Here is a 288,358-nt window from a genome sequence, read left to right on the forward strand (position 1 = left end):
TTTTTAAGGTATCACCTAGAGTTGCCAGCTCTGGATTGGGAGAGATTTGGAGATTTTTAGGGTGGAGCCTGAGGAGGGTAGAGTCCAATTGCCAAAGTGGCCATTTTCATCAGGTGAACTGATGTCTATTGGCTGAAGATCAGTTGTAATAGTGGGAAATCTCCAGTTACTACCTGGAGGTTGGCACCCCTAGTATCACCAGACTTTTTCTCTCTCAGTTAGCCTAAACTATGCCACAAAGCTGTTGTGAGGATAAAATTGAGGCACACAGAGCAATATATACCACCTTGACCTCCTTGGGAGGAAAGGGATAAAAGTGTACAGAATAAATAAATGGTAACACTGGGCCCATTGGGAGCCAGGGTGGATTTTTCCACAATGTGTATGTTAAGTGCCGTCAAGTCGCTTCCAACTCATGGCGACCCTATGAATCAATGTCCTCCAAAATGTTCTGTCTTTGACAGCCTTGCTCAGATCTTGCAAACTGAGGGCTGTGGCTTTTCCACAATACTTGTACCCATTACAGGCTATTTGTTAGCTGCAACACACACTTTAAACATTGAAGTAATGTTTGGATGATGCAGACCAGTCAGAAATATAATCTGGTTTAACCTGTATTTTCATGCCTCGTGTCTTCATTCTGGGGTATGGGAAGAAATACTAACTCTGATATTTCACCATCACTGGAGTCTGCATTCCTTATCTTCCAAGCTGTGTGGGGTGGGGGGTCTTTAGTTTGATAATGAAAGAAAAAAAGACCTGCATTCTTCAGGTTTAAACCAATAAAACATTTTGGAATGTACAGAAAAAACGTTGTGAGATCAATACATTTGTAGGCATCTTCTTCCTCACAGGAAATATGTCATCGATAGTATACACCGGGACAGAATTCATGGAGATCGTCATATCCCTGCTAAGTGAAGAGAAAAAAATCTGCCATAGTCTTCTTCCAAGCAAGTGGGAAGGAATATAATGAGAATCTACTGGCAGACCTGATTCACTTTGGCAGTCCAGAATGAAGGCTGAGAACCTTCATAGGCAGATTTCATTGCCTACACAATGCTTCGACTGAAGTCAGTGGGGATTCTGTGCAACTGTCGCACCAACCCCCACAGAACAGATTGCCGGACCAGGATGCAGCTCATTGTGCGCTGCTATCATTTCCTTTTGAAAGGTCTACATTTCCTCTCCCGCCCCCACATGTCTGCCTATCACTCTGGGCGCAATTAAGGAGAAACAAGCTCCTCTTCTGCTGTATACATAATGATAAAATATTCAAAAATGCAAATACCACAGATTTATTTTACAAAAAAAAAAATTGTTATAATTCTACAACACCCACACTGTGTCTAGGCATGGAAGGAATGTATGGTATGCATTTACTTTATATTTTTATCTTTGATCCAATAATATTTTCAGGATAAGAACTGGATTCCAACTGAAGCGATGCATGTGACCCTACACGGGGAAAAAGAGGTTGTTGTAGTAAATGTATAATTTTAGTGCATTGATATGTTTTTCTTGTATATCGCTGCGGGGATCCATGCCTTGGGAAAAGGTTTGCCTGCACAGCATCCCATGCATTCCTGAATTCCCAGATTACACAGTTGGGTTGGAAGTAAGGTGGCCAATTGCATCTTTGGTAATTCCTGGAGAACTGGGAAAGACAGAATTTAGGGAGGAGAGGGAGCTCGGTGAGGATATTATGCCATAGGCTTTCCTCCAAAACTGCCATTTCCTCCAGGGGAACTAATCCCTGTAGTCTGGAGATCAGCTGTAATTCCAAGAGAATCCCAGGTCCCACCTGGAGGTCGGTAGCTTAATCTAGAAGTGATATGTATCTTCCAGGCATGTTGCCATCCTTGCTTGACAAGCTCCCTGGGATGCAAAAAAGTTGGGACAATTCTCCCTGTTCCTGTCGATGCTTCAAAGGATGGCAGGGGGGGAAATGGGGGCAAAAGGGGGGAATGCGCTGGCATCAATTTGGCATAGGACATCTCTTCTGGCAAAAAACTTAAGTGATGTTATGATATCAGGACAACATTGACGTAAAAAAAAAATCCCATCAACCCCAACAATCCAGGAAGTTCTGAGCATGAGCCAACAGCAGCTACTCACCAACTGCTAATGTTTGAAATATCGATCATTTTAACACACACAAATTATAAATGCATGGGTTACTCATGATAGATAATAACTTGGTGCTGTTACCACGAGCACCTTCTTTCAGTTATATTAGGCTCATAAGCTGGCCCCTTATTTAGACACTACTGACCAAGCCACACTGATCCACGCTACTGTAACCTCCACATGGGTCCAATGTAATGTGGTCTACATGGGGTGCATTTGAAGGAATCTTGAACACTTCAATTAGAAAAGAATGCGGCAGCAAGACTCCTGCTATGCGGTCAGCTGCTTGGAACCTATAACACTGTTGGTTGTCTATCTGCTTCTGGGCCCACTTCAAAGTGCTGGTGATTAACTTTAAAGCCCTTCACAGCCTTTAGACCTGCATATGTCTTGAAGAACATCTCCTGGTATATTCCCATATGCCAGGTGTTCTCCTCTGACAGCCTTCTACTTGTGGTACTCTCACTTTGGATGGTTCCTTTGGCAATGATTTGGTCATGGACATTATCTGGGTTAGGTCAATTCCTCTGGAATGACTTACTAGAGCAGGTGTGGAGGGCACCTTCACTTGCCACATACAGAAAGGCATGCAAGAGGGTATTTGGTGAAGGGTAAACTGTTCTGGCTGTGTCTAACACAGTGTAATGGCTTTAACTGTGTTTAACTGTGTATTGACTTTAACTGGTTAGAAGTTTGTGTTTTGCAGCTTTTTTTCAGCCACCTTGTGTTTGTGGACCTAATTAGGGTTCCCAGTGGCCCGGTAATGATGGGAAATCACCCACCAATTCATGTGGCTGCCAGCTGATCCTCTGCTGGTCAGTGGTAGGGTTGCTAACCTCCAGGAACTAGCTGTAAATCTCCTGCTATTACAACTGATCTCCAGCCGATAGAGATCAGTTCACCTGGAGAAAATGGCTGCTTTGGCAATTGGACTCTATGGCATTAAAGTCCCTCCCCTCCCCAAACCCTGCCCTCCTCAGGCTGCACCCCAAAAATATCCAGGTATTTTCCAATCCGGAGCTGGCAACCCTAGTTGGTGGCTGGAAGCAGGTCAGCAAAAGGGGGGAAGCGATCTGCATGCCCCGCACAGTGACGTTGCTTCTGGGTTGACGCAGAAGCACCTGAACCGTGCTAAGGGGAATCATGCTCTAGCACTCTCCTCCCAAAAATCTAAGGAAAATTGACATGATGCCATCTCTTCCACCTCAACCCAAAGTGACATCATTCACTACACTGGGCATGCAGATCGCTGCTCCCAACCTCAGCTCTGTGAAGCTCCTGCCGGTTGTCAGGAGGGACCTGGCAACCCTAGAAATAATGCAGGGTATATAAATAAATGAAATGGACATTACGAGTAAAATAAGTTCAGTTTTCAAGCATATTGTTTGTGCAGATTGCCACAGATATACTGCCTAAGTTGCTGTTTCTGAGAATGAATCCTAGGACTGGACGAGGGTTGCCAACTGCCAGGTAGTAGCAGGAGATCTCCTGCTAATTCAACTGATCTCCAGCCGATAGATATCAGATCACCTGGAGAAAAATGGCCGCTTTGGCAATTGAACTCTATGGCATTTAAGTCCTTCCCCTCCCCAAACCCCGCCCTCCTCAGGCTCCGCCCCCAAAATCTCCTGCCAGTGGCGAAGAGGGACCTGGCAACCCTAGACTGGACCCATTTTTTAAAGAAATCACAGCTCTGAATGTTTGACCTTTTTGGACTGCCTTATTCTTACTGAGACAGATATCTTTTTTAAATCTTAACCAAATTAGATACTCTAGTTACTTTCTCTGGATTTAATCACAGTAGTTAGTGACTTTCCTCAACTGAGTCTTTCAGATTTGATGACCAAAATGGGAAAAAAGAAAGAACTTTTTAAAAGTACAGGTGTTGCTGGATGGGCCATAATTTACTCACTTTTTCTCTTACCTCAAATGGAATGATTCCCTCCAGAAAATATATATGGCTGCTTTGTGAATTTACCAGCTTCTTCCACTCCTCCCTGTATGATGATTATCTTTTCCCGGGATCTGCTCTGTACATAGATTAATGCAAACAAATGAGTAAATGACATTCACACTTGCCCTCTTTGATGCATAGCTGTTTATAAATGATGATGTATCAGCTATTTAAAAAATGCTTGATCATTACCTTGTATTTTGTAATGGGGTAACAAAGGAGACATAGCAGTCGTAAACCTTCTATACATGCCGACTTAGAAAGAAATCCTTATTCTCCCCAAAGCCCTCTTTACCTCTTTTTTTTTGGGGTGGTGGTGGTGGTGGTTGCAATCTAACCTCACATAAAGCAGAAGCTATCTTGGTATTGGGATCAGGAAAAAAGCGACTTGCTTTCACTAGGGTTGCCAACCTCCAGGTACTAGCTAGAAATCTCCTGCTATTACAACCAATCTCCAGATGAGATCAGTTCCGCTGGAGAAAATGGCCACTTTGGCCCGCCCCAAACCCCACCCTCCTCAGGCTCCACCCCAAAAATCTCCCACTGGTGGTGAAGAGGGACCTGGCAACCCTAGCTTTCACCCTTGTATGATTAGCTAATTCCAAGCTTATTGAGCTGGAGTATAGTTTTGTGCCCACCCACTAGGCTCCTATTGGGCTATGGCTGGGCCATGTGGCCAATGGGAGCAGCTATTTTAGCTGACTCCACCTCCCTGTTGCAAGCTTTTGCCATAAATTGGCCCACGTAACTTCCCCACAGAGTAATGTGTGATTATCTGGCCTCTGGTAGGGAATGAGCAGGAATTTTGGGGGCTTCCTCCCAGTTGGCATGGAAAGAAACCTTTTCTACCTGCTTGGCATTGTTAAGAGATGGTGGTGGATATTTATGATTAGGTCTGTCCTTTGGACTGGATAGGCCATAACTGTGAATGTCAGAAACAGTGTGGGTTACTAAAGTTAGGACTAATTGGAGAGAACCAGAGGCATCTTGCCACTGTGATGCATGTCCTGGTAACATTTAGAATAGATGGGGCTGCCCTAGAAGATTTCCCGGAAGCTGCAGTTGGTACAGAATGCTGTAGCCAGACTGTTAACTGGAGTGAGTCATAGAGACTATATTGCTTCAGTCCTGTTCCATCTACACTGGCTTCCAATTTTCTTCCAGGCTCAATTCAAGGTCTTGGTATTGATATTTAAAGCCTTGTATAGCCTTGGACTAACATGCCTTAAGAACCACCTTCTCCTATATGAACCTACCCATACACTCAGGTCATCTTTGGAGGTCCTGCTTCAGTTGCCCCTGCCATAGGTGGAGCCTGAGGAGGGCGGGCTTTGGGGAGGGGAGGGACTTCAATACCATAGAGTCCAATTGCCAAAGCGGCCATTTCCTCCAGGGAACTGATCTCTATCAGCTGGAGAGCTATTGTAATAGTTGGAGATCTCCAGCTACTACCTAGAGGTTGGCAACCTTACCCTGCCACCTGTAACTAGATGGGTGGCAACCCGAGAAAGAGCCTTCTCAGTTGTGGGAACAAAACTTTTGAATGTCCTCCCTATGGAGATTTATCGGTCTCCCTCTATAAGTGTCTTTCACCAGCAGGCGGCTTTTTTGTTTCACCTGGCATCCCCCTAATCGCAGTTGCTGGCCCTCCCTCTAGTGTTTATGTGTTTTAATTAAATTGTTTTGTAATTTTAACTGTGTTTTGATTTTTTTTATGTTTGCTGCCTTGTGGACCCTGATCAGGTGCAAAAGCAGCATTTAAACAAACATATAAAATCTACAGATAAAGGGCCATTGCCAAACCAGACCAAACCAGACTTGAGTAACCATGCAGGTTGGGGAGGGGGACACCCAATATCAGCCAAGCCTTTAGTTGCTTCAGCAGCAAATGTAGGAGAGAAGATGTGAATGTACATCTTTTGAGACTATTTTGTATGCATGCTAAGGCTCATGAAGCCAGCCATAATGCTGTGTAAGCTTGAAGCCAGGGTGGTGTTGTCCATTACACTGGTAGACATGAGAGGCTGGTTACCAGCAGCAACCCAAATAAAAGTTTAGGGAGTGTTTGGTTGGCGTAGACTAGTCACAAATAAAATTCTGCTTTAGCCTAACAACTTGATGTTGTGTCTTCATTTAGGGTGTAAGTACAAACAGAATGAGGTGGCATCATCACCTTTAGTTATGCAGAAGTCATCATCATCATTTGTAGTAAGCCTTTCTCACTGGGACCCAAGGCAGATTACAAGTAAGGTAACAATGATTACCTTAATTGGCAAATCAATAGTGTGATTGGTCAATATTCATTTTCATCTTGGATAAATTTTGAGCCATCATCATCATCAAATTTATTCATGTTGTGGTCATAGACCGTAACAATCCAACTACACCCTAAAAAAAAATCCCACAGCATGTATTGATCCAATATCACAATAACATCTTCTACTACACATTAAAATAAAACAATAAAGACTCCCACCCCCATTAAAATCATTTACCAGGATATTGTGGACCATATCAAGCTATTATATTACCTGTATCAGGCGCATTAAAACTTTTCCTTAGTTTAAATGCAATAATGAAAAAAGAGGCCACTCTCTGTGTAATAGATACATTTACATCAGCCAAGAAGAATCTTACTTGCGCTTCTTCTGAGACCAGCACCTGTGGTATGCACTGGATCAATAAATTTTGAGCCATTCGCTGGGAGACATGGAATACTAGGAGTATGTGGTTCATTTATACAAATACTACAGTTCAATGTTGGCCTCGTGAACAGCTTCATACTTAAATGACCACCCTGAAATGCTTATCCTTAATGATCTAATCTGAAAGCATGGGGTTGAATCCAAGGGGCAGCATTCTGTACCTACAGGGACTAAGAAATCTCTCTCCCCAATCAATCTTTAAGAAATTGTGCTGTTAATTACTGTGTATTGATTGGGCTAGGGATGCTTCTCAAATTCTCCTAATCACGATATCTCTTGGAATCGGGAATTGCATGTAACTTTCTTTTGTTTCTTAAGCAGAACGGATGCATTAGGAATTCTCCATCCTTCCATTTCTTTTTAATTTCTAAATTTCATGCAGAACTTCTGGGCCGATGTTGTTTGCCACCCTTGTGGATTCCTTTGTATCTTTCTCCTTGTCCTCTGCATTACGATATACTAATGAGCTGCATGGGCACATCTGTAAAATACCACAAAAATCGTCTCAACACACACACACACACACACACACACACATGTTATATATATATATATATATATATATATATATATATATATATATATATATATATACACACACACACACACACACACACACACACACACATATTATATATATATATATATATATATATATATATATATATATATATATATATATAATATTATATTATATAATATTATATAACATATATACATACACACACACTCTCTCTCTCTCTCCTTCTAACGAAACTGGAATTATGAAGTGGAAGCCTATGCAGAGATAACTTCTGAAGCACTAAAGGGCATAAAGGTGGCAGGGCATGCTGACTGAAGCCTGGATTACACAAAAAGCTATTTTATTTTTGTCCAAGATGGATTGATATATCCGTTGACTTCATTTTCCTGCACCTCTTTTATTAGAAAGCTCAGAACTACTTTACATTAGGATCCCAGTGATTTCCCATCACATACTCATAAGGAAGCCCATGCTGAAAGATCAGTTGTTCTATACCAGTCACTGAATGACTGACTCTTTCATATCGATGGCACTTGCTCCAAGACCCAGGCCATATTCCATTGGCCTTTTATTCTCTCCAGTTTCTCTGTCTTCTGCCTCTGACACCTCTCTCCGTTTCATCTTCCCTGAGTCTATCCCCCACACTATATTTAAGGCTTACAATGTGTAACAACGTGTGATTCGGATACACCAAGGCACAAAGAAGGAAAGGAGGAGGAGGAGTTGGTTTTTATATGCCGACTTTCTCTACCTTTTTTTAAGGAGAATCAAATTGGCTTACAATCTCCTCTTCCTCTCCCCACAACAGACACCTTGTGAGGTAGGTGAGGCTGAGAGAGCTCTAAGAGAACTGTGACTAGCCCGAGGTCACCCAGCTGGCTTCATGTGTAGGAGAGGGGAAACCAACCCAGTTTTCCAGATTAGAGTCCACCACTCTTAATTATAACACCACACTGGCTCTCTGAATTTGTTGCATTGTCTTTAACTTAACCCCATCAGTTGGAGCCTTTGATATAACTCCTGAACTGCAAAGTTATTTTGGTATGTATTGGAGGACTTAAATACAATGTCTCTATCCTTAGCTCTCTGTGATGTACAAAGGCAGCATACTCTGCTCTGGGCTAGATGAGGTCCATTGTTTCCATGCTCCCTCTGTGTTGAAGGAGACTTCTATTTCTGGATGAAAAGTCATCCAGACAAGATGTGTCTCATTCAAAGCTTGTACAATATAATTGAAGCTTGTGGCTGTTATCAAAGGGCTTTGGGAAAAATTCAGCACAACGATCCACACATTGTCCATTGGGATGGTCAGAACCCTTGCCACTCCCAGATTGGTCTGTGGTACATCACCAATCATATTGGCTCATCAATCATACTGGCTAAAAAAAAAAATCCCTTTGTAAAAGCTAATTAGAGAAACAGGGCAGTTTCTCACCAGCCTTCCTTTCAACCTGAAATGTGTAACTTGTGAACAGTGTTAATACAGGATACAAAACCCATTTTCAAATCAAACAAACGTTCTCTTGCCAAGGTGGGTTTTACGAGTGAACTGCAGTCATGAAAATGGCAAAAAGATGATTTAAACATCTCTTGTAAAAATGGCCATAAGGTCCAATTTTGTAATCTGATAATGACAATTTGTTTCCATCCCCCTTGTAGCTGTCCACAGTGATAAAAACATAACATACAGAATGTTACTTGGCAATGGCTTTGAATTTTAATTTACATTTGAGTTCAATGAAAAATGCTACAGTGTTACATTGTTACGGGAATATATATATATATATATATATATATATATATATATATATATATATATATATATATATATATCCCCTTCTATATTAAAACCTCTTCCAGGTAGCAAACATCTATAAGTACTAAACGTAATAGAAATGTTAACCCTTTTTCTATGTACATACCCCTGATTTAAGACATTGTTCCAGCAATAAAATAATGTTACCCTGTTGGATAAAACACTATTGCTGTATTGTTGCTTAGAGAGCAATTTGTTGTATTAAGACAGATTTGCAGACTTTTCGTCTATTCATGATTGACTCGATGCTGAATATGTGAACTGACTCAATTCAAATTGTTTGCGGTGATGCCAGGTATAGGGCAGTCCTCTGTGCTATCAGCCAAGCTTGGAAAGAAGGCGGCTGAGGGGAGACATGATAGAGGTCTATAAAATTATGCATGGTTTGGAGAGAGTGGACAGGGAGACGTTTTTCTCCCTCTCCCATAATACTAGAACGTGGGGTCATCTGCTGAAGCTGGAGGGTGAGAGATTCAAAATAGATAAAAGGAAGTATTTTTTCACACAACGCATAGTTAAATTGTGGAACTCCCTGCCCCAAATTGTGGTGATGGCTGCCAACTTGGAAGGCTTTAAGAGGGGAGTAGACATGTTCATGGAGGAAAGGGGTATTCATGGCTACTAGTTAAAATGGATACTAGTCATGCTGCATACCTATTCTCTCCAGGATCAGAGGAGCATGCCTATTATCTTAGGTGCTGTGGAACACAGGCAGGATAATGCTGCTGCAGTCATTTTGGGGGGGACTTCCTAGAGGTACCTGGTTGGCCACTGTGTGAACAGACTGCTGGACTTGATGGGCCTTGGTCTGATCTAGCAGTGCTTTCCTTATGTTCTTATGTGTAGTGGCCAGACCGTCAGATAAGGACTAGGGAGGCCTGGCTTTGAAGCCCCACTCTGCCACGGAAAATCACTGGGTGACCTTGGATCAGTCACTCTTTCAGCCTAATGTTCCTCACGGGGTTGTTGTGAGGATAAAATGGAGATGGGGAGAATGATGTAAGCTGCCTTGGGACCCCATTGAAGAGGAAAGCAATATATGTGTGTGTGTGTGTGTGTAAAGTGCCATCAAGTCGCAGCCAACTTATGGCAACCCTGTAGGGTTTTCAAGGCAAAAAGTTAACAGAGCTGGTTTGCCATTCCCTTCCTCTTTACAACAACCCTGGAATTCCTTGATGTTTTCCCATCCAATTACTAACCAGGGCTGACTTTGCTTAAGTATATATATGCAAGTTATAACTTTGTGTGTGAGGCGCATTTATTTATTTCCTGTATCATTTCAGTCAACACTTGCCTCCCAAGGTGACTTACACTAGAGGAGTATCATAACAGTTAACATTAAATCAAATTGGCTTATAATCTCCTTCCCTTCCTCTACCAGTTGAGGCTACGTTGATCTTCTTTGCTGCTATGTAGGGATAATTCCAAATTTCTCATCTCTGCTGCTTCAACCTGAAAATCCCCATTTTGATCTTTTGCTTCTGCTTCGTGCAAATCAAACCTGTGATTTTTTTTTCATACCATTTTTTGTTTCCTTGCTCCGGATTTCTTCCATTAATCACATTTTCCAACATTATTTATGTATTAATAGAGCAGCAGCGTACATACACCATGCATATCAATGTTGTATGCTGTGCATATAAATGGTATATAAAAATTCTAACAATATGCATACATAATGCAAGCTAGTCTACAATACCAACAGATATGAAAACGTTGGTGAGAAGCTAAATGAATGTGAAAAGAAACAAAACAGGGTACCAGTGGGGTGTAGTGGACAGCCTGTTGGACCTTGACCTGAAAGACCCAGGTTTGAATCCCTACTCAGCCATGGAAGCTTACTGGATCACTTGGGCCAGTCATGCATTCTCAGCCTAACCTCCTTCACAGGGTTGTTGTGAAAGTAAAATGGTGTAGAGGAGAATGATGCAAACTGCTTTGGATCCTCATTGTAGAGAACGTCAGGGTATAAATGAAGTAATTATAAAGAAATAAACAGACAAACGGCGGCTCTCCAGGGTATCAGGCTGAGGTCTTTCACATCACCTACTTGCCTAGTCCCTTTAATTGGAGATGCCAGGGATTGAACCTGGGACCTTCTGCATGCCAAACAGGCATTCTACCACTGAGCCACAGTCTCTCCCATCTACTTGTTCTCATCAGTTACCTTCGCTTTTACACATGGGTATGTTTTCCCTACCTGGCATTTCTCATTTCCCTATTTGTTCCTCCTAAGCAGCTGAAATCCAAAAATCTATTATCCAGCCTCATCCGCACAATATGGAAAAAGCCCAATGATCACCCCCAGCTTAGCCCTGTATAGTTTCCCAAATGGGCAACAGTATTCAAAGTTTTCCTGTAGCAGCTGTTTCCACACTGAAAACATTCTTCTGAATGTCGTTGGGCTAGGTCGTGATCTGGAGGTGCTGGAGTCCTCAGGTAAAGGTTACAAGTCTCCCTCTTCTTGCCCATTCATATGGGGCACAGCTGTAAATGCTGTTCTTATTGACATTTGTAGATAAAAGAACTGAAAGGGAACTATATAAAAGAACCATAAAAGCTTTGTACTTTGCTGTAGAAGCTGACGACTCCCACACAAATGCAGCAGATCACGGACGGCTCATTTCTCTTAATTTCCATCAGTAATGGCCACAGATGTCTAAGGCTGACAGCGAAAAGATGAATCCTGAATTCCTTTAGATGGTCTGCCACTGACTTACCTCTCTGGAGCTCCCCATGCGGCATAAAAAAGAGAGTAATGAAAGAAACAACTGGAATGATCATTGTATTCTGTCTTTTATAACCTTTTCACTGTCTCCTTCCAGCTGTGATACTTGTAGCCTGGCTGAAATCGGCTAACTTTGTGGCTGATACGGAATTTAAATCGACTGATTTCAAAGCAAGAAGGCAAAGACAAGCAAGATATTGTGGAAGATGCTGCTACTAATTAGCAATGCTACTAATTAGCTCTAATGTGGAGTCTTTTATAGTGTAGTCCTAAGTAGAGTTGCCCCCTTCTTAGTCTCTTGAAGCCTCTAGGTTTAGGAGGGTGTAACATAGGATGAAAACGCATAGTCGCTTTAGCCTCCTTTATTCCCTGTTTCAGCCAGGATTCAGCCAGGATCGAACGCATGCATTTTCGCCAAACGTGTGTTCAATCCTGGCTGAATCCTGGCTGAAACAGGGAATAAAGGAGGCTAAAGCGACCATGGGTTTCGTCCTCAGTTTAGGCTTAGGGATGCTTGTGTTCATCAGTCACAAACAGGGAACTGATTCTTGACCGATTGGCTCAATAGTTTGTCAATCTGTTCTTCAAGGTTGGACAGGTTGATTTACCATATTTCTTCCTAACCATATAGTACACTGCAATTGGCTTTTCACACATGTATGTTCCTGTGAAACTGTGCCTCTCAGCGGGCAATTGTTTAAATTGACAATTAGATCACTCACAAATCATATAAACCACTCACAAATAAATGCTATGTTTCAATAAAATCCTTCCATTTGGTGTTCATCTAAATAGTCCTTCGTGACGCTAATGGTCATGGATCAGTTTGAATCCTCAGTGGTGTTGGGCTTCCACAGTTTTGCAAAAACCCAATGCATACCAGTTTGACAGGCTGCTTGGCACAAACCAAACTGATTGGGTGATCGACTGACATCTGATTGACACCTTGGAAAATGTTAAGTTTGACTGCTGAGTATGTTTGTGGTGAAATGCATAAATTTATAGCATTCCTACTTAGGATTGCACTCTTACAGTGCACTCCCTATGCAGATTTACCCCAGTTGGAGCCTTTTGGTGTAGTGGATAAGAGCGGTGGTTTGGAGCGGTGGACTCTGATCTGGAGGGCTGGGTTTGATTCTCCATTCCTCCACATGAGCGGTGGATTCATTTCCACATGAACTGGAAATGAACTGGATTCATTTCCCCACTCCTCCACATAAAGCCAGTTGGGTGACCTTGGGCAAGTCACAGCTCTGTTAGAGCTCTCTCAGCACCACCTACCTCACAGGGTGTCTGTTGTGGGGAGGGGGAGGAAAGGTGAGGAAAGCCAGTTTGAGTCTCCCTTAAGTGGTAGAGAAAATCGGCTTGTAAAAAACCAACTCTTCTCTTCTTCTTTTGAAATCAATGGGCTTACATTGCTGTATCTTTGCATAGGATTTCATTGTTGATCATCTTTAAGGCTCATTTCATGCATGCTGATTGATTTTGCTGCCTGGCCATTCCATAAAAGGAGGCTGTCACAAAAAAACCCACAGCTCTCCCCTTTATAAACAGAGAAACAAAGAATAAGGTGGCATTAATAAGTCCTCAGCTTTTCAAATTGGTCCTCAACTTTTACCTTCTCTATTAATTCACTGATACAATCCCTTAGTTCCTGTCCCCAGTGAAGCTAAGCTTATGCACATTACTGGAAATCATGCAAATTCTTGTCTTGTTTAGCCAGACTTCCATCTCTGTTCCCATTTTTGATATCTACCTGTGAGGATTCTTGAATTTCTCAGTCCTGCTGCTTCAACCTGAAAAATTCCACTTCTGATTTCAGTTCACTTTTGTGTGAGTCAAATATTATTCTTCATTTTCTCTTCACATACTGAATTTCCCACATAAAATGTGCACGTTTCCCAATATGATTTGCTCACCAATAAATCAGAATTATATATTATACTTATAATGTGTGTAAATGCAGAATGAATTACATATAAGAATGTAAAAAAAAATGTGTATGTTATGGGAATAAATCTATAACACCAAGAGTGAAAAGCAGAGCCCAGAAACCACTGGCAAAATATAGAAAAATTAAACATGCAACAGAAATAGGGAACATTTGCTCATCTCTATTGATTATTCTGTGTCAAATTCTGGATTGTAAGCTCCTCTGGGCAGGGATTTATCTTGTACCATGCACACTGTTGATGCTACACAAGCAACCAACCACACAAATCATGGGGGCAAGGAAGAAATGTGTGGGAGTAAGACTTCCTTTGGTATACTAAACCCAAGTTATTCATAAGGATATAAGACTAGGGGTGTGCATTAAAAATGTATTTTTTTATTTGGGTATATTGGAGCCAATATCGGTATTCCCAATATCCCCAAATTCTAGTACCGGTATGTTATTTGGATTCAGATTTTGTTTGGGAATCTAGCTTTTTAAGGCTCTATAGCTTATGGAAAAGTTATCCAGGGGTCTGGGTGGGCTGTTTTTTTAAAGACAAAAGCACCAAATTTGCAGAACAGTTGCTGGTGCCTGTTCACATAATATCCCCCAAGTTTCAAGAAATTTGGGTCAGGAGGTTCAATTCTAGGGTCCCCAAAGAAGGTGCTCCCATCCGTACAACATTGTTTCCAAATAGGGGAAAAAAAGCTTCTTTTTCTCCAGGCAAAAGCAAAGAGGTATCCCTGCAGCAGCCACTGGTCAATGCCTCCCATGCCAAGAACCAATACAAGCCCAACAGAACCAAAGCAGAACTCAGGAATCCCAGCAGAACCACAAGCCAATGTGACAAGCCTGACAGAACCAATTTCAAACCAGAAAATCCCAGCAGAACAAAATCGAGCCGGGGTGGGGGTGGGGGTAGTGGCACTTTGGAAAGCCAACAGAACCAATGTGTAACAGGAAGCCCAGCAGGTGAACTCCATCTCCAAGGTCATCTTGGCAGTTGCTGCAGGGGGGATGCTGCCTAGCAGTAGAGGTGGAGGATGAGCAGCAGGAGAGCTCATGCCAGTGTGGCCCATCTTGGCCAGCATGTGTTCAATATGCCAGGAGAGTTCATCTCTCCACTGAATGAGCTGGTTGGCCCCTCAGAGATCCTGCCCTTGATGCACGGGTCACACATGGTCGCCAACATATAGACTTTCTGCTGGGTGAGAGGCTCAAGATGGGACTCGATGCCCTCTTGCAGCCTTTGCACCAGTGCACACACTTCTGGAAGCAAGTCTGCATGCCCTGTAGCTATGTCCAGAAAGGTGGCCATCTTCTCACGAGTTGTTTGGATCATGGGAATGACCAGAGCCAAAGTTGCAGTATCAGATGAGAGCAACTGTGTGTAGTCCTTAAAGGGCTTAAGGACCTTCACAGTCTGAGAGATAGTCAGCCACTTGTCTGGGTTCAGTTGGCTCTCCTCCTGCAAAACCTCAATCTCAGAGTTCAAGATGGTCAGGGGTCTCCTCTGCTCCACCAAATGCTCAAACATGGCATAGGTGGTAGCTGGCCCAGAGGCCCTCACTCTGCCTAACACTGGTTTCCCTATCCCCAACAAAAACATTGTCGGGTTGCCACCAGTGTTCCATTAGCGAGACACATGCCTGATGCACCCGAGGGCAGGTCCAGATGTCAGATGTCAAGTGCATAGTTCTCCTAAGAGCACTGGACAAGTGTGCCTTCACATATTCCCTGGCAGCCCTATACAATGACGGACGCATGTTCCTGCTCAGCATGTCACACTCCTTCTATGCTTGAAGAAGGCTGTTTGATGTAAGCATAAACACTTTGCAGTAACATTATAGAATAGGTAACAACCCCTGATTCACTAGGTGCAAGCCCCAGAACCTCTGTCATTAGGAAAAGCCTAACAACAACAACAACAAAAACAGGCTATGGAATTCTGGGTGAGATAAACTCAGAATGGGCCCCAAATCTTCCTATTGTTTCTCCAGCAAGGAATAAAGGAGGCAGAGAGGTACAAACTCCGTTTGACTGATCCATGGGGGAAATCAGGCAAAGAAAGACGCAGGCACAAATTAATACCTAATAGTCACTGCTCTAATCTCTCTAAAACTGCCACCAGAATGCTGTCACCCTGCTAGATTTTAAATTAAACCTCTTTAAGTGGCTCACTCTTTTTGTCTAGTGAAACATTATTAGTTTCTGTCACCCAGTGACTCGAGTTCTGTCTTCATGTAAAGCCAGTGGGGAGGGCATGACCTTTTCAGTTCTGCCCTGGCTGACTTCCTACTTATGCTGCAGTAAATTCTCAGCATCTCAATCAAGCCCAAGGTAGTTGCTTCTCCCAGCAAAATAGCTGAACACAGCTCAGAAAAGGATTAAAAAAACATGGAAAATTTATGCCGTTTGAAGGGTAGGAGAGGCAGAGAGCAGTCTAGCATGTTTAGAAAACCTGTGGTTAGAGTGATGAATAGAAGAAGAAGAAGAAGAAGAAGAAGAAGAGTTTGTTTTTATATGCCGACTTTCTCTACCACTTAAGGAAGAATCAAACCAGCTTACAATCACTTTCCTCTACCCACAACAGACACCCTGTGAGGTAGGTGAGCTGAGAGCTGGCTTCAAGTGGAGGAGTGGGGAATCAAATCCAGTTCTCCAGATCAAAGTTCACCCCTCCAAACCACCGCTCTTAACCACTACACCAAAGAGATATAAGAGCACATGATGGGATCCAGCCAACTTTTCCCACTCAATCTCACCTTATATTCCTTGTTATTACAGCCCCCATGCCACATGTTTTTTGTCCTTGAAGGTCAAAAGGATTGTGCTGAAGATGGTGGGATCTGTGATGGCATACCTCAACTGAGCAAGTGGGTTGAGCTCTTAGGTGACACCTACTATGTGTGTGTGTTTAGATGGAAATGGTCCTATTAAAAGAAAAAAAATGTTTCTTTTTTTAAAGGAATCTGTTACACATTAAACATCCTGTTCTTTCTAACATTCTTAGGTCAAATCGAACAGTTGTTGGGTTGAGTGGTCTACCTTGCTCTAAATTGTGTATGGACCTGAAGTGTTGAACTTAAATTGCTTCTTCTCTGCCTCAAAACTAGTCCATCAAGCTGGCAGACCAGGCAGAAGAATATCTGAGGAGGTCATTGCACTGGAGTAGATAGCATAGTGATTTATATAGTTGACATTGTTGGGTATTTCAGCTTTATTTCCGGGTTTCCCCACAAAATCCAGGTCCATTACATTATACATGGAAGTTTTTTTTTTTTTTGAGGAGCTCTGAGGGGGGCATTTTTTAAAGTAGAATCACCAAATTTTCATGGTAGCTGCAAGGGACTCTCTTCGCATGAACCCCAAAGTTTGGTAAAGCTTAGAACAGGGGGGGGAATTGGACTCCCTGCCCCAAACGTTACCACATTTGGGGGTTCATGTAAGGAGAGTCACTTACAGCTGTGAATTTGGTGATTTTACTCCAAAAAATGCTCCCCCAAGAGCTCATAAAAAAAATTCCCATAGGGAAAAGCCTGGGGAAAACCGAAGCCGAAAAAAGCTGAATGCCTATTTGACTTTTTTGACGATCGGCTATCTGGTTTAGGCTTGATTCCCAGTTTTCATTTTCAGCTGAAATTAAACCTGAAAGAAGCTGAAAGGGGGCTTTGTCGGGTTTACTTTCGGTTCAGTGAACCCGATATGCACACCCCTACTTCAGACCTATTAAGGTTATCTGAAGAAATTCTGTAGATTAAAAAAAAGCAAAGTGATAATGTAGCATCAGATCATCATGGGCTCTGTCTCGATGAAGGGGAGAAAGGAAGAGAAGGTCCTAAAAGATTTTGAGCCAGGGTTCCTGAAGGACAGTCTCCTCCCATACTATCCAGCCTGCCAGTTAAGATCTGCCTCTCAAGCCTTGCTGTCTGTGCCCCTGCAGCTGCTGTGTGGCTGCAGGGAAAGCTAGTTGGGTCAGGGAATGTCACCAAAAGATGTAACCATCTAATTTGTCCTTACGGATAAGGAAAAGTAATCAAACCAGATATTGCAAATTGTTCAGCCTAATGTCCTGGGGAGGTAACTCTCTTGGTGTTGGGTGTCATCATCTGAACTAGCATGATGACTGGCATAAGGGAAGGTTGCTGGTGTCTAGCATCTCTCAACACAACAAAATTAGATTACAAATAGCTCATTCATTCCTGATAATTTTTCTACTTAATTAAAATTCCTTCCACCTTTCTAAGAAGTACCCCCTTAATCTCCAAATACTGCCCCTAGGCCCAAAACTGGCTCAATAATACAAATCATTTTTCTTTCTCTCATTGGCTTTCTATGCTACTAAAAAAAGGATCAAATTCAGTGATCAGGAGTCTGCAATGAATTAGGTTTTGGATTGTGCATCGGACCAGCGTACATTTTTCATTTGTAAACTGTTGAAATTACTATTACATGGTGTACAGGCTTTGTAATGGCTAATGGCTAAAACAAATACACTGAAACTGAACTGAGCAATAAATTAGGAATAATTGGGCAATTGTATGTATTTACTGGATATAAATATGTGAGGTTATCTGGCTGTAAAATCCACTGGGAAAGAGGAATTCCAGACCATACCTGGGGTGAAAGAGGCAAAAAATCTGTCTTGCCTCTTGGGTTGCCAACCTCCAGATGGGGGATTAAAGGAGGGTTCTCAGGTGCTCATTAATGGCAGGTAATCTCCTGGGGATTCCTGCTGCTGCCCGCCAGCACTCAGATGTTCAGCTGGTGGAAGCAGGCCAGCAGAAAGGGGGGAAAGATCTCCATCAGGCCCAAAGGGGGGGGAGTAATCTGTGTCCCCATGTAATGACATCACTTCCAGCATGATGTGGAAGCACCAGCATCACATGGGGGGACACTTTATCACTGTCCTCAAAACTCTATGGAAATCATAAAGGTTTTTGGGCAAGTGGTAGAGTATTCCCCCCAGTGCAATGCCGGCACTTCCATATTGCACCGGAAATGACCTAGCAACCCTTGCCTAAATATTCAGGAATTTCCCAAACTGGATATGGCAACCCTAAATTGCATTCTGATCTCCTCAGCTGGTTTAAACAGAGGCCTATAAGGTGAAATACAGCTCATGTGTCAAGTGATTTGCAAATTCATTACTGTCCCCTATGGAGCATTGGTGGCTTTTACCTATAGTGCCCTTGCACTTAATGTGGAACGATGGCAACACAGAGAGCAGGGCTGGGCCTAGGTGTATGTGCAGTCAACACAGGTGTGTGTGTATGTGTGTGAAGTGCCATCAAGTCACAGCCAACTTATGGCAACTCCATAGGGTTTTTAAGGCAAGAGACTAAGGGTGAAAACGCACGGTCGCTTTAGCCTCCATTATTCCCTGTTTCAGCCAGGATTCAGCCAGGATCGAACACATGCATTTTCGCCAAACTGCGTTCAATCTTGGCTGAATCCTGGCTGAAACAGGGAATAAAGGAGACTAAAGCGACCATGCGTTTTCGCCCTAACAGAGATGGTTTGCCATTGCCTTCCTCTGTCTCCCATCCAAATACTAACCAGGGCTGCCCCTGCATCGCTTCTGAGATATGATGAGTTCAGACTAGCCTGGGCCATCCAGGTCAAGGTGCAGCCAACATAAAGGAGGTTGGAAAATGGAAGACTACATAAGCATGCTCTGCCTCCAATTTCCAGGCATTGCTGCAGCTGTTGCCCCATGTACTCACTATAATTGCTAATGTGAGCTTAGCTGGTTGCCTTTTGGGACCATGCAGGTTTTGTCTTTTTGTACTTCCTTCAGATTGGCATTAGAAGGGGGCCTTATTTCATGTGCTCCATCACCCTCCTCCCAAAAAAAAAATGACCACAGGAAGTTGCAATGGCCATTAGCATATATTGCTTCTCATATTGTTTGTTTGTTTGCAGAATATGTATGCCACCTTTCTGTCCAATTCAGGCCACCAAGGCAGCTAATAATTAAAACATTGTTTTAAAAAAAGTCATAAAACAACTAATTCAAGAACTAAATATGTATATTAAAAGCACAGAAAACAGTAATATCCCTTCAACCCAGGTATAAAATACTGATTGGGCATTAGCATTCTGTAACAGCTGCATGCAACATCCAAACTATCATCATAGACAACTCTGTAGAGTGCATTTGGGGTGGGGGGTAACATGAATGTTGTGAAGGCATGTATTTATAATGATATTTTAATTCCTTTTGTGGATCTAGGACCCCCCCCCTGCTGTATTAATGGCTCTGTTCAGGATTCTAAAATAAAATAGGTAAATAATTGGAAGTGATTCTGTTGGTGATTCTCCCGTCGGGAGAAACTTGGGATAGTTTCCTTTGCAGATCCACCATGCTTGGCAAGATATGACATATGGGCATTAGCCTTTTATAAACTCCATGAAATCTGATTGCTGCTCCGCAGAAAGGGCAAGTCTTTCTATCTGGGTCAGTAGTGAATCCTTGCTGGTGTCAAGAGGAGCACACACACACAAAAAGCCCTTGTATAATTTGCAATTGATAAACCGAAGACTCACCGGCAGGGTTACAAAACATCACCGGAATGAATGGCTTGGCAGTCAGGTAATTGTAGGATTGCAGCTTTCATTCCCAAGCCACTAATTCTAGTGGTGCTCCTCTGGAGCAAGAGGTTCAAGGTTTACCACAGCAGCATATTTGGCCAATTGGTATGCCAGCACTTCAAATATGCCAAGTCTCTCTACACAAGCATGGCTCTCGTATATCATCGCGTTCTCAAGCTGAAACCACTGCACAGTGGATTAAGAAAACCACAGGACTTTTAAAAAAAGAACAGCTAGATCCACATCCTTAAAACCAACAAGATATTCAGGGTTATAAGCTTTCGAGAGTCAAAGCAGGAGCTATTCTACTACAGACCAACACAGCTACCTTCTGAAACTAAGAAAAGAGAAGGCATCTAGCAGATCAAAAGAGGTGGCTTTGGAGGGTGGCTTTGTAATGGACGGTAATAATTTCAAAAAGACCTGTTTTGCTGCCTTTCATCGGCAACAATTTTAATTAGAACCGGGCACAAGCAACTGGCCCCGTCATAACAAGGTATGAAGCGAAGGTGAAGAGCTCATTGTTCTGGTGAACAAGAGCCATTTTGAAAACAGTTTTGCTCAGGTATGCTTGATTTCTCTTTGTGTTTTGTTGCCAGTGAACTGCTGCCTTTCAAAAAAAAAAAATTCCCAAATTGTATCTCTCCCCCCTTCCCTCTACAAGTATTGGTAATCATTGTGCTTTTTATTGCCTTGTTCGCCTATAGACATTGCAATACTCTGTCTTTCCTTCTCCTTTTTTTTTTTTTTTAAAGTGCTAAGTGATATTGTGACAAATCTTGACTTGCTTTGAGGACTTGGGAGGCAAAATAATGATGCACGGTCACAATTTGCTGGAAAGGAAAATACTCTATGCATTGCTGAAAGCTTCCGTTAGAATAAACAACAGTGCAACAAATAGCCTAGTGAGAAAGACAATCACATTGCAGAACCCACTGAGAAGGTCCTGGGTTGGATCCAACTAGCTTTTCCGTAGTTGAAAAAAAGAGGAGGGGATCCCTTTTAACAACCAGAAAAGCTGCGGATCATGGGACTTCCGTGGACAAAAGCCCTGTAGGATGGGGGCTGTAATAAGGAAATGAATTGTGCAAGATTGGATAAAAATGCTGTTTGGATCCAACCCCGATTTGCTGGAGCTCAGTCCCAAATGTGAGTCTGTCTCCCCTAGTACAGTCCTACCTGCCTGTTGAACGTTTGTGTGTAAAGTGCTGTCAAGTCACAGCCAACTTATGGTGACCCAGTAGGGGTTTCAGGGCAAGAGACTAACAGAGGCCATTGCCTGCCTCTGTGTTGTGACCCTGAATTTTCTTCAAGGTCTCCCATTCAAGTACTAACCAAGGTCAACTCTGCTTAGCTTCTGAGCTCTGAGGGGATCAAGCTAGCCTAGGCCATCCAGGTCAAGGCTGTTATACTGTGGTCATAGAAATCTGTGAACCCCTCAGTTCAGTAAAGGTAAATTGCATGTGTAAAGGGAAACAGCCATGATTTGGTTTCTGGGCTGCACAGGAAGGGAAGAGGAGATTTTACCCTTTAACTTTTGCATGATTTTGTTGATCAAACTGGGCTTCCTGGGTTACTATTAGAAGTCTTAAAGGGGGGGGGAAGGGTTTTTAAAGACCATCTCTGTTTTCCTCTACTCTGACTGGCAGTGACAGTCCAGGTCTCAGGTCAAAGTCTTGCACATCATTCACAATTCTTTTCACTGGTTATGCTGGAGGCTGAACCGGGGAAGGGGGGCTTTTGCATACCAAGCAAACTGTTCACCACTGATCTATTGCCCCACTCCAAGCATACCATCCCAGGATTGCATGAAAGTACACCATCCCAAGTCTTTAAGGTCCCACAAGACTCTATGTTATTTTGGTTGCAGCAGAGTAACATACGGTTGCCAACCTCCAAGTACTAGCTGGAGATTTCCTGCTACTACAACTGATTTCCGGCCAATAGAGATCAGTTCACCTGGAGAAAATGGCTGCTTTGGCCATTGGACTCTGTGACATTGAAGTCCCTCTCTTCCCCAAACCCTGCCCTCCTCAGGCTCCACCCCAAAAACCTCCCACTGGTGGCAAAGAGGGACCTAGCAACCCTAGAGTAACATCACTAACCAACTACAATACTATGAAGCCCCTGAGAAGCATATTGTTTCTGGTAAAACTCAAATGTTTACAAATGTTGACAAAATCTTGATGAAAATTTGGAATTCCACCAGGAAACTGGTTGGAGGTTTTTAAAGGTAAAGGACCCCTGTGCAAGCACCGGGTTATTCTTGACCCATGGGGTGATGTCACATCCCGACATTTTCTAGGCAGACTTTATTTACAGGGTGGTTTGCCAGTGCCTTCCCCAGTCATTTTCCCTTTACCCCCAGCAAGCTGGGTACCCATTTTACCGACCTCAGGAGGATGGAAGGCTGAGTCAACCTTGAGCCGGCTACCTGAAACCAACTTTCGTTGGGACCAAACTCAGGTCATGACCAAAGCTTTGGACTGCAGTGCTGCAGCTTACCACTCTGCACCATGGGGAGGTTTTTAGGGGACCTGATTTGGACCAACAGGTCACCACTTAGCCATCCCTGATTCAGAGGAATGAAATGCAACCAATTCCTAGCAGTCAACAATTGCTCTGACTAGACAGGGACTTGGAACAGTTATGGTGCTGCCAGGCTTCTAGTGAACAGTAGAATGATATAATATCCAAGTGCTTGCAACTAAAGGGGGGGGGGCTCTTTTAAAGATGTGTGAGTTCTTTGTCAGTTGGCGCTTTCCAAGTTTCAGGGCATGAGATTATTTCATTAAACCCCAATAATAAGCCTGGGGACAAAGACAGTGCTCTACCATTTGAATAGCAATGTGTTGAGTTATGTAAGGCATTAGAGAATGTAGCAGACTCTGGACTCCAACTGTGTGTTCCTAAAGGCTAATGCAGCCAATAAGAATAAATCTCTGCTCATGAATTCTAGCAAGAGTCTAGACTATGACGACATCAGTTGCTGATGCTGACAATTTCACACCAGCTACAGAAACCAGAGCCTCCAGGCCTACAAGCTTAAATCCATTCTGGGCATCATCAAATTGATTTTTTTTCACTATGTCGTAATAAAGGGAATATGCCGGGAGTATAACAGCACCATATCTGCTTTCTAAAAAGCAGCATTGTTTTGTGTGTGTGTGTGTGTGTGTGTGTTTGTGGGAGGAAGGTGGTTGGAACAAGCCTGTGACACTTTCTCTGGTCAAGGCAGCATTGCCCTTCCTCTGCTGTGACCTCCATGCGATGGAAGACCTGAACATCCTCAGATTGGAGAAGGGAGGGGGCTGCACCACCTTGTTCCTCTCCCTTTCTGTATCCTGTCCTCTTACCCACTGCCTGAGCAGCAGATCCTCCTTAAATAAGGCACCCTTATAATCCCTCCCCATCTTGCTCCTTCCCTCTAGCCTTTTACCCAAATAGAAGTGTCCTGAAGTCCTCTTTCACCTGCAGCCGCCTTCTGGGTTGCTCCCCTCCCCCTGCTGAGCTTGATGATTTAACTGACTCCACTTGTCTGCTAAATGTTATCACTGATCCCAGAGTCTGCTGTCCCACTCTGCCTATTCTGGCAGCATCCTACTGTGGTTGCAGCAGCTGCCAGTTGTGTATGGCTGGTCTCAACCGAGGTAGTCTTGGGGGCACCCTGTTGTCTCCCTAAGTCAAGAACATGACTTTGACTACTTGTGATTATATAGCAATGTGGTAATAATACTTAGCAACTAAAGCAAACCATTTTACAGATATTATCTTGCAGTCCTTACAATAACGTACAAGACAGACTAACAGTTTCACCATCATATTGCTGATGGTTCTGATTCTAAGAGAGAATAGGGAATCCTTTTCAGATGTCACAATCACATGTACCAGAAGTAACAATGCATATTGGGAGGATCACAGGTACTGCACTCTTCCATTGTGCATGGTTGACAGGCTCCTAATACATGTGAATGTATTGTTGGAAAAGGACATTGGAGGAATGTCTGCATTTGAATATGCAATAGATCACATATTTATGCATATCAGTTAAGAGCTCACCACTTGATGACTTCGGCCATTTATGCAGGGCTGTTTCCCTGTGGTCACTCCCTCCTGGCCTACTACTTCAAGGTTTCCTTTTGATTATGCATGCCTTTCCTGACCATCAGAGGTCACCTCACATATGTGTGTTTCCATGTTTTTTTCCTGCGTTTTCTGGATTCTGCCTAAAACAGCATCCCCAAAACATGGTCAAAACGCATGGAAACAAACACATGGAAATGCACGGGGAGAGTGAGGTGACCTCTGACAGTTGGGAAAGGCATGCATAATCAAAAGGAAGCCCCAAAGCAGTTGGCAGGGTGACCTTAAGGGAAACAGCCCTACATAAATGGCCTTAGAGTGAAATGGGTAAATTGACACCATTGAAAAGTATTGTGTTTTACATGAAATTTACGGCTCACACCTGGAAGATGTTATAACATGATGCACATACCCAGCTTGTGCATTTAGCCACTACAACACATGATACACATCAACTCACAGGATCTAGTTGTGGCACAGTATCCAGATGTCTTTTCTCAGTTTTTAGTCCTGCAAGGATAATACATTTTTTACACAGTCAAGTAATAATATCTTGTTGCTAGGATTTTCAAGCTGGAGCAATGACTAGAAGTACTACTTCAGTTTCCATCCTGGCGAGGAGTTATGAATCTTGACCAGAGAATTTGCTGAATATGCTTTCATGATGCAGTCAGGCGAGTCGCTGGCCTGTAGGAGTATTGTGTAAGTTCACAAGAGATCAGCTGATCAACAGGAGCCTCACAGAACTCAGCTGACTGATCTGCAGAGGCTTTGGGCCTGACCAGAAACAGGGCTAAATTAAAACTTTATGGATGAGAAATTCCTGCATGAAAAGATTGAGGCAATGGAGGAATATGAACTTTCACTGCTACACAGTGATTGAGTTCCATTCTGAGACCCATTGCTATGTAGCTAGTGAGAAGCATGTGAGCAAGTAAGGAGAGTTGTAGATCAATTGTTACAACCTTCATTTGAAGATTCTCTTTCCTATTCCAAAATTGCTATATGTTCAGAGAATAATGGCATGTTTGGGGAAAGATGGAAGATGAGGATGGTGAAAATGACATATTTTCTGTCCATCAGTGGCATTTTATGCAGAGGAAGTTATGCTAGGTAGAACGTTGAACGTTCCAATGTGTTTGGAAGAGTAAAAGCTAGTGTAGTGTAGTGGTTAAGAGTGGTGGTTTGGAGCAGTGGACTCTGATCTGGAGAACCAGGTTTGATTCCCCACTCCCCCACGTGAGCTGCGGAGGCTAATCTGGTGAACTGGATTTGTTTCCCCACTCCTACACATGAAGCCAGCTGAGTGACCTTAGGCAAGTTGCAGCTCTGTTAGAGCTCTCTCAGTCCCACCTACCTCACAGGGTGTCTGTTGTGGGGAGGGGAAGTAAAGGTGATTGTAAGCTGGTTTGAGTCTCCCTTGTGGTAGAGAAAGTTGGCATATAAAAACCAACTCTTCTTCCTCTTCTTAAAAAAAAAAACTTCTCTAGGTGCTGTTGTGACAAAATGAAGGTATCTATAGTGTGGGAATTATTTATTGTGCAGATTTGCAGGGAGAAAGGGGCAGAGTTTGTAGCAAATGGATGCTGAAGTCTGCAAAACAGCAGGCGATAAAACACTTGGAGTTACAACCTGGGAGCCTAGACCAGCTTCCAAGAGTCAGAAATCTATTAAAGAGGAAATAACGTGATTTACGATTATTAGGAGTTGGGGGCTTTTTCAATGTTACATTTTTTTTAAAGGTCAAAAAACTCATAATATTATAATAAACCATTTGCCCCTGAACAAAGGGTATAATTTGTACAACAATAACAGTATAGTCTTCCCTGTGTTTGTTGTCTTCAGTCACTTGATTTATCACTCTAGGGAGATTCTTACAAAGAAGAGCAGGTGAATGTTGAAACTGGTCACTGGAGAAAGGGGATTCTCAGATGGATTTGGATTAGAGTTGCCAGCTCCAGGTTGGGAACTACCTGGAGATTTTGGGGTGAAGCCTGAAGAGGGTGGGGTTTGGTGAGAGGAGGGACTTCAATGCCATAGAGTCCAATAGCCAAAGTGGCCATTTTATCCAGGTGAACTGATCTCTATCAGCTGGAGATCAGTTGTAATAGTGGGAGTTCTCCAGCTATTACCTGGAGGTTGACATCCCTAACTTGGATCTTGACCCAGTGGAAGGGTGCTTGGCTGCTGCCTCCTCTCCCTCTGATGGCTGCAGTGAGGATACTCAGTAGCTGGAAGACAGGCAGTTCTCAGCTGGCCTTGGATCCAGACACGCTGGAGGTTGGAGGTGTGCCTGGCTGCTCCCTCTCTTCTCTTTGGGCATCAGGAAGGCATCAGGCCATGGGTTGTCAAGCTGGCATACAGCTGCTTTCTCATAGCTGGTACAAACTGATAGGAAATTCTCAGTTCATGCATAGAAATAGCATCCTTCTGGGACTCCTTTTGAACTAAGTCTTCAGTTGTTGACTGGAGATTTAGATAAATCCTTGTGGGGTAATCTGAGATGGGGACGGAGCTCAAGGAAGAGAGACATAACTGTTGGACCTAATGAAAAATCTGTAAAAACCCCAAACATAGTAAGTTGTGAATGTAAGATGAATAAACAGGATATTTTGTTTCTGCTTTATTTTCCTTTAAAAAATTGAAATCCAAAGCTTGTTTTGGTACATTTGCATCTGGGTTTCCTGCTGCTGCTGCACAAATACTGAAGCTCAGTTCTTCAAGACTGCCAAACCAACCTGGTTGCCCTGTGGATAGAAGGGCTTATCTTCAAAATTCAGAGAGAAATATCCCTCAATCCAGCAAAGCTTTTGTAAGTGAACTCTACCTCCTGCAATTACATCTGAACTTTAGAATCTAGAGACCACTCTTGGCATGCTCTTGACCTTAACAATTCCTTCAGCTTTCTTTGGAAGCACAGAAACAGAACATAGAGAGAGGCTGGGGAGAAAAAGCTTTTTTTCTTCTTAGCTTTAATATTTTGCATTATGGCTCATTTATAATCCTCAGAAAATGTCCCCCCAGGGGTAAAAAAAAACATGTTTCCTGTCTTCTGAGATGTACTGCCATAAAAATACTCAGGTCTAATGATGTTTTTACCTCCTCCTGGATTTTGCAGTTTTGAATTGGTAGTGGTGGCAAGTGCCGTCAAGTTGCCGCCGACTTTATGGTGACCTCTTAGAGTTTTAATTATCTATTTTATGTATTTTATTTTACTTTACTTATATCCCACCCTTCTCAGCAAAACCGGGCTCAGGGTGGCTTATACAATGCATATTATACAATAAAACACAGTAAAATCAATAAAACATTATTAAAATTTGCCCCCAAAATCAATAAATAGAAAACCCATATCAAGTATTAGATGGCATGCATAATTTGCGACATATTTGCCACAGTAAGTCCTGCTATGTGTCAACCCCCATTAGGTAATAATTTCAGCGGGGTTCAAGCAGGGTAGGGAGGTCAGCAATTGATGGAAAAAGAACCATAGCTGGCCTCAACCATAGACCTGTAAAGGAAAAGGCAAATTAAAGGTAAAGGTAGTCCCCTGTGCAAGCACCAGGTCATTACTGATCCATGGGGTGATGTCACATCCTGTTGTTTACTAGGCAGACTATGTTTACGGGGTGGTTTGCCATTGCCTTCCCCAGTCATCTACACTTTACCCCCAGCAAGCTGGGTGCTCATTTTACTGACCTCAGAAGGATGAAACCTTGTGCCAGTTAGCTGAAACTGATTTCCATTAGGATCAAACTCTGGTCATGAGCAGAGCTTGGACTGCAGAACTGCAGCTTACCACTTTGCGCCATGAGGCTCTTAGAGTTTTAATTACCTGATCTTATTTTCAAGCTGCAATTTATGTATGGATCCTCTGTTGTTTCATTTGTTTGTTCATTCTGATGGTTTTCAATTGTATATTGTTGTTGTTGTTTTTAATCATAATTTGTCTGGTTTTAGAGAAGGGAATTAAAAATTCTCAAAGTAAAAACATTCCCAAACTTTATACACGGCATTGGGCATGCAGATAGCCATGGCTTGAATTTCATGGATTCATGTGTATTTTCTCCTACTGTATATTACTGATATGCATGTATGTGTCACTGAAATGAGTAACTTTGATGTGATTATACATCCAATTGTATCCAGATTGTTTTGGGGTTGGTGTTTTACCCAGGTGCACAGCATTCCTGCACATCATTAAAAGAAGCTTGATGCAATATTACATCCAATTGCATCAAAATCCCTCCTTTCTTTTTGGCTGAGTGTAAAAATCTCTGCCTTGCCCTGGATAGCCCCAGGCTAGCCTGATCTCATCAAATCTTAGAAGCTAAGCAGGGTCAGCCCCGGCTAGTATTTGGATGGGAAACCTCCAAGGAATACCAGGGTCATGACACGGAGGCAGGCTTTGGCAAACCACCTCTGAATGTCTCTTGCCTTGGACCCTAGGATAGTTAGGTGGATAGGGAGCTGGTTGGGGAATCACACTCAAAGAGTAGTTGTCAGTGGCATTTCATCTGAATGGAGGGAGGTGTCCAGAGGGGTGCCACAGGGTTAGGTTCTGAGAATGATAATACTTTTCAATATTTTTATAAACAACCTGAATGAGGGTGTGGAGGGTATGGAGGGACTACTCGTTAAATTTGCAGATGACACCAAATTGGGAGGGGCAGCAAACACACCAGAAGACAGGGATATAATTCAACAAGATATGAACACACTGGAAAAGTAGGCAGATGTGAACAAGATGCAATTCAACAAGCATAAGTGCCGAGTTTCACATCTAGGTAACAAAAATGAGGGACATGCATACTGGATGGAAGATACACTTCTGGGAAGCAGTCTGTGTGAGCAAGATCTTGGGGTATGGGTAGACTGTAAGTTAAATATGAGCAGCCAGTGCGATGCAGTGACAAAAAAAGAAAAAAAGAAAAAAAAGCTAATGTGATCTTGGGGTGCATCAACAGAGGAATAGCATCAAATCGCAAGATGTCATAGTCCCACTGTACACTGCATTGTTCAGGCCGCACCTGGAGTATTGTGTGCAGTTCTGGAGGCCTCACTTCAAAAAGGATGTGGACAGAATCGAGCGGGTGCAGAGGAGAGCGACGACGATGATCAGGGACCTGGGGGCCAAGCCCTATGAGGAAAGACTGAGGGAACTGGGAATGTTTAGTCTGGAGAAGAGGAGGTTGAGGGGAGACATGATTTCTCTCTAAGTATTTGAAGGGCTGTCGCTTGGAGGAGGGCAAGGAGCTGTTCCTGTTGGCAGCAGAGGATAGGACTCACAATAATGGGTTTAAATTGCAAGCAGAGAGGTACAGGTTGGATATTAGGGAAGAAAATATATAAGAGTTGTTCAACAGTGGAATCAGCTACCTAGGGAGGTGGTGAGCTCCCCCTCACTGGCAGTCTTTAAGCACAGGCTGGACAAACACTAGTGAGGGATGCTCTAGGCTGATCCTGAATTGAAAAGGGGGTTGGACTAGATGGCCTGTATGGCCCCTTCCAACTCTTATGATTCTATGAAAACCCTATGGGGTCACCATAAGTCAGCTGTGACTTGATGGGGGGAAATACCTAGGCTTCCTTAGAGCTTTTTTCAGTGCTTCCTGATGCAGGGACTGTACCAATAGCGCTTCTCTGACACAAAGGGCACTTTCAACGCACTTTCAGTACACAGATTTTGCCATTTCACACGGTAAAATCCAGCTTCAAAGTACATTGAAAGTGGATCGAAAGTTGGTGATCAACTAGGCAATAAATGCATTTGCTCCGCCAAGAGCTTAATTGTTCCCATCTGGGCTTTGTCCCATTGTGCCCTGAAAGATGAAGGAACGCTTTGGGAAACGATCTGACTTTTTGCTTCTCCCCAACCCCCCGCCCTCAGATGTTAAAACGTCCTATCCAAAATAAACCTTGTTCGGTACCTGTGCAAGGCTGCAAACTGCAAGCCGTAATTGTACTAAGGCTCTCTGGGTGGGTTGTTTCTCTTTGCCGCACGAGAAGCGAGCGTGTCAGGGTCGCTTATGATGCATTCTCTGTACCCCCCCTCCCACTCCCCGCAAGAATGTAACTAAGGATGGTGATTTCTGTTACTAGGTAACTGAGACCTGGATGAGCCTATAAAAAGACCTAATCGACAACAAAAAAATAAGCTGCTGCTAAATGGTGTTAGCGTCTTTTCTTTCTAAATGTCTCTGTATGCAGGACTATTTTTATTAGATGGAGAAAATATTGATTTCATTATCCCACATCCACAATACGGGAACAGTTGCAGAATAGGAGCACAAGGGGTAAGGGGAGTAATTTTCTGAACTCCACCTCCATCTGTTTCATTTATATCCTGCATTTCTTCCAGCATGGAACTCAAACAGCTTCCACAAGGAAGTCTCCCATCTGGGGACTGGCCTAGGGTTGCCAACCTCCAGGAAGTAGCAGGAGATCTCCTGCTATCACAGCTGATCTCCAGCCAATAGAGATCAGTTCACCTGGAGAAAATGGCCGCCTTTGGCAACTGGACTCTATAGCATTGAAGTCCCTCCCCTCCCCAAACCCCATCCTCCTCAGGCTCCACCCAAAAAAACTCCCACTGGTTGTGAAGGGAGACCTGGCAACCCTAGACTGACCAGCACTTCACTTGCTTAGGGGTAACAAAGGTTTTGTCTCATGTTTCTCTCCCCCCACCAGCCTTATCTATTACATGCATTTCTTCAAAATTGATAGGGTTGCCAACCTCCAGATACTAGCTGGAGATCTCCTGCTATTACAATTGATCTTCAGCTGATAGAAATCAGTTCACTTGGAGAAAATGGCCGCTTTGGCAATTGGACTCTATGGCATTGAAGCCCCTCCCCTCACCAAGCCCCTCCTCAGGCAACCCTACAAATGGAAGACTACAATGTACGATACAAGCTGAAGTATTTTATTATTTTTATTTCATTTATACCTCCCATTTGTCCCAAATGGGGACTCAAAATGGCTTACAACATTTCCCCCTTTCTCCATTTTATTCTCAGAATAATGCGGTGAAGTAGGTTAGGCTAAGAGTGTGTCCAAGGTCACCCAGCAAGTTTCCCTGTCAGAGTGGGAATTCACACCTGGGTCTCCCAGATCCTAGTCTGACTCTTTAAACACTACACCACACTGGTAATTATGTAAGGTGATAAATAATAATTAAAGAGAGCCTGAAATACCTGTGCATTTTTTTTTTTGTACTTTTGGTTGATTGTCATTGTCCAGATTGCATGTAGACAACACTTGGTTTTGTTTTTTGAAAGCTGAAAGCTCTAAAACAGGAATGATTTTGAATATTTCATTCTTGCTGTTTTAATGCCCCCCCCCAAAAAAATTCCTCTTTTGATATTGCTTTTCTCTTGTGTGAATTGGCACATTGTTTCTTGCCAGAAAACAACTGAAGTCTAAATGAAGGTATAAGGGAACAGTGGGATTATAACTGGAATCTGCTATCCCTGCATTTTTGTGACATGAATGATACATTCCTAAGGGTGTGTGTGTGTGTGTGTGTGTGTGTGTGTGAAAGCACTTAGGAGGTAGTGTGACCCCTGCGCTGGGATAAATGCTACTCGTGCCAGCATAAAGGGCATTTACGCCAGTGCCAAGCCACTTACGCTGGCACTGGGGAGTGGTGCGGCAGTGCCACACATGGGCACTGGTGAAGCTGCAGTTGCAGCGTACCTCCGGCACAGCAGCTCCGGCACAGGAGCACCAAAGGCGGCATTCCCAGGGGCGAAGCTGGCATTAGTCAGCTCCCTGATCCCTTTCGCCCCAGGAATGTCCCCTTTTGATCATGTGAACGCACGGCAGCAAAAATGGTGGCAATTCCACAGGGGCAGGGGAAGCATTCTTCTTCAGCTCGCTGCCCGTCTGAGGTTTATGTCTCAGATTTTAGCCCATATTAGAGGTTTGCAGATGACATGAGAGGGCATTCCTCCGGAGGGACCCACTGTGTCTGATACCATTGCCTGGGGTTACCTTTGGTGTCCACCAACAGGGATAAAATAGAGACCGTTGAATGTAGATTTCCAATTACACAATATCTGGATGAAAACCCAATTCCATTCATGCAGTGAAACTGTGTTGGCCTTTAATTAATATGATTAGTCCTAACAAATTTTCTGAATGCCAAACCCAGTCAAAAATTTGAGTTAGCATTTACCTTGGAATTAATTGTTACTTTAATGAGTAACACAAAGGCAAAATGTAATTTCTGCTAATACGAGGAACTGTGAATTAAATAGTTCTGATGCAATTATCAGTTGCTTCAAGAGTTCATAAAAGAAACAAATGCAATGAATTGATTCCCACCCCCCTCTCCCCAATGTGGGAAGTGGTATTCATCTCTAATCTAATAAATTGCTGACTGTAACTGAAGTCGCCCAACTGCAGTTCCTTTCACAAGTAAATTTTGAGGGTTACCTGGGGCAAATTGTTCATGACAACAAGTACATTATATGTGTAGGATTGCCAAACTCCAGGTGGTGGCTGGAGATCTCACACTATTCCAACTGATCTCCAGGCACAGGCGACAGATAAGTTTACCTGGAAAAAATGGCTGTTTTGGCAATTGGACTCTATGACATTGAATTCTCTCCCCTTTCCAAACCCTGCCTTCCTCAGGCTCCACCCCCGAAATCTCCAGGTATTTCCCAACCCGGAGCTGGCAACCCTATATATGTGGGGAATTTGGAACTATGTGTTCATTTGGAATAATATTCAAAGGAACAGAAACCAGTGAAAGGCATTGGCAGAACATGAAGTGGGTCACGGGGAGTATCTCAACAACGTCCACTGAGCCCTGCTGAAGGGCAGGACTAGCCCATCCATTTGGTGCACCAAGGTGACAGCCTAGGTCACCAGAGGAGGAGAGGCAGCAATGAGTCCTGTCCCTCTCACTTGCCCCCACCCCCAGCCCACCATTGGCATTGGGGTCTGTTGATGAGACAAGTAGACAATGGGCAGCTGGCGGTAAGGTAGCCAGCCATTGGCTGGCATCCAGCAGGAGACTGAGAGGTGGGGACATGGGGGGAGGGGCGCAGTCGCAGCACCACCCTGACATCCGTTCCAGGATGAACCCAGAATTGATGTCACACCATTCAAGAATTCAGCAGAAACACTATGATCTGACAGCAACAGTGATTTTAAAACTATTTTTTACTCCCACTGGCCTGCCGAGCAGCCCTGTTGGCAGAGAACCTGTTTTTTTCTTCCCATACTCATGGGGGAGAGGGCAGGCCTGTAGGGTTGCCAGGTCCCTCTTTGCCACAAGTGGAAGATTTTGGGGTGGAGCTTGAGGAGGGCGAGGTTTGGGAAGGGGAGGGACTTCAATGCCATAGAGTCCAATTGCCAAAGCAGCCATTTTCTCCAGGTGAAATGATCTCTATTGACTGGAGATCAGTTGTAACAGCAGGAGATCTCCAGCTATTACCTGGAGGTTGGTAACCCTACAGGCCTGGCCTTCTTCTTACTTTCCTCACTGCCTCATCTCACTTTGCGGGAAGTCAGTGATGATGGCAGGAGGCACCTCCCTTTGCCGCCCATAAGCCTTGCCTTAGCACTGCTGAACGTAGGGTGAGGAGGGTGGAAACCACCTTGCCACCTCAGCACCTTGCTGTTTCACAGGAAGAAGGAGGGCAGGTGTCATCTTCTTGCCTCCTCATGGCAGGGTGAAGGGGTAAGAAAAATGGAGCTTGGGTGCCATAGCCTAGGCCACCCCGAAGCCCTATGCCAGTAGGTGGTGGCTGGAGATCTCCCGCTATTACAACTGATCTCCAGGCGACAGAGATCAGTTCCCCGGGAGAAAATGTCAGCTATGGAAGGTGGATTCTAAGGGATGGTACCATATTTAAGTCCCTCCCCTCCCCAAAAACCACCCTCCTCAGGTTCCACTGCCAAAATCTCCAGGTATTTCCCAATTTGGAGCTGGCAATCCTATATGCCTGCCCTACTGAAGGGTGACACAGTTCCCTTACTGGCAGTATTGAGATGTATCACCAGTTTCTGGGGCCATGGCTATAGCACTGTGCAGGGGCATAGCTACTGAGTGCTTAGTAGAACCCAGTGCTAACAACTTACATCATTGTCCAGGTTCCACTCACCGCTCAGTAGATACTCACCCACACAGTGCTGCAGCAGTGGCCCTGCCACCTCTCTCACCACTTCACAGTGCCCACTGTTAAGAGCACTGCCTCCTCCTTCCATGCTGCTCAGTGGTGGGGGTAGGGATATGCCACCCCATGAGTAGGGTTTTCAGGTCCCTCTTCAACACTGGCGGGAGGTTTTTGAGGTGCAGCCTGAGGAGGGAGGGGTTTGGGGAGGGACTTCAATGCCATAAAGTCCAATGGCCAATGTGGCCGTTTTCTCCAGGTGAACTGATCACTATCGGTTGGAAATCGGTTGTAATAGCAGAGATCTCCAGCTAGTACCTGGAGGTTGGCAACCCTACCCATGAGCCAATCCAGAATGGGGTGGCAAGGGACCCCAACAGCTGCCTTCTTTTGTTTACCATGGCTATGTCTTTAAAAAAGCAATAAAAGATTCCAGTTTTATCTGAGGATATTGCCCACACTCTGTGCCTGCAGGCTAACAGAGCTGATCCAATATTCTATTCTCTTTTTTAATTTTTCTGAAGGTTTTTGGGATCCTGAACTTCCAGTTGGGGAATTTCCAAATGCATCAGAGAGGAGGCAGCAGCCAGGTGCCCCTCTAACAAGTCTGAACCCAGTTCTGAGGACTGAGGTCTTCCTCCCTTCCAACTATCATTGGTCAGGTCAACAGAAGTTGGGGAGAGAATAGCCAGACATCCCTCCACCATACATGGGTTCAGTTCCAGTTGAAGGTTTCTCCTCCCTCTAGTTTTCACCTACTGTAGATGGGGAGGGGCTGTGGCTCAATGGCAGAGCATCTGCTTGGCATGCAGAAGGTCCCAGGTTCAATCCACGGCATCTCCAGTTAAAGGACTAGGCAAGTAGGTGATGTGAAAGACCTCTGCCTGAGACCCTGGAGAGCTGCTGCTGGTCTGAGCAGACAGTACTGACTTTGATGGACCAAGGGTCTGATTCAGTATAAGGCAGCTTCATGTGTGTTCATGTGTTCACCATGGGGAGAGGAGGTCACCTTCTATCCTACTTGAACCCAGCCCCACCTGAGCATCCCCTTCTGAAGGAACATTTTGGTATCAAAAGCCAGCTGTTGTTTCCACATTAGGGTCCCTGTGAACTACTTTGGGAGACATTTTGACTGGAAAAAGGTAAGTAGTATCCTCCATGGTTGACAACAACAATAATGATGATACATATCAGAGTTTGTACATGCACAACAGTTTATTGCAGTCATCTGTTTACATAGTTAATTTCTGCATAGCTTAACCATGCAAAGAAAAAAAATATCCACATTGAAAATTGTGCATAAAAAAATATCCTAGTGCAGTCATAGGATTCCTTTTTGCAATTTGGTTTAAATATGCACCCGCACAGCAGTCTGAACAAAGTCCAGAATTAGACTGGCTGGTTCACTAATGCATCAGTGCCTCTCAGCATAACAGAGATCTGATAATTCAGAACCCAGATCCCAGGAGAAACGTGAATGGGGAAAAGTTCATCAACATCCCTGGCTGTGTGAAAGTATATGTGTTGTAATATTTGTTCGACATTGCACTGTATGCAGCCGCCTGTTTTGTGCTTCATATAACTCCGGAAGCTGCCCTTTGATGAAATCCATTGATGGGCTGCAGATTCAGGGTGGATAAAACGAAGTGTTATTCAGTCAGCAGTAGGGTTGCCAACCTCCAGGTACTAAAAATTATAGCACTGTGGCTAAATGAAACTGACAAGTCTTATTTTATATAAACAACATGGTTACATTTTGACAAAAGAGAAGAACATATACATACAACTAGAGAATCCTCCAACAGAAGTCATTTGCTTTCCCATAGATTGGGATTTTTGCGCTGTTAATCTTTGTGATGTTATTACACAGGACTCATATTGCACTTGATTGTGTTTCATAGATTAGATTTGTCTCAGAACACATAGGAGTCCTTCTGTTGGTGGATTCTCTTGATGTATTTATATGTTCTCTTTTGTCAAAATGTAACAAGTCTTATGTTATATAAACAACATTGTCAGTTTCATTTAGCCACAGTGCTATAATTTTTGCTACCTTCTTTATTTAGCATGAGGTTTCTCTTTAATTACTAACCTCCAAGTACTAGCTGGAGATCTCCTGCTATTACAAGTAATTTCCAGCTGATAGAGATCAGTTCACCTGTAGAAAATGGCTGATTTGGCAATTGGACTCTATGGCGTTGAAGTCCCTCCTCTCCCAAAACCCCGACCTCCTCAGGCTCTGCCCCAAAAACCTCCCGCCGGTGGTGAAGAGGACCTGGCAATCCTAGTCAGCAGGTAGATAACTTGTGGTCATAACTGCCATGGGATACAGTGATGTCCACTGGGGCTGATGGCTTTAAAAGTGGATTAGACCAGTTTATGGATATTAGCGACAATAACTCAATGGAACCTCTCTTGGCACAGGCAATATACGTCTGAAAAATCTGACACTGGGGTGCAGCAACAGTGAGAGGCCTGGGGTTCTGTGGGCAACTGGTGGGCCATGGTGTGAAACAAGATGCTTGACTAGACAGGCCATTGGTCTGATCCAACAGAGCGGCTCTTATGTTCTTGTCACAACCCTCCATTGACACACAGTGAAAAGCAGTATCTAGATTCAGACAGTCTGTTCTCCCTCACCCCCCTTTGAAAACGATGGTTAGTTACACCAGCTCATACTCCCTCTATTTAGCCACTGTTTTGGTAGTAGGCACACAGTTGTTCAGCACATACAGATGCCGAGATTAAAGGCTTGTTAAAAGCAGCCCTTGACATGACAAAACATAAAGGCTTTGAAAGCGCCATTGTGTTAACTTATAGTCCCAATGATGCACATTTCATGCTAAATTGCCAAGAAGGTAATGACATACTATGAGGCATCATAATGATCCTATTGAAACATCATCACATCCGTCAAAGCTTTTGTGCTTTGATGAAGCCCTTTATTCCCCCCGGTCTGTTATTGTGCATGATCCTATTCTTTAAGGAAGGAGAAATAGTTCGCTCGAACAATGGTGGATTCAAAATCACTGGAACAGCTTTGAATTCAACTTGAAGAAGTTTGGTGCTCTTAACTCCAAGTCATGCTCAGCTGTAATTAGTTAGCACTGCAGCAAACCCAAAAAAGGAAAAGGAAACATATTTTTGCTGTTGTCACTATCCTTTACTCTTGCAAAGGTATATCAAAATTAGGTATATCAAAGATATATCAAAATTAATAAATATCATAAGTAGCCAACTGAGAGAGCAATCCTAAGGATGTCTACTCAGAATCCTACTCAAGTTTATTAACGAGTGCTTACTCCCAAGAAAGTGTCTTTAGGATTACACTGTGAATGTCTTACAATACTGAGCATTTGGCCTAATGAAAATTAAGAAGAAGAAGAACAGTTTTTAGGAGTTGGTTTTTATATGCTGACTTTCTCTACCTTTTCTTAAGGAGAATCAAACCAACTTACAATCTCCTTCCCTTCTTCTCCCCACAACAAGCACCTTGTGAGGTAGGTGGGGTGAGACAGCTCTAAGATAAGAAGAGGAGAAGGAGGACTTGGTTTTTATATGCCAACTTCCTCTACCCCTTAAGGGTGAATCAAACCGGCTTACAATCACCTTCCCTTCCCTTCCCCACAACAGACACCCTGTGAGGTATATAGGGCTGAGAGAACTCTAAGAGAGCTGTGACTTGCCCAAGGTCACCCAGCTGGCTTCATGTGTAGGAGTGGGGGAACCAACCCGGTTCACCAGATTAGAGTCTGCTGCTCATGTGGAGGAGTGGGGAATCAAACCCGGTTCACCAAATTAGAGTCCACTGCTCCTAACCATTACACCACTCTAGCTCTTTAAGAAGCTTGCACACAGCTTTGGGGCACCGGCGGTGTGGGCCCCTGCACCGGCAGAGGCCTTTGTCGGCCTTCTAAGGCCTTTGGGTAGGGCCTCTGGTGCATTTCAGGAATGCGCTGTAAATGTGCTATGGAACTGAGAATTTCCCTCTCCCCTCGACCAGGATTGGCCTGTATTCTCTTTCAAAGGCCATATGGAGTAAAGATACAGCAAAAATAATTCAATGTTTTTTTTGGGGGGGCGGGGGTTATGAGTAGATTTGCATGATTCATTTATTGATTGATTTATTCATATTCATGCATCCTATCTGTTAGCATCCTGGGAGTCATCCAAAAACAAACAAACCCCTGTCGAAAGCAATTGCTGCATGGGCGTGTAAATACCAATTCCTCAAGCAGTCAACCAGAAATCTATTCTATTTTTAGGAGTGACTTGATGCTGGGGGAAGGATCTTGATTCCCCCCCCCCCAATTAATACCAAACCAAAACAGGAGGACTTTAGAAAAGCAGGAATACTTTCATATATATATAATATATATATATATCAATATCATGATATATATATGATTTTGCCCTTTTAATTTTATTGCTTTGAAAATGAAGAGTCTGGCACTCTAAATTACAAATCAGAGAGGATAAAATTGCTTAATAGCTATGCTAGATTGCCTTCATCAAAAACGTTCATCTGATCACAACAATTTCCATTGATTGCCAATTATGATATAAATTCCCAGAGGCCTAAGAAAGATGGCTGGGGGAATCAGCGTCCTCCTACCCTTGCTGAAACCTGGTGTGGGTCAAGACATTTCCCTTCTTCCTTATGAGAATTTTATCTTAATGTGCAAAATAATAAGCAGACAGCTGTCTCTTCCTCAATGTGCATTTAGATATAGAGAGCTGTGTTCAAGTTTTGGAAGGCACTGCTGGGTGACCTTGGGCTCCTTACGGTAGAGAAAGCGGGGCATAAAAACCAACTCTTCTTATTTTTATTATTTGAATGGCAGCTACTTCCCAAGCCCCACCCTCCTCAGGCTCTACCCCCAAAATCTCCAGATATTTGCCAACCTGGATCTGGCAACCCTAGTCACTACAATAGGAGCATCAGCCAGGGGCAGGCTAAATCACAGGCCATCGCTGCGGTCACCAGAAGGTCCAAATGTCAAATCAATGAAGAGCTGGAACTGACCCTGTGACAAATGGTAAGCTAGGACCCCAGATCACAGAGAAATCTAAAGGTCCAAAAGCAGAAGAACAGAAATTGAGGTAATACCAAATCATATGCTAGGAACTAAGGCTACAGGAAACTATAAGGGTCAGAGCTAAGGAAGGAGGAAGTAATTGGCAGAGCACCAGGACTGACAGTAAATCGGTTGACAAGAAAAGAATCCTTAGTCTTCAATTGATCTCTTATAGTTAGGGTTGTCAAGCTCCAGGTAAATGGCAGCACGAAGGCTCCACAAAGAACACAGTGCAAAAATTACACAAGCACTGAATTATTTACAAGCAATATTTACTGAGCACTAAATTCATGCCCTATTGAAACCAAAAGAAGAACCAAAGTATTACATTCATAACAATGGAGTATCAAATGGTAACAAAACTAACCATTAAGTACCAGCGCAACTCAAGTCCTTGGGCAAAAGCCTCAAAAAGTTGCAGCAGCGCCTGTTGGCTTTTCTTGCGTCTCACAAAACACTCTCGCAGCCTAAAGAGAAGTAATTCTTTATTGCTTCGGTTGGTGCTTTGGCGGCCAAAATGGACATCGTAATTAGGAAGAAAAATCTCCGTTTAGTATCCAACGAGGTTGAAGATCTCCACTGACTGTTACTTAGCAGGCATTCTAACTGCTTAAGCTGGTTCAGGTCTCTGCACGGTCCTGCTGGGTGCAAAATGGAGAACATTTTGCTTTGTCTTTTGCTTCGGGACACCAATTCTTCAGCACCTCAATGTAACACATAGACTCTGCAATGCTTTGTACCCAGCAGGACCGGGCGGAGACGTGAACCAGCTTTATGAATCCTTTATGGATTTGTCCCGTTTTTTGTAATGTCTTTAGGGCGCTTTATTTAGCAGTTCTACTTTATTTAGCAGTCCATTCTTAAGAGTAATAAGGTAACTACATTCAGCTGTAAGAAACTATAGGACTTAAAATAGCAAAAACACTTTTCACTTTAGACGCCTCAGCTAGCCGTCCGTGATTACAAGGAAGGTACACTCCTTTGCTTCATAAATGGTATGTTTTTATTAACTAAGAGAGTTATTTGCATATGCATAAAAAACTGTAAGATATGTATTTTAATGTAGCATAAATTAAATAATTTTGTATAGTAAGTTTATATGATATTTCACAATGTTGTATGAATGTCTTAGCAATGTATTATACTCTACAGAACTCTCAAGCACACGGAAGAACTGGAAGCTTGACAAAATCGTTATGAAATGGGAATTTACCGGAAGCCCATTGCATCTTTATTGCTCCGTTGCTTTTGAACTGTTAAATGCTTCGCGTTTCATGCATATTGTGATATTTGACCTGTTGGTCACGCACATGTTTCTTGTCAACTGTGGTTGTTCACTTGTTGTTTGACTTGTATAATATATTTTCTATTAGCATATTCCAGTGTTGGTATTCACGTGCCATATGCTGGGCTTTTGTTCTCATGCTGTGTTATTGGAATTCAACCCCACTGTTTAAGCACCTGTAGCCTTTCTTGATTACTTACCCTGTGGAGGTTGGCAACCCTATAATATGGGTGGAACCTCCCTGAGGGTTAAGCATATCAAGTGGAACTGGAGAACACTGCAGCTTCAGTGCTATGTCTTGTGGCATGGCAGAGCAGTAGCCAGTTCAAATCTCAGAAGCATCTAATGACATGTTCATTGATAAAACACTGCAAGGAAGTTATCCTGATGAGCTCCTTCATTTGCATAAAGATGATCATGGTAAACACCACACCAAGATAATATCAATAGAATTGTACTGAGACCACCATAATATTGATACATCATACATTAATATCACACTTCCACTTCTGTAGTATTTTTGCAAGAGGCATCATCAAAGTAGAGAGAATAAATGCATGATTGCTAAAACACTGCAAAAAAGCAATAATGATTTGATCACACTACAATTGCATTAGGATTTTTAATGTGAATTTTAGTGATGCACAGAAAGCATACGCATGGTTTGGCAAAACACTATACTGAAGTAATCTTCATACAATCTCAATGCAATCACATCAAGATATATTTTTATAGGAATTTGCCAGTGCACACATGTATATCTCTAAGACAATAAGAGGAACAAGCTGAAAGGGCTGAAATAGGAAGCAAACTGTACAAACACAGTACTCTCCACAATCAGCAAATAACAATGAAATAATATGTGCATTATTAATGCACCAGTTTACCTACAGGAACAAAACTGCAATTTACTGCTCCGAGATCCAGTTAGGCATTGGGCTAAAGAGAAGCATTGCTATATCTGGCTTATGCAAAACATCCGGCTTACCTCCATCTTGTCAATCACTGACAAACGAAACCTGTCCAATTTACACATGCTAATAGCACTGGTTGCTTGCATTTCTACCCCAGGATTAAGAAAATTGCCAGTGAATTTTGGATTTATTCAAGTAAATCAAATGGGATTTTGTTTGCAGTTGTCTATATCCCTGACCAGAGTTCTAGTGAAGGTTTAGCCTATGTCTGTTAAACTTAAATAGGAAGCTACACTTCCAGGGAGTAAACCCTGTGTCCAAATTGCTAATTTATATTCACAACAAAGGCTTCTGGTCCTTTTTATTTCTTTTTCTTTTTTAATCTGTATTAAAGAAACTTTAGCATGATGTGATGACCAATAAGGGAAAGAAATGTACTAAAATTAGCTAATGCCCTTGGTGCAGGCCTCCGCAGTTGCTGTTCTCCCGAAAAGGGAAATCAAATACAATGCAAGAGAAGCATGCCCCTTGGAGATAAAATAAATCCGATAGACTAGCCAGGCACGAGCAGCCCTTGAAAAGGCAGGCCTCACGTCCAGCTGCCTTCAATGAGATCATAACCTTAGAAAAATCAGTGGGGGAGGGAAACCATTTTGTTAGCCCTTTAGTTCAAAATTGGGATACCAAGTGACAGTAAATAATAGATTGACAGTGCTAAGTAATGAATAAAAGAAGAGGGAAAGAAAAATTAAGAGCTGCAGGCATCGGAGAAAGGATCTGTTTGGAAATGGGCTGGAGAGTCAATGAGGTGGAAAGTTAGAAGGATGAAGTTCCAGATGGCAAAACCTGCCGAGACGGTGCTTGCCTCAAACATTCCGGCACCTGAAGCAGAAAGTCAAGATGACGCACAAGCACGCAGACATGTACCCAAAGATGCACAGATTTGCTCTCATCAGGAGGTCACTTGGTTTTAACAAGAAATTGGAAGTTGGAGGCATGAATGTGGTGCTCCCGCCCCCCCAGTCCCATCTCAATCTTCCAAGGGAACGCAATGTGTTTCCCAGCAGGGGTTTCATTTCAGAATTCAATAGAAGAAGAAGACGAGATCGGTAAGGTGGAGGTATTCAATAAGGCTTAAAGACCTGCTTCTGGAAATAGCCAATTGCAATTCTATCGTAACACCATTTGTTGTGCTTCCTTTTTCTACCCAAAGGGACCCAAAAAGTGCCTCATAGAAATTACCAAAATACAAGACAACCAATATAAACAATACAATTGAAATACAACAAACAAAACCTCCACAAACATATCATGGACAGGTCCTAATTCACTGGGTTAGCTAATACACGCCCAAAACTGTGAACCATATGCTAAGAGCTAAAGGCCAGGAGTCCTTTGGCTCTTACCTTTCATCTTACAGCTCTGGCCATGCCTGAGCTTTACTACCTGCAAGCAGGGGAGAAAATGGACTTGACCCAGAATTAGGGTTGCCAGCTCCGGGTTGGGAAATACCTAGAGATTTTGGGGGTGGAGTCTGAGGAAGGTGGGGATTGGAGCGGGGAGGCACTTCAATGTCATCAAGTCCAATTACCAAAGTTGCCATTTTCTCTAAGGGAACTGATTTCTATCTCCTGGAGATCAGTTGTAATAGTGAGAGATCTCCAGCCACCACCTAGAGGTTGATAACCCTACCCAGAATAGGGCTCTTAATTCTCTTAATTTCTCTTTTCTCAGTTTTCCCCTGTAATCCAGATATCCTTTTCTTCACCTCTTTTTTTTTATTTTAGGAATTTGGAGTTGGTTTCCAATCAATTCCATTTTGATCAAAGATAAATGTGAAGAGATGAGAGGCAGCAAAGGATGGTCTGCAAAATGTCAGAATTTATTTCAGAGGAAAGAGAAATGAAGGCAATATCCCTTTTGAAAGAAAAAGAGAGAACCAGAGGAATCAGTGGCTATTTCTAAAAAAAGTGAATTTTGGAAAAGGCAATTCTCCTTCTTATAATTATAATATCCCAGATGGTATTTGGTTTAGGGTTGTGCATATCGATATACCTGAATCAAAAATAAACCCTTTGACTGGTTTTGTTAGGGACCCATAGTTGGGGCCCTTTTGAGGTAGGGTTCGTATAATCGGAGCCAACTTGTTCTGACCAAACTATCCATCTAGTCTGGATGCAGAAGGGTCATTTAAAATATGGGGCTCACCCAGTCCCGTCCGGAGGGATATACCTACCAACTAAAAAATGCCAACTTCTACAGCTGTTTACCAGGCTTCTGAAGAAGACTCCTCACCAACACAGATGAGCATTTTCCTTCACAAGAGCTGTCTTGGTCATGACTTTGGCTGGCTCCGATTTCACCTCCCTACCTGCTCTCAAACTGAAGGTCGCCCGGAGTAGAGACTTCGTTTCCTCGCACCACAACCATCTCTTGAAATCAGATTTTTTTATTAACAAAGGACTGTTCACAAGATGTCATTCGCCACCAAAAGAAATGTTTTCCGTGCCTTATTTTTCTTGCATTTAAGCCTTTTCCTTCGTTTTGGAAACTAATTTGCATGAACATCAATATCAATATCAAAACCTTTAATGGCATAAAAGAAGCAGATTAGGGTAATACGGTACTTATCGAGTTCAGTATAATACAGTAGTAATATTCATTGTAAACACCAAAGTAACACATACAATTGGCAAAGCTATTACTTGTCAATGCAAAGATCCATAGTTAAATTTTTTGCCAAATATTCGGCAACTGCTTCAGTCGAGCTGGGGCACTTATCAGCTAATAAGAGTTGGGTAGTCCTCTTCGCTGGGCCAGGAACATTCATAATAATTGGGTCTATGAAACGATTTCTTAGACTAGAAAAAAAGGGGCAGAGCAGTAAAATATGAGTTATGGAATCAGGTTCGAGAAGACAGAATTTGCATAGTCTGTCTCTAAACGGGATGTTATGGAATCTCCCAAAGAGGACTGCCGAGGCGAAGACATTCAGTCTGGTGACCATAAAAGCCTGCTGATGGAGGGGACTGGTGATGTTTTGAATGTAAGGAGCGCATGGACATCATGCTATATGCCCCAGATATGAAGGGAGCCTCAGCCTGCCAATCAGCTTTTTCTGCCAGGCCTCAGCAACACTGAACTTCTGACCATGAAAACCGATGGACAGCTAGGCTTGCAAATGCCTGGAAGATGGGGGCAACCTTTTTGCTGGCCCATAAAATTGGACCCCCTGCCCCAACATTCACCAAACTTTGATGACCATCGAAGGAGAGTCCCTTGCAAATTTGGTGACTCTACCTCCAAAAATGCTCCGACAGGAGCTTTGAAAATAATTTTTTCATAGACTATAATGGGCCCATTTCCCCCCCCCCCTGTAAACCCAGAAATAAAGCCGAAATACCCATATTTACTGGTATGGGTATTTGGCTTATTTTGGGCTTACTGAAAAAATTGGGCCCAATAAATCCAAACTCGAAATTTACCAACAACAACAACAAAAAAATATTTGCAAGACCCTAATTCGGTCACAAGCGAGATCTTCCTCCCCTGCCAATGATAGCAATGTTATCTATCAGTCAGTGTTATCAATTAGCAAATCAGCGACATTAAAAAAACCCGAAAGAGATGTATGGTCACAACACACCTAACTGAAATCTACATTCTCCATTAAAAAATACAGTGTTCTTTTGCAAAACATAATATGCCTTCCATGTCACCTACATATTATCATCATCAGCTGGCTTAATAGTGCATCATGTTTCTTATTGAAAAGCAAAGATGGAGGAAAAATGGTGAACTGAATTGTGATTGGGCATTGCCTGTGTGATGGGCTTAATTGTGCTTCACATTTCCCATCCTGATGGGGTTTTTTCTTCAATGAAATCATATGCATGAACATGGCCATTCGTGATAATAAATTTAAGCAAGATAAATACTTATAAGAATCAATGAATAGTACAATGAAGAAAAACTCCCAACATAAACATGTGTGGAACAGTAATATAAACTACTGTTAATAAAGCAAAGGAGCGCCGTGGCACAGAGTGGTAAGCTGTAGTACTGCAGTCCAAGTTCTGCTCACGACCTGAATTCAATCCTGACGGAAGTTGGTTTCAGGTAGCTGGCTCAAGGTTGACTCAGCCATCCATCCTGCTGGGGGTAAAGGGAAGATGACTGGGGAAGGCACTGGCAAACGACCCCGTAAACAAAGTCTGCCTAGTAAACATCGGGATGTGATGTCACCACATGGGTCAGGAATGACCCGTTGCTTGCACAGGGGACCTTTACCTTTAATAAAGCATAGCACAAAGAACTGACAACGTGATTATCCCCTACATACAAACAACTGATTCCCTATATATAATTAGTGAGAATCAAAAACTAATTATTTCACAGCATTTTCTGCTTTCTAGCTCCCTCCCATAAAATATATGTATCTTTCAGCATTATTTGTGAGTCAATAAGTCAGTCTTATAGATCATATGTATATTATGTTACACTCTAGGTATGAGTGTAATACCTGAAACATATAAATATGGATCTCATAGAAAGATGTTTAGAAGAGAATAAGAAGAGTTGTTTTTTATACCCCACTTTAATCTACCTTAAGGAGTCTCAAAGTGGCTTACAATTGTCTTTCTTTCCTCTCCCTACAACAGGTACCTTGTGAGGTAGGTGAGGCTCAGAAAGTTCTGTGACTAGCCCAAGGTCACCCAGCAGGCTTGATGTGGAGGAGCGGGGAATCGAACCCAGTTCTCCAGATTAGAGTCTGCCACTCTTAACCACTATGCCACGCTGTCTCCCACTCCTGATATCATCCAGTGCTCTCTGGAGTTCAGGAAACCCCTAATAACATCACTGAGCACAACATAGGGGTGTACAGTGGAATCAATCAAAATCATTCCCTGTCCTCCACTGGCAGAAAAAAGTAGCCAACTCATTGTGTATTTTCTTATTTGTCATTTCTTCTTTAATTTTAACAAATATTTGTAATACATTCCAGATTCTGTTCTTTCTTTGTGCACCACATTTTATTGATTATGGGGAGTGGTTTTTTTTTGTGTTTTATTTTTTATTGGTAGACTTGGAACATTCCCACCCACCCACCCCGGCTATTTACCTTCTTTCAGTGGGTCTGATAATAATTTCCTTAAACCTGCTCTCTGTTTGGGATACTTGAGCCACAACAGTGAATAATATGTGTATGTGTGTGTGTGGGGGGGGGGGTCATGGATATTCATGGTAATCCCTCCATTGCAGGAATTGTCTGAACTTTGCATGCACTGCAGTGATTCTGCCCTGTGCATTGACATGATTGTGGTGGCATCTCCCCCTTCTCTTCTTATGATTGACCTGTTTGCCTTTTTTCAATTACAGCTTTTGGTAGAACTATAAATCCATTTGACTCGACTATAAATTCATCACCGAAGTTCACTGTAATATTGTTGACCTTTCTAGGCCTTCAACTTTATGCTCCTTTTCCATTCACAGTAATGGGCTTGTTGGTATAATCAAGCCATGCATGAGCTAATACGAGCCTTATTCTCTTCTGTTGTCTGTGTAGCAACTTACTTAACAATTTTCCCCTTAAATATTGTAATTAAAAAAAGATGTGACACTTGTCAACGATGGCATAGCTCATTCAGTAGAGTGCAAGCCAGTGTGCACATCTGTATATTTGCATAAGAAAAAAAGAACTAAAAATACTTTCCCCAAAGATAAAAGGTCTCTTGGTGTACGTAACCCGGTGCCAGCTCCAATTATATGTTTCGGCTGAGACTATTATGATCTTGATTGGAGCAACATGGATGTGATGAGCTAATTGCAGAGTAAGCAGCACCCTGCTCTGATCTCATGGACAGTAGAGTAAATTGGGAGCAAACATTGATGAATTTCAGTGGCAGAGATACAATTCTTGGAAGGTGCAAGAGAATGTTGCAGTATTTAGTTGGGGGGAAAAACTTGCATTTAGCTTGTACATTAGTATATAGGAAGTGTGGGCAATTCAGAACTGGAGTCCGGCAATGAAATAGTCATCAGATGGTTTATACTTGGGATGTATGAATTTTGCATATATATATATATATATATATATATATATATATATATATATATATATATATATATATATATATATATATATAATATTAATTATATAATATATTATTTATAAAATTATATATGTAATTTTCATCCTATTTATTTTCCTTATTCGTTTCCACATACCATTCTTTCCTTTTATCAAATGTCACCCTTTTATACATCATACCCCATGTTTAAACAACAACAAAAAATCATTACTTTTAGTGTCCATTTCAAATCAGCTGCTGGTTGCTCTGATCAGAATCCAGTTCCCAAATATGGCATCAATAAAGACAAAGCAATCTTTGGAATTTGTTGCCGCAAAGTTACATGTCACTTTTAAATATGGATTCTAAAATTAGTTAACTGGTGTCTAAGAGGCAAGGTGGGCCATGAGAGAGGGAAGGTTAGATGAGGCGTGGGCTGCTTTACCTCTCCCTCCTGGGAACCCATGTGATAAGAGGAGGAAATGATGAAGGAAGGACAGTGATGATGGCAGTGGTGAACAAGCTCTGCAACGACCATGATAGCAGTGCTTTGTCCTCTTAGCAAGAGCATCCTCCTCCTTCACTGCCACTGGCTTCCTGCCCTCATTGCCCCACAGTTTCCAGTCTTGCACTCACAAAAGATGGAAGATTTGCGGGAGGGGTGCCTAGGGATAGTGGAGCTTTGGGGAATGTGATGACACTTATGGGCGATGGTCAAAGTATTTCCCAAAATCTCTATGGCCTTTACCGTAGACATAGGGGAAATTCCTAGAGTGACATTTCTGGATGGAGCGTCGATGGACAGGACATCACTTCCAGGTTACTCTCTAGGAATACCTCCAATCTCTATGGTCTTTACCATCAACATTGGGGGAAACTGCTAGAGCATTACCATCAGTGCCACCCACCCCCATTTTTTCTTCCTTTCCATCAAGGGTGGGGGACTGAGTGCAGGAGTGGGAGATTGCCCACTGCCATCGTGCAAATGGTAAGTCTATCTCCCCATCATGCTATAACACAGCCTTAAGGAGAATCCAGCCCTCATGCCACCCATCCTTTTCACCCCTGCTGATCCTACTTCTTCCCTTCCTAGTCTCCTTTCATCTTGTTTAGTCAAATGAGAACTGATGTGGTGGAGGGGACTGTGTTGTATAGCAGAGGCAGGAATGAGCCCAGGAAGGCAGTTATGGTTCACACTCTCTCCTGCTAATTGACAGTGCTCAGCTCCAATGGAAGTACTGGGTCTAGTTGACTTCGCATTAATGGCAAGAATAACTCACTTGTTAAAAATGAACTCAATGGATGAATTCATGATAAAATGGCAACCCTTATATGATCATTACTCAAGTGCCATGAACACTTACTAAAAATACGGAGTGTAGAGAAGTACGTTAGAAACTACTCAACGAATGCTTATAATAATGTTTATGTGCTTAAGATGATTGATGATGTTATTTTGATTTGATATTTGTTTAGACTATGTAATGTTTGGAAGAAGAAATAGGCTCGGTCCCTTTCCCTTCATTCCCCTTTATTACCTTTTATATCCCTTTATAAAAACAATAAAATATCCCCCCCAAAGGAAGTACCAGGTCTAGGTCAAAGCAGACATGTACACCACTTCCATTCACCTATGGAGAATATAATCTAGTTAGACTCTCAGATCCTGCCTGCTCTTGAGTAAGCAGAATTGACCAAGAGGTTCAGTCTCAGTTCCAAAACCAGAAACTGACACCTTAGCAGACGATACTATTATCAGCCATCTGGGACGCTGCAGCCTTCTCTTCCTTTGTGTTGAAGCTGCTTGAGGTTACTGCTGCAATGTGCATCTTCCCCACTCTGCAATGGTAGCATCAGAAGCTCCAGGCCCATTCTACTCATGTTCTCAGACCTGAAAACTGGGAAGAGAGTAGTGGAAAACCATTGCAACTCTGGAGGAAGATGCACTGCAGTCATTCTCACAGCACAAAGTGAAGGGTCCTTATGTTGTGCATGGTCGCAACTCCCCTTGTGGAGCAGTTTCTGGAGCAAAGGCGTTAGAATCACAGTTCTCTGTCAATCAAGCTAATGATGAGGCGCCTATTCATGCCACACAAAGGATACGGAAGAAGTCATTAAGCTGGTCTGCAAACCTTGACATTTCCCTCACCCACCAACTCCCATTCAGGTCAAAGAGAAATCTGCATATAAAGAGATCCTAGCGCTCAAAGGCGAATGCGTGTAGTATAATCATGGTATTATCTCAAACTTTCTATCAAATCCAGCCACCAAATGAATAATGCCAAAGGTGCTCTTTGTCTAAACGATTGGAATCAATAATGGGTCCTGGCAATAGAAATTGTCAGAGGCAGAATTAAGAATCTATCTAGTTCATCAGCTCTGGATTTTAATTATCTGCTACAATTATTTGGTTCCTTTGTGTGGGTTTCATTCTTTGAAAATGAATTTTTGTTGTTGCTGTCGATTTGTGTTTAGGAATAGAAATCCACCTTAGTTCTTAAATTACTAAGTGATATATCGTGTGCATACTTCCCATTGCTGGAGAAGGGTTTTTCAGACTTCTAATGAAACCTTGCTCTTTCATGAATTAAAATTGAATACACTCCTCATGCTTAGGTCCCTGCAGTAAACATTACCAATTCCCAGAGTCAAACCTGTTCATATTTCTGCCCCACTCGTGTATAAAAGCAAAAGTTGTTGGGGCTCTAATTGTTTTCCATGAGGATTCAAGTGAAAGAAACTAATTACCTAACTGACGTTGATTCCTATTCCTCTTTTCTTCCTAGACTCACTCCAAGGGAAAAAAAACTAGGCTAGAACCCATCTCTTTGACATGTTCATTTTCTATGTGAAGGGATTTATATATAGACTCAGCCTTCCATCCTTCCGAGGTTGGTAAAATGTGACGTCACCCCATGGGTCAGGAATGACCCAGTGCTTGAAAGGAGACCTTTACCTTTATATACATGAAGAGCAGTCAATCTCTCACACACAAACACATCTGTAGTCTGAAGTTCATCTTCCTCTTGGAGGACAGGACCCCTGTGGTGTACTGATTCTCTGGCAGTGCAATCCTAACAAAATGTTCCTGGGTCTAAGCCTCATGGATAGGGTTACTAACCTCCAGGTGTCGGCTGGAGATATCCTGCTATTACAACTGTTCTCAAGTTAGAGATCAGTTCATCTGGAGAAAATGGCCACTTTGGCAATTGGACTCTATGGCACTTAATTTCCTCCCCTCCCCAAACCCTGCCCTCCTCAGGCTCCACCCCAAAAACTTCCCACCAGTGGCAAAGAGGGACCTGGCAACCCTACTCCTGGAATAGACCAAAGTAGGATCCAATTAGACCTGCTTATGATTGCTCTGTAAGTCTCAAATATGAAAAATTAAATGCAGATTTTAAGTGCCTTCAAGATAGGGTGGCCAACTCTGGGTTGGGAACTTCCTGGAAATGTTTGGTGTGTCGCCTGATCAGGGAGGGACCTCTACAGGGTATAATGTCATACAGTCCACCCTCCAAAGCAGCCATTTTCTCCAGGGGAACTGATCTCTGTGGTCTGAAGATCAGTTGTAATTCCGGGAGTCCGTCAGACCCCACCTGGAGGTTGGCAACCCTACGTCAAGACTGTGGCACTCCCAGCTGGCCTGAAACTGTTGGAGACACCATGGAAACATAAAAGGAGACACCATGTCACCAATAACACTGCACGGGGAGGGGGGAATCAGCATCTGAAGCCTCACCTCTGAATGTGCCTTGATGTACTTACGTTAGCCTCTTGTGCAGCGTCCAATATGAATGCATATTTCTTATACCCGTGTATCTCTACAATATTTGTTTGAAAACACAAGGGCTCTCAAAGTGGTGTGTGAGTGTGTGTGTATGTGTGAAAACCAAAACATCCTATACCTGTTCATGTAACTTCCTATTAAATCTGAATTTTGTCAATCCCATCCCTGAGCCCTGCTTTTTGGTGCAACCAGTTGACGGACCATTATTTGCACAAGACTGCAGCAAAGTTTGGGTTAAGTAGTTCTGTTAAGGGGGGGAAAAAACCAAGGATGGATAGAAATGAGCAAGGGTATCAGAGTGATCGGATTAGAGATGGGGTCGCATATCACAAATCTCATTTGAATTTCCTTAGCAGCAGTGTCAGAAAATTGTTGACGCATGAGATTAGAGACAGTGAAAGGATTAAAGAGCGATTGCATAGTTCCATATTAAATTAGATAAATGTTACCAGTGCAAAGAAGGCCTACAACAGACCAAAAAATTGCTGCATTCCTCTCTTAAATGCATTGCATTACCTGGTACAGTGAATCATAAAATGTACTCAAGGACTCTCAGTAGTTCATCCTCAAATTGGCCCTTGGGATCTTGATGAGAATAAGGAATGCTAAAGTTGGAGTTTTCTCAAGGCAAAGCCAGAAAATTCATACTGAAGAGGCTAGCCTCTGTTGTCAATTTTAAACTGCAACCCACAGCAGAAGTTTCAATGAATGAGTTAATGGGAAAGGCAGAGTTGAGAGATGTTCCGAATACTCCCAGTAGTCTCTAACACTGAATTACTCTATCAGGTTTGATCTGTCCACTCAGTGGCATGGACTGACTGTGCTTTATTTATTTATTTATTTATTTATTTTGGTGGTGGTGGAAATTGACATCAAATCCAGCTGATTTATGGCAACCCTGTAGGATTTTCTAGGCAAGGGACGCCCAGAGGTGGTTTGCCATTGCCTGCCTGTGCATAGCAACCCTGGACTTCCTTTGTGGCAACAGAAGACAACTTAGAGAGGAGGAGGGACAGGAATTCTCAGAGGCCAATAGGAACCCAGGTAAGGAAGAAGAGTGTTCTTTCACCAATCATACAAGGCGCTCTTTCGCTGGAATTATTTTCAGACTTTTCTGTGCTTGGCCAAAGAGTATAAAAGCGGATCTGTTTCCCAGACCAGGCCATTTGAGAGAGTTTAGCTTGGCTTTAGCTCCTGCTGCCTGATTCTTCCTCTGCAAAACTGGTGCCTTATCTTGACCTGCTGCTCGGGTTGGATTCCTTCCTGCCAGCTGCCTGGAGGAGAAGACATCGAAGGGTTTGAGATATCATCATTTTCCTTTTAAACAAGTTGTTGTATTTGGGGTTTATTTTCTAAATTTTGCTAGAAGCCAGCAGGCCTTGGCCTGTTGGTTCGTGGTGGTGGTGGGTTGCTAGTTTGAGGGGATAATTTGATTATTTTGAGTGATGACTGGATTATTTTGGGTGGGAGGCCCTGCTTCTGTTTCTCCACTGCTTGCTGTTTCAAAGTTGCATCATTTGAATTTTGACGTTTTCTCTGCTTCAAATCTTGCTGGCTTTCACCTGAAAGGAGGGGGTGATTTGATTGTTTGGGGGGGCACTGCTTTGTTGTAGTCATCATCATTCTATTGTTGAATTTAGAGAGAGAGATTTTTTGGCACTTTGGTGTCTTATTCTGTGAACTTTGCAATGTTTTCCTAGGGGAATGGGGTAAACCCTTTTGGGATCCCATAAAATTGGACCCCTGACCCAATCTTCACCAAACTTTGGGGTTCATGCAAAGAGAGTTCCTCCGAGCTACCCTGAAAATTTGGGAACTCTGCCTCTAAAAATACCCCCGTAGGAACTTTGAAATGTTTTTCCATAAACTATAATGAGCCCGATTTTTTTCAGTAAACCCAGAAATAAGCTGGATACCAATATTTACCAGTATGGGTGTTTGGCTTATTTTGGGTTTACTGAAAAAAATTGGGCCCAATAAACCTGAACCTGAAATTTACTCATTTCCCCCCCCCCACAACCCTAGTCCTGAATGTAAGATGGTCCGCTGAAAAAGGTTATACACAAAATGTTATTTCATTATTGTATATAACTTTAGTCCTGAGCTGGATAGCCCAGTCTAGCCTGATGTTGTCAGATCTCAGAAGCTAGGCAGGTTCAACCCTGGCAAGTATTTGGATGGGAGACCTCCAAGGTATGCCAGGGTCATGGCGCAGAGGCAGGCAATGGCAAACCACCTCTGGACATCTCTTGCCTGGAAAAACCCACCAGGACTCACCATAAGTCAGATGTTATTTGATGGCAAAAAACAAAACAAAACATACCTGTAACTTATATCAGAATTTAAGAATCCCCCTCCCCGTTTCTTGACAGCACATACTGGGGGGAGGGGAAGCCCTAGTCTTCCTTTTAAGTAAACAGGGACAGATATTTTGTGGTGGAACACATAGGGAAAAAAAATTCTGAAGAGCCAAGCAAAAGGCCAGGGGAATAGACATCTACAAACAAAATGATAAACAAGGAAACCATAACAAAACAGAGTAAGAGAATCTGTTCATCCCTGCAAGGGACCTCACAAATGTCCTGGCAGAATATAAGAGAATAGAATATCAATTCACATTTATGGATCTATATAACAAGATTTCCTCTCCCCTCCCCCTCCAGCTAGGAACCGAGACATGAAATTATCCAATTTACTGAAAGGCAATTAGAATGTACAAAAATATGTATTAGAAGATACTTTCCCAGAGCAATGCTTTGGTCCAGGATTACAGTCTTGAAAAAGACAATTAATTAACAATAATTTAAAATTATGACAAACTAAATTAAGATAATTACTTGTGTGGTATAATTATTTCATTACAAGGAAACTTGCATACAAGAATTCTGTTGAGAAATTGGTTTTGATATTTTTCTTGTGATATTTTCTCCTTTACCCAACAATTTGGACTTCAAAGATATTCTGATTATTGCCAGCTAAAGATGAAAAGATGAGATGGTTTTTCTTTCATAAAAAAGTGAGAGTATCAAAGCTTATATGAGGCACACAAGGCTAATTTTATGGAGCAACAAAGAATCTATTGAAATTATAACAAGCAGAATACTACAAGAAAGGGGAAAAAAAACCTTACTAGGCGTGCAAAGTTTTATGGAAATAAACAAGGAGAACGGAATAACAAAATTTCAGCAGATTCTCTGGTTTGTGATCAATTCATCTCTCGCTGGAGTACTTAGCCCCACTGTACATTTATTTTTTGATCCACACTTGGATCAAAAGTTCAGAATTAGATATATGATAGAGTGGTTAAAAAGTGCTAATCTTTGATACAGAATTGGATGTTCTAATACCCCTTTTCAACTAGGTCTTTTGTTTTCTATGATACAAAAGTTCCAAATGAAATTTACAATCTTTAATTAGTTTCCCTTCTTTGTGTGATTCCATTGGAAGAGTTCAAAAAGCCCTCACATTGATGCAGGATTGTTCCAGGCTTCAGGGCAGATGCTAGACTAGGGCACATTGTTAGGATGTTTTCACAAGTCATCAGGAAATTAATTGGGAGGCCAGCGGTCACAGTACATTGCCCCGAGGATGTGGCCTTTGTTAAAAAAAATGAGGAGCATTTACTCTATCACTTCCAGAAAATAAATCATATTCAAGAACATCACTGTGACATGGCCCTTCCTCTTATCATTTTCCCCTTGAATATGAATCAGATTTGCAGAAGATTATTGCCAGTGCTGATTTCTAATATTAACAGCTCATTCCTGAAAGGAATGCCTGCGCCGGGCTTAGGAGGCAAACTAGCGGTGTTGCCTCCTAAGGAGGTTTCAGCACTGGCACAAAATCACAGGGTTGCATGGGAGAGACGCCAGCAAAAAGCTGGCGTATCTCCCATGCAACCCTATGATATGCCAGCAAAAAGCTGGCATGTCTTGACAAAAAACAAAAAGGGGCGTTCCTGAGCCGAAACGGCTCAGGAGGCCGACTAATGTCAGCCCTGCCCCCTGGCCAGCACCAGAATGCCCCAGGAATGCCTCCTGGCTTGCCACTGTGGCCTGTGCCGGCAGCCAGAGGTTAGTGGGAGGCTGTGGCGGTGGCCAGGCACAGCGCTGCCACAGTGTGGGCCCCTGCGCCAGCGGAGGCTTTTGTCGGCCTCCTAAGGCCTTTGGGTTGGGCCGCCGGTGCATGTCAGGAATGCGCTGTAAGTGACTGTTTGAAATCACCTCACCATAGACATTTAAGTGGAACAAGGTGCATGAGAAGAATCTCATAATACAGAGAGAGTGTAGGCCATCACAAATAGATGTTAAAACAAAAAGAACAAAGAAAGATGTCCGGCAGGTGATGTCAAAATAGATGCCTGTGCAGTATGTCATATAAAGAAAATGTTGTTTACCCCCACAACCATTTCAGCTGTGGTATAATAGTTTGGGGGGTTGAATCAGGAATCACTTGGTGGGCATGAGAAATGTCCTAAAACTGGAAAGCCATTGGGGGAATTGATTGACAGAGAAAGAGCCAATGACACAACAGAAATGTGGTGATGTGGTACTCAGATATATACATTCCTGATGGGAAATCTGCCTAGAGACTGTTTCCAGAGTGTTTAAAAAGTTAGTGTCCTTTTGGTCCTGTGACAGTATTGATGTGTGGGGTCCCTCCACTCTGTCATCATGAAAAAGGAGACTGATAGGCCCAAAAGTAGATCGCAAATTTTGCAAGGACATTTTCAGATTGTCGAGTGTTAAAGATATTGTCATCTGCTCTTCGAGAAGATCAGCTCTTAAGGGATTAATTGATTTTGATCTTGTAGAAACATCTACAGAAGGTTCAGCAGGTTTTTTGGGTGTGAGTTACAACAGAAGAATTGGCTTTGATGGTTGATGGTGGTTGTCTGCTCATACAGAAACAGCTTCTTTCCATTATAATCATAGTCATGAGATGACAAGAGTCACTGAAAAAGACCGTCATGATAGGAAAAGTTGGGGGCAGCAGGAAAAGAGGAAGACCCAAAAAGAGATGGATTGACTCAATAAAGGAAGCCACAGCCTTCAATTTGCAAGATCTGAGCAAGGCTGTCAAAGATAGGACATTTTGGAGGACTTTCATTCATAGGGTCGCCATGAGTCGGAAGCGACTTGACGGCACCTAACACACACACACACACATCAATTTTCATGCTGGCTCCTCTAAAAAAAAAACCCTCTTTGGAAAGATTTCTAAAAATGCAAAGAATTTATGCAATTTAAACATCATTGAGGGGATTGTCGGACTACCAAAGGCCAGAAGGACTCTAGTTCTCCATTTCATGGATGGAAGTTTTTCAACACGAGAGCCCATATCTGTCAAAAGAAGTTGCCTCAGTGAATGACAGATATCTGTTTTATTATTCCAGTGTCCTGAGTTCATCTGATTCTAATTAATGTACAGAGTAATTTGATTGCTCAGCAACCTACATGATAGTCTTTCTGAAGACTCAAAGACTTATATAAGTCATTGTGGAGATGTAGTAGAATTTCAGCTGTGGGGAAAACTGAGCAACTATTTTAGGAGATCTAAAGTTGGCTCTACCTTGCTGGCAATCTTCAAGAGGAGGCTGGACAACTACCCAACCAATCTATTAGGAATGGTATATGAGCCAGGGGACACTGTTGCCTGTATGTACCTTTGAAATGGAGCACAAGGTTGAGACTGAATCCTTGTGCAGCACAGCCAATAACCAGAGGTAAATTGAGTAAGTATTTAACTCACTTCTTATTCTGGTAGCTATTCGATTGGATCCTATGACACCCTTCTACTAAGTCTTCCTTCAACAGAGAAAGATCTCCTCCAATGGCGAAAGGTTTTCTCTGAAAGCAAAAAAAAAAAAAGTATTATGAATTTTACTTTAAAAAGTTGAGGAGAACATGGTATGTTCTGAGGGGAAAATTCATAATAGAGGTTATATCTTGTGTACAAATTCAATGAGTTTTACTGCCCTTAGAAATGCCGGGAGGGGAAATTAAACTCAGAAATTATATTTTGTTGTACCCAAACAAAAAAAGAATATGTTTTCTTTCTGGGGTATTAGAAGAAAGGTATTGAGAACTGTAACACTGGTTTATGTTCATGAATTAAAAGGTGGTGAATGGAACTTTTGGCAACAAATAAAAAAGTGGTATCCAAAGAGCAAGCAACATAGTTAGAAACAGATATGGCAGATTTATTAAATTAGCTAGTAGGCATCATGGAATTCAACAGGCAGGGCAACCAAACCAGCTGCAAAGGAAAGCACCTTCCACAGTTGAATCCAAGAGAGGATTTAGTGTGTATGATGTATCATGTCCATCAGTAGGGCTGCCAGCCTCCAGGTGGGGCCTGTAATTCTGGAATTACAACTGATCTCCAGGGTACAAAGATCATTTCCCCTGGATAAAATGGCAGCTTCAGAGGGTAGACTCCATGGCATCACATCGATAATGAGCTCCCTCCAAACTTACGGCATTAGTAAATCAAAAGGAGAATACAGAATTTGTGGGAGAATGGGAGGCATGGACAATATATTGTCAAAATGAATTTAAATTGGGAAGTATTGAAGGTTATGTTTTGTTCTAACTAATTTGATTAAGATAGAAATATTATTAAGATTAATGATTTAGATTTTATGAATTGTAATCTAATTTATATATGAAGTATTGTATTGAATTAGAAATTAAATGCAAAGGTGATAATAAAGTTATCAAAAAGATAGAGGAGGAGAGAGGGGAAGTCAACGTAAATATATGAATTAATTACTTATATAGAATAGAGAAATATTGTTTATATCATATAATTATATTAATGAATGATGGAAACTACTGTAATATAAAAAACAATAAAAAATGTTATATAAAGAAGATAATGAGCTCCCTCCCCTCCCCCAAGTCCACCCTTCCTGGGCTGCACCCCAAATCTTTAGGAATTTTCCAGCCTGGAGTTGGCAACCCTTTGAGGAGCAAATAGGGGTTCCTGTTGCATTTTATTTGACACAGCTTTTAAAAATCTGACCTTCTCAGTGGGTTTTCCCAAATTTTAAAGAGATCTAAATGAATGGCAGCAAGATAAAAGTTAATAAGTGTGTGATCATCATGATAGATTGCAAGTAGATTGCTTATGTATGTTTGTGTGGATTAGACATCCACATGAAAGTGTGCAATATATATACATATACACATCTGGTTATACATGTTGTATTTGTGTGTGTGTGTTTATGGGGGCAGAGATTCCAAAATACTTATGGTCCAAGTTTGATAAAAATGAAGGGAATGCAAATCACCTTTGCTGGAATGGTTAATAGCTAATGCTAATATGGGCAGGTAAGTGACACGTTACCTCTCCTATTAGCATATTTCACTCAATAGATTTCTACTTTCTTGATCAGGCTGTGCTTCTTTTCTCTTTTTATTTCCCCCCTTCTAATCAAAGCTTTAAAAAAATTGTAGTGCTTCATTTTGGGGAAATAGTCCACACTGGTGTTATATGCTTAACTGTTGATATTCCAAATTATAGTCTCATGTCATATGAGAAATGAACAATCATCTATTGCAATAACAAGAAAATCTTTTAACAAATATGAAAGCATGTTCAAGTTCGGAGTGTAACCCCTTGGTACTCTTGATGTTAGCAAAAGAAAGAAAAAAAACCCCTATCCTATAAGTTGCTTCATATTTCAAAATAGAAAACATGTCCTACTGTAATATTGGCTGGAGGGCTGGGAGAAACATAGCAATAAAAACAGTGGGTGGTTTTATTTGGAGATCCAGTTGTCACAGCATGAAGCTAAATCTTACTCTCAACAAAATCTAACTATCTTTTACATCTCAGTGGATGTTCTAAATGCAATATAGTAAAAAAAAGAAGATTATGCCTTTTAAAAAAATTAAGCAATCCTGCAAACAATGTTTGGGAAGAACTCTGGTTCTTATAATATCAAATATAATTGAGGCACTCTTCCCAGATAGAAGCAACATGTACAGGTGGGCCAGATATGGAACATGCCCCTCCCAGCAATGCCCCCAAAGCCTTCCCTTTAAGGCACCCCCAGTCCTGCATAAAGAGTTCCTGCTGGCTTACATACAGGTAAAGCTAGTTCTAGCATGTCTAAGAATTCAGCAAGTGGGACCAGTACATTACTGGGTGGTGTATCAGGTGGGGCTTTAGCAGTAAACAAGTGGAGGACCCACAAGGGCTCAGAAAGTGAAATGTCATCTCTCTGCTGGACCTCCTCCCTATGGTATCGATTTTGTCTCCTTCCTTCACCTTTATAGCCCCACAAGTTCTCCTCTTTCCATACTTCCTTCCTTCCTTCCTTCCTTCCCTCCCTCCAGCCCCCATCTCCTCCCCTGCTTCTCAATATCATATATTTTGTCCTTGCTGTCTTTCTCTTCCTAGCACCTTAACTATGTGGTTGGCATCAAGGAACCTTCTAGTGTTAGTTATGGGAATAATCTCCCCTAGAAAGAGCTCACTGAAATGAAAAACAGGAAACCCAACATGATCCCTTGCTTTACTCGGAAAAGAAATGCAAGTACCTAACAGTATCAGAGGAGCTATAGGGAAAAACCCTGTGTGTATTATTGCTCTCCACGTTACTATTGCAATTTGGTTGAAAGACTTGTGCAAATGTTTGTGATTATCTCTTCAGTAAGTGCATCCTTAACCTCCTCTTCAGTTAACACTCAATACAATGGTCGGGCTGTGTAATGATGAGGCTGACTCTTCCATCCCAGCAATAGAAAGGAGAGGGATGCAGATAGTACGCTTGTCTATTGTCACTTGCTGAACATGTTGGCCAACAAGACCTTCAAAATGTGTACAAGTTGTATTGACAAATCTCAGTTATACTGATGAACAAAGAACAGCTGATGCATTTTCGAGTGAATGCCATTCAAGCATGACCCACAAAAGCTTTCTTGACGTTTCTTTTGTAAACAGCATATTGCAAAGACATTATTGACGGCGCTCAAAGAATTCCTCTAATGAGTCACCAACTAGCAGATCTTCATGTACATGTGACTCATCCAGCTGCATAACCCTTACTTCAAATGTGTAATCGCTCTGTGATGTTGTGTTTCATATATCCATAATAAGCCTAAGCAAGGTCAAAAGAAAAGAACATACAAAATAGTGGTGTGGGCAATGTGTTATCTAGCTGTCTCTTCACCGGAGGTCTTCACTGTTGAAACTTGAAAACAACAAGGCCCAGCTACATTGGCATTGATTCAATCCCCCATTGTTACTGCATTAGTCACCCATGACAATATAGCTGAGGATTGACTTAACTGTGGGGTAAAATAACCAGTTTAATTATAGCTTTATCTTGCTATGATAATACTAAGAGTTAATGTCTACAGGGTAAAATCTCTGTAGAACAAGGTTCTCACAACTATGTTCATTACATTGACTGTAGCAGCCTGTGATTTTGCATGTGGGAACAGGATCATCACAGACATAACTGCATAGATTAGGGCTGTCGATTCGGTTCGGCCCGAACCGAAAAACAGCCGAATTTCTCCTGATTCGGCGGTTTTTAGTTCGGGACGAACCGAACTAAAAAATGGCAGGAACACGGGGGAGCCGAATTCAGCGAGTTCGGGAGTTCATGAATAAATTCGGCAAATTTGGGGCACAGCAGCATAACCGTCAGTAAGCAGCATTCTCCCCTGGCCAATTGGTGGCCAAGCTGGGTGGTCTTCTGGCCAATCAGTCAGGATTGAGTACTGGAGGAATCAGCTGCTGCGTAGCCCGGCCAGGGAAAGAGAGAGAAATCCTCATGTGTGTGGGGGGGGTGCACATTTGCTCCTTTCCGTGACTGCAGGGGGCGCTTTTTTGGGGGTAGAGACCCCAAACATTCAGCAGAGCTTCAGACAAGCCTTCTTAAGAGACCCCCCAAGTTTTGTAAACATTGGGTCAGGGGGTTCCGAGATATGGGCTCCACCCCTTTTCCCTCCCCCCTTTTCCATTTCCATGGCTGCAGAGGGCGCTTTTTGGGGGGTGCAGCTCCCAAACCTTCAGAATAACTTCAGACAAGCCTTCTTAAGAGACCCCCCAAGTTTTGTAAAGATGGGTTCAGTGGGGGCAGAAATATGGGCTCCCCCCTTTTCTCTTTCCGTGGCTGCAGGGGGCGCATTTTTGGGGTGCAACCCCCAAACATTCAGCATAGCTTCATACAAGCCTTCTTAAGAGACCCTCCAAGTTTTGTAAACATTGGGTCAGGGGGTCCCGAGATATGGGCTTTCCCCTTTTCCCTATTGGGATGAATGGATCACCTGATCCTGTATGCATCTCCAGAGCGGCAAATCCAAGGCAAAATCTCCCATGCTTAAATAGAATCATATTGTATTACCCAGTCCTCCCAGCCCCTCCTGATGGAACAGAAGACAGCCACAGTAAGACCCCTTTGGGGGCTTTAATCTATATTTTTTCTCCTGTGTGTGTGTGGGGGGGGGGAAAGTAGAGTCTGTGTGTGGGGGGGGAGGGAGCAGTTTCTGTGGGTGGGGGGGAAGCCAAAGGGGGCTTTTGCCCATTCTGCCTGGGGTGCGTGTGCCCCCTAGAGTCTCTATTTTGATGCTTGCTCAAAACTGGTTTTCAAATGGTACTTAAAGAATGCATTTTCCTGGTCCCGACTCGAGTCCAATGCAAAAGGGGAAGTTCTACCCCCTCCTGCTCATTATGCATAGCTAGCTGCCTCTGTCCCTTTCCATGGTTTGCAAACCCCCAGGTGTCAAGTGTTGCTTTGCATGGTTGCAAACGTGTTGATTTGCGTGGTTGTGTTGCTTTGCAGTTGTGATGCTTTGCAGTTGTGTTGCTTTGCAAAGTTCTTCACACCTGCCCCGCCCTTGCTCCCCGCAGCTCAGCTGTTTGTCGGGGCTGGGAGCTTTGTGCGTGGGCGGCAAGCTCTGCTCAGAGATGCACATTAAGGGTGGGGGGACACCTTTCGGGGCCCATATCTCAGCCCCCCCAACCCAATCTTTACAAAACTTGGGGGGGTCTGGCAAGAAGGGTCCTTTGAAGCTCCACTGAAAGTTTGGGACCTCTACCCCCAAAAATGCCCCCCCGGAGCCACGGAAAGGCGCGGTTGTGTTTTTAATGGCTTTATTCGGCTGAATTTTTTCCCCGAACTTTGAATTCGCGCCGAATTGCACGGACCCGAAGCAGGGGAGTTCGGACTTGGACATATCCCGAATCCAGATGGGCTGAATTCGTCCGAATCCGAACTATACCAAAAAAAATTTCAACAGCCCTAGCATAGATACAATATATTTATTCAGAGTATTGCCGTGTTGGTCTCCAGCAAGACAGCTAGATTCGAGTCCAGTAGCACCTTAGAGATCAACAAGTGTTTCCGGATATAAGCTTTCAAGGGTCAAAGCTTTGATAAAAGGGTGTCAGTTGTAGGGGAGGGGAAGAGAAGGTGATTGTAAGCCAGTTTGATTCTTCCTTAAGTGGTGGAGAAAGTTGCCATATAAAAACCAACTCTTCATCTTCTTCGTCTAGTATGTTCGAATCCCCACTCATGCCATGGAAGCTTGCTGGGTGACCTTGGCCCAATCACACACTCTCAGCTCTGACCCTGGTTACTATTTGGATGGGAGACCTCCAAAGAATACCAGGGCGATGCAAAGGCAGGCCATGGCAAACCACCTCCGAACGTCTCTTGCCTTTAAAACCCTATGAGGTCACCATGAGTCACCTGGCACCTTAACCACCACACTATGCTGGCTCTCACCTCCAGTCATGCCCAGGCTTAAATACTTATAATGGAGGAGGAACAGAATCTTAGCCCAGATCTTATGCAGATGGCAAAGATGTTTCCAGCCTTACTCCCCTGCTAGAAAAGAGAAACTGGTGTGAAAATAATGAGTCATAGAATTGATTCTCACAAGAGAAAAAGAAAATCAAAATAAGGATATTCAAATCAAGCCAGTTTTCAAAATTTGGTTTTCTCTCACATTGTGATTTACCAGATGCTGTTTAGATGATACCTCCTGAAGGCAATTTTTTTGTTTGTCACTGAAATTGCTGCTCTTAGTTTATTTTAGCTGGTACTATTTTATTCCATGTCTGATTGTTTTGGAAGCCTTGGAACACTGGGAAAACAAGTAAGGTAGCATGGTATAGCCTGCTCTCATCAGATCCCGGAAGCTAAGCAGGGTCGGTACTTGGAAAGGAGACCATCCAGGAAGACTCTGCAGAGGAAGGCTAATAGCAAACCACCACTGCTTCTCACTTGCCTTGAAGGCCCCTTGCGGGGGTTGCCATGAATCAGCTGTGACTTGACGGCACTTTACTCACACACAGGAAGATTTCATTTTAGAAAAAAACTAAACCCCATGGGCAAGCAGGAAAAACAACAACAAGTTAAACAGGGTGTTCTTCTGCATAGTGAAAGAGACACCAGCTTCATATTGATAATAAAGGTAAAGGTAAAGGTCCCCTGTGCAAGCACCAGGTCATTCCTGACCCATGGGGTGACATCACATCCCGAAATTTTCTAGGCAGACTTTGTTTGCGGGTTGGTTTGCCAGTGTCTTCCCCAGTCATCTTCCCTTTACCCCCAGCAAGCTGGGTACTCATTTTACCGACCTCGGAAGGATGGAAGGCTGAGTCAACCTTGAGCCGGCGACCTGAAACCAACTTCCGTTGGGATTGAACTCAGGTTGTGAGCAGAGCTTGGACTGCAGCTTACCACTCTGCGCCATGGGGCTCTTCACATTGATAATACAATTGCATTATTTTCTGATATGGACTACGAAGTGCATATTGAACTGCAGTTTTCCAGCAGCTTTGTTGTCACTGACACTCAAAACTGATAAGCTGAGGTTACTCATGCACTGAAGTCAAAGGAGTCATCTCGTTAATTGTACCGTTCCCCCCAAAGCTGAAGCTGCATTTTTCTCCCGGCAGCTGATGCTAGCAAAAATGGATACACGGGTCAGATAATGTTATTAAAGATGCTGTATGCTGTTCTTAATTCTGAGGCAACACACGAGATTTTCTCAATTGCCACACAAGCATCCAAGAACGTGAAAAGTGCCTTGTAGCCTTAGATGACTGGCTCTGACAAAATTCACAAATAACCAGATTGTAATATGAAGTGTCACTATTCCTAATACCTCTTTCGATATAAATAGAGGAGCCTTGCCCTGCAACCCTTGCTCTGTTTGTAATTGATAACAGAACAATTTCAAACGGATGCACGGCTGTTGCAGCGATGCGCTCTGCATTGATCAGACCAGGCACGTGAGGCTGAACTCCAAACTACACAATATGTTTTTGGACACGAGTCAGGCTGGTGTTCCCTAACGTGACTTGCATCCCCCACAGCCAGGCAGCAGCTCTGGGGAACTTATTTCCCAAGTGTTGCAGTGCCCAATTCAGATCAGGACTGCAGTGTGGGGGTGAAAAGGAATTTCAGCCTGAAATGGATTGGGGGACTGGGGGGCGGTGGGCTTTACATGTAGGTTGTGTATTGTGCAATTCGACCTGAAATTTCTTTTGGACCACCCTCAGGTTACTTTAACCTCTTCCTTGATCTCTTTAAGAAAATGTCTTTCCTTCCTAATAGCTGCAGTTAACTTGAGGTTTTCTTAAAGTACATTGTCACTTAAAGAGCTACAGCTAGTTCTCTCAGTGTAGTGTAGTGGTTAAGAGCGGTGCTTTGGAGTGGTGAACTCTGATCTGGAGAACTGGGTTTGATTCCCCACTCCTCCACATGAGCGGTGGACGCTAATCTGGTGAACTGGATTTGTTTTCCCACTCCTCCACATGAAGCTAGTTGGGTGACCTTGGGCTAGTCACACTCTCTCGGCCCCACCTACCTCACAGGGTGTCTGTTGTGGGGAGGGGAAGGGAAGGTGATTGTAAGGCAGTTTGATTCTTCTTTAAGTGGTAGAGAAAGTCAGCATATAAAAACCAACTCTTCTTTTTCTAATCACTATCAAGGAAGTGTTGCTTAGGCACCACAAATCCCAAGCAGCATTTCAGAAAGTATGCACCAAAATGAGCCAATGTCTCTACAATCTCTTGTGAATGGTGCTTGTAATTAGCATTCAAAATATGCTTGAGGGTACTTTGTTCACCACTAGATCTGACCAATGGCCCATCAAGTCCAGCATTATGTTTCTGTAATGGGTGAACGCTTCAGTGCTCAATTCAAAACCACAGAGATTTTTCCAAGTATGCCTATTAACACTTAAAAATGTTCGACAGACATTTGGAAACATTTGACAAAATGCTCACTAGAATCTAGGAGGATATTTATGTAATTTTTTTTATCTCCCCCTTCTTCCAGCTCTAAGTGGTGTTCTCCCCACCCTCCATTTTATTCTCATAGCATCCCTGTGAGATAGGTTAGTCTGAAAGTTATGAACTATCCCAGGTTTATCCAGTGAGATTCATGGCTGAATGGAAATTTGAACCCAGGTCTCCACAGACCTAGACCACCATTCTGACCACTAAACCCAACTGGATGTATGCATGCACATAGCTGCCTGCTCCCTTCCTTCTGGTTTTCTCTCTTCCTACATCAAATTTTATTCCCATTACAGGAAGGTCAAGCAACCTGCCATGGCAAATGACCCTTTGAATAGGGGATATGCCTGACCAAGGCCTATCTTACCTGTAAACTGATACTGGCCAGCAAGAATTCCAACTGGGCTGGATGGGAATTATAGTTTTCATAATATTTGTAGCACCCTGAACAGCCTGGACTAGGCCAAGCTTGTTAAAGTTTGGAGGCTAAACAGGGTTGGCAATCATCAGTGTTTGGATTGGAGACCACCAAGGAAGATCAAAGTTGCTATGTAGAGGAAGGCAATGGCAAACCACCTCTGCTTATCTTTTGCCTTGAAACCCGCATGAGGGGTATCCATACATCAGTTGCGACTTGATGGCTCTCAATTATTATTAGGGGGAGGGGTGTGGCTCAGTGGAAGAGCCTCTGCTTTGCAGGCAGAAGGTCCCAGGTTCCATCCCCATCATCTCCAGTTAAAAGGACCAGACAGTAGAGTATGTAAAAGACCTCTGCCTGCCACTCTGGAGAGCTTGGATGGATTGATAGTCTGATTCAGTATAAGGCGGCATCATGTGTGTTCAATACCCCAACTAGAAGGCAGAGAAAAGTACAGTTTCCATAAACCCTAACAATCCCGCCCATTCAGATAAAGCAACAATAGCAGTTGTCTTTGTGACAGTAAATCCTGTCAACTGGGTGGATGCACATACGTTCAAAATGCTGCTCATTTTCTGTGGCAAACAGTTCTAATTTTCTTCCTCCCCCTGAGACCAGTCATTACCGCTTGACATTTGGCAGCAGATTGTATAAGTAAACCGTGAACAAACACTGGTCAGCCAGTGGTGATAAATGAATGACTGCAGCTATTGAACTTGTTATGTTCAGGAACACCAATTTCACTGGGAGGATTGCAGCACCCCTAACAGGCACAAGCTCTCTCTCTGTGATCAGGGATGCCACCTTTTCAAATGGGGAGGAAGCCTATGCATGTACACCTCCTACATGAATAGACTCAAGACTTGGGCCAACATGCTTATGCCTACTTTCCTCTATGCACATAATATTGTGGGCGGAGGACTTACCTAAGAGCCAAGGAAGAGGTGAAGCTGGAAAATCTGGATCTATACTCTAAATGTAAACAGAAGTCATGAGGGGGAGTTGGATAAAGGCCCTGCCATGAGGGTGTGGGTGTGAGTTAAGAGCAGTCATTTCCAGATTATGGCAACCCTATGAATTCATGACCTCCAAAGTGTCCTATCATGAACAGCCATGCTCAGGTCTTGCAAACTGATGGCCATGGAGTCCTTGATTGAGTCAATCCATCTCATGGTGGGTCCTCCTCTTTTCCTGCTGCCTTTAACTGCCACGAGGATAGGGGAGGTATAATCTGTGCCACCATGAGCCCTATCTGAAATGCTCCCCAGAGTTCCCGTTTACCCCACTGTGGTAAACTAACAGCCTACATGCAGAGAAGCAATGACACACACACACCCCGCAGAGGACAAATAGGAGCTTGGGATCAGAAAAATAATATGGGAGGAAAAGGTTAAACTTTCTGTCCTATGCAATGTAACCATGAGCTGAATTTCCTCCCCTCCTCATGGCAGCTAGTTATTATTTTTTTAAAAGAATGCTTGGGACATCCATTTGGGGATCCTCCAGCATTTTGCCTAGTTGACCTTTAGGCTCTTGCCATTTAAACAATGGCAAAACTACAGCCGCTCTTTCCCTTCAGCTTCCAAACACCCAGAATCAGACTACCCCTCTTTGAAAACTAACCTGCAAACATCTTTATATCTCATTATGCCAGTGCAGCTATGCAGATCTTGCAGCCATTCATTACAATATACATATATGCATTTCTGCTAGTTGCTAAAGCTTCTACTCCATTACAGCTTTGCTGCAAAAAAAATTTTACTTCCTCCTGGCACTGGGCTGATTTTTTTTTTAAATGTGTCTTTTTTATGGGCAGTGCCCAAGGAATAACGTACCTTGGTGTTTTGACAAAGTTACAATCCAGAGATCATTTCTTAGAATTACAGAATGAAATCAGCTTGATTAATATCTCCCTATTCCTTTCCCATTTCCTCTGTCCTTTCCCACTTTATTTCACCCTTGCAAAAAATACCTCAAAGCCAAAAACATGAATGATAATACATATTATTTAGACGATCTGCTTAAAAGCTACTGCACTGATTTGGTAGTATGGAGGTGTGAGTCACTCTGGCTCATTACCATGGTCTGGGGCACACGGTTCCAAGCTCAATGGGATCATCTCTTATGGCTCATGACAATCTGCTACCCATGTGGAAACAGAGGTTTCTACACAGTGATGGTTCTAGGATTTGGAACCATAACCACAGCAGCTTCAGTGGACTCCATAACCTGGAAGTATATTGGATGTGCTAGCCTAGAATACTTCTTTACTGACTTTGTCCTTGGATACCCTTTGTAATGGTAGTGCATTGGAAGTGTGTCCTAGCCATGCTATCAAACTAGCCATACATTCATATGAGAATGTGATACACTAAGTGTATAGGTTAAACTACGTTTTTATTTTTGGCTGATCTACATTAGGAATGACCATCAGCTTGTCTCAAGCCCTGCCACTGGTTGTTTGCAGAGAGCTGAACCCTTGATGCCAGTGATGTTCATCACACCTTTCCCCTCCCTCAAAGATCTAACGTTGGCCACCTCCTGTGCTTCCCCCTTTCCCACAGACCTGCCACCACTCAGCAGATGTCTCCCCACATCTCCCTCAGAGACCCTCCTCCATCACTTTGCAGCTGCCCTCTTCCCCACAGAACTCATGGCAAAAGGCATGCTCCAGAGAGGTGGAGGTCTCATTAGCCCCCCTCCCAAATCCTCAGCTGGTTGGGTGGGCTGCATGAGGATTAATAACCCTACTAAGATTATTAAACCCAATAGGAACCTTGTGCTCCATTCAAAAAGGACCCAAAATGGGCAGTGAAGAAATAACTTGTTACAATATTCCACCTGAAAACAAAAGGCAAGGTTAGCATATAAAGATGCCTTACACTGGGTCAGACGATTGGTCAAGCTAGCTCAGTACTGTCTACCTAAATAACATCTGCATCCCACAGACAAAGATTTTGCTCAGTACTTGCTACTTGAAAACCTTTCGAGGGGGAATGTTATGGATTGTAGCTAGATCAGTGAAAGATCAGGGGAGGACTGACATTTTCAGCATTCCACTGACACCATGATGTCACTTCCAGAATGCCCTGGAAGTGACATCATTGTGCTGGGGAGACATTGTAAGAATTCACCCCAAACTCTTATTTAACAATAGAGTTTTGGGTGAAAGCTGAAGTGTTGCCCGAAGCAATTATGTCACTTCCTGGTTGTGCCAGAAGTGATGTCATGGCGCTGCTATGATGCCTATCAACCCCACTTTCTCCTGGCATATTTCCCCACTGCACAGCTGAACAAACCAGGCGATCTGATCTCCCTAAGCTGGGTCTTTTTACATGAGAGCCATGTGTTCTGTCACTGATCCACAGCATTTCCGAAGGTGAATCCTTTCCAAATCAACAGCCCATCCCTGAACTACCAGGTTAACCCCCAGAAGACAAGAGCAATAATGGCCATAGGGTGTGTGCTTAAAATCCAGCCAGCTGCAGCTAAACAGGTTAAGAAATCCTCACACAGTTCCATTAGGTAGGATGCTATTTTTGAAATGCATCTGTGATGACGTCAGTTGTTCAAGAGGTGATTATGCCTTTGGATGAATAAACAGCAATGCAAATTTCCTAAGAAGGAAATGAGTTGTATCAGTTTAACATATCTTTGTCCCTTTTGCCTTGTTAGGCCAAGCTACGCCCCACTACTTCTGGCTTGGAAGGATGTTCTACTTTGGAGATTTTGCAAATGGGGAAGGACAGAGGGCGAAAACGTATGGTCACTTTATCCTCCTTTAATCCCTGTTTTAGCCAGGATCGAACACACATTAGGCGAAACACATGCGTTCGATCCAGGCTGAATCCTGGCTGAAACGGATTAAAGGAAATAAAGCGACCATGCATTTTTGCCCAAAGTTTCCACTTTGATGTGGATCTGATCTGTGATGTTTCCTCACCTTCACACTACCCTTCAGGTATCCAAGAAGTCCTAAGGCCTGTCAGTTCCCCAGACTGTCTTCTTCTGTTCTGCAACCAACCCATGTGTGAGAAAAGAGTCCACTGTTATCAGTTGCTTTATATACATCTGTAGTAAAGAGCAAGAGTCTAGTAGCCCCTTAAAGACTAACAACATTTCTGGATGGGTATGAACTTTTGTGAGCCACAGCTCACGTCTTCAGATTCTTCAGAAAGCTCATACCCTGCCAGAATTTTCTTAGTCTTTAAGGTGCTACTGGACTCTTGCTCTTTTTTACTGCTATTGACAGATTAACATGGCTACCCATGTGTGTGTTTTTATCTGTTGATGGCTAACGTTTACTGTTTTGGGAAGATTTACAGCTTTAGCTGCTAATGATTTTGTTATGAACAGGAGTCTTTTGTCATACATGTGTAAGAGAAGCATACATGTGTAAGAGAAGCCCCGTGACGCAGAGTGGTAAACTGCAGTACTGCAGTCCAAGCTCTGCTCATGACCTGAGTTCAATCCCAACAGAAGTTGGTTTCAGGTGAGACTTCCTGTAGAGCGTTTGGTCCGAGCGCCATTGTTTCCTGGGGGCTCCCAGGAGACACCAAGAGTCGTTTAGATTTGGAGTGCAAAAAGCACTCCAACTCGGTCCTAAATAGTGGATCGGGAAGCAGGAAATTCCCCTGCAGCCTTCAAGAGCGGTTTGGACTCCCATATTCTCTGAGAGAGCTTTTATTAAGCCTCTCTTAGACTTGGAAGTTGTCCCCGCCGGCACATAGGGGCCACCATTACCACGGACGACTCTTTGGATTATAGGCTTTGACCTCCTCTATACATTAACATCAAATAATCTATGAAAAGAACAAGAAGCCTCACCTTTGGAAGTCAGAGTGAGTAAAAAGACACTTTTTGCCTTTATCTTGATTGAGAAGACCTGAATGACGATACAAACACCTACGAAAACCGGCGACTCCCTGCCCAGCGTAACGAGACTTTTAAAATAAACAAATGCCATTAAATGAACTGACTAAGACCTTATCAACTTGATCAGTGAGTAGACGCAATAAAAGGGACTTTTGAATGACTTTACAACTACCAATTAAATGCTTTGAGGGGAGGGAGGGAGACGAAAACCTTCCCCCCCCTTCCGGCTTTCTTTGATTCTTTGTCCAGCCACGTCGCCTCTTAAGACCGGAAGATAATAAGAAGGGCTTTGTTACCATCGAAAAGACAGGGCAGATTGGAAGACTTGAAGTGAATCTCCCCGGTGTAACCATCAAATCGTTCCTACACTTAACCACCGAGAGGAGACGACGCAGGGTCTATGATACTGCAGTTTCCTGTCTACTTTCTTTTCTTTATCTGTGCTGCTTTGAAGCGTAATTGAGGATATCTTGAAAATTACAAAGCCTGCTTCTATATAAGAATACAAGCAGATATGTCAAACAAGAGGATGGAAGAGATGTTACTCAAACAAATGGACATGTTTGCAGTGCAACAAGATTTAGTCTTTGAAAAACAACAAGCGCTCTCACATCAAGTATTTCAACTAGCTGAGGTGATGAATATCCTATTTAAATCAATTAATGGAAAACTGGACACAATTATTGAGGAGATCCACGATATGAAGACCCAAGATATGACAACAATTATGTCAATGGAAAAAAAATGACAATGAATTAGAATAATTTATTTTTAAAGAGGTAGCTGCAAGTGACCAGCTGGCAATGAGAGAGAGCAACATGAGAGAACTCAATACCTATACAATCTACTTGTCTGAGTTACTGCTGACAGGAGGAACATTATTATCCCAAGAAAACACTTCCTGGCAGCCAGCGATGGAGGGAGACATGACGAAGGATTTTACCAAGAAGCTGCTGGAAATTTTAACAAGAAGCCAATGGATACAATCACTGGGATCTTTTTTTACATTTTCAGAGGCCAGAATTGAAAAACGGGAGGTGGGGATTGGGAAATAAAGAAGGACTGGTAGATCCCCTCCCAAAACAAGATAATGGCTAAAATGATGCTTATTTTTGGGGTTTAAGGGAGCCACGGTGGATTTACTTTGATGAATTTCTAATGGGAAAATTTGTTTATGTATTGATCTAATCCCTTTATTATAGAATAATAGAATGTTATATAGAGACAATGATGATAATATTATAACTAGGTAGGACTTGAAATTGCTTATAGAAGTAGTATAGATGGCTTAAAGCAAGTCTGTATGAGAGAAAATAAGGATTAGAAATTAATTTGAAATGCAAAAGTGTTAACCAGTAGAATTAGTGACTGAAGAAGATGCGGGGAAGTCACATATAGTAGATAGCATTGAATATTATAGATAACATATTCTCAGTAATAGCAGTGAATTTTTTTGTTACAAGCAGTTACAACTGAATATATTGTTGAGATATGTTTATTTTTGTTGAATTGTAGAAAATAATAATAATAAAAAAAAAAGGAAGTTGGTTTCAGGTAGCCAGCTCAAGGTTGACCCAGCCTTCCATCCTTCTGAGGTCGGTCAAATGAGTACCCAGCTTGCTGGGAGTAAAGGGAAGATGACTGGGGAAGGCACTGGCAAACCATCCCATAAACAAAGTCTGCCTAGAAAATGTCGGGATGTGACATCACCCCATGGGTCAGGTGCTTGCACAGGGGACCTTTACCTTTACATGTGTAAGCATCCCAACTCATGCAAATGGCAGAACCTGGCTCCAAGTGGATCTTGCATTCCAAACATGGCTATGAATATACTTTCAGAAAGGAAAGAGATGAGGTAGACACTTAACCAGTTGGCAACTTTGTCCTAACAAGAATGCACAGTTGCAAAGAAGAGAAAGAGGCTGTTTCCAAGTCACGATCAGCTTTGAGCAGTCAAATGTGGGGATCATTCCAGATGTGGCAGTTCTAAGCAGTTCAATGATAAAACAGTAGCGGTTTACTTATGGCAGTGCAAACATACAGTAAGAATGTTCAATTGCAAACAATGTAAATGACAGAAAAGTGTGTCCAACCCAAGAATAGTCCAGGAAAAAACACTCAAATGGAAATGGTGTGGTGAAAGAAGAGACCCCCCCCCACATTCCTATTTTACTAGCTCTGCTTATGTTGCCCCCTGCCTGATCTTTTCTCTTCTTTTTGCACACCATACATCTTGCAACAATTTTAGAAATCATGGATTTTTTTTAACAGTCTGAGTAAGTAACCCTGAAAACTTTTAACTAAGGGCCTTTGGGATACATTTTTAAAAAACTAACCCCACACTTTTGTAGCTTCAATGAATGCTTCAATGAATGCTTGCAGTGGCTTCAATGAATGCTTGCAGCTCGTGTGAGAATGCCACAAGGTATATAGTGCCTTGTTCATTGTCAGTGTACCAGACCACTAACTCCCCACCCCCCACAAAGATGTAAGATGTCACTAGATGGCTTACACAACATTTTATTAACTGGGTACTTTGCATCATCAGACTCTTCACTGCGTTTAAGGGCAGGTTGCAACTAAGACAATACAGTGGCATCCCCCATTTGAGCAACAGCACACTGATTCCAGAATTGCCCATAAGAACGTAAGAAAACCCTGCTGGATCAGACCAAGGCCCATCAAGTCCATCAGTCTGCTCACACAGTGGCCAACCAGGTGCCTCTAGGAGGCCCACAAACAAGATGACTGCAGCAGCACCATCCTGCCTGTGTTCCACAGCACCCAAGATAATAGGCATACTCCTCTGATCCTGGAGAGAATAGGTATGCATCATGACTAGTATCCATTTTAACTAGTAGCCATGAATACCCCTTTCCTCCATGAACATGTCCAGTCCCCTCTTAAAGCCTTCCAAGTTGGCAGCCATCACCACATTACCAACATTACCACTGGTCTTGTTTCTCCTAACCTGCACATTTACCATGTTGAGAGGCGCCAGGCATACAACTCCTTCAACTAAGGGTACAGTTCATGCATTTCAGCACCAAGGATATCTCCTCCCTAAGTCAACCTGCTGCCCATGCAAACGATGGGCTGTTTTAGGAATTGTCGTTCATTGTTAGATGGTTCAGAGTGCTCACCAATTAGCCCTACCTGTATTCTCAGCTGCCCACACTATTCCTGACATCTCTACTTATGGAAGCATTTACAGTGGTGTTGAAAAATGTCCTGACCTTTTCAATGATTTTTTCAGCAATTTCTTTTTAAAAGGTGATCTTTTATTTTACGCTGACCTCTCGTACAGTTTCTCAGTTCTTGATTGTCTATATCATGCAGTAGGATCATGCAAATGTTGCACGATTAATAGGCTCACCCATGTGGCTGATTAATAGGCTCACCCATGTGGCTATTTCAGGAAACACTATTCCTTGTGTCTATTTAGCTTCACACTACATAGCAAATATGATTTGTTATGGCAGGTCATGACATCAGCCTATTGCCTGGAATCTCCCACGAGTAGCGGGGAAAGTTTACTGAGTGGAATGGGAGAATAGTGCAGAACAGCTAGGACAAACAATGTAAACAAGCAAGATCAAAACAAATGAAACATTTGCCCCATCTAAAGGTGTTTTAGGAAATATTTCTGGCTCCACTGCTGCAAGTCACTCTTTTGTACCACCAAATGGAAATTAGAGAGTATTGGGTACAGTCCTAATCAAAACTCTTTTCTTCCTTTCACCTTTTAAAGCAAATGTTTCTCCTAGGAAGAACTTCCAGTGTTTCACCTTAATGATAAGCTAATGGCAAATCTAATTGTTAGGGGTAAAGGGAAGGCAAAAAAAGAAAAAAGGAAAAAAAGATACAAAGCATAGTGGTTGCAAGCAAGTATTTTCACCAGCACCATTACTGGGTGCAATTCAGCTACTTTTCAAGCTGTTCCATAAATGCTAATTGGTTGTTTGTGCTGAATTAGATCTCTAATTTCCTGTTAAGGATGAGTGTACTTAGTGGAGCCCTGAAGATTATTTCAAATGCCTCAAGTAATAACGATAGTGGATCTCTTGTAATGCTGGAAGGAGACTGATTAGGAAACAAGAGTGGTTGGGCATTGACTTCCACTATACACACCATGTTTATTACTGAACTTTCAAGACAGACAAATGGATGGGTAAAAAGTCAATCTGATCAGCAGAAGAAGAAGAAGAAGAGGAAGAGGAGGAAGAAGAATAGGAAGAAGAACAGGAAGAGGAGGAAGAAGAACAGGAAGAGTTGGTTTTTATATGCCGACTTTCTCTACCACTTAAGGGAGACTCAAACCAGCTTACAATCACCTTCCCTTCCCCTCCCCACAACAGACACCCTGTGAGGTAGGTGGGGCTGAGAGACTGTGACTACCCCAAGGTCACACAGCTGGCTTTGTGTGTAGGAGTGGGGAAACAAATCCAGGTCACCAGATCAGCCTCCACCACTCATGTGGAGGAGTAGGGAATCAAACCCAGTTCTCCAGATCAGACTCCACCGCTCCAAGCCACTGCTCTTTATCACTACACCACACTGGGTTATTCAACAAAATCACAAAGAGAAACAACAAAGAGAAACAGGCTTCATCAACATGGTGTAGCAAAAGGCAAAATTCCTAGGATAACGGACTTTAGATTAATCATCTGACATTCATAAACTGGTGGGATTCAGTTTTATTGCTTGGGGCAAATAAATGTTGGGTTGGACAGTTCATTTGCTTATTTTTTGAGACCCTTGCTTCTGCTGTGTTTGCAGAATAGGGAAAGAAAAGGAAATGTTAAAGACAAGTTTCTAACAATAAATGACCCTTTTTGGTTGCATGACAACCCCAGCCTAAAGAGAGGGGTGGGTGCAAGCCCCCTGCCCCTCCCATTCCCTTTCCTTCCCCTTGTCCCCCCCCTTTCCCTTTTCTTCTTCCCCCTCCTTGATTGTTCTCCTCATTATTAGTATGAGGGACATGGTCTGGAATTTTAATTTGGTAAGGATTTTAAACGTCAAACCTATATAGTGTATTTGTTATAGTGTATTTATTTTAACTGTTCGCTGCCTTGAGCCTGAGTTCAGTCAGGAAAGGATGGGGTAAAAATCAAATAAAGCAATAAATGAGCCTGAGATGGAGAAGAAGGGGTCACCCACAGTGAGGGATAAAACCATAGAGAGCTAGCATTGTGTAGTGGTTAAGAACAGTGGACTCTAATCTGGAGAACTGGGTTATATTCCCCACTCCTCCACATGAGCTGCGGACTCTAATCTGGTGACGCAGGTTTGATTCCCCGTTCCTCCACATGAAGCCTGCTGGGTGACCTTGGGCTAGTCACAGTTCTCTCAGAAATTTCTCAGTCCCACCTACCTCACAAGGTGTCTGCTGTGGGGAGTGGAAGGGAAGAAGATTGCAAGCCGCTTTGAGACTCCTTAAAGTTAGAGAAAAGTGGGGTATAAAAGCCAACTCTTCTTCTTCATCCGGTTCAGACTTGCCATGGCAAGAAACAAGATATGCCCCTCTGGCCCAGCCCCACTGCGGAAAGGGACAGGTGGGATGTGCTCTCCCAGTACAGCCTTGAAGTGCCCTCCCAGCCTGGCCTCATCACAGTGAGTGATAGTACGTGTCCACCTGGCTAAAGCCAAACTCACTGCTGCAAGGGATGTTCCCACCCGGCCTGAACACAACAAGGGACACACCTATCCAATCTCATTGTGCCTGGCCAGAGGCCTGGCCTGGTCTTACTTCACCTGGCAAAGGATGTGCCTACCCTGCCTCACCCTACCCAGTTTGGCTGTGCAGCTCCTAGCTAGGCAGTCTCTCCATCCCTCTCTCCTGGGGGCAGGGCTTTTTTTCCTGATGGATGGGCCCACCCTGCAGGCTCTTATTATGAGATATACGCAATGCATGCCTGTATTTGCATCAAATGGTTAGTAATGACTCTCTTTAAAGACAGCTGACTAACCAGCTAAATATGTGATATCAGCTGACAATAGCCTGGCCACTCCCCCCCCCCCCTTTCTCTCCTTGCATCTGCATCTCTAATACACAGAAATTAAATAGGGGAAATTTTCCCATATCATTAGCTACAAGCCAGGAAAAAGCTTCCTTGGTTACGCTTCTGCACATCAGGCTTTTGCAAAAGCCATAGGAACAGAACTAGGAGGGGGAAAAGATGGCATCCCTTGATGATAGCTCTAGAAACAAACGACACTGCTAATTTTAAAATATGGATGAGAAATGTTCTGGTGCGCTGCACTATATTGTACAAACACTTGTGTTTACAATGCTAGAAGGGTTTGTGTATGTCAGTGCATGTGTGTGTGGTCTTGGGAGGAATAAAAAAACAGCTTTTGGGGAAAAGTTCTAATTAAAGCCAACCTGCAAGCTTTCAAACCAACATAGCTATGCTTCAGTGATCATCTGAAACTCTCTGAAGAAGGTGCTGCTACTGCAGACAAGAAGGAATCTTCTGCGCATTGTCTTCTGACAAAGAGATTTCAAGGGTGCCAAATGACAAGTTCCACATCAGTGGGTTTGGGGGATTAGCCGCCCAAAAGGCAGGAAGAAAAAAAAAGTTGCCAAAACTGAGAATAAGAAAAAGTGCTTGGAATCAAAAAGAAATATGTATTAGACAACATAAAGAGCTGCACAGTTCTGGTGAGGTCATCAAAGGCTGGATGGAAAGGAACTATTCCTCCTTTTGAACTTTTGCACCATGTTGGAACTGGGGGGGAAAGCCACCCTACAAATGAATATGATATGGGGTGGGATAGTCATGCTAACAGTGAACTTTCAATCATCTCAGTAATGGAGGGTAGCCAGGTCCTCCCAGCCACAGGTGGAGAATGAGGTGTTAGCCGACAGAGGGGTAGAGGTGCCTGATGCACGATGGGAAACTCCTGAAGATCTGGGAATGGAGTTTGGGGAGGATGAGGACCTCAGTGGGGCTCAATGTCATTTTCTCCAGGTGAACTGATCTATGTAGTCTGGAGGTGAGCTGAAATTTCGGGGGCTCCCCAGGTCCCACCTGGAGGCTGGTATCCCTACAATGTTCTTTCAACATTGTATGTGATTTTAGTCAGTGGAATAACTGGGGCAGATAAAAGTCTGCTAAGCCCTACACCATGCTCATTCTCTGGTAAGAGTTAGAAAGGTTGATGGAGTTAAAATACAGTTAATGTTTGAAAGAGAAGCCATCTGCCTCCTGGTGGTGTTTGGGACAAAGAAGGAATTGCCTTCCTTGTTAAAATGGCTGCTAGAGCAGCTGAAGGCTGCTTGGAGCAGCTGAAGACTAGTTTTACTTATGGATCTGGATAACCTGGATTGCTGGGCCTTCGTGTCTTTGCTTCATATAGGGTTGCCAACCTCCAGGTACTAGCTGGAGATCTCCTGCTATTACAATTGATCTCCAGCTGAAAAAGATCACTTCACCTGGAGAAAATGGCCACTTTGGCAATTGGACTCTATGGCATTGAAGTCCCTCCCCTCCCCAAACCCTGCCCTCCTCAGGCTCCACTAGGATTGCTAACCTCCAGGTACTAGCTGGAGAGCTCCTGCTATTAGAACTGATCTCCAGCAGATAGAGTTGTCATCTTTCACAAGTGGCTGGGATTAGTTCTTTGGGGAACCTGGACAATCTTCCTTAATTCTGTTTTTATAACCCGCATTACTAAAGTCCAAATCGCAAAGCTACACCTTCCGGTTTGTCAAGTGGAGGCTGTAATATGTAAAAAGTAATTCAATGTTTTATTATTGTTCCAGGATACTCAAATCTGGAGCAGCTGAAGACTAGTTTTACTTATGGATCTGGATAACCTGGATTGCTGGGCCTTCTTGTCTTTGCTTCATATAGGGTTGCCAACCTCCAGGTACTAGCTGGAGATCTCCTGCTATTACAATTGATCTCCAGCCGAAAAAGATCACTTCACCTGGAGGAAATGGCTGCTTTGGCAATTGGACTCTATGGAATTGGAGTCCCTCCTCTCCTCAAACCCTGCCACCCTCAGTCTCTGCCCCAAAAACCTCCCACCAGTGGCAAAGAGGGACCTGACAACCCTAGGCTCCGCTCCAGAAACCTCCCATCGGTGGTGGCAACCTAAGCTTCATACCATGTTCTTTGAGTAAAGTTATATTCTGTTTCGTTAAGAACACCCTCAGCATATTCCTGAGTGACAGCATTTTAGGCTCTTATCACAAGGAATCAGATCCAAAATTGGCCATTCCACTAAAATTACTATGTGTGGCATTGGAAGTTAGTTGGGTACTATGTGGGGCCTTAAGGAGAAGTGATCTGGATTCAGAATCCTCCAGCAGTAAAACAATAAGTAATTGGTTCAGATTTCAGGTAACAATGGAAGGAGCAGTCACTACTGTTGAGATTGTAAGAGCTCTCAGAAATTCTGTCATCTCCATGGTACGCTGACATTCTGTGTGAATGTCTAAATAGAAAATCATGCAAGGGGCACAGCTGTTAGCTGGAAATTGGCAATGATTAGAGGTGCCAGAGCACAGACACAGAGTTGCATACTGACATTGATGCATAGCCTCCAGGTCCACTGATAGCATCTCTATGAACAAGGAAGTGAGAGCCTTGGGCAATTGATGTACAGAGGCAGTGTATCTCTGAATACCAGTTATTGGCAAACAAATAGTGCTGGAGGGAATCACATGCTCTGTTCCTGAACTTCCTAGATGCAACTGCAACCAGGAAGTTGGACCAAATAGAGTTTTGATCTCAGTCAACAGACCATATTGAGATGCTGGAGATGCAGGCTCTGGTTACTCACATTAACAGTCTGAACCTTCAGTAAGGTTGCCAGGTCCAGCCTGGCAACCAGTGGGAGACTGGAGGGAGGGGTACGTTAGTGACAGTGTGATGTCACTTCCAGGTTTTGCCCAGAAGTGATGTCATTCCTTTCTAGGAATTGCTGGAACACTTTCAGGGAAAACCCTAGAGAGGGTTGATGTCACTCGTGGGTTTTTCCTGAAAGTGTTCCAGCAATTCCTAGAGAGGAATGACATCACTTCTGGAGAAAACCTGGAAGTGACATCTCACTGTCACTGACATACCCCTCCCTCCAGTCTCCCACTGAAAAATCTGTGGTGATTCCTAGAGAGGTGTGACATCATTGCTGGGTTTTCCCTGGAAGTGACATCACACCATAGGGCTGATGGCCATTTGTTTATTTTATTGTTTCTCCCACTACCAATCAGAGCAGTGATTGGAAATGGGAGCTAGGGACAGGGAATTCCCTATTCCCACTGTGGGACTGGAAACCCTAACCTTCAGGTACACATTCAGGCAGAATTAGTTTAACACCTGGTCCTGGATGGCTTGCATGGTGCTCTCCCTCAGACTGTACCTTTGGCCATGCTGGGGCCTATGGAAATCCCTGAACCACATTGCTTGACCTGCATCTGAGATACTCTTTCTGCCTTGGGATTGCTGTTTGATGCATCAGGGGACTGGAACATGACAGTGTGTGGGTGGCTTCAGGCAGCTGTTCCCCCCCTCACCATTGCACAGTTTCTTTTGATGTCTCTGCACTGTTGGATGCACAAGTCGAATTGTCTGGAGAATCCTTCACACTGACAGCTAATTGCTCTTAGATAGTACTGTGCTGTCATTAGAATAATTATTGTGTGTTCTCAAAACACAACCAGGTCATCAACATATACCCCTCTTGGCTCTGAGGCAGATGGGAGCAACAAAACAACCCTATCAACGGCCATATATTATTAACAAGAGGTCTTTAAAAGTAGCATTTTGTAACCCAAAAGCACAATAGAGAATGGGAACAAAGGAACAAACATCAAGCCGATAACAAAAGCAAGAACACCTGTCTGATAAAGAACAACAGCTGGATCTATCCAGCTGCTATCCTTGTTAAAAAAAAATGTTTTATTGGTGTGTAGAGGGCAACGTTGACTGAGGATTCATCAATAAAAATACTTCTTGGACATTTTGCTTCTTTATAGTCTAGTTTTCCCAATGCTTTTAAGTAAGTTTTCCCTTCATTTGGAAATGTTGATGTGAAGGTGTTCGGGGGAAAGGCACCAGTGTGTGAGCAGACGTGTACTTTGCATGTATCACTTTGAACACTCACAAATCACCAGATTTTTCAAGTCAGTGTGGTGTAGAGATTTGAGTGACCAACTATTAAACCTGGTTTCAAGTGTCGACTCAGCCGTAGGGTTTACTAACCGCATAGCAGGACCTGGAATCCTCCCCAGAATTACAACTGATTTCCAGATTACAGAGATCAATTCCCCCTGGAGGAAATTGCAGGTTCAAAGGGAGAACAAGATGGCATCACATCCCTGCTGAGCTCCCACTATTCCCCAAACTCTGACCTCCTCAGGCACTGTCCCCAAATCTCCAGGAATTTCCCAAGTTGGAGTTGGCAGCCCTACTCAGCCATGAAGCTCCCTGAGCCATTGACACTCATGCTCCCAAACTAATCTACTTCATAAGGTGGTTGAAAGGGTAAAATGGAGGAAAGGAAAGCCCTGTATGCCACATTTGATTCCTTGAAGGCAACATGGGGTAAAAGGTGATAGAGAGAAAAGGGACAATAAAAAAAAATCACATCAGAGGCTTGCCAGATTCTAATCAGAAGACCAATATTAAAGATTAAGATACGTTTCTGTGCCATTTAAAGCACATCACCATCTATGATCCACCAATGAGTGGGGAGAAGCATCCTAATTGAGTGAGGATGACACAGCTGCATTTTGATTGTGGGGTCCAAGAATAGAGGATTTGTCTCACAGATTTTGGTATGAGAAATGCGGTGCGTATGTTGAAAACATGCAGCTACCATTTACAAGCATCAATTATGCTTTCAGCAAGTGGGCAATATGGTGCAAATCACTTCCTATAACAGTGAAGATCCACATATTCCCTTCCCAAGGGGGGCATTAAGCTGACATGTGGTAGTCATTAAACATACAAAAGCCTTTTTCTCCCCCATTACAATGAATGAAATAATTCCCTGTAAAATACATTAGTGGCTGTGGAAGTCTGTATTGTCCTCTGCATCCGCCTGACCAGTATCAGAGCATGCATAAAACCAAGGGCTGTAGCAATAAAATGCTGAGTAAATTAAAATGTGCATTGATTACATTATGAATTGGCACCAACAGATATGCGAGGAGTCCTTTATGAATGCCAGTGTGCTGTCATCTCTCCTTATTTAAGACCCCCCCCCAAAAAAAAACCCCACAAAGGATGCAGTCATCATCGCCAGGACCCAGTCCTTTCTACGGGGAGTCGGGGACAATAAGGCCAGTCAAGCAAGTAGGACTGAACAAAATTCAAGGCAAAGAAGGACAATACACAGAAGACAGAAGGTTGGCCACCAAGTGAAACTTCAACGTGGCAGGCTTGTTGCCCACCCCTTTCCAAAAACTGCAGCCAGGAACCCTGCCTAGGACTTCCAAACACAAACTGTTGACCAGCCTGCCAGCACACTCTTGTGTCCTTTTATAGGGGCTAATGGAGGTCTGTCCTGACCTGGATGGCCCAGGCTAGCCTGATATTGTCAGGTCTCAGAAGCTAAGCAGGGTCAGCCCTGGTTAGTATTTGGATGGGAGACCACCAAGGAAGTCCAGGGTTGCTGTGCAGAGGAAGGCACTGGCAAACCACCTCTGTTAGTCTCTTGTCATGAAACCCCCCCCCAAAGGGGTCGCCATAAGTCACCTGCGACTTGACGGCACTTTACACACACACAATGGAGGTCTGGGTCAGAATACAGTGTCAGGTGAGTTTACATTCCAGGGCAAGGCTGAGGAACAATTTCTGACAAGATCCTGTTGGTTCCTAGTTCTGTTTTCCCCATCATGCATTGTGTTTATCATTTCAGATGGAGAGAAACCTAGACGTGTGACAGTTAGCGTCACAGATTGTGTCCCATCACAAAATGCCTTTCTAATTAGCATGTTAATTCCCCCCCAATATGACTGAAGCGACATCAGCAAGTGGTATTACCATATGCTGCCAAGGCAGGAAATAATTTACAAATTGTTTAAATGTCTTTTGGGAGTGGAGGAGAGAACTGATTTGAGGCGGTGTGTTGTCTTGAGAAAATTACGCTCTGCTGCTGTCATGGCTTTCAAAAAAAATCTATTATGGGGTTGTCAGCTTCTCCATTTCCATTTGAAGAGTTGTCTGATTTATCACAGAGCACAAGATCTCTGAAATTAAGCTAGCTTGCTCATCAGTACCAAGCAAAGAAAGTTCTAGAGGGTTTGTTTTGCTTTAAGGATAGGTTAATTTGTTGGCAGTAAAGGGGGGGGGGCTTGATTGAATCCATCCACTATCACTGTACAATAAAGCTATGCATTTCTTGATATCATGTTTCATTTGATGGAAACAGAAGCTGGCCATTTATAGACCTTGTTCCAGGCTCTTTTCTAAGTTCCCACTGACCTTGTACCAGTTATGATTGATAATGCCTTCCTTAGTAAGAAGCATTTCGGGGGGTTCAGTCCAATATATTAGAATTCAGAGAGTTTATACCTAGCTTCAGACAGCAGCAAGTAGGGATGGATGCCAGAGCCATCAGCCGGAAACAGAACAAATCTTTGTATTCTCTTGCATCTAAACTAGGCTTGTTAATGCTTCTGTTGAAAGAAATCAATGGCACAGTTCAGTGCAGTTCTTCAGGATTCGGCATTTGGACTGGCTTGCTTACATGACTCACCTGATGATCTGACTCCAGTCATCCATGCGCTGATTATATCCTGATGTAACAAGGGGTGGGCCTGAGAAGGTCCTCACATCATCATTTGCACAAAGGCAGGAAGAAGATGGGCCAGGGCCAGTAATGGCCTCCTAATCTTTGTGTTTAGAGGGCAGAGAGAGGTGCCTAAAGGGGTAAGTCTGATGGATTGCTGCCTCTGTTGTCACTTGTACCATTTCTGTGCTGCATATCCACTTGTCCTGCTTCATTCCTCATACCCTCTGTTTTGACTGCTTGGACACACACCTTGACCTCAGCAGGATTTCCAGTTCACCAGGGTTTATGTTTCTTTTTGTCAGTAGCACTCAGCCCCTAGGATCTCCTGATACCAGGCTTGTACTGTAGTGTGTGTTGTGTATAGGGCAGCCCTTGCCAAGTGCTTGGAAACATCACCTGGTTCAGAAGATGACAACCCATTTGTTGATTGGGGCACTGGCAGTGATTGTTTTGTCCCAATATGAAAAGATTATCAGTGGCTCGGGTATCAGATTAATTCTGGGTACATTTCAAGGTATGTGTCTTGATTTACAAATCCCTAAATTGTCTGGGACCAACACATCTAGAAGACCACTTTCTCCATGTGTTTCTGTGCCCAGTAATTAAAATCTTCTCCTGAAGCTCTTCTCCAGGGGCCTCCACATTTACAGATGAAGTGCCTAGCAACTGGATGGAAAGCCTTTCCCGTGATGGTACCCTAGATTTGAAATTCTCTTGCAAGGAAGATTGTCCTGATTTGATCATTTTATTGTAGGTTACTTTTATTTTATTTAGTAACTGAAACATTTTAGAATTTATATAAGAAGCTTCCTTGAATTTATGCATGTATTTATCTATACATCACTTTCCCTTAAAAAAAAAAAAAACTCAAAGTGGTTTATGTAACACAGGTCATTTATGCATGGTCGCTTTACCCTTCTCTATTCCCTGTTTCAGCCAGGATCAATTTTTTCAGGATGTACGTTACCTCATTCCTTGGAAGCTCAATGCTGTTTCAACACAAAATGAACCTGGCTTTTCCCATTCCTCTTCTGGCCCGAACTAAACCGTTCCTCCTGGTTCATTCCAGAGTCACAGAGCATGCATACTCTGTTCTCGGGTTGAGCGTCGCCCCACCCTTTTCCAAACTCCTCATCAAGGCAGCATGCAGATATCCAAACAGGGGAAGCACAGAAGATTGGCTTCTTCACAGCCAATCATGAAGCACTGTGTAAAGAGGCAGGGATTCAAGTGCTTCCTGCTACCTCGGAGCTCTTTCTGAGCAAAAGAAAGGCCTTTTTAAAACGAAGCTTGGATTTCTTCCCCCCCCCCCCTTCTTTCAGATTGCTTTTTGTTGTTGTTGTTCTTAAAATGCTTTTTTATGCAGAAGTTGGGTCTGGGGGGAAGGAAATCTTCTCTCAGGGCGAGTACTGTGAAGTCAGCCAATTACAGAGCATCATTTAAAGGGGTGGGATTTGATTTGAACTTGGGAGATGGCTTTTCTGTATTCATGCCTCCATTAGCATACAGTTTCGTCCCTGATCATTCCAGCCAATGCATACAGTTTCCCCCAACCCGGGTTACTTTGATCCTGGCAGAAATGGAAAACAAAGGAGGTTAAAGCGACCATGCATAAATAACCACAGATTCTTCTATCCAATAAATAAATTAAATACCTTAAAATCAACATCCAGAAATAATAAAGGGCACAAATAAAGCCACGTTAATGCAAAGGCCTTCATAACTAGCTCTGCCTCATGTCTCTGCATTTTTGAGAAGGAACGTATGGCCCTCACTTCACTAGATACCTCATTTCCTTAAAGACAGTGCTACCACATAAAATGCTGTTGAGTAAAGTGCAACTGTCCTTACTTCTTTTAAAGAGGGAATAAAAAATGGACCCAGTTGAACCCAGAAAAGATCCATCAGACTCATCCAGGGAGAGGACTTCAAGGTTCTCCAAAGTGGAAGCTCAAGGTATAACTTTGATTTAACAAATAACTTAATCCAGGTAGAGAGATGTTCCCTTAGCATGTACATCCTTGGCCAAGAAGAAGAGTTGGTTTTTATACGCCGACTTTCTCTACCACTTAAGGGAGACTCAAACCGGCTGACAATCACCTTCCCTTCCTCTCCCCACAACAGACACCCTGTGAAGTAGGTGGGGCTGAGAGAGCTCTTAATAGAACTGTAACTTGCCCAAGCAAGAGCCCCGTGGCGCAGAGTGGTAAGCTGTAGTACTGCAGTCCAAGCTCTGCTCAAGACCTGAGTTCGATCCCAACGGAAGTTGGTTTCAGGTAGCTGGCTCAAGGTTGACTCAGCCTTCCATCCTTCCAAGGTCAGTAAAATGAGTACCCAACTTGCTGGGGTAAAGGGAAGATTACTGGGGAAGGCACTGGCAAACCACCCCATAAACAAAGTCTGCCTAGTAAACATCGAGATGTGACGTCACCCCATGGGTCAGGAATGACCCGGTGCTTGCACAGGGGACCTTTACCTTTTACCTAACTTGCCCAAGGTTACCCAGCTGGCTTCATGTGTAGGAGTGGGGAAACAAATCCAGTTCACCAGATTAGCCTCCGCCGCTCATGTGGAGGAGTGGGGAATCAAACCCAGTTCTCCAGATCAGAGTCCACCACTCCAAGCCACCGCTCTTAACCACTGCACCACTAAAGAAAGTCCCTCATCAGAATGGAGTCCCCATGGAGCCATCAAGTCAAGTGATTTGTGTTCATATGATGTTTGTATTGGATATGGGCTGTGTGATGAGAGACATTAAGGGAATGTTTGTCTAGGGGCTCCTGGTGATTCTTGGCAGCCTTGTGCAATTCTCATAATTCACTATTGTCTGATTAGATAAAGAGTCCCATTAATGATCTCTTGTCTGAGGACCCCCAAAGTCCTAAATCTGGTCCAACTGGAGATCTGGAGGAAAGGTTAAACTAGGAGACAGCTCTGGCCAGTCTATGCCAATGGCACATCATCGAGTCCAGACCAACTGTCACAATTTAGTTGCTACTAAGTAGATATATGCAGCAGAGATGAATAAAATATATTTGTCGCTTTGAAAAGCCTACCCTCAGATGAACCCTCAAAGAGAGATGTGTCTTGTAGAAGCGACAGATACATCAAAAAGCATTCATCATGTATGCATAAATCAACTGTGTTTGCTAAATAATAGGGCTAAGGTTATGCAGTGATTTGATTAGCTTAGCATCAATGGGTCTCCATCGTAGGTCAGTTCCCTTGAATAGCCTTGGGTAGCTAATTGCTGTTAATATGCATTCATTACTTTCACCATGACAACTCATTTGGTGACGGTACAATGCATTGTACAAACCAGCTTTCACAATACCAGGCATTTTTCAACTGGAAGTGCGTAGCACTGGATGCATTTTTAACACCCAGTTTTAATTATTTCTCCCCGAATTATCACTTATTGATCTTTCCCATTGTGCTAATTGCTAAACCACAGTGGGAACTGCAGGCCCTCGTGAAGACAAGTATGGACGTAAAATGAACAGTTTATCATTTCATGGACAAATCTAAGCTTCTTTCCTTTTTTCCCCCTTTTCCCTTTCCTTTTATCCCTTAGAAGCTCCTTGATCAATTGATCTGGAGCAGCATATATCTAGTGTTGGAGGGATATAAGGATTGAAACAAATCTTGCCACTGACAATGTAGCCTTGGGGTCCTCTAAGCTTCTTTAGAAAGCAGAGGACATCCTATATCAGAGGTGGGCTGGCTATTTGACCTACAGAGACATTTTCCAGTGGGCCGCTGACTAAGGTTGCCAGGTCTCTCTTAGTCAACGGCGGGAGGTTTTTGGGGTGGAGCCTGAGTAGGGCAGGGTTTGGAGAGGGGAGAGACTTCAATGCCATAGAATCCAATGGCCAAAGTGGCCATTTTCTCCAGGTGAACTGATCTCTATCGGCTGGAGATCAGTTGTAATAGCAGGAGATCTTCTGCTATTACCTGGAGGTTGGCAACCCTACCACTGACCTAGAGGGCCTCTGGTGGCCAGGTATGCACAGCCAAGACCCATCAACTCTGCCAGCACTTCAGGGGCCACTTGGCTCACATCACTGTCAACAGTCATCAGTTTGAGTTCATTCATTCTCTCCTGTACTGCTGTCAGTTTGAAAGAGGAAGCAATTGATGAGCTAATGCCTGTTGCTGGAACTGCTGGGCTGAGTGGCTGGCCCCTGCTGCCCTGGCTTCTACTGCCACAAGGACCAGTCAGCTTGTCTTGTTCCAAGGCCATTTTTATTTCTCAGTCCACTCAAGTCCATTTATTCCACTCCAAGATAGCGATCTAGAGGAGGCTCGAAGCCATTTTAGAATCCTGTTATGCATGCAGAAGATGTGAGGTTCAGTCACTCCAGACAAAGGATAATAAGAATCAGAGCTGAGAAAGACCCCTTCTTGACATCTTGGAGAGCTGTTGTCAACTGGAATACACCTGACGATATTAAGCTACATGGATCTAGATGCGTATGGTCATGTGTTTATATTTCTGATTCTAGGGCAGGGATGCGGATGTAGACATCAGATTCCTGTGAAGTTTTCTTCTTAAACAAGATGTCATATCCTATTTTGACAAAACTTTAAAGGTTGGTTCACACAGTCACCATCTGGGGTTCCTGTTGGTGAAGTGAGATAAACATAAGAACAGGCATTTTGGATCAGATCAAAGGTGCATCAAGTCCAGCTTCCTGTTTCCAACAGTAGCAAATCAAGGCCTCTTGTAAGAACAGAAACAAAGTATAACTGGTGTTCAGAGGGACACTGTCACCAAATATGGAGGTTTCATTTAGCTTTTGTAGCTGTTCAGACCCATCCTCCATAAATTTATCTAGTTTCTTATACAAGCTAGCTCATCCAGTGGCCATCACTAGATCTTGTGGGAGTGGATTCCATAAATTGAGTGTGTGCACTGCATGAAGTCCCTTTTTTCACTCTCTACCACATAATGCTCAGCACCTGGAGTGATTTTTTAAATGTCTTTGCTAGCAGGATGTTCCCTTTTTGAGCCTTAACCTTTTGCATTCACCATATACCCCTCTCCTCACCCACATGAGTAGAAGGATTGGCTGTGATGAGCAAGTTAACCATAGATAAACAACAGAAGGAGATAAGCAGCCAATAGACTTATTTCTGTCATTGTTTGATCTGAAGTCCAAAGGGCTTTCTTTGTTAATAGGGATATAGACTTCAAAGTTCTGAACAGTAGAACTGGGAGACTTTTTACCACGGCAGACCTGGCACTCATTCACACACAAGTCCCCAATTACTGCGGCAGTTATCAAGTAATAAATGTGCATGTGTGATCAGATTTAAACTGGGCAGGTACACAGAAAGCAAAGCAGTGTGGTCTTTGTATGCACCTATTGGCCTTAAAGGGGGATTAGACAAATTCATGCAGGAAGAATATGTCAGTCAATAATTATTCATGGATACTAAATAGAACCTCCATGTTCAGAAGCGAAGGTAGCTGTTGCTGGGGAGCTCATGCATGAACATCTCTGGGGACTACTGGCTGACCATGGTATGAAATAACACTGGCTGTCCAGCAGAACTCTTCTCATGTTCTTATGCTCCCCTCATCAGCCTGCTGTGCTGTGCAGGTCATATGGATCAGGACACTGAATATTAATTTCATCAGAGTTACTCCATCACTCACTGGTTTGGCTCATGTACTGCTCACAATCAGGAACTAATTGTTTACTAAGTTAGCTTGTTATATCAGATGTGCCTATTTCTGTTCATAGACTGCTTTCTTGCAGCTGACCCTACCATGCTCCTAATTGTTAAAAGGCATATAATTGTGTGGGAGATCCATTTGAGATTTTTAAGTTGTGACTTACTATTTGGGTGTCTCTCTGTGCCTTCGTTATCTGCCCATGCACCTAGTTAATATTACAATCACTTTTGCACAGGCACAAAAAATCAGATATCGCGTCCAATGTCAGTCATTATAAGGATGTATCTGACTACAAAGGCTGAAAGAGGGGATGAAATGGAAGAGATTCCATGGTTGAAAAGTAGGTCAATTTAATAACCCAGACATTACTACAGGGGATATGTGCCTCTTCTTCAGTAATTGAACAGATTGATAAAATTAAATACATAGACTGTACAGGAGCAAAAGCAGAGCGGGGGGAGTAATAATTTTGCTAATTTACTCTCCAAATCAGATAACAATAAAACCCATGCAAGATGCAGAATTTGAAATCTCTCTTGACATCGCCTGTCTGGTTTCATTATATCAAAATAGAACCTCCCCAGGCATTAGCTTCATTAATGATGTATCATTATTTATTTATATACCACCTTGTGACACAAAATTTTCTCCAAGTGCTTTAACTAAAATTTTTAAACTACACACACACTTCATGAAAAGAGTTGCCTGTCTGATGCCTTTCCTTCCTCTGATGACTTTATGAATAGAACAGGAAGCTGTTGGGAGAGAGGCTATTAGCTGGAGCTAGAATCCCTTCTTGTATTCCTAGACTGTCAGCATGATGTAGTGGTTCAGAGCGGTGGACTCTGATCTGGAGAACCAGGTTCGATTCCCCTCTCCTCCAAATGAAGCCTGTTAGGTGTCCTTGGGCCAGTCACAGTTCTCTCAGAACTCTTTCAGCCCACGTGGAGGCAAGCAATGGCAAACCACCTCAGAACGTTATCTTGCCACAATAACCCTATAGCAGGGGTGGGGAACATTTTTTCTGCCAAGGGCCATTTAAATATTTATAACAACATCTGCGGGCCATACAAAATTATCAACTTAAAAATTAGCCAACCAAGCCCCAAGCAGGCAGCTGCCCCAGATGACCCCCCCATCGCAGGCAAGCAGGCAGGCATCCAACCGGTGGTGCACTTGCCCACCTGGTGGCACAGGATGGTCTGTTGCACCAGCCGGGTGTAGCCATCCAGCCACACACCGGAGTTGCTCCTGCTCCGCATGGTCGGGGCCGGAATCTACAGCTGGCTCCTGCAGGGGTGAAATGAGGACACGCTGGCTAAGAACTCCCCTCCCACGTGCATTCTGGCCCTGCCTTCTTTAACCCCGCCATTGTTGCCACTTCCGCCCACAGCCCTCTTGTAATACAGAGGGAATACATTTCTCCACAGCCCAGGTGGGAAAGTTTCTTGGGCGGTCCTAGCAGCTCCATTGCTAATAACTCTTATGGAAGGGGGGGAAGGTGCTTTTCTCAGCAAAACAAACTCACATCCGCCTTGAATAAAGGCTATTCCTGTCCACAGGAGGGTGTGGATTGCCAGTCTTAGATCCTTCTGAGCTAGAGATCTGCCAGGACCCACGAAAGGCCAGACAAAATGACTTCATGGGCCTTAAACGGCCCACGGGCCTGAAGTTCCCCACCCCTGCCCTACAGGGTCGCCATAAGTCAACTATGACTTGATGGCACTTTCCTCCACCACATTCTTCCATACTTGCCTCTCCTTACATATACCCGCTCACCAACTAAGGTTGGAAAGTGAGTTTTTGCTAGTGAAATAGGTTGCTGGAGGAGCCCCACTTTCCCCTGCCCGTCTGTCATTCCAGCAAGCTTATGAAGCTGTTCTTTTTCAAAAAAGCATTTGACTGAGAGTTTTGAGAGCAAGCAGTGGCTTGTTTGCTGGGATTTTGCTGGTTTCTGGTTTGTGAATCTTGGATTTACTGTTGATCTTTGTTTTTTTATTGTCATTCTTAGCTGCTGTTTATTGTTAGCAGCTTTGAACAGCTCTGAAAAAGCAGGATCTACAATTTAAAGTAATTATGTAAACAAAATGATGGAAGGGTGCCTGGCTGCTGCCTCCCCACCTCTTGATGGTCTCACTGATGGCAACTGGAAGCTGGAGGAGGGAATCTGTCAGTTGGATTCCAACATCCCACTGGGTCAGGAGGAGTTTAAAGAACCAGCTGTCATTGATAGAGGTGGCGTTGAAGAGATGAGAAAAGAAAGGTGGAGACATCAATGAGGTATGTTAAACAACATACCTCAGCAAATGCTGGGAGATTTTGAGGGTGGTGCCTGGGCAGGATGGAGTTTGGGCAGGATGGAGTTTGAGGAGGATGCAAGCTCACTTCTGGGTGATGCTCAAGAAATTTCCCCTAGTCTCTGTGGTAACAACCACAGTGGTAAATTGAGGCCACTTTCCCGCCATTTTTTCCCTCTCAGGCTCCTCAATTTCTCAAGGATGGGGGACTGGATCTGAGGGTGGAGGGAAAACGGCCCCACCATGGGAGGGAAAAGGGCAAGCCTTCTATGAACATGGCAGGATAATGTGGTGCAAGCAGGATATGTGTGGATCACATGACTAGGTGTACAAATGAGTGAATATTTATGAGAATGGTCTTATGAACAAAAAAGACATGGGGTCTCAATTTTCTGCAATTAGTGATAGTGTTGAAAACCAGATTAGGCACTCTCATGCAACCTCTCCATTTGAAAAAGCTCACCCCACTTTGTCCAGACATCTTGAATCTCACCTTTGATGCAAAATGGTTTTTGCCTTTGCAGCAAGGAGCATGTAGGCCTAGTAGGGCTTCACTGCCACTAATTACCTTGTCTCCTTCTCAAAGGTGAGGCTTTTGACTTGGTAACTGACTGAGAGGAACGATATATTTTCCCTCAGGTTTTCCATCCAAAGTTTCCATCCACTTATTTCTCCATGTTTTCCATAGTTTACCTTTTTTTTAAAGCCTACCTTTTTGTTTAAACATTTATAGGAAAACAAATCAGTTTGGTGGTATGCTTGTGGACAATAGGTCATACATCAATAGTAGTAATATATTTCTGTAGCACATTTGGGCCTTATTTAAATGTGACCCTGAGCATATGTAAGTGGGAGGGAAATTACCTGTATTGTATTCCATGCATCTTATTGAGCTCAAGCTTTCACCTGTTGAGTATGCAGCATTAGTATACAACATAGCAGTCACTAGGATCACAGATCCCTGAAATGCCAACAAGATAACCAAATTGAAACATGATGTCAGCTGCATAAACCACTGTTTTTCTTACCTGCTTGGGATCCCATTTAATCAGGTATTGTGATGATTGCCTTGGAATAAATAAATGGGAAGCTCTGGATGTAGGGTTGCCAACCACCAGGTAATAGCAGAAGATCTCCTGCTATTACAACTGATCTCCAGCCAATAGAGATCAGTTCGGCTGGAGAAATGGCCACTTTGGCAATTAGAGTCTATGGCATTGAAGTCCCTCCCCAAACCCCGCCCTTTTTAGGCTTCACCCCAAAAATATCCCATTGGTGGCAAAGAGGGACCTGGCAATCCTATCTGGAAGTCATTACCACCTCACTGTGCAGCCATCAAACGATATGTAAGCCAGTTCTCCATTTAGCAGGGTTGCAGGAAGTGCAGCGGTCTTTCTCCCTAGGGTTTCCAACCTCCAGGTAATAGCTGGAGATCTCCTGCTAGTACAACTGATCTCCAGCTGATAGAGATCCAATCACATAGAGAAAATGGCCGCTTTGGCAATTGGACTCTATGGCATTGATGTCCCTCCCCTCCCCAAATCTAGTCTTCCTCAGGCTCTGCCCAAAAACCTCCCACTGGTAGTGAAGAGGAACCTGGCAACCTTATTTCTCCCTTAGATATGGGAGGGCTAAACTGGGAGAATGGTTGCACCCTCTTGAAAATATCACCCTGAAACATGAAAACAGGCAACACACAAAATTTGCCAAGCAGTTGGGTATTCCTGGAATGGAAGTGAGAAGCAAATTGCATGCCAGTGACCTTAACCTTGGTTCAGTGCATTGAAGAATGACAATTATAAGCATACTAAAATAACAGCTCGCTGCTTTCTGTTAATTGAACGTGTTTTGGCTCAACAATCAACAGAATGATTTTTTGCAGTGGTTATGCAAGAGAAATCATGGAAGTCTGTTATAGTCAGGAAAAAATGTCAAAATTAATGTAAAAAGGTATTCAATTTTCATAGCAATTTTTGATCTTAATGGAAGGATGCTTCTGAAATTAATTTCTCCCTCTTCAAATCATTCCACAGAGTTTGGAATTCCAAATTACTTATTTTTTTTTCTACGGGGAAGGAATGCATTAAAAATTCTCCAATATGTTTGTACAGAATATTGTGCATGGACAGCTTGCCATAGCTCTTGTCTGCTCATTTGTGTCATTCCTCCAGTGCTCCACAACTGAGGGCACAGCTGTATTGACAAAACATGGAAACCCCACAAATCTTGACATAGCTGTATTTAGTAGATTCATTTTCATACTGAAAGGAATCTCAAAGCGGCTTACAATCACCTTCCCCTCCCCCCAACAGGCACCTTGTGAGGTAGGTGGGATGGAGAGAGTTCTGAGAGAACTGTGACTAGCCCAAGGTCACCCTGCAGGCTTCTTGTAGAAGAGTGGTAAATCAAATCTGGTTCTCCAGATTAGAGTCTGCCACTCTTAACCACTCCACCACACTGGCTCTCACCATGCTATAGAAATCGTCAGTAATATCCCTGAATCAAAGGTTCAGGTTGCAAAATGGGAGTGGCAAAATTAAATCAGGAACTGGGGGGGTTGAAACCTCAGAGATGAAAACTTTGAAATCATCCCTAATATAGGGAAATCTGCTCATCCCAATGTTAAAACAACCTCTTGATATCAACTGCAAAATAGAACACTTCATTCCTAGTGTTATTTTTCTTTGAATCGCTGATCTGAGCTTTGTTTGGACTAGTAGGTTAAAAATATTCTTCTCACATTTAATGTTCTGTGAACCTGCAAGGTTTAGGTCAAAATGTGAGACGGGCAAAAAAATGTTGTCAGCTGAGTAGTGTTGATGATTGAACCTAAGAACTCCCTATAGTGACATTGAATTTTTTTTAAAAAGAGCATGGCTGTAGAACCTGTAGTCTTTTACCAAGAAAGAATCATAGAAGTTTGAGCAGTTGTCTCCTGGTAACAGGAATGATTTCAAATTTTAGCTGCTTTGACTCCAAAATCCTCATTTTGGATTCCTTTCTCCATTGTGCATATCAAAAGTGGGATTCTTAGTTTTCATGCCATTTTTCATTTTGTCGCACCACATTTTTTTTCCAGTGAAATAAATGCACCAATTCACTGGCATATGTACATTATATGTATACATGAGGTGCACTGTATACATATAAGTACCAGACAAGTTGCATATATAAACAAACTACAGAGCCAACTGTGAAAGGTGGAAATCCCAAAACTTGACAAAAATGTACATGAATATCAAAAGAAATAAAACTGGGATCATTCAAACATTGCTGTCAATTTAGGCAAAGAAATGAGTGTCTACCAAGAAGAAAAATTCCATGGTGGTGTTCTAAAGTTTTCTCCTACTAATTACTGCTAAAATGCAACAGGAACATATGGAAAGATTTCCCCCATTAATTTAATTAGTATTTCTCTGATGTAACTGAGAAGAGACATTCACCTAGGCTGTTGGCATCCAAAGGGCACTCTTCATCAAAGAGACTCTTTGATGGAATACATCTTCACAACCCTATCATTGAATTCCCTCTGTGATTTCACCCATCTCTCTCCACTACCTTCAACACACAGACCCATCATTCTGCGGTGCGTATCTCATATAACAAGAGTCAGGTGGGAAGTCTGACTGTTCCTTTTCAAGATGCTGCATGTTACCCAATGACAAACTGAATAGAAAACACCTTAGCGACACACTTGATTCTTGGTCTTTAATATTAATGGTGCAATATAAAAAAGGAGGAAGATTTCGTTACCACCACTAGCATACTGAGGACATTTTAGGGGTGAACAATGCCACACCACATTGACTGCCCAGCTGTTAACCTGAGATGCTGTGGGCCGGGCACAAGTGCGGGAAACAATTGGCTCAGCTTGCCAAAGTGGTTTCCGTGCCAAACCCATGAAGTTTTAATTATGAGCAGTTTGAAATATTTATGCTCTCACATTTCCTTATTCCTGTACAGAAATGAGATAAAAGTTCTTTTGAAATCCGATGGCATAAAACATTCGATACCGACACCACGCAGTGGCGAAGTAGCGAGTTAATTAGCTAGAGTGAATATTTATTTGGTCGTGTCATCTAGTGATGTTCCCTTGGCTTAGGCACGCCTTCAGCAAAGAAGAAACAAAGTGTCGTTTTTTTAAAAATGACCTATATTGATGAGCAATAGAAAACAGCAGCTCCTTTCTGATATGGTAGATCTTGTGCCAAAAATGTAAGCGGAAGCCTGCTTAAAAATTCCATTTTCTATGATTGTATTGAGTGTTGTGGATTTGGAAGACACCTTCAGAAATCAAGTGGCAGGTGAATAGCTCGTGATGGTGCTCCTGGATCTGAAGAATGTGCATATCTTAATGTGTAATTCCTTGAGATTCTCTCTTCAGGTATAGAAGCATGATGTGGTACTCCTTGGTTCATATCCTTTTGCATTGTCCTTACATGTACCAACTTAGGCTAAAATGGATTATACCATGCTTTAACAAACAGTCCGTGTTTTCTCACACAACTTTGGAGTAAAAGGTTCAGTTCCTCTTAGAGGATTCTGACCCTCAGCGCACTTATTTTGTCGCTCGTTTTTTGGAGGCTACAGAGAAGCATTGAAGGGAGGTGTTTTTAGAGATGGGTCTTATTTAAGTCTTATGGTTTTATTGTTCAAGACCTCGGTCTAAGAACAGGGGGAAGAAGAGAAAGAGAGGTGGAACTCCCTGAGATTTTTTGCTAAACTTCCTTGAACTTTTGAGGCTTCCTATGCAACTGTTTTGCCTAAGCAAATTTACTTCTAACATGCAGACATCTTAAGAAACTCTGTATCCACCCTATACTAATTATGAATGCTTTTGCATGAGAAATAATAATCAGATTTGATTCACATTTTACCATAGGTGACATTTTGGTGGCCAGTCTAGAGATTCCATGGTTTCTAGAATCTATCCAGCTGTTTGGTTAGTACATCTTTATTCTGCCCTTCTCCCGAGATGCTCAGGTTCTCCCTTCCTGCTTTATCCTCACAATAACCCTGTCAGGCTGACAGAATGTGCGTTACCAAAAACTAAAAATGCCATCCTAAGCAGAGTTATGCTGTCCTACGCCCATTGATTTCAGTGGACTTTGAAGGATGTAACTCTGCTTAGGATTGCACTGCAGGCATCTACCTAAAATGAAAGCCACATAATTCTGTTATTAAGACTAGCCAAAATAACCCAAACCCATCAATGTGCAAGTTTTTGAATTCTCCAGAACTCATAAAACCACAAGTATAAACACTTACAAAAATAATCAACAACGTTGATGATATATGAAATATAAAATATAAATGACTATATGTTTTTTTGGGCTCTTGGGCCTTCCTCAGCGGTCAAATTATATAAAACATAATTATTAAAAACACACCCAGAAATGCCCATTACAAGGTATTATATCAGAATGTTATAAACCTTATCTCCTGTGTGGCTAGATGTAAATTAATAACACCAATCATAGGTCTTTCAGCATGGAAATTTGCTCAAATAAGTGTAATATATTTTGTCACTTGTCGATGTTACAACACATCCAGAAACAATTTTTTTTGCACCAGACACTTACAGCCCATTCCTGCACTCAGGAGGAGTGCAAGTGCCCGCGCCAGTGTCTGGGCTGCTTGTGCTGGTGCCCAGGCCACTTGCACCGGCACCAAGGCCACATGCGCCATCTTGAGAGGCAAAGACGCCGGCATTGGGCTGCTCACTCCGGCCTCCCTGCGCTGCTATGACAGTGCAGCCCAGGGACACCAGCTTGGCCTCCCACCAGCATCCCACTGGCACAAAGCCCTGCGCCGGCATCCTGGGGGGTGTTCCCGGGGTGTGCTGGGGCAGAGCCAACCACAACAGCATTGCTGCACCAGCTTTTTGCTGGCACAGCCTCACTGTTTTCAATAGGACAAAATGCCCCATTTTCACACATTAAACATTTTAAAAGGCTTTTTAAAACCTTTTGGTGGCCGGGCAACAGCTTTGGAGGCTGAAGGCTCAGGAAGGGATTGTGAGTGGGGTGTGGAAGTACTATTATCAATACAACTATTCAATGGGACATCACCAGGCATTGTTGGACATCACGTGAGACATCATGAGGCCCTATCCAATGAGTCTCAAGGTTGAGGATGATGGGGCCTAGAAACCTTAGCCCCACCACCACCAGTGCAATCATGCTCTCTCACCAAAAAATTTCTGGCCACAGGCCTGCAACCTCTAGAAGATGAGCCTTTAACACAAACTTGATCTGCAAGCTTATCATACCATATAGAAGCCCATCTGTTCTCTGTCCAGTGAGCTTCTGCTAAAGGAATGGGGGCAGGGCAGCCTTTTTTGCTGATCAACTGGCAACCCTACTAATATGTGCTGAAATACTGAAACCAGAAGGACTTGCCACCTGCAGGCTGAGCAGTACAGTTCAGAGTCCACCAGCAACAGCTCCCAATGTGAATCTCCTGATCAGATAGCTCCGTTTTCAGCCTGGAGGAAATAAGAGTTTGCAATTGTGCTGGTACAAACAACCACGCTCATAAATTGGTTGTGGTGTGTAAATCTCCACTGTCCCTGGAAGAAACCAATTTATTAAAAAAAAAAGCAATTAGGTTTATTTTACAGCATCCACCGACTTAGAATTTCCTGAATTTATACAAGCGGCAGCAGTGGCAATTCCAAATGCCACTTCCCTTTCTTCTCAAAGATGTGCATTGCATATTCGAGGAGATCAATACCTACTAGACTTTGTCACAGAAGGAAAAAGCACATTTTAATCCAAACACATATAATATTGCACCTACCAGCACAGAGGTGAATCAAGGCAACCAGCAGAGGCTCAGAACCCCAGAGAGAAAAGGGATATCTGTTTGCCATTTCTTATAACGCTGTTTTGCCAGTTGCTTTTATACATTGATGTGAGTGTAGGAAACAAATCACATGAAGGTATGGTTGATCCACCCCACCACCTTTAATCACACCCATATAATGCCACCTTCTCGCAGATGAAAGGCAATATTATATTACAAAGATACATTTGTGGAAGGACGGTGGCTCAGTGGTGGAGCATCTGCTTTGAGCACAGGAAGTCACAACTTCAATACATGGCACCTCCAGTTAAAAGGATCAGATAACAGATGAGGTGAAAGACTCTCTACCTGAGACCCTGGAGAGCCAGTCAGAGTGGATAAGACTGACCTTGATAGACGGGCAGCCCATTCCTGACCTCCAAGGATGAAAATCCTTTGGAGGCCAGGAAGGGGCTGTGCTGGTGTGCAGGCCCCCTGCACCAGCATCAGCATTATTTAAGCCATCCTGGATGGGCTGGATGCCGGTGGGGAGGCCCAGATGCCATCCTCCCAGTGCTGCCATGGCAGCACTGCCCAGGGATGCCAGCTGGGCCTTCCGTTGGTGTCCCACCAGTGGAAAAGCCTGTGCCAGCATACCGGGGGGCATTCCTGGGGCATGCTAGTGGTGAGAATGGCATTGCTGTGCCTGCTTTTTTGCAGGGGCAGCCTCGCTGTTCTCAATGGGGCAAAATGCCCCATTTAACATTTAAAGTCTTTCAGCAGATGGGGAATGGGTTAGGCACAGTTCCACGCCGTCCCCGGCTGCCGAAAGATGAGGAATGGGGTGATATGGTCTGATTAAAAGGTATATATTACTGATGGGGCTCAGGAAGGTCTAGCTGAAGTCCAATACTGTGATGAGCCAAATTTATGTCATTAAAAAATAAAATAGATTTTTTCCCCTTTCATGACTCATTTAACGCTATGTATGGGATGGTATCAGGGATGGGAAGGGGAACATTATGCAAGAATTATCCTTGGTCCCTGAACATGGAGCTGGGTATAAGGAATGTATCTTCTGATATTTCCCCAGTGATCTTCCTGCTCTATGTTTTAATTACTCCTTTATGTGTATATTAGTTTTGTTTTGAATTGTTTTATGGCTGCTTCACTGCGCATGGACTCAAAAAGTGAGGAGGAAAAGCTAGAGTTGGGTATGAGCTGAATGTCTTAAGACTTCATGGCTGTCTCACCTTTTCCTCTCCTTTCCTCTGCTCCCAGATGTTAGGCCTATCCAGCTGTTTTCAAGTTCAGAAATACTCAGCCATAAAAAAGAGCCGAGACCCCACTTGTCTCATTTCTGTGTAGGGATGGCCAAAATGAAGCCTGAGGATTTTTATATCCCAGTTAAAATCAACTCGACATTTAAGAAACATTTTAATTTTTTTTTTTTTCAGGCTTCTACTTTGACATTTGCGTAACTTGCTTAATGCTTTAGCGCGCCAGTCACACTGAGTTATATCAACTCCAATGTGTTCATTTCCATCCCCAGCAGCAATTGCCATTCACCAAATGTGTGTGCACATACCCACAGGCACTGCATAAACAATTTTATTCAAAAGCTATAAGCACAATCCTGAAGGGGGGGATAGATCCGCTGCAGCCAGGAGTGGTGGAACTGCGCCACCTCCTCAGAGGCTTCCCGGCCACCGTGGATGGAAAAAAAAACATTTTTAAAAAATTTAAAAGTGGGGAAATGCCCCAATGAAAACAGCTAGGCTGAGCCACCAAAAAGGTGGTGCAGCCCCACCGCTACTCAAGGGGGTGTTTCCGGGGCAAAAGGACTTTGGAAGCTGCCTAAAGGCATCTCCACCCCCAGGACTGCCGTGAGAATGCCCCCCATGCTGGTGTGAGCTATCCCTTCCAGAAAAGCCCTGCCTGGGAGAGATCAAAAGTTTACCAGCGCTCTAAAACAAACTCAAAAATATAAACTGGCTGACATATCTCCAATTAAGATCCAACTTAAAAATAAAACTGTTTAAAATCTGGGTCGTTCCGAGAATTAACAGAATTTGAGACAATTGTAACCAAGAGTGACGACTATTTGCTTGGAAAAATCTACATTACAAACTACTTCTGAAGTATGACTCAGAAGAAGAACAAGTTAAGATAAACATGATCAAATGGATGCAAAACTTTGGTGAGTTGGTCATGATGGAAACATGGGAAAAACTTTGTACTTGCGAACTAAAATACACCGTAAGCCAAGAAGTGAAAGAAAATTGGTACAAGATATTTTACAGGTGGTACATGATGGCCAACATGATTTCTCAGATGGCCACCTTGAAGGGAAAGAAAGGGTCGTGCTGGAAATGTCAAGAGACAGATGGATTCCATACTTGGATAAACACTGCCCTTTTTTCAGTTGATAGCATTGTCTGTACATTTTTGCTTAGTACATACAAGATGTAGTTTAGCATAGGACTGGGAAAAGTTGTGAGGCTTGAATCTAACAAGATTAAGTTTCAGCATATTTTTTGACATCTTGAGATGCCCAAGGTGTTTTGTCTGTTTCCTTCTTTCTTTCTTTTTATGAGGTATAACAGAGGGGATCTGTGATAACATTATTAGCTAAGCCTATCCTGAATTGCTTACACATACCAGTCAGCAAAATTGCCATTAAGATCAGCAGACATTTGGGGGAGAAAATGCAAAGGTTTTCTTATAGGTCACAGTTAGAAAGTATTTAATACACAACAAAATCCTTTATCTGAAAATCTGAAATGATCCAAAATCTGAAACTTTTTGAGCGCTGACATGACACTGACATTACACCACCTGACCTCATGTGATGGGTTGCAGTCAAAATGCAGGCACACGACAGACAGTTTATTCAGTGTCCCTCAAGGGAGAAAAGCCTCCTTTCAGCTGTGATATATATTTTTCACGCTTATTCTCTGCTCTGTGGTGGGTGGCTGAGATATGACACTTTGCCTTCTGATAGTACAATGAACATAAACATGCTTTCATGCACAAAATTATTAAAGATATTATATAAAATTACCTTCAAGCTATGTGTATAAGGTATATATATATATTTTTTAAAAAAATAATTTTGAATTTAGACTTGGGTCCCATCCTCAAGATATCTCATTATGTATATGCAAATATTCCAATATCTGGAAAAAAATCCAAAATCCGAAACACTTCTGGTCTCAAGTGTTATGGATAAGAGATACTCAACCTGTAATAGATTGGGGAAATTAAAAACTGCATAGACATTGATAGGCTAGGGGTAAAGATGGGCAGATCCATTCTTCCCTATCTCTCTGAAAACCTTGCCCTTTTTTTAATTAACAAGAACATTTTTTTAATTTATTGTAATATATAAATGCCCACAAAATGGTAGAAAGCCTGTTCTTTCCCATCAAGGTGCAGGGGTTCCCCTCTCCCCTGTCAAATTAAGAATGAGACTCTGTGGGGACAGCTCCTTTTGGGCCAAGCAGGAGTCTGGGCAGGGGGCTTCCTTCAAGAGAAATTACTTTCTCCTGGATCACATTGTCTTGCAGACTTCTGGCTTAGGGTTGCCAACCTCCAGGTGGCACTTGAAGATTTCCCGCTATTATGATTGATATACAGACAACCAAGATCAGTTCCCCTGGAGAAAATGGCTGTTTTGGAGGGTGGACTCTATGGCATTATACTCTTCAGAGGCTCCTTTCCTCCCCAAACTCTGCCTTCCCCAGGCCCCACCCCAAAAATATCCAGGTATTTCCCAAGCCAGAGCTGGCAACCATATTGTGGCTTAATAAACAGACCTGGTTTCTGAGGGATGGGCAAGGCTTAGGGTTAGAGTAGGAGACTTCCCGCCCTGGGGCCTGCCTCTCCTGCAAAATTGGGGGGGGACCAGTGCCACACCAATGACATGATGTCACTTCCATCTAGAACCTGGAAGTGATGTCAGCACACTGGGGTGACACTCTAAGATTTACCCAAAAGAGAGTATCTCCCAAAGCTGACCATTAGGACTCTGCCCTCCTCAAGGGTTGCCATTGCTGGGCTACCAACCCTAATTACCAACTACCAGCTGGGGTGTGGAGTTCTCCCGGAATTGCAACTGATGTCCAGACTACAGTGATCAGTTCATCTAAAGGAAATGGCAGCTTTGGATGGTGAACCCTATGGCATTTCAACCTGCTGTGTTCCCAAACCCTGTCCAAACCCCAGGCTCCACCCCCAAATCTTCAGGAATTTTCAGTGCCAGAGGGGGCAACCCTACTTAGGTCCTAACTAGGGCTGGCATAGCATAGGTAAGGATATTTAGCAAGCACCTTTAGATGTGTTATAAAGAGAGTTTCTCCAAGCCATTCGCTGGCTATACTGTTGGGGTGGGAAATGGGGGATGGTACTCCCATAATGTTCAGTAGTTTCAGCTGAGTGCTAACTGCTGCAGGCATAGGGGGAAGAGGGGATTAAGCAGAACTTCTGTTTCCCTTCCTATTTGAGGCATTAAAGTCTAGGCATGGGCAGAAATCTGTGTTCTTAAGTGAGCCTGCCCAGTCGGAGCCTAGACCAGTCCTGGAGTTGTACTGAGATCATTATTACTGTTACTGTTGTTGTTGTTGTTTGCTGGCTATCCAATTATATTGGAAAGGGGAGCTGGCTTGGATCCCCGGTGGGGAGAAAAGTGAGGTAAAACATTTATATGAATGAATGAGCTTAGCACTGCTTTGTGCGTAGGCTTGGATAAACAAGGCCAGTAATGGCGCTGGCTGCATTTAGAACCAATGTGGTGTAAAGGTTAGAGTGCAGGACTACAAAGAAGCTTGCTGGATAACCTTGGGTCAAGCACTCTCTTCTCTTTCTCTTGTAGGGTTGCCAACCTCCCGGTACTAGCTGGAGATCTCCTGCTATTACAACTGATCTCCAGCCGATAGAGATCAGTTCACCTGGAGAAAATGGCTGCTTTGGCAACTGGACTCTATGGCATTGAAGTCCCTCCCCTCCCCAAACCCCACCTCCCTCAGGCTCCAACCCAAAAACCTCCCACCTATGGCGAAGAGGGACCTGGCAACTCTACTCTCTGTCTAACCTAATTCCTAGGATTGCTGAAAGGATAAAATGGAGGCCGTGGGAAATGAACTCCTTTGGCTAAAAGTAGGATAAAAATGTACTAAATAAATAAATGAGAGTGAGGTTACCCAAGTGACAGTAGCTGGCCGAGGCTGTTTGTCAGGAGGTAACCTTCCCTGAAAGGAAAAGGAAATGTTTATTATTTAGAAGATCGGTCATTAATAAAATCTAGTTTAATTTGTATCTGGTCCCTTCATGGGCAGGGACAGGGCCAGTGAGTATTGTGTAGGTTTCACCTCTGCATGTCCACCTTGATTCTCAAATTAGATCTGTAAGCCTTTGCCCCCCTTTTAATGCATGGTGTGTCGGTTGCTAAGCATGCTAACTGTTCTGATATCAGGATGGTGGCTGGGATAATGACTACTGATGTAGCAAAGCTACTAATGGCTCCCTAAACACGAGGCAAGCAGTGATATTCCTTATCAAACTCCTGTGTGGTGGTGGGATGTTCTCCCTCTTACCCAATGGGGAGAGGCCAGGGCTCTGTGATAGAGGATCTGCTGTGCCTGGAGAAAGTCCCAAGTTCTGTGCCTGGCATCTCCAGATAAAATGTCCCCAGGTAGTGTGTGATGTGAACAACCATTATCTGATACTCTAGAGAGCTGCTACCAGTCAGAGTAATCAATATTGACCTTTATAGACCAAATTTCTGACTCTATATAAGGCAGCTTTATGTGTTCGAGGGTTCACTTGAGTGAAATATTATATTATGGATTTTCCAAACACAATAATTTTGTTCCACCTCTCTCAGTATTTGGGCAATATCTCTTTTAGTGTCTGCATAATTGTTTGAGAGAAGATGGTAGCGAATTGGCCAGCCACACTTGCAGATAGATCATGATTTTAAAAGATACATATACAGATATGGTTCTTGATTTATTTGAGTAGACAATACAAAACTACTGACTGATAGACTTCTGCAGATTTTGCTTTACTTAATCTGAGTTTTTGTAGCAAGAAACTAAAAGAATTCCTTCGCCAACACACATCTGACTTCAAATTCTATTTTGTCATGAACTGGAAATTGCTTTTTGTGGCCGGTAGTGATTGTTTGTTCATATCTTCAAAGCAACATCAGCTCAAGAAATAAAAATTAAGAACAAGGATGGAGGGCTACAATGCTGGAAGGTGTGGAATCTAATAATATCATAGAGTCACCTGGCAGATTCACACATTGTTGGCTCCACTTAATCAGGAGCACAACAGACGGGGACAGGATCCTCCTCCAGTCTGAGAGATGAAGAATATACAAACATACACTTTTGCCCACAAGGCTCTCATGCTAGTTGTGTTTGAAATGTTATTCCGTCATAGCGTTCAAGGCTTGGTTGAAAAGATATTCACTCACAGATTTCAAGGCAAAGAGAGTTCAAGAGCACAGTAGCTCTTTGATCAGGACAAAATTTGCTAATGAAATCAATTGGTTAATTAATTAGCAGGGCCCTAGCCAGGGTAGGTCCCATGGGTGGACTAAGAACATAAGAAAGGCCCTGCTGGATCAGACCAAGGCCCATCAAGTCCATCAGTCTGCTCACACAGTGGCCAACCAGGTGCCTCTAGGAGGCCCACAAACAAGATGACTGCAGCAGCACCATTCTGCCTGTGTTCCACAGCACCCAAGATAATAGGCATACTCCTCTGATCCTGGAGAGAATAGGTATGCATCATGACTAGTATCCATTCTAACTAACAGCCATGAATACCCCTCTCCTCTATGAATATGTCCACTCCCCTCTTAAAGCCCGCCAAGCTGGCAGCCATCACCACATCCTGGGGCAGGGAGTTCCACAATTTAACTATGTGTTGTGTGAAAAAAATACTTCCTTTTATCTGTTTTGAAGTTACCCTTCCTTTCCTGAAAAGTAGTATTTTGTTTAAAAGAAAGGTGGCACAGCATATTTAATTTAAACAAGAGATTGTTAAAAGGAAATTGGACCCCTTCAATGTAACAGTGCTTCAGACATTCATCTGTCCCACCATCTCTGCCCATCCATGATTCCTTCACTCCCCTGTTCAGAGTGGATTTTTCAATATCTTTCTTACCATGCTTAAGACATCCTACTGGGAGCAACACATGGGAATCAAGATGGGAGAGGTGTAACTTAAGAGATTCTTTTTAAAAGGAAGATGCTCATTGTGTGTGTAAAGTGCCGTCAAGTCGCAGCCAACTTATGGCGACCCCTTTTGGGGTTGTCATGGCAAGAGACTACAGAGGTGGTTTGCCAGTGCCTTCTTCTACACAGCAACCCTGGTATTCCTTGGTGGTCTCCCATCCAAATACTAACCAGGGCTGACCCTGCTTAGCTTCTGAGATCTGACGAGATCAGGCTAGCCTGGGCCATCCAGGTCAGGGCAAGATGCTCATTAGAACAAGGCAAAAGCTTCCAAACTCAAAACCAACAAATTTGAATGCATAAACTAAATCCAGCCTGGTTGGGGGCAGACCAAAACAAGGTAGAAGTTGATAAAATGGGGATCCCAAAATGTCCCTAAAGCTATAGGGGGAATGTAGCCAACCAGGAGTAGAACTGGCTCAGATCAGATTTGATGGCAACAAAGATGAATGGTTTCTTCGAAGCTCTCCCAGCTGAAGGCAAAAGACAAATCCCACTTCTCCTTCTAGCACACAGTAAGCCCAGGACCAATCAGATAGCCCCAATGCAGCGAAAGTTACAATGTATCCAGCAATTATAACAGTACTTAAAATTGCAACAGCAGCAGTAAAGAAGATAGTCGAACAACAATTAAAATAGAAATAAAACAGAAGTTAAAAAGTAATGAGGCAACAGCAATTAAGGTGGTGATTAAAATAACAATTTGCTCCAGCTGGGACATAAATGCCACAAAAATGGAATAAAATAGTGTTAAATGCATAAAAACAATGCAAAAGAAAACAAAAAGAGGAAGACAAGAAACAACCTAAAATCTCACTCCCCTGTTTCATGTCTTCTTGCCAACCCCCATCCACTACCTTCTTCTCCATCCCATCACCCTCTACACCTTTCCAATGCTGTCACCCACCCCCTCCCACCATTACCTTAACCTTCCCCACCCTTTTGCATCTGCTGCCACCACCCTCTCATCCCCCGGCTCTCCATCATCACCACTGCTGCTAGCTCCTCCTTCTCCCCTAAACCCCATCAACAGTGTCGTTGCCTTTTACACTCCCCATTCTCTTGCTGCTGCTATCTCCACCCACCGACCCACCCCCCCTTCAGGTACTCCTTAATTTTTTTGCAAGATCATGATAATATTTTTTTAATAGTTTATTTATTTTTCAATTTATACTATGCCCTCTCTCCCCGGCCGAGGCCTGGCTCAGGGTGGCTAACAGTATCAAAACAACATACAATATAATAAAGCTATAAAATACCATTAACCTTAAAATTATTTTTAAAAATCAGTTCCAGTCATTAATCAGTTAAATAATTAAACAACAGCCTTCATCAAAAGAGCATAGGACCACGGTTGGCCTGGAAGAGCGGTCAGGGCCCCCCAATTTAAGTTGGTACAACACAGAAGGGGTGGGGTAAGGAGGCCAGCTCTGATGATAAACCGTTGCTGCCCACAACTATGGGCCTGGCGGAATATCACAGGCCCTGCAGAATTCTTTAAGTTGCCATTAGGGATGCTGGGAATTTCAAGTCAAGTGCCGTTGACAATCAAACTTGCTTTCCTTGAGTGTGACAATCTTCCATGGGCCAATCACAGTTCGGCACCAAACTACTAAAGAGCCAGCATTGTTTCGTGGTTAAGAGAAGTGGACTCTAATCTGGGGAACCGGGTTTGATTCTCCACTCCTCCACATGAGCGGTGGACTCTAATCTGATGAACTGGGTTGGTTTCCCCACTCCTCCACATGAAGCCAGCTGGGTGACCTTGGGCTAGTCACAGTTCTCTCCAAACTCTCCCAGCCCCACCTACCTCACAAGGTGTCTGTTATGGGGAGAGGAAGGGAAGGTGATTGTAAACCAGTTTGATTCTCCTTAAAAGTTAGAGAAAGTCAGCATATTAAAAACCAACTCTTCTTCTTCTTCTTCTTCTTCTAAAAGTCCTATTGAATGGGTTTGCAGCAGTTTTTTTTTTCAGAATTGTGCATGTGTGAAAAGAACTATTAATCCAAATAGATTACTAGTAATTAAAGTTATTAAAGACTACTTACAGTGTATTCCTGAGGTGAGGGGGAGTTTTCTGGAGACGGCGTGACCCCGGCACCAGTGTAAGTGGCCTCTTATCACAGAATAAGAGACACTTACACTGGCAGTGGGGGGCAGTTCCGTCGGCGGCTTGGCACGAGAGAGCTGCCCGCCACTCCTCCGATGCCGCAGTCTCTCCAGAACCTAAATCCCGGATGAGATATGTGGCACCAGCATGGGGGGACATTCCCGGGGTGTTCCTGGGGGTGGAGCTGATGGTAGTCAGCTGCCAAAGCCCCTCTAGCCCAGGAACGTCCCCTCCAGCAACAGCATTGCTGCGCCAGGTTTTACCTGGCACAGCACCATTGTTTTCTATGAAGAAATAAACCCCATTTTCTTTTTTAAACTTAAAAAAAAAGGCTTTTTTAACCTTGCAGCAGCCAGGGAATCTCTTTGAAGGCACCGCAGCGGCATTCTGTCCCCAGCTGCCGCAAGGCTCAGGAATGAGCTGTTAGACAGAAATGATAGGATTTTTTTAAAGCACAATATTTATTTATCATTGATTATATGATTTCTGACTGATTTAACTTTTTATTTAAATAACTTCCTGCCAAATGGAGCAGTGGCCCCTGTGGGAATGTGTGTGTGTGAAAAAAAACAATTGTGCTATATTGCATTGTGAGGAAGGAATATAGTGAAGTAACCAGCTGAACATCCACAAGTAGGTTGACAAATTATTAATCAAAAACCAGCACAGAGGAAGGCAATGGCAACCCACCTATCCTCATTTCCTGCCTAGAATGTCCTGGGGAAGGGGCCATCACGAGTCAGTTGCTACTTGATGGCACATTCCTTGTTTTCTTCATGACTAGTCAAGAGGACATGAACTGGCACGTGATGAAATTCCTAGTTGCAATGTGTGCAAAAGCTGTTCTTTATTTTGAGGGTTTATTAACACCCATTCATAACTTGGGATTTTATCTGCAAACCTAAAAACTCCTTCAGGTTTGTAGAAATTCCTCCCTTTTTTGAACTTGGCCTCATTGTGCCAATTTTTTGATCAGTGCTATGATGCCACATTCAGAATTAGATATATGGTGGGAAATTTGCTAAATGGGTAGGATAAACATTTCCTTCCTTATCATGCACAAAAATGAAAAGAAATGGGGGAAAATGCATAGTCAAACATCCCTGTAGGCAAAGTTATATTATGGTGGCTAACATATCAGACTGAACATGAGAAACAGAGCTCCAGGTGGCTTCAGTGCAATGCATTTGCTTCATGATCAACAGCCATTTTGATAATAGCATTCTGTGTTTTAATTTTAGGAAGGACATAACCCAACTAGCCCGGTGTTCATCTTGATTTAATTGCTGAGGTTCTGTAGCATGTTCCAATGCTCTTAAGAATAGATCAACCCCCATCTGCTTTTGCTCGTTTGAGCTTCTAAGCTTTATTTCTGAGACAATATATAAGCAATAACGATTGGTCTTTATCACATCTTTCCACTACAAGTATCACATTCCCTTGAAATTTCATCCCCCATAGGCATTTATAAGGTCTTGTCAGCAGGTTTGGATGCCTCTGCTCTTCAGTTTTACCCTAGCCCTTGAAGCCAAATAGTAACATGCCATAGCTAGGGATAATTTCTATCTAATGTTTGGAAATCAGAGCAAAGCAAAAAGTTGTAATGAATCTCCAAAGACACTTTCGTTCTCCAAGAATAAACTAGAAACAGTTATTGCATGAGACAGGTCAACGTTTCTGTAGCCTGGAAAATTTCATTTGAATTGCAGCTAACAAAATCTCATGCCCACAATGAAGCATGACTAGCAATGAGATTGCACACAGCAGAAATAATATAGAAATATGCGGAATTTGAGTTGACTACATTTCTGAAGAAATGTATTGTGATCAGTTTGGACTGAATGGATGAAAATAATTGCAAACCGAGTCTGTTTGTGGAAATCATCCATTATTCATATGGGGAGAGGGAGATTTCATGGGTGAAATTCACAAATAGGGTGAAGGCAAAAAAAAGTTGATTACTGACTTTATGAATTACCTAGAGAAGTAATTGCCCTCATATCACCGTAATATTGAGAAGAAACCCCACAAAACCCCTAGAACAGGGGTGTCAAACATAAGGCCCACAGGCTGGATCTGCCCCCTTGAGAGCTTCTTATCCAGTCCGCAAGCCAGCTGAGGCAGCCGCCCCACACACCCAACTCTCGATCTGGGCTGGCGAGGCATAGCCCGGCCCGACCAAGTGACATTTATGTCATATCCAGCCCGCGTAACAATTGAGTTTGACACCCTTGCCCGAGATCACACAATCAAAATTATTGTGGGACCTCCCCACCCACACACTCATACATCTGGACATACAACCACAAGCACCAAAAGGCCTCAATATGTCTGGAATTCATTCAGCTTTATCTTCCTAATTATAGGCTAATGAACGGTCCAATTCATCTGACTGATAAACCTCTGTCTTCCTAGGGCTTTCTATACCTTTAGGTGCCAAGGATAAACCCGAACTTTCTGATCCTGTCCTTCCACCATTTCCTTCTTCTCTCCAGGGCTGCCAGGTCTCCTGCTATGGTGGGAGTCCTTCCAGCAGCCCTGGTTGTTGCCACCACTTGCTATAGCAACAGGGGATAAATGGGAGGAGGGTTGAATATGCATTGCTTTGATGCTGCAACATCACATCTAGCACATGCCTGTAAGAGCAATGCTCTAGGACTCCCCAAAAACTCTATGGTAACTCTATGGGGGATCTTAGAGCATCACATTGACATAATTTCTGGGTTCATGATGATAGTGACATTGAAGTGTCAGAATGATGGCCCATTTGCATGTCCCTGCCCCCCTAAGCCTGCCACCAGCTGCCACTGCCAGGCTAGCGACCCTGCTTTTATCCCCTCCCCTTTTTTCCCTTATTGAAATCAACAATATCATTTCATTTCCCTATTAACCACCCCCACCTTAAATCCAAGGTTTTTCTGTCTTTTCATGGTAGAGACGTGTTCCTCTGAACTACTAGTGCTTGATGGGGCAAAAACAAGGGGCAGTCTGGCCCTCCGGGCTCTGCTTTTAGTCATTCTAAGGGCATATAGTTGTACACTATGAGATCAAGAATGTTAGTCTTGATTCGTTATTGGTCTGATCTAGCATGGCTGCTCTTATGTTTTTATGCCATATTCAAAAACATAGCATTCAATGAGGTGTTAGGGTTGTATTTTGGCTTCTGTTTGATTTAAATTAATTTGTAATACTACTGATGATGATGATGTAATCGAGATGGCCTCTCTTGGTTTTTTCATCCAACTTTAGAGTCAGAGGAAATTTCAATCTTGTTGTATGCTGATGACATAGTGTAGTTATCAATAAACCAAGCAGGGACCTAATTTTGGCACGTTCTGGAAGAGGGAGTAGTTTAGAAATAATTACTCTAAAACAAAGACAGTGTTGTTGTTGTTTTTTTTAAAGAGGTCTGAAAAAAGCAAATGGACTATATAGATGGATATCTTATAAAACAGTGCAACACTTTTCAATATCTGGGGATACATTTTAGTGAACAACTTTGACTTGGAGGCGATCAGAGTTATGGTTTCCTGAACTGTTTGGTAGATCTTGAGATTTTTCTATTAAAAAGGGGGCCAGCTAGTAGAGTCTGCCCTTAAAATGTATGTGGGAACAGCATTTGCTCAAATGTGTTATGGATCTGAAATTTGTGGACAGGGAAATATTGCCCTATTAGAATCCCTGCAAAATATCTTCTTAGAAGGGTTTCTATCAGCATCTCCTGGAACTTCAGCAGCTATTTTGAGATCAGAGACAAGTCTTTCCTCTATGGAATCTAGAATAAATAAAAGGATGATTCAATACTAGTGCAGATGAAATTATATGGTGGATTCTAGGTTACCAAAGAAATGACAAGATAAAATGAGGCAATATTCAATATCCCACAACAGGTAATTACTTCTGGGTTTCAACAAATAAACAGATCTATAAATATCATGTAAGCTTAGATAGGGAAGAAATAAATAATAACTGGTCTTCTAATCGATATGCAGATATTTAAAAAGATAATTATATTTCTGGTTATTTAAAGAAGATCTTTTTTCCCAAATTTAAGGAAAGCATTCACAGAACTGAAATTCCAACAGATGCCTTCAACATATTTAGAGGGCAAGTATCAGCATACCCTTATTAAAGATAGACTGTGTATATTGTAAAATGGTTGTGTTGAACATATATTTTATTGCTTAGTACATTGTACACAGCATGATTTGCCAAGAGCAACATATTTGTCTCTTATCTTTTTCAATGCATTGGTTGGTCATCACAGGATATAATTATTATTGATCTGCTGTCTGATAAAGATCTTATCAGGCTGCAGAGGTTTGGAAAATTCAGTTTTCTTTTTAATGTAAGTAATGCTTTTGACTAAAATGGCTATACGCTCATGATTCCTGTATTTTATTAATGAGTTTAACTTGTCTGTATGTGAAATCCTTGACATTTACCAATGATTTTAATTTTTGCAGTGGCCTTTGGTGGCTAGCCCCAGGCTAGCCTGATCCCATCAGATCTCAGAACCTAAGCAGGGCTGGCCTTGGTTAGTATTTGGATGGGCAACCTCCAAGGAATATCAAAGTTGTGACATGGAGGCAGGCAATGACAAACCACCTCTGAATGTCTCTTGCATCCAAAACCGTACAGGGTCGCCATTAGTCAGCTGTGACTTGGCACCATAAAAAAAGTGAAACCCTTGACATTAACCAATGATTTTAACCTGCTTTGCCATGGCCCTTGGTTATAAGCAATAAAGTTGGATTGTATATTCAAAAATATTAAACCATCACAAATGTTCCTTGTGTTTTTTGTCTCATAATTAACTCTGAAATAAAGGGGGAGGGGTTGTTGATCAATGAACGTTGTAGGAGCACATCCCACATAGTTGAAATGATCCTTGCATCTAGCTTGTGGGAAAGTTTTAATTTGTATTTAGATATCCATCACATCCTCCCTGCTCCTTTTTCATTTCCAATCAAAGGATGCATTGATTTCACCTGGTCATGCAGAGACACCTCCTATAACTAATGATGGTAAAAACAGCTCTCTTATAAAAACAAATAACCAAGCGGCACTACACAATGAGATGAAGGCTTAGAAATGGATGGCCATCCGTTCTTGAAGGGCACACTTCTTCACGCATTTTTCATGGAAATAGCCACGGGAGTCAATATCTCTTCTGGAATGAGTAATGGCTACAGGTATGATGGACTCTGATCTCTGGACCATGTTCTAAAGGCTTCTCCTCTCAGTCAGTTTAAACATGGCAAATTACATGACTGTTCGTTTATGATCTATATAGAAGCAAAGCTAAATAACAATACTTGGCATATATAGAGCCCTTTTACAACATTCAGATCTCTTTACATACATCAGGGCGGGCTAGGGCTGCCAACCTCCAGGTACTAGCTGGGGATCTGCTATTGGAGAACTGATCTCTGGCCAATATAGGGTGGCCAACTGCCAGGTACTAGCTGGAGATCTCCTGCTTTTCAAACTGATCTCCAGCTGATAGAGATCAGTTCACTTGGAGAAAATGGTTGCTTTGGCAATTGGATTCTATGGCATTGAAGTCCCTCCCCTCTCCAAACCCTACCCTCCTCAGCCTCCACCCCAAAAATCTCCAGGTATTTCCCAACCCTGAGCTGGCAACCCTAGTGCCGGCCTGCAAGGTAGATCCACACTATTTTATCCATATATAAATACATTTTAAAGATGTGGGTTTGAGTCTGGGTGAGTAGCTTGCCTACTGACTTTGTGGCTGAGATGAAAATTGGACTGATTGAATTTCAGATCTCACCTGAACACTGCTGCGCTGAAATATAGGAAGGATCCTTCCAAAAGGTGGCCTATAATCACACGAAGCTGCCTAACACCATCTCACTCAGTCTCATCTACTGTCACTGGCAGCAACTCCTCCGCGTGTCATATAGAGAAGTTTCTTTCCCAGGATTCTTTAACTGAAGATATGGTAGATTAAACCTCGGACCCTCCTGCATCTGAAACCAGTGCTTTATCACTGAGCCACAGCCCCTCCCAAATTGGAAACAGTTTAATATAAAGTCAAGGCAGTGATCCATTAACTTGTTTATCCTGTCTGGCAGCAGAGTTTCAGGCACTGAAGGTCTCTCCCAGCCCCTGCTATCTGAGAGCCTTTGATTGGAGGTGCTGGTGACCCCTTAACATTCCGAAGTACTGTATATGCTCAATGTTATGGGATATTGGGTTGGTGCAAATGGGACCCTTGCTCCATCTAGGCCAGTACTGTCAACTGTGATGGGAGCAGATCTTCACATTCTCAGGCATGGAGGAGTCTTTCCCACCTACTAACCAAAGACCATTTAACTGGTGATACTGGCTATTGAAACTGGGACTTTCTACATACAAAACAGGGCCTCTGTCACAGAACCACAACCCCTCACAAAGATCACTCTTGCATAGGAAGAGAGGAATGAACATTTGTGCTCTACAGTACTTGTATACAATTAAATGTCATTTGTAGAAATGCTTCTTAAATGTCTCTAATCGATGCAAGACTATATATTGGAGAATTTTTTCCATGTCATAAAACACAGTATTGTTATCACCAAGGACCTTAAAGATATGTGTCAATTATTTTATGAGACAGATGATCTACTACTCCTAGTGGAACATTAGGAAACATATTTATAGCCTCAGAAGTAACACTCTTTAGGGTAATTCATAGTATGTCACTCCAAGTCAAAGAAAGCATCATTTTATTTATTGTGCAACTACAGTATAAACCCACATAGTCCTACATGAAAATGTCCCCAGTCACATTAGAAGTTTTTTCCCCTCTCTTGCTTGCATATTCCAGATATATTTATGCACTGTAATCTGAGTCCATTGAATGGTTTCAGCAGCTGGAATTGGCTGATGTTTGTACTTAATTTTCCACGGGGCATTTAATTTAATTTGTGCTGTACAGGTGGGTGGAAGGGAGAGAAAAAGAGTTGTTGACATTGATTGAACTACATCCTACTAGAGAGTCTATAAATCAACACATGCCCTATTTATTTCAGTTGCACCTACTGCATTCCCCACAACTATCTTGCAGAAGAGTTAGTAACTTATACATGGTATAAGCAGCTTCCCCTCTCAGTGCATATTCACACATACATATGTATCATTTGATTGCTCTACATGTGATTGACAAGGAAACATATAGAATGACTCCTCTGAAAAGCAGCCGAATTTCCCTTGATTCAGCAATTTTTAGTTCGGATGGAACTGAACTCAAAAAAGGTGGGAAAACGGGGAGCCGAATTCAGCGAATTCGGGGTGTTCAGTGAATAAATTCAGCAAATTCGCGGTTCGCCACAGCAGCATAACCGTCAGTTAGTAAGCAGCATTCTCCTGCAGCCAATCGGTGGCCAAGCTGTGTCTTCTTCTGGCCAGTCAGTTTGAGCGATTGAGTGCATGAGCCCAGCTGCTGCGCGGCCAGAGAAAAGAAAGAGAGAGTATCTGTTTGTGTGTGAGAGAGAAATCCCCGTGGGGGGTGCTTGTGCACATTCGCTCCTTTCCGTGGCTGCAGGGGGTGCATTTTGGGGGGTAGAGACCCCAAACTTTCAGCGGAGCTTCAAAGGACCCTTCTCACAAGACCCCCCAAGTTTTGTAAACATTGGGTAAGGGGGTCCCGAGATATGGGGCCCGAAAGGGGTCCTCCCCTTAATGTGCATTTTTATTCCATTTAAAGCACACATTCGCTCCTTTTCGTGGCTGCAGGGGGTGCATTTTTGGGGGTAGAGACCCCAAACATTCAGCGGAGCTTCAAAAGACCCTTCTTGTGAGACCCTCAAAGTTTTGTAAACATTGGGTCAGGGGGTCCCGAGATATGGGGTCCCCCCTTTTTCCTATTGGGATGAATGTGATCAGCCAATCCTGTGTGCATCTCGAGAGCGGCAAATCCAAGGCAAAACCTCCCGTGCTTAAATGGAATCGTATTGGATTATCCAGTCCTCCCAGTCCCTCCTGATGGAACAGAAGACATCCACAGTAAGACCCCTTTTGGGGCTTTAATCTATAATTTTTCTCCTGTGTGTGTGTGTTTGGGGGAAAGCAGAGTCTGTGTGTGTGTGGGGAGGGAGTAGTTTCTGTGGGTGGGGGGGAAGCCAAAGGGGGCTTTTGCCCGTTCTGTCTGGGGGGGTGCCCCCTCGAGTCTCTCTCTCCCTGGTTTGAGGGGGGGGCTTCAGTTGTATGTCCTCAGGCTTTCCCTCATTCATAAGATCAGTTATTTCTATTTTGATGTTTGCTCAAAAATTGTTTTCAAATTGTGACTTAAAGAATGCATTTGCCTGGTCCCGAGTCCGATGCAAAAGGGGAAATTCCACCCCCTCCTGCTCCTGATGCTTAGCTAGCATGCCTCTGTCCCTTTCCATGGTTTGCAAACTCCCAGGCGTCAGGTGTTGCTTTGCATGGTTGCAAACGTGTTGCTTTGCAAGGTTGTGTTGCTTTGCATGGTTTGCAAACTTCTTCTGTCCCTTTGCATGGTTTGCAAACTCCCAGGCGTCAGGTGTTGCCTTGCATGGTTGCAAACATGATGATTTGCATGGTTGTGTTGCTTTTCATGGTTTGCTAACTTCTTCACACCTGGGCCACCCTTGCTCCCCGGCAGCTCAGCTGTTTGTCGGGGCTGGGAGCTTTGAGTGGGCGGCAAACTCTGCTAATTGCAAATGCACATTAAGGAGGGGGGACCCCTTTTGGGGCCCATATCTCAGCCCCCGCTGATCCAATCTTTACAAAACGTGGGGGTTATTGCAAGAAGGGTCCTTTGAAGCTGCGCTGAAAGTTTGGGACCTCTACCCCCCAAAATGCCCCCCCCCCGGAGCCACAGAAAGGTGTAGTTGTGATTTTAATGGCTTTATTCGGCCAAATTTTTCCCCGAACTCCAGACCTCATTCCGCATTGCACGGACATGAAGCGGGGGAGTTTGGACTTCGGCATTTCCCAAATAAAAATGGGCCAAATTTTGCCGAATCCGAATTTTACTGAATTTTTTTTTTTCAACAGCCCTAAAGTAGACCTTGGTAAAAATGACTGTTATAAAGCAGAGGCACCTGAGAAGAAACTGTGTCTGAAGTTTTGCTAAATTTTTCTTTAAGGGTCTTCAGAATGCTCCACATGTAATGGCAAAACCACGTGGTAGTTCATGGTGGTTGGTTCTTTTTTTTCCCCATACCACATTAGAACCCATGGTGGTGGGTTCTAATGTGGTATGTGTAAGTAGACTGCAGGGTGAAGTCACTACTTCACAGAAACAGAACTGGGGTTTCAGTCTTTGGATCATTTCCTCCATGCTAGAATGTTAGGCATGCCTACCCCCCTGACTCCAAGCCCTCAAAGTACCTACCTGGCTCAAAAGTTGCTGATGGCACCCAGAAGTGATGTCAGGTAGAGATGTCCCTGGGCTGCAAGCTGACCTGGAAGTGGAAAACAGTGGAGAGGAGAAGGCCCAGCCCAACACAACACAGTGGGGCAGTGTTCAAAAAAGGTCTTGCAGAGCAGAGGAGAGATGAATGGTGAACTAAGGGAGGTGTGTGGTTTCTATCCTATCAAGCAGAAAACAAGGGGGATTCAACCAGCTCTCAATCAGATGAGAAACATGCAGTGGCAGCATTTTCCTGTGATCAAATGCTAAGGAAACCCCAACTACCATATATACTCTGGCATCTAAGAAGGCAGAGAGTAGAGACCAATAGGAAAACCAAGGTACTGCAAAAGGGGAAATGCCTGGACACATTTTGACTAATAAGAAGATACGTACACGTTGTACTCATCCTTGGTCTTCTTGCATCGCCTGTATAACCAGGGATCCTCTATTGCATTTTCCTGTTTCCCCACCTTGGAAGTCATTGCAGAGGTAAACATTTACATCTAATGTCATTTGCAGATTTCTACTTATGAGGTCTTTACGAAATGGAACATCACCCATAGACGGCTTTTATTTTGACTTTTTCAGATAAACATGTCCATAAACACCCCAGATTCTGTGGATTGATTCAGCAGTGAGCCAGAGACAATAGAGGCCAGAATGGGATTGAATGGTGAATGTGACTTATGGAATTTCAGAAAGTCATACCAATAAATGGTGGAGGTCACTTGAAACATAATCAGAAGCCAATAAGAAAATGATGAAAATGGGCTGTGTACTGAAGGTGAATTACTGAAGAGATTATGGGATGGTATTTCTGATTGCACTTCAACAAATGCATGTCTGTATTTTCATCCTTCTTTAGGCTTCTGAGATAATAGCTTTAAAGAGACCTTTGCTATCATTTTGTTCAGTGAGGAGAAAAGAAATCCATCAAAAGCATAAATCCATGGTGATGAAGAAAGGACATGAAGATCTGAACAAATCACATCCCAAGCAGATTAAAAGCAAGCACACCCCTGCCCCCCCAATCCAGAATGTCTAATGAATACGGCAAAGAACATCGACATGAGCATCAATTTGGAGTAGCAAATAAGAAATAAACCTTTGCAAAACCCCAGGGAAATCTTTCAATTTGGAGTTGATTCAAAGATTCCTTTAAGAACTGTGTAATCCAATGTACGTGTACTCAGACGTAAAGTCCATTGAGTTCAGTGGGACTTAAAACCAAGTAAGGGTGTATAGGACTACAGTCTTACGGTATAGTCCTAAACACAGTTATACCCTTTCAAGCCCATTGGAAAAGAAGGGTGAACTCTGTTTAGGATTGCACTCTGAGAGTTGGAGCCAATCATCTTTTCTGCTGCTTAAAAAGACAGGAGGGGTCTACTTTGAGCATAAAAAAGGCTATGGGGATCATGGGACCTGTGTGGAGAAACGTCATGTGAGACAATGGATGTAGGAATGAGGAGAATTGATTGAAACTCAGTGAAAAAGCTGGCTGGATCCAACCGTTTGTGTTTGATGTCTGTCTTTGTTTACAAACTTTGAGTTGTTCCAAAAAAGGTTAGCCTGATCTCACCAGATCCCAGAAGCTAAGCTAAGGCCAGTATTTGGACTGCCAAGGAATACCAGGATCGCTATGCACAGGCAATGACAAACCATCTCTGAATGCCTCTTGCCTTGAAAACCCTATGGGGATCACCATAAATTGGCTTCAACTTGAGAAAGAAAGAAAGAAAGAAAGAAAGAAAGAAAGAGAGAGAGAGAGAGAGAGAGAGAGAGAGAGAGAGAGAGAGAGAGAGAGAGAGAGAGAGAGAGAGAGAGAGAGAGAGAGAGAGAGAGAGAGAGAGAGAGAGAGAGAGAGAGAGAGAGAGAGAGAGAGAGAGAGAGAGAGAGAGAGAGAGAGAGAGAGAGAGAAGTTCATATCACGTGTTACCCCAGATGTAGCTGAGCTAATTCTGATTATTCAGTGAAATGGAAAAGGTGTTTTCTACATGCTGAAATATATTATTTATTTGCATTAAAAGTAATTTCTTTTTATTTCTTTGCTTCCAATCTTTCCTGGAGTGATTACTGTAATGTGCAGGACACAGGATTGCCCTTAAAAGTAATCTGGTAGCTTCTACTGGTACTGAAAGCAGGGGCCCAATTTATTTCTGGTGTGGGGCCAAATGATCATACAAAGTTGTTCTGCTTCAGTTATGCTGGTTGCCAGCTCGCTTTTGGGTTCAGCTGAAAACATTAATGTAAATTAACCTTTAAACCCCTTTATGACCTGGGAGTCACATACCTGAAGGACCTTCTCACCCTATGAGACCATTTTTGAGATCTGGTCTACAAGCCCCATTCATGGGTGTACTGGGTGAAAACAGTGGTTGCTATGGTTTTGGAGTTTTACATAGTAGCCCCTGCTACTGGGGTTCACCTTCCTGAGAGAGGAAGAAAACCTCTTTTGTTTTGACTTCTTGCAAGGGGTGTAGCACATTTGTCTTCCACCTAGACCATGGCTATAATAATGCTGTAGGTGTTCTTTTTCAACCTTTTGACTTTTATGAAGGCATAATATATAGTATATATTGTCTGTCTGATGTGTAACTGATTTATGGGACCCCTGTGCAATACTCCAAGCTTGGAAAAAAGCAGTAGTATATTAAAATAAATGATTAAACTAGGTCTGAATTCACAGTCTGAAAACTAGTTTCAGGGCTAAAATTTGGTGAGTCAAGCCACAGAAGCTGGGAAAGGATGGATCTGAATGTCTCAGATCGGCTGTATTGACCCCCAAATACCTATTTCAATTTCACTTCTCTCTTCTTCAAATCAAACCCAAGATTCCTTATTCATACTGCATCCTGTCTCCTCTAAATGAAGTTCTCCCATAAAATGTACATATTTTCCAGCATTCTTTCCATGGTAATAAAGCAGCCTTATATATTATACTTTAGTATATGTCTAAAAGGCATAATTATAAACACCATATAAATGGAGCATTAAAACCATACTGCATGTATGCGGGATATACATGGATCTAGAGACCAAAAGAACACAAAAGCAGCTTTAATAGATCAGCCCAATGACCCAGCATCCTGTTTCACACAGTTGACAACCAGATGCCTTCAGAAAGCCTAGGGTTGCCAACTCTGAATTTGGAAATTCCTGGATGTATGGGGGTTGAGCCTGGAAAGGGTGGGGTTTAGAGAGGGGACCTCAGCAGGGTCATAAAGTCCAGCCTCCAAAGCAGCCATTTTTCCCCCGGAGAACTGCTGTCTGCAGTCTGGAGATCAGTTGTAATTCCAGGAGGTCTCCAGGCTTCACTTGGAGGTTGGCAACCCTAGGTAGATAGATGCAGAACACAGAAGCCCAAGCCTTCCCTGTTGTTGCCTCTCCCCAGCATCAGTATACAGAGGGTTTCCACTCCTAAACATGGCTGTTACATGGGCAGATCATTCCTGAGTGGGGGAGTAGATCTGGGGTGGCCGGGAGCAGCGCAGCCATGCAGCCTCCTCAGAGGCTTCCTGGCTGCCGTGGAGGGAGGGGAAGCTTTTTTAAAAAGAAGGAAAAGGGGAAATACCCCATTGCAAACAGCGAGGCTGTGCTACCGCACATTCCCAGATGAAAGGGGTTAGGAAGCTAATGTCAGCTCCACCCCTTGGAACTAGGGTTGCCAACCTCCAGGTACTCCTGCTGATAGAGATCAGTTCCCCTGAAGAAAATGGCTGCTTTGCCAATTGGACTCTGTGGCATTGAAGTCCCTCCCCTCCTCAGGCTCTGCCCCAAAAACCTCCCGCTGGTGGCAAAGAGGGACCTGGCAACCTTACTTGGAATGGCCCATTATTCCAGGTTAAACGGGCGCGGGGTCATGCTGGCTCCTATGGAGCTTCACCCGCCCCCCAGGAATGTGCTCTTAGTTATCATGTCTAGCAGCCACTGATGGATCTCTATGAATTCATCTAATCCCCCTTTACAGCCAGCTCAACTAGTGGCATCTCTACATTCTGTGGCAGTGAAGTCTGCAAATTACATTCTCCTTTACAATCTGGAAATCACTGGGTTTTGAGACTATGGTTCGATCTAAAAATTCACATTTCTGTTACAGTTTCCTCACATTCTGGATGAAAGTGTAGTAGTTGGCCTTTCCGCCAACCACATTAGTGGACTTTGGTAATGACATTGCTCATACTAGTGACACGTGTTTGCATGAGTTGCATATGAACAGCATAAAAATGATAGAAATGTAAATCGGTGTAACATTTCATTAAAATGCATAAAAATGGCATAAAAACTAAAATTAAAAAAAATAGTAAGATAGTAGTCAAAATGAAAAGAAGAATTCCCACCATTAAGGCTGGGGATTAGTTTGCCATGACCCTGGCCTTTTATGCATGGCTGTTTCTCTCATGGTTACCCCCTGGGACTACTTCGGGGCTTTGTTTTGATTATGTATTTTATGACCTTCAGAGGTCACCTCATACTCCTCATGTGTTTCAGTGCATTTCCCCCAACGTTTTGAACAAGCACATGAACAAACACATGAAGCTGCCTTCTACTGAATCAGACCCTTGGTCCATCAAAGTCAGTATTGTCTACTCAGACCGGAAGCGGCTTTCCAGGGTCTCAGGGAGAGGTCTTTCACATCACCTACTTGCTTAGTCCCTTTAACTGGAGACACCTGGGATTGAACCTGGGACCTTCTGCATGCCAAGCAGAGGCTCTACCATTGAGCCACAGCCGCTCCCCAGTGCTGACTAAACAGAAGCCACTGGCCACTTTTGGAGTCAGGGTGGATCTGCCCAACAAAGGCAGCCATGGTCGGGCTGCCTAGTACAGGCCACCCTTTTCAATATGTTCACTTATTTAATATTCTTACATAGATCAGCTGTTTAAATAAACTAGCTAAACCCATGCTGCTGTCTTCATTTGCGGGGCGCCTGGGGCAATGATCTTCCCAGCCATGCAGAAAATTTAAATAAAATGAATATGTGTGTACGGATATGTCTGTATATATTTGTACATCCTTGATCTACAAAATCAATATCAAAAAAGTAGAGAACCCAAAAAGTTGGAGAAATTAAATGAAACATGAATGGAACTAGGGACATCCACTTATCGCTACGTATGGGGAAAATGTATAAATAAGAAGCACCGCTAAAATAATCTGACAAGTCCCATAAATGCCCCAAGAGAACTGTCAAGGACAGTGCATAGCCTTGCATATTTCTTTTCAGCATTCCTTTTCTAGGACCCTCAAGCTGTCCACTTTCCCAACTCTTGTAGAATTAAAATGATAGCTGAGCTAGTTTTGTGTGGTTTGCATCATCCATAATAGGGATTCCTTTTCTTCAGTATGCAATAAGATCTTTAGACATGTGACTGCTCTGGGTATTCTTCTTCGAGAGTCACTGGACTTCAGGGCATTTCAAAAGCTACCTGTCTACAATCGGTTAGACCAGACTGTATTTTTAACATTTTCTTCCTGCCATGTTGCCTTACAGAATTTTCTTGCACTGGTAATATTATCTGAATTTAAGGGAGGATTTTTTAAAAAAAGAAAATATATTTTTGTGCTTTCTAATTGCTTTCCAGACTACTTGAATAAAGTGAAACCTACAATTTAAAGCAAGAACTCACAGGATCTAAAAGTAAGCCTGTCAGAATGCAGCCACCCCAACATAATAATTAGAAATGGTATACCTAATTTACACACTTACAGATGAGATGATTTCTTCCTGTCGAACTGTTCTTGTAAACTGGCTTTGGAATCTGGAAGAATTCCATGGCTGGAGATTATATTTTTACTCCTTCACCTTTATAACTTTGTGCAATAAATCTGGTGGGATGGAACCCTGGAATACAATGCAGCAAAGTTAGAACTGTGAGCTAGTGTGATGTACTCAGCCCATTAGAGTATCACTGCAGTATTAGGCTTGGACATGGAAGAACTGGTTTCAAATCCCCATTTGTCTGTGAAGCTTGGGGCTGACAATGAGCCAGTTCCGATTTCGCAGCCCAATCTACCTCCCAAGGACGTTATGAGGATAAAATTAGAACAAAATCAATGTTGCAAACTCATTGACGGTGACATTTTTTACCAAACTACTGAGCAGTTTGTGTGGGGGGGAACTATTTCTTGATTGCTTCCCCAAATCCTAGGTACTAATTATAATTCAGCCCAGGAGAAAGGGAAGAGAATTGGTACCTTTTCTCAATGGTAGAGCAGATTCCACCTACCTCACAGGGTGTCTGTTGTGGGGAGGGGAAGGAAAGGTGATTGTAAGCCAGTTTGATTCATCCTTAAGCGGGAGAGAAAGTCGGCATATAAAAACCAACTCTTCTTCTTCTTCTTCTTCTATCAGGGCCTGAGATCCAATAGCTCAAAAATGGCACACTTCTCAAGATCTTCTCTTTGAGCCATTAGCTCAAAAGTGGCATACTTCCCAAGACCCTGCAAAATAGGGTTGCCAGATCCCTCTTTGCCACTGGCAGGAGGTTCTTGGGGCAGAGCATGAGGAGGGGAGGGTTTGGGGAGGGGAGGGACTTCAATGTCATAGAGTCCAATTGCCAAAGCAGCCGTTTTCTTCAGGTGAACTGATCTCTATCGGCTGGAGATCAGTTGTAATAGAAGATCTCCAGCTATTACCTGGAGGTTGGCAACCGTACTTGAAAATTAGCCCAATCTTTGTCTGAGTTCTCATTCTATCTACACAATATGTGAAAACAGAACTAAATGGATGATTTGGGTTCAACTGTAGATAAACAGAGGTACTTGGAGGTTTGGGACTGTGGTCTGGTTAAAGAAAAAAATCCTCCTTAGCCTACTGAATCTACCAGGGTTGCTTTAGGCTCTGGGGGCGTTTAATGGACTTTCCATCTGAGCCATTGGCGCTCAGGCAGAATCCTTGGTCATGGTTGGTCTATAATTTTGTGCATAAGTATCTGTCCATGATGAAAGCAAGGATAAGAAATATCTCTGCTGAATGGGTGTGCTGAGCTCACATCCCACAATTCCTAAAGTATCATTTAGCTGCCTCTCCAAGTGCCATTTCTTGCGTTAAACACCTTATCTCTCGGTTGACTGTAAATGAAATAAATCACATTTGGCTCTGATAAATCCAGTGCTGTGGGAAGGTAATGATCTGAAAATGGGAAACATCAAGATCTAGATAGATAGGTAGGTAAGTAGACAGAAGAACACACAGATAGACAGATGACAGGCAGAAAATAAACTGAAAATTGGTCGTTGCCATTCTATGAGGTGGCAGCCCCTGGCTGAGCTGAAATGATTTTATGGACAGTCCATAAACATTTGGAACTGTCGAATGGAAGAGTCTGGCCTGGAATATTGAAAATCGGTGCAGCTGATGTAAGAAGAATGGATGGCCAATATGGCTGCTTTGTTGTTCTAAGGAAATGATTTGTTTCTATTTACATCAAGACACCAATGTTTTTGGAATAAGGGTCTGCATGAAGATTTATGGGATGGAGGAGTTCATAATTAATCACTCATTTGATATATATTTTTTGCAGAAATATGGCTTATCTTCAAATAAGTTAATAGAGAGAACATTAACAAAATGATTCCACAAGATTCCAGAAACTAGCTGAACTGCAATGTCACAGAATGTTCACAAACGCTGTAACTGCTGGGATGGAATGTTTTGTCCTGACCTAATGAACATCAGGAAAGGAGCTGAGCACACTCACACACAGAGATTGGTTTGGATTACTCCTTCCCTCCAATGGCATCGAAATGATTTCTTTTCATTCACCTCATGACACCCCCAATTTTGAAAGAAGTTTTTGTATTAGGATCGATAGTATTTTTGCAGAGAAGAGAGGGAGTTCATAATCAATCCTCATTTGAATTTGCTTGCAAATGATGTAATTATCAACTCCAGAAAGAAAGAGGGGACTTCTTTACATAGCTTTTCTCTTTTTTTCCTTTGCATTATAAAACACTACTCTGCTTACCTTGAGGAAAGAGGATCCTATTCATAAATAGGGTGTGCATTAATATTTTTTTTCCAGATCTGGGTATATTGGAGTCAACAATATTGACATTCCTAATTTTTTTCTGGATCCCAATACCAGCATGGTCTTCAGACCCGGATTTTATTTGGGAATCCAATATTATTCGGCTCCATTATAGCCTATGGGAACATATCCAATGAGGCTGGGTGTGTGTTTGTGTGTTTTTTAAGCAAGTGGCATCAAATTTCTTCCACAACTGTTGGTGTCTGTCCACAGAACAACCCCCAAGTTTGAAGAATAGTGGGTGAAGGGGTCTAATTCTGTGGGCCCCAATCAAGGTGCCCCCACCCACCCACCATTGTTTTCAGTGGTGGGGGGAAGCCTTTTTTCCCCCTCCAGAGCAAATGCAAAGAGGCATGCCTGCAACAACCATAGGTCCTTGCCAAGAAGCAGCAATCCCAACAGAACCAAAGCAGAACCCAGGAATCCCACCACAACCACAGGCCAATGTGGTAAGCCCCACAGAACTAATGTCAAAGCAGAGAATGCCTACAGAACCAATTGAAGCAAGGGGAGGCACTTTTGCAAGTCCAACTGAATCAGTGGCAACCCACAGAATCCCAGAAGAATTTGGGGGGGCAGAACCAAGGGCAATCCTGCAGAACAATCTTAAGTAAAGGGGGCCAATTTTGCAAGTGTAGCCAATACCAATGTCAACCCAGAGAATCCCAGCAGGACAAACTTAGGCAAGAAGGGACACTTTTGCAAGTACGACAAAACCAATAGCAATCCAGAGAAGCCTGTGGCAACTGCCTCCTCCCCCTCCCTCCTGTTACCTGGTGTGGTGAGGGAGGAAGTAAATAATGATTGGGCCAGAGGTGACATGTCACAATCTCCGGGAGTGTAGAAGTCAGATGACCAGCCTGAAGGCTTAAAGGCTGGTGGGCGAGGGACAGCAGGGGAGGTAGAAGCCAGGAGTCCACCTATCTTCCCCCCCTTTAGAAAGAATATCAGCTGGTGTGTGTGTGTGTGTGTGTGTGTGTGTGTGTGTGCTAATTTCAGCAATCAAACTGAGTGCAAAGAAAAGGTTAATTACCTCTCCTCTCTGCCACCACTCTGATCAAATGTGGAATCTCTCTCCTTTCCTGCATTAAAATGCCAGGTCTCCTATGCTGTGTCTAACTTGACACTCCCTGCAAAGTATCTCATTGTTTAACTCACAAGGAAGTGAACTAGCAAGAGTAGACTGATTTTCCCTCTATCTTTTTGTGTTGTTCTTCCTTTGTCATCACTGAAATTTATGACCGTTTGTACATGTGCCATTTCTGCTGCTCCCGGCTTTGTCCTTCTGCTTGAACACCTTTTCATTTGCGTTATCGATTTCCATAGCTGCATTAGCTTGCACTTTCCCGGCTCAATTTCATTTCATTATCCGCTGCTCCTTCTCTTTGCTCTTGCTTGCTTCCTCTGTGCTCGGAAGTGGCTTGGCTTTCAAAGCAGGAAACAGAGGGGCAATTTTCTCTTTTATTTCAAGGTAAAGAGAAGTTTTGGAGCTTGAATGCTTCTCCAAAACATGTTCAGAAACATAGGATTTTAGACTGCAGGCGAACCTTGCAAATAGCCCTGATGCAGCACCGAGAGTGAAAAAAGCCTATGTGGGGCGTGATGTTGGACTAAGACTGGGGAGGCCCTTGTTCAAGTCCCCACTTGGTCATGAAGTTCACCAGGGGATCTTGGGGTGGTGGCTCTCCCTCAGCTAACCTCTCTCTGTCTGTGTTAAGTGCTGTCAAGTCGCTTCCGACTCATGGCGACCCTCTGAATCAATGTCTTCCAAAACGTCCTATCTTTAACAGCCTTGCTCAGATCTTGCAAATTGTGAACCGTGGCTTCCTTTAGAGTCAATCCATCTCTTCCTCTTTTCCTGCTTCCCTCAACTTTTCCTAGCATGATTGTCTTTTCCAGTGACTCTTGTCTTCTCATAATGTGACCAAATGTAACCTCTCTAGCAAGGTAATTATGAGGATAAAATGGAATGGAGAGCTATATGTGCTGCTCTGAGATCCTTGGACAGATAGGGATGTAAGAGACAGTTGACCATCTGATATGAAACCAATGGAAAGCAACCTAGTAGAAGGAAAGCTGGGCTTTAGCGGAGAGGAAGTATACATGTTGTCATTCACAACTTGTTAACTAAGCTTGACAGAGTACAATAGTCAACAGAATTCAGGGCTGCCATCAGAATCCATCACATGAAGCTGCCTTATACTGAATCAGACCCTTGGTCCATCAAAGTCAGTATTGTCTACTCAGACCGGCAGCGGCTCTCCAGGATCTCAGGCTGAGGTCTTTCATGTCACCTACTTGCCTAGTCCCTTTAACTGAGGATGCTGGGGATTGAACCTGGGACCTTCTGCATGCCAAGCAGATGCTCTACCACAGAGCCACAGTCCCTCCCCATCAAATGTACAAACTGCACTCTAGAATCCAGTTCCATCAGCTAGTATGATGGAGCTCTTTGACTCCAGGAATCAACCCTGGAATGGATAAAGCTCGTATCCTGTACTGTCCTGGAAGGAAACTACAAAGAAAATCTTGAAGTGGCAGGATAAAGTGGTCCAGCAGGCATAACTGCATTTCTCTGTAAGGTGTGTGTGTGCATGTAAATCTAGAAGCATCTAAATGCTGCATTTTATGATGGAAGTGTTAGTTCTGTTTTGTTTTCTTCTTTTGATGTAGACTTGGGAATATGAGCCAATCCCTGCTTCTGACCTGGAAAGAGTTTACTTCTACCTTTTTGAAATCTGGGACTGTCAGTGGTAGATATGTAAATGTCAGACTTATTTCAGAGTCATTAGCAATAACACAGCATTTCCCTTTCTCCTTTTCTCAGAGAAGAAGGTGACCGAAATTTGCCAGCTGAACACAGAGTAATTGCGCTTTGCGGCTTTAATCCGAAGTGCTGAGGTTTCATGGCTGGTCACATTAAGTAAAACCACCTAAGAAATAAAATGAAGTCAATGCAAATTGACATGCATAAAAACTAAAAATGGAATTATAATATACTGAAAACCAGTGGACCAAGGGAAGGATACAAAAAATGCACACATACAAAAATCCAGCTAGGGCTATTATGTGCTCCCCTGTGTATACCAAAAAAGGAGGTGTGCAATAGATACCTCTCCCCAATTTTTGTAATTATTCCACTCCTCTTTGAACTCATGAAGCTACCTTCTCCTAAGTCAGGCCATTGGTCTACTCTGCCTAGCAGTGACTCTCCAGGGTCTCAGACAGAGGTCTTTCACATAACCCACTACCTGATCCTTTAACTGGAGATGTCAGGGATTGAACCTGGGAACTTCTGAATGCTAAGCTTGTGCTCTGCCACTGAGCCACGGCCCATTCCTTTTCCTCTTTTTATGAAATTTTTTAAAAATGCAGGAATCAATCATAAGTAGCATGTGTACGGTATCTGTATGAGCTGCCCAATTGGAAATGTGTCTATTCTGCACTAAAAATATTTAAAATCCAGAGTTCAGACAAAAATGTTTTTTGTAACCTGAACGTAGTAAGCAAATTGCAGTTTCAGGCTCCATTTGTAAAGCAGGCCAGGGTCACCACTACTGATACCATCTATGTTAGACTGTTGATTTTGTCTAACGTGAAATTGCAGCAAAATCTGGAAGTTCCTCTTCATGCAAACCATCTGCGGGATTTTGAGACAAACGTTCAGGATAATGAGCTAAATTTATTTGTTTGTATGTTTGTTTGTTTACACCTCACTTTTCTCACCAATGGGAACCGAGCAGTTTATAACAACATTCTCCCCTCCTCCCTTTTATCCTCATAACAATCACCCTGCGATGTGGGTTAAGCTGACAGAGAGCAGACAAACATCACCCGGCAACCTTCCACGGCAGAGGGGGGAGATTCAAACCCAGGCCTCCAGATTCTAGTCCGACACTTTACGCTGAAATTTCTCCATGAATTCTGATGCATCCTAACGTTATATAGCTCTTAGGATCCCAGGCCAGATTTTTAGAAAGGATTCCTACAACTGAAATAGAGACATTTCTCAACCCTGCTGTTTCATCACAAAAATCTATCTTTCCATTTTTGTGGGAACTGAACCCATGAGGTTTTTGCACCATCGTCTGTTTCCTCAAGTCTTAACCATACTGTTACATCAACTGCATACAGATGTCTTAGAGGTGGAGTTGAAATGGTGGGGAGGGGGTATCACACTGGGAAATGCCCACAATGTAAACAGATGGGATGAAAAGGCTCATGGCAACAACATCTGCAAACCAACAGCACATTCATGCTTCCTCATTCCAAAGGGTTCAGAATAGCTTTGAGTGTCCCTTTGCTTGCTTCATGAGTGAGTCTCCAAGTTAAGCCTACTTTTCTCAGACATGGGCCAACTGCCGCTGAAATCCCCACAGCTACCCACATTACTAAAACATCCAGAAGTTTCACAGATTAAGCACACTGTTATAAAGCTTCAGTTCTTCCCAGTGACGTCCTCAGCTGTACTCTTGCCAACCCCTCTCCAGTTGCACTTTGAGAGTTTCATTATCGACTGCTCTATTCAGTATATATACACACCTAATAATGGAAATGATCCCTATTTGGAACAGAAGTGGCAAGGATGCTGCCACCTAGTGGCTGAAAGTTATATAATGAATTACAAACGACAGGTAACAGAAAAGAGCAAGAGTCCAGTAGCACTTTAAGGACCAACAAAATTTCTGGCAGGGTATAAGCTTTCACGAGTCACAGCTCACTTCTTCAGATAGGTAAGGTTGGATTCCCTTTCTTAAAATTTGCTCCGCTGTCTGTGACGGCCTGATTTCAATAGGACCACTGTCACTTTAAACCTTTGTAGGAGAAAAGCCAAACTTTACATACAAGTTCACAAATGGTACTAGACCACTAACAGACTTATTACTCTACCCTTTCCACGCACACAGATACTTATATTAGTCACTTCCAACACACCGTTGACAGCCTGGGAGGTAATACTTTATGAGCTCTTGGCTTGCTGATTGCTCAAGATTATTTCTATTCACCACCGGTGAGAAATCAACAAATTGTTTACAAGCATAAGAAACTGAAGAGGGTTAGGACTTAATTTTCTTTCTTCCCAGAGTCCTAAGCGATATCTCCAAACTAAAATATTGACCTAGGGTGGGAACGATATTTTTCTCTAAGATTCGATTGCCTCAGCAACTGTAATCTTTATTCTCTTTTTACTGTGTGTTTTATTGCTGAACAGTGACTCACAATCATTTGTCATGTTTTATCCAACCTGAATCCTGACATTTAATCCAGCAGGAGTTAATTGCAATATTTTGGAGGCCATTGAGATTGATGGCAAATGATACCCAGGGACCAAGACTCCACTCCAAATATCTGAGAGCACATCAAGGAACAGATCTCGTTCACTGGACCATGGACAACAGACCAGCTTGATGTTTTTAAAAAAAGACAATTTGCAAAAAGCCTGAGAAACTTCTCAGGGAAGAGAAAAGGTGTTGGTGACCTTAGAGCTCCATCCTAGAGGCATAACAAATATGCTAATCATTTCTGTACATTGTCATCATGAGGCGGTTATTTCCATCACACCGTTTTGTCATTGATTTAGTTCTCAGTTTGTTTGTTTTACAGGGTGGCATCTTATGTCATTTCCGTTACAGGTTGTTCATATGTCAAAATGACACAAAAGTACATTCAAGCTGCATAAATGTAACGGGGAAACATAAATGTGAGGAAACATAAAATGGTGCCAAATGAAAGATGTGTGAGGTCGATTGGCAGACAGGAGAAACATAATGGACATTGGGACTTTTGACTCAAAGTGGTGGGGCTCCTAAATTCATCAGCATCTCAGCTTCAGCCCTTCTGACCCACCGCTTGGACCCCAATCTCCTTCACTCCCTCCCCTCTTTCCCCTCCCCTCTTCTGGTTACCTCTTCCCTAATCCCAACTTGGTAAAATGTTTATTCTTTTAATTAAAAAATATTCAGTTAAAAGAAAATTAGATAAAATGTTACAAGTTCATCTTCAGTTCTATAACCAAATTACAAAGATGCTATTAGGCTCATTTCACCATCCAGGTCAGAATGTCATTTGTTTATCAAACTTATCTAACTTTTTACCATGCTACATACAGGTTAGTTTACTCAATGGTACACCATTCTCTTAGTTTCTCCCACTGCTCCTCTTTAGCTAAGTTGTTTCTTTTTCTCACAAGGGTTTGCATTTTCATCGACCATTTCAGTTCCCTGCTTGTCGCTGTTGGTTTTGTAGATTTGTTTGTGCTGTGCACAGCTTTAGTTGCTGTTGTGTAGTTTTTATACACACTACATATGGCATACAATGGACATTATGTACTACATGCAATGTATAACACTGGTTTAACAATGCACAAAAATTGGAGGGGATCAGTAAGAGGAAACAGAGAATGCTACATGAATAAAAAAATCAGTAGTTCAATTTGCACGAGTATTGAAACCAAAATGGGTGTTTGGCATCAAAACTGGTGAGGATGAGAAATTCCTATCCAGAGCCTGCTTTATCAGTTACATTAAATATTACCCTCCATTGCAAATGTACCTATAAATATGTAATGAGGGAATGAACAGAAGACCAACTCTGTGGCCACAGATTCTCCACTTCTCCATGCTTCCTTTTACAATCTTGGGCCAACATATCAATAATTGCCAGATCTATTTTTTGCAAAATCTGGAGACTGCAATAATGGATATCATTCCCCTTTACCGTCTGCTCCTAGTCATTCCAAGTAAATTAAACCTAATTGCCATCCCCCCCTGCTTTTGCTCATGGCTGTTTAGCAGCTCATGACTAATTAAGAGTGGTTGCAAGCTTTGAAATAAGAAGCTGAGGAATCTAAGTGGGAATCACCATATTCTCACACATTGACTTTGACCTGTGAAGTAATTTGCTCATGAGAAAAATGACACTCCTTTTGCCCTGTGCTGAATTACAAATTTCTGAAGATTAGCATACATTAAAAGGCCATTATGGAATGCATTAGTGATGCATTTGAGCATTTCAGGCAGCGCCAGGGATCTGGTAAACCTTGCAACGACCCAGTGAGGTAGGCCAATAGACACCCTGTGAGGTAGGTGGGGCTGAGAGAGCTCTAAAAGAGCCATGACTAGCCCAAGGTCACCCAGATGGCTTCATGTGTAGGAGTAGGGAAACCAACCCGGTCTACCAGATTAGCATCCACCGCTCATGTGGAAGAGTGGGGAATCAAACTTGGTTCTCCAGATCAGAGTCCACCACTCCTAACCAGTACACCACTCTGACTGTAATCAGGGAAATGATGACTTGCCCAAGTCTACCTAGAAAGTGTGTAGCTGAGATCAGATATTAAAAGAATATGAGACCTAAAGACTAGATAAACTACAGGGACTGAAAAGCAGAGGGAGCTTGGAGCTTAGGGAAATGTAAAGCCAACGCTAAAATCCCTGGCAAAGAAACACAAAGAGAGGGGAAAAGATGAAGAGTCCATCTTTCACTTGAGTATCCCTTCAGTATCAAATTACCCAAACCACAGCAACATAACTGACCTAAGAGATTTATAGCAGGAAATGACATAGGATTGGCTAAGATCACCCAGGAGCAGGTGGGACTGAAGCAATTAATCCCTTCCAGACCATATTAATTGTTGTCTGCTCTGTCCCTTCCCCCAGCCCCTTTGCTTCTTTCTTCTTTGTCTTATTTTTAATGTCCACAGTGATAAGTGGGAACACTGGACAGATAACTGGAGATATCTATTCTTTTGGAGTTGCCCTTTCTATTTTCAGTGGGAAACTTGCCTTAGGAGTAGAAAAATGAATGTTGAGTCTCGCTCAACCTGATATCTAGTTTTAGCCATTAACTAAAATCACCTTGCTGGAGCTTGCATTGGTAAAGCACTGTGTGCCTCTGAGCATGTGCAGAATGTAGAGTTGCATAGCCTGGGAGTCTGGGAGGCAAGGACGTGGGGGGCACCATTGGCCAATGGGCACTGGACAATCACTGTAAACTCTATGGTAAAACTGTAGAATTTCTAGTGATTCCTAGGCAGGGCTCCCAGTGATGTCAAGCTGTCACCAACAGCATTTTTTTAAACTTCTCCTGCTAGCCGCTGGTGTGCTGGCAGGCAATGCCCAGCGCCAGCAGTCATGTGGCAACCCTAGAGCAGACTGATATCACTTCCAGGTTTTCCTCATAAATGACATTGCTCATTTGCCTGACAGCAATATTTCCCCCCTATCGCTGGCCACCAGAGAGGGGGTGGAAACAGGAGCTGGGGGATCCCCTGCCCATGGCAGGAACCCTGGCAGAATGCCTTTTGCGCATCACCGAATAACCACCATCAAGATCCTGTTCCTGCCTTCCTGAAATCTGGAATTACAGCTAAAGGACTGAAAAGGCATAATACTCAACATATGACATTCCCCCCCCCCCCGGCAGTTGGCAACCCTAGCTTAAACTCCTGAACCTTTCATAATAAAAAAGGAGTACTTTTCTTCAGACAGCAAAAGATTGAGGAGTATGGTTGGCACTGACTGTCAGGGGGAAAAAAACTGTATCCCTCTATCAGAGGCTTAAAGGGATGTTATTTACCAGGTGATGTTATTTTACCCCATGAAAAGCTTCAACTGCTAGTTTCCACACATTAAGCCTCTATTAAAGGGAGAGGACATTTTTCTTCAGGCCTGTAGGCAACCATAATCATGATCCTCATCTTGAACTGCCTGCAGTGGTTTTCCTTTTGAGAAGCTGCTGTAGTGGTATTAGATATTTAGGGCTTCTAGCTCAAGGCTCACGCTGTTTTACTCACGTGGCCTTTGCTTTGATCAAGTCGATCCTGGGCAGTGCCAAAACTGGCTGTTAATTGGATGTACCCAGTGCCAAAATGGCTGCAGCTGAGTGGACTCTCCCTAGTCAATATATTGGTCTTATTTGGCTAGGAAACTCTTGGGGGGATTTTTCACGGAGCTTTGCAGCGGTTTCACAGCTGGTTTGCATCACTGCAAATTTTTGGTTATTCATGGCTGCTCCGATTTTTTTCGGATTGAGCAATAAAAGCTTCGTTATAACTGGGGCAAGTCAAACCACTTTTGTGCCGTTCTTTCCTGTTGCTGCGCAGTTTTTGGCTCAGAGCTCCATGAAAAAAACTGCCTTTGTTCCTTGGTTTGGAACAATTGTCCCTGCCCATGCCAGCTAATTTATCCTCCCCCAAGAACGGCGATTGGCTGGGGGAGTTTTGCACTTGGACAAGAATACCGCCCCTTTTGCTGCCTGCCTGCCTGCCTAGAGTCCTGGCACTTCTCTCCCTCCGTCCCGGAGGATGGCGGGCGGGCAGGCGGCACACCTTCCCCGCCCCTCACCCGGGATGGGCCTTGGAGCTGGGCCCACACCTCCAAGCCCAGGGGGGACGTCAGACGGATGGCTCCAGGGGGAGACCGGCAGGGCCACGCCATGTGCGCCTTGCACGCTGGGGGTGGTGGTGGTGGCAGCTCGGTCTAGGGCAGCTGGACCCGTGGGGGGGATGTTCAAGGGAAGGGGCTGTTGGCCCCTCTACCCCAGTGGGGAGGGGGGATTTTTGAGAATTTGGATGGGAAAAATGTGCATCCTGAGAGCGGAAAACCCAAGGCAAAACTCCCTCCCATCACTCTTCTGAAGAGGGGCGGTCAGTATGCTCTGGGTCTCCCATCTCTCTCTTGATGCACTGGGGCCGGATCAGGGCCGGCGCGCAAGCCAGGGGCCTTCTTTCCTCTTCCCCCCCTGCCATGCACACTGGCTGGATAGGGGCCGGCGCGCAAGCCAGGAGCCCTCCTCTCTCTCACGATGCACTGTGGCGGGATCAGGGCCGGCACGCAAGCCAAGGGCTTCTTTCCTCTCCCCCCCCCCCGCCAGGCACACTGGCGGGATCGGGGCCGGCGCTCAAGCCAGGAGCCCTCCTCTCTCTCACGATGCACTGGGGACAGATCAGGGCCGGCGTGTAAGCCAGGGGCCTTCTTTCCTCTCCCCCCCCCGCCATGCACACTGGCTGGATCGGGGCCGGCGCACAAGCCAGGGGCCTTCTGGGGGGAACATACTCTGGGAAATTGCTCTAATGCAAGAGGTTTACAGTGGCCATTTATGCACGGGAGGTTTTTCCTTGGATTTGCCGCTCTCTAGATGCACCCTTTTCCCATCCAAATTCTCAGAACTCAAAAATCTGATTTCCCCATTTTGGCGTTACACTAACTTCTGCAAGGGGACCATAGAACAGTGGTACAGCACATGCTTTTTTTGGAGAAGACACTAAGTTCATTCACCAGTGTTCTCAGGGCTTGTTCAGCAGCTCAGGTAGCATTACCACTACCAGTCAGAGTAGACAATTTTGGATTAGAGCAGTGGTGGCAAACTCATTAGTCAACAGAGCCAAATATCAACAGTACAACGATTGAGATTTCTTTTGAGAGCCACCTAAACAAATTGTGCTAGGCCAGGTTGTCTCGGGTTACTGCCGGCTACTGGTCTTGAGAGCAGGCTGTTATCTCAGGAATGCAGGAATCCGGGGGAGTCCCGCCAGGAGCTGGAAACCAAAATAAAGTCGGGGTGCAGAGGTGAAGTGAAAAGTCTGGTCCAAGGGTCAGAAGTCCGTTTATCAAAGTCTAGGAGCGTCAGTAACAAAAGTCAGAGATCCTTTTGCAACGATTGCTTTCGCAACGTCTGTCTGTTCCAAGCCTGGGTTTAAGCTGTTTCTCTTTGCCTTAGTTCTCATCCTCAGACAACTCACAGTCTTGGAGCCGTCTCCTTAGTGCCTGTAGACGCACACTTCTCCTTTTACTTTGCAACTCCATTCTTCCTTTTTGCCTGTGCTGTTGTTGAGTGGCTTCAGGTGAGCTGGGTGGGTCCTGCTTCTGTGGAGTTACAGCTGCATCTGGTTGTGCCGAAGGAGGTGATTGTGTTTACTTCCAAATCCTCAGCAGGGCTGGTGTTTACTCCTACCTGTTGTCCTTCACCCTGCCCTGCACTCTCAGCTGCCTGAGGTGCAATGCCCGTTATTTCTCCCTGCTCAGGCTCTTCCTCTGATGATGCTTCGCCTGTTGAAGCCTGGGCCATGACACAAATAAAGGGAGAAGAAAGAGGGGGCAGGAAATCAGCTTGCTTTCCCCATCATTTCCACCACCCTGCAGTTATTTATGGAGCTATCAGCTCGCTTTTATTAAGTCCCATCAACATAAATAACACCGGTGGTGGGGAGGGGATCAGGAGGCACTGCACTGGCCCTGCGCGACCACCTGCCGCCGACGCCGCGCCCCTCCTCCTCCTCCTCTTCCGCCGGGCATCGTCTGGGGGTCGTGGGGGGCCTTTCCTGGGCCGGCCGCCTGCCCGCCCACCCGGGGACTCTCCGTGCAGTCCGCGCTGATGCGCCTCCGCAATGCGCCGCCGCCGCCTCCTCCTCTCCACCGGGGGGGGGGTCTAGGGCTGCCCCGGGGACAGGGTCCAGATGGCCAGCAACCCTCCTCCGCCTCCTCCGCCTCGTGGCGGGCAGGCCGGCTGCGGACGGCACCTCTCCTCCCCGCAGGGCAACCGCTCTGGGCCGCAGGCAAGTGCTTCAGCCGCCGCCAGGGGAAGAGGCCGCCATCGCCCACCCCACCCCTGGCCGCCGCCTCCCCCGCACCCGTGTGCTGCTGCCGCCACTTCCTGCTCCTGCTCGGTGGGGCTGCGGGGCCAGCAAGGCGCCTCTCCATTCACGCTGGGGCGGGCCGCCTCCTGCCAGGGCGCGTGCCGCCGAGCCCCCCCAGCCCCTGGCTTGGGCCTAGGTGCAGCCCTCGATCCCCAGCCTTTCCTGCAGGCGGACCCACTCCCCAGCCCGGGGAGAAGCGCCGGCAGGAACCGCGGCCGCCCGGGCCCCGGGGGAGATGAAGCAGCAGGTATGGTGCTTGGGGCAGAGCCGCACGCAAGGGGCCGAAGAGCCGCATGCGGCTCGCGAGCCGCAGTTTACCGACCACTGGATTAGAGGGACCAGTGGTCTGATGGACTGTAAGACCACTTTGGATATTCTTGGAAGAGAAGAACCAGGATGGGAAGGAGGCATTTAAAGGAATTTCTTCACTTCACATTTACTTGCAAACATTCTGCTGTCCTGCTAAATCAATTATTTCCACTGTTCTAAATTAAGCTACTGGAATGTGTTTTTAAATGTGTTTGGGTAATCAATTCATCAATTTGATATAGTATTATTTACTTTCCTATCACCACATCTTAAGAGTTTTTTAAGTAGAGTGCAAAATCACTCCCCACCCCACAACACTTTTCCATGTTGAAATCCCAAGCATTTGAATCCAACTGTCTGAAATTGTGCCAGATTTTTAAATGGCTATTTTCTCAGACTGGGGTATGAAGGGAAATGAACTTGCTTTTCTGTTTAACAGTGAGAATGTACAAATTCCTTATGCTCCTATTTCACTATCTGTTTATCTTGTTGATGCCATCTCTTCCTGCCCACTTACAATTCGGGGTTCTATCTGATTTATTCTATATACCATTTAAAATTCATGTATGTTTTTTAATGGTAGCATTTGGGATGCATATAGCTATTCATATGGAAGTCTTACGAAAGCTGGTCTTGTGGGGCTGCATGTAAGACCAAGACTGGAGCAGTCTGGGATCAAATCCCCACTTGGTCATGAATTCATTTAATGATTTTGGGCGGTCACTCTCTTTCAACTGAACGTACATCATAAGGTTGTTGTGAGAATGAAATTAATGGCCCTGAGCCCTTTGAAGGAAGGGAGGGGTGAATGTGATAAAGCCATGTAAGCACTTTTTGATGGAAAGCATCTGCAGTCATAAGAACATAAGAAAAGCCATGCTGCTCACCCAGTGGCAGGTGCTTCTAGGAAGCCCACAAACAAGATGACTGCAGCAGCACCATCCTGCCTGTGTTCCAAAGCACCTAATATAATAAGTATGCTCCTCTGATACTAGAGAGAATAGGTATGCATCATCATGACTAGTATTCATTTTGACTAGTAGCCATGGATAGCCCTATCCTTCATGAACATGTCCACTCCCCTCTTAAAGCCTTCCAAGTTGGCAGCCATCACCATCACCATATCCTGGGGCAGAGAGTTCCACAATTTAACTATGCATTGTGTGTGAAGAAATACTTCCTTTTTTCCATTTTTGATTATCTCACCCTCCAGCTTCCAGAGATGACCCCGTGTTCTGGTATTATGAGAGAGGGAGAAAAGCTTCTCTCAGTCCATTCTCTCCATACCATGCATAATTTTTTTATAACCATTGAACGCAAAGGGAGAAAAGCAAATTTCATTGTGTTCATCAGGGCTGGACTGGCTATTTAACTTATGGGGAAATTTCCCAGTGGACCACTGCCTTAAAGGATTACTGGTGGCCAGGAGCAAGCAGAGCCAAGCTTCAGGGACTGCTTGGCCCAGACTCCTCATCAGCAATGGCAGTTAGCATCAGGTCATCGGTTGTGCTTCCAGTTTGGGGTACAATAAAAGGGGTAATTGAATGCCAATTGTTGGCCCCACTAAGCTGAGTGGCCCTGTAGCGTAGCACCACAGGGGCCATTGAGCTTGGTTTGCTCCAGGTAGGGTTGACAAACTCCAGGTACTAGCTGGAGATCTCCTGCGATTACAAGTGATCTCCAGCTAATAGAGCTCAGTTCCCCTGGAGAAAATGGCCCATTTGGCAATTGGATTCTATGGCATTGAAGTCCCTCCCCTCCCCAAACCCTGCCCTCCTCAGGGTCCGCCCCCAAAATCCCCCCTGGTGACGAAGAGGGACCTGGCAACCCTAGCACTAGGGCCGTTTTCACATCCTGGTCTGTGCCTGGTGCTCATTCTTCTTTGATGCAATGCCGGGATTAAAAAGAAGAAGTGCATTCCATATAAATCACAAAGGAGACATTTGAAAGCATCCCTGTTGGACACTTCCTGTGCTCTGGCATTTGGACTACAGCATCCATTCTCCAGTTGCTATTAGGATCCACCCCATTAAAAAACACAACGATGTCAATCGAGTGACATTGACTCAAATCCACATGTTAGGTTTGTTTCCCCCCTATGGTCAGCAGACAGGGAAGGAAATACAGAAAGTGGGGGGAGCACACCAGCCAGGTTTTCAGAACAAACCTGAGAAAAAGGGAGTGTGAAATCTCATGTCATCTACAAACAACAATTAGAAGGCATCACTGTCAGGCAGAGGTAGGCTCCCAAGGCAAAGCAGACGTGGGAAGGTAAATCTGCTGTCTGCTTTGACCTACTAAAGCAGTGCAAAAATATTGGAGAGGAATCCTCTTCCCCCCCCCCCCATCTTCCTCTCACTAAAACGGCTTGGGCTCTTTCTTATATCACAAAAGAGCCTTGCTGATAGGAATGCAAAGGAATCAGAACTGCTGTTGACCAAAAGAAACTGTATCTGATTGCGAACATGAGTTTTGGTGAATGGATCAAAACACATTCAATCTGCATAACTTTTGTTTTCTTCCGTATGCAATCATTCCAAAGACAAACAAACGGGCTTTCTTGTTTTATAGATGGTGCACACCCGTGGTTGCTTGACCACCTGCCAGTTCAGCTCGCAGTCTCTTTGCCAGGTGCAATTAGCACAGTCAAGCTTTCGACAAACCGTTCACCAGCATTCAAAGTCTTTGAACATGTCTGATTGTACTAAAAAGCTAATTGTGCATACATGATCTCATACCGCTTCTTATGGGTTTTTCCCCAGCTGCCACTATCTCATCTATTGCCTTCTCATATGCAATTTGCCACATTCTTACAGTAAAACAAAAAAAAAGTGACTTACAGATATGTCTCTTTGCCTTACATTAATTGATGGATGAATCTATGCATGTGAGTTTTCAAGCACTTCCTCATGAAAGATGCACAGAGTTGCCAGGTCCCTCTTCACCACTGCCCGGAGGTTTTTGGGGCAGAGCTTGAGGAGGGCAGGGTTTGGAAGGGACTTCAATGCCATGGAGTCCAATTGCCACAAGGGAGAAAACACATATACAGGCAGTTGTTGATTTTGCCTATTTGCAGGTTGGTACCTGCAGAAAGCCCTGTTGGCATGTGCGAAGTTGTCATGGTGCAGCATAGGTAGAGTTGCTAGGTCCCTCTTTGCCACTGGTGGGAGTTTTGGGGGGCAGAGCCCGAGAAGGGCGGGGTTTGGGGATGGGAAGTACTTCAATGTCATAGAGTCCAATTGCCAAAGCAGCCATTTTCTCCAGGTGAACTGATCTCTATCGGCTGAAGATCAGTTGTAATAGCAGGAGATTAGCAGGGCCCACCAGCACTGGGAAGCAGCTCTGGTTCCAATTCAGAAGTTGATTGTGTTCCTGTAAAGTGACTGAAACGACATGCTAACATAATCAGTTTCTTTAATACGCAATGTGGGGGAGGAACTCCAAAGAACTGAGATGAGCATCCCCCACACTGCTTGCCTACTTATAGCTGTTTCTTGACAACTCCTCGTTTCTTATGAGCTTTTTTTCTTGCTAGATTGAATGCTAACCCTTCTATAGCTATGCAAGGTAGACACACGAACCTCCCATATTTAGAAAGGACCTGCCGATGTTCTTCTGGTTCTACTGATTCTCTAGCACATGTGCTCCTGGAGTGTCATTTTTATGAGGATCTAAGATCAAATTACATTGTTCCTCTTCTAAGAGACACTGGACCTGTACCTCCGCATCGGAGTTAATACACTATTTAATAAGTGACAGTGATCCTAAGGTTACATTGCCAGTGGCAAAATTTATCTCAGTCCTAATATCCCTTAAACAATAGATTTAGAATTATGCTGCTCAAGATTTATGAATCAAGGAGCTTCTAAGGGGGAAAGAAAAGGATTGTGTTCCTGTTGATACTCCCAGCAATCCTGGTCACAACAGGCATCATTCCACCCACCCAGCCATTTGTCACATAGAGGAAGGGGTGCCTCTTTGTAAGATGACACTGGCCATCAGCACTTTTTCACAAGCACTTGACATTTAAACTGTGTTGCCTCTTTAATTGAGGGGCACGTTTTTTAGAAAATCAAAATGATTTTTAATTGGGCAATTTAATTGATTCCCTAGTAAGAATAGACTGTTGTATTCTTCAACAATTGAGCACTTTATGTACATGGACTGGCTTATTTGAGGATGGTGCACTTGTCCGTTTAAAGTGTATCACATGGATAATATTGTTGACATCCTTACTGGCCCTGTCAGTAGGCTAGCATTATTACCGCATATTGAAGATAGGAAGCATCATGGCTTGTCTAGGGTCACTTAATGGGGTCAGGGTAGAGGCAAGATTTGAATCAAGGATGTTTGCTAGGCTCACATTTTATTCCTCCTCTCCCACTTGAAGGATGCCAGGAATCTAGGATTGCCAACTCTGAATTATGAAATTCCTGGAGATTTGTGGGTAGCACCTGGAAAGGGTGGGATTTGGGAAGGGGAGGGACCTCAGAGGGGTGTAATGACATTGAGTCTACCCTCCAAAGTAGCCATTTTCTCCAAGGGAATTGATCTCTACCATCTGGGAATCTGTTGTAATTCTCAGAGATCTCAAGGCCCCACCTGGAGGTTGGAAACTCTTCAAGAATCTGTAATGCATTGTCTTGTGTTCATCCCTTGCATGCATGCTTCTACCTTTTATCTTATTTTCTTCCCATCATGCTAAAGTTGATGTTGTAAACTCCTTGGAAAGAATGGTTTGCATTACTTAAAAAAAACAAACACCTTTATGTTGCCCTGTAAAGATTCATATGTGGTTAAACTTCCAAATTGCCTAGATCCAGCAGAGTATTTCCTATACCCAGCCCCAATTTCTAACCCTCAAGAAGTGGAAGAACAGGAGAAAAAATGGCCTCCATAGCAAAAGCTCTAGGAATTTCCCCTAGTCTCTGTGGTTTTTACTATAATGATATCACATCTTCCCCAAACTCCACCCTCCCCAAAAAGGTCTTGCCTCCCCCACACAATTATCTCAGCATTTGTCCAGGCAGTGTTAGGAATCCTTTGTATGACACTGTACAGCTGGTCTCCACAGTAAGGAGTCCAAGACTGGGAAAGACTGGAATAATACCAGAGAGCTGTGCCATATATGGACAGACAGCTATTCCTGGGTCTGCTATCTTCCAGGATTGTAGCTGTGGCTCAGTCTCGGAAACCTAGTGAACATTTATGCCAGTGCGAAATTCAACATTCTGTGCTCCAGTTTTGATTCTGCCTTTCATTTTCACGTGGTCCGGATGGCATCCCTGGTTGGAATCTGTAGTTTTATTTTCAAGGCTGCCTCTTCATATCACTGGCCTGTTCTTCATGGTACCATTTCCCCTATTCCGGTGTTCAATGACATTTCAATATAGACAATTTCATTCTTCCCCTCATCTCTCATTTTCAAAATGAAATGCCCTTTACAAGTTGGACTTAAAAAAAAGGAAACCTAATTTGGTGAAAAAGAAGAAAACTTGTTGTTGGCATTCTACTCTCCTCCCCTTTGATAATAATCAAAGGATCTACCCAAAGATATTCTATATTATTTATATACTTACTTCTTTGAATTATTTTATATCAGCTTGTAGCCCCATTAGGCCCTCAAGATAGTACACATGGATAAAAAACACACACAATCACTCAAAATAGTCACCATCATTAAAAACCATAAAACCAGCTGCAGTAACACTAGAAGAAGGAATAATAAAAGCAGCAACACATTTACCCAATATTTTCTAAAAGCTGAAAGCAGCTTCTAATGTAAAGGTGGAGAGGAATATCCAGTTTAGCAGCAGATACCAAAAATCAGTATAAGAAAAAACATATCATAAATATTTGTGTACTTTTTTTTTTAAGTTATCTGTTCTCTTAAGGAAAATGGTAGGGGGTGGTATTCAACATTCAGGCCAAAATTTGTATTTTCTTGGAAAAGAATTATAAATTATGAGCATAGGTATTTTTTCCCAGTCCTGTTTGCTGCTACTGTTTTGTCTGTCTGTGCTTTTTATTTATTTCCACCACTTTCCCCACTTCCATTTATTTAGGGGCATGATTCTAGCCAATTGGGGATCGTGTTACATAATCAGATGATGCCACAAAACTCCATAGCCAATCAGATCTGGTCATGTGACAAGGGTAATTAAGTCAAACCAAGTCAGTCCTTCCTGAAAAGAGGGAGAGGGAGAAATTTCAACACCACTGAAGCTGTTCATTAAAAATGCCCCTTCTCCCCCTCCCACAAACTCACACCACCAGTGCTTTCCGCTCAGCTCCAAGGAATGCATTATCAAAGATCCTTCTGGGAGCAAACACTTTTAAAAAAAAAAGCTGGCATAAAACAATTTGCCGCAGTCAAGAGCCTGGAGAGGGCTTAATTGAAATTAATAGCGAATGTGAAAGTTGACAAAATTGGGGCAGCTAAAACATATATATATATATATATCTCTACCCAAACTCACAAGTGAGAGAAGAGAAGATTAAACTAGAGCAATGAACAAAACAGCCTTGGCAGTTATCTTAATTTTTCTGTGAACATTCTCCCAGCAACATTAATTCCACTCAAAGGAAGCAACAAGTCTCAGGCGCACAGTATCTTTCTCGGGCAGATTATCATAGCAAACATGTCCGCCAGTAATTTCTGTACAACGCAGAAGAAATAAAAAAAGAACATGAGACTTGGGGTGTTTTCACAAACCCTAGTGCGGCTCAGGTCAAGCCAAGTCTGTGCCCCACCCTCAATTAATGTGGGGTGTTGGGGTTTTTTTTTTCTTCCAGTGAGGCCATGACTCGGAGGTAGAACATGAAGAGGTTCCCATGTTCAATCCCTCAAACCTCCAGTTTAGAGGGTCAGGTAGCAGGTGATGTGGAAGACCTAAGGCCCTGGACAGCTGCTACCCAGCCAAGTAGAAGATACCAACACTACTCAGCTTAAAGCAGCTTCCCTACCTCTTTTCTGAATAGAGCCTGATGCTCTGATGAAAAAGTCTGAGCCAGTTGCCATATGTGGCCCAACTGAGTGACACAGGTGATGTGGGTGTTGCCAGTGGCTACTGAGGCCAAACAGGATTTGGGTGTGGGTCCTGGAGGTTGGTTTGGAAGGGGGCTTTTTGCACCTGCTCTGTATTACATGGCAGGGTTGAACGATAGTAGAATTGGGCCCGATCCTTAAGTACATGTTAGGCATAACTAAGGATTGCAGGAATAGTGAAGCCTGCAGTGACACTGGTATGGACGTTGGTAGGGAGCATTCTGAGGTCTCTAAGGATGAAGGGAGGCTTACCCAATTCAGACACTGGTCATGTGGTCTGAGAGGAGACTCCCTTGGTGCTGAGTAGTATCAACTGAACCCCGCAACTGTATGGCAACTGGGTCTGCAGCGATACTGGATGAGTTTGGAGGTGCCCAAACTCTAGCTACCATTCAGAGGTTGTCCACACATTGTAGAGTGTTCTAATGCATTTGTTCCATTTAGGAAACAAGGCCAAACAGGGTTGCCAACCACCAGGAAATCTGCTATTACATTTGATCTCCAGCCGATAAAGATAAAGAGCTCTTGAGGTTATGATTACTGCGGGAAGAAAAAAGACCAGGGAATTCCCCCCCCCCCAAATAGTAGTTTCCCTTTGTCAAATGTTATCCAACTTCAAAGGCAACAACTGGTTGTGAATAATGGATGCAATGGAAGAAGCAGCCAGCCTAGCCTTCCAAGGTGCCAGTGAGCAATGTGTTCTTGGCTGAAGCTTGCCTTCTTGATGCAGGAGATAGGTTACTTGTAGCTGGGAGAGGTCTCCTGGATAAACTGGAGGAAGCTAGCTGGAAGTAATCGGGAACCGTGTGGAGACATATATTTGATGGCATTTCTTCTGCTTTATTTGGCACACCACTCGGTTGCCACGGCTCTGCCTTCAGTGTATTTACCGCCTTGCACTGCTTCCTTTGAAAGGTTGCCTGTGAAGAGACATATTCTGTCCAGGCTTTTCATGGAAGGATTCTCTCCCTCCCTCCCTCCTTCAATACTCTGATGGGCTATTGACTCAGTATACAAAGGGAAGGCCCAGAGGTGGGCTTATGCTCTCCTTGCCATCTTAAAAAGGACATGTCCGGTCAGCCAAAGAATTGTTACAAAACTTCCTTCTACAAAGAGTTGTGTTTGGTTACCGCAGATGTAGCTTGCAAAGAGTAGCAAATCATTACTGCTCTGCCTGGTGGAAAGAAGATGTTGCTGACTTGTTAAATCTAAATTGTATTGTGGACACTCCAGGACATGAAGGAGGCAGTCTATATGCTTTGCCTAGTGACCAAAAAATCCTTTTTTTGTGTGTAGCTTAAATTACACTGCTCTCTCTACATGAGCTTCAGCTAAATCACTGCTTCTTTTTCGACAGAGAGAGGCTGTGTTTGAGGTTTTACACCAAGCCCTATGGGACACTGTTGGCTAGGGTGGGACTACTTATTTCTTCCTTTTTTGTTGCAGGGAAGACACAACAACCATAAGCTGTTGGCTTTACATGGGGATGTGAGGATTGCCCTCTAAGAAATTCTCATCAAAACCCATTTGGCTTCCTTTGAGCTTTCTCAGACGTGTGACTCACTAGGGAGGGCCACCTGTTCCTCCTTGACGTTCGCTTTAAACAAAATCCAGCATCCACTTTAAGTCACGACTGGCCATGCTGTTATGCTCCGTAAGAATGAAAACCCCAACCAGAGGCTTGTAACTGTGTTTGGGAAGTCTTCAGTTCTTTTTAGCCAATCACTTATAAGGAACATAGTCAATGTTAACTGGCAGATAAACCAGAATGGCCACGATGGCTTCTAAATTAGGGACATTAGCAAGCTAATATTCAATGCATACTTCTAAATATTTTGCCAACAGGACTGTTGTGCCATATACTGATGACCAACAGACACTATTTTCAAATAGTTTGGATCCCAGTTAGAATTTCCACAGGTGTGGGGGGCATTTTTTGCTGATTCCTTCCAAGCTGTTCCTGGGGGTCTCTATTGGCCAGGTGTAGCATTTTGGGGTGTATTTTGGGTTGCTGTAAGAGGAAGAATAAGCAAAAATCGCACACACCCTTTGCCCCTCCATAACTTCTAAGTGGGATTCAAGCCGATGGCCCAGGCTAGCCTGATAGCGTCAGATCTCAGAAGCAGGGTCCATCCTGGTTAGTACTTGGATGGGAGACCTCCAAGGAATACCAAAGTCGTGACGCAGAGGCAGGTAATGGCAAACCACTTCTGAAGTCTGTTGCCTTGTAAACCTTACTGGGTTGCCATAAGTCGGCTGTGACTGGACGGTACTTTAAATGCACAATTTATGTTGACTTTGTTGGGAAATCAAACTTCAGCTGGAATTTACAATTCAACTTCTGCTTCCAATATCAAGGTCTGCTCAGCCCCTATTTACTATATGGTGGCAGCCAGTTTTGGGGGTGTGGGAATCTTGGTAACATCCCAATAAAACCCTGAATCACACAGTGGCAGATCCATCTCTCTAAGTGCCTCCTGGCAAGTCTTGTGGCCATAGATGGCCATGCACTTTCAGACCAGTTCCTAGCATATCCCTGTTAAAGTGTTTACTGTACTATCTTGAATTGAAAAGGTGTAGGGCAGGTTGAGGGTGGGACAAAAACTGTACTATAGGCACGGAAGAACCTTTATCAAAGGAAATAACGCATTATAGCTGATTTAAAAATGCCAAACGATAACCACAGCTGAAGAGTCACTTCACAGCTGACATTTCCCTACACTGAAATTGTTGGCAATTGTTCTCGAAATACAACGAAGAATCTTGCAGCACTTTAAAGACTAGTAAATTTGATGGAATAACCTTTTGGAAGCCAGAGCCTATGTGGTCAAGATGCGTGAAGCGCACTGCATGACGGGTAATTCTTCATGCATCTGACAAAGTAGACCCTGGTCCATGAAAGCTCTTGCCATAATAAAGTTGTCAGCCTTTGAAGTACCACAAGGCTTCGGGGAGTTATTTTTGTGACAGTTGTTTTGCTGATACCCCCCACTGGCATTTGCCCTGTGAATGCTTCCCCCCACCCCACCCCACCCCACCCCACCCCACCCCATGCCGTTCTTCCCTCATGAGAGTATATAGGACAGACAAAAGAAAGTGCCTTCATACCACAGCCATTGTGATGTAGTCATTGGACTAGGACCTGAGAGACTCAGGTTCAAATCTTTACTCTGCCATGAAGTTCATTGTATGACCTTGGACTACTTACTCTCTCTCAGCCTAACCTACTTCAAAGGGCTGTTGCAGAGATAAAATGGGAAGGGGAGAACCATTGGTGCGAGTTCCCCAAATTCCCTGGAGGAAAAGTGGCACAAAAAATGTACTAGGTAAATGACGGGGAGTGCATAAATACACAAAGATAGGATGTTTACCAATAGCAAAAAAGCAAAATGGAACCTCCATGTTCAGAGGCAATATACCTTTGAGCACTAGAGGCTGGGACAGCTAAGAGGTGAAGGCTGTCACCTTAATGATCTAGGGCTCGTGTGCTTCCCAGAGGAATCTGGCTGGCTGTTGTTGAAAACTTTGGACTAGATTGATCCCATTGGTCAGGCTCAATGGGACAATTTTGGCTTTTTTTTTCTTTCTTTGTAGTCAACTGGCAAGCACTATCTGATCTATGGTTTTATGCAAATAATTTACAGAAACTGAGTGCTCAGATGCAAACCAACATCCCTCAGTTATTTCATATCAGAGGCACTCACTCTGTCGGAGAATCTGGAGTTCCTTGCAATGCTGAAACTAAGATTGCTCTGCTCCTTTAAAATCCCTCACTCCCCCCCTCCATTAAGAGCATATTTGCATGCTCTTTCTTCCTCTCCCCTTCTTAATCTGACATCTCTAAATAAGAGCTCTGCTTGGACTACTTGACTATTCTGCCTTGGGACAAAATCTGTCCCATTCCTGGGGGCAGCAGGAGGGGGGGGGGATTCATTGCCACTTTAATTTATATTATGGCATATAAAGCAAACTAAAAAAATAATAATCGACAGGCCGTAATTAGCTACCCATGGCTTGCTTGCAAGAACATTAAAGAAGTTGGTTCTTGTAGGTTATCCGGGCTGTGTAACCGTGGTCTTGGAATTTTCTTTCCTGACGTTTCGCCAGCAACTGTGGCAGGCATCTTCAGAGTAGTAACACTGAAGGACAGTGTCTCTCAGTGTCAAGGGTGTAGGAAGAGTAATATATAGCCTTCGACAATATTAAAGAAGTTGATTTTTAAAAATCCATTCCCTCCCAACCCTACTGCAGCTGTTGCTGTGGCAGAAGGAAAGAGTGTTGTGGGGAGGAGTATAAGAAAATCCACCTTGCCAAGCTAATCTCTTTCTTGTCTTAAAGGAAGGGGGGGGGGGAAGGAGATAGAAAGTGATTCTTTAGGAGGAGGGAAACGCGGCTGCTTCTGCTGCGGCTCCCAATGAATAGCTGGCTTGGTAGTTGCTACCCCCAGGGTTATTGCAAAGGGGAGTTAAATTCTTGAGGATGGGGGGGAGGATTCACGTTCCCTCCCCCCCTCCCCAGCTGTCCTCCCCCTCCCCCTTTCCCGTGGCGGCGAGACGCGATGCAGAGAGCGAAGGAGGCTCCCCGCTCGGCAAGATGCCCCCTCTGGGGACGACGTGGGCCAGTCACCTAGGTCAGGAGCGCTCTTCCCAGCGCCCCCCCTGCAATACCTGAGCCTCGCTTCTCGGGGGGTGGGGGGTGGGGGGGTCTCTCGCCGGAACCTCCCGCGATCCAGCTCAGGATGACGCGACAGGCTCTCCAGCTCCTCGCCAAGGCGTCTCGTTTCAAGGAAGCGGGGGGTATTTGAGGGTCTTCCCTCCCCCCCCCACTTCTCTCCTTTATCCGGTACGTCTTTGGGCTGACTGCATCAGGGACACCTCCGATCGGACGAAGGTACGATGACCTCAGTATCCCAGCTTGGGTGGGGGGTGCAGCAGACCTAGGAAGACGACTCGGTTTCTGCATAGGGTTTATTCCCCCCCCCCAGCATGTCTTTGGTTGTGTGTTTAATATATGCAAGGGAGATTTTTTTTTGGGGGGGGGGGTTGGCGTGAGAAACTGGGAGAGCTCAGGATCTTGCCGGAGAGGGAATCCTCCGTGCATGTCTGCAAAAGCTGCTTTCGGAGCCGAGAGGGGCCGGCGAGCTGGAGCCGGAGGAGCGGCGAGCTGGCGCGCAGAGGGTGCGTTTGTGCCGTCGGTCTCCTCGCCTGGGGCTCGTCCCTTGCCCCCCCCCTCCCCCAGTTCCCGGTGCACGTGTGAACGGTCCGCTCCCCCCCTTTCCCCCCGCGCGTCTCGGTCCCGTGTCCCCGCATCCGCACGGGCGCGCCGGTTCTCCTGGAGACCCCCCCCGTCTGCGCGGATCCGGCGTGGCGAAGACGGGGCTGCCGGGCTCGCTCGCCTTGCGCCTGCCCGGGCGGGTGCTGGGGGGGGGGGCGCGGAAGGCACGAGCCCCCACCGCGTAGAAAGACCACCCCCAGCAACTGCAGAGCAGGAGGGGCCAGCCCGGAGAAGCCCCCGTTGGGGGGCTGGAGCCTGCTGGGCGAGGTAAGGCTGGGGGAGGGAGGGTTGGAGTCCAAAAAGCCGGGGAGGGAGGTTGCCTTTCGTGTGCCAAGGCCAGCTAGCCGTTGCCCCTTCCCCTCTCCCCCCCCCCGCGATTTCCTACGGCTTCGAGGGGGGGGCTCCTGGGCGCCTCCCGCCTCTCCTCCCCGCCCCTCCCCAACCGGGCCGCGGGGACCTGCGGGGGCGAGAGGGAGGGAGGGAGAGACCCCCGGCGGGAGCTGCCCGCGCGCCGGAGTCGGAGGAGCGGGGAGCGGCGAGGCTGCGGCAAAGCATTGCGGTGGAGGGCCCCGGGAAAGGGGGGGGGAGGAGGAGGGCAGAGGGAGCCCGCCCGTGGAGCGGGGGGGGGAGGACCGAGGGGCCCCCCTGCGGGGACCTCCCGGGATCCCTCCTTCCGTCGCCTCTTTAGCCTCCGCCCTACAGCCAGCCGCTGGCCCCGGAGCCTCCCGGGGCCCAGGCCCTCGCCCCCCCTCTCCCCCTCTCCCCCTCTCCCCCTCTCCCCCTCTCCCCCTCTCCCCCTCTCCCCCTCTCCTCGCAAGTCCTAAGAAGAACCCTGCCGGATCCCTCTAGCCCAGCCTCCCGTCTCGTCCAGCCTTCCTCCCTCGGCCCCCTCGCCGGCCGCGCCTCTTCCTGCTGCCCGCTCGGTCCATCCTGCCTCTCCTGCTTCTGCTGCCCACCTTGACCCTCCTTCAGCATCTTCGGCCGCCCTCCTCCTCCTCCTCCTCCTCCTCCGCCGTCTGGCGCCGGCTTACCTGCCCACCTGCGCTGGCTGCTCCCTCTCCCCTCCCCTCCCGGGTTCAACAGCCTCTCTGCTGCTCCCTGCTCTCCGTCCTGGAGTTCCTGATTCCTTCCATCAAACTGTCCCCTTGACATCTTCCTTGGCTCTTCTCAGCACACCCCCCCCCCCAAATCCCTTCTGCGGCCCTTTCCCAACCTCCTTCAAACTCTCCTTGGCCTCCCCCTGCTGCATGTCCCCCCCCAACCCCAACCCCCCCCCATTTTCATTCTTCCTGGGTCTTGTTCCTCATCTCTATTGTTCTCAGCTTCTGGGTCTTTTCCCCACCCCTTGGGCAACTCTCTTGCTTTCACTCACCCGCATCCACTGAACTGGAGAGGGGAGATATTTTTAAATAACCCCCAAAGGGCGGTGGCGTGTGCCGGGAGAGCAATTAATGGACTCATCCATCCAGCATCCGCCAGCCTTACGGGGTGGAAGGACATGCGAAGCCTGAGTTCGGAGCTGGATTCAGCCCTAGGTGTGTAGGAAAGATTTGCACTATCCATTTCCTGTGGTGAGGCAGGGGCGCTGGGAAAATTGTATAAGCTTCTGCATGGGGGGGGGGGGAAGTTGGTGGACAGTTTGGGTGATGTCACCCTCGTGAATTAAGATCTTGTTTTGCACTGCCAATTAAGGTGTCCTTTTGGGACGGGGGGGGGGATGTATTGGCGCCCTGTCCACAATTGTTATATTTCATGGTATTCGTGCAGAACTAACCGTGCTGGTTTATAGGGGGACTAATTGTCTCCTCATGTTGCAGCATTTTGTTTTGTCTTGCTCTTTTGGCATCAATAAAAACAAAAGTGACAGGCATGTGTCAGTGGCTGGCATAGAACTCAGAATCAATAGAGTGGAGTATGCGTTTGCAGTGAGTATTGTGTAAGGGTGGGCGGCCTGTCTTTTCTCTCTGGATCGGTGCCTCACTCTCTTTTGCTTGCATCTTTGCATTTTTCACTAGACCTCCCCCCACTCCAATGTGTGATGCACCGCCTCCAAAGACGTGATCTAAATCCTTCAGAACGTGTGTAAATGGACAGTATTTGGAATGCTAAACATACATGAAACTGTAAATGCTACTTTGGTGATTTTAATGTTGTTTTGGAGCCCGTGTCTCAGCCGAGGCAGAGAAATGCACTGGATCCGTATATAATATGTGTGTGCGCATACATGGCAGAGAATGGACAGAGAGTTTAGCATTTCGAATGCAAAGTACATCTGTGCCCTATTTGAATTGCTGCAATATATTTTGTGGTCTTGTCATGCTGTAGCTCTCCTTGCCCGGCAACAAGAGCTCTGTGTATAGTTTTCACCTACATTTTTTTTTTTTAAAGAAAGAAAATCCGAGTGATGGCAACTGAAATATATTCTTTTTGTTCTTCTTTTTGTAGATTTTTCTGTCTTTGTTCAGGAGCAATAGCTTTGGCTGCAGATCGTAAGAAGATGCTTCTGTGGTTCTTTCTGGTTTTGTCCAGCCCAGCTTCCTGTACGGATCCAGAGACTGACTCATCTGTGGAAATTTGCAATGTTTGCTCCTGCGTGTCGGTGGAGAATGTACTTTATGTCAACTGTGAAAAGGTTGCGGTCTACAGACCAAACCAGCTGAAACCGCCCTGGTCTAATTTCTATCACCTCAATTTCCAGAACAACCTCCTGATCATCCTCTACCCAAATACATTTCTGAACTTTACTCATGCCGTCTCTCTACAGCTGGGTAACAATAAATTGCAGAACATTGAAGGAGGAGCTTTCCTGGGTCTCAGTGCATTAAAACAGTTGCACTTGAACAACAATGAACTAAAGATCCTCCGAGCTGACACTTTCCTTGGCATTGAGAACTTGGAGTATCTCCAAGCTGACTACAATTTAATCAAATATATTGAACGGGGATCCTTCAACAAGCTTCACAAGTTGAAAGTCCTCATCCTTAATGACAATCTTGTTTCTTTCCTTCCTGACAACATTTTCCGTTTTGCTTCTCTCACCCACCTGGATATACGTGGGAATCGAATACAGAAGTTGCCGTATATTGGGGTTCTGGAGCACATTGGGCGCATCGTTGAGCTGCAGCTGGAAGACAACCCTTGGAATTGCACTTGCGATCTCTTGCCGCTGAAGGCGTGGCTGGAGAATATGCCCTATAACATCTACATTGGAGAAGCCATCTGCGAAACGCCCAGTGACTTGTATGGGAGGCTTTTGAAAGAAACCAACAAGCAAGAGTTGTGTTCCATGGGGACGGGGAGCGATTTCGATGTGCGCATTCTGCCTCCGTCACAGCTGGAACCTGGTTACAGCACACCGAACGGCCACACTACACAAACGTCAATGCACAGATTGGTCACCAAGCCTCCAAAAACTACAAACCCTTCCAAGATCTCGGGAATTGTAGCAGGCAAATCACTGTCTAACCGGACTCTCAGTCAAATAGTGTATTTCCAAACCAGAGCGCCTCTGACTCCTTGTCCACATCCTTGTGTTTGTAAAACGCATCCTTCAGATTTGGGATTAAGTGTCAGTTGTCAAGAGCGAAATATCCAGTCGCTGGCTGAACTTGTCCCCAAGCCATTGAATGCCAAGAAACTGCATGTGAATGGCAATTATATTAAGGATGTGGACATTTCCGACTTTGTTGAATTTGATGGGCTGGATTTACTCCATCTAGGCAGTAATCGGATTGTTACCATCAAGGGGGACGTTTTCCGCAACCTTACAAATTTGCGGAGGTTGTATCTCAATGGCAATCAGATTGAACGGCTGAGTCCAGAAATGTTTGCCGGCCTACATAATCTTCAGTACCTGTATTTGGAATACAATGTCATCAGGGAAATTTTAGGCGGCACTTTTGACTTGATGCCCAATTTGCAGCTCCTGTACTTGAACAACAATCTCCTTCGAAGTCTGCCGGCGTACATTTTTGCTGGGGCACCGCTTGCGCGGCTCAACTTGAGGAACAATCACTTCATGTACCTTCCTGTAAGCGGCGTCCTCGACCAGCTGAAATCCTTGACACAGATCGATTTGGAAGGGAATCCGTGGGACTGCACGTGTGACTTGGTCGCTTTGAAACTCTGGTTGGAAAAACTGAATGAAGGCATTGTGGTGAAGGAGTTAAAGTGCGAGACCCCCGTGCAGTTTGCAAACATTGAACTGAAGTCGCTCAAAAATGAGATCTTATGTCCCAAACTGCTAAACAAGCCATCTGTGGTTTTCACTAGCCCTGCACCCGCGGTCACATTTACTACCCCGTTGGGCCCCATTCGGAGTCCTCCAGGTGGTCCAGTCCCATTGTCAATCCTCATCTTAAGCATTTTGGTCGTGCTCATTTTAACAGTCTTTGTGGCTTTCTGTCTCCTCGTCTTTGTTCTTCGCCGTAACAAAAAACCATCCGTGAAGCACGAAGGGCTCGGGAGCCAGGAATGCAGCTCCATGCAACTGCAGCTCCGGAAGCATGACCACATGTCCAACAAAAAGGACACTCTAGGCGCGGAGGCCTTCATCCCTCAGACCATTGAGCAGATGAGCAAAAGCCACTCGTGCGGCTTAAAGGAAACAGAAATGGGCTTCATGTTTGCTGAGCCACCAGGGCAGAAAGTCATCCTGAGAAACAACAGTGAGAAGGACAAAGATTTATTGCACCAGGATAGCAGGAAAAGACTCAGCACAATTGATGAACTGGATGAATTATTCCCGGGACGGGATTCGAATGTCTTTATTCAGAATTTTCTGGAAAGTAAAAAGGAATACAACAGTATAGGGGTCAGTGGCTTTGAAATACGCTACCCGGAGAAACAACAAGACAGAAAAAATAAGAAATCCTTAATAGGTGGCAATCACAGTAAAATTGTAGTGGAGCAAAGAAAGAGTGAGTATTTTGAACTCAAAGCGAAACTTCAGGGCTCTCCGGACTACTTACAAGTCCTTGAAGAGCAAACGGCTTTGAATAAAATGTAGGGGTCCATGCAATCTCATTTCCTACTGAGGACATTTATTTAATGATGCAAGTGCCTTTTGTTGACTTTTAATTTCCAAATATGATATTCTACCGGTATAGGCATAGAGGCAGGCAATCCAGGGGTGTTTAATAAAACTCTTGCTCCAAATAGATTTTATTTCATGAAACTCTTGCCCTGTGGAATCCCTGTAAGGGATATTGTAGACTCTATTGCCAAAAAAAGAAAAAAAAGTTGCTTTATACACATATTACACTGAATTTAACCTCAAGAGGCATATATGTTTTCTACCCTAACTGCAAAACTTTCGTCTCCTTGTGATTTGTTAAAGCAAATGCACGAGAAACAACTACAACAAAAAGAGGAAAGAATGAAACTGGTCCTGGTGATTGTTCTTCAGTGGCACCATCCATCTTGCACGTGGATTAAAGTTGGAGGAGGAACTGGTGTCAGTCTGTCCCTTTGGTCTGTGGTGTTGTAAGCGGCACTGTTTTAGAGATTACTTGAAAAGTTTTTTTTTTGTTTTAAAAAAAAAGCATGCAAAAGAAAGAACATTCGATAGTATGTGTAAAATTGGTTGCCTTTATGGCCTGCATCTTGAAACCGCTGGATTTATAACGTTAAACTGTGCAGAAATATTGTGTTTCAGAAATACGACACGCTGCATCCTTACCAATCCAAATTGGACCGTCTTGACACATACCATGAATCGGCATAATGGAGCCAACCAACCCACAACGGCATCGAAATGCCACAGAAAAAGGATCAGCCTTCACAACAATTGGAAGTAAATACTTGACGTGAGACTAAGATTCAGCTTCTCAACCTGTTAACCATTCTCAGTGACATGAGACTCCTTTCAATCCCCAAAAGGTTGTCCGGAATTTTCAAAAAAATTGCTTGCTGTGTGAGCGTTTCAGAAATTATTTTTGTAAAAAAATTCATATTTATGAAATACTTTGTATACTAAATAGGGAAGAAATTATGTACTCGATATGTATTTAAATATGCCTGATTTGTTTTCCTGGTCACAAAGATGCATTAATCATTCAGTATAATTTAAAAAAAAAATGAGAACAAATATACCAAACGCAAACTATTGATGAAATGTATAGATTTATTCAAGAGTCAGTGTGATCAGGTCTAAGAATAATAATGATAATAATAAAATTATGTTCTGTACTACTTTTGTGAAGCTAGCAGATGATTTTATTTGAGATGTGCTACTTCTATGGTGCATTTGTTTTCACTAGATCCATGATTTGTTTGAACTTTTTTAAATATCGTGTGCCAGGCTGTTTGGTTGCCATTTGTAGCTTCAAAATGTCGGGGCTTTGTGCATTAGTTGAAATGGGTTTTGAAAGTTAAAATATATACACAGCAATTTCCCCCTTTAGGGTGAACTGCAGATTTCTCCTTGGGTATATCATCCATCAAAAAAAGGATTGTTGTGGTATTGTGTATGCTGTAAAGTGTGCCTTAGTGCATGTTATTACAACTGCTGATCTACCAAGCTAACACAGACCACGTGTCATGGCCTGCCAGGTACTTGACAGCCCAGCATGGTATAGTGGTTAAAGGATGGGACTAGGGTCTGGGGGATCCAAGCTTGAATCCTCATTTTGCCATGGAAACTTGCTGGGTGACCTTGAAACAGTCGCTTTCTCTCAGCTGATCCTAACTCCCAGGGTGGTGGTATGGAGGGTAAAACCGAAGATGTTGTAGTTTGTTTTGAGTATCCATTGGGGAGAAAAATAGAGTATAAGTAAATAATTTTTGTACCCCCAGAGACAAGCTCCATCCTTTCTGTTGTATTCTTAAATACAGACTGTTAGAATCAAATTTGATTCTCATATCAGCAGCCACATAGCAGTTCAGCAGACTATGAAACGTGGAGCCAGTGCGTATTTGGTATCTGCTGTTTGAGAGCTCTCTTTGGCTTACCTGTGCAGCAGCCTCTGCTTTTCTCAAGTAGTCCAGCCTCTCTGAAGTCTCAGGTATAGTGCATGCCAAGAGTAGATAAAATGGTAGAATTATTCCTGGACTGACCCACTTTGGTATGGAGGCGGGGAATCACATGGCTGAATACTTGGGGGAGGGGATCTCCTTGCACATACAAAACAAGATGCCAAGACTTAGGGTTGCCCATTCTAGGTTAGGAAATTCCTAGAGGTTTGGGGCTGAAGCCTGGGGAAGGCAAAGTTTGGCAAGGGAGGGGTCTCAGTGGGTATTATGCCATACAGTCCACCCACCAAATCGGCCATTTGTTCCAGGCAAATGGATCTCTGTCTTCTGGAGATCAGTTATATTTCTGGGATATTTAACACATAGTTAAATTGTGGAACTCCCTGCCCCAGGATGTGGTGATGGCTGCCAACTTGGAAGGCTTCAAGAGGGGAGTGGACATGTTCATGGAGGAGAGGGGTATTCATGGCTGCTAGTTAAGATGGATACTAGTCATGATTCTAGTCACCTATTCTCTCCAGGATCAGAGGAGCATGCCAAATATATTAGGTGCTGTGGAACACAGGCAGGATGGTGCTGCAGTCGTCTTGCTTGTGGGCTTCCTAGAGGCACCTGTTGGCCACTGTGTGAACAGACTGCTGGACTTGATGGGCCTGGGTCTGATCCAGCAGGGCTTTTCTTATGTTCTCATCTCCAGGCCCAACCTGGAGTTTGGCAACCCTATGCCAAGGGGGAAAGCTGTAGCCTGGCCTTTCCTCCCCACCCCAATTCTACATTTCTGTGTGCAGCATTTGGTTCCCTCTGTGCAATCTGTTAACTGCCATCTGACAGAGCATGTTCCAGGAACACTTTTATCATCTTGCCTGCTTTTTTGTGTGAATGAGGCCCCAAACGCAAGGCAAATGTTCTCCTTGGGGAATGGCCGCTGTTGAAAATTGCGGCCATGTGGACATTTAAATATCCTTCCCTTGTAGAACTATAAGTAACAGAGCAGAAAGCGATGATCACAGCATCTCCTTGGTGTCCAGTAATAGAGGAGTGGTTACTTATGCAAATTAATGGATGCCTGATGGGAAGAGCGTCTTTTTGTAGTTACGGCTTCATGGCTGTGATTTTCCAGTGGCGAAAAAGATGTTGATGTTTGAAACAGACTTCATGTCTTTCCAGAACTAGACGAGCCCAACTTTTCTGAGAATATGTCTGAGTTTGATTAGCCAAAACAAATGAGTCAAGTGTGAACACAGCAAGAATGTTCATATTTATGGGTATTGCTGGCCATCAAAGACCCTGGAAGGATGGTTGATCGTCAGGAGCAGTGGCTCTCTTAAAAATCTCTTGCACTGTACTTGTTCTCGCCTTGTCAAATGTTGTAATCTGGACTGTACAGGTTGATATTTTGAAGGTCAAACCAGACAAGATACTAGGGGGAAAAATCTGAACAGGTCTCCAATGCATTTTTAATGATTGATTGAGTACATGTTTTTTTTACGTCAGCCTTCCTTCAAGGGGCTTAAAGTGGCTGACATGTTTCTCCTCTCCTCCATTTTATCCTTAACCCAGCACTGTGAGGTAGGTCTGACTGAGTGCAAATGACTGGTCTTAGGTCACCGGGTGAGTTTCACCGGGTGAGTAGGGATTTGGACCTGGGTCTCCCCAAACGTGGTTTGCCTCTCTAACCAGTGCATCACAATGACTATACGCTTTTATTGCTAAACAGCATTGAGAGAGCACTCAAAGGGGTTGTGGCTCAGTGGGAGAGCATTGGCTTTGCATGCAGAAGGCCCCAGGTTCAAGCCCTGGCATATCCCGTTAAAAGGGTCAGGTAGTAGGTGATGTGAAACACCTTGGAGAGCCTGTGCCAATCAGCATAGACAGAAATGACTTTGATAGGCCAAGGATTTGACTCAGTGTAAGGCAGCCTTGTATGTGTGTGTGCCTGTACATTCTGAAGTAGGGGGTTAACTGTTTCTCCCCACATTGTTGTCCCAACCTGTTATGCCACTTCACTCCCTTGCTATTCTGCACTGTAGGAGAAAGATACAGGACAGCTTTCCAGCCACCCATTGTGGGTCAGGAAAGCAGTGCAGGCAGAAAGGGTTACATCCTCTTCCTCCATATTGTGAATTTGGTTCAAGTCAGATTCTTTCCCCCACCCCCCTGCCAATGTCTTCTTTTTATCTGGAGATTAATTTACAGATGGTCCACTAACGAACGCAGGAAGTTGTCTTATACTGAATCAGACCCTTGGTCCATCAAAGTCAGTATTGTCTACTCTGACTAGCAGCTGCTTTCCAGGGACTCAGGCTGAGATCTTTCACATCACCTACTGCCAGATCTTTTTTAACTGGAGATGTCGGAGCTGAATCTGGGATCTTCTGCATGCCAAGCAGATACTTTACCACTGAGCCATAGCCCCTCCCCCCTTCTAGTTAGGGCCTTATTTTCACAAGCAACAGATAAAATGATAATCCTGTACTAATGGTCACTTAAGACTCCAGGTGAGGCATCCCTTGCAAAAGCCGTTCTTTCATATAGAAAACTAGCATGTCATGGAGCAGCCTAAGCTAGAATTTCATTCCTTACAGCTAATTTCTACCTACAGGGAATTATTTTGCATAGAGGAGCATTCAGTCACTTGAGGCCTCACAAGAAGTCTGAAGTTACTGGGTTATTGTCTCATCCACTATTTGCTAGAACTGGGCAACTAGGTGGTTCTGTGGCGTGAGAGAACAAGGCGAACAAGCTGGCTCCTGTGAGAAATTGCAGGAGGGGGTGAAAATTATACCACCCCACCCTTCAAAAGTTTCTCCTTCAAGCTTTTATAAGCTGTTAGGGACATGCTCCGACTGATTTCTCCTCTCTTTCCCCCCTTAAACTCAGCTGTTTCCAACATCCTATCCTTTCCTGAGCTGCTTTAGTCCTCATCAGGGAATTGAAGGGATTTTATCCTTTTGGTTAATTTACAAAGTCATACTTTTCTCTATCCCTGGGGCATCCCCTGAGTATGTAGAGACATCTACCTTGTCTTTAAGTGGCCTAGTTTTGTGGGTTTCATTATCCACACGGGCCAGCTAGCTTGCTATTAGGTATAATGATAAATCAACTGTTTCTTCTGAATGTGTTTGTGGAGCACCTGAATCAGCCCCCATGATACTTAGTTCAGGACACTGAATCTTGGAGAAAAGCCAGTTCAGGGGCATCTGTTCTCCCATGCACCTCTGAGTAAGCATGCACTGATTAATTAAAAGAACTTGACAGTGCCATCCTAAGCAGGAGTTCCCCTTTTCAAACCCCTTGATTTCAGTGGACTTGAAGGGCGCAACTCTGTTTAGGATTGCATTGTAAGTGACGCGTGTGTGAACCATCCATGTAACAGCGCACAAGAATAAAAAATTTCTTTTGCAAGGGAGGGGGAACGTTGCATAATGAAGTTGGAGGTCAAATAATGAAAGGTACATTGAATCATAAAAACAGTTGAATATAAACGATTAAGAAAACCAGTCAGAAAACAACCCCTCGATCTACGTGAAAGATCTGATATCATGCATGAATAGATGTGGTAGGGTAATGATTCCATCTGAAAATCTATCACTTGTTTGCCTGATACTCTTCTATTGATACCTGTTTTTCTCCCCCCCCCCCCTCATTGATTTCAATAGATCTTGGTTTGGGCTTATTTTTTTATTTTTTAGTTTTATTTCTTCCTCACAGAATCAATATGAAACAAAAATCAATCAGGTCATAATAGAAAATATACATGAATCCAAACCATAAATGTCAAGCAGCAAATCGGCTGGCATAAACTAGAAAATATTTGGAGCTGTATCAGCTTTTTTCACCATGATCAACCACTAATTTCACAGCTTTCAGATATTCTGTAAAAAAAAATATTTCTAAGACAATTCCTGGCAGAGAGCTGGCATTTAATAGAAGAAGGAGGAAGAGGGCCTCATTGAATCAGGCCAAGGGTTTATCTAGTCTAGCACTCAGTGTTCAACTCTGGCCTACCAAAAGCCTCTCATCTGTTCCTGGTAGATCTATACTAAGATATACTGTGGCTGTCTCTAGATGTGGAAGTTCTATTTAGCTACCACAGATAATGGCTGTTGATAGGCCTGTCCTCTATGAATTCTGTCTAATGTTCTTAAAGTCACCAAAGTCAGCACCATATTTCTGGACAGTGAGTTCCGTTAAGTTAGTGTTCATTGTGTGCAGAAGTATTTTATTTTGTATAGCTACACCACCAGTCTAACCTACTAGCCTAAGCCCAAAGGGCGTGATAAAGAAAGGGTGACACATTACTTTTTATTCAATCAGCCCATACCATCTATAATTTAAAAATCATATTTCCCCAACCTTTGTCAGTAGTCGTGTTTCTAATGTTTAAAATGCCAACTGTTTTAGCATTTCCTCATAGGGAAAGGGCCCAAATTCTTGATCATTTTGGCCGCCCTTTTCTCTACCATTTCCTGCTCTATGACATTATCATTTTTTAATGATGGGAAGAAATGAATACTTAGAGCAAAGAGCCATTTTCTACCTTGAATTTTAAGACAAGAGCTGTGTAAATTTAAAAAAATTAAAAGATGTGGGATTTTTATGTTATTGTTCCCCATGTTGCACCAAAAAACTTAGGGATTTCAAAATCAAACGTATTGTCAATGCAAAAGGTGAAGATGCATAAAATCGTGTAAAGCTCTAAAATTGTATTCTGTGATTTTTGTTCGTAGATATGAAATCGAATGGTGGAGAAGTCACTGCCATAGAAAGCTGAAGGTGGGCACAGGTTGCAGAAAACTTACAATTTATCCATAATGGCTTTCTCTGAAGGAATCAGGCAGAGCAATCCTGAATGGGGGAGGTAGTTAGAAGATGCCCAGGGATGGTGCAACTGCACCACCTCCCAAGAGTCTTCCCGGCCTGAATTTTTTTTTTAAAGTGGTGATCTGCACAAACCCCCATGAAACTCTTCCATTGAGTTTCATGAGTAGCAAGTAGCTGCCTGCCAAAAGGGGTGTTCCTGGGCCAAAAGGACTTTGGGAACTGACTAATGTCAGCTCCACCCCCCCCCCCGGGAATGCCCCTGCACTGGTGTTCGTACAGTGGTGACACTGGCTGCTGAGCAGCTCTTGACGCCCCCCTTCAGGATTGCTCGGTTAGTCTTGTATAGCTGTTGATGATTTTGTAGTACCGGAGATACCTGTAGAAGTAGGTTGAACGAACACTATTGCACTCAACCAAGCCTATTCATACTGTCTTCTCTGACATCGTAGGCCACCTGCAATGGAGGATGAGGATGCATAGATTCAGTTACCTTGAAAATATATTTTCATGGAACTTTCAGAGAAGGCAGTACAGTACATTCAGCCAGTAATACACTGCTCTGTCTGCTGGATGTGAAATTTGTTTGAAGAGGATTCTTTTGCATGTGTGAGAGCTAATTTAGAAAGGTGATCGATTCAAGAGCTACTTGGTGAATGTTATGAAACTCAAACCAGCTCTAGTGCACAATGTAGGGATTAGGACCAAAGTGAATATTTGCCGGTTTTGTTATCTGATTCAAAATTAGCACATTGCATGCAGCAAAACTAATGACCAAGATGCCTTTCTGTTACTTATTTTGGCACAATTTTTCTTCTTTGCCCTCACTGATCTTGGCCTCATTTGCCCTCACTTTCATTTAATCTGATTGGCTGTGGCAGCCTGCATGACATCATCTTCTTGTACATGAGCGCTTCCTTTTCAGTACATGGATGATATTCACTGCTCATTTCTCTGGGAATGCATGATAAGTTTACACAGATCAGTGCTAGTGTTCTTGACCCTTTGAACATCTGTAGCAAACCTAGCACCATTTGCATCACAATTAACTCTTGTGGCTCTTGCTTCTGCTAGAAGCCTAACTTAAGATGCTCAAGAAAGGAAGCCCACACCAACAAGGTACATACTCAGCATATTCTGAATGATGTCAAAGTTGTTTAAGATGCCTGATGTAGGATAGCGAAGTATTTATATAGCCCCCCACCCCCCAAAAAAAAGACATTCAACAGAAGAATGCAAGCCATGCAAATATTCTGATATTTATTGGTGTATATACTTTTGTAATAAATATGGATGACCAAATATGATAGGCATATCCAGTGTGCCTACCATGTTTTATATATCCAGATCCTAGAATCGAGGTTGCTTATGCCAGTCTGGTCATTGGTTAGGGTTGCCAGCCTTGGGTTGGGAAATACCTGGAGATTTAGGGGTGGAGCCTGAGAAGGGCAAGGTTTTCGGAGGGGTGGGACTTCAATGGGGTATAATGTCATGTAGTCCACCTTCCAAAGTGACCATTTTCTCCAGGTAAACTAATCTCTGTTGCCTGGAGATCAGTTGTAATAGAGGAAGTTCTCCAGCCACCCGCTGGGGGTTGGCAACCCTATCATTGGTTATACCAGAGAGGGTCACATCCAGGTACCCTTTGCTAAATATTGGCTATGGGGAAGGTTCCAAAAGGGCCTGTTCATGTTGTGAAAGCAGGACAGAATGAAAGGGAATGATTAGTCTGAGGTATGTAGCTTCCCCAACAACAAATGTAATCTGTGCTTTGTAGACAACCCCCCCCCCCACCCATCACCTGCCTGCCTCTAGAATGTGAACATTCTTGTGATTTACATTCTGTGATTTACATTCTTGATTTTCTTTGGGAGGGACGAGGCAGTACCAATACAAAGCTGCCTTCAAGCGTTCAGCACAAGAAAGAAGCACGATGGTCTTGGCATTGATGTTTCTTATCTCCGTTGTATATGCATGTCGTTGAAGTGTCCTTTTTAAATTTTGCAGTTATTGTTGTGGATGTGCTTTGGTCTCTCATATTTCCCCAGACATAGAATGAAACTGCACTAATGCTGCAATTTCATGACTGGAAATCCAGATGCATAATTTGGCCTCACCAAAGGGGTGTGTGTAGATTTGGAGTGGGGCTGCTGTGCTGGGGAAGTCCTGATCAGATGCCCACCACCCTCCTGCCCCAATTGATTTAAGTCCTAGTAGGGAAAAAACTCTACAAAGGTGAGAATAGGTCAAATAGGTCAAATTCATCAGGGAAATGTTGGCCAGCATTGTGCCCCCTGTCCTGACCTGGATAGCCCAGGCTATCCTGATCTCATCAGATCTTGGAAGCTAAGCAGGGTCGGGATACCTCCAAGGAATATCAGGGTCATGACATGGAGGCAGGCAATGGCAAACCACCTCTGAACTGTTTCTTGCCTTGAAACCCTTATGGGGTCTTCATAAGTCAGCTGTGACTTGATGGCAAAAAAAATCATCACAGTTACATCATAAACCAGGTGATCCTGTCATGTGTGTGTGTGTTAAGTGCTGTCAAGTCACTTGCGACTCATGGCGACCCTTTGAATCAATGTCCTCCAAAATGTCCTATCTTTAACAGCCTTGCTCATGTCTTCCAAATTGAGGGTTGTGGCTTCCTTTATAGAGTCAATCCATCTCTTGTTGGGTCTACCTCTTTTCCTGCTGCCTTCAACTTTTCCTAGCACAATTGTCTTTTCCAGTGACTCTTGTCTTCTCAGTTCCCGTCATAGAACACCAATATTGTGTAATTTTTCTCCAGAATTGTGTAACATGTGAACCAGCATGTAGTATCATTATGAATTAACCTGATTATTGATGTTGGCTCTAAAGCATTGGTTCAGAGGATCAGACACTTGGATTCCAAATGGGATTGCCAATTTACAATGGCCAACAGGAGCAAACACTTTAGCGGAGCCAGCTGAGAGTAATGGCGTCCTCTTACTATGGGGCAAGTCAGAATGTTTGCAATATGGCAGCTCCATGGGTCAGTCTGAGGATGCCAAAACAGCACTAGGGGAAGGCTGATGCCCCCCCCCCCCCGGTGCCATGGCTGTTAGCAGAAAAAGGCCAGGGCGCATCCTGGAGGAATAAAATTCCCCATCACACATCTGATACAAAGTCTTCATTTCATTAACAAACATGAGTACTGTGCACTGTGCGCAGAGCTGGAGAAATCCGCCCAGTCAGGGATGGAATCTTGGGGGCTGGTGAAGAGTCCATATAGAGCTTACCTGGAGTGTCAACCCAGTGTGCTGCTGCTGTAAAAAAGGCAAATTCTATGCTGGCCATAATTAGACGAGGAATAGAGAATAAAACTGCTGATATCATACTGCCCTTGTACAAATCTATGGTGAGACCACACTTGGAATACTGTGTACAGTTCTGGTCACCACACCTAAAGAATATTACAGAGCTTGAGAAGGTGCAGAAAAGAGCAACCAAAATGATTAGGGGACTAGGGCAACTGTCCTATGGGGAGCGGTTAGGACGCTTAAGGCTGTTTAGCTTGAAAAGAAGGCGGCTAAGGGGAGACATGATAGAGGTCTATAAAATTATGTATGGTTTGGAGAGGGTGGACAGGGAGACGTTTTTATCCCTCTCCCAAAATACTAGAACACCGGGTCATCTGCTAAAGCTGGAGAGCGAGAGATTCAAAACAAATAAAGAAATATTTTTTCACACAACGCATAGTTAAATTGTGGACCTCCCTGCCCCAGGATGTGATGATGGCTGCCAGTTGGAGGGCTTTAAGAGGGGAGTGGACATATTCATGGAGGAGAGGGGTATTCATGGCTATTAGTTAGAATGGATACTGGTCATGCTGCATACCTATTCTCTCTAGTATCAGAGGAGCATGCCTATTATTTTGGGTGTGGTGGAACACAGCAGGATGGTGCTGCTGCACTCGTCTTGTTAGTGGCTTCCTAGAGGCACCTGGTTGGTCACTGTGTGAACCGACTGCTGGACTTGATGGGCCTTGGTCTGATCCAGCAGGGCCTTTCTTATGTTCTTATGAGTGTGTTGGCTTTGAAAGCATCGCTGGTTATCTGACCGAAAGAGGGATGAGCAGCCGTGTTCACATTCTCTTGCATTACTCTTCCATTGGTTAGTTTTGTGCTGCATTCCCTTTTACCTGCAGAATCTCTAGTTAGTTTCATGATTGGTATACATGCTACTTCCTGTATTTTCATGGTCACATGTTATTGTATTTTGTTGTTCCCCTACAAGCGATTAATGTTCGTGAGTGCCCAAACACAATGGTTCAAAATGCACAGAGTGGGAAATTCTTAATGCAATCTTGATGCAATTATTGACCAGGGTTCCATTGGCACTGTTGTTTTAATGAAGGCACTTATGTGTTTGTGTGCATTCTTAGCTTACAAGGAGGGGGGAAATGGGAACTGTAGATAGCAGTAGCCTATGTGATTAAGCACAGTGGTTTGAACGTGGTCCAGAATTATTATTTTTTTAAAGGAAGGATGACTAACTGCTACTAGGGAAGAAGTTGTAGTTCAGTGGTAGAGCACATGCTTTGTCTAAAGAAGGTCTCAGGTTCAATCTCTGGCATCTTCATTTAAAAGGATATCAGACCTAAGTTTCAGCAGAGACATTCGTCTTCCTGAGACTGTGGCGAGCAGATGCCAGTCCAGCTAGACAACACTGAGTTAGATGGACCATCAATCTTGATAAAAGACAGCTTCATATGATAACACACTGATCCTGGTCCACAAATAAAAGCAAGTAACTTAGAGGGGAGGATTTTGTAAGCATCCTAGTCAGCACATGGTTAGCAACTCAGATTCCAAACCCTCTCTGTCTGTGTGATTGATCTTTTTGTGCTGTGCAATGTCTCCTTCCCTTTTCTAAACTGTTCCTTCAATTGCTCATGCTGACTCACCTTCGTTTGACTTGTCAATCCAAGATAAAGGGACCTAAGGTATGATTGGGGTGGGGGGAGGTCTCCCATGCCCTCCAATTTGGATTTGTTTTTCAGATGCCTTGTGCATTCAGACCTGTATGCATGTGAAACTTGGGCGTATAAATACATCTCAGTGGGGAGATGAGCAAAACAGTAGACCTTCTTGACAGATTTTGCAGATATCTCAGTGGAGGGAACCACAGGAAACCAATGTAGTATACATTGGCTTTCTCAGCTCCTTGGCAGGATTGCATGGATTCTGCAAGTCCCTCTCTGCATGATATCATTTGTTTTGGAACAACAAACAGAAAAGTTCAAGGGATTGGTTGGTATTTTTGAAGTGTAATCTATCCAATATCTAATAATAAGGGGCAGGGGAGATAAGTGGAAGATAAATGTCCCTAAAACAATTGCAGCATTATAATATTCTTCAATTTTACCAGTGACAAATACTGACAAAATGAACATGACTTTTTTCAGCAATGGACTTGGAGCTTATTAGGCTATAGGCAAAGACTAACTACTGCTTTTGTATTTAGACCCCTCCCCCCTTGTACTATTAGGATGCTTTTTATAATAGAATGTATCTTAATCTTCATTGTGTGCCACTTTTGAAATGGCAAAGCTGAAAACAGTCTAACCATTGAAGTCATAAAGCAAATAGATAAATTACTATGAGTCCTTCAAAATGACTGAATACATTTTTAGTTTTCCATAGCCACAAGACTAATTCTCCTTCTTTGAATGAAGCATTGTACTTTTATTTCATACACTACAGCCCTTCATACTGTGTCAAAAATCTTTTACTTTTAAATAGGGCTGTGCATATTGATAAACCCAAACTGAAAATAAACCAGAAATTAGCCGTTTTGGCAATATTCAGGTTTTGTTTCAGCCGAATACCAAAATCTGGGAATCTATCCAAAGCTAAATAAGCGATTCCAGAAAAGCTGAATAGATATTTGGCTTTTTGGGTTTTGGCTATTCACCTTTGCTCAGATACATGGCTCTGTGCTTTCTCCCATTTTTCTATCTTTGACTGGTTTTGTTAGGGCCCCATAGTTGGGGCTCTTTTGAGGTAGGGGTCGTGTAATCAGAGCCAATTTGGTCTGACTAAACTATCCATCACCATGCAGTGGAGTAATGTGGGTAGTCTGGAAGCAGAAGGGTCATTTAAAAGACGGGGCTCATTCCTGTCTGGAGAGGTATACACTCCAACTAAAAAGTACCAGCTTCAACAGCTGCTGAACAGGCTTCTGAAGAAGACTCCTCACCCGCGTGGATGAGCTTCACAAGAGCTGCACTACTTTTCTTATGCTTGGTCAAGACTTTGGCTGGCTCCAATATCAGCCCCACCCCGAAAACCTGATCTCAAACTGAAGGTCACCCCGAGTAGAGGCTTCATTTCCCCGCACTGTGACCATCTCTTGAAATCAGACTTTTGATTATTATAAAGGACTGTCCAAAGGATGTCATTTGCCACCAAAAGAAATGCTTTCTGGCCTTATTTATTTTTGCATTTAAGCCATTTTCCTAAGTTTGGATGCTAATTTGCATGGACATCATGCTATGCGCCCCAGATACAAATGAGGCCCTCAGACTTTGAGGCACCAGCCTGCCAATCAGCTCTTTCCACCAGTTCTCAGCAACACTGACCTTCTGAACCTGAAAACTGATTGACAGCTTTGCTCACAAATACCTGGAGGATGGGGGTGACCCTTTGTGGGCCCATAAAATTGCCCCGCCCCATCCCAAACTTCAACAAACTTCGATGCTGTCTAAGGAGAGTCCCTTGCAACCACGTTACAAATTTGGTGACTCTACCTTCAAAAATGCCCCCACAGGAGCTTCACAAAAAAATCCCCATAGGCTAAAATGGGCCCGAATTCTTTCAGTAAAGCTGGAAACAAAGATGAATACCCATTTACTGGTATGGGTATTTGGCTTATTTCAGGTTTACTGAAAAATTTCAGGCCCAATAAACCCAAACCCAAAATTTACCCCAAAAAACTTCTGCGCAACCCTACTTTGAAAGTATATTATATAGAATGCCTAACTAAGGTATAGAATTCATTGCTACAAGATACAGTGAGGGCCTCGAACTTTAAAAGGGGGTTTGACACATTGAAGAAGGAGAGGTCTCTCAGTGGTTATTAGGAATGTTGGCTAAATGGAACCACCACACTCTGAGGAATGGTACCTCTGAGCAGCAAGCACTTGGAGACAGAGAAAATTGGCATATAAAAACCAGCTCTTCTTCTATCTTTTAAGGAGAATCCAACCAGCTTACAATCCACTTCCCTTCCTCTCCTCACAACAGACACCTTGTGAGGTAAGTGAGGCTGAGAGGGCTCAAAGAGCTGTGACTAGCCCAAGGTCACCCAGCTGACTTCATATGTAGGAGTGGGGAAACCAACCCGGTTCACCAGATTAAAGTCTGCTGCTCTTAACCACTATACTACACTACACTATACTACACTGGCTCACCTGATAGCAACAGGAGGAAAAGGTCTGGTGAAGAAAACAGCATAGATACGTTTCTTGGCCATCTTCCTAAGAAGGGCTGGTCCATAACTGGAGGGCTACCACTAAAAAAAAACTATCATAAGTACCCATAGATTTAACTTTAACAATGGAATATTTTTTAGTGGGCAGTTTCCCCCGTCTCACAAAATGTGGCCTGGGGTGTGGCTTATTATTAGAGGAAACAATGGGGCTCAGTGATAGAGTGTCTGCTTTGTATACAGAAGGGCCCAAGTTCAAGCCCTGGTATCTGCACTTAAAAGGGCCATGTAGCGGGTGATAAGTAAAACCTTTAGCTGAGACCCTGGAGAGCCAGTGCCAGTCAGAATAGATAATACTACCCTGGATAAACCAGTGGTCTGACTCCTACTGGAAGCATATTGCTGCAAAACTGCTGTGCAGATGACTGATAAAAAAGATCAGTAGGCACAGCAGTTTCAAATGGACATACAGTTTCTTCTTCCCTTATGTTTGGGAAAATCCAGTAAGACCTTCACTTTCAAGGCTCAGAAAATCAAACAGGCCTTTGTGTAAGGATTTTTGGCCATCTGAATCCATTAAACTTAATAGCTGCAAACTTTGTTGTGAATATCCAGCACTGCTCTCTTCTAATCCTGCCTCTGACACACATTTCCCTCTCTATAGCTTTGAGGAAGCCGGCAAAAACATCCGACATCGATTTCCCTATCTGAAAAACAAGGATAATAATGCTCAAATGCTTGAAAGAGGGTGTTGTGAAGCCTAATTTATATTTGTAATATGCTTCTGAGATGAAAGCACTATGCAAATAATGAGCATTATCGGCACCCAGTCAATTTCACAATAGGGATACCACTGGCTTGTGTGCAAGAGAGTATTCTGTTCAGAAACAGAATAAGCACCAGGGATGAATGGATGCCTTCAACCCATTTTTTTGCTGTATACATTTTTTTCTTTTCTTTTTCTGCTGTGTTTTCTTTACACTTAGCTACAAAAAAAGCAGCACTTTTCACACACCGGCAGGAGAAAAAGAGCATGCTTGAACTCATCTTGAGTTAAGTAAAGATCCACTCGATCCAATTTTTTTAAAGAAAAAAAATCAGGGGTAGAAGAGGGTGAACATAACAATTAAGGCAGTTAAAATATATTTATCAGTTCTCTGCATAGCATTAAATGTCAGTATTTGGAAGTCTGTTCTGTTCCTAGGGTTGCCAGGTCCCTCTTCACCACTTCCAGGAGGTTTTTTGTGGGGGAGCCTGATGAGGGCAGGGTTTGGGGAGGGGAAGGACTTCAATGCCAGAGTCCAATTGCCAAAGCGGCCATTCTCTCCAGGTGAACTGATCTCTATTGGCTGGAGATCAGTTGTAATAGAAGGAGATTTCCAGCTACTACCTGGAGGTTGGCAACCCCATCTGTTCCTAATATCCTATCAGTGTTTTCATTCCATCAGATTTGACTGTATGAAATTGCAACAGTGCTGATGACAACTTGTGAATGGATGGATTAAAATAATCTCCCCCCCACACACACACACCAATAGGAGCCCCGTGGCGCAGAGTGGTAAACTGCAGTACTGCAGTCAAAAGCTCTGCTCACGACCTGAGTTCGATCCCGACGGGAGTTGGTTTTAGGTAGCCGGCTCAAGTTGACTCAGCCTTCCATCCTTTCGAGGTCGGTAAAAAGAGGACCCAGCTTGCTGGGGGTAAAGGGAAGATGACTGGGGAAGGCACTGGCAAACCACCCCTTAAAGAAAGTCTGCCTAGTAAATGTGACGACACCCCATGGGTCAGGAATGACCCTGTGCTTGCACAGGGGACCTTTACCTTTTACCCCGTAGTTATCTTTGTAATCGCTAACTGTTGGAAACCCCGAAGCAGCTATAGCATCACCAACTGAAGAGAGGAAGGGGGGGGGCGGCTAGCCGGCTTTCAGGGGTAGCTCGAGATAGTTTGCTGCCCCAAACAAGCAGTTATTTACACCATTTATTTATGTCATTTGTAGTCTGCCTTTCCCACTGAGATTCAAGGCGGATTACACAGCATGAGACCATTTAAATCAATAGGAATGTGCTATTCCATAAATGAGACAAGAGAGGCCTGGATTGCAGAAATCTGAAAATGAGCAGAACATATGAAAAAAGAATTGAAACCAAGCTGAAACAAAGCATAAACCTTAACATAACATGCTAAAGTGTGCGTACATTACACAGAAGGATTATACTTATAGCAACAAATTCCAAAGACATCTGTTTGGTTCCAAGCCAAGACCAGTGGGACGAGCAGTGGGGTTGCTAGTGTTTCCAGGTCCACCCTGGTTTTTGGCGGGGGATGGGGGCAGGGATGCCAGATCCTGGCTCAAACTCCTGGAGATTTAGGTATGGAGCCTGAAGAGGACAGGGACCACAGTGGGGTACAATGCCATAGAGTCCACCCTCCTAAGCATCCATTCTCTCCAGGGGAACTGATCTTTGTAGCCTGGAGGAGGATGAGGAGTAGTAGTTGGTTTTTATATGCTGAATTTCTCTACCACTTAAGGGAGACTCAAACCCGCTTACAATCACCTTCCCTTCCCCTCCCCACAACAGACACCCTGTGAGGTAGGTGGGGCTGAGGGAGCTCTAATAGCACTGTGGCTATCCCAAGGTCACCCAGCTGGCTTCATGTGGAGGAGTGGGGAAACCAACCCAGTTCACCAGATTAGTGTCCGTCTCTGATGTGGAGGAGTAGAGAAGCAAACCTGGTTCTCCAGTTTAGAGTCCACCGCTCTTAACCACTACACCACGCTGGCTCAGCTGTAATCAGCTGTAATCCCCAGGGACCCCCAGGTCCCACCTGGAGGCTAGCATCCCTAGGGGTGGTCTGCCCACTAGAGGGACCTAGGCAATTGCCTAGGGCACCAGTGGTCAGGGCATCAGGGGCTGCAAAAGACACTTGCTGGGGTAAGTCTCCCTGAAGAGTACCTCTGGCTTTGACACCACCACCTTGGTCACTCTGCTCACTCTGTTTACCCTTCCCCAGGAAGGAGGCTGGGAGGAAGATCAGGTGGGTGCCAGCTCTACTGTGCTCCCTCCCTCCTGCTTCATAGAGGCATGGGGTGGGGCAGTTCCCTTGGCCTGCTTTCCTCCACCCTGCCCCTGAAAAGGAGGGGGGAAGGAGGAAGAGCAGGTGTACAGGTCCACATGCACCTGGAGGGGTGCCCAGCCAGAAGGTGACACTAGCAGCTCGCCTAGGGTGCGGAACAGTTTACATAATATGCAGATGTACAGTGTGTATGATACATACGTATCATGTGTATATTGCTAAGTGCACACATATTGCTAAGTTATTGATGCACAAACACTGGAAAGGGTGTACATCTTTGGGGGGGGGGTTAAGTAAGGAGAAACAAAACAGCATGAAAAGAAAGAATCATAGCTGCAATTCATGCAACCAGGAAGCAATACTGAAACAGAGATTTTTGAACGGGATCAACAGGAATGAGAAATGAAAAATCACACCCGATTCATTCCCGTTTTTGTACATTGCAATATTGTGTGGGAGTGTGTGTATAATTCTCATACCGTGGATCATTGCTAGAGTTCCCCTCCACCTATTACATAATGCTGATGGCTCTGCTTCATCTTCTGTATACTATCGTTGTTCCTCAGCTGATTTAAGAGCCAGGACAGTAATGATTCTTTTGGTCGAAAATATTTTGGAACTGCAGCAGGAGTATGTGAAACATCAGGAGGTTTGGTGCATGGTAACCTATTGTTTACAATTTGCATGCATGTGGTCAAGATTCAGCCACCCATCTATGCAAAGAGATAAGTTTTAGGCTCCTTTCACACAGCAACAATTTTCTATGTAGCTCCTGTTGCTGCTGAAAATGCTGGCATTCACAATGTAAACACAGCATCCCCCATGGCAGTTTTCCCTACACTTTTCTTTCCTCAGCCTCCTACAACCACCTTTTTACGCCACACATCCAGAGGGCTTTGAGGGACTTTTTACGACCAGTAATTGCTAGATCACTATACTATTATAGCCCTGACCTTGATAGCCCAGGCTGGTCTGATATCTTCAGATCTCGGAAGCTAAGAAGGGTTGGCCCTGGTAAGTATTTGGAGGGAAGACCGCCAAAGAAATCCAGGGCTGCTGCGCAGAGGCAGGCAATGGCAAACTGCCTCTGAATGGCTCATGCCTTGAAAACCCTAAGCAAATGCCATATGTTAGCTGCACCTTGATGGCACTTTTCTTCAAGGTAGTGTTATAGCATTATAATGGCCTTTTTTGCGCACACTATTACATTTCAGCATTCATTTTTTAATAGTAAGCCTGTCCCTTTTGTTGCAGAGATAAAAGAGGAAAGGTGAACCTGGCAAAGGGCTAGAGACCTTTTTTTTTTTTTTTTAAGGCAAGCCGGGACCCATCAGTTTGTGGCAATAGAACTGATCTTTTTTTAAGCCAAAAAAAGGACTTTGGTGGCTGGGGGGGGGGGGGATTGGTGGTCACAGGGGCCAAGAAAAGGAAAAGGAAACCAGACTGGGTAGAACCTTCACAAATGCACACCTTCCAGTCCAGTTGGCTCACAAAGGCAACTGTTCAAAAGCTATGCATATGGGTGTTTGCAGCATATTGCAATATTCAGTGCTGCCCTGAGAGAAAGAATATGCTAGCATGAGATATATCCCCCACGATCCAACTCATGTGCATGATACAAAAATCCATTCTTCTAGATGCAGAATGGGAGCCAGTGAGAAAAAGGGTCTTTGCAGTATTAGTAACCATGCTTAAAGATAGGGCCATTAAACTACTGCAAAAACGAAGGCTAAGGATTTAGACTAATAGGCAGAAAGAGGGAAGAAGCAGCGACACTGCAGTTGGAAAATTAAGGCTGTGTGATTTGAGAAAACTCAAATGACACACAATGTTTGAAATTATAGAATTAAAAAACCCACTTACTGATTCCCTTATCTATTTCTTGTGTTATAAAAACAAGCGGTCCCAGTATATCAATACATGTCTGAAAACTTGACACAAAGAACAGAAATGAAAATATTGCTAGCATTTTAACAAATAGCAAATAAACACATGCTTCTTCCATTTCATCTTTGAATCTGTATGACTGGCCACCAAAAAGACAAGTCAGGTTCACCACTGGCCACTGCTTTTGGGAACCTGACTTTCTGAAATGCATTTAATCAATTCCTGCTCCTGCCCCTGCATAATTCTGTATTCCCTGCTTCAGTTGAATGGGATGGGCTTTTGCACCATTATTCCTATTTGGGTTTCCCGTTCAGTATCTCCTGGCTACCGAGATAATTAAAACAAAATTCCACAGAGGAAAGGTGGGGGGAGAGGGAAAAAAACCCTCTACTTTGGATAATGCTCTGAAGATGGCACTGTAGTAACAACATCATGCTGCAAATGGATCAGAGATGCCTGTATTGCCAGGACTCTGGAGTTTTCAAATGAATTCATTTTCTTCGGCGAGTGCAGTGCTGAAGGTCAGTTTAATGTAGCATTCACTGACACTGGTACCCAAATTAAGGCTGCATTGGGGCTGATTTTATTTAGCTCAGTGTGCAAGACAGCTGTAGCTCTGCTCTATATTTCTAGGATTGTTTAGCTGATCATGCTGACTTGGTACGTGGGTTGTATCTTCTTCTTCTGCCTGAGTATATGGCCTAGTTATCACTAACAACAGATTAAGTGATAAACCTGTGTCCAGGCTGTGCCAACCCCTTATTTTCTTGCTAGTGAAAAAGGAAATGGGTCCACATGCATTAAACTCCTAGACCTCCATATGCGTCAAGAGTTCAGTGTAACTATCTAGATTTCAGTAAAAGTCTCACAAATAATGCTACAGTGCCTTAAAGGGAATGGGTGCAGTGCTGCTCACTATCTCTTAAGGCAGGAAGTAGGAATGACAAGCAGCAAGGAATATATTGGACTGGTTCCTCCCTACCCCTCCAGTGCAAGAACTTAGCAATAGGAGGGACCAAGCATGTCACTTTGGGCTGCAAGCTACATATTGCAAGTGGAAGTTGTATATATATACACAAAAGTTTGCTAACCACCTTGGAGAATGTTCTCCCATGCCTCAGATGAGGTGGATAAGGCTCATGTTATGAAATGTTGCTTATAAGTGAAATTTAAAATGGTGTAAATATTCCACAAAATATATCAGTGGTGTAAAAAATGATAAAGAAACAAATGAAAATAGGGAAGTTGCCAAAGAAGAGAGAGGGGACCGATATGGTCTTCCTGACCATACAGGGGAATGAAAAGAAATTAAAAGCATAAATATTTATACAGCTCTGCTTCATCAAAAGCCAAATCCTGCTGGATTAGACCAAGGAATCAGTTGTGGCCTTTTGTTTCCAACAGTGTCAGTCCGATGGCTCTAGAAAACCCACACGGAGGGCATGAACACATGAAGAGCTTTCTACTGTGTTTTGGCCTCTACAAAATGGTATTCAGTGATACACTGTGTCTGAGCATGGAGGTTCCTATAAACGATTATAGCTAATAGCTCTGAAATCTCTTTTCTCATCAGAGGTCAAAGCCAGCACAGTATTTTGCATAAACTGTCCTCTTAATTTTTTACTCATTAGCTAATGGTAAACTGCTCCTGACAGAGACCCTTTTTGATATAGGTACAAATCCTTCTCTACATGACTGTGTGTGTGTTTTTTTACAAGAAAAAAAAAAGGAAAAAGAACATATTGCAGAAAATTTTAGCAATGGAGAAAATCTATTGCCTAATTTGAATGACTGGCAGACAAGAAAATTGCCAGTGTGTGTCTGAATGTGTAGGCCTTTCCCAGAACATTTCCTAGAAAAAACCATGAGCATAAACACTCTGCAAGGCCTAGCCTGTCCATTTCCTTCAAGCAAATGCATTAGAGATCTCTTCACAGCTTCCCTTCTTTACTTCCCCCCTTCACCCCACCCATACTAGGATCATAGAAGAACACTATGGATAAGTAAACACTTCAGACCTCCAGCTGCTCAGTGTCTGACTAGCGTCAGAGTCTCTAATATTGGAATTAAAGCTCGCTGTATTAGGAAATCAATCCAAGAGTCTTTTCCATTGGTTTCAACAGGAAACCCATTTCTGGTGTTACTTCCCACCTCTCCCATTTGGGATGAAATTCTCAGAAACAGTACCCCTTACTCAGGGGAGATTGTATTTCAAGCACATATGAGAAAGCATGCTTATTTTACAGGCAATTAAAATTCTCACTTGTAGAGTGCATATAGGCATGAGTAAATTGGCATGCAGGTGATCTTTTCCTTCCTTCCCCAGAAGTCTCAGGTAGAAGAGTCTGATTTAAAACAAAATTAAAATGGAGCATGATGAAAAGAAAAACCAAATCTGAGCCTCCCTCACCTTGCCCACCATACTCCATCAACCTTTTTTCTGACAACCCAACTGACTTTCCTGTCAGGGCCTGCTTGGATGAAAATATGCTTCAAATACTAACTGAAGTCATTTTTAGGATGGGGCACAATTTGGCTGCCAAACTCAATCACATTTGATCACCTGATAGTTCTTTGCATGGTCTTAGATAGATTGTACTCATGAGGAAAATGAGTTCCTTGATTTCTTTCTTTCTTTTTTTGCATTTATTTATATTTTTTGCCAACTCTTTTGATTCTTCATTTTTCACTGTTGTTTTTGTAAATGCCTTTGTAGTGTGGCATGCATAATGTATGCTGTCTTTACAATATTAATACATATCAAATGCATCGCTAGGGGTGTGCATAATGGAACTCCCGAGTCGAAAATATACACAAAAATCGCTGTTTCGGGTCATTACTTCAGGTTCCCGGAACGGTATTAGGAATTGCAATTCTCACCGAAACAAAACTACCCTGCCAAAAATCTGTGTTGTTTCAAGTTTGGGTGCTAACCAAGCCAGCAGGAGCATGCATTGGATCCAGGCAAGGGTCTAGCACTCCCAGCCAATCACCTTGCAGACAAGCTACAGAGAGGGTATGCAGTATGCATGCACAGAAATGAGCTATTTGGGGAGGGAGGCTTAGTAAAATGGTGCCACTTGGCTGCACATGGCTGAGATTCAGGGGGTCTGGAGAGGAGAGGGAGGACTGCATTTCTTGCTATTATAGTGGCATTATGTGCCATGACTGCTGTGTGGGAAAACCCTCAAATAGGCTGTTCCTGGGGGGGTGGGAACGGTGTCTATAGTGCACATGTGCATAAAATGGTCTTGAAAATTTAGAACACAAAAATATGGCACAGATTTAAACCTGAACTAGTAACGCCATACCCGAAACAAAGCAATCATGGTAATTTTTTGTCTCCCAAAGTCTGGATCCAAAACAGGGATGAATTTTTCTGGGCATGCTCCCCTATTCATCACTTACAGTCCATTCCTGAGGGGGGAGGAAGCTCCATAGAAGCTGGCATGGCCCCACACTGGTGTAAGTGCCTGTTTAACCCAGGATAATGAACACTTATGCCATCCCAGGTGGCACACATGCCAGCCCCGGGATGCCCTGCTGCTGCACAGAACTCAGCCACCAGCTCAACTTTCCGCCGTAGTTCTCTCAGTGTATTTCCCCACGCTGGTGGCCTGGGAGGTGTTCCGGGGGAATTCCAGGGGCAGAGCTGCCATTAGGCAGCCTCCTAATCCCTTTCAGGCCAGATCTAAAAATGGCATGTTTGTATGAAAGAAATAATAGAATCATCAATGGAAAAAATTAGGTGGCAAAAAGCAATGATATTGCCAACATAGAGAATCAAATGAGAAGGGGCTGTGATTCAGTGGCAGAACAACTGCTCTGCAAGCAGAACACCCCCAGTTCAATCCTCAGCATCTCCAGTTAAAATGATTAGATAGATGGTGTGAAAGACCTCAGCCTGAGGCCCTGGAGAACTTCTGCCAATCAGAGCAGACAATACTGATCATGGTAGGTCAATGCTTTTGGGCTTCCTAGAAGCACCTGGTTGGCCACTGTGTGAACAGACTGCCTGACTTGATGGGCCTTGGTCTGATCCAGTATGGGTTTTCTTATGATCTTAAGTTCTAATGATCTGGCTCAGTATAAGACAGCTTCATGTATTCAATAGAAAATGAAAATGGTTATATCAGCTCATTCGTAGCTGGCAGGAGTATCATCTTCAAAGCACTCAGCATAGTTGTAGAACCTTGGGTTCTTCACACTCGTTCCTTCTCCTCACCTGGAGGGATGGCACCTTCTCCAAACTCAGACAGATATTTCACTGAATAGCTACCAGAGAGCGTCTCCTAACAAATAGCTCTCATTGAGGAACTATACACACAGCCTTGAAAGGTCACAGCTAAAATTGTTTGGTCCAAGATTCTGAGCTCTGTAAGGGCAAACCATAGTGATCAATCTATTCGCTGTATCCAAGACTGCAAATCCACAACAATGTTCAGTAACTGGACACTCCAACCGAGGTATTTTGTCTTCCTTTTGACTGAAGCAGTAAGTACATGAGAACCACATTGCTAAAGTTGATGCGATTCTTGCAACATTTTCTATTTTGTTGTTTTGGTGAGAGTATGGCTGAGTTTCCAGATGCACAGACAAGAAAAAAGGTGGCTATAGGATTGAAAGCTATATTAAAAGTAGCATGATAAGCAGAACACTTGTGGACTTTGAACATAGAGAATATTTTGTTATTTTTCCCTTTTGAAGAGCTTCAGCATGCAACCACAATGTGTTTCCTTACACATCTGGACAAACAATTACAGTACATTCTGGCCCTTTAAGTACTTTCACACTACAGATGATAAGCTGCAGAGAAATCTCTGGTGCAAGAATGAATATGCTTGTTTGCACAGCAGGATGAACAAATGATGTTTACTGCTATAAAGAGAACTGAAAAAAGTGAACATTCTGCAAGCTTAGTGGATATTCCATAAATTGTTTTTTTCCTTGCTCTTTCCTTTCTCTCTCCTCCCTCTATTCTATCCAGATTTGAATTTGTAATCTGTTTGGGGGCAGGGATGTGTTCTGCTTGCTTGTTCTGAAAAACACAGATCCTGAAAAACAGTCTGATCTCAAACATATTTTCAAGGGAGCAAGCCTTATTCGATCCAGTTTGTGTTTACTCCCTGCATTGAAAGAAATAATAAAAGGAACACCTTCCCCACTGGGTCTTCACAGCTCCATGATGTATGTGGATGGGGGGTAGGGTTGCCAACATCCAGGTACTACCGGAGAAAAACGAGGATCTGTGCTGTATAGTAATGTTGAAAAACAAAACCAGAACACAAATCTCAATGCAATACAATTATATTAAAAGTGCAAGGTGACAAGTGAATACTTAACTCTAAGATGACAACGAACAAAATATGTACAATATATACACAAATATACGAAAATACAAAAATACAAAATGGACCGATGGATTCTTCTTTCCAAGGTAAGTATACTTTAGATCATATAGTATTGCAGAATTATCAGCATAGAAGGTAGACAATGAAAGTCCACAATGAAGACAGCCGAAGAAGAGATGAAAGGTAAGGATGTGTCGTCTAGATCAATATTCACGTTTTGCCAAAGGCTTCATCAGCTGATCATAATCTATATAATAAATTATGTTATTAAAAATAATTTGATAAAATATATCTATTGTATTGTTATTTCTATATAAAATTATTCTAATGATTGTCCATAAACAAGTAGAAACCTTGGTAGTACAGTTCTCAGAAAGCATGTCATCAACTCACCATCACAGAAAAATAAAAACTAGGACAAATTCCTCACAACCACAGAATTCCAATGGCCAGAACGGCTCCCAATAAAGTCAAAATCACAAAGTATGGATAGTATGCTCAACATTGAGAGATAAATCACAAATTCCAGGTGTAGATGATTGTAGTAACTAGGCTGGCTACCTTAATAATTAAGGGATAGGGAACTTCCACTAGGGAGCTGAGCTGAGTGCCACGTCTCTTGGGGGCTCCCAAGAGAACCAAGATTCGTTCAAATCTGGGGTGTAATCCTAAACAGTGGATTGGGAAACAGGATTTCTCCTGCTGCCCACAAAGTGTGGTTTGACCCCCAGTTTTGCCAACAGAGCCATTGTGCGACTCTTGGAATCCTGGATGAGGTCCCTTCTGGCTTGAGGAGGAACCATTGCCGTGAGCGTTTCTTTGGAATTTAAGCTCAGCTCTCCCCTATCTATCACCATCTAAGCAACGATATTTAAGCAAGAATACCTACTCTTCTAAAATCTGAGTAAGTAACAAGAACTCTTTTGTTTTACCTGGAATTGGAAGCTTTGAAGGAGTGGAAAAATATCTATAGAATCTGAATCCTCCCATCTGAGATTTGGTTGACTCTTTGACATTTAAAGACATTTGATAAGCCGACAGGATCTTAATCAAATTGATCGGTGGATAGACAACAATCGGGACTATTTGAATGACGATATAGCCACCAATCAGAAATCCTGAAGTGTAAGGAGGAGGGACGAGCACATTCCCCCCCCCATTTCCGGGAGGAGGCTTTTCTGAGTAAATAAATCCCTTTGCCATGTCTTACCCGTAAGTATCGGCTATCATCTGCCATCGTGAGAATTCTATGGGATTTGAGACCGGATGTGTGGCATTGTGTAACCGGCAAATACTTCCCTAGTTCCTAGGCAAAAGGAAGGAGGCAGACGTGCAACTTTTTACTCTACCCCCAGTAACATCATTTTCTGTCTGGATCTTACAAATTAAACTTCAATTAACCACCAGAAGTGGCAACCATGGAAAGTGAGATTAAATGCATGGATCGTCTCTTCTCTCTGACAAACGACACCTATGAACTTGCTATTCGGAAATTGGATGAAATTCTGGGAGATCTTAAGGACATTAAAGTCCAGATTATGACAATGAGATCTGAGATGAGAGAAGGAAGCTCCCCAAATGATAAACCATTAAATGAAGAATTAAACACTGCAAAGGAGATGGAGAGCTACGAAGGATTTCCAAAGGATATATACTTGCAAGAAGAAACTGAATCTACCCGACTGATAACCATGGAGATGAATGTAAGCGACTTGGATCTTTGGTTGTATGTACTACCTGGTGAACTTTTCAAAGTTAACTGGGAGAACTTAAAAGGGCAAACAGCTGGAAACACCAGGATTTTTCTCTTTGCCTTGGGGATGGAAGAAAATCTGTTGCAGATTCACTATCTTACATCAATTTTTACAGACGGAACTGCATTAACAACTTCCATGGATGCTCTTCATCATTCAAAGTTTTTGGGAAAGAGAGCAAGATGTTGGAAATTTAAGATAAAGAGACTGGGTCAAAGGAATGTATAATCCAGTCCCTGATCGTGCACGGATGGCGCAGTCCGCAAAGAGGAAGGGATTGGCATCCTGGGATACTCTCAAGGATGTGCCAGTATTTTTTAACAATGTTATTGATTAAATGAGAATGAGGAGATAGCTCATTGTCCTTAACATCTAGGCTCCCCCCAGTGATAGGACACCATAGATGCAGCTCATGTTCCGTGTGCAACCTATGCTTACCAATTAAAGAACTAACTTCAACCACTACTGGCTTCAAATTTACCCTACACCATTTTTCAAATTGCTCATCTAAACAGGTCGTGTATTGCATTTTATGCAAATGCCAGCTGATGTACATAGGCAGCACCATTAGAACAATTAGAAGACGTATCTGTGAACACAGGTCTAGATTACGCGCCTGAATATTGGAAGTACCTTTAACTGCACATTTCATTGAGAAGGGACACACAGAGAACAACATGTCTTTTTGCGTTCTCTGGTAGTATCAAGGTCGACCTTATGACCAACAAAATATTCAAAAAACTTTGCTGCAAATGGAAACAAAATTTATATTTCTCTTCCGGACTCTTTCCCCCATTGGATTAAACACAAAATTGGATTTTTCTTGCTTTTTTTGATCACAGAATTTCACCCGATCCCTTAATTATTAAGGTAGCCAGCATAGTTACTACAATCATCTACACCTGGAATTTGTGATTTATCTCTCAGTGTTGAGCATACTATCCATACTTTGTGATTTTGACTTTATTGGGAGCCGTTCTGGCCATTGGAATTCTGTGGTTGTGAGGAATTTGTCCTAGTTTTTATTTTTCTGTGATGGTGAGTTGATGACATGCTTTCTGAGATCTGTACTACCAAGGTTTCTACTTGTTTATGGACAATCATTAGAATAATTTTTATATAGAAATAACCATACAATAGATATATTTTTATCAAATTATTTTTAATAACATAATTTATTATATAGATTATGATCAGCTGATGAATCCTTTGGCAAAACGTGAATATTGATCTAGACGACACGTCCTTACCTTTCACCTCTTCTTCGGCTGTCTTCATTGTGGACTTTCATTGTCTACCTTCTATGCTGATAATTCTGCAATACAATTTGATCTAAAGTATACTTACCTTGGAAAGAAGAATCCATCGGTCCATTTTGTATTTTTGTATTTTTGTATATTTGTATACATATTGTACATATTTTGTTCATTGCCATCTTAGAGTTAAGTATTCACTTGTCACCTTGCACTTTTAATATAATTGTATTGCATTGAGATTTGTGTGCTGGTTTTGTTTTTCAACATCCAGGTACAAGCTGGAGATCTCCTGCTATCACAACTGAGCTCCAGCCGATAGGGATCTGTTCACCTGGAGAAAATTGCCACATTGGCAATTGCACTCTACGGCATTGAAGTCCCTCCCCTTCCCAAACCCCACCCTCCTCAGGTTCCACCCCAAAAACCTCCCACCGGTGGCGAAGAGGGATCTGGCAACCCTAGGGGGGTATGCAAAAAGAGGTTCAGCTTGCCCCTCTCCTCATTCTCTTCCATTTTAAAGACAGCAGGAATTATTTTACAATACAAACAAACAACACAACTTGGTACTTCATCCTTCTTGCCCATCATAACTGGGCCAGTGGTAGTGGTTTCCAACTAGGTTTGGAAACCGGATGCTAACATCTTTAGTCTGATCTTCCAGGACTTGTCTTTTGTTGAAGTAACTCTGTGTAAAGATGCAGGGTTTTGTTTTGTTTTTCAGTTTCTTTTCATTTCCGTGTATGGTTAGGAAGACTATATTTGTCATCTCTATTTTCTTTGTCAATTTCCCATTTTCATATGCCACTGATATGTTACATGACAACTAGCAGGAGATTGTGTGGGGTGGGAACATGAAGGGGGCAGCAGTCAGTGACAGCACGACATGTCTTTCAGGAAAACCCAGAAGTGATGTTAGTCCTCTCCAGGAATTGCCAAAAACTCTACGGTTTTCTTAGAGTTACTGACAATTCCTAGAGAGCCATGATGCCACTTCTGGATTTTTCTGGAAGTGATGTCATACCATTGACAATAGCCATTTTAATTTTTTTTTTATCCCATTTGCCACTAGAGGCAGAAGATTTCCCAATCCCAGGGGGCACAAGGCAACCCTACCTCTAATTCAGACTGAGCGTGCAGGAAAATTTTTGCAACAATGAGTGACTCCTCCTCCACTGTAATTATAATTTGGTTGCAATTGAACACTTGGGGGGTAGGAGATGCTCATTTTTTATTGTAATTTCTAAATCTAAAGGTTAGAAGACTCAAAATATTGTCGAAGGCTTTCACGGTCAGAGTTCATTGGTTCTTGTAGGTTATCCGGGCTGTGTAACCGTGGAGTTAGAAGACTCGCTGCTAAGTAAGCTCAACTGGGGAGAACATCCCATAGATTCGAGGCCCCAACAAAGGCGGTCCTGTCCTTAGCACTCCCCCATCTCAACTCACCTGAGAAGGTGGGAGAACATAAACTGGGCCTGCTTCCTCTACACCATACATACTTTTATAAACCTTGACCACACATCTCCCTTTGACATTTGTTTAAAAACAAAAAAGCTCCAAATATTTGGGATGTCCCTTTTAAGAAAGGTGCTCCAGCATCTATCCTTCTCTGCTCCTTTTCTTTCTCAGCAATTTTCTTGTCAAGTAGGAATGATTCAAGCTATCTACTTCATTTATACACTGACTCTCCTTTGAATGTCTCATCCCTGCTGTTTCAACCCCAACAGCTCTGTGTTGAGTTTGCTGTTTCCCTTGAGCAAGCTGAACTCACAGTTCTTTGTTTCTGTACTACTCTTTCCTCACATCCAATTTTCCCATAATGTGCATGCATTTTCCCATTTTATTGGTGCATCAACAGCATTGCTGGGGTTGCCAGGCCCGCTTCACCACCAGCGGGAGGTTTTTTGGGCAGAGCCTGAGGAGGGCGGGGTTTGGGAGGGGAGGGACTTCAATGCCATAGAGTCCAATGGCCAACGTGGCCATTTTCTCCAGGTGAACTGATCTCTATAGGCTGGAGATCAGTTGTAATAGCAGGAGATCTCCAGATAGTACCTGCCGGTTGGCAGGCAACCCTAAGCATTGCACATATATGTAGAAACAATGCACATTATGAATGCTGTTGTGTCTTAAAAATATACGTTTGTCTGCTATACTAACGTATGAAGAGTGGAGAACTGAAACTGTTTACAAGAATGTAAACAAAATAAGAAACAAAATCAGGAACGTTTGCACATCCTTCCTACTGAAAGGGGGCGACCAGAAACCCACATCGTTTCTCCTCATTGGGTAACATGTGTGAGGTTAGACTGCTAACTCCATCTTCTGATTTATGAAACCCTGCCATTTTGTGAGTGCTCCACTTCGTGTTGTCAAGGCTGTGATAGCCTTTGGTGTGTGGGCTTGAAAATTGTTCTCTGTGTCAGCACAGAAGCAGCAGCGAGTCAGAAATAAGCGTGACTTCCAGCCTTGTCATTACTCTGGATCCATTTTCTCCCCCTTAGTCATCACAGCAAATAGGCCAAAACTTTTTTTTTCTTGCAAGCCATGCTGTCTCAGGAGCGCAGGCAGTAAATCCAGGAGGTTTCTTTATTGCAGCCTCTTCCTCTCAAAATGCCATTGTAAAACAAAATGAGTGCATACCGTAGTGCCAAAGTCCTGGTGTGCATTAAGGGGGGGGGGCTTTTGGATTCCCTCCTGATCTTGCCCACAGGTTAGATTTATTGGTAAGAATTCTTTGGTAAAAATGACACACACTCCCCCGCTGACACAGCAAGCTTGTCTATCACCCAGCCTGGCAGCCAATACAGGGGGAGAACTGGACCGTTTCCAGGCACAGGGCTTTCTTCTACTTTTCCCTGTGGCAAGATCAGACACCACAGTTCCAACTTGGCCGCTCTTGTTCCCCACAGCAGTCTTTTCCAGTAGAACACACCGGCATGGGTTCAAATTGGAGCTGCTGCATGTAATTCGCCACCTCTTCCAATTATTGGGATTTCCCCACGGGAGGCACTTTGCATCACTGGTGGAGTAATGCCACTGTCTTCTTTCTCTTCTCTTCTCTTCTCTTCTCTTCTCTTCTCTTCTCTTCTCTTCTCTTCTCTTCTCTTCTCTTCTCTTCTCTTCTCTTTCTTCTTTCTTTCTTTCTTTCTTTCTTTCTTTCTTTCTTTCTTTCTTTCTTTCTTTCTTTCTTTCTTTCTTTCTTTCTTTCTTTCTTTCTTTCTCCTGCAAAGGCAAACCAAGCACCTATTTCAAAGGATTTATTCAACTTTTGAAAGCAGACCAAACACCACCATCAATATATATTTTTCGGGCTGAAATTGACAGATTATGTCTTCATTGATATGAAATAATTGATCTCAACAAAAGCAGCAAAATAGCACAATTATCGTGTACTTTAAAAAATGAAACTGGGAAAACCAAACCCTTTTCCATTGACCGGCACTTTGGGGGGAAGGGGGGAGAGTTGAGTGTGGAGGACAGGGACAGGAAGGCTGCATGATGTGATGGTGATGCTCAGAAATGGGCAGAACAAAACAGCCGTGGATTCAAGACTTCCCCACGAACAATCCAGCGAGTGGAAACTGACCAGAAAAATTTGAAATTTGAGAGGAAAGCATATCTTGAAAAAGCAGGCGATCCAGGCAAAATCCCCGAACCTACAGCGAAAGCAGCCAAGGCAAGTCTGAATAGCTGACCAAAGCCTGAAGTTTTAAAAGACCACATTAGTGGGAAATAGCTTATGTGGAAACATTCCTGGTCTCTTTAGCCAATGACCAACTAATGAACATTCAAAAGCTCAGTTCCTGCCTTGCCATGATGACAAAGGACCTGCTTTTACCCTCTCACCATAAAAGAAGATGCTGGGGGGTGAGGGCAAGAATGGGCCTGGAACATTCTCCCTGGCCAATCAGACTTTAGGCAGGGAAATGTGTTTCTATACACACCCCACTCGGTCGCTGCTCAGCATCCTTTTAATGGATGCCTATGGGCTGTGCCTCCATTTTTAATGGCATAACTTTGGGCCTCTCAAAGGGGGTGTTCCCAGGCTAATAGGGCTCAAGGAGCTGACTAAAGTCAGCCATGCCCCCTGAACCATGCACAACTATGCTGGCACAGTGCCATGTGCCTGAGTTCTCCCAACATACAGCCGTCACAGAGCTGTACGGGCTCCTGAAAGCAGCACAACAGTGCTGGGGGCCTGTGCCAGCATAACTGATCTCTGTCTCCTGGAGATGAGATGTAATAGCGGGAGAACTCCAGCCACAGCCGGGAGGTTGGCAACCCTATGTAAACCACTTTGGATTCCCATTGTGGAGAAAGATAGGGTATAAATGAAGGAAATAACATCTATTCATTTGGAAGCAAATACCCATTTCTAAGGAGATCCACACAATACAAGAATCAAGATTCACAGGTTCAGTCTCAGGCACAGTAGATTTAGTTTACTGAGGCAGTTCCCAGTGCTGCCTTCTATTGACTAGGAGCAAGCAGAGCCAGGTCACAGTAGTGCTGGCAATGCCACGGGGGCTGCTCGTTTTGGATTTGACTGGGTTCCACACAGGAGGAACTGGTAGGCTGGAGTTCTGTTTCTTCATCTCGCATTTTCAATATTTGTGTATAAATGGCACATGGCCTATCAATGGCATAGAAATTTCATATAAATGCTGCTATAAAATTAGCATAAAAACAAATGTGTAGGGAACACCAGCAACAAAGCTGGATGGAACACAAAGACTCACAATGACAGCATACACACAAAAAGAAGAAATGAGGAAGGGCATATTAATACATCCATATACTTTATCTGATTTGATCTAGATTGAAATGCACAAGTGTTTTTGGAAAGCAAAATAGGGAAGCTGTAAGACTACAACACTCAGGATGCAGTATGACCCAGCCTTAGAGATGTCTGTGTGAAGCTAAATGTCTGTGGGGTGCTAAGATTACAATCTTGCCATGTGTTGTACATGAATGTAATAATGCGTGTGCAAAAATGTCTGTGGCCTTTTAACTGAAATGGGCAACGTTGATTGGTTTACAACTACAGCGGATCTGGCCAGTATTCAAATAGGCAGATGCATTTTCCACAGAAATCTGCTACTTGCCGGATTGGACAATGGCACTGGAAACAAAATTTCTCCTGCCTATTTCACGCATCGCTGATTTCATCCTGCTTCTACAGATAGTGCAGTGTTTTTTCTCTCGATGAGAACTGTGTTGCTGTGTGAGCATCATTTCCAGACTATTGTTTCTTATCTCAATAGCATCTGGAATCTCTGCTAAAATTCCAAGGGAGAATGTTATGTTTTGTTATTACTGATACTTATAGCAGGTTAATTTTGGACAGGGCAGAGTTTGATTGCTCACTTTGAAGATCTTGAAAAGATTCCTGTGACAAAAGTGTCTTTCAGCATTTCAATGCAGAAAGAAAGAATGGTGATTATTAGTGAGTTTTAACTGATAGATACCTTAAATCAATCTAAATCTGCAAATGAAGAAAATGATAGCATTTGCTTTTTTGGTGCTGCCAGTTTGTTCAGCAGCAAGTCCTATCTTGGAAGAAGCAGTTCTTTCGGTGTATGAGATATGAGGGACTGCTTTTTCTAAGATTCTACCTGCTGTCTGTGATTTTCATAAGTATTTGTAGTAAAAGCAATTGAAATTTCTAAAAGAAGGAGAAATCTGCTACACAATTAGGTGTGGGACTTTTTAAATCAATCAAGTTATTTTAAAATCTGTCTCAATGGCTAAAGTTCCTTTCACATGGACTCTTTAACCTGCTTTGGCTTCTGAAGGCAAACAGTTATTTTTAAAGGTTTCACACACTTTAAGGATAAAATGGTGTCCTCCGGCAGTTAATGGAGGGTTAATTTTGGTTTTCGAAAACCTGTTTTGATCCAGTTTTCATTGTTGTTGCACTTTATTTGAAGTTGTCTTGTCCAGTTTTCCTGCCTGATTCCCAAAGGGGAGTGCGCTCATGTTACCTGAGTGTTCTAAATTGGATTGCACATTCCCACACTGCCAGCTGGGAACTGTAGTTCAATCCAGTCAATTTGGGCATGTACCACAGTGATAAATACTGTTGATCAGTGAATATTGCCAGTTTCACAGGTGCAAAACCAGACTTTAAATGATTCATAAGCTGCCCATGATGAGGCCGGGGCACATGCTAGCCTAACAATCCAATAAATTGAGCATAGATCAACATTGGGTACTTAGCAAGCTGCCGTGCAAACACAAAACCACTCAAAATATTATTCATTTTTGAAATGGGAGCAAACCACCGCTGCAGACTTATGTCTTGCTTCATTTGAGAGAGAACGGGCATGGCGAACAGGGTTAAAGCTCAGTTTCTGAATACATCTTTTGCAAAGATGGCAGCATTACTGCTTTTTAATAGCAGAGGACCTGCCAGGATACTGCTGAAATCCTAGAGGGATAAAGAAAAAAAGTTCAGGTATTTGGTTTTATAATGCTTATGCTGGCAAGATCCATTCCAAATAGCCACTGGTGGCTGGATTACTGCAGGCGCACCTGTGATAGAAAAATCGGAGTTCAGAGAGATTTGGCAAGAAGCGGGGGAGAGAAGAATGGAAGTAAAGTTTGGCTGAGAGCTTCCACATGGTCCAGGTTGCCGTGGCAACCGTTTGCCTTTGTCTCTGTAGCCCAGCATTATCTGAGTACCATTTAGGAGATCCTTCTCTCTTATTGTGTATTATTAAGACTCAAAAACTTGGCAAATCAATTAAGCTGAGAGGCTTACAGGAACGATGCAGAGGGTGGAAAATGGAAAAGGCTCGAAAATAGATCATCCTGTTAATGGAAGACCTGCGTGGCTCAGTCCTTACAATGACACTCACTGAAGATGCACTTTGTGGAATAAAAGACTGGCAGGTAGAAAAAGCAATGGAAACAGTATAGTTCTTTCATATTCCTTTATTTGTGACTTCTCCCCTTCAGTGCCATCTTTACCCTTCATGCAGATGGTGGTGGTGGGGGGAGATCGCTGGGTTCCTTCCTTCCATTATTCACTCAGATGTGCTTCCTGCCCAAAAGGGGACGTATCAGTGCTTGTTCCTCCAATAACGTTCAGTGCTTGAACATTACATGCTTCCACTTAAGCCCCTGTTTCTTCCCCTCTCAGCAGTTTGTTTATATGACTAACTGTGCAATTGTTTCCCAGGCAACCAAATTGAGCGCGGATTTGATTAGGTACAGATTCAAAGATGTAGCCACCGGTATATGGGTTAGGGAATATAAATATCTAGACAATGATCTTCAAAACTCATCAGCTAAGTGCCCCATTCATATCAAGAGTTGGTGCATTTTACAGGGAGCTCCCCCCAAACACACACACACCGGACCATCAAGCAAATATCAAGCAGAAAAGATTGACTTGTCCTAAGAGACTGCAAGGCAGCACCCCCCCCACACACACACACACACCACAGTGTTTTAAACCACATGTTAGCCAACATTCTTCAAGAGCACTTACATCTCTGATCAGTTCACTCATTCTGCTTACTATGATTATTACTATCAGTGTGGTGTAGTGGTTAAAAGTAATGGTTTGAAGCGGGGGACTCTGACCTGGAGAACGGGGTTTGATTCCCCACTCCTCCATATGATCGGCGGACACTAATCTGGTGAACTGGGTTGGTTTCCCCACTCCTACATATGAAGCCAGCTGAGTGACCTTGGGCTAGTCACAGTTCTCTTAGAGCTCACTCAGCCCCACCTACCTCACAGGGTGTCTGTTGTGGCGAGGGGAAGGGAAGGTGATTGTAAGCCGGTTTCATTCTACCTGGAGTGGTAGAGAAAGTTGGCATATAAAAACCAACTCTTCTTCTTTTTCTTCTTATAAGCAATTTAACGGGACTCTGCACCTAGCATGCATACCAAAAGCACAAATCCATGCCTCCAACAGTGTTATTGTTTCTGAGTTCTAAAAAAAGTAACCTTGAGAAATACTGTTCACCTGAGAGAAGTCACAATTCAGTGGTGAACTGTATTATGATGTGTTGTAGTATCGGACTAGGCTCTGGGAGACCCAGGTTTGAATCCCCACTCTGCCATGCAGGCTTGCTGGGTGACCTTGAGCCAGTGATACACTCTCAGCCTAATGTACCTCATGGGGTTGTGAGGATAAAGGGGAGAAGGGAAGAATATTGAAAGCCCATTTGGGTCCCCACTGGGAAGAAAACTGGGATGCAAATAAACTTTTTAAATGCTGCAGAAGATCCCAGGTGCAATTTGTCACCTCTTTGGGCTTGGAGAAAATCCTGGAGAGCCATTACTAGCCAGGCTAGCCAATATTGAGCAAGATGCCCTTTTCAATTGAAAGAAATTTTTGGAGCAATTTGAACTTGGGTTTCCCAGGTGCTAACACTGGATCTTCTTTGATCAGTAGTGCAGGCATATTGGGAGCTAAGGATAAAGACGTAAAGCCTTATATCTAGGATGGACCCACCTCAAAGATTCTCAGTTTGTATTACCAGGCTGAAGTTCATGAGCAACCTCAGTGACACCTAACAGGATTAGTCAATGCTGTGCATAATATTGGTATGCACCCCAAAATACGTCTCAGAATCCTTTGCAACATGCTGGCATTCTGGAGCAGACGTGCAGAAGTTCCTCAGCAGAGATGTCAACATGTAGAATGAATGTCTTGAAACTAGAAAGTGTGGGCATCGGTGTTATGAACATTTCCTTGATAGCGCTGGCAGAATTTGTGGGAGGGGGAATGATATTTCAGGATAAATCTGGCACCAGAGTAAAGGGATTTAACAGTAAGGAGTGCTAAGCAAAGGCTAAAAAAAGCCCCCTTGCATCAAGCTTGCAAGTTACTAAATCTGCCTTCTCTTTTAATCATGCACAGCCTGTTCCTCAAAGCACTCAGCTGGCATTCTCACTGTTAAGCTTGATCACGTAGAAGTGACATTGAGCAGGGGAGGGGGGGGAAAGAAATCGTAGGACAGGCATTCCTGTACAAGGGACTGCCTAGTTGAATATCTTGTTAATGTGGTCACCATGATGTAGTCATGTAGTTGTAGAGTTGCCAACCTCCACATACTAGCTGGGGATCTCCTGTTATTACAACTGATCTCCAGCCGATAAAAGACCAGTTCACCTGGAGAAAATGGCTGCTTTGGCAACTGGACTCTATGGCATTGATGTCCCTCCCCAAACCCCGCCCTCCTCAGGCTCTGCCCCCAAAACCTCCCACCAGTGGTGATGAGGGACCTGGCTACCCTATGTAGGTTTAATACTGGGACTGGGGAGGCCAAGCACAAGTTCCCATTCAGCCACAAAGCTCACTTTGGTGACGTTGCTGTCAGCCTCAGCTACTTTACAGGGTTGTTGCGAGAAGGAAACAAGGGAGGGGAGAGCCAGGTATGTTGTTCTGTGCTCCTTGGAGTAAGATTGGGACCAACATGAGACACCTAGCTCTCCTGGATATCAGTATGGAGAAGTATCACAAATGTTTCCACAAAGATAAGGTCAAATTGTATTTGCCAATTTTTTTTTAAAAAAAATGCATTTCTCTGAATTTCAGTGAACTAATTAAAAAGAGGCACGGTTGCTTCCACTGTGCACTACTGCTAATGACATAATTGTGATTGTGTTCCAGTGTGGTTTAGTAGTTAGTCTGTCAGACTAGGACCTGGGAAACCCAGTTCAAATCCCACTCTGCCATGAAGAGTTCACTGGGAGACCTTGGACCAGTCTCTCTCTCTCTCTCTCTCAGTTTAATCTACCTCTCAGGGTTGTTGTGGGGCAAAGTCTGAGGAGATGAGAACTATGTATTCTCTGCTTTCTGGGATGAAGGATGGGATTTAAAAAAAGTGTGATCAGTTATTTTGACATTATTTGTATGGTGGTCTGGTGAGTACAAGGGTTCCTTCCCTGAAGAGCTTACAATCTCTAATATGACATAGGGAAGAGGGGAGAAACAGAGGAAGGAAGTTAATTCTAGTCCCATGTACTTAGGCTGCATCTCCATAAGGGAGGGCAACAAAGAGGTTGGGCCAAAGGCTTCACAGAAAAGGGGCGTTGAGACAGAATTTGAAAGAAGTGACAGAAGTTGGATTGTGTAGGTGATAGTTATGAGTAGGGTTGCCAGCTCCGGGTTGGGAAACACCTGAAGATTTTTGGGGCAGAGCCTGAGAAGGGCGGGGTTTGGGGAGAGGAGGGACTTCAAATACCATAGAGTCCAATTGCCAAAGTGGCCTTTTTCTCCAGGTGAATTGATCTCTACCGGCCAGATATCAGTTGTAATAGCACATCTCCAGCTAGTACCTGGAGGTTGGCAACCATAGTTATGAGGCTGCTGTCTAAATCCTGTGAATGTGTCATCATTATAGTTTAACCTAAGGGGATACCTGAAGGGAATTGGGGGGGGGGTTGTCTTTGTCAAAAGAACAATAAGGTTCTTTAATGGCTGTGGAATGTTCTCAGCAGGGACCAGTTGTCAGGAGACAATCTCCTGATTGATGCTGTTCAAGAGATCTTCTTGAAGGACACATTAGAGCTCTGAGGAGATGTGTCCCCTCCTGCTGAGGGGAAATGGCAGGTGTGTGAGCATTTGTGAAGAAACAGCAATTAACAGCTTGGTACAGACAGAAATAACAGCAGACAATGAGGGCTGAGAGCTGGCAGAAAGGGGAAACCTTGGCGCTCAGGGTGTCTCTCTGGGGATCTGGTGTGGCGAACCAGGTCTGCTGCCTTGTAGGAGTGCCTGTTTGCCTCTGTCTCTGCTCTGCCTATATATTTGCAAATAAAGGAACGGGTGCAAAGGTATTGTATCCCCAATGAGCCCTGTGACGCAAAGTGGTAAGCTGCAGTACTACAGTCAAAAGTTCTGCTCACGACCTGAGTTCGATCCCGACGGAAGTCGGTTTCAGGTAGCCGGTTCAAGGTTGATTCAGCCTTCCATCCTTCCAAGGTTGATAAAATGAGTACCCAGCTTGCTGGGGGTAAAGGTGCAGATGACTGGGGGAGGCAATGGCAAACCACCCCACAAACATAGTCTGCCTAGTAAACATCGGGATGTGATGTCACACCATGGGTCAGTAATGACCTGGTGCTTGCACAGGGGACTACCTTTACCTTTATTGTATCCCCAGAATTCTCTGATCCCAAGGAAACAAAACCCAGGCAGTGCTGCTTCTGGAATTTTCTGCCACTTGGAGAAGTGGAGAGCACGTACGATGTGAATAGATAGGTAGCCGGATGAATCTCTCTCTGTGTGTGTCTGCATCCTGTACTTATCTATCCAACTGTCTTTCAAATTGCCTTTCCACAGTTATAATGTTGGATTTAGAAACTTATATCACAGAGGATCACTGAAACCTCTTTTTTTCACAATAAAAAACCACCAATGTTTCTAATGGTTTCCTGTAGGTTTGCATTTTCTGCAGCCGATCAGACACAACAGATAAAATAATGTCACAGGGTGGGCTGTTTTGCATCTCATCCTGATTTCCCAAGGTCAGTTTTGTATATTCCCTCCCCCAGCCTTTAAGAGGGGTGAGCTTTGATAGAGGATGGTAAGTCACATGTTCATGATGGTTTATGTCCTCCAAGAAACGAACAAAGGAGGCCTGTGAGTGAAGTAGACATGGGACGTGCTAATGTTACTGAACAACTGTGCATGTCGTTGTCAGCATAAGCATACATCAATTCTAATAAAGAGGGCAACCATCACACACAGAAGTAGATCCCTTTCAGGCGTAATGCTTTGCTGGCTGCAAATTTAAATTCCTCCTGAAAATGTGGGGGAAAGGATCACCTCTTTGCTCCTCAGTAACCGTGCATTTGATTTATAAAGCATTTCCCCGCCCTGTCAGTAAAAGACTTCTGCATGGATGGAAGATGGAGTAACTAGGGATGAAATTTCATTTCATATCTCTTTGTTTCCACATGTTGTCATTGTGAACCTTTTTTGTGTGTGGCCTATTTGCAATGCTGTGTTCCTGATTAATTTCTCTCCCCGCCCCCTCCCCCCCCCCGCCAATGGCATTTTTATGGTATTTGGATTAAGTTGGTGCAAAAATATTATTAAACTGAATTTGGTAGGGGGCTGGAGGTAATCAGTGGAATTGAAGGGGAAAAATTTGGCATGGCAGGCATACAGATTCATGGGTTGAATTGACACAACGGGGAAGCAAAATGGGGTTTTGAAGAAGAAGAGTTGGTTTTATACGCTGACTTTCTTTACCACTTAAGAAAGACTCAAACCGGCTTACAATCACCTTCCCTTCCCCTCCCCACAACAGACACCCTGAGAGGTGGGTGGGGCTGAGAGAGCTGTGGCTAGCCCAAGGTCACCCAGCTGGCTTCGTGTGTAGGAGTGGGGAAACAAATCGAGTTCACCAGATTAGCCTCCGCCACTCATATGGAGGAGTGGGGAATCAAACCCAGCTCTCCAGATCACAATCCACAGCTCCAAACCACCACTGTTAACCACTACATCAAGCTGGCTCTCACACCACGCTGGTTCTCACACCACGCTGGCTCATATGGATGGCGGGGGATAGAGATTAACCCTTTCCCACTACCATTTCCTTTATCAGAATCATCTGTCAAGCTGATCTCTATTGCAAGCAGCACCTGGGATAGGGATGCCAGCCTCCAGGTGGGGCCCGGGGATCCCCCGGAATTACAGCTCATCTCCAGATTACAGAGATCAGTTCCCCTGGAGAAAATGGATGCTTTGGAGGGTGGACTTTATGGCATTGAATGCCACTGAGGTCCCTGTCCTCCCCAGGTTCTATCCCAAAATCTCCAGGAGCTTTCCATCCTGGATCTGACAACCATACTCCCCAGCTCCCACCAGTGGCCAGGGGGGACCTGGCAACCCTACATCTAACACTTGGAAATGCCAATCCAGCTTTTTCAAGTGATTGAAAGGAATGCTCACACTAGTGTTGCCAACCTCCAGGCAGTAGCTGAAGATCTCCTGCTATTACAACTGATTTCACCTGGAGAAAATGGCCGCTTTGGCAATTGGACTCTATGGCATTGAAGTCCCTCCCCTCCCCAAACCCCAGGCTCCATCCCAAAAGAAAGACTCCTCAGGCTCCATCCCAAAAATTTCCCACCGGTGGCAAAGAGAGACCTGGTAACCCTAGCTCACACCAAAGCAGCTTCAAGTACAACACAGGAGTTTTTGCCCATCAATAGTTGTAAAAGCTGATCAGAGAAAAAAATGTAGACACCTTTTTTTTCATTGTCAGCCTAACCTACTGCACAGGGTTGTTGTGAGGATAAAATAGAGAAGAGGAGAATGATTAAAGCTTTTTGGGTTTTCATTGGAGAGAAAGGTGGGGTATAAACAAATTAAATAAATAAATAAAGACTAATTCAGAAAATAATTGTACCCCAGAGTGAATTATTCAGTAAACATTGGTATACAAGCTAGGAGTATCCAGACTAAGGCTGCCAAGCTCCCCAGCTCTCCTTTCCCACTGCAGCTCTGGCAACACTGGGGTAAAAATAAACAAAAAAATGGCCATCGGCCCAGCATCATGATGTCACTTCCTGGGGAAACCCAGAAGTTACTTCAGTCCTGTGTAGGAATCACTGAAAACTCCTTGGTAAAACCATAGAGTGTCTGGAATTCCTAGAGATGACTAATGTCGCCAGTAGTTGCCCCCCATGTCCCCCTCATTTTCCACTGTTTTCCAGGCCATGCCTTAACCCTAATCCTGGCAACCCTCCTGGAGACATGATGGTACCAGTCTTGATTTCCTGAAATGCTGTACACCAAATGCTTTACCAAAGTACAGTTGCATTACGGCAATTCAATATCCTTAATCTACTTACTTTATAATTTGATTTCGAGGGAAACCTCTTATGTGGCTTGATAGAAATCCATGCTGTTTATTGAGAGATCAGTTTTTTTTTTTTTTTTAATTCTCCAACCTGGAAATACCAACAGGAAGGAAACGTCAGTGCCAAGAAATTAAGAAATGTGAAGCAACACTGTATGTGAAAGCAGCATGAAAGCAAAATGCCCTCACAAGTGGCATGTGTTGGCTCAACAGTTAATCGTGCCTTTACCCTCAATATTGAAATTACAGACTGTTGAGCAGAGAAATACTTTTCTGCACTAACATTGCAAATACACACATTATTTACATGTATCTTTTCCTAACATTTTTTTCAAATGGAGATATCAGGGACTAAACCTGAGGCTTTCAACATACACTTTAAGGGATGCATCGCCCATAGCCATACACTTTTGGCCCTTAAGTCATCACCTTGAGACACTACAAGACTTTGGACGCATTCCTGAGGGGGAGGGGACACCTTAGGAGCCGGCACGACCCTGCACTGGCATAAGTGCCCATGCTGGCATTAGGGTGGCATTCCCGGAGCATGCCCAGGGGCGGAGCTGCCCCTAGGCAGTTTGCTAACTTCTTTCATACCGGGAACACCCCTCGGCGTGGCAGCGTAGCTATGCCATCTCTTTAGTAGCGTAGCCCTGCTAAAGTCAATGGGGCTTTTTTGCCCTTTTTCGATTTTACAATTTTTAAAAATAGGGTTTTCCCCCCTCCATGGTGGCTAGGAAGTCTCTTTGAGGGCAGCATGGTGGTGCCCCTCACGGCCACCACCAGGCACCCCCAGTAATGGGCTGCCCACCGCTTTATTTCTGTTCTGAGTGGGGAGGATGCCCATAGCCCTATGGAAATTTCAGAAGCCTGTGAGGATGCACATCAAATATAAAACAGCTGCTTCTTTATTCAACCCCATCTATTGTCCCTAAAATTGTAAGTCAAAGAAGCATGGCAGTGGCATTTATTTATCACGTCTTTCTCTCAAAGCGGTAGATGAAGGTTTCCCAGCATTTCTCCAAGCCAAGCACTGACCAGTCCCAGTACTTTTAGCTTGCTTGCTTATCTTGCTTTGGGCTTGAGTCAACCTTGAGCTGGCTACCTGAAACCAACTTCTGTTGGGATCGAACTGAGGTCGTGAGCAGAGCTTTTGACTGTAGTACTGCAGCTTATCACTCTGCGCCACGGAGCTCTGAACATCAATAAAGCATTGCACAAAACAGATATATACACATGATCACAGATTGCTTTTCTTGCAGTGTTTGCAGTGCCAGTAATACAGAGATAGGAAAAGATTAAAATGAATTGAGGGGAGGAGTACTGAAAACTGTGGCAAACTGTACATGATCAAATTCTTGATTATTATTTTTTCAGTTATCCTACTTAAACCCTATTTAAGGAGGAATACAATGAAGCATGGAACGAGACAGCACAGAACAAAAAAGGGGGGTGGTAAGATTGGAAATTTAGGGTTAGATGAATGGCACTCATTCCATTCTATATTTGTTCCATAGTTTTGCTGCAAGCATTCCATTCTGCATTTTTCAAATGATCTACTGTGAATTTCTGTCCATTTTACTTGGGTAGATTCACACACAGTACCCATTTTCATATGCATTTTATATAGATTTATGTACAGCAGTCATTAGTTTCCAGTACTCCCATAACAGTAATATACACCTCATGGGAATAGACATACAGTTCTATTCTGCAACATGATCTGAATGGTGTATTCCTGAGAAAATTCCTATCAGAGAGGAATTTGGAAGCATCTCGAGGGAACTCCACTACTCATCCCTATTTACAATTTGGTGGTTACGTGGATAGAATTTATATGATCATGGGGTGGGGGGAGAACGAAGTTAAGTCCAGGAATGGTGATCACTCAGTTGTCAGTTTTCCCCCCTTAGCCATTTGAGGTCAGCTCATTAGTCAAAGAAATGGTTGCTAATTGTTCAAGCTGCATATGTTCCAGAGACATCCAGTAAAAAGCTGGTAGCCCGACACCCTCAGGCTGAAATGTGTTGATGTTTGAGCTGCCCTTTCCTTACTCTTTGCCTGGTGTTCCCGTTTTAGGAATGGAGAAAAAGCACAATGCATATTTACAGTTTTATAGTTTTCCCTTTGTACAGGATGAGGGACAAAAACCAAGCCAGAGCTGTAATGGCTTCAGGCTACCATTTGTAAAACAACTGGTTATTACAGTGCACGAGAACCTCAAGGTACTCCAGAGTTCTGCTGCTCTCTTCATTCATATTGTGAATATGACATACTCAGTAATGTGTCCGGAGGCCAGAGGAGTTACTTAATGGAGTTGTTAAAAATAATTAGTGATTTTTGATGGAAAGTATCATAGCATCTCTGGAGATGCAGCTGACATGGATGCCCTACTCACAATCCACACATAAATCTCTCCCCCAGGAGTAAATAGGACTGCAGTTGGTGGCACCCACGGTAAGGTTAGACCTTGCTCTGGCTAGACCTCACCTAGAACACTGTGTTCAGTTTTGGGCACCACAATTTAAGAAAGATGTAGACAAGCTGGAACGTGTCCAGAGGAGGACAATGAAGATGGTGAGGGGTCTGGAGACCAAGTCCTATGAGGAAAGGTTGAAGGAGCTGGGTATGTTCAGTCTGAAGAGGAGAACACTGAGAGGGGATATGATAACCATCTTCAAGTACTTGAAGGGCTGTCATATAGAGGGGGGTGCCAAGTTGTTTTCTTTTGCCCCAGAAGGTCAGACCAGAACCAATGGGTTGAAATTAAATCAAAAGAGTTTTTGTCTAGACATTAGGAAGAATTTTCTAACAGTTACAGTGGTTCCTTAGTGGAACAGGCTTCCTCGGGAGGTGGTAAACTCTCCTTCCCTAGAGGTTTTTAAGAAGAGGTTAGATGGCCATCTGTCAGCACTGCTGATTCTATGGCCTTAAGCAGATGATGAGAAGGAGGGCATCTTGGCCATCTTCACGCCATGGAGTAGGGGTCACTGGGTGTGTGGGGGGAGGTAGTTGTTAATTTCCTGCATTGTGCAGGAGGTTGGACTAGATGACCCTAGTGGTACCTTCCAACTCTATGATTCTAAGGGACCATAACCCCACCATTGCCATGGTATGTTACTCAAAAAATGCCAAAACGAATGGTTTATGACTCAAGGACTTGCAAATCTTTCATTCCGGTGCCAAGCCATGGCACCAACGGGAAAAACACACCCACAATTGGATGCTGTGCATTCATTTCCTTGGTCTACCAGGTTTCATCCATGCGGTGAGGGAGAAGGGAGTTTGAAGAAAGCTTTCATCCCTATCAAAAATATCTCTCTTTCAGATTTTTTTTTTTTTGTGGGGGAGGACAAATGGGGCAGAACAAGTGTTCATCTGTTGTGCAGGGGAGGATGTTGGGGTGGGGAGGGAATGCGCCTCAGCAATGCTAAGGCACCTGGGGGATACTCCCTGTCTCCCTGTGATGCACTAATGAAGGAGAGCGATGAAAACCTGAAACAATGAAAATGCTGCAGTACAGCATGGGGAGCCAGGGAGCATTGTCCTGCTGCCTCAGCAGTGCCGGAATACATTCCTTTCTTTCTTGACCGAGAGCAATGCTGCTCTGCTCACCTTTAGCGAGGATGGTTACATAAGTAATCTAATATACTACAGAGCATCACAACAGCCTGACAATCACAATGTGATCCCTGATTGGCTGGGAACTCACAATGAGAAGGAAATGGCACCAGAGGAGCAACACACAACCTAGAACAGTGGTCTGGGGGGGACGTCAGTGGGCATTTTGCTCACCTCTTCCCCTTAATTCATTCATTCCCCAAATTTTCAGTAAAAATGTAGTGCATTTTTCTGTTGAGTTACAAGAATCACCTGTTGAAGCAAAGCAGGGTCATCCCTCGTTAGTACTTGGATGGGAGACCACCAAGAAATGCCAGGGTCGTTATGCAGAGAGGAAGGCAATGGCAAAGTACCTCTGTTAGTCTCTTTCTTAGAAAACCCTACTGGGTTGTCATAAGTCAGCTGTGACTTGATGGCACTCTACACAGACACACACACAATATGCTGTGTATTGGGCTTCATGTAGAGTTGGTTCAGAAGCTACAACTAATGCTGCTTTCCTTTTGTTGGGAGTTGACTGGGAAGAAGAAGAAGAAGAAGAAGAAGAAGAAGAAGAAGAAGAAGAAGAAGAAGAAGAAGAAGAAGAAGAAGAAGAAGAAGAAGTAGTAGTAGTAGTCTAATTTGGAGAACCAGATGAACTGGATTTGTTTCCCCACTCCTACTCATGAAGCTAGCTGAATGACCTCTCAGCCCCACCTACCTCACAGGGTGTCTGTGGGGAGGGGAAGGGAAGGTGATTGTAAGCCAGTTTGATTCTTCCTTAAGTGGTAGAGAAAGTCGGCATATAAAAACCAACTCTTCTTCTTCCTCCTCCTCTTCTTCCAGCTACTGCTAGGAATGGTTTTGAGTAAAGAGCACTAGGTCTTTGTTCTTCAAGTCCATCATGTCATATATATCTACCAAATGAAAATAGGATTTAAAAAAGAAAATTTAATTGAAGGGGGAAAAAACAGATCTAACCAACATACTGTGTATAAAATCAATGTTGGGCTACTAATGAGGTAAGCAGTGATATCTCTTCTCTAAACACTGTAATTAAATCAAGAGTAATGTTTGTCATGCTATTTTTGAAACTGTCATACACTTCAGAAATCAGGGATGCTACAGGATACGATTACCAAATAGGAAAGTCTGACTTCAATGCACTTCAGTTTCTAACACCTGTGCTAGTCAATGTGACTCAAGCAAAGTGAAGTTACTGGCAGGTTGATATATATGAGCGTGTGTGTGCCGGGAACAGCCAAGTCACAAATATATTTAAACAAGGAATATTATTTCTGAAGTGTGGAGTTAAAACTTTACCTTTTCTTTATCCCATAGAATGATTTTGAACAGTTTTTATTCTCAAGTGACCTATATCCAAAATTTTGACCTGCAAATTGCATTGTGGGTGAGAAAGGGGGGGTCTTGCATAAATTCACTCCTAGTTACAACTTTCTCTCAATTCTGAAAGCTCAGAATAGAGCTTACTTTTTGGAGTCATTATATAGTTCTCTCAGCCTTTGAGGGAAGATTTATGAAGTCCTCATCCCTGCTGTTTTAATCTGAAAATCTACATTTCAATTTCACTTCACCCTTGCACAAAGCGAACCTGAGATTCTTTCTTGTGCCGTGCTTTTTTGCCGTCAAGTCACTGCTGACTTATGGAGACCCCTGGTGGGGTTTTCAAAGCAAGAGATGTTCAGAGGTGATTGGCCATTGCCGCCTCCATGTCATGACCCTGGTATTCCTTGGAGGTCCCCCATCCTAATACTTACGTACTTCAGAAGGGAATCAGTAGATTCTGCCCAAGCTTCGACCCAGATAGGTGCACTGTATAAAAACTGTGATCCTACTTTACTGTTGAATACAGTAATGGCAGCTGGAATGTATCGACTGCCTTTAGAGTAGAAAAAACAGATTATTGCCTTTATGGCGGTGAGCACTTTGGTCTGTGCATTTCTGATATGAGTTGTCCAGAGCACATTGGACTGGAAAGACATTTAAACTTAGTGACCTGATCAATAAGGTTACCATTTACACGGCAAAGATGTCTCTGCTGGCATGAGGACCTAGAGAGCTGTATCACTTTAGATTTACTGTAGTTTATAGTCAAGCTATCTGAGCAGCAGTATCATCCAAATACTTGGCAGGGTCTACCCTGCTTACCTTCTGAGATCTGACAAGATCAGGCTAGCCTGGAATATCTGGGTCAGGGCTCTTTCTTAGTTGAACCATTTCCTAACCCCCCCCCCCCCGAGTATGTGGGAGCGTGTGTGAAATAAATGCCATCCACTGTTTATACAGATATTACAAATCCTTTATTTATGCTATTAAAGTATTTAGAACATATCCTTCTCCAAACATAGTGTTGGACCAGCCTAAGTGTTCTGCTCACGCAAGGCACTTCTGTCAGCAGAACACAATCTTCCTGCCTCCTTTGCTCCTGCAGCACCCCCCTGATTCCCTGAAATGCAGCCTATGGATATCATGGACGTGGGGAACAGCATTATAGGCAAATGGGAGGGCTGCAGCTGGAAGGGGGAATTGGTGGAAATTACCGTTCCTCTTCTATTAGCGGAAAATCTAGCCTGGATCCAACCCACAGGCTCAAAGTAGCTAACAACTGGCTCAATAAAATTATCAGAAATAAGAACCTTACATATTAACCCCCTCTGAAGCAACATTCCTCAGTGATAACAATAATTACTTTCTTTTCTTTTCTTTTTGGTCATCAAGTCCTGGGTGACTTATGGCGACCCCATAGGGTTTTCAAGGCAAGAGGCACTCAGATGTGGTTTGCCATTGCCTGCCTCTGTGTAGAGACCCTGGTATTCCTTGGTGGCATCCCCTCAAAATATTAACCAGGGGAAGATTGGGTGAACAGAATTACTTGGGACCAGGTTGCTTTAAGAGCACAGAAAAACTAAGCTATCCATCTACCTCATTTTGCACTCTTCTGGCTAAATGCCCGTAATCTCAGGACTACTTGAAGCTTCTCTAGGAATTCATAATCACTCATTTTATTTATTTACTTACTTTACTTATACCCTGCCACTCTCCCTAATGGAGATCCAAAGCAGCATACATAATTCTCCTCTCCTTCATTATCCTCACGATACTGAAACGTAAATTAGGCTGAAAGTGTGTGACTAGCCCAAGGTCACCCAGCAAGCTTCCATGGCAGAGCAGGGATCCAAACCTGGGCCTACCAGATCCTAGTACTTTAATCTGCTATTGAATGGCAACATAGTAAATACCTTTCTGTAGCATAGGGTTGCCAGCTCCGGGCTGGAAAATACCTGGAGATTTTAGGGGTGGAGCCTGAAGAGGGTGGGGTTTGGGCAGGGGAGGGACTTCAATGGGGTATAATGCCATAAAGTCCACCTTCCAAAGTGGCCATTTTCTCCAGGTGAACTGATCTCTGTCACCTGGAGATAAGTTGTAATAGCGGGAGATCTGCAGCTACCACCTGGAGGTTGGCAGCCCTAATGTAGCAAGAGAGTACTGGCTGTGCCTTCCAGTTAAGCAAATGGTTAATGTAGGGTTGCCAGGTCCCTCTTCACCACCGGCCAGATATTTTTGGGGCGGAGCCCGAGGAGGGCGGGGTTTGGGGAGGGGAAGGACTTCAATGCCATAGAGTTCAATTTGAGCCCAGTATACCTTAGAGCAAGCGTATCAAATAAAAGGCCCGCAGGCCAGATCCAGCCCTCGTGAGAGCTCTTAGCCGGCCCACGAGCCAGCCGAAGCAGCCACCCTGCCCCCACTCTCAATCTGGACTGGCGAGGCATGGCCCAGCCTGTAGGGCTGTCAATTCGGTTCAGGCCAAACTGAAAAAACAGCCGAATTTCCCCTGATTCGGTGGTTTTTAGTTCAGGACGAACCGAACTCAAAAATGGCGGGGAAACGGGGGAGCATTCTCTCCCGGCCAATCAGTGGCCAAGCTGGGTCTTCTTCTGGCCAGTCAGTCAGGATTATGTAATGGAGGAATCAGCTGCTGCGCAGCCCGGCCGGGGAGAGAAAGAGAAATCCTCGTGGGGGGGGGGTGAGTGTGCACATTCACTCCTTACCATGGCTGCAGGGGGTGCATTTTTGGGGGTAGAGACCCCAAACTTTCAGCGGAGCTTCAGACGAGCCTTCTTAAGAGACCCCCCCCAGTTTTGTAAACATTGGGTTAGGGGGTCCCGAGATATGGGCTCCACCCCTTTTCCCTCCCCCCTTTTCTATTTCGGTGGCTGCAGAGGGCACTTTTTGGGAGGTGCAGCCCCCAAACCTTCAGCATAGCTTCAGACAATCCTTCTTAAGAGACCCCCCAAGTTTTGTAAAGATGGGTTCAGTGGGGGCAGAAATGTGGGCTCCCCCCTTTTCTCTTTCTGTGGTTGCAGGGGGTGCATTTTTGGGGATGCAGCCCCCAAACATTCAGCATAGCTTCAGACGAGCCTTCTTAAGAGAACCCCCAAGTTTTGTAAATATTGGGTCAGGGGGTCCCGAGATATGGGCTTTCCCCTTTTCCCTATTGGGATGATTGGATCACCCGATCCTGTATGCATCTCCAGAGCGGCAAATCCAAGGCAAAACCTCCCGTGCTTAAATAGAATTGTATTGGATTACCCAGTCCTCCCAGCCCCTCCTGATGGAACAGAAGACAGCCACAGTAAGACCCCTTTGGGGGCTTTAATCTATAATTTTTCTCCTGTGTGTGTGTGGGGGGAAGCAGAGTCTGTGAGTGTGTGTGTGGGGAGGGAGCAGTTTCTGTGGGGGGGGGAAGCCAAAGGGGGCTTTCGCCCATTCTGCCTGGGGTGTGTGTGGCCCCTCGAGTCTCTCTCTCCCTGGTTTGAGGGGGGGGGCTTCTGTTGTATGTCCTCAGGTTTTCCCTCATTCATAAGATCGGTTAGGTCTATTTTGATGCTTGCTCAAAACTGGTTTTCAAATGGTGACTTAAAGAATGCATTTTCCTGGTCCCGAGTCCGATGCAAAAGGGGAAATTCCACCCCCTCCTGCTCATTATGCATAGCTAGCTGCCTCTGTCTCTTTCCATGGTTTGCAAACTCCCAGGTGTCAGGTGTTGCTTTGCATGGTTGCAAACATGTTGCTTTGCATGGTTGTGTTGCTTTGCAGTTGTGTTGCTTTGCAAACTTCTTCGCATCTGCCCTGCCCTTCCTCCCTGCAGCTCAGCTGTTTGTCAGGGCTGGGAGCTTTGTGTGTGGGCGGCAAGCTCTGCTCAGAGATGCACATTAAGTGTGGGGGGACCCCTTTCGGGGCCCATATCTCAGCCCCCCCCCGACCCAATCTTTACAAAACTCGGGGGGTCTTGCAAGAAGGGTCCTTTGAAGTTCCGCTGAAAGTTTGGGACCTCTACCCCCAAAAATGCCCCCCCGGAGCCGCTGAAAGGCACGGTTGTGTTTTTAATGGCTTTATTCGGCCGATTTTTTTCCCCGAACTTTGAATTCGCGCCGAATTGCATGGACCCGAAGAGGGGGAGTTCGGACTTCGGCATATCCCAAATCCAGACAGGCTGAATTCGGGCCGAATCTGAACTATACCGAATTTTTTTTTCAACAGCCCTACCGGCCCGACCAAGAGATACTTATGTCATATCCAGCCCTTGTAACTATTGAGTTCGACACCCCTGCCTTAGAAACCAACAAGATTTCCTGGGTATTCACTTTTGAGAGAGCTGTGACTCTCAAAAGCTTATGTCCTGGAAATCTTGTTGGTCTCTTAGGTGCTACTGGACTCGAATCGAGCTCTTCATGTGCATACAAGCAAATTCTTTTAAAAAGCATGACACAAACCAGGAGCAAATACTAGAGAACTGAAGCCACTGAAACAAACAAGCAAGCAAACAAACAAACCACAAATGAATATACCAGGGGACACTGACATAATTTCCTTTGTCCCCACTGAAATGTAAGGTTTCCCCCCTTAACTGGTACTACATTTATTTTATAACAGGGGACTGGAAAATGCTGCACACAATACAGGAGTGTGCTTATCAGAACCAGCCAACTGGCCAGTAACACAATCCGCTGTCTCTATCAGGAGGTGCAAAATGTGCAGAGAGGATGAAGTTCCAAGGGAGGTATTTGTCAACCACATTCTGGAGGATGCTGCGTGGAAAGGACCAGGCTGAGAAATGAAATATGCTTAATGAGCTGCGGCAAACACGGGCTCCAGAGAGCACTTTGAAAAACATCATTCACAACGTGGGAATGGTGGATTCAACATGCAGTCCTGCTGGCTACAATGTAATGGGGACTCAGGGGAAGGAAAGTTTATGGCGGCTGTTGAAAATCTTCCTATTTCATTTTTTATCGTGCTGCAAACAGCTTAGCATTAATAACTTGGCTCCAGGAGTTGGGGGGCCCCCAGGCAAGGCACCCTCTGCTGGCCCCTTTATCCTGAATGCAGCAAACAAAACCAAGAATTCTTCGGGGGTCCATACAATTTATGAAACTGACAGTACTCTTGAGGGAGGGGGCCACTGGCCAGGACCACATCTCCAATTTTTGGAACTTGTCCTGAAATTAATGCCACTTCATTTTTGTACTAGGGATGAGAAGAATGCCTTCTCTGTCATCCCAGAATTTCTGTCTGTGCTGTTCCACCCTTCCATTAATCCAGTTTAACAGGGAAGATTTTATCAAAATTAATTTCAAGATTGGATGATGCACAGTTTGACCTAGTGTTTATCACCTTCTATTTGCTAACATTTTCTCTGTGTTGCCACAGTACACATTAATATCAATTGATCTAATTTCAACTTCATATTTCAATCCAGACAGAAAGATCCCCACAGTGACTTATGCAGAATGATAAAACAGAAACCATTTGGGAGATGCCTCTATTTCTGACATTGCAATGCTCTGCGGTGATCCAACTCCTGTTCTCATCAAGCCATTCTAGTTGTTCCCATTTCGTTCATCCAGTCTCACTCCTGTGGATGGTCAGCTTCTCGGCTGTGCACTTTTTACTCCCTTCCTCCCCCACCCAGAAGATCAAACACCACAAAAAAAGATGATGGAACTGTATGTATGGCTGCATCAAGATTCTTTCTGTGTGGTGTTGTTTCACCAATGCACACAGCCCTTAAGTACATTAATAAGTTCCCCTTCCAATAAATCACAAGATGGGAGTTGTTTGGCAGCACTGTATCAGTATGCGGACACCAGTACTGTGTGGAGAGGAACTGAACTGAAGGCAATGAAATCTCTGCATACTCAGCACCCTGGACAAAATTCAGATTATTTTTTTTAAAAATGGAACCATGGAGGATCCTAAAAGTGTTGGTTCCACTTTGTATTTAGAATAATCTTCAGGGAAGGATTTCAGAAATGTGTGATGCAATTTTGAGCAATTCCAGGAAAATATATATATATCACTGCTATGATTAGTATTCATTAGTAGGGCTGTGAAAAACAAGATACATTTTGGGTTTGGGTTTATTGGGGCCATTCCCCCCCCCCGGTAAACCCAGAATAAGCTGAATACCCATACTGGTAATAGGATATTCGGCTTTATTTCTGGGTTGCCCCCCCCAATGGGTCCATGATAGTCTATGAAATTTATTTCCAAGGCTCTGAGAGGGGAGCATTTTTTGAGGTAGTGTCACCAAATTTGCAGCATAGCTGCAAGGGACTCTCCTTAGATAAACAATGAAGTTTGGGACAGGAGGTCCAAATTTAAGGGCCCGCAAAGGGGTCACCCCCATCCTCCAGGCATGTCTGAGCTGAGCTGTCAATTGGTTTTCAGGTTCAGAAGGTCAGTGTTGCCGAGAACTGCTGGAAAGAGCCAGTTGGCAGGTTGGCACCTCAAAGTCTTAGGGGCTCCGTTTGTATCTGGGGTAATTAGAATGATGTCCATGCAAATTAGCTTCCACAGTGAAGAAAATGGCTTAAATGCAAAAAAAATGTGGCAAATGATATCCTGTGAACAGTCCTTTAATACAGTCATCAAAAATCTGATTTCAAGACATGGTCATGGTGTGGGGAAATGAACCCACTACTCAGGGTGATCTTCACTTTGAGAGCAGGTTTTCATGGGGAGGTGGTTTGATATCGGATCCAGCCAAAGTCACAACCAAGGCGACTCTTCTGAAGGAGATTGCTCATCTGCACAAGTGAGGAGTCTTCTTCAGAAGCCAGATCAGCAACTGTTGATGCTTATTCTTTTAGTTGGAGGGTATATTCCTCCGGACAGGGCTGGGTAAGCCCTGGGTGACCCTTCTGCTATCCAGATTACTCCACTGAAGGGTGATTGATAGTTTGGTCTGACTTAGTTGTCTCTGATTACACAACCCCTGCCTCAAAAGGGCCCTAACTATGGGGTCCTAACAAAACCAGTCAAAGATAGAAAAATGGGAGAAGGCGCAGAGCCATGCATCTGAGCAAATGCGAATCGCCATATCTATTTGGCTTTTTGGGAATTCTCTATTTGGCTTTGGGCAGATTCCCAGGTTTTGGTATTCAACCTAAAATAAACCCAAATCGCCAGCTAATACCGGGAGATCGCCAGTTAATACCTGGAAGTTGGCAACCCTGGTCACAGTGTTGGTCTGTTTAGCTTATTTTGTGTCTCCTAACTTGCAGCTGTAGGATTGCCAGGTCCTACCTCTCCTCCAGCGGGAGTCTTTTAAGGCACAGCTCGGGATCGCGCAGCAATGAGTGGACTCTCCGACGCGCATGCGCGTCACTTCCGGTTTACAACCGGAAGTCCCGCCTCGCAAGAGGCCTTATGCCACTCAAACGCTTAGTGCTTGTGAACCGGAAGTGACCTGCAGCAGCGTGTACGCACATGCACATTTGCCCCCCGACCATCAGCTGGTCAGCTGGCAAAGGGGCAAATTGCCGGGGGTTTGCCCTCCACCACCGAGCACCTGGCAACCCTATGCAGCTGTGTTGTGTGAAATGGTTTGGAATAGCCTGGCCTTGTCAGATCTCAGAAGCTAATTAGGAACAGTACTTGGTTGAGGACCATCAAGGAAGACTCTTGTCCGGGGACACCCCAAGAACAGGCCTCCCAGACTTCTCCAGGAGCAGCTCTGAATGCATCTTGTTCCCCTCAGGGTGCCTCCACCATGCCTCAAGGCTGCTGCTAGAAACGTAGGTCTGTTCTGGCTCACGTTCCTAGCTGACAGTCTTCTCCATTACAATACAACAGCTCCTTGTACAATACTGACATCCATATCTCAGCTATATTTTGACAAGACCAAGAGCTGTGGTTTGGGATTTACTGGGGTTGTTTGTTCAACAATGAATTATCCCCCCTCCAAAAGGGGGGAGGAATCCCAAGAAGCCTTCTTCCTGTCTGATACTTGTTCAGACTTTGTAAGTAAACATATTTCACCTGTGACAGTCCTCAGTAAATCGGAGACAGCAGTACCTTGTCTGATGTAAACAGCTTTTAGTTACTCCCTTGTGTACAGTGATTTTTTTTAAGGCTTTACTGTTCAGACAACATCATTCATGGCAGGGTGCTTCTCCAGCCTGTCCATGTGAGATGTCAGTTACTCTTTTCTACTGAAGGGTCACAGGGGACACCCCCTCCCAAGAAGCCCATTGGTAAGGTGGAAAAAAGCACCCAAATTGTCCAGAGCTTTCCAGAGACAAAAGCATCTCTAAAAAGCAGGCCTTGCCTGAACACTGGTAGAAGGAACAGGGCTGAGAAAAATTGAAGGGCACGTTGAAGGTGCTGGGTGTGGTTCTAGTGATGGACTCCCAATCTTATCATTCATTATTGACTACCTCAACTCAAATGTTTCATGCAAACATCCCCTGAAGAAGCATATGCGAAATGCATAGGGACAATTTAACTATGAAACAATTTTTCCTTTGCACCAGTGGCTGCTTTTTGTCTCCATTTTGGTTGGGTGCGGCCCGCTTTCCTTTTGCTCATATAGGCAGTGATCAGAAACACACTTCTCTTGTTTCAGCAAAGTGGTTGACAGCACAATCCTATGCACTCCTGACTAGGGCTGTCTATTCGGTTCGGCCCAAACCGAAAAACAGCTGAATTTCCCCTGATTCGGCAGTTTTTAGTTCGGGACGAACTGAACTAAAAAATGGCAGGAAACTGGGGGAGCCAAATTCAGCGAGTTCAGGAGTTCACAAATAAATTCGGCAAATTCGGGGCGTCAGTAAGCAGCATAACCGTCAGTAAGCAGCATTCTCCTCCCCCGGCCAATCGGTGGCCAAGCTGGGTCTTCTTCTGGCCAATCAGTCAGGATTGAGTACTGGAGGAATCAGCTGCTGCGCGGCCCGGCCGGGGAGAGAGAGTGAGAGAAATCCTCGTGGGGGCTGATTGTGCACATTCGCTCCTTTCAGTGGCTGCAGGGGGCGCATTTTTTGGGGTAGAGACCCCAAACTTTCAGCAGAGCTTCAGACGAGCCTTCTTAAGAGACCCCCCCAAGTTTTGTAAACATTGGGTCAGGGGGTCCCGAGATATGGGCTCCACCCCTTTTCCCTCCCCCCTTTTCCATTTCTGTGGCTGCAGGGGCTACTTTTTGGGGGGTGCAGCCCCCAAACTTTCAGCATAGCTTCAGATGAGCCTTCTTAAGAAACCCCCCAAGTTTTGTAAAGATGGGTTCAGTGGGGGCAAAAATATGGGCTCCCCCCTTTTCTCTTTCCGTGGCTGCAGGGGGTGCATTTTTGGGGGTGCAGGCCCCAAACATTCAGCATAGCGTCAGACGAGCCTTCTTAAGAGACCCCCCAAGTTTTGTAAACATCGGGTCAGGGGGTCCCGAGATATGGGCTTTCCCCTTTTCCCTATTGGGATGAGTGGATCACCCAATACTGTATGCATCTCAAGAGCGGCAAAACCTCCCGTGCTTAAATGGAATCATATTGGATTACCCAGTCCTCCCAGCCCCTCTTGATGGAACAGAAGACAGCCACAGTAAGACCCCTTTGGGGGCTTTAATCTATAATTTTTCTCCTGTGTGTGTCGGGGGGAAGCAGAGTCTGTGAGTGTGTGGGGAGGGAGCAGTTTCTGTGGGTGGGGGGGAGCCAAAGGGGGCTTTCGCCCGTTCTGCCTGGGGTGTGTGTGCCCCCTCGAGTCTCTCTCTCCCTGGTTTGAGGGGGGGCTTCAGTTGTGTGTCCTCAGGTTTTCCCTCATTCATAAGATCGGTTAGGTCTATTTTGATGCTTGCTCAAAACTGGTTTTCAAATGGTGACTTAAAGAATGCATTTGCCTGGTCCCGAGTCCCATGCAAAAGGGGAAATTCCACCCCCTCCTGCTCATTAAGCATAGCTAGCTGCCTCTGTCCCTTTCCATGGTTTGCAAACTCCCAGGTGTCAGGTGTTGCTTTGCATGGTTGCAAAGGTGTTGCTTTGCAGTTGTGGGTGTTGCTTTGCATTTGTGTTGCTTTGCAGTGTTGCTTTGCAGTTGTGTTGCTTTGCAAACTTCTTCGCACCTGTCCGCCCTTGCTCTCAGCTGTTTGTCGGGGCTGGGAGCTTTGTGCGTGGGCGGCAAGCTCTGCTCAGAGATGCACATTAAGGGTGGGGGGACCCCTTTCGGGGCCCATATCTCAGCCCCCCCGACCCAATCTTTACAAAACTTGGGGGGTATGCAAGAAGGGTCCTTTGAAGCTCCTCTGAAAGTTTGGGACATCTACCCCAAAAAATGCCCCCCCTGGAGCCACGGAAAGGCGCGCAGTTGTGTGTTTAATAGCTTTATTCGGCCAATTTTTTTCCCCGAACTTTGAATTCGTGCCGAATTGCACGGACCCAAAGTGGGGGAGTTTGGACTTCAGCATATCCCAAATCCATGTTTCCTACATATTGCTTCTGGGATACTTTTGCCACAAATGACCCTTGAAGCTATGAATACACCAGATGCTGAGCTGGGAGGAATAATGGCCACCTCAGGGCAGCGAGGCTATTTAAGTTTGTTCCATTTCATCAGAAATGCTTAGCTTCGATGCAGGGAGTGAGTTTAATTATTTGCACAGTTCTAGGGTTGCCAACCTCCAGGTGCTGGTTGGAGATCTCCCGTTGTTAGAACTGATCTCCAGGAGACAGAGATCAGTTCCCCTGGAGAAAATAGCCGCTTTGGCAATTGGACTCTATGGCACTGAAGGCCCTCCCCTCTCCAAGCCCTGCCCTCCTCAGGCTCCACCCCCCCAAAATATCCAGGTATTTCCCAACCTGGAGCTGGCAACCCTACACAGTTCAGAGTTTATTTAATAAAACCCTCGTTTAACCCTCACGTTGTGTCTGTAACTTCATTTCAAGGTATAGGGGTAATTATTTATATTTTTAACCAACCGTGTCAATTCTACATTTCCCATGCTAATGGTTTAAATTGGCTTGTATGGTGCACACAGGTTGTGTGCTTTCCACATATGATTTATTTGGTCTGTATGTAAGGTGGCCAGTTCCGGAAATACCTGGAGATTTTGGGAGCGGAGCCTGAGGAGGGCAGGGTTTGGGGAGAGGAGGGACTCCAATGCCATAAAGTCCAATGGCCAAAGCAGCCATTTTCTCCAGGTGAACTGATCTCTATCAGTTGTAGAGATCAGTTGTAATAGCAGGAGATCTCCAGTTAGTACTTGGAGGTTGGCAACCTTGTCTTTATGCTTCAGTGTACATCCTTTATATACAAAAGACACGTAACATGCTCAGTCACTGATGCACTAATAATGTTGAAAAAATAATACATTTTATGAGAGAAATTAGTTGCGAGGAAACAGAAAATGCTGTCCAGCGAGCCAACTAAGTTCTACCTCTCAAGCCCTGCACTTTGTGTCCTGTCTGCAGAGGTGAAATAACTACAAACAGGTCTTTCTCAGTGGTGGCTCCTTGTCTTTGATATGTCCTCCCCCCTTAAAGCCTGTCTGGGATCCACTTAATAAAGTGGATCCACTTAATAAAGTCTTCTAGGCACCACACCAAAACATCTCCGTTTTCACAGGCAAAGTTTCATCTTTCCTTTTCTTTTAGCTGGCTATTTCATCGCCTGCATTCTGATCTTTTTACGGCTGTTGAAGTTTTAGGGCTACTGTGTTTACCTTCTGGAATCATGTGTTGTTGTGTTACGCATGGGGGGGTTATTTTATGGGTGATTTTTATTGATTTTTTAAATGATTTTATGATGTCTGATTTGGCGTTCAGGTTTTTGGCTTTGTTAGCTACCTTGGGGAAATCCCTGAAGAAGCTGCCAACAAATCTCCGAAACAAATTAAGTGGCATGAAAATACAGAATCACACATTTTATTTCCACAAAGGAAAAGTGAAATCAAAAGGGAATTTTTGCATCGAATCAGCAGGACGAGAAGCTTTAAACTCCTACTGTTCAGACTTGGAATATGGAACACACCATAGATGGCCTCTGGCAATAGGGTGTGCACTGAGATGGTGGATTGAGGAAGATACATAGATCCCCAAGAGCATCTCTGCTGATGTTTCCATCAATCAGCTACTTGCCAGATGAAAGGTAGTTCCCAAAACTTTGTAGAGTTGTGTCTTCAGCATTTCTATATGACCCTTGACAATAGACTTTAATTAGAACTTGGCAGAAGAAGAACAGCAAAAATGCTTCACATATTATATGAATGTAAGGTTGAATTGGGTAAAAAAAAAAGAATGATTGGCATTTTTAATTAGCTACATAACCGAGAAAGAACTCTGAACATTAATTGACTGATTTTTGTTCTGTTATATTACCAAGCTGTATATTTTACTGGGTGAAAATGTCAAATTTCCAGTGAGGAATTGATATTTCAAGACAAATACTCTCTTGATTAAAGCCACTTTGCCCAAACTCTTTTTCATTGAAACCTGTTAAATCATCTGATTTGTTTCCAGTCTCTATTAATATTCATACCGTGGAAAACCATAAAAGGATTCTTAAATTGAATACCACTAACATGATTAAAATCTAGTGAGATGCAATGTAAATTTGAATAAACTTCCCTTTAAAAAAAATGGGTGAAAAACAAATTCTGGATTGAATGTTCTTGTGGTGTAATCCATTGATAATATAGACATAAACAGACATGATGATCTTTGTCTGTCTGTAAATGGCAAATTGTACACATAGCCTCAATTCAGATTGGGTGTACATGGAAAGGGGAGGAAAGATTTAACTTTTCAACCCCTAATTGGTTTTGCTAATTGAAATCCGGCTCTCCTTGCTGTTAGTCATGTTTTAACGGGGAAAGGCTGCTTTTTAAAGGACACTTCTCTTTTTAACCACAAACAATCACAAATGGAGCATGATTTTGATTGTCAACACTGAGTAGGGGTTGAAGGGATACATCCTCTCTACTCTGATCCAAACTGTGTGCACACACTTTGCCTTTACAGATGGATACAGATTAGGGTTGCCAATCTCCAGGTGGTGGCTGGAGTTCTCCTGCTATTACAACTGATCTCCAGGCAATAGAGAGCAGTTCACCTGGAGAAAATGGCCACTTTGGAAGGTGGACCCTAAGGCATTATACCCTACTGAAGTCTCTCCTCTCCCCAAACCCCATCCTCCTCAGGCTCCACCCCCAAATTCTCCAAGTATTTCCCAACCTGGAGGTGGCAACTGTAATGCAGATCCATACATTCATAGAGTCCTAACAGTTGGGAGGGACTGTATATGCCATCTCGTTGATCCCCCTGCCTCCACTCAATGCAGGAAAACCAAAGCTAGAGCAAATCTAACAGGTGGAAGGGGAGGAGAGCTGTCCCCTCCAGGCAATTGTTTCCATTTTCCAACCACTCTTATCATTAGGAAGTAAATGTTCAACTGAAATTGGTCTCATGTAACTTAAGCTCATTAGAGCTACTGGTTTTTTTTTTTTAAGATCTACTCTTGTCCTCCAAAAGAGGGAAGAACAAGTCATTGACCTCTTCTTTGGGCCAATCTTTCAGGTATTTGAAGAGTACAGCCATGTCTAGGGCTGCCTAGTCTCCAGCTATAGAGGGAGACCTCCTGCTAGCAGCTCCTACCCTGCCACAGTAGGGTGATGGGAGAAAAAAAATGCAGAGAAAATGGCCATTGCTCCAACACTGATTCATCACTTCCAGGGTTGCACCAGAAGTGACATCACTCCATCAGAGTACGGGTGATTTGCATTTTCTCCCAGCCTCCCACTGGTTCCCATCACCTAGCTAGCAATTCTAGTCATGTCTTCCTTCATTTATTTTTGTCCTTTGAAGGCTAAACTTCTGCATGTGTGCTAAATCAGTGTTAGGTCACCGATATACTGACACATAAATTATTAATAGAAAGCAAATTCAAAGCACTTGTCAGCTAGTATTGAGGGTAAAGTCAACCTGTTTTCCTGTAAAGTATTTGTGCTGCAAACATTTTAATCTGGCACAGTCAAAAGCTGATTATCTCTCACACATTATTTTTTATTGTCTGGTGTAAAATGAATATTCATCCATATTAATACTTTTAATAATTTTATCCACAGAAACTCTGAACAACAAAACAAAACAAAATGGTGCTAATTGGGAGATCACATAAAAGATTCCTACAGTGTTAACTGTGAGATCACAAACAGGAAGGGAAATGTATTGGCTAGAACTCAAATGGGATATCAGATTGATTATCATGGTAACTGGTATATCCTGAAGATCAGTAGGACACTAGGTAATACTTGGTTTTATATAATTGGTTCATGGCTTCCTACAGTATGTCTCCATTTGGTTCCCCAAGTTCTTTCAGATTCAAACAAATTACCCTGTTGTGTTTCCAAAGAAGAATGGAGAAATCCTCCAATGTTTCTTTTTTATTTCTAAAATTGCAGAGTGTTGCACATATACAATCCCTTACAGCTTTCAATTTCTTCATTTTGTTCAGATCTTTCCATGCCCCCTCTGCATTCATGGTGTGCATGTGGCTTACTTGCAAAAGGATTTTCCAGGAAACAGGAAAACAGGAAAATCCAGGAGATAAATTGTCGCAATGGCACAATATCTAATGAAATGTGGATACAGTGGGGTTACCTGTGCTAGGCTTTGGTCTGGAGTCCCAGCTAAGGGGTTCAGCAGTGGGTGATCAAAGGCAGACTGTAGCTTTCATTTGAAGCACAGATTAGCATCTAAAGGGGATTCTCCACAAGACTATAAAATCCAGATCTGAAAATGCCTAGATGTGGTATACAATACTATTTTCTTTCTGTTTGTTTGGGTTCCTTAAAAATACTTTTTGTATTTCAAAAGCTATTTTGGACCCCTGCTGGGAGGGAGGGAGGGACAGAGGAGAGAGAGAGAGAGAGAGAGAGAGAGAGAGGAAGGAAGGAAGGAAGGAAGGAAGGAAGGAAGGAAGGAAGGAAGGAAGGAAGGAAGGAAGGAAGGAAGGACTGGTACTTCAGAGAAGAACATCATGCACATGAGGTGAAGCAAGCAACGCTGAACAAACTGCTTTATGTTCTAATTCCAAAATAAATTATAGCAATTTTCCTAACTAAGCTGGAAATCAAGAGGAATGAAATGCAAAGCTGTATGTGCCCATTGAAAAAAAAAAAGAAAGAAAAGAAAAGAAAAAGAAAGAATGGAAGGGGGAAAGCCTCTCACCCCTAATTGCCAGTCCCCTATTTAAATAAAAACAATCAAAGTAAACCATGCATGCATTATTCTTTCCAGTTAGCAAGACATTCTTTATGCCTTTCATAATCATAATAAATTTTGCAACTGTTATCAACTGTCAAATGCAATCAAGAGCCTCATATTTGGGATCCTTACCAGGCAGGTGTTTATATACCCAAACAAACCCTCTCATATGTTCCTTTTATCTGCCAACTGCATTATGAACCTACAGATGCTTCATTGCTTTTCTCCATTATTAAAAAAAACACACATCCAAAAACCTTTTTATCAATTAATTTGAAGATGTAAGTTTACTTGCACTGTATATCATCAAATATTTGTAAACAGAAGAGATTAGCATCTGAAATAACGGTCTCTAGCACATTCTATCAGGAACTTTAACAGCTAAGAAATGAGATTTGTGTGTGTGTGTGTGTGTAATTATTAATCATGACATGCTGCATGCACCAAAACCGACTGTTTCATTGCTACTTGCTTGAAAACCAAAATTCAACAAATAGAAAAGTCAACATTGGTAATGAGATGAAAATTGTTTCTTATCTCATGCAAATCTGGGAATCTACCTAAGCAATGTTTTCTGACATCTGCAAACAAATAGAACAAGTGTGGTGTGGTTGTTAGAGGGTTGAACTAAAACTGGAATGTTCTGGCTGTCCCTAATCAACCTAACTTATCTCACAGGGTTGTTTGGGGATAAAAAAGGGATAGTTGTGGGTTGGATCCAGCAATCTATAGATGTGGTCTAAGGACCACAGATCTTTCCCTTGTTCCCCTCCCACCTACAGACCTTCCGTACATTTGGAACATTTATTCCTGGGTTTGTGGTACCCACACGAAAACAGTCACAAGAATCAGGAGGCTACAGTGGGACAGGGAATGGGGTGTGAAATGGTCCTGTGCCCTTCCCTTTCTTCCATCAGCAGAGCTGTGTTGAAGGAAAAGGCAGAAAGAGTTATTTTGTTCCTTCCTCACTGCAGCCTCCTCACTAGAGTTGCCAACCCCCAGATGGTGGCTGGAGATCTCCCGCTATTACAACTGACTTCAGATATCAGTTCACCTGTAGAAAAATGGCTGCTTTGGCAATTGGATTCTATGGCATTGAAGTTCCTTCCCTCTCCAATTCCTTCCCTCTCCAAATCCAGCCCTCCTCATGCCTTACCTCCAAAATCTCCAAGTATTTCCCAACCCGGAGCTGGCAACCTTACTCATCACCCACTTGGCTATTAAACTTTCCCAGGGTCAGAAGGGACTTGAGGGGGTGAGGATGCTGGAAAGGAGAGCCAGTGTGGTGTAGTGGTTAAAAGTGGTGGACTCTAATCTAGAGAACCAGGTTTGATTCCCCGCTCTTCCACATGAAGCGTGCTGGGTGATCTTAGGCCAGTCACAGTTCTCTCAGAACTCTCTCAGCTCAGGCAGAGGCAGGAAGTGGCAAACCACCTCTGAATGTCTTTTGCCTTGACAACCTTATGGGGCCACTGCAAATCAGCTGTGACTTAATGGCACAGTCCACCACCACCATACTGGAAAGACCCACAACCATCTGTGCCTTCCCCTGACAGACTGTGGGGATCAGTGCTGCCCTGAGATCCCTGGAGGATGGAAGGAATAAAAATATGATGGGTGGAACTTGTTACAAAGTAATCTATCCTAGAACATAGACTAACTTATTGTGAAAATGTGCTATTGGAAAAGGACATTAGTACGAATGTCGCTACACCAAGTAAAAGAATGTAAAGGTGAAATGAACACTCCCAAAATTATTTTGTTAATGAACAATTATAATATTTATAATTTATTGTTTTCATTATCTCCCACCCCCCAACTGACCTGGCACAATTATGAAGGAAGTTCTTTTGGGTTAACCAATTTCACAAATTTTTGCAAGGAAGAACTTCTTGATCATATTATTTTCAACTTTTATTCTTCTCAGCCTTCCTTTTGCAAATTCCCACAATGACATGAGATTGGTTGGGCTGAGGAAAAGATACCGATCCAAGGTCACCCAATGAGCTGGACTGTGTGGGCTTGAACTGAGACTCTTCAGTCTAAGTTCAGCCCTCTGTCAACGACACCATCCTGGGTTGCTGTGTTATCACAGAATAACACAACATTGTTAGCAACCATGATAATAATTTATTCTGCAACTGCAGTTCAAGCAAGAGCAGAAGAAATGAGACACGAGGAAATTCCCACACTGTTTTGCTCTACATTTCTCCTTAATTCCTGTTTAACAAAGATTATTTCTAAAATTATTTCTGAAATCATATGCAGAGTTAGCTCAAGTTCATTTATGTCCTTTACCTTATTGCATTTGCATTGGCAAAAAAAGAAGATGTGGGCACGTGTACAATCTCATCAAGATTCCCTCCCCCCAACAATGTTTTACAAATGTTCACATGCATTGGTAAAACACTGCAGAAAAGCAATCTTGATCACACCAATATTGCTTTTTCTCAGTGTGCATCCGTGGTATCCAAGGGAAAAGTTGCATGAACAAAATGAACTATGGGAGACATTACATGCCACTGGAATGGTGGTTAGCTTCTTGGACTAAGACTGGCGCGGGTTGTGACTCAGAAACAGAGCATCTGCTTTGCATGCAGAAGGTCCCAGTTTCAGACCCTGGCAACTCCAGTTAAAAGGATCAGGTAGTAAAAGATATGAAAGACTGACATCCTGGAGAGCTGCGGCCCATCAGAGCACACAGTGCTAACCTTGATAGACCAACCGTCTGACTCAGTAAGGCAGCTTCGTGTCTTCATATGATTCAGGTTCAAATCCCTACTCAGCCTTGATGTTCACTGGGTGACCTTGGGTCATCTTTCAACCAAACCTATCAAAGAGGTTTGTTGAATGGGTAAATAGGTGAAAGGAAAACCATGTACACCACTTGAGCTCCTGAGAGGCAGAGTGGAGTTTTAAAAACATGAGAGATAACATGCGCAATGCTGTTTCTGTACAAAATGGGAAAGGCTAAATGGAAGACGCTTATTCTTTCTTTTAGGGTTGCCAAGTCCCTCTTTCTACCGGCAGGAGGTTTTTGGGGCAGAGCCTGAGAAGGGCAGGGTTTGGGGAGTCCAATTGACAAAGCGACCATTTTCTCCAGGTGAACTGATCTTTATCGGCTGGAGATCAGTTGTAATAGCAGGAGATCTCCAGCTAGTACCTGGAGGTTGGCCACCCTACTTCCTTTGCCAAATAAAACCAAATAATTGAGAGCTTCAAGCCTGCTATGAACTGGAGGCGAGGGGCATGGAGGTGGCAGAACTCTCTGAACGGTCCAGTCGGATGAACATACAGCTGGCCCAGAAGTGGAGTAATGCTGCTGATGGGTGGGTGAGCCATCCCCACAATCCTTCAGTGCAAAGGAGAGGGAAGATTTGGTGAGGCTGGTGCAAAAGCTTCATGAGTAGGGTTGCCAACCTCCAGGTACTGGGGAGAAAATAGACACTGTACTAGTATCAAAGAGATTAGGAAAGGAAGGATGTGCAAACGTTCCTGATTTTGTTTCTTATTTTGTTTGCATTCTTGTAAACAGTTTCAGTTCTCCACTCTTCATACGTTTGTATAGCAAACGTATATTTTTAAGACACAACAGCATTCATAATGTGCATTGTTTCTACATATATGTGCAATGCTTAGGGTTGCCTGCCAACCTTCAGGTGCACTTGTCCACTTTGAGACCTACATGAATTTCTTCTGGTCCTATGAGACTGTGTTTTTTCCTTGCACTTTATTGATACAGATAGCTGATGAAGCCATGAGCGAAACGTGATTTGGATCTAGACAACACGACCTCACAGCTTCCCTCCGTGGCTCCTGCCTGGGACTCCGCTTTCCAGCAATTTACAACACCTAAAGAAGTCTATATTTGAGTATAAAAATTTTCTTACCTGTTACTCAGGACACTCAGGAATTGACATTAACTTACCTGACTCCCAGAATATTTATACATTGAACTTTTTTTCTGCTGGACTGCTATTGATATCTATATGTGTATTTGGTTATTACCTTGTTGTATATATTGTTCACTTTTGCACCTTCCTTCACCTTTATAAATTAATATATATTGTGTGAGTTCTGTCTGGATTCTTTCCAACCTTCAGGTACTAGCTGGAGATCACCTGCTATTACCACTGATCTCCAGCCGATAGAGATCAATTCACCTGGAGGAAATGGCCATTTTGGCATTGAAGTCCCTCCCCTCCCCAAACCCCGCCCTCCTCAGGCTCCGCCCCAAAAACCTCCCACCAGTGGCAAAGAGGGTCCTGGCAACCCTATTCATGAGACGTTCTGGGTAAGCCAAACACAGAGGCATGGAATGATCTCCTAAGGAAAAGTTGGAGGGCACTGTGGCTCCAGACCCCATACTTACTGGAAGTGGCAGCGGAGTGTGGCGTGAGGGCACACCAATGTAACACCAGATGGCAATGGTGTATAGAGAAGCATGGGGCTGCTTTATCAAGAAAAGAGAAACCATGACACCCGCATCAAAACTGAATGAGGAAAATGTCAAAATCCTCCCTGTAAAACACTTGGAAGGAACGCTCAGCCCAATCCAAACACAAATAAGGCCAATTGAACTATAGTTGTTTAGTAGTTGAGTTTAGAACTGAAAATTTAATCTCTGTTTTTAATATTTTTTTGAAAATTCCATTGATCACAAATCACTTTTCTACAGTCGTGATCACAGGAATGGTTTTCCAGCGAAACTGCTCTACTTACGAATTTTCAGTTCTGTTCGCTGCCCCACCTCATGCACAACTGTTTTTGCATTTGTGCTTCTCGGTTGAAATTCAACAAATAAATAAATAAACTAATGTTTGTGCATGCACAGCATGCCATACTTTCTTATGACAATACAGTGGTGATCTGGGCCACCCCAGAAACCAATATGGATATACGTTACACTCTTGGATGCTTTTCTCAGCACGTTACCTAGCCTGTTATTAAGCTGTGTACTTAACTGGAAACAAAGCAGAATTGGAAAGAAGAGGAGAAAGGCACAGTAAGGCTGGCAAAGACAATGAGGCAAGTGCCCACAGGCTGGTGGGGAGTTAGGAGTTTAAATCTGTTTCATTAGGTAAAAAGCTTCTGAAGAGCTGAATGCTCCATTCATTATACCACACGGCCGTTCTAACAAAGGCTATGGGAATTCTAGGTAAGCTATAGGGCTGCCAACCTCAAGGTACTAGCTGGAGATCTCCTGCTATTAAAACTGATAGAGATCAGTTCACCTGTAGAAAATGGCCTCTTTGGCAACTGGACTCTATGGCATTGAAGTCCCTCCCCTTCCCAAACCCCACCCTCTTCAGGCCCCACCTCAAAAATCTCCAGGTATTTCCCAACTCGGAGCTGGCAACCCTAGTAAGGGAAAGGAAGTACTGACTGTGATTCCTATTCTGTTTTTTTTCTGTTTTGAAGGCCCAAAGCTATGCCACATGTCTCCCCACCACCACCTCACTGCCACATGGGGGAAATGGATGTGTGCCAGATAGGAGATGTGTGGGTTCAAGTTTAGAAATTCTAAGCAAGCAATGTAAGAGAAACTTCAGTTGGCTGTGGTATTTTTGGCTTCTACCTTGGCTTCCAAATTTTAGGATCTTTTGCATGCAAAGCAGATACTTGGGAATTCCCTGAGATTTGGGGGCACTGTTTAGGGAGGATGGAGTTTGGGGAGTAGACTGAGCTCAGCAGAAAGGTAATTTCATAGAGTCCACCCTTCAAACCTACCATTTTCTCCAGGGGGACTGATCTATGTAGTCTGGAGACCAGTTGTAATTTGGGAAGAACTCCAGGCCCCACCTGGAAGAACTCCAGGCCCCCACCCTATACTCCTGACAGTGTGGTAGAAGAAGCATTTGCTCCTTTAAAAAATAATGTTTTCTTATCACCCAAAAAAATAAAAGCTTCATGACAACTTCTAGACTTGCCAGCTATTATAGCCAGCTACAAGTTTCTGTTTGTGCATTCGTCTATAAAGGTTTTTTTTCTTTATCTGAACTTTGGTATCTGTGCAATTTTCAGAGATAAATCTATAGCCAGTGGAGTTCAGCCAGATTATTTGTACTACTCTAGCTTGTGTTTAAAGCCATAGGCCACTGTCAGGGCTTCTACTGGTAGAAAAATAATAAAGTTCTTACAACAAGCAGAGATTCAACCAGGAAACACTTTCAGTGTCCAGACCTCTTCCAAAGCTGATATACTGGCAGAATTATTACTGTCAGAAATGTTAGCAGACATAAACCAACACTGATAGGGTCTCCCATCATGAAAGATAACAGAGAACAGAGTATCCATAACTTTAATAGTGGCAGAGACAAAAGGATTAAGGATGCTGAGAATTCTGTGGCAAACAGGCTTGACAGGTAAACGTACTGTTTTTGAAAGCCATAATCACCAGTGAACTGACCCTCGGATCTCCTCACTTTGCTTCTTGCAAAAAGCTTTGCGGCTGCGCAGACAGTAGACGTGGTGTTTGGAGTTTTATTTCCTTCTGCCTTCCTTGGAAGCTGTTGCATCTTTGTAGTAGGTGAAATCAATTCTCCTTCAGAGTCATCAGTAGGGTTGCCAGGTCCCTCTTCGCCACCAGTGGGAGGTTTTGGGGGCGGAGCCTAAGGAGGGTGGGGTTTGAGGAGACACTTCAATGCCATAGAGTCCAATTTCCAAAGCGGCCATTTTCTTCAGGTGAACTCATCTCTTATCGGCTGGAGATCAGTTGTAATAGCAGGAGATCTCCAGCTATTACCTGGAGGTAGGCAACCTTAGTCATCATCAGTGGTCAGGTCAGGAAATTAAATGATGTTTGAGGGGGACTACAACTCCCATAAGGCTGTGTGAAAACATGCATCTGTGAAACAATGTTGACAATAATGTGGATTTAAATAAACACCAAGCAGTTAGATTTTTTAAGCCAGTTTTTATATTTAAACATTGGCTGAATGATTAATTTACTCATGGCTTATTTATATAATCAATGTCCAAGTCAGCAGGAGAAAAATGGGGATCAGAATGTTTCTACCATTTTGCCCAGGGGAACTGATCCATGTAGCCTGGACAACAATTGTAATTTCAGAAGAACTCCAGGCCTCACCTGGAGGCTGGCAACCCTAGTTTAAAAGAAGTGTTGCCAACCATGAGTTGGGAAATTCCTGGAGATTTGGAAGTGGAGCCTGAGGAAGGTGCAGTTTGGGGAGGGACCTCAGCAGGTTCATAGAGCCCACCCTCCAAAGCAGCCATTTTCTCCAGTGGAGATCACTTGCGATACTGGGAGCTCTCTAGGCCCCACTGTTAGCAACCCTACTTAGGAGCTTGGGTGTATTAGGGCAAAACAGTTAATGGCAAATGCTACAGATGTCTCCCCACTATGGTTGCCAACTGCCCGGTAGTAGCAGATGTCCTGCTAATTCAATTGATCTCCAGCCGATAGAGATCAGATCACCTGGAGAAAAATAGCTGCTTTGGCAATTGAACTCTATGGCATTGAAGTCCCTCCCCTCCCCAAACCCCGCCCTCTTCAGGCTCCACCCCCAAAATCTCCCACCGGTTGCAAAAAGGGACCTGGCAATCTTACTCCCCACCCACGCACTTATCATGCAGAAGCTGACTTCTTTCTTGGGCTCCTGTGACCTAGCCACATTAATCCATGCCATTGTAACCTTTTTTTTTATTTTAATTTTAATTTTTCAAAATAATTTTACATTCCATGACACATATCCATTGTTTAATTATAATATAAACAATTTTTCCTTATCTTATCAAAATGTACATTTCTTTAACTTCCCCTCTCCCCTCCTCTGACTCTTCATTTAACATTGTTTCTCTCTTTGTATTATCTTTATTTAATTCTATTATAACACAAAGTCCATATCTACTACATCAACTCTGAATCAGACCAAAATATATTTCTTAATATCACAATTAAGTTCATTTCTACAATAGTTTGTCCATGCCTCCCATTCATTTGCAAATTCATTATCATCTTTTTGATTTATTGATGCTGTAAGTTTTGCCATTTCAACTAATTCCATCATTTTTTCTATCCACTCCGATTTGTTTGGTATATCAGTCATTTTCCATACGTAAATGAGTTGGCAGGGACAAATAAGGCAATAAATACAATATTTGGTATTACAATTAGAAAAGGAGCGTATTTTTAAAATAAAATCAGAGTCCGTTCTCTGATTTTATTTTTAAAATATGCTCCTTTTCTAATTGTAATACCAAATATTGTATTTATTGCCTTATTTGTCCCTGCCAACTCATTTACGTTGGCTCTAGCATTCGACCAATCAAAACACAGATTTTGGAGCACAGATCGAGGATTAGGGCTGGCATAACTACAGCCCCGGTTGTTGACCATTTTTTGAAGTTTAAACATTATGAGAATGACTTGAGATTTTTTGTCATTTGGCACTTACAATCTAACAGATTTAATAGAAGTGATAACGAATGAGTTCTTAGAAGCAAGGAATCCTACTTTATACACATTCTGAATACCATGACTCCTCATGGTTTAAATTTGGAGAACGATTTGTCTTGCTTCTTGTAAATGGGCACTATCGCTTTAAGAATCATTCTCAGATGCAAGAGCATCAGCTGTGACATGGAGCATACACCGGATAGCTATTTAGGTTACTAGATGCACTATTGGAATAACGCCACTTGAATCCTTACCTATCTTGGAAGGAATTCAACACCTTACCCCTTTCGGGGAAGCACACTGTACTTTATTCCTGAAAATGGTATTCATTTGAAACCAGATATCATGGATGGTGATGTATAACTGTGTGCATTGTATTTTTGTAAGTATATGAAGTATTTTTATATGTATTTAATTACCAATTGATGCAGAATTGTAGTAAATTATTGATATATATGGAATGTATTTTAAAGAGACTGGAGACTATGAAAAAGATTTATTTATTGTATTACATAGGAAGAACTGAGGAAGAATTGGGCTTCGCGCTCCGAAACGATCGTTTTCTCCTTCAATATGTATTCTGCTGCTGCAAAGAAAGAAAACACATCTTAAAGGACTATTTCAAGTGGACTTTGCTTTAATACTTACCTGATATCGGAAGCTTTTGAGTAATTTACCTGTTGGGATATACTATAAATATATGCATAAAAATACACAGGTCTATTGATGGTATTTGTTGCTGGTGGGCATATTACCACATACTGTAAAAATATAGCCATAATATCATTGGCATTGGTTACAGCTATATTCCTTTTTTTAAAAAATTTATTTATATAATTGAAGGGGTACAGGAAAAAAAGGAAGGGATTGAATATTATGAGTATAAAAACAATACAATAATAAAAAATAGGCTCAATTGTATATTAAGAGACATTCTCTATACTAAAAAAACTATTACATAGTGTCATTCTGTTATTACTTATATTAGTATTCTATTATATGAAGATCTAAAATTACATTACTATTGTGTATAACAAATTGAGTATTACATAACCGTCATGTTACATTCAATTAACTAGAATTCATATAGGTATAGAATGACATCCACTTATCATGGAATTGCTCTGTAGATTCAGTAGATTTTGAATTAATCTCGAAAGTCATCTTAGCCATGCTAGCATATTCCAGTAGTTTTTCTTTCCAGTCTTCTATTTCAGGTATGTGGGTTTGTTTCCAAGTTCTTGCAAGAACCGTTCTAGCTGCAGTAGTAGCATATTTAAAAACGTCCTGAAATTTCGCAGGTAAATTCAGTGGCACTATACTGAGTAGATAGAATTTGGGGTCAAATGTTAACTTAATATTTAACATTAACTGAATTTCTTGATTAATTCTTTTCCAATATGTTTGTATCTTTGAGCAGGTCCACCAGACATGAAAATAAGAACCATCAGTATCTTGGCATTTCCAACAGGCACCTTTTTTTCCAGGGGTAGTCATCTGGGAAAGCATATTAGGAGTCAAATACCATCTATAAAATGTTTTGTACCAGTTTTCTCGCACTTCTTGAGAGACGGTGTATTTCATTTCGGAAGTACAAAGTTTTTCCCATAAATCCATATTAATCATTTCTCCAAAATTTTGCATCCATTTTATCATATTGATTTTCACTTGTTCCTCTTCTGTTTTGTATTTCAGAAGAAGTTTATAGATTTTTCCTAATAAGTGTGAGTCATTTTTGGATGTTATCTGCTCGAATTCTGTTCACGAAATGGCTGGGGATAAAAACAGTCTTTTTGTAAATTAGACCTCAGTTGTAAATAAGTCAGCCAATTCAATTTTTGAAAATCTTCTTGAAGATCGGTCAGGGTCTTAATTTCTCCTGTGGGCTCGATCATATGATTATAAGTAAAATAGACACCCGGTTTTAATTTAACATCATCGTGATAAGCTTCAACTGGTGACATAATGGATGGTGGAGAGGGACTTATTCTCTTTTTGTATTTCTTCCATACTCTCAGTAACGCTGTTTTCACATCGCAGTCTTCTGGTATTTTATCCTTTCGGATTTTCGTTGTAGAGTCCCACAGAGCTTTGTGGAAACCTTGTCCAAGGTCCGCTCGTTCTAAAATAACATGTCTGGCATTAGGGCGCTTTATCCATTCTGTAATCCAAGTCAAACAGGCGACATGATAGTATAATTTAAAATTAGGTAGTTCTAAACCTCTTCTTTTCTTTTCATCTTGTAACACTTTAAATCTGATTCTTGGTTTTTTCCCATTCCAAACGAATCGGTTAATTTGTTTTTGCCAACTTTCTATTGTTCTATCTGGAATTTCAATCGGCAAAAATTGAAATAAAAAGTTCAATCTAGGAAGTACATTCATCTTAATTGCCGATATCCTACCCAACCAAGAAATATTCATCTTTGACCATTGACTTAAGTGCTTTTCTATTTTTCCCCAGATTTTGAAATAGTTTGACCTTAAAAGTGTCTTATTCTGTGGAGATATATTGACACCCAAATATTTAACTGATTCCTTGGCAATTTGACAACCAGTAACTTCTTTGATATGCTTATCTTCATCAATTGTAGTATTAAAGGTCATAATTTTCGTCTTTGTCTTGTTCAATTTGTAACCGGAATGCTTTGCATATTCCATAATATGGTTATAAACCTGTGGAAGTATTTGTCCGGGGTTCTGACAGATTAAAACAACGTCGTCTGCATAGCTTTTAATTTTATGTTCTTCGTTTCCTATTGTAAGACCTTTAATCTTTGAATCATTTCTTATATAGTTCGAAAGTATTTCCAGTGATAAATCGAAGAGAAGTGGAGATAATGGACAGCCTTGTCTTGTACCTTTTGTGATGGCAAATTCTGTTGAGAGTGAGCCGTTTATCAAAAGACGAGCTTTCGGCACGGAATATATAGCATTAAAAATGGTTAAAAAAGTGTCTCCACAGTCCATTTGTTGTAAAGTCTTAGAGATGAAATGCCAAGAAACGTTGTTGAAAGCTTTCTCCGCGTCTAGAAAAATAATTGCAGTTTTTAATGATTTAGACTTTGTGTTTAATTGCACTGAGGATCAGTCGTACATTGTCTCTCATAAGTCTCTTCGGGATAAAGCCAGTTTGATCTGGATGTACCAATTTACCAATATATTTTTGAAATCTTTTAGTAATTATAGAAACAAAATTTTTGTAGTCAATGTTCAGCAATGAAATCGGTCTGTAAGCTTGGGGAAGATATTGATCTGTGCCTTCTTTTGGAATCAGAGAAATATGTGCTTCCTGCCAGGACGAAGGAATCTTGCCTTCTTCAATTACTTCATTATAGAGAGAAAGTAAAACCGGGGTCAGTTGTTGTTCAAGCAACTTGTAAAATTGTGGAGTTATACCATCCGGACCGGGTGCCTTATCTGGTTTCAGGTTATTTATGGCATCTACGATTTCTTGAGTCGTTATCTTCTGATTAAGACTCTCTTGGTCTTCTTTTGGTAATTTAGGTAGTTGTGCATCTGATAGATAAGTTCTTAATCCATCTTCTTGCAAGTCATCTTTCACATATAGTTGCTTGTAATAATCAACAAATATTCTTTCAATTTCTTCTTGTTTGTTGTAAATTATCCCGTTAACCTTAGCCCCGATTATCTTCCTTGTCTTCTCTTGTTGTCGAAGTTGATTAGCTAAAAAACGACCAGGTTTATTTGCTCTTTCAAAAAGTCTTTGCTTGGCATATCTAACTTTTGTTTGAATTTCTTCTGTTTCTATCAGCTCAATTTGGTGTTTGGTCATCTTGATACTTTGCAAAGTACTTTTATCTGACTTGGTTTGAACTTTTTTTTCCAATATTCTTAATTGATCTTGAAGATCTTTGAGCTTTTTCTGTTTATCTTTCTTGATTTTAGTATTCAGGGCAATCATTTTCCCTCTAATAAAAGCTTTGCTTGCATCCCAAATAACAAAGTCAGACATACCTGGAGTTTTGTTTATTGTAAAAAACTCCTCCACATCCTTTTTACATTGCTCAAGTATTTGTTTCCTTCGCAGTATTTGGTCATTTAAACGCCATCTTCTGATCCCTGTTCTACCTTTTAGTAGAGTCAATTCAATTGGATTGTGGTCTGACAGTATTCTAGGTGCAATCTGTATCCTTTCCACAGTGGTTATCATTGATCTGGAAATCCAACACATGTCAATTCTGGAATGTGATCCATGACGATTTGAATAAAATGTAAAGTCCTTTGTTCTGGGATTCTTCATTCTCCATATGTCAATTAAGTTAAATTCTTTCATTGATTTAAAAAAATTCTTCGGCAATTTTCCAGATAAACTATTGTGAGTCTTATCTATCATTGGGTTCACAACTGCATTAAAATCACCCAAAATTATAATTTCTCCTTGGTGATATTCTGCAAGATTCTTGAAAAGTGTTTCGTAAAAAGCTTCCTTGGCAGCATTCGGAGCATAAATATGTGCTATTGTAAAACAAATTCCATCTGAGCCATAGAGGATTAAAATTTGATAACGTCCATCTGGGTCTGCTATGTGGACCTTAACGGTCAAAATTTTCTCGTTAATGTAAATAGCCAGACCCGTCTTCTTCTCTTGAGCCGAAGCAAGATAAGGGGTTCCAAGATGATTTTTCTGTAAGATTTTTTCATGTTCTTTTTTGATATGAGTTTCTTGAAAACAAAGAATGTCTTTCTTCTGTTTTTTTAAACTATGAAAAACTCTCTTTCTTTTATTAGGGGAGTTAAGCCCGTTAATGTTCAATGATACAATCTGTAAATGGTTCATGATGAAATTGAAATTCAAGTCTACAATGCTGCTGCTTGGTCTAGTTTATCACCTTCGGTAGTCTTTTTATGTTTTCTGAGTTCACGTTTTTCAAGTGGTTGTTTTTTGTCTTTTTGGGTCAATTGTGACGTACTGGTTACAGCTATATTCCTGTATTGAACCTCCAGGTACTAGCTGGAGATCTATTACAACTGATCTCCAGCCGCTAGAGATCAGTTCCCCCGGAGAAAATGGCTGCTTTGGCAATTGGACTCTATGGCATTGAAGTCCCTCCCCTCCCCAAACCCCACTCTCCTCAGGCTTTGCCCCAAAAAGCTCCTGTCAGTGGCAAAAAGGGACCTGGCAACCCTACCCATACAATACCGGTGCTAAAAGCCTTTCAGTGGTTTCCTGTCTGTGTCCAGGTTCAACTCAAGGTAGGGTTGTCAACCTCCAGGTAGTAGCTGGAGATCCCTTGCTATTACAATTGATCTTCACCAGATAGAGATCAGTTCACCTGGACAAAAAATGGCTGCTTTGGCACTTGGACTATGTCATTAAATCCCTCCCCAAGCCCCACCGTCCTCAGGCTCTGCCCCAAAAATCTCCATCCCTGAGCTGGCAACCCTAACTCAAGGTGCTGGATTTAACCTTTAAAGCCCTTCATTTCCCCATCTCTCCCAATACAAATCTGTGCAGTCCCAATGTACCTCTCAGCAGGGCCTTCTTGTTATTCTGTCTTGCCAGGAGGTGAACTGACACGAGCCAATGTTGGGCATTTTTAGCAGCCAGTCTCTGCTTAAGTTTGTCAGAGTCTTTTTTGCCCCAGATCTCCTGGCATTTAGAGAAATCTGCAAGGCAGAGAGTTGTTCTGAGGCACCTTGGATACTATAAATTGGCTTTGTTGTTTCATGTTGCACTTAAAAGTGACTCATTGCTTACATGAGCAGGAGGCTGGTTTGTAGGGGCTTCAAATTGGAGTTTTAGTAGGGTTGCCAGCTTCAGATTAGGAAATACCTGGAGGTTTTGTGGGTGGAGCCTGAGGAGGGCGGGACTGGGGAGGGGAGGGATGTCAAAGGGGTATAATGCCATAGAGTCCACCATCCAAAGCAGCCATTTTCTCCAGGTGAACTGATCACTGTCACCTGGAGATCAGAGATATTAGCAGGCGATCTCCAGCCACCACCTGGAGACTGGCAACCCTATGTTTTAGTCTTGCTACTCTTTATTGTGTGTTGTAGTTTTGGAGTTTTTGTAATTTTCCTTGGGTTTCTTTAGGCAGACAGGCACATCACACAGTTTGTAAAATAAAGTAAAATTGTACATAAAAATCATGATATTTGCAAATATAGCACATAATCCACACCATTTCTAGTGTGTGTTATGCATGCCATATTGCAATCTTGTAAAAAAAAAGTAAGTCTTTAAATGTCTGTCAGGCAGGAGCGAGTTATTTACCATTAGGGTGGCGTCTTCATTATTCCCAGCAAAGCAAATTACACATTTCTATAACCCAAATCCATTTTAATCTGGAGAACCAGGTTTGATTTCCCACTCCTCCACATTAAGCCTGCTGGGGGACCTTGGGCCAGTCACAGTTTTCTCAGAACTCTCTCGGCCCACCTACTTCAAAGGTGCCTGTTGTGGGGAGGGGATTGGAATGTGATTTTAAGCAGCTTTGAGACTCCTTACGGTAAAGAAAAGCCGGGAATAAAAACCTGCTGTTCTCGTCTTCATTTGCCTTTCTCCCTCCATTCTTCCTCGCATTAGGTTTTGTTTGTGAAGGAAAACTACAACATTGATTCAATCAATCTCGAAACTACATCAGCCACCAACTCTTGTCTCCCCTTTAATTTTATGGCCAAAGGCAATTATCTTTTTTAAAAAATTTTTTTATTAAATTTTAACAAAACATACAATATAAAAAAAGAAAAAAAAATTACGAACAAAGAATTTGAAAATTAAAAAGAAGAAAAAAGAAAAAATTAAAATACAACATCATTAAAAAGAAAAAAGACAAGGAATAATGAAAGGGTAACACAATTAATAATCATTGAATCTTAATTGATCTAAATATTCACTAGTACCCTTTCCCCTACACCCACCAAAAAGTGACCCACCACCTTGACTTCCGAAGAAGTGTCTGGGTAGTTTTATTTATCTATTATCTAAAATTAAAATTATTAATACATTATTTTTTCTATAACTCACTATATAATATCGTAAAATCCATTTTTGCCATCTTATCCCAATATGAGGTGGCCTTAGACCATGTCTGTTTAAACTCTTCCATATCTTTTCCATGTAAAAATTCCATTAATCTTGCCATCCTCATATACAACCACAGTTTCTCTCTCCAGTCAGTTATTGAAGGTTTATTCACTTGTTTCCATACTTTAGCTATCACAATTCTTGCAGCAGCAAAACTATATTGACAGATAATCCTATCCTGATGGGAAATATTTTTCGGTGGAATAGCCAGCAGACAAAATGATGGCTTCCTTTTTATTCTACTATTAGTCAAATTATTTGTTTCTTTCACTATTTTTTTCCAAATTTTTTTGATTTTTTTGCATGTCCACCATACATGCATATATGTTCCTCTATCTTCACCACATTTCCAACATATTCCTTTATCTTGATTATTCATCTTGGAGATCATGATTGGGGTTATATGCCATCTATAAAACATTTTATACAAATTTTCTCTAATTTCATTGGTTATTGTAAATTTAAATTCCCTCTTCCATAAATTTTCCCATATATCCAAATCAATATTAACTCCTAAATCCTTCATCCATTTAATCATTACTGGTTTGATCCTTTCTTGTTCTAAATTAAATGTAACTAATAGTTTATACATTCTACCTATCATTCCCTTATCTCCTTTATCTAATATTTTTTCTAACTCTGATTTATTTTTATTAAATCCGAGCTGGTTATCTTGTTTGAATATATCTTGTAACCTATAATATACAAACCAATCTTTTATATTTAACTCTTCTCTAGTTTTTAGAACCCACTTGTTCTCCTTCCAATCAATAATATTTCTATACACCTCTATGTCTAGGTTTAATTGTATTCCCCATCTCATGAAAGCCTCCGTTGGGTTAATCCATCCCGGATTCAGCTAAAATTGAACCGTTTCTGCGAAGATACGAAGGGGACTTAAGCAAACCGCCTCAACAACTTTCCAAAGAATTGGCTGAAAAGAAACTTACAGAAGATAAGGCAGAAGAAGCTTCTGGAGGGAAGTCTTTGACGGAAGAAGAAGATACTGAATGAACTAAATAGCTTGATGAAATAAGGGAGATGGGGGGATTGGATGGGGGGAGGAGGGAGGGGGAGGGAGGGAGTACTATAAGTTCTAGGGGGGAAATTTCTACAAAAGGGGGTTATTATTAGTCAAAATGATAAAAATTCTATCATGGAATGCCAAAGGCAATTATCGACATTTATTCTTATGAATAAGTAATGCTTTTGTTCCCTTTAATCTGTTATTGATTTCTGCCCACTTCCAGGTGTCTAGAGGCTGTGGTGAAATGGCTGAGAGTCGGCTGAAACTGAATCCATCAAAGACGGAGGTCGTGTGGCTAGGTGAGGAGATCCAGGGTTAGGACACTGACTCCCGACTTTGGACAGTGTGCGATTAACACCAGCACCAGTCGTCAGGAGCCTGGGTGTGAGTCTGGTCTTGGACCATTGTACCTGCGGGACCATCTTTCTTTATACACCCCCCAAAAAGTTTAACACTGAGCTGGTAACAACCTACTTGTGGTCCCTGGCCCAAGAAGTATCCGGTTGTCCTCAGCCTGAGCCTTTTCAGCTCTGACCCTGGCCTGGTGAAACTCCCTATCAAGTGAGACCCAGGCCCTGTGGGACTTGGCTCAATTCCACCAGGCCTATGGTTGAGGACAGCAACGGTTTTTCATCTTATGTGGCCTCTCTACCCCTACCCTTCTCCCTGTAGTTGTTCTTTTTGTATCTTTTCTATTCCTGTCCCTTCTCTTCCCTTTTCTGAACCTCCTCCATTTACTGGTTGTCCCTTGATTGGTTATTCCTGGAATTGTTACTGAAGGTTTAAATGCGCCATCTGGAAATTTCAAAGTTAATACAGTTTTAAGTATAATGTGTATATAGTATGATATTTTAATTCTATCATACATTCTATCATCTTATGGTTGTTAGCTGCCCTGAGCCTGACTGTAGTCAGGAAAGGGCAGGATAGAAATCGAATAATAAACAACAAACAATCAAATAAGCAAGTGTGAGTAGCCATTGCTACTACTAGGTGTTTAAATAATCTCTGGAGTAAGAGGTGACAACCCCAATTGATCCATTTATATCTGTAGAGAAACCAGATCACACCCTGAAAGATAAGACTGATATCACATTGCCCACTAGGGTTGCTGGGTCCCTCTTTGCCACAGGTGGGAGATTTTGGGGGTGGAGCCTGAGAAGGGCAGGGTTTGGGGAGGGGCTGCAGTGCCATAGAATCCAATTGCCAAAGCTGTCATTTTCTCCAGGTGAACTGATCTCTATCAGCTGGAGACAGTTGTGAGTCAGACATTTAGAAACAAGGAAGGACACCTCAGCATCCTTGTCCCAGACCCCTCACCCTGTCATGGTCAACACAGAGGTAGCCCTACTTCAACCTACTCCAGCTTTACTGCCTTCTATTTCAACTATCCCTGTGAGGACTTTCCTTATTGATAACTCACTGTCCAAGCTCTAAGATCTCAACCGTGATTGCCAGTTCTCCAAAGCTGGGGGGGGGGGGATATAAATGAGTCATCAGAGCAACCTCCAGAGAACTGGAAACTCATGGACTGCCCCCTCGGAATTTACCTGATAACCCAACCACGTTCAACCAAGTAGTTTATTCAACAATGTCCCAGCAACTAATTTGAAGCAGGATGACAGACCATACAGAACACAACAGAAAGACTGCGAGCCTGTTCAGTCTTGTAACCCCATAGTGATAACATCGAATATCCAACCTGTTCCAGGTAAGAATATTACACCTAAGAATGGATGCATCTTCCTTGATGCCAAGGGCACCTGAATATGATATCAAATGTGAACTGACAACTATTGGCTGGTGATCAGTTGTAATAGCAGGAGATCTCCTGCTACTACAGGGAGGTTGGCAACCCTATTGCCCACCCTTCCTCCATGGAGTTCAGGGTGGTGCACATAGTTTTCTTCTCCTCTATTTCATATTTCTATTTCTTCTTCTCTGTTTGCAACAATTCTGTAAAGTAGGTTAGACTGAGGAAGAGCAATTGGCCCAGACTCATGCAATCATGCTTCATAGCTGAACAGTGAGTTTATGCATATTTCCTAGGAATTGGTTCCATTTGTCAAAATAGGAATTATTTCTAAGTAAATAAGCATAAATTTGAGCTGCATGGCTTATATTTGACAGCAGCTCATTCCCAAGGGGATTTATTCATTGTAGTTCATACCCAAACTCTGTTTGCCCCCATATATGGTTGAGGCTGAAGATGACACCATAAATATTTGCCTATAAGTATCCGAGGCCTACACTCCACACCAGAGCACATAATAGGTTTGCCAACCTCCAGGAGGTGGCTGGAGATCTCCTGCTGTTACATGTGATCTCCAGGTGACAGAGATCCATTCACCTGGAGAAAATGGCCACTTTGGAAGGTGGACTCTATGGCATTATATCACATTGAAGTCTCTCCCCTCCACAAATCCTGCCCTCCTCAGGCCTAACCCCCAAATCTCTTAGGTATTTCCCAACCTGGAGGTGGCAACCCTAGCACATAGTAACTGCTGAGGTGGAAGAGAGGAGAAGTAAAACCTCTTCATTGTCTATTTGAGATAGAGATAAGAGGATTTCCCTTGCCCAATTTGATATCACTATGGAAGTTCACTCCTTTATATACCAATCCTCCATAATTCTGGGTTAACAAAGTCAACTTCTACCATTAATTCTAGAATTGAATAATGTGCTGGTTACTACAGCTTTAAATTTTAGTTAAATCCTAGTCATGGTTACTGTGAATCTGTAAATTGTTCTAAAATCTGTGAAACTTTCTGGATACCTTGGAGCTAGCTGCTCTCTCTTGTTATAAAGATAAAACTGAAGAGTTATAAAGGTAAAACTGAGAAGAAAAGCATGCATGCTGCCCTGAGCTCTTCAAAAGAAAAAGGTAAAGGTAAAGGTAAAGGTCCCCTGTGCAAGCACCGGGTCATTCCTGACCCATGGGGTGATGTCACATCCTGACGTTTACGAGGCAAACTTTGTTTGTGGGGTGGTCTGCCAGTGCCTTCCCCAGTCGTCTTCCCTTTACCCCCAGCAAGCTGGGTACTCATTTTACCGACCTCGGAAGGATGGAAGGCTGAGTCAACCTTGAGCCGGCTACCTGAAACCAACTTCCGGTGGGATCAAACTCAGGTTGTGAGCAGAGCTTGGACTACAGTACTGCAGTTTACCACTCTGCACCACGGGGCTCTTCAAAAGAGCAGTGGGATTATCCCCCCCCCATTACTAATATGCTTGCAATCTTACATAAAGTCACATCAAGATTCCTCTGTGATTTAATGATGTGCCCATGTATTCCAACGCATTGGTGCAACATCAAGCAAAAAAGATTCTTGAAGCCTTCACCTATACAATTACATCAGCATTTCTTAGTTTGCAGTGTCTGAGAACTGAAAACTACAGTGGACATTACATTTTTAAAAAAAACTGCAAAATGACATGATATCAGCTATCTCGTGCACCAGTTCTGCTCTGTAAACAGGTCATTTGGAATTTCAAAATCCAAGGAGAAATTTGGAACACTGAGAATTGTTCCGACTTGACTAGTTTGGAACAAGGGGAGGATCCCAATCTTAGCTCACATTGCCAGCTCTGAGCACAGCAGGAGCTCATGTTGCAGTAGCTGTTCTTATCCAGGAGGCATGTACATGCAACATATCAAGAGCATAACCTATGGGTAATTTGGCCCGACCCTAGTAACAAATGTCACTGTCATCATTTCAGACTATTAAAAAAAAAGTTCCAAACTATTCACAAGGCATTCTCTACCACTGTATGCAGAATATGAACATATTGAAACTTCCACATGTGGTTAGGAGCAAAGATTCTGAATTAAATATTACAACTCATTACATGGTCACAAGCCATTAGTTTCCTATTTAAATTGGCGAGAGAGTGAGAGAGAGACTTGGAATTCATACACATTTGGGAAAAAACACTCAAGAAACTCTAAAAAAGAAATTAATCAAAAAATGATGTGCTTCATAGCAATTCCTAACACCCTCTTACTTATGATGATGGATCATTAGCTTCTTTCAAATATTTCCAGGCACAATCCACAGTCTTATTTGAAAATGCCTGTATTGCTGTTCTGGCAATAAGTAAATTTCTGTTTGTTTCCCTGGGCTTCATTTGTATTTAATGTTAAACAACTTTCAATTAAGCTCTTTCAAATATGTGTTTGTTCATTTGTCAGTAATCTTGCAGACTTCTCAGTCTTACAGGAACAGGAGGATATATATCTATATATCTAATTCTGAACTTGACCCAGAATGCAGATTGACAAAGCCATACAATAGGGCCAGGTACAGAAAGGGGGGATTTTTCTGAAATCTAAACAAATAAAACTAGAGGTCACCTTCATAGAAACAATGTCTGAAATATTTAGAAAATAATGTTGCCTGAGATCTTGCAAGACTATTCTGTGAATTCTTTGCAGTCATTTGGGGCATTGGTAGACAACCTGAAGCAAAATTGCTGAGGCCTCCATGCCTTAATATTAGTCCAAGGGGCAGTGGGGTGGGGGGCAAAAGAAGGTAAAAAGTAGGAGGGAGGGAAAGCAAGAGGCAGGAAGGGAAATAAACCTGGGGGAAGAGCAGAAAAGGGTAAGTGGTTAGGAAATTGGAAAGGGGAGAGGCTGTAGAGGCTTTCAAGTGGAAGGAAGGAGGAAACATGGAGACAAATTGGAGGGGGGATGAAGGAATGAGGTGCCTTCCATGAGCCCTTGTGGATTCCCTATTTTAAACATTTGTATATCCTATTTGCCATGAACCGTTCCCATTTTCTGGTACCGCTTCCTGATAAATCACTGTACCTGCTTTGTCAGTATGTTGATTTTGGGGGAGGTGCTAGGAGTGCCTTCGTAAATTTTGCTAGCGTATACTAGCCAAAATTCTTCACCCTGCCTTCATGGGTTAAATATCTGAGAGGGTGGGGCAGGGCAGATGCATCTTGACTCTAATGCATATGCTCATCAATACCTGCATGCCTAGCTTCTGCAGGTAATAAATGTTGCTGAATGTTGTAGCGATTACTTATTAATGCAGCCGGAGCCATTCTGAGAGTAGGCATTCTTTATATGAAAGGAAATGGGCCATACCCATGTATCAACAACAATGTGGCACTATTGCAGAGCTGTATAATGTTCTGCTATGAATTGTTAGCTGCCTTGGTAGCCCTGTTTGGATATAAATTTTGTAATTAAAATAAATAACAACATACGGTAGGCAGAAAATGGTTTGGAAGAAATGTAGGATTCTGGGGACAGAGAGGATACTGAAGCAGTTATGCTTGTTAGGAAAATAGATGTTCAGATGTTTCTCTATTATCACCTCAAAGTCATTGGTGACCGTGAAATAATGTAAACCTCAGGATGCCATAGACATCCTCACTCATTATAACTCTATGAGGTTAGTTAGGTTGAGAGACAGTGACACCAAGATCACCTAGAAAACTATCTTTTGGCATATTAGATTTTTGGGGTATTAGAACCAAGTTGTCTCTGGCTATAATCACCAAAGAGGTTTAACAAGGTATAGGGAAATATATACACAGGGCAGAGTAGCGTATTGAGTGAACGGGTTCTCTTTCCAAATGGCATAAAAAGGTTTCCAAGAAATTGTGTTTGTAGCTGACGAAGCCACCGTCGTGGAAAACACATGAGGATTTGTCCCTAGCTGAGATTCCAGTTTGAAGCAGGCACGACCGGTAACAGGAATTAAGTTTATTTGCAAATAAAGGCATCCCTGGTCACTAGGACTCCAAGGATGTATAAAACCCCCAAAATGTTCAGCTAGCTTAAAGCCATTTCCTTTTACTTGGTTCATCCTGCTTGCATAAGCATTTCTTGATAGAGACAGAAATTGCTTTTAGAAGTCTTTCTTTCAGCTGCCTTTTAAAATGGCTGCAGTTGTGCTAAGTTATGTTAATGGCTTAAGGTTGGCATTTTTATCTCATCACTGAATTAAGAGCTAAAGGAAGGTGCTCATTTATCTCCACCTCACTAACAAGGGGGGGTTTGACTCCTGGGAATCTTGTTGGTGCTACTGGACTGTAATCTACCTGTGATTCAAAAAATGATTTTACACACACCCAGAATCAGTGCACAAAGCAACATGGCTACTAACCCAGAACTATGTTATGTATAATGACCTTTATGTATAGGGTTGCCAGCTCCAGGTTGGGAAATACCTGGAGATTATGGGGGCAGAGCCTGAGAAGGGCGGGGCTTGGAGAGGGGCGGGACTTCAATGCCATAGAGTCCAATTGCCAAAGCGGCCATTTTCTCCAGGTGAACTGATCTCTATCAGCTGGAAATCAGTTGTAATAGCAGGAGATCTCCAGCCACCATCTGGAGGTTAAGCAAAACAAAAAGGTTAGCCTGCTGTAACGTGTGTTCAACCAATTAACAGCAGTAACAATGTGCCACACACATTGGGCAAAAACGCATAGTCGCTTTATCCTCCTTTAATCCCTGTTTTATCCAGGATCGAACGCACATTAGGCGAAACGCATGTGTTCGATCCTGGCTGAATCCTGGCTGAAACAGGGATTAAAGGAGGATAAAGCAACCATGCATTTTCGCCCATAGAGAAATATCAGGTGTAATTTATCACATTCAATTAACAGGACATGTATAACACAACTCCTAAAGACATACAAATACAACCAAAATATACAACCACATGGTAAGTCCAAAGTCCAAAACTCCTGAGATTCAAGTCCACAAAAGTAGATTATCCTGGAGCAGTGATTATGTGAATATTTTCATAAGGTGCAATGACTGTGTAGTAGGAACATAGTTCTCATATGTCTTCCAATATTAGACCAATGGTCCCTGACCCCTTTGAATAAATAAGACAGTGATCCGGATATAGCCCTGTTTGACTGAGTCTTTGTCAGGATTCAACATAGACTGCTACATAGCTTGTTCATATGTTGATAGGAACGCAAGAAAATTCCAACAGAAGGTCTAACAGAACCTTAAAGATAACAGAAGTCTATTCCAGGTGCCACCATTTTGTTTTCCTTCCACAGACTAGCACAACTACCTGCATGGAATCAAGCTAGGGTTGCCATCCTCCAAGTACTAACTGGCGATCTCCTGCTATTACAACTGATCTTCAGCCGATAGAGATCAGTTCCCCTGGAGAAAATGGCCGCTTTGGCAATTGGACTCTATGGCATTGGACTCTATTGGCAATTGGACTCCCCTCCCCATACCCCGCCTTTCTCAGGCTCTGCCCCAAACATCCCCAGGTATTTCCCAACCCGGAGCTGGCAACCCTAAATCAAGCTCTCTTTGATTCCAGCCTCCAAGCAGCCTCTGCAAAAGGAAAAAGAAAGGGATGGAATAGCAACAAAAAAGCCCCTTGCTCTTCTGGAACCTTGGTTGTGATAATCCCTTACGTCCAGTTTGGAACCTGGGTAAGCTACATTTCTGTGAAAGTGGAAAATCCAGCTAGTGTGATTTAGTGGTTGGACTAGGATCTGGGAGACCCAGGTTCAAATCCCCCCTCTGCCATGGAAACTAACTGAAGAAGAAGAATTGGTTTTTATATGCCGACTTTCTCCACCACTTCTCCACAGGCAGAATCAAACCGGCTTACAATCTCCTTCCCCTCCCCACAACAGACACCCTGTGAGGTAGGTGGGGCTGAGAGAGTGTGACTGGCCCAAGATCACCCAGCTGGCTTCATGTGTAGGAGTGGGAAAACAAATCCAGTTCACCAGATTAGCCTCTGCCGCTCATGTGGAGGGGTGGGGAATCAAACCCAGTTCTCCTGATCAGAGTCCACCGCTCCCAACCACCGCTCTTAACCACTACACCATGCTGGCTCTCCTGGATGGCCTTGAGCCAGTCACTGTCAGTTTAAGCTACCTCACAAGTGGTTGTGGTAAACATAAAGCAGGAGGAGAAAATGATGTTGTAAGAGGCTTTGGGTTCCCATTGGGGAGAAAATGGGGGTGAAATCAATTCTTATTGCAGGGATAGAGCCTAGGCCCTTAAAACTTGCATGTGTGCAGGAGGTACTGTTCCTATGTGTAAGATAGAAAACTGTGTGCTGGTTTCTGCTACCCTTTAACATGTGTTGTCCCTGGACCCCAGAACAGCTGACACAGGGGATTTCAAGCTTGGGCAACATCCAAGATCCTAACCACCAGATTACACTGTGCGAGACAAACAACGATGAAAAACAAATTAAAAATGTAATGATTTGATATTTCCAGAAAGGGGAATGGAGGATGAAGAACACATTTGATCTGAGGATTTCAATTGCCAATATGCAGTAATAATATCCTTCCAAGGATACTGGAGAGGGTAATTTAATCCAGAGTGCAATTGAAAAATTAGCGATGCTTCTTCTGAGTTGCCTTTTCAGTGGGACAAGGATAAATGCCGCATTTTAATGTAAATTACTAAGATTAGGCAACTGACAACTAGTAGTACCCATCTGAGTCTCTTGGAGTCCTGTTACCTTCCACCTCAGACTCTGAGAGCTGATTTAAAGGGAAAAGAAAATTGCCCAGGTGCAGCAGTGACATGTGTGATTTTATTACCTGAACCCTGGTGAATTATTATTTTTTCAAAAATAAAACTTGTTTTGATCATCTCTTGGGTGAGAGCTGATAGCATGGGCGGGGGGGGAACTGGCAAAACAATCAAGGCAGGAATTGAGGTTGCAAACTGACCAGGAAAGAAGTGACCCGACCTGCTGTTGTACCTTGAACAGCAGTATAATCTTCAGCAACCAATAAGCTGTGAAATGAAGCAATATGCTGAGAAGGTTAGCACAGCAGACAAGAAGATAAGAGGTTCAAATCCCCACTCTACTCTGAATAGGGTTGTCAACCTCCAGGTGGTGGCTGGAGATCTCCTGCTATTACAACTGATCTCCAGCCAATAGAGTTCAGTTCATCTGGAGAAAATGGCTGCTTTGGCAATTGGACTCTATGGCATTGATGGCCCTTCCCACTCACCCCCAAAATCTCTAGGTATTTCCCAACCCAGAGCAGTCAACCCTAGAAATCTATAACTTGCTTTGCTGGGAATAATGAAGAAACCATCCTAATGGTGAATAACTCCACCTGCCTTGCAGACATAACACACACTAGAAATGCTGTGGATAATGCTGCTATGTATGCTGCTATGTATGCAAATAACATTGAGAGAGCCAGTCTAATTTACCTCACATGGTTGTTGAGAGGATAAAATGGGGAGAGAAGAGCCATATATGCTTCCTCCTTGGAGGAAGGGAGGCTTAAAAATAGAATAGGGGCAACTTTTCCATTAGGTTAAAGTGTCATTGTCTGAAAATCAAGTTGTTAAAGGACAGGTAAGTAAGGTCTCGATACTTTGGGTGAAGCTGACATGGCTCGTTGAAAACTTGAACCTACCGTGGTTTATCTATGATGGTTTATTTTCTTGCATAGGATTTTGGCTGATGAAGCTCAAAGCGAAACGTGTTAAATTATCTAGACGACACGTCCGGATTGTCCAGCTTTGGGACAGCTTTGATGTTTATCTCCAGCTCAAGTTATTATTTCATTCTGAAAGGAAGAAAAAGGAGAATTATTATTCCAACTATTTTCAAGACCTTACTAACTGTTATACATAATACATTGTACTCAGCACTGCTGTTGTTCAATTAGGATTCTGGACTGGAGAAAATTATCTGTGCGTGTTTGTGTGTTGTGTTTTGTAATTTTGTATTTTTGTATATTGTATATGTACATTCACTTTTTTCACCTTTTGCACTAATATATTTGTGATTTGCATATTTATATTGTGCTGTTTTTTTGGTTTGGTATATTCATAAATGTAAGCATTTATTTAATGGAAACTCACCTGTTTAATGATAGGCAGCCTACATTTCCTTGATTCGTATATTTATTTACTTAATGATTTATAGTCCACCTTTCTTGCTGAGAGACTCAAAGTGGATTACATTTTTTTAAAAAAAATGCAATCAGATCAATGTACTTACCATCAACAATGCAAGAACATGAAATTACAGAACTGGAGTCATGCACTAAACAGCCTTCTTTATATTTCCCAACCCAGAGCAGTCAACCCTAGAACTCTATAACTTGCTTTGCTGGGAATAATGAAGAAACCATCCTAATGGTGAATAACTCCACCTGCCTTGCAGACATAACACACACTAGAAATGCTGTGGATAATGCTGCTATGTATGCTGCTATGTATGCAAATAACATGTGAGAGAGCCAGTCTAATTTACCTCACATGGTTGTTGAGAGGATAAAATGGGGAGAGAAGAGCCATATATGCTTCCTCCTTGGAGGAAGGGAGGCTTAAAAATAGAATAGGGGCAACTTTTCCATTAGGTTAAAGTGTCATTGTCTGAAAATCAAGTTGTTAAAGGACAGGTAAGTAAGGTCTCGATACTTTGGGTGAAGCTGACATGGCTCGTTGAAAACTTGAACCTACCGTGGTTTATCTATGATGGTTTATTTTCTTGCATAGGATTTTGGCTGATAAAGCTCAAAGCGAAACGTGTTAAATGATCTAGACGACACGTCCGGATTGTCCAGCTTTGGGACAGCTTTGATGTTTATCTCCAGCTCAAGTTATTATTTCATTCTGAAAGGAAGAAAAAGGAGAATTATTATTCCAACTATTTTCGAGACCTTACTAACTGTTATACATAATACATTGTACTCAGCACTGCTGTTGTTCAATTAGGATTCTGGACTGGAGAAAATTATCTGTGCGTGTTTGTGTGTTGTGTTTTGTAATTTTGTATTTTTGTATATTGTATATGTACATTCACTTTTTTCACCTTTTGCACTAATATATTTGTGATTTGCATATTTATATTGTGCTGTTTTTTTGGTTTGGTATATTCATAAATGTAAGCATTTATTTAATGGAAACTCACCTGTTTAATGATAGGCAGCCTACACTTCCTTGATTCGTATATTTATGTACTTAATGATTTATAGTCCACCTTTCTTGCTGAGAGACTCAAAGTGGATTACATTTTTTTTAAAAAATGCAATCAGAACAATGTACTTACCATCAACAATGCAAGAACATGAAATTACAGAACTGGAGTCATGCACTAAACAGCCTTCTTTATACAGAAACCTATTATAAAGCATACTAGAAACAATAACAACTAGATTACCAACCATGGGGAAACAAAGCACCAGGATGGTGTATGCAGTGAAGAATATACTTCCAGTAGAAGCGTAGTTGGCATTTCTTGAAAGAGACACATTTTTCTCTATATATTTCCTTCATCATCGCATCCTCTGCACACAGGCTGTTTCATTGTTCATGGTGCATAGTACAAGGGTATGCACAATAGCCAGTAATTTTGACAGCTTTGACTCAGAGGGTTTTTTTGTTGTTCTTTCCCCCTTGCTGCCATATCTCTGGCAGCCTAAACTAAATTTGTGTCTCATGCACAGGGTGGCACATTGTGGTGGCATTAATACCTAGGGCTGGAAGATTTCTTAAGACAATAGTCAGAATATGTCTCCCCTGTCTCTTGGCTCAGCCTATGACAAAGCTACCACCATTAAATGGGAAGCTATCTGTTTGGGAGAAGAAGCCAATGGGAAGAGCTTAGGGAGTCCCTTGAAGCAGCAAATTATCTCTGCAGCATAGTGAGAGCAGAACATTGGCACTTAGACCCTTCTATAAGATAATGACACCCCTTTCAGGAGCTAGGCTGGTACTTGAGTACCCACTAGGGTTGCCAACCTCCCGGTACTAGCTGGAGATCTCCTGCTATTACAACTGATCTCCAGCCGATAGAGATCCGTTCACCTGGAGAAAATGGCCACTTTGGCAATAGGACTCTATGGCATTGAAGTCCTTCCCCTCCCCAAACCCCACCTTCCTCAGGCTCCACCCCAAAAACCTCCTGCTGGTGGTGAAGAGGGACCAGGCAGCCCTAGCACCCCCAGAGACTAGAGACACAAGGGGTTTGATAACCTATGCTACGTAACCAGATTACTGAGTAGGCAATACAATGCTTCAGTCAGTGTTAGTATCACAAAGCCACACACAGCCACCACACAATGATTGGGTTTCCTCAGTAAGGGGCTGCAGATAACAACAACAATAACAACACTTTCATTCTTTTCATTTATTTTAAGAAAATGTACAGGCACGAGCCAAAAACAGACTGTTTCTTGCATATTTAAAAAACAAAGTGATTGGAATAAGCAATCGACATATTTATTATTTATTATTCTCTTCCGGACTTCCTCTGGCCATTGCGTGAGGCTGGGGGCCCACAACAGAGTGCTCATGGACAGGCACTGGTTGATCTTGCCAATTTGCTGGGCAGCACCACAGCAGCTTCAGATGAGTGAAGCTTAGGGCTGTCAAAAAAAAAAAATTCGGTACAGTTCGGATTCGGCTGAATTTGACCCTTGTGGGGTTGGTACGTGCCAAAGTCCGAACTCCCCCACTTCGGATCCCCGGTAATTCGGGGGGATCCGGAGTTCGGGGGAAAATTCGGCCGAAGCGCGCCTTCGGGGATTCCCTGAAGGCGCGCGGGGGCCCTTTAAACTGATCTGAGCCTCCCAGCTGGGAGGCGCAGATCAGTTTAAAGGGCAGCCCGCCCCCCTTCAGCGGGCTCTGCTGAAGGGGGGCGGGCTGCCCTTTAAACTCATCTGTGCCTCCCGGCCGGGAGGCGCAGATGAGTTTAAAGGGCAGCCCGCCCCCCTTCAGCGGGCTCCCGTGAAGGGGGGCGGGCTGCCCCTTAAACTCATCTGCGCCTCCCGGCCGGGAGGCGCAGATGAGTTTAAATGACAGCCCGCCTCCCTTCAGCGGGCTCCCGTGAAGGGGGAGGGCTGTCATTTAAACTCATCTGTGCCTCCCGGCCGGGAGGCACAGATGAGTTTGAATGACAGCCCGCCTCCCTTCAGCGGGCTCCCAAAAACAGACTGTTTTTGACAGCCCTAGTGAAGCTGCCATGGTGGCACGTAGGGGGAGAGGCAATCTTGCAGATACAGGGTTTTTGGCATTTCAGTCTCCTTGGACATTCAGCAGTAGACTAACAGTAGACTAACAGTTGTTTTCTGTTGCTCCCGAAGGTTGGACCAGAACCAACAAAGAGTTTCCGTTTAGACATTTGGAAGAATTTTCTAACCGTTAGAGCGGTTCCTCCGTGGAACAGGCTTCCTCGGGAGCTGGTGAGCTCTCCTTCCCTGGAGGTTTTTAAGCAGAGGCTAGATGGCCATCTGTCAGCAATGCTGATTCTATTACCTTAGGCAGATCATGAGAGGGAGGGCATCTTGGCCATCTTCTGGGCATGGAGTAGGGGTCACTGGGGGTGGGGGGGAGGTAGTTTGGTAGCATTGTGCAGGGGGTTGGACTAGATGACCCCGGTGGTCCCTTCCAACTCTATGATTCTATTCTAAGCCTACTTGGAATCCTACTCAGGTCTATTGAAGGGGGCTTACTCCCAGGAGAGCGTTGTTAGGATTGTACAGTTAGATGCTGCAGGATTTCAGAAAAAGGGTTTCAAAGGAAGACTGCAGCAAGAAGCTGCGGACCTGAAATTTATATACAGATCTGATACTTTCAGATAGGAGCAGAACAAGGACTTGGATGGTCAGAAAATTACAGAGAGAGCAATCCTAATCAGTTCTACTCAGAATCTTGCTCAGGTCTATCCAATGGGGCTTAATCCCAGGAAAGTGTTCTTAGCATTGCACTGAAAAAGTAACTGTTCTTTCATACAGGTTTATGTGCTCTATTCAGATTGATCTTACTTTGTTTCAGTCACATTTGGAGTGTCATGATTATTCTTTTGAATGAATCTCATTTTCTTTTGTTTTCTACAGCGTACTGTAAAATAGCCTTCTGGTCTTCTTCTGTATGTAGCCCTTGGTATAAATCTCTCTGCCAATGGAAAGTAAGACTTCATACATTTGATAAAGTGGACTCTGCCTCATAAAATCATGTCAAAATAAATGTGTTCAGGTGCCACATTACCCTTTTGCTATTATGAAATTCCACAATGGCCAGACTGTTACACTAGAATAAAGCTTCAACTATGTATCATGTCATAAATGCTAAATTAAAACCAGCAGATTAACAGCAAGCCTATGCTACCAGCTCCCGGCAATGCCTACACAAGTTATATTTTTTCCCCTAAGTAGATTGTGGTGTTTTTTTTTGTTCCTAATGCAAATTAATCCAAAGCTGATGTTAACTCAAATGAAGCATAGCAAGTTCCAGCCTCTTGAACAGACAACTCTATACTTACCGATATTTCACAGTTCGGACGTAGTGAGGACATCTAATTGGAAAATTATCCAATCTGCTCTGACTCAAATATTATATAATCAGGCCCTTTGCAGCCAGGGCTTGATTATGCTGCTTCATTTTTTTTTCTTTACTCAATGAACAGTGAAATCCTAAGGAGAGTTACTCCAGTCTAAGCACATTGAAATGAACGGGCTTAAACTGGAGTAACTCTCCTTAGGATTGCACTGCAAGTATAACAATGATTCCAGCAATTTTCTACCCATTGTGGCATGCCAGATCTTATATCCATTGTGATCTGCTTGTTTGGCCCCTAAGGGCCAAACTAGACATTGCCTCTGATGTGAGCCAGGCCAGGGGAACCCTGGCTCAATTGTGTTATTTTTAGAGACACATGATGTCTGGGAACAAAAGTTCTTGAGTACACCAGGGCCTGATTTAGCTTGGGAGCACAGTACATGGGGAGGAGAGCTTTAGCCTTCCCTCCCACACCATTTTCCTAAGCCAAAACAGCCACAGGGGGCATACATGCCCCACTCCGAGGTTCCATGTGCTGCAATCAGTGCACATGCAGCCCCACAGTGGGGCAAACAGGCCCTTCCACTATATAGGGTTGCCATCCTCCAGGTGGTGACTGGAGAACTCCCGTTATTACAACTGATCTCCAGGTGAAAGAGTAGGGTTTGGGGAGGGAAGGGACTCCAATGCCATAGAGTCCAATTGTCAAAGCGGCCATTTTCTCCAGGTGAACTGGTCTCTATCAGCTGGAGATCAGTTGTAATAGCAGGAAATCTTCAGCCAGTACCTGGAGGTTAACAAAGTAAGAGCAGCACTCCGGCCAAGAAACCAGAACTGTCTGATGTATACACTCACCGCAGAAAAAGTAAACTGAGTGTGCAGTTTATCGAGACAAGTACAACTCTCAGTAGGAACATAACCATAAACAATACGATACAGAAAGTATCACATCAATTATTAAAGTCCAAAAGTCCTCAGATTCCAAAAAAAAAACGATAGGTTTCCAGTAAAAATCCCATTTCGCTCCAGCTTCATCAAATTTGGAATTCCTGAGCTGGTGAGTTAGCTTGAAATGGGCTCATTCTCAAGCACAAGGTGTGTGCCTTCTACACGGGAGTGGATGACTCCTTCTGCACCATGCTCCCAAGCTAAATCAGCCCCCTTATCAGACACATGTCAGATATAATATCTAGTTTGCCCCCCATGCCTCAACAAAGATCTGCTAAGTGTGTTTTGATAATTAAAAAAAAAATTAAGGCCAAAGCATTCCCTCTGGGAAGAGGCTGCCCATTGCTTCTCTGTATGTTCACTGCTCTGAAATCTCTCAGCATTGGATGTGACAGGAGCATTTAAGCATATAAAGTGCTAAGATGCAACAGACAGACTTACCCTCAGAGAAGGGTCTCCACTGTTTCTCAGTAGGTTCTGGGCATGCCTCCAGAACACCAATATGCAGGGCTGTAAGGGGTAGGGTTTCCAAGTGCCCACCAGGCTGCCCACCAACCAGCTGAGAGCCAGCGGGCAATGTGTTTACCTGGAAGCTATGTGGATGCTCTAGCAACCTCTGCAGAAACTCTATGGAAACCATAGAATTTGGGCAGAAATTGACAGAGCGTCCACGTCGCTTCCAAGTAAACCCGGAAGTGACGTAGACACATCATGCAAGGCAAAAGCGTGCATCACTTGCTGCTGAAGAGCTCCCGCCGATGGAGCAAAGAGACTTGGTAAGCCTAGTAAGGGGTCATCTGAACACAGGTATTTCTCACTAAACCTTTTTAGGTATATAAATGCCTCCAATATTAATTCAGGGGGGGGAAAAGTATCTGTCTTGATTATCAAAAATTTGGGAAACAGTGGCCAAAACTGTATTGAGCGTGCCTCTCCGGAAGGCAGGTCACTCTACCATCTCTCTGCATCAGTAGTAATTGAATGATCCAATCATTACCATCTTCAGCAGAAGTTGTTTGAAAGCTGACAGGAGCAGAATCACTCAGTGACACAGTAAACAGCCTCCCCCGAGAGCGGCAACTTTGAGCTCTCTGGAGTCTTCAGTTATTTATTTCATTAGCTACTTGTGGCGCACTCAAACGTCTTGTGCAAGACTGTTGTGTGCCTTGGCTCAGCGTTTGGGAATTACTGCAATACAGCAATGGGGGTGCGGGCGGGCGGAAAACCTAGCAGATTCTTGTTGTCGGAAGGTCGGGAGGCAAGAAAAAGTTCCTAAATTTATTGGGAGCAACTTTTATTCCCGATAGTGCACTTTTCATTTCTCAAAGAATTTGTGCAGAGGAAGTACTTGACTAGAATCTCTGAGTATAAAAATGCCAGGTGCTCTATAACTAAATTATAAAAGCAATAATAATAAATGTGGAATAGAGATCAATAAAGTAAAAAAAAATGCACAGCCACAGCCTCCCTGAGGCATCGTTACAATGCATTCCAAGATACTAGAAACATGAAGAAAAAGATATACAAAACCCAACTCTCTTCTGCATCTCTAATATGCAGAACACACGTGGCTTTCTAGGCATTTGCAAGAGAGCCCCGGTGGAGCTATTAAGATGTGTGCTGTGATTATGAGCTAAGAATGCTCCACAAAATGTACCTAAATCTTAATAGCTCTATTGATAGGGTATTAAGCTGGAAAGAGTCTGACTCCATGGCTTATTTTTTAAATGATAGACTTCAAAGCCAGCTACAATGAATAAGAAAGGATAAAAGGAGGAAACTATTTCGCTCAGTAGTGCCAACATGCAAATAATCATCAATAGCGGGGGTTGAAATCGGCGGTGCCCCCCACCTGGGAATTTTATGGAGTTAATCTTGTCCCTGGACTCTGCTGTTTTCATATCAGTTGTCCATGCTGCAGAACAGACTTCTTTCTTTTCATTGTGGGTCCCTTTTTTTTCCAGGAGAGGGGAGGTTTTACAGCATGTGTACTTGGATACATGGAACTACTATGGAAGTATAAATTGCAAATGTATAAAATTCAGGATTCTTGAATACTTCCCCATTTATCTTGTGTTCTGCTCGCCAGTCGTGAGAAAGATGCAAAAAAAAAAAAAAAAAGGCAAGCAGTTTGGCTGTTCCTCAGCAGCTTGTCTGTTTGCTGAGTTACTTTCTGCATATTCAAACAATATTTCACACAGGCATGTTCTCACACCACTTGATGGGGATCCTGATTCCCCCCCCACACACACATATTGCTGCTTTCATTGCCGCATGCTGCTTAGCAGCCAATTATGTAAATAAAGACTGACCAAACCACTCAGCTGGTGAGTTTAAATACTTTGTTTTCTTTTTAATGTTACCATTTGAACTATATTTAGGTCCATGCTGTCACAATTATTTTCACATGTATGTTTTTGCAGAGCTTTATTTGTTTCCCCCCCCCCCTTCATCATTTAATTACATCACCCAACCATCCATGACTCTGGTGGAGAATCAGTTTCTCCTGCGGCACAGAGGCAAAAATGCCCACATGGCAGAAGGAAACAAAACTCCACTGCTGCAGCTCTTGCTCAGCTGCAAAACTCTCCAGCAGCTGTGTGATATATCCCGAAATGCACATCATGTGTACATCTGCACAAAGTTCACAGAAATTCATAGTAGAACACTGGAACAACTCAGAACTTAACACTGTGGTAAAACTACACAACCAGCATGGAACAGAATGAGTGATATTTTTTATCCAAGTTACATCTCCAAGAGAGGGGAAATCTGCATCTCCCACCCTTTCTTCTCCATTTCCCTCTCCCTGCCTGGTTCTTTTTCTATTAAAAAAAAGCAAAAGGGATTTCCCGTGCACTTAGAAGATAAAACAATTGCAGTGCCCCAGTAAAACACAAATTCTGCTGAGTTTAAAAGGGATTTTATGGTACCACATTGCATCTGACAGTTTTCACAGTGAGGGTTTTATCGGCTTTAATGCTAAATCTCTGTTCTGTCAGTACCTAAACAGGTAGCGGTAGATGGGATCATTTCAACCCCAGATTTAAAAACACAGTACCACTCAGAGCAGATTCATGTGTTGACGAATCCAGCGGTTTTCTGTGGCAAGCCTGCACAACTCGTGCCTCACCCGCCTGACATAGATGATGGCTCACCAGGGATTCACTAGGGACACAGTCAGATGCTGCTGAATCTCTGATGAGGTCCCATGCATTTTTAAAAGAGCAAAACAGCCACATTGTGTGGTAGTATGGTTGGGAAGCAAAACCATTTGAGGTCATGTGCTGGTAGAGAAAGTGTCTCATCCTTACCTTCTCCTAAGACCCCTCCTTCCAGATCACTCATTTATCCTTAAAATAAATAAATAAATAAAAATCCACTCCCAGATCTCCCACCATTTTTTTCCAGTTTAACACTAAACCATTTGTTTTTGCTGCCTGGCAGTGGCTATTAAGAAGGTGGATGGGGAATGGCATGTCCTAGGCAGGCCACAATAGGTTGGTGTGTGATAGGGCATGAGTTGTATGTTGCATATGAATCATTCCAGTTACGGGCGTAATACCTAGGATTGCTAGCTCTGAGTTGGGAAATACCTGGAGATACTTGGGGCGGAGCCTGAGGAGGCCAGGGTTTGGGGAGGGACCTCAGTGCCATAGAGTCCAATTGCCAAAGCGGCCATTTCCTCCAGGTGAACTGATCTCTGTCGGCTGGAGATCAGTTGTAATAGCAGGAGATCTCCAGCTAGTACCTGGAGGTTGGCAACCCTAATAATACCCAGCACACATATAGAATCCTTCTGCACCATTTTTGAGAAGGAAAGACTGCGGAGATTGAGGAATAGTGTGCACAGTATACATGTTGTGTCAAAAGTCATGAAGCCTAGGGTTTTCTGTTGGCTCCACAGTCTGACCAGCCTGTCCAGATCTTCATATGCTCATATGGTGGCACTGTTTTAGTTGATGTGCAATACCAGGTGTTCCAGCATATATTTTCATTCCAAATGTCATTCCTACACACACACACTTGCTATCTGAAACTATGCATTCCAGCAAAGGTGGATCACATGACTCCTCTGACTGTACCTCTAAGACAAGACAGGCCAGGACAGTACATCTACAGTAGAATCCTGGTCCCACCCATGGACAGCAAGATGTTTCCAGAAAGCTCACAAGCACATCTTCCTCCATCTGATTCTCCTCCTAATCGCTGGTTCTGCACAGAGGTTATTTTTGGCTATCATAGCTACTGATAACACTGTCCTTTGAAAGCCATCTGCAACAATGGAAGGCCTGGAGATTATTTGCAAGACTTCTACCCCGTTTCTAATGCATGTATTTATTACATTGATGTCCCACCTTCCTTCAGCCTTGAGTTCAGAGGCAACAGGCAGGGAGATCACCCAACATGAGACCTGCTCAGGTTGCAGCGTCACTTTGTGTGTGTAAAGTGCCATCAAGTCACACTTGACTTGTGGCAATCTCATTATCCAACTTAAAAACTTCACAACATGCTGGAAGGGTTTTTTGTTGTTGTTGTTTTGTTTTTTAAGTGGGCTTAGCCAATTTTTATGGTGTGCATCCATGCAGGATATCACGTAAAAGCAACACCTACACATCTTTTCCCTTCTGCCATGAAAAATAAGGGGGATAAAATTAAACCTCTGCCAAGTAATATCATTACGGAGCACAACAATTTTCTCTCTTTTATATAAAGTTGCTTGTTAAAAGATCCACCCACAGGAAACTCTGCAAAAAAACTCAATTTATCACCCTTGGGAAGACAAAGAGCTGAGTCAACTTGGCTGGAATTCCAATAAAGGAGTTGATCGAATCATCAAAATTGTCAGCTTCCAACATGGGAGTATAATATAATAAAATAGCAATTTGTTGGCACACCTCTCATTGCTTCACATCTTTGGAGCTTCTTTGGATGCAAGCTATTGACAAGGATTCCTTGGCCCACAAATGGCATGCAGCCTCCTCCACAAATGAACTGCTGACACTTTCAACAGTTGGCACTACCTTCCAACAATCCCTCTGCTTACCTAGCTCTGCTGCTTGCTGATAGGTCCATCTAGGGTCCTGTTTACTACATCAGGCAGGAGAGACAAGTAGGTCAAAGGACCATTGAAGCTATTTCCACATGGGGGAAATTACCTATTTTGCCATCATTGCCCCTATGAACACAAAAGCATTCACAGAGGTAACAGGGCTTCTGTATGGGTTCCCCCCCACACATGCATCCCCTCATGCTCACCATTCCCCTCTCGCTACCACCATCAGACTTTATGGCAGGTTTTCTTTTTAATCACAATAGGGTTATGGCACTATAGCAAAATATCAACTACACCTCCCCCCAAGAAAAAAAAAGGCAAAAAGCCCACCAGCAAAGAGATAAGAGAATGGTGTTGGATGTGGGCAGGGAGGTGCAGAAACCAACAACATCCTGTCCACATTCTCACCAAACCCGCTTAAGCTATAGTCAAAAAATGTCAAAACCTTTATTGGTATAAACAGCATTCACTGAGAACGTCATGGTACAGTTTCACTCAACAAAGTTCCCCTGTTCCTGTTTACAATAGCAGTCACGAATCCTCATTGCTTGCTGCAAAAACTTGGTTCCATAGTCAATTGTGGCCAATTAAGCTATATTCTTCCAGGAAAGATTGTACCAAAGCAAATTTGCGAATACACACATTAAAGGAGAGCCAGCATGGTGTAGTGGTTAAGAGTGGTGGTCTCTAATCTGGAGAACTGGGTTCGATTCCCCACTCCTCCACATGAAGCCTGCTGGGTGACCTTGGGCTAGTCACAGTTCTCCCAGAACTCTCTCAGTCCATGCAGGTAATGGGAAACCACCTCTAAACATCTCTTGCTTTGAAAACCCTACTTAGGGTTGTGCATTATAATATATTTGAACAGAAAATAAACCCGCAATTAGCCATTTTGGCAATATTTGGGTTTTAGGTAGACCGAATACCAAAACCTGGGAATCTGCTTGAAGCCAAATAGGCGATTCATGAAAAAGCTGAATATTTGGCTTTTTTGCGTTTTGCCTATTTGCCTTTGCTCAGATGCACAGCTCTGTGCTTTCTGCCATTTTTTTGTTTTTGACTGGTTTTATTAGGGCCCCATAGTTAGGGCCCTTTTGAAGTAGGGGTTGTGTAATCGAAGCCAACTTGCTCTGACCAAACTATCCATCACTATTCTGTGGGTTGATCTGGATCAGGATAGTCTGGAGGCAGAAGGGTCATTTAAAAGATGGGGCTCACCCAGTCCTGTCTGGAGGGATATACCCTCCAGCTAAAAAGCACCAGCTTCAGTTTTGGTGATAGTGAAGTCCACCACATCTTTGTTTTTGTATGTGAACTGCAATGCAGTTGAAAGCTTCCTGGTAGACCACCAGCTTAAGCAGCCAGCCTGTGTTCCTATCAAGCTGTAATTGCTGCCCCAACATTTTTCAGATTCCCTACAGATAGCATGATGAACCATGAATAAAGAGTCCTGACACCTTTCCTTTAGAATAAAAGTCTCTTCGGAAGGGGGACAGGAGAAACACCCTTACCCACCCAAATCGCCTCAGCCCTTCATGCTATTCTCCCTTAGGATTCCAGACACCTGGCTGTGAGGATAAATTGAGAAAAGTGGTAGCAGATAAATTGCTGGGATGGGAAAAGGTTAAGTAAGTTCCCTTGATGCTTCTTTGCTAAAACACATATTCTCTCAGTGCGGTTTTTGCATTATATTTTTTAAAAATGTTTTTGTGTTCTATTACATTAAGCCCCTCAAAGACTTATTTAGAGGATGTCCTTTTTTTCTAGTATTTTAATTTGACAATTATCAACATGGTGTGGATAAATTGCCCAAACCAAAAACCAAAGAGAAAGAATCAGGTTCTGATTGCGTATTTATTTGAAAAGGGACACAAAATGCAGTTTTGCCTCCTCTTTTCTCCCCCCTTCCTTGTAATTGTCACAAGGATCAACCAGAATCTTAACATCTTCAATGACCTTTCAAGTCCAACCGTGTCCTTTGTTTCAACGCTATCTTGCCCTGCCTGCGTCTCCTTGTTCAATTGTTTCCACCTGGCATTTGAAACACCTTTGTTCAAAAGAACGCTGGGAGGGAAAAAAACTTCACACAAGAGGTTTCCTTAGGTGTCCTTAGTCATTTGTGTCACGTTTATAATTGGTGGATGGGCTTATCGTTTAAAGATGGTTAGGGGGATTATTCATGCGCGATCTTCTTTGATTAGGCGATTAGCGTAATGTCACATCCAGAATGATGAAAGATTCCTGAGGCTAAAATGGTTGCATTTGAGGGGACTGGAGAGATTTTCTCTTGTTTTGTCAAATGGCTGATTGGCATCACAGATAAGAAAAAAGGACTTCCACCTTAAGAAATATATTGCTGCTAGTGTGTGTTTCAGGCTCCCCTCCCTAATTTCTCTCTCCCTCTTGTTTCCCCCCCCCTGGATTACTACTGATGTTCAAGAATTCTGTCAGTGGATGCCTTTTTATATCCTATTCCACAAACTGAACATAAATAACATGACAGCTTTCAGCCTACTCTTCATGGTATTTGTACTTTGCTCTGGGCAATGCCATATACAGAAAAGTACACCTCGGCTTCTATTTGCATCAACCAAATATTTTAAACAATAATGTAAATCGTATCAGGGTGTTTGTTTCACTTCCAGAGCCAAAGAGAGCAAAATCAAATGATGTTTAACTTCCACTCATGCCTGCCTGCCTACAGTTGGCATCTGGGCACTGCCAGGGATGCAGAAAGGTTGGGATCATATGGATTTAGACCAGCTGAGAGTCTAAACAAACTGCAAATCCCCCCTCCCCCAAAAAAAGAATAACTCTGTGGGGTATTCTTCACGGAGATTTCCTGCTGTTTCGACGCTGATTTGCGTCGGAGTCAAATTTTGGTCATTCACTGGAGATCCGTATTTCCCCCCACTGAGCAATATAAGCCGCATTAAAAGAGAGGCAATCCAAACCACTTTTGAGACGATCTTTCCTGTGGACGTGTGTTTTGTTGCTCGGATGCCCATGAAAAAATGTTTGCTTTGCTCCCCGGGACGTCTCCTTTCTCCTCGCCCAAGAACGGTGATTGGCTGGGGGAGTTTCACGCTCGGACAAGAATACCACCCCTTTTGCTGCCTGCCTGCCTGCCTGGAATCCTGGCACTTCTCTCCCTCCGTCCCTGCACGCCTTCCCCGCCCCTCGCCTGGGATGGGCCTTGGAACTGGGCCCACACCTCCAAGCCCAGGGGGACGTCGGACGGACGGCTCCAGGGGGAGACCGATGGGGCCACGCCATGTGCTCCTCGAGCGCTGGGGGTGGTGGTGGTGGCAGCTCAGTCTAGGGCAGCTGGACCCATGGGGGGATGTTCAAGGGAAGGGGCTGTTGGCCCCTCTACCCCAGCGGGGAGGTGGGATTTTTGAGAATTCGGATGGGAAAATTGTGCATCCTGAGAGCGGAAAACCCAAGGCAAAACTCCCTCCCATCACTCTTCTGAAGAGGGGCGGCCAGCCTGCTCTTATCTCCCTCCTCTCTCTCGATGCAATGTGGCCGGATCATGGCCGGCGTGCAATCCAGGGGCCTTCTTTCCTCTCCCCCCCTGCCATGCACACTGGCTGGATCGGGGCTGGCGCGCAAGCTAGGAGCCCTCCTGTCTCTCACGATGCAATGTGGCCAGATCATGGCCAGCGCACAATCCCGGGGCCTTCTTTCCTCTCCCCTCCCCGTCATACACACTGGCTGGATCGGGGCTGGTGCGCAAGATAGAAGCCCTCCTGTCTCTCACGATGCAATGTGGCCGGATCATGGCCGGCGTGCAATCCAGGGGCCTTCTTTCCTCTCCCCCCCCATTCCCACTTTCAGCTAAACACTTCTCTGGGCACATGGATTCCCTGCCCCCCCAATCCTGTCTATCATTAAAGGGCAATGGGTTCCACACCTATAGAAAATAGAGTGAAGCTTTGAGAAAAGCGCTGCCTTGCCCCCCACCCCAATTTGGAATCTGACTGTTCCAAAAGCAGAACAGAGCGAGGGTGGAAGAAAAATGGAGGAGACCAGGGGGACTGGTGCTTGTTTTTTGCGCTGGGGCTGGTGAACCACACGAGGTAATCTGCTGGGCGGAGTTGGGGCAGAGCTGGGGGCAGGCATAAACAATGAGCCTGTTGGAAGGGGAGGCCTCCTGCAAAAGGGACAGACCAAACCGTTGTCAAATACAGCGTACTTTGTTCCCATGAAAAACCAAAACTACAGATAATTGATGGGGATAAATCGCGGCCATGAAAAAAAATTTAAATCATTTTTTTTTTTTAGTCCGTGGCAAAACAGAAGCAAAATCTACCGTGAAAAATGCCCCTGTTGAAACAAGGCAGCTTACTATAGCTTAGGGTTGACAGCTCTGGGTTGGGAAATACCTGGATATTTTTTGGGGTGGAGTCTGGGGAGGGTGGTCTTTGGGGAGGGACTTCAATGCCATAGAGGCCAATTGCCAAAGCGGCCATTTTCTCTAGGTGAAATGATCTCTATGGGCTAGAGATCAGTTGTAATAGTGGGAGATCTCCAGCCAGCCCCTGGAGGTTGGCAACTGTACCATAGCTGCTTCTACATGCTGTTTGAGAAGTGTCAAAGGAGGCGGGGCTTTCAGCTTGGGCTGGGGTCCTTCCGTTTGAGTGAGTGAATTTTAGAGAGAAGATCTGGGGTATCATTAATAGGCAGGAAATAATCAGTTGGAGGGAAAACTGTTGGAGGTTTCTATAACCGAAGAACCCCCATCTTCAAAGGAAGGTGCCTGCTGCATTTCTACAAGATTTGCGATTTGAATCTTCTTCCAAATAGTCTCTGCAAGCGACAGGTAATTCTGACATAGGTAGAACTGGACCATTATGTCAGGTAGGATTGTACCATCAATGCAGAGAAGCATAATTATTCGCCCTACAAGGAGGCTGTGTATTTCATCTCTGAATGAGTTTCTGTGCTGGACTAGTGTATGGCCTGTAGCCTAACGGGTTGCCAATCTCCTGGACTGGTCATGGCAACCCCGGCAGATGTGTGCAGCAGCCTCTCCAGACCAAGCGGCAAGCCTGTGCCGCCATGGAAAGGACTCCCCTTCATCCCACGAAACCGGCAGTCAAAGAGCAGCAGCCAAAGTAGTCCCTCCAGCGAACCAGAGGGCGTCCATGTTCCTGTGTATCCTGCTCCAGTGAAAGCCATATTGCAGGGAATACATCCAGGCATGTAGCCTGCACCAATACACACACCCTTGCAACATCGGACTAGTTCAGCAAAGCCATTCAGCAGACATTGAGATAACAATGACCCGCTCTTCAGCAACGATCTCCAGATATAAGCAGCGATCGCACCTTTTGTTTCAAGCCATTAAGCCAATCAGCAAGACTCCTGACTTCTCCTGGGGTTGCATAAGTCATTGGAATCAGAATAGTATTTCAAAATTGTCACCACCCCACCCCTCAGCCGGTCATTCATCCTTTTGTTTTAGCTTGGGAGCCAAGAGGGTAATCCAATTAGCCCCCACCCCCAGAAAAAGTATAACTGTGTCCTGAAAGTCCATACGATCCCTTCTTCTTTAGGCCTGCCCCTCCATACTGCCCGGCACTCTGCCAGAGTGGGCATTTATGCTTGGACACATAGGGGGTCTCCCCCTGTTCCCTTTTTATCCCCCATAGCCGCGTGGAATTCAGGACGGACAACTTCTCTGCAAGAGCGGTGCAGTATATTTCCTCCTCTGCCTGCCACATGGCAAAAGTCTCTCTATTCCTCTCTTTGATTCCTAGACTCTGTATGTTGTGTGATGTGTATGTGTAGTTTTGTATGTGCGTGTGAACATATAATCTGAGTAAATTCCTTTTAACCTAATTCCATTGCTTCTGCCTCTTTACTGGTCATGGTATGGACTCCGGTAGACAAAGGTTGCATCCCTGATTAAATTATTCCCATTGCCGGTTATTAATTCGCTAATTCCCCCATATAACAATTCATAACCGGGCATTTTGGCTAACAGGCCCTTGCACAAGCTAACATCAGAGATGTAAAAGGCTTTATGCCTGTGAGGGTATGTAACTCTTACTTTTTCATTAGGGAGGTAAAAAAGTGCTGTGTGTGTGTGTGTGTGTTTCACATGTTGTCATTATGAACCTTTTCATTTCCACCCATTTGTGTGGCTGGTGTTCCCAACAGATTTCTTTCTTTCACACAGTTTTTACGGCATTGATAGGATGCCCATTATTTATATACCGGAATAACACAAAGGTGTGGGGAGTGGGGACAAGAACACCCCACCTTACATGCTGTGTGACTGGGCCCTCACAGTCTTTTAAAATATCTTTAAAGTGGGGGCATTCAAAGACTGGACCAGTAAATGCTCTGACATCTTGTTTGACCCTGGGAATGTTTCAGGTGAACCAACACAGATGAAACACCAGGGCAGATTGCGGTCTAGGAACAAGATGAACCAAGAACAGAGACGCCAGCCTCCAGGTGGGACCTGGGGATCCCCCAGAATTACAGCTCATCTTCAGACTACAGATATCAGTTCCCCTGGAGAAACTGGATGCTTTTGGACGGTGGTGGAATTTATGGCATTATACCCCACTGAAGTCCCTGTCCTCTCTAGGCTACATCCCCAGATCTCAAGGAGTTTCCCAACCTGGATCTGGAAATCTTACACCCAATCCCCCACCAGTAGGGTTGCCAACCTCCAGGTACTAGCTGGAGATCTCCTGCTATTACCACTGATCTCCAACCAATAGAGATCAGTTCACCTGGAGAAAATGGTCACTTTGGCAATTGGGCTCTATGGCATTAAAGTCCATCCCCTCTCCAAACCCTGCCCTCCTCAGGCTCCGCCCCAAACACCTCCCGCTGGTGGCGAAGAGGGAGCTGGCAACTCAACCTGCCATTGACCAGGCAACCCTAACCAAGAGGCCTCTGCAGGGCTGGTAGTGCTGCTAATGCTCAGTTTGGCTTGCCTCTGGTGGCCCTCCTTGATAGTGACCCACTAGGAACTTTCCCAGTAAGTTAAAGAGGCTGGCTACCCCTGGTGAATCCTCTCAAAAATACAGCCTCTTACAATGAACTTTGCTCCAATTTTAAGCCAGGAAAAAATGTGTGACTCAGCTTTCAGAAGTTTGAGAAGTACCCCGTTAAAGTCGCCATGGGCAACTGACAATCAGGAGTTGGAAAAGGTGGGCACCCACCTCGAAGGTGCTGCAGAAGGTGTCTTTCATTATCTCGCCAGTTCCCCAAGCACAGATGTAATTTGTTAAGTTAGATTCTAAACGAATGAAGGTTAGTAAATAATGCATGCGCAGCTTTGCCCGGGGCAAGATAGCGAACAAATGATCAACTAGGCAATTTTCCGTAGGCCAGAGCTTCTTGTTACAAGAATAATGTGAATAAAATAAAATAAAAAGTCACAAGGCAGATGATGATGCTTATTTCTATCACTGTTTACACTTGGACAAGGAATTGATTTTGGAGGATTTCCAAACAACCTGATCTGAATATTGGGAAGTAAGTCTAATGTATTTCAGTGGGATTTACTTCCAAGTAAGTAGGATTACAGCCTTCTACAGTCACACATTGCCACTATTAATATGGATTCAAATTATAGGTCATCACATTTAGCAAAGATAAAGTAAATCTAATTCATCTTTAGAGGGACTCATGAGGTTATGGCTGACATAAACCTGCCCTGGGTCTATCTGTATTTACATGCATGTAGCATGTTTGTGTGCCTGTAAAGCATGTTCCTTTTCTTTGTGCTACCAACCCAAGTAAAAATACAGCCTCCTATGTTTACCAGTGACTTGGGGAACACTAGTAAAGGCTGCCTTGGAACAAGTACAAAGGGCAAAATTTCCCAAATATTTCAGCCCTTCCCCTGTGTCTGTGTGAGAATGTGAGTGAGTGGCTAAGGCATGCAAGGAAGAGTTGGAAATACGGTCTGCTCTCTTATACAGGTAAACTTTATTGTTACAGATTAAGCTAGAACACAAGGGAAACAAGGAAAATAACTATCATGCCTACTGCTTGCACAGATCTAAAGAAAATAACAGGAAAACATTAAGCTAAACTTAACAGTATGGAAGATTTATCTTTGATATCCCTCCCTGGATGTCTGTGGAGCAAATGCAAATTCTGACCCCCACCTGCTCCATACAGGGGAATCTGACTCCTGCCATTTGAACAATGTTACAGGATGTTTCCAACCATTTAATCCTCCTTGCCTTGGCTGGCGGGAAGCTTTCTACCCAATCTAAATTTATGGAACTTGCTCCCATGTGGAAAGGTGAACCCCGATCTCCTAATCAACCCATGGTGCACTTCCCACACATCTCAACACCCACATCATGTTTTATAACAGCTATCAATCTCTCCCTTCCTGGCAGATAGAGAAAATGATTATCTCTTTGTGGAAATGCATCTCTGCTCTCTGTGACCTCTTGGTGGATTTTACGGCTTTCTTCACTGGGAAAGCAAGTGGCTCTCAGGGTCCCAGGGACCCCTGGTGAGCTTCAAGGCACTGTACACCTCCAAATCATGACAATGGCAAAGTAAACTTCACAATTTCTCCTTTCTCAGATTTGCCATATAATTCAAGTTGGAAACCTAACGGGGAGAGGAATTGAGCTTTTATATTTATTCATGAGAGCTCATATATCTCTCCACTGAGGTGACACCATGAAAATGCTCATTTGATAGGAAAAAGCAGAAAAACAGGAAGTAGGAAGCACTTCCTGTCATACTATTGTAGTAATTTTAAACTTCTCATCAGAAGATTTTTACATATTAACTTGCCTGCCTTAATACAGTGGCCATGGAATCCTTCTTCTCTACAGTGTATTCTTGGACATGTGCAGTCTTGTTAGATTGAGAACTGGGTCAAGTTTTTGGTTGCTAGGTCGCTCCTCGCCACCAGCAGGAACTTTGGAGGGGTGTGACTGGTGGCTGCAATCAGGGCGCACATGACCCATGCAACATGCCAACATCACTTCTTGGTTTACCTGGAAACATATCCAACACTCCCCTGAGGCTACACATGGCAGAGTAAACTTGATAATGAAGACAAGTTGTCTTTCCTTCATCTTATTCACCATTAGTGGTCTTCTTGTCAAGGAACACTTGACAGAAACTACTGAAGGAGGTGCATTGGCCAAAGGTTTGTTGGTCCCTGCAATTACTAATAAATATAAAAATGAAAGGGGTTATCTAAAAACTTGCTCTTCCTCAGGATGCCAGGCATGCTGGTATAATGTGTGATGTGAAGCTGATTCAGCTGAAGGAAATGTGATTGGAATAAGGTGGGCTAATCTTATGCATCTGAAGAGGCCCTTAGGAAAGCTCATTTCTCAGAACAACAAATTATAAGTCTCCCTGTGGCTTTTTAAACTTCTGCCAGGAGCGAAACTTTTTTTCCCCCAGAATTGTCCCTGGATCTGAGGAACCATAATGATAGCTCTGAGCAATATTTGCCTCCTCCTCACTGTTCTCACAGACTTCATTAAGGCTTGTTGTGCTTCTCATGGAATGCAGAGTGGTTAAATTCTCCCTGGCAAGACAATTCAGATGATCATTTACAAAAGTACTTATCATTTAGTAAACGGCCATCTGCATTGATCCTAAGACTGCTGCAGATCTGTTACTGAGTGAGTCACTATGGTCATGACACAGAGTTTAGGATAAAAAACGGTAATTTATTTTAATCTCCTATGATTCTATCAGTCTTTATTTGAATGAGATAACTTCAATTCAAAAGGCCAAGGCTGCATGCAAACACTGAATGGAACTAACCTGGGGGTGGCAGGCAATCTCCTGCCCCAAAATGGGGGTGGGTGGTGGGTGGGAAGCAACACTGCAACATTTCTGGTTGTACCTGGAAGTGATGTTCTAGGAATTCTCCAAATATATATGGTTTTACCATAGAGAATGAGGATTTTCCATAGCTTTGTGATGTCACATCCGTACTCAACCAGAAGTGACATTGCAACATCACACAAGAATGCTTCCCAAGTCCTTGCCCCCAAAGTCCCAAGCACTTGCACTTGTCTGGCAACCCTTCTCTAACCAAGGACAAGCCCAGCCTTGCCCTGCCTTATATCATATACCAAGGCAATGGAAACTTCCTAAAACACTGCATGAGTAGACTCCAAGACACAAGTCTCTTGTTGAGTATCTTCAGCCTGGAGTTAGAAGAAAGTATATTCTGTGGATTCCACACTGCATCTTTTGCTGGGAAGCAAAGATAGACTTGCAATGCAGTACTATGCTAAGTTACTCCTGAATTCAGTGGGATATGCCTGGAGTAACTCTGCATAGGATTGCTCTGTTGATTTTTTTTTAAAAAAACTTTGGTTACAGCCTTTTCCCACAGACCTTTAAGCTTTTTGATAGTAGCTAGAGCAAATATTATCAGATCGAGTTACTGTGATCATTTCAGTTCCGTGACTGCAATTCTGTTCTTTGTGTTTTGATAGCAAAACTCGCTTGTTTTTAGAGGATATGTGATATGATCTGTGGTCATGCTGCCTGGGGCCACTGCTCTCCATTACTCCCCACCCACCACTCTCTTCCTTTGACAAGGAAACTTTCCAGAGGTGGGGGAATCCCTGCTGGACATCAATGTCTTGTTTAAAGATGACTTGGGATGAAAGAGAGGAAAGAACATTAGCTGTTCTGGTGTGGGCACAGGTACAGAGGTGGAAGAAAAGGCAGAGGGAGGGAGAGCAAGCCGGGGGCAAGCCAGGGCAGTGGCAGTGTGGACTGCTACCTTTGAAACATTGACCAGCTCAGCTTGTGTCCTTGTAAAGCTGGCCTTGGTCCTTATTAGGTGGGACAATTCTAGCTAATCTTTACTCATCTCATGATAATGCCTTAGTCCTTTCAGCCACATTACCCAGAGGTAGTACTTGTTAACCCTATAGGAGCGGGGTAGCTAGAGACTGGAAAGGAGAAGGTGAAGAGAACAATAGTAGTTGCTTTGGATTCCCTTTGGGGGGAAAGGTGGAGTATAAATGAAGTAAATTAAAAAAAAAACATTTGAGAACATCTTTGACACCCCAAGTGATGTGAGCCAGCATGGCGTAGTGGTTAAGTGGTGGACTCTAATCTGGAGAACTGGTTTTGATTCCCCACTTCTCCACATGAGCGGCAGACTCTAATCTGGTGAACCAGGTTGGGTTCCTCACTCCTACATATGAAGCCAGCTGGGTGACCTTGGGTCAGTCAATCAATGAATCAAATTTTATTTTGATACAATATCAGCTTTGAATAAAAATCACAGTTAGGTTAAAATAATAAAAGTTGATGGTTCTTGGAGGGATGATTTGAAGAAGAGGAGGAAAGGGGTTAGTCACTAGGGCTATTGATTCGGTTCGGCCCGAACTGAAAATCAGCCGAATTTCCCCTGATTCGGTGGTTTTTAGTTCGGGAGGAACCGAACTCAAAACTGGCGGGCAACCGGGGGGGCCGAATTCAGCAAGTTCAGGAGTTCGCGAATAAATTCGGCAAATTCGGGGCCGTCAGTAAGCAGCATAACCGTCAGTAAGCAGCATTCTCCTCCCCCGGCCAATCGGTGGGCAAGCTGGGTCTTCTTCTGGCCAATCAGTCAGGATTGAGTACTGGAGGAATCAGCTGATGTGCAGCCCGGCCAGGGAGAGAGAGAGAGAGAGAGAGAGTGAAATCCTCATGTGTGTGTGGGGGGTGCTTGTGCACATTCGCTTCTTTCTGTGGCTGCAGGGGGCGTATTTTTTGGGGTACAGACACAAAACTTTCACTGGAGCTTCAGATGAAGCTTCTTAAGATACCCCCCAAGTTTTGTAAACATTGGGTCAGGGGGTCCCGAGATATGGGCTCCCCCCTTTTTCTTTCCATGGCTGCAGGGGGGGCATTTTTGGGGGTACAGATCCCAAACTTTCAGTGGAGCTTCAGATGAAGCTTCTTAAGATACCCCCCAAGTTTTGTAAACATTGGGTCAGGGGGTCTCGAGATATGGGCTCTTCCCCTTTTCCCTCCCCCCCCTTTTTCCATTTATGTGGCTGCAGGGGGCGCTTTTTTGGGGATATAGCCCCCAAACTTTTAGCATAGCTTCAGACAATTATTCTTAAGATACTACCCAAGTTTTGTAAAGATAAGTTCAGTGGGGGCAGAAATATCGCCTCCCCCCCTTTTCTCTTTCAATGGCTGCAGGGGGCGCATTTTTGGGAGTGCAGATCCCAAACTTTGAGCGGAGTTTCAGACCAGTGTTCTTAAGATACCCCCCAAGTTTTGTGAACATTGGGTCAGGGGGTCCCGAGATACGGGCTTTCCCCTTTCCCCTTTCCCCTTTTCCCTATTGGGATGAATGGATCAGCCGATCCTGTGCATCTTCTCCAGAGCAAAACGTCCCGTGCCTAATTGGAATCATCTTGGATTACAAGTCCTCTTCAGCCCCTCTTGATGGAACAGAAGACAGCCACAGTAAGACCCCTTTGGGGGCTTTAATCTATAATTTTTCTCCTGTGTATGTGTGTGTGTGGGGGGGAAAGCAGAGTCTGTGTGTGTGTGGGGAGGGAGCAGTTTCTGTGGGTGGGGGGAAGCCAAAGGGGGCTTTCGTCGGTTCTGCCTGGGGTGTGTGTTCCCCCTCGAGTCTCTCGCTCCCTGGTTTGAGGGGGGAGGTTTCAGTTGTGTGTTGCAAAGGTGTTGTTTAACAAGGTTGTGTTGTTTTGCAGTTGTTTTGCAGTTGCTTTGCAAATTTCTCAGCTGTTGTAAGGGCAGGGAGCTTTGTGCATGGGCGGCAAGCTCTGCTGAGAGATGCACATTAAGGGTGGGGGGGACCCCTTTCAGGGCCCATATCTCAGCCCCCCCCCTGACCCAATCTTTACAAAACTTGGTGAGTCTTTCAATAAACGTCCTTTGAAGCTCTGCCGAAAGTTTGGGACCTCTAACCCCAAAAATGCCCCCCCCAGAGCCGTGGAAAGGCGCGATTGTGTTTTTAATGGCTTTATTCGGCCGAATTTTTTTCCGAACTTTGAATTCCCGCCGAATTGAACGCATCCGAAGTGGGGGAGTTCGGACTTCGGCATATCCCAAATCTAAACGGGCTGAATTCAGCCGAATCTGAACTATACCAAAAAAATTTTAATTCAACAGCCCTATTAATCACAGTTCACTCCGAGCCATCTTCGCCCCACCAACCTCACAAGGTGTCTGTGGTGGGGAGAGGAAGGGAAGGTGATTGTAAGCCAATTTGATTCTCCTTCAAAGGTAGAGAAAGCTGGCATATAAAAAAAAACCAGCTCTTCTTCTTCTTTTTCCTCCTCCTCCTCCTCTTCCTCCTCCTCTTCTTCTTCTTCGTACATGTAATTTTTAATAATGTTTAACTTGATAGTGAGCAGGTTTTTTTCTTTAACTGCATTTTACCATATTTTATTGATTTTTTTAAAAAGCCAATATTATGTTTACTGTTTTAGATTTGTAAGTAGGGCTGTTTTCTTTAGCAGCTAGGCATGATGGAAATACCTAGATGGGTTGATAAATAGATAGATAATAGGTAGACAGACAGGGCAAGATGGATAGATGGATTGAAAGATCAGTTGATTAATTGATAGGCAAAAAGAAGGAATCTGACAATCAAATTGCGAAAGACAATGGGAAAAGGAGAGAGGCCAACATGTCCAAGAGCTGCAGAGCTGATGAAAAGAGAATTTCACATATTGACTTGCAATAACCAGTCCAATCTTCAGCTGCTAGCTTCTAGTAGCTGTAGAATGTCATTGCTAAATACAACATATAGATTAGTGGTTTTCAGCCCATGGATTGGGACTCTCAGGCGGGTCATGGAGCCTTAACTGTTGGGCCGCAAAAGGACCTATAGATAGGGTTCCCAGGTCCCTCTTCGCAACCGGCGGGAGATTTTGGGGGCAGAACCTGAAGAGGGTGGGGTTTGGGGAGGGGAGGGACTTCAATGCCTTAGAGTTCAATTGCCAAAGTGGCCATTTTTCTCTGGGTGAACTGATCTCTATCGGCTGGAGATCAGTTGAATTAGCAGGAGATCTCCTGCTACTACCTGGCAGTTGGCAACCCTACCTATAGAGCTGCCATTTCTTTTACTCCTTTTAGAAGAGCCTTCTGTTCATTTAAATATGTACAGAACAATGGCAGGAAGAGCAGCAGGACAGCAAGGTGAGGATATTCAGTAGATGAGAAGATCCCTTTTTTAGTCCAGGCTGGTTCAGATATCTCCTGCACACACACACACACCAGGCCAGCTTCTTTTCTCTTTGGGCATACCACCCCTACCCACCTGTTGGTTGTCTGATGTTCCTTATGTATTTGCAGTACAGAGCCCCCTCCTCCCCAGGGAGGTCATAACACTGGCCCCTCCTCTTCTAGTCATATTGTATGATTCTGATACAATGTAGTTTTGTGGAGGGGTGAACTGGGATGCGAAAATGATCATGGGAAGGGCCCCGTCCCACATGCTGATGGAGAGGGGAAGGAAGGATGGAGGTGGCCTGGCTCACCCCCACCCCCAATGGAAGGGGGAGGGAAGGAGCAAGATTGTCTCAGTTTCCACATGCCCATACCCTCCCACAAGGTACAGGACACGGGCTGTCAGCTCATGGCTGCAGCAACTCCTGCCTGCTTTACACCTGTCTGCCTTATGTAGAGCAGGGGCCACCAGCTTGCAGCAGTAGCAGCTCCCACCCCCTTATGGGGGTCAATACTACATGACTCCCTATGCCATCTGCCCACCAGGATTTTCCCTGGCAGTCTTGATGGTCAATCCACTGCTGGTGGTAAGTCGATGTGTCCTAGGCTACCATCCGGGTGAGTCCTGGGTGTGGAAAGGTTAAAGGCCACTTATATGACCTGAAAATGTTTGCTAAAAATATGGCACAACATAGTACCATTCATGCAGTGCTTCATAGTGTTTCTATTTCTTATTAGGGATGCCAGCCTCCATCTGGGACCTGGGGATCCACCAGAATTACAGCTCATCTCCAGACTAGAGAAATCAGTTACCCTGGAGAAAATGGATGCTTTGGAGGGTGGGCTCCATGGCATTGTACCCCACTGAGGTCCCTGTCCTCCCCAGGCTCTACCCCCAAATCTCCAAGAGTTTCCCAACCTGGATCTGGCAACCCTCCCCCCATCCCCCACCGTTGGCCAGGGGGTACTTGGCAATTCTATTTCTTATCCAATGCCCATCTTCAAGCAACACCTCTCTTAATATTTTCCTAACTTCAGATATTCCCAACAAATCAAACAATCATGACCAACAAAAGCATCTTCAATTCCTTTTGTATAAAATATCCGTCGTTACCTACTGCCGGTCTCATTCCCTTGCGTGAGGGAGAGAGAAATGTATTCGGGAGGAGGGGGGAGCCTAACAAGGGTGATTTCTTCATATTATCTCTGAACAACTTTATCAATTTGTGCTTGTATTCAGCATCCCGTTTATCTGTCATGAGGCTTTGCCCAAGCAAGCCATTTCTAAATGCATAATTTTGTTTCGTTAATTATATTTCTGCTGTACATGTTACCTTTATCTCTCATTGATAGTGAAATAGTAGAAAAGGGCAAGAGTGCAGTAGCACCTTAAAGACTAACAAAAACATTTTCTGGTAGGGTATGAGCTTTCGTGAGTCACAGCTCACTTCTTCACAGCTCATACCCTACCAGAAAATTTTTTTGTTCGTCTTTAAGGTGCTACTGGACTCTTGCCCTTTTCTACTACTGCAGACAGACTAACACGGCTACCCACTGTGATAGTGAAATGTCATTTACTTCTTAACCTCTTCCCATATGCTTCTAAATGCATGCCTTCTTTTCTAAGTCATAATTTAAACTAAAAAAATCTATCTCAGATGCTCTCTGCTGGAGTGACAGGGAGATTAGCAGAGCTGGGAAGGTTGTGTTAATCAAGAGGCTTGGTTAGTCTAAAGCAGAACATGAAAAGGCTGTTTAGAGCAACAGTATAAATTGCTAACTGTGCAATGCTACACAGAGTCCCTCCAGTCTATATCCATTCAGTTCATTAGACTAGGATTGCATTTAGGGAACCTAAATTTAGGGTTGACAACTTCTGCTTGGGGCCTGAAGATCTCCCAGAATTACAACTAATGTCCAGACAGCAGAGATCTGCTCTCCAGGATAAAATGGCCGCTTTGGAGGGCGGACTCTGGCATTATACCCCGCTAAGGTCCTTCTCCTCCCCAAAACTCCACTATCAAATATCCAGGAATTTCCCAAGCCATAATTAGCAACCCTGAACTGGAGATGTTGTCTAACAGAACCCAGGCTCACCAAACCACCAAGGCAACTTTCCGGAGGATGGGACTGCTTGTTTCACAGTATAACTGCTGTACATCAACAGAGAGTGATTTTTAGGGTTGCCGGGTCCCTCTTCGCCACTGGTGGGAGGTCTTTGGGGCAGAGCCTGAGAAGGGCGGGGTTTGGGGAGGGGAGGGACTTCAATTTCATAGAGTCCAATGGCCAAAGCGGCCATTTCCTCCAGGTTAACTGATCTCTATTGGCTGGAGATCAGTTGTAATAGCAGGAGATCTCCAGCTAGTACCTGGAGGTTGGCAACCCTAGTGATTTTACGGCTAACACTCCTGTCGAGATCTGGTGACACTAGGGTCCAGTAAGTTTGTACCTTGAAGTCACTGACCATAGTTTAGCTCCACAGTTTGAGCAACATATTGGGCAGGCCATCATTGAATACTGGTTCTCCCCCAGATTACCAGTTCAGCCAAACAGCAGGCAAGTTCCTAGACCACAGGGAGGCATTGATTCCAAAATCCCACCAGCTTTTTTTTTTTCATTCAACAGATATCTAGCAAGGGTGGCTTGATAGGTCTATCAAGACATGGCATGCTCTAAATTTATGTTTAAGAGGAAAACACGATAACTCTCTCTTGGAACCTGTGCTACAGGCAGCTTTGGTGTTGATCGGAGTGTTTCTTTCTCTCTGCTTCGGTGAACTCTAATGAAGTTATATAATGGGAAGCGATACTGCGTGCAACTCCCTGCGAATGACTGATTGGGCACTAATATGAAAAAATGTTCTCCTTGGGAGAAGTCTCCAGCTGATTTCAGCTAGCGTTGTGCGGCTGTGTGAAGAGATCTGTATGCTAATAATGTCAGGACATGCTTGTCACAATGATGCAGGGAGGAGAGAAATAGTGTTTTCAGAGTCGCAAGTGTATCAAACAGCTGAGCTTCCCATAAACCTTGACAGTGTTTATATTTTCAGAGGAAGCATGCTCATTTTTTCCTTCTCTTTGCTGATATCCTTTGATACAATGAGCTCTGTTTTGTATCAGATACCATCCTATCGGGGGTGGGGGTGGATTTCTAAGCCTGGAAACCACAACTAAGAATCTACCTGCAGTTGAGAGCTCCAAATTGAATGCTGGTTCTTCCTGTTTCCAATGATGACAGTTCCATATCATTATATTTGATGTGTTTTACATGAGAAGGGGTCATGGCTTGGGAATGGGACATATCTAGTAGTAGTAGAGCACATACATGAACACATGAAGCTGCCTTCTACTGAATCAGACCCTTGGTCCATCAGAGTCAGTATTACTCAGACTGGCAGCAGCTCTTCAGGCTCTCAGGCAAAGGTCTTTCACATCACCTACTTGCCTAGTCCCTTTAACTGTGATTGAACCTGAGACCTCCTGCATGCTAAGCAGATGTTCTATCACTGAGCCACATGCTTTACACAAAGAAGGTCCTATGTTCAATTTTTGTTATCTCCAGCTATCTGAGACCCTGGAGAGACACTGCTAGTCACAGTAGATAATACTGAGCTTAATAAGCCAATGGTTATGCTGGCTCAGTATAAGTGAGGCTCTTATGTTCACTCAGGTAAGCTGGTAATGCAGGTAGCTGCCAGAAACCATTGCCTGCGAATGGTAGAGACCAGAGATGCTCTCATTCTTATTCTGTTTCTTTCAATGGTACTTGTCTCTCAAGCCACTTAACAGATTTGGGGGAGAATCGGCCCACTGGACAATATTGCAGTCCAGTCGGTTAAGGTTGCCAACCTTCAGGTAGGGCCTGGGGAACTCCCAGAATTACAACTGATCTCCAGAGTTCAGAGATCAATTCCCCTGGAGAAAGTGGGTGCTTTGTAGGGTTGGCTCTATGGCATTATACCCCGTTGAGGTCTCTCCCCTCCCCTCCCCAAGCCCTGCCCTCCCCATACTCCACCCCCAAATCTCCAGGATTTTATTAACCCAGAGCTGGCAACCATGGACTAATTCGCCTTGCAAATTGTGAAGCAGCTCAAAGATCTTACAGATGTCTTCAAGAAATAGGGGTGGGGGAAATAGATCTCCAAGCTGTAATTTACCCTTGTATGATCTAATCGAATTAAGTCTGCACAACTTCTGTGTTTCATTTTAAGGCAGTTACAGGTTGTAGACTTGGGGATTCTCCATCATGGTAGAAAACTTCTTTTCTTCTCCATCCCCCTCTTTGTGTGTGTGTGTGTTTTTTGTAGTAAACATCCAGCATGATGAAAATTCTGGTGTATTTAAAAGCTTGCTTACTTTTTGTGACTTTTGGGTTAATGACTAATACAATGTGTGTGTTTTACATCTGTGGCTCAACATAGTTACTTGCAATTTTTGCTCGTAACACATTGCCTGATATGGCTGTCCAATCAAAACAACACCAAATTCACATACCATAGAACTGACCAAAGTATAAGGCAGGCACCAGAATGTCCCAGAAAAAAATAAAAGAAGGTCTCCAAAGAAAGATCAAAATGGTCAGAGGACAGACCATGTTTCAGTCCTTGTGATGAGACCTGCACACCCAATAGCTCTCTGGAATTTTGTTTATAATAATGCAATCCAAAGCAGAATTAATGATGGTAAGTGCCATCAAGTTGCAGCCGATTTATAGTGACAGTGACACCCATGGGGTTTTCAAGGCAAGAGACGAACAGAAGTGGTTTGTCTTTGCCTGCCTCTGTGTAGCAACTAGGGTTGCCAACCTCCAAATGGTTAATCAAGCACTTGTAGCTACTATGGCTCAATATGTTGAAATACTGTGACACAATTTGCTCTTCCACTCTTTTGTGCATTTTTGTATGTTTTTTGTTTCACAAACCACAAATTAATTTATACAACATTTTTAAGAACTATACATAATGATATATGATAGTTTACAATGTTGTCACACCATAATAAAGTAAATTCCAAATTAAATGTCCAAAATGTTTCAAAACTCATGAAATTAAAGAGACAGGATTCCGGTAAAGTTCCTGTTTCAAATTATCTTTCTTCAGTCAATTACTTTATAAGTCCAAAATTATGCCTTCTGCATTTGTTGCATTTTTTAATCTTCTCTGGCTGCCGCTTGTTTTGCTTGAGTGGTTTCAATGATCCGTTTTTTTAAGATGGCACGCAGTGCATTTCAACGATGCTTTTTATCTAATCAATATATAACTTTATGTTAATACTGAAAGCTGTGTCACATTATAAGGATTAATAAACATGCTAAGTCCTTCATATATTTACAATAACACTCACCAGCAATTTTGTAACACAAGACGCCAGTGTAGCTGGAGATCCCCCACTATTACAACTGATCTCCAGGTAACAGAGATCACTCAGTTCACCTGCAGAAAATGACCACTTTGGAAAGTGGACTGTATGGCATTATACCTAGGGTCGCCAACCTCCAAGTTGTGGCAGGAGATCTCCTGCTATTACGACTGATCTCCAGCTGATAGAAATCAGTTCCCCTGGAGAAAATGGCTGCTTTGGCAATTGGACTCTATGGCATTGACGTCCCTCCCCTCCCAAAACCCCACACTCCTCAGACTCCACCCCCAAAATCTCCAGGTATTTCCTTGGTGGTCTTCCATCCAAATATTAACAAGGGCCAAACCTGCTTGGCAGAGTTACACCCTCCTACATCCATTGATTTCAGTGGAATTAGAAATTTGCAACTCTGCTTTGGATTGCACTGTGAATCAGCCACTCCCCCATTTGCACACACACTTCACTAAGGAACACTTCTGAATCAGACAAAGGGATCATCTGGCCTAGCACCCTGTTTCTAACAGCATCTAGTTGGATGCCTCCTGGAAGGCCACAAGGAGAGAATGCAGCCAATTGCCCTATCCAGTTGCTTCTTCACTTCTTTTCCATTGTATGTTATTCCAAAGTACAATGCATCTGACTATTTGTCACTTTTAATCCATGTTTCCTCTACCTCTGATTCAAAATGACTTACAATGAATGTCTAAAAACAACACTGAATCAATTAAAGCACTCATCACAGGCTAATATCTATCAAGTCATTACCTAAAGAAGAACTACCCATGCAGTGAAAAAAGCTCTGCTGAAATGTTCAGCCTTATATAGCATCCAAAAGTGCAACAAGGTGGACATCTTCCTGACTTGTTACCCATTCCACAAAATGGCAGCAATCACAGGAATATCCTGCCCCCAGAACTATGAAGAGTCTATTGGGTTATCATGGCTAATAGCAATGGAGATTTTCCTCTTCCCCCTATGAATTTGCTTAATCCCCTTTCTAATCCCTAGTTGCCACCCCCACATCTTGTGGTTCTGAGACCCCTAAATCAGTTACTTTCATTCAGTAAGTTAATTTCACAGTAGGAAAATCCATGTAGGTGGTAGGGAGGAGGGGGGATGTGATATTCCTAAAGGAATATCCTACTAACCATGCACCAATGCTGGGTGTGGGTAAAGTCAATTTCTGAATCACAGACTATGTTTGAAAAGTTATAGGCTGTTTGTTTGTTTGTTTGTTTGTTTTGGAGTCATACCTATGGCAAGGTCAAACGGCTTTGAGTTATGTCCTCTTTCTAGGTACCATAGGACTCAACCAAGGAGCCCTTTGGCTCAGACATCATTGTCCCCCATGGTGCACCACTGCAAATGCAGGCAATATGAGATGCAGCCCAGAGGTTCCAGCAGAGATAAGGATTTCCAAATACCCACCAATGATCAAATATTTATCAAAGTACTGCAATTTTTTTTAAAAAAGTCATTCCCATGCCATGCCGTTTGGAACAATGGAACTTCATCTTATTAGCAGGATTTACAATAAGCCCCTTATTAAATTTGTAATTGATTCACAACGATCTATTAATTCCTTGCCAAATTAAAGCAACTCTTACTGTAGTAGCATAGTACATGCTGATGTACATAATGCTGTGTGAGAGTCTTTCCATTATATGTAAAAATAATGGAGTCAAGTAACTTCTTCAAGTGTTTGAAGAAACCTGTCATATACAAACCTGAGCCCAGCAGAGAAGCTGAAACAGAGGAGTGATAAATGTTCCCCCTTTCCTTGCATAGGAGTGGAATGAGAAGGGAAAAGGGTTAAAGGGGGGGGGGACTGGCTTTTCTTTCACTAGAATCTTTTTAAAAAAACTCCTCAGACCATGTGTTTGATTCTGCGTGGTGTTGCTCACAAAAACCTGCTAGGATTTTAGCCACAGCTAAGATATGCAACAAAGCTCCAGGCAGGTATGATTGTAGTTTAAAGCTAAGCTTGGGGCCAAATATGATATCCCACCACATTTGAGTAACCCAAACAGAAAGATCTGCCTTTAAGTTTAATTAAGTTTAATTAAGGAGTATACTTTTAAGTTTGAAAATGTTATAAAAAACATCTCTTTAAAAGGGTTTTTGGATACCACGGCTAAAAAATGGTTGGAAGACGTCTTCACAGCTAAAGGGGCCAAACAAAGTACGAACAGTATTTTTTATAACATTTTCAAACTCTTAATACATCGGTGGAAATACATAGAAAGTGCGAACAGTATTTTTTATAATGTTTTCAAACTCTTACTACATCCCTGGGAATACATAATGTGGTATCCCCCCCAGTCTATTCAGACGTCCCATTTTATTCAGTGAGAATACTCCCAGGAAAGTGTTTTTAGGATTGCAGTCTAAATGCATGAAAGAAAATTTGGTTCACAGGAGCATGTATGTCTGCTAGGGTCTGGGAGCTCAGTGGTACATAGGGGTGTCAGGTGGGTGATTTCGGTGGGCAATTGCCCGCCAATCCACCAAGCTGCTCTGGAGCAGTGATTGTGTGTGTGTGCAGTTGGCAACGGGTGATGATATAGGAGCCACCGTGGTGTAGTGGTTAAGAGAAGTGGTTTGGAGTGGTGGACTCTGATCTGGAGAACCAGGTTTGATTCCCCACTCCTCCACATGAGCGGCAGAGGCTAATCTGGTGAACTGGATTAGTTTCCCCACTCCTACACACAAAGCCAGCTGGGTGACCATGGGCAAGTTACAGCTCTGTTAGAGCTCTCTCAGCCCCACCTACCTCACAGGGTGTCTGTTGTGGGGAGGGGAAGGGAATGTGATTGTAAGCTGGTTTGAGTCTCCCTTAAGTGGTAGAGAAAGTCGGCATATAAAAGCCAACTCTTCTTCTTATTTTTCTTCTGGGGGTAAATCCAGATATGACATCATCACATGCATGCTGCTGCGTACACACACAGATGCCCTAGCCCTGCCCCCTAAAACCTCCCTCTGATTGAGAAAGGGGACCTAGCAACCCTAGTGGTACAGCTCCTGCTTTTAATGCAGACAGTCCTGGGTTCAATCCTTGACAACTCCAGTTAAAGGACCTTAAATAGCACATATTGTTCTTGCCCCCCCCCATGTCTGCATTGGGTCCTGTAAACGGGGCTTCCCTGAAGGCGCGGGGGGCACTTTAAACAGATCTGCGCCTTCCAGCTGGGAGGCACAGATCTGTTCCCCCCCCCACGTGCCTTCACGGGGCTTCCCTGAAGGCGCGCGGGGGGCTCTTTAAACAGATCTGCGCCTCCCAGCTGGAAGGCACAGATCTGTTTAAAGAGCCCCCCGCGCGCCTTCATGGAAGCCCAGTGAAGGCCTGCGGGGGGGCTCTTTAAAGACCCCCGCCCCCTTCCCGACTCTCGGTTTGAAGTGGTGGGCGCCGCCTGGGATGGCGGCGCCCAGCACTTCAAAGTCTTGGCCGAATTTTCCCCCAAACTCCAGATCTCGCGCCGAATTTCGCAGATCCGAAGTGGGGGAGTTTGGACTTCGGCACGTCCCGAATTAAAAAGGGCCGAATTTTGCCGAAGCCGAACTTTACCGAATTTTATTTTTAACAGCCCTAGTTGGCAACCCTAACTAAAAGTGAAGACCAATGTGTGCACTACTGTACAGAAGAACCTTGCCGTGCCTTGGAACAGCTTTGTGTTTGACCTGTCAAATGGACAGTACATTAAACAAACAAACAAAAAAAACTGCCTTCATTTCAGATTGTTTTGCCTCTGGACTGCTGAGTGGGCAGCGAGCAGATTCTGTGTCATAGCCAGGCTTGCCACAAACTCCCTCTTTCCCTTGTCCTTCGTGGCCCTGGGGCCACAGGTTGGCCACACATGAGCAGTAGAATGCCATTTCCTTATGTAGCTCCTGTTCATTTCAAGCAGGTTTGTTCAGGAGAACCTCCCAGAGGACTGTGCCCTTTGTCTCTACCCATTTTGGACTTTCCAGCTTTGTTTCACCCCGTTCTCCCTGCAGCATGACATCCTGCAATCGGCAGCTGACCTTGGTTCACCTCTATTACAGAGGGCTCCACAGGGACTCTCTAGCAACATTAGCAAGTGCTGAAAAAGAACTCATTCAAATGCCAGTGCCGAAAATCCCAAAGTTAAATTAGACAGTCAAACCTGATTTATTCGGGCTTCAATTTCAAAATCTAGAGGCAGATTTCGGGGGCATTTTATCTGACCCTGAAGAATCAATATGTGATACCCTGCATGATTATAAGTAAACTTTGGAATCTGATAAAACCAGCAACAGACATTCCTAAGGGCTCGACTGCTCCATGCCAGCAACAACAGAGTTGGAGGGTGATGATTCATTTATTTAAATAAAATTAATCAAAGTGGTTTACATAGTTCTCCTCCCCTCCATTTTATCAACAGGGGAAGGTCGTTTCAGAGTGTAGCTGTGTTGGTCTGCAGTAGAATAGCTAGATTCAAGTCCAGTAGCACCTTAGAGACCCACAAGAGTTTCAAGCTTTTGAGAGCCAATGCTCCCTTTGTCAGATACAGGGAAAGGGAAGCCCTTCCACTGAGCTTCTGTGGAAGAGTGAGAATCTGAACCTGGGTGTCCCAGATCAGAGGAGCCTCAAGGGCTCTTTAATTTGTGCAGAGGATTTGAACCCGGGAGTCTCTCCAGTATCAGAGGAGAACACAACAGGCGATGATGACATGATTAAAACCTGTAGGAGTCTAGGCAGGATTTTAAAAAAGAAGAAGAAGGAGGAGGAGGAGGAGGAGGAGAAGAGTTGGTTTTTATATGCCAACTTTCTCTACCACTTAAGAAAGAATCAAACCGGCTTGCAATCACCTTCTCCTCCCCGCAACAGACTCTGTGTGAGGTAGGGGGGACTGAGAGAGCTCTAAGAGAACTGTGACTAGCCCAAGGTCATCCAGCTGGCTTCATGTGTGAGAGTGGGGAAACAAATCCAGTTCACCAGATTAGCCTCCGCTGCTCATGTGGAGGAGTGGGGGATCAAACCTGGTTCTCCAGATCAGAGTCTACCACTCCAAACCACCACTCTTCACCACTACACCACTGCTCTTAACCACTACACCACGCTGAAGCAAATTACTTTTCATGTATTCAAACTGTACAGTGCATTTGGCAGCATTTCATTCATGCACACTGTCACACAGCCCAATTGACGTCCTAGTCCATTTCTCCACCACCACAGACATGCAGTCATGTATGTTAAATGAACACATGTATCTCTCAGCTTTGCTTTAAAAAAAGAAGAAGAAGAAGCCTGTCTAGTGGTCATTATTGCGTGTATTAGTAGTTTGCAACGTGTAGTCTACTCTTTAGTTGCCAGGGAAAGCTACCAGAAGAGAGGGACTGCTCCAAGGGAAAAAGGCAAAGCTGAAGTAAATGAAATAGAATCTTTCCATATAAAGCAACAGAGGCACAGAGCAAAACCCCATGCTGTTTTGAAAGCAGTATGTGCTTGTAATTTCTGTTTTACTAATGTCATTTTAACATGGAATTTTAAGTAAGCAGCCCTGCTGAAGAGGAATTATGTGACCAACTGGTTTAAGATTACAGTATGAAGCTTGCATTTTAAGTATACTGGAAAGTCTCTATGGCAGTCTATAACTACTTAGAGAAGAGAGCAAAAATCTCCCTAAACAGATATTTGCATAATATATCCTAATAGCTTTGAAGGACTATTAGAATCCATAGGGCTGTTAATGTATACTTTTCAATACACTTTAAATACCCATTCTGAAAATAAAATGGAAGGGGGCAATAAAGGCCAGGATGAACATGGATATAAGGTATCATGTTCCAGGTTCCAGTCATGTTCCCACAGAGTAAATAAATACAGAGGAAGGGATAGAACTGGAGTTGGAGGAAAGTCATTCCTTCAGTTCTGTGCATGTTCCTTAGCTTTTCAGCATCAGGTGGTACATTTGACCTCCTTCCAATAAACTACTGAGAATATCAGTGACCATGATTTGTATAGATTCTTATACAATGTACATTTGAAAGTATCTTTTATGCATGTTTTGCATACATATTTGATATATGTTCCATGCTTCCATAGGACATCCTTGATAAGTATCTAAAGTACTTCCATATGTCCCAGACATTCATCTGTTGGCTATCCTATCACTTAGGGCAGCCCTTCTCACATCAAACAGAGCCCAGGCTTTTTCTATCATGGCTCCTGCTCTTGAAGTAGGCTCTTGAATAAGTCAGGAAAGCCCCCAGCCTTGGAGATCTTCAGAAGGTGCTGCTAGGCCTGTTCGCCAGGGCTTTTGAGAGGGTTTGAACGGCATCTTTTAAGGGGTTGGAGAGTTTCGGAGTTTGTTTCTTTATTATGGTTTTAATTGGAAATATTTCTAACTGTTATTGTAAGGTATCTTGAACCATGCAGACAGGTGGGGTATAAATATTTTAATCAATAAATAAAATACGAAATAAGTATCGGGGTGATGCCTAGTGTTGCCAACCTCCAGGTACTAGCTGGAGATATCCTGCTATTAAAACTGATCTCCAGCCGATAGAGATCAGTACCTGGAGAAAATGGCCGCTTTGGCAATAGGACTTTATGGCATTGAAGTCCCTCCCCTCCCCAAACCCCACTCTTTTCAGGCTCTGCCCCAAAAACCTCCCGCCGGTGGCTAAGAGGGACCTGGCAATCCTGGTGATGCCAGTAGAAAATGGCCAAAAAGAATATATGTGGATTTTTACTCTGTGATATGGATGACAACTCAGATAGGAATGGAATATTTTGAAGAGAATTCCTACTGGTGAAGCAGCCTCCTGAGATGGATCAAGCCCAGAAAATGTAAGAATACACAAAAGCAAACCTAGGCAGCCAAGGCCAGCTTAGATAATTGCCATCATCGCATCTTGAGATAGTAAATTCCATGTTAGCTGCACACCATGTGTCCATGGCTTCTAAACAGAATTTGATTTGATTACCTGCAGATCAATGAACAGTGTACAAAGTTCAAGAGGCATCATTCAGAAAGCATTGAGCATAAGGCATTCTACTGAGTCATCCACTAGTCAGGAGCTAAGCTGAAAGGGACTTCTGCCCTAAACCAAACTGTTTCCCAGTTTGGTTTAGGGCAGTCTCAAAGACCAGTCTATTTAATTTAATTGAATTTATTACAGTCATTGACCAGCAAAGTAAATATTCAAAAGAATTAACATGATTAAAAGGATAAAATATAGCAATATATCTATTCATAAAATACTATTTAGGATTAAATGTTTACAACAAAAGCAGATATTTACTTAATATTACCCACTCAGTGATATATTCCACTTTCCTTATCAGAATTAAACCAAGTGCTTCTATGCTTAATACCTAGCCTTGCGTATTTGGCGACTTTATAAGTTATCTCATTATTCCTGTCTGAAAGTATTTTCATTAGTTGGATGGATCTTTGACTAGCTGAAATGCTAGCCAAAATGGGTAGTATCAATTCTTGTTGAATTTGATTGTAAATCCTGCAATCAAATATCACATGTTCTGTAGTATCAACACTAACATCCTGGCCAATACACATGCGTTCCCGGAAAGGGGATCTTTTTTATATTTACCTTCTATCAGTGCCGATGGGAGAGCATTATATCGCATTAAGGTAAATGCTCTCCTACATTCTGAATTACTTATGTTGAGGGATAAAGACCATTCTTGACATAGAAGCATTTAAATCTAGGTCATGATAGATATATAGAAATATTCAACAGGTGGAGCCAAACCTTTTGCCTTCTGCTCTGCAGCCTTACAATAATAACCTAAGAAAAAACCAAAATACAACTAGATGCCTCTAGACACTTGCAAACAGGAGGCATGAGAACAATGGGCTTCCCTTCCCCTGTATCTGACAAAGGGAGTGTTGACTTTTGAAAGCTTATACCTTGAAACTCTTGTTGGTCTCTAAGGTGCTATTGGACTTGAATCTAGCTGTTCTTCTGCAGACCAACATGGCTACCCTCTGAAACTACCTTCCCCTGTTGTTTATCTCCAATATGTGATATTCAAAGTATACTTGCCCTACATATGACCATTATATTTACTGATGACGGACAAAGACCCTTATTAGGGTCATCTCCTGTCTCCTATGAATTTGGGTAATCCTTTTTTAAAAAAAAGTCATCTAAGATAGTGGCCATAATCATATCTTGGGGTAGGCAATTCCATAAATTAGTTGAATATCTTATAGAAAGAGAGATCACAGCTGAGGCAATATATAAATAGAATCCTGAACTGAGGTTGTGGTAACCTAAGGGTTAATCTCATGCAGGAGATGTACCAGTCTATTGGTGGTAGGGTTCTCAGCCATGGCATGAATATTGGCTGGAGATGGGAGGAGGTGGGAATTTTGGCGCAACCTGGAAGCAACAGCATCAAGCTGTGGGCGACGCTCTAGCACTCAGAATTTTTGGATGAGTGCTAGAACGTTGCCCCTGGCATGACACCATCACTTCTAGGTCATGCCAGAAGTTGCATCGTTGCATGAGGATGAAGATTGTGCCCCCCTCCCCATTTGGCCAGCCAGTTTCTATCTGCCAACCAGATGAGCATCAGTAGGAAATGGCTGAAATCACCTGGAGGTCTCCCACCATAAGTGAGCAAATGGGAACTCTAGCTGGGAGTGGGGTTAAAACATTATTAAACTTGGTTCTTACTAGAAGGTTGTGTCTGGTCTCATCTTCCAAATACTTGTTGTAAGTTTGGCCCAGCTTACAACAGAGGTCCACTGTGCTGTCCGTTGGAGCAGGCTGGTATGACCACCCCACCTGTGACTGATATTATACTAGCTCTGAAGGAAGTTTATGTGTTCATTTCTTTATTATAATTTTCTTTTCTGGTTTCCAGCCCAAATTGCTTCCCAGTTTGGCTCACAGCAATCTAAAGACAGTAAATATTTCAATTAAACTGACAAAAATGTGCTATAATCCTTTAAAAAATGGGGAGAAAGATTTCATAAACTCCTTTGGGAGGATATTCACATCTGGCTGCTTCCGGTCCCCTTTCCCTGGTGGCTTATTTGACAGTTGTCAGAAACTATGGCATGAGAGCTTTCCGATCGAGCTTGAACCAGCCATGATAGAGCTGTGTCTGGCAATGTCCTGACTACCTTCCAATGGCCTCAGATGGCCTCAGTTGTAACAGGAGGAAGGTGTGAACATTTTATAAAGCACAGAACCTGGCAAGGATTTGTGTGAGACAGTAGGTATCCAGAAGAAAGATAGACTAAAACATACCTTTTATTTCCCTCATCTGGTATTTATCCCAGATCCTTTCTTTGGGCTATATTTTTAACCCAGCATTAATGGGAGTTGCAGAAAGCTTGGTGCTTTGTGGTTAGACTGTGCTACTAAATCTTATTTATGGCTTTAGTCAACCTCACATAAGCACTCCCGTAGAACTTGCTTGCATCCTTCATTTAAGAATGCAGATGTGCTGGCCAATTTCGGTGGGACTGAAGGGCAAGTTACTAGCACTGGAGTGATTGCTAAATGCATATTAAATGCCAACTGATCCAGTCACTGCCTTGAAGGGTTTATAACATACAAAACAGGGGAGAGTGAGATGCAGAAAATGTAAGTACTGAAAATGGGTGACTACAGGTAAGCATTTTCTAAGTGATACCTTGTGGTGTTGATGAACTCTGAGCAGGGGAACCCCAAATGATAGAAAACCTCACACCATTTTTAAATAGGATGCAGACCACTTGAATCTAGGCCAGTCTCAAAATAGTTCACTCAAAGTTCCAAGTTGGGGCCTACTGAAGAACTATCCACCAAAGTCTTGTTACTCCCCAATCAGCCCTCTCCTCCCCAAACCCTGCCCTCCTCAGCCCCCACCCCCAAAATCTTCAGGTATTTCCCAGTCCAGAGCTGGCAACCCTAGGCAACAGAACAGCCAAACCTGCATTTTGTGTGTATCTCTGTTGAACATCCACAAATAGCCAGCAAGCCTTTTCTAGTGATCAACAAGTACACTCACACAAATGCAAGCTGTTTTTGCCCATCACTATGGATAAATTACCACTCATCAATTTTGTCATCCTGTCAAGTTGAAAAGAGAATCTGCAAGCTGTTATAGAGAATAAGAAGCTTCATGTATTATTTCCGACTGCACTATTTTAGTTCACTATTGGTTGGGTTGCACTATTTCAGTTCAGAGTTATGATAGAGTCAAGCATGCCACATGCCTTTTCTCTCCTCTCACCTCTCCATGGCTTTCTTAGATTGTCCAAAGCTGTTCTGTGTGTTGAAATGTTGGGAACAAACACACTCTGCAATAAATGACCAGAACATGGGGATAGCACAGACGGAGAAATGAAGAACAGAGGAATTTCATCAAATGGAAAAGTGTGGAAAAAGAAGGAAAAGGAGTTAAGCAAGAGCACATGACTAGACCTCTCAGTCCCCAAGAACCAAACAGTGCTGGTGTATTAACAAATGCACAGCATTACTTTTTTCTCTGTCCTACCAGCTTTTCTGCTACTCCTTCGATGCCTGTTATATTTTATGAATTGCTTCTGCTCTGCACCTCTATGATCTCCCGTGTTCCAAATAACAGGGAATTGTGTATCTACCGGATCATTCAAATTCAATCGCTGCATTTCTAGGAACGAGAATTCTAATTTGAATTTTAAAGTGGCTGTTTCTCACCTTGCATGTTGCATCAGCCATATTCCCATTTCTGAAGAAGCAACTTAGGTGAGGGGCAAGATATATATTCAATACATGGCTCATTAAGGAATTGCCTACAGTGAATTGTCTGTCTGCCGGTATGCAATGATGTAAACACTGAGAAAGAGAAAGCATTCCTTGTTTATTTTCCTCCAGAAGAGGTCAGAACTGTAACTTGTATGCAATGGTTGGTTTACCCATAGATGAGAATTGTTTCTTGACACTTGATTTGTCCTCCAGAGGGTGAAGTAGCCAGATGGCTAGAAGGGAGATACCAGGCTAGAAGCATGGCTGGCAGATATAGGAAAATTCAGAAACCACAGAACGAGGGCATGTCACCATCCAAGACATGTTCCCCATAATGTTGTTGCTTTCTTTCAGTAGGGATTGCTGGTCCTTCCTTCAGATTACACTATCAATTGGATAAATTGATATTGGCATGGCTGCTTGTCAGATTTAATTACTGTAAAGCGAAAGGCATTATTAATACGATTCATACACAAACGCAAACCGTTTGGCGCAGACAGAAGGAAATTAATATGTAAAGAAATCTAATTTGAATGCAATTCCTCCAATGCTGAGGAAGGTGGGAGGGTTACTAATTTCCAACTGCTGCTTGTGAGTAATGTTCTTGATTATTTTGCTGAGGAAGGAGGAAAAATAGAGAATAAGCAGAAATGGCAGTTCTGGAAATTGTGCCCTATAAATTATGCTGATAAAGAAAGAAAATGCAGCATGCTCTCTTTCACACACATACACACTTTTCAAATGCTTCCACATTGCTGAAATATAAAATGGAATGGACTCTTAGCACCCAGATAATATGGCTGAATGCCTTTCCATGTGGCTGTTTTCTTGCTTTTGTGGTACCATGTCAGATAAGGAAGTAGTTCGCATTTTTCATGTAAGTGATATGTTTTGTGCAGGAAAGCTTGCAATATGGAAGGGAATTGGTAATTGAACTCTAACTTACTTTCTGGACCAGGGATCCTCACAGTGAAGTCTGGGATAGAAAGGCAGCAGTGAATATAGTGTTGCCCTTGGTCCATATAGCCCCAGGTTTAAAATGTCTTGATGGTCACTTTATGGCCATCTCTCAACCTGACCTACCTCACAGATTTGTTGTGAGGATAAATCCAGGTATGTTACTGCACATTCCTTGAAGAAGTGGGAAACAACCAAGTTGTTTCCACTCTAAACCCATATTTCAATCTGGTTTCATATGGCCTGGAACAGAAACTATCCTGATGGATGATGTTTTCTGGAGAAGTGCTATCCTGTGGATTCTCTAGTAGCTGTCAGTGGCTTTTAATATCATCAAACATGGTATCCTTCCAGATGGCTTACAGCCCATTCCTGACCTCAAAGGACAAAAGTCCTTTGGAGGCCAAAAAGGGACTGCGTGGTGTAAGTGAGACTGTGGCCGTCCCACTTACACCATCCAGGTGGGCTCAGTCACCGGTGGGGGGAGCCGGACACCGGTCTTCTGGTGATGCCGCGGCAGCGAAGTCCAGGGATGCTGGCTGGGCCAGCACAAAGTCCTGCACCGGCATCCCAGGGGAGGGGACGTTCCCAGGGCATGTGGGGGGGCAGAGCTGCCAGTAGGCAGCTTCCTGTCCCCTTTCGCCCCTACATGCCAGCAGGGAGAACAGCGTTGCTGCAACTGCTTTTTTGCTGACACAGCCTTGCTGTTCTTAAGAGGGCAAAATGCCTCATTTAAAAAATTTTAAGCCTTCGAAAAGCGGTGGCGCCTTGGCCACGCTGTCCCCAGCCATTGAAGGCTCAGGAATGGGCTGCCCGGTCGATCTTGGGAGCACTGAGCTACAGAAGTTCTTCCCATACCAGTTCAATCAGTATGGAAGGAGGTAATATTCTGCAACACAAGATACCATCATAAAATATAAAGTAAAAAAAAAAAATAGGAACCATCAAAAATTCCAGAACAACATGTGTTTCCTAAACATCAGAAAAGCAGAACTGAAAATCAAATCCCAAACATCGAGTGTTATTAAATACCAAATTAAAGTCCACCAAGAAATCTATGCTGGAGATCATGGGACTGTATGAATAAAAATAATTTGTGTTGGGGCTGTAATAAAGAGGCGAATTGGGTAAGATTGACCAGAAAAGCTGGCTGGATCCAACCTCTTATTTAAATATTGCATGGCATATGGTATAGTACTGAACCCTGGGTGACATCATGCAATAATAACCAAATTCTTGAATTTGCCTGTTAAAGAAAACTCTGAGAGTGTTTAGCTACTTGTTTGATAATTGTTCAAGCCCTTAAGGTTTGAACTATGAGATTCTATGCAGGCTTTTATAACATTTGTGTGAAATCACAGTGGGGAGTCTAGGGATGTGGAATGAAGTGTCATCACTACATGGATGACACCTAGCTGTGATTCTCTTTTTCAGCTCAGTCAGGTGAGACAATGGAGGTCCTGAACCACAGCTAGGAAGCAGTCATGGGCTTAATGAGGGCCACCAAACTGAAGCTCAGGCCAGATAAGAGGGAGATGCTGTAACTAATCACACATTGTGGTGTCAGCTCGTTCCAGAAAGGACTTCACTTTTTGTAAAGGAGTGGGTGCACAACTTAGTGAACCCTGAGATGGTAGCATCAATCACCACTGTAGTACTTAGCATCTCTAGGCAACTTTGGCTGGCATGCCACATTCCTACAGAGGTAGGATTTGGGCATGACCATCCATCTCTGACCATATATAGGTCAGAATACTGAAACAAATTAGAAGCTTCAGTTGGTGCAGAACGAAGCAGCTAGGCTGCTGAGAACACATTTCATTAGTTGTAAAACAACTGTGCTGATTGCCCATTCATTTCCAGACTCAATTCAAAGTGCTGGTTATTACCTTGACAGTCCTAAGTGGCCTAGAAACAAATGATCTAAAATCTCCCATATGTAGTCACCCTTTCATTAAGATCTGTTGTAGGGATGTAAACAAACTTCACAAAGTCATTGTTTCAATCTGAAATCCTTGTTTTGTTCGGCCTTCTCTCTTAGGCAAATTGAAACCGTGATTTTGGTGCCATTCTCTGTCTACTTGTGCTGAATTTGTCCTGTTAAATTTACACATTTCGTGTTATTTTTACATAAATTGTATGTGTCAATGGCACATATACAAAAGACAAAAAAGAAACAAAGAAACAAGGACCACTGTCAATGACAATTGGCAAAACACGAAACCTCCCTTAGTCATACGTCCCTAATCTATTGGCTCAGCTGATTTGTTCTTTGCTTTGTTTTATGCTTTTTGAATCTTTTATGGTTTTGTCAAACCACCACTGTTAGTCTCTTGTCATGAAAACCCCAAAAGGGGTAGCCAAAAGTCGGCTGCTTGACGGCACTTTACACACACACACAAAAGGAAGGCTGGTTTTGAAACTATTTTAATGATTTCCTCTATTCCAGTTGCTTATTGGGCATTTTTGGACCTTGGTGATACTGGTATTTATCTTAATTGCTAATAGCGAAGTCAGCCAAATGTTTGGATACTTAAATCTGGTGATTAGAGCTGTGAAAGGGCAAGACAGATCTTTCTGCAAACCTGAAAAGGACCCCAAGTTTACAGAAAAATGTAAAATCTAAAATAAAAAATAAAAAATGAGGGGTTTTAAAAAAAACAGAATAATAAAAGGAGTGTCTGTAGTTTTAAGCAACAATTTCCCTCAGTGGATGTTGCTAGGCAGCCACAGCATTCCAAGGCTTGATTGTGTTGGTAAACGGGCACCTTGGAGCCAGGCCTGATTAGGGCTGCCAGCTCCAGGTTGGGAAATTACTGGAGATTTTGTGGTGGAGTCTGAAAAGGGCAGGATTTGGGGAGGGGAGAAACATCAGCTGAATATAATGCCATAGTCTACCCTCCAAAACAGTTATTTTTTCCAGGGAGAAAGATCTCTATCATCTGGAGTTCAGTTGTAATTCTGGGAGATCCCCTGTGCCACCTGGAGATTGGCACCCTAGGCCTTGAAGCAACCTCTGAGTAGGGTTGCCAACCTCCAGGTACTAGCTGTAGATCTTCTGCTATTACAACTGATCTCAAGCCGACAGAGATCAGTTCTCCTGGAGAAAATGGCCGTTTTGGCAACTGGACTCTATGGCAATGAAGTCCCTCCCCTCCCCAAGCCCCACCTTCCTCAGGCTCTACCCCAAAAACCTCCCGCCAGTGGCAAAGAGGGACCTGGCAACCCTACCTCTCAGTGACTTGTTACCACCTGACATATGACTCAACTAGTCCTGGCTGCTTGCTACTTTTCAACAGCGGTCACCCTATGAAAGCCAGTGTGGTATAGCAGTAGGAGCTTTGGAGTAGGGCCTGAGAGACTCAGGTTTGTATTTCCATCTTGCTGTGGAAGCTCACTGGGTGATTTTGGGCCAGTCACATAGTTTCAGCCTAACCTACCATGCAGGGTTGTTGTTGTGGAAAAAAAGGAGGAGAGGAGAATAATGTAAGCTGATTTGGTCTCCACTGTGGAGAAAGATGGGGTATAAATGAAGTAAATAAATAATAAATATAGCTGAAGATGGGTGGCAGATAAAAGGTAGGTTGGTGATTGGCTGAAAAGGAATGTGGCAGGGAAAGGGGAGAAAATATGGGGGTTGCCAGGAGGGCAGAAAAAGGAAATAATGTGGGGGGGGGATAGAGGGGAAAGGGAGGTGCCACCCCACAAGTCCTTGAGGGTTCCCTACAATGCAAGCGGGCCTGGCCCAGTAGCCAGCACTACACAACTGGACCATAGTTTTCCTAGAGAGAGGCCGGGGGGGGGGGGAAACTTTGAGACGGGGGCTGATAAAAGTAGGTTGGCTGTTGGATGGGACAGAGATAGGGTTACCAACTCCAGGTTATGAAATACCTGGATATTTGGGGGGTAAAGCCTAGGAAGGGTAGGGCTTGAGGAGGAGAGGGATCTCAGAGGGGTATATATTCCAAAGCAGCC

At 43.5% G+C, this 288,358-nt stretch overlaps 1 protein-coding gene across 1 annotated transcript; it reads left to right on the forward strand.

Moving 5' to 3' along the window:
* Window positions 1-152,305: 152,305 nt before the first annotated feature.
* On the forward strand, window positions 152,306-156,045 carry SLITRK4 (SLIT and NTRK like family member 4). Its single transcript, XM_056859316.1, has one exon. The coding sequence runs from the start codon at window positions 152,351-152,353 to the stop codon at window positions 154,859-154,861; it is 2,511 nt and encodes an 836-aa protein (XP_056715294.1). The 5' UTR covers window positions 152,306-152,350; the 3' UTR covers window positions 154,862-156,045.
* The last annotated feature ends 132,313 nt before the right edge of the window (window positions 156,046-288,358 follow it).

Source organism: Euleptes europaea, chromosome 13 (assembly GCF_029931775.1).
Source record: "Euleptes europaea isolate rEulEur1 chromosome 13, rEulEur1.hap1, whole genome shotgun sequence".
NCBI classification, from domain to species: domain Eukaryota; kingdom Metazoa; phylum Chordata; class Lepidosauria; order Squamata; family Sphaerodactylidae; genus Euleptes; species Euleptes europaea.

Coding starts and splice junctions, on each gene's coding strand:
- SLITRK4 (XM_056859316.1), top strand. CDS start 152,351: ATGCTTCTGTGGTTCTTTCTGGTTTTGTCCAGCCCAGCTTCCTGTACG.